The sequence below is a fragment of the Corylus avellana genome, chromosome 2, assembly GCF_965113065.1.
Source record: "Corylus avellana chromosome 2, dhCorAvel1.hap1.2, whole genome shotgun sequence".
Lineage (NCBI taxonomy): Eukaryota > Viridiplantae > Streptophyta > Magnoliopsida > Fagales > Betulaceae > Corylus > Corylus avellana.
The window spans coordinates 21,158,239-21,445,166 of record NC_142491.1 but is presented as its reverse complement, the minus strand read 5'-3'; the positions used below and the strand labels follow the sequence as shown (position 1 = coordinate 21,445,166).

Here is a 286,928-nt window from a genome sequence, read left to right as displayed (position 1 = left end):
AATTTTAGCTCAATCGGACCATAAAGCCCATCGATCGGAGCTGTTGATCAAGACTAGACAGCATTTCCAAAATGCTGTTTCACCATTGCATGCCCTGTCCGGACAGGCCTTCCCCAGGTCCGGACCGCATTTCCAGAAACTCTGTTTCTGCTCCGTAAAGCCCTGTCCGGACAGCCCATTAACCTGTCCGGACACCCCGTAAGTTTTAGGCCAAAAAACGTGATTTTAAGTGGGTTAGGTCTAGGGTTTTGTCCAGGGTATATATACATCTTTACAAAGAGAGAGAGATATGAATTTTCACCCCCAGAGAGTTCGTGTGAGGCTGTGCTTGAGTGATTATTTTGTTGTGAGCCAAATTGATTCCTCTTAGAGGATTTTTGTTAGTTTTGATTCTGTGCTTAATTGAAGTCTATCAGAAGGGTCCGATAAAGGAGAATCACGTTGAAGAAGATTGTGAGCGAGGAAACAAGTTGGAGGCTTGTCGATCTTACAGAGTCAAGGTCTTGCAAAGGATTGTAAGTGATCCTAGTGTCTGTAATCTCTGGATAATCTTTTAATAGTGATTTCTTGGGTTGACTGCCCCGGAGAGGTTTTACTTTTAGAACGTTTTCTAAAAGGTTTCCTCTTCGTCACCAAAATCTTTGTGTTTGATTTTACTTGTTTTTGGTGATTTTTTGCTTAGATTTAAATATCCGTTACTTCCACATAAAATTGTGATATTTATCTGTTTAGAGTTTTTCAATTGGTATCAGAGCGGGTTCACTCTGTGAAGGATTAAATTCCTGAGTGTGATCTTTGTTTCTTGTTTAAGATGTCTCAAACCCTTAACACTATGCCTAATTTTGATGGATCAAATTATGGCTATTGGAAGTCCCGTATGAGATTTTTCTTAAAATCTATAGACATTTGGCATGTCATTGAATCTGGATTTAAAACTCCAGATAAGCCGACAGCTGAATGGTCTAATGTTGAAAAACAAACTCGTATGGTGAATGACAAAGCTATGAATGCTCTATGCTTGGCAATTTCACAAACTGAGTTCTCTAGAATTTCAAATTGTGATAGTGCCAAAGATGCATGGGAGATCCTAGAAACTACTTATGAAGGAACAAATCTTGTTAAAGCTTCAAAATTTCAAATGTTAGTTTCTAAGTTTGAGGAAATTAAAATGTTAGAGGATGAGACATTTAATGATTTCTTTGGTAAACTTAGTGAAATTAGAAATTTCATGATAAATCTAGGAAAGAAAGTTTCTGACACTAAGATTATTAGAAAGGTCATGAGATCACTTGCTGAAAGATTCAGAATGAAGGTAACAGCCATTGAGTCATGCACTAATCTGGAAACCATGAGGATAGAAGAGTTAGTTGGTGCCCTTCAGACTTATGAGTTTTCTTTGCCTCAACCTAGGAAAAATAAGGATCTTGCCCTTAGAACTCTTAGGAAGAACTCTGATGAGTTATCTGATGAGGAATCACCAGATGATGAGGAACTTGCCTTGATAGCTAGAAAGTTTTATAAAAATGAACATAGAATTTCCAAGAGATTTGGAAAACAAAAAGGAAGTACTCAAGAAAGAAATGAAAGAGACCCACGTGGTCCAAAATGTTATGAGTATTCTGGCTATGGTCATGTTCGCAATGATTGTGCTAATCTCAAGAGTAATAAGCTAAAAGACCAAAAAGCCTTCAATATTACATTGAGTGACACCGATGAGGAAGAAACTCCTAATTATATGGCTTTTGTTGCATCCTATGATTCTGATGATTCTAATCAATCAGATGTTCAGTCTGCCTCTAATAATGAATCAAATAGGGTTAATGATCTTCAAAACTCCTTTAACAATTTAATGGAAAAGTTTTCTATGCTTAGAAATACTAACTTGAAAATTGTTAAGGATTTTAAGAATCTTGAGCTTGAAAGGGATAATTTGTTGAAATCTTTGAGTAATTCACATGCTGTTTGCAATACTCTCAAAACTGAAAATCATGCGTTAATTGCTAAAAATAAATCCCTTCAAAATGATCTGATTGCATCTAGAAATCACTTGAGTAAATTCTCTAGTGAAAAGCTTGATAAAATGTTGCATATTCAAAAGCATTCTAGCGACAGATCTGGCTTAGGATTTGATAAAACTGCTTCTTTGTCTTCTAACCGTGCTTCTACTTCAAAGATTGTTTTTGTTAAACCAGTGAAAGTAGAAGAATCTTCAAGTGAAGAAAAGCAAGAAGTTGCTCCGACTCCTCAAGGTAAGAAAGGTAAGAAAATCTACATTGAGCCTCATGCATCTTACCCTACACCTAAAGTCGTGCATCCTCCTAGGAAATTACCTTCTCAAAGGTTTGTCCCTACATGTCACCATTGTGGCAAAGTGGGTCACATTCGACCCACTGTTTTAATTTGAAACCTCATGTGCATATAAATGAAAATTCCTATTCTAGGAAAGAAAGTGAGAGTTTGGTCATAATGATGAGAGAAGTGCTATCTAGACTAGATAAGTTTGAGCAAAGTCATAAGTCTGGACCTAAGATTTCTCAAGTTTGGGTTAGGAAGGATGATACCATTCACCCCTTGAGGGGGAGTGGTGATGATCTCACCTTATGTTAGGTGAGTCACCTACATGCCTAAGATTGATTTTCTTCCATATCTTTGCATATCCTAGAGCATGTTATTTTTCTTGTTTCATTGTACTTTTGTTTTATTTTGTTTTGAAATTGTATTTTGTTTGTGTGCATTTCTTTTGTGAAAAATAACAAAAAGACAAAAATATTTTACTTTGGTCTTTTTTTTTTTTTTTTTTTTTTGTCTTATGCACCTAGATAGTTCATTAATTTCTCATGTTGCTGTTTATGAATTTAATTCCTTGCGTCTTGGAATGTTCTTAATATGCTTGAGATGAAAATTTGTGTCAATGGACTTGTTTTTGTGGTTACCGAAAGCCTGAGCTTATGTGGTACATTTTGCCTATGCTTTATCTCTTGTGCACATTTAAGCTTAAATTGAGGTTTTGTTTCACTTTATTTGTCAGGTCTATTAGGTAACCATATGAGGTTTTTGACTAGTCATATTTTTCAAATTGACCATCTATTAGTTGAACCTAGGGCTTAAAAATTCATACTTTCTCTTTTGTGATAAGTACCAAAAGTTTAAGGACATTTTCTCAAATAGAAAAATGAACAAAATAGTGAAACAAATAAAATCAAAAGATTATATTCCAAAATGAATTTATTTCACTGTGTCAAACTTGTACAAAATGTTTTACAAAGAGAAATATATAGGATGAAAGTGGCTAGGCCCTAGTATGATAAGGTTTGACTTTTGATTTAATATACTTGTCAAAACCTCTTGGTGGTGAAACTTTCTCCTCATTTTGTAAGTTGAAAATTTTTCTCTTTGGATGGCTTACACACACACACACCACACAAGCATGGGTTGAATAGAACATTTTTCTTTGCTTGGGTTAAGCAATATGAGTTGCTTGCCATTTCTAGTCTCATGTATATTTTGCATATTTGGAGCATGTTTGGGATATTCATTGTACAATACTTGAGTCATTAATGTGTTATCATTTGTGTTCATTTGACTTTTGAGGGGGAGAAACATGCTTTACATTTTTTAGCTTCTTGTTGATTATTGAGTCATATGTTGAGGGGGAGTTTTTGGTGATGTGTGTTCATGATCTTGCATTCTACGTCATTTTTTTGTGATCATGAGTTTTATTTCTGTATTCTTGTTCCACATATGCCTTGATGTATTTTGTGAAGTGTTTCAGGAAATATGAAGACCTTTTGTCATTCTGTGACAAAAAGGAGGAATAAATATGGGGAGATGATGGGATTGGCTCGGCATTTTGGTTTTGTCACTGAATTGCCAAAATGGGAGTTTGTTAGTTCTTGTGTTGGCTTAATTCAGTTCTAAAACGTAGAGGCTACTGTTTACGGGCTCAAACATTGGTATAGAATGCTCAGAATCCAATCTCCACTGTTCATAATGTAGATTCATGTGTTATGAACGTCTCTGCAAAAGTTCAGCTCAATCGGACCACAAACGCCCATCGATCGGAGCTGTTGATCAAGACTGGACAACATTTCCAAAATGCTGTTTCACCCATTTCATGCCCTGTCCAGACAGGCCTTCCCCGGGTCCAGACCGCATTTCCAGAAACTCTGTTTCTGCTCCGTAAAGCCCTGTCCGGATAGCCCATTAACCTGTTTGGACACCCCGTAAGTTTTAGGCCCAAAAACGTGATTTTAAGTGGGTTAGGTCTAGGGTTTTGTCGGGGGTATGTATACATCTTTATAAAGAGAGAGAGATACAAATTTTCACCCCCAGAGAGTTCGTGTGAGGCTGTGCTTGAGTGATTATTTTGTTGTAAGCCAAATTGATTCCTCTTAGAGGATTTTTGTTAGTTTTGATTGTGTGCTTAATTGAAGTCTATCGGAAGGGTCCGATAAAGGAGAATCACGTTATAGAAGATTGGGAGCGAGGAGACAAGTTGGAGGCTTGTCGATCTTACAGAGTCAAGGTCTTGCAAAGAGTTGTAAGTGTTCCTAGTGTCTGTAATCTCTGGATAATCTTTTGATAGTGATTTCCTGGGTTTGGCTGCCCCGGAGAGGTTTTACTTTTAGAACGTTTTCTAAAAGGTTTCATCTTCGTTACCAAAATCTTTGTGTTTGATTTTACTTGTTTTTTGTGATTGTTTGCTTAAATTTAAATATCTGTTAATTCTGCATAAAATTGTGATATTTATCTGTTTAGAGTTTTTCAGTTTCGTGAGCAAAATACATCCATGATACTCATGAATTATATTATACTACTCATTTAGGGCAGAAGGTTAGTAATTTTTCTCATGATTCATAACAAATGGATAAAGACTAACCAAGTCAGCCACTAGCAATCAAAATTTCCAACAACTCAACCCCAAAAAGCAATAAAAAAAAAAGAAGATAGATTAAAAAAGAACATTATATTTAGGAGCAAAAGAATTGTCCAACATATACAACAAAGATATATGGTTTCTTAATGAACCATTCTTCTCCATTCATCTTCTTTGATGAGTTCTTTCTCACTTCTTCAGTCACATCGTTCTAGATTTTTTGTTCTTTGTCCACTTTATGCACCTTAAACAGATCAAATAATTCTTTCATAGTGATCCAATTATAGGTCTTTGTCACACATGACCGAACCATCTCGGACAACTTTGCCTCATCTAATCTTCGTTTCTATCTTTCTGCATCTCATCATAACCATATTTTTTTTATGGGCAATTTCCTTTCTTCATAACATCATGGGTACCTTTGGCAAGACGAATCAAGTTCTGTGACTAGCAAACTAAAGCTACCATTTGCTTCAATATTCTTAACATGTCTAGCTTATAAATAATGTTCGTGAATTACCACCATCAAGAACTCATGCTGCAAATAAATAGCTTTCCAAACTCATCCATGAGTGAGAAGTCATTAAGTCAATTTTATTCATTTCCAATTAGTACCAAACAGCTGGCCAGCTAGAGGTTAGCCAACCTTGTTGATGAACTCACTTGTCTATCTTAAGAAAGATCTAACCTTCACTGAGGTATTTGAAAGAAATAGAAACTGCAACGTTAATCTGTATCCCTATGCTTCTCCATCATAATTCGGCCTCGAGTAACCACATAGGGATTTAACTCCAAGAGAAAGAACCTAAATACCAGTTGACACTGCTAAACTTGACTACTGTTATTTTAAATTTAAAACGCTGATAACTTAGCATTCGGATATGTTCTGGCTACAAAAACAAAAATGAAAAAAAAAAAAGAACAAATCATATAGTATAAAATGATGAAAACAGAAAAAGAGAAAAGAACAGGAAAAATTAAAAAGAAGAAAAAAGAGTGGAGATGAATAAATATTTACTTGTCAACACACACACACACAAGCACAGATGCGCACAAAAGAGAGGGAATAGACCTTCAGCAGCTACAGAACATGCTCTCTCCAAGCAGACAGCACAGACATCAGTGTCATCAGAGGAGGTTGTTGACGACTGCAGTCCGCAATCTCTGCAGAGCATTTCACAAGCGTCATGTCATTTTCATTATCATAAGTGAGCTGCACCATTACAAAATTGGGGTCCACACAGGTGAAGAGCAGCCTGCTTTCTCAGGTATTTACAAGAAAGAAAAGATATAGTCTAGAATTCAATTAAAACCCCCTCCCAATCCCAAAAAAGTGATATAAAAGGATTTTCAATTTTCTAAAACATAAGTTAGAAACACACATTTGAATTACAAACTTAAGTAGAACAAATTAATGCATTTGAATTTAGTTGGGTTTCCATGATATAGTCGCCGCTATTGACCACTCATCAGCGGCGACTCTCATTATAGTCGCTGCTATTGACCACTCATCAGCGGCGACTCCTGAGAGTCGCCGCTGTTGACCCTCATTAGCGGCAACTTTATGGTCGCCGCTAATGAGCTTTTTAATTTTTTTTATTATTTTTTCTCATGTCAATACCGGCGACCTTAAAGTTGCCGCTATTGACTACTCACCAGCGGCGACTCTCAAGAGTCGCCGCTGTTGACCCTCATTATGGTCGCCGCTAATGAGCTTTTTAATTTTTTTTAATAATTTTTTCTCATGTCAATAGCGGCGACCTTAACCACTCATCAGCGGCGACTCTCAGAAGTCTCCGCTGTTGACCCTCATTAGTGGCGACTTTATGGTCGCCACTGATTGAATCTTATTAGCGGCGACAATAGTCACCGCTATTTATGTTCAATAGCGGCGACTCCTTTGTGTCGCCGCTAATAATGGTCAATAGTGGCGACTCTTAGTCGCCGCTATTGTTGTTGCTGCTAAATAATTTTTTTTTTGGTTTTTAGTGGCAACTATTAGCGGCAACTGGAAAGTCGCTGCTAATGGGGGGTCATTAGCGGGGACTGCTTGTATAGTCTTTAGCGACCAAACAAATAGCAGCAACCCGAAAGTCGCCGCTTTTTGTTTGGTCGCTAAAGACTATATTGCTTGTAGCAAATAATGGTCATTAGCGGTGACTACAGATATTAGACGTTAAAGAAAAAAATATTTTATCCACAAGGTAATAATACTAGTAATAATATTAGCATAATATTAGTAATGTATAGTACCCCTGGCATAATATGGCTGCAGATTTTATTTAAAATATATATATTATTTTTTTTAATTATCTCGGACCATTAGTGGCGACTCTAGATGTCGCCGCTAATGGTAACCAATAGCAATGGCGCGTGGTTTAGTTTGATCCCTTTTGCATCGACCAATTATATCATTAGTGGTGACATTTTGGCGCCGCTATTGAGTGATCATTAGCAACGACAATTTTGTCACCACTATTGAGTGATCATTTGCAGTGATCCACTCAAGTCGCCGCTATTGATCATTAGTATTGGACCATTTGCATCGACCACATTAGTGGCGACAAAAAATTTTGTCGCCGCTAATGTGTCAGATGCTTGTAGTAATATATGCCTCATGCGGTATGTTTTGATAGTTATGTATAAACAATAAAGTTTAATTTATGTAATAACATTATGTTATGAACTAGAAACTCTAATATATTTTATAAGCGAGTTCGTAGTGTCTAAAAGAAAACAAAATTTTATTATATGATTTTTTCGGTCATAAATATGTGACATGTTTTTCTTATAAAGGTGGTCAGAAATAAAGGAATATAGTATTTTTTTTTCTACATCAAAATATGAAATTAGAGAACAAGCAGGAAACAAAAGATACAAGGAAAAATATCTGACATCAGCTTTTGGTAATAGGGGCAAAATATAAAATATCGAGAATGAAACCAGGATCTCTCTTTCCTGTATTCTAATTTGATCGGAAGCTGTTAAGGAATTTTTTTGGTTTGATGTAGGCTTCCTAATTGATATACATACTCGTTTGGTCTTTTTACATTACTGTTACACATCCATCTCTTACTCATAAATATACGTTTGAATATGTGAGACTTACATGTCGTCCCAGATCTTCAATTAATGGTAGATTTGTCAATCTCTTTTATGTAGATTATGAAATCACTACTTATCCTAAAAAATTATTAAATCACCACTTATCCCAAAAATTTAAGCTGATAGGAATAGCTAAATTTAATCGCTTAATCATTACTTTAACACTCTCCCTTAGGTGTGGGCTCAAACTCTCTTTTAATAGGTGAGACCCAACATGTTAAATATTTAGTTGAAATGGAAGATAAATGATGCATGTCAATGTTCGAACTCAGGATTTTTAGCTCTCATACCATGTTAAATTATTACTTATCCCATAAATTTAAAAAAAAAACATTTTTGTATATATAAGATTCTTACTACCCTAATTTTACAGGTTGGAGTTAGAAACTATTTCCAACTAATCCAGTAAAGCTAGGCCCGCACCAAAAAGATGGAATATTGAGTAATTCATGTTTAGGCCGCAGAAGTTAAAGTATTAATGAGAAATATATTATAATCATAATTTGGTGATGATGTATCACAAACATTAACTTCTGAACTTTGTGCCATTTTTTCTTATGAAAAAATTATGGGTAATTACCTTTTCCCCCCACCAACTATAATGCATTGTCACTTTACCCCCATGAACTAACAAACTTACTGCCCGATCCTATTAAAGTACCATTTTGTGCCGAAAACCTTCCTTCCGTTAGTCAAAGCATTAACTCAGACTCTCAACCCGTCACATGTGCCTCACATACTATCTTGAAATAACAATGCGTTGTAGTTAATGGGGGCGAAGTGACAATGTGTTGTAATTTAAGGGGGGAACATGTGAGATAGAAAATTTCAATATGGCATGTGGGGCGCATGTGACGGGTTGACCGTCTGAGTTAATGCCTTTGACTGACGAAATGGAGGTTTTGGGCACAAAATTGTAGTTTGATAGCTAGGGTAGGGTAGTAGGGTTGTGAGTTCATGCGGGCAAAGTAACAATGCAATGTAGTTGATGAGGAGAAAATGTAATTACCCATAAAAATTAACTATTGTAGTTGGCTGTTCTTTAATCTACAAATAAATTTGTATGGTCACATTAGGTCTTAAGGTAAAAAAGAGAGAGATAAACGCAGATTAGCCGTAGATATACTCACACGAGGAATAATAAAATATAATACAATTTTAGGATGATTTGCAGGAAGATGCTGAACACATCAATTCTTAATTAAGTTTGTTCCTTAATGGGTCAATTGTATTTTTAAATATAAATCATTAAACTATATATGAACTTCTAAATTTTATAAACAAAATATTTCTTAATCGAAACATCAAGAATTAATTGACTGAGTGTTTGCGCGTAAACAGATTAATTAATACCAGCAGGCAGTAACAGTAACATATATATATATATAAGATAACACAATCACAATACAAACAACAAAAAAGGCTGAAATATCTTAAATTTTTTAATGACATATAACAGGGTGTATGACTCATCAATATTCATCAAATAAAAATTCAACCAAAAGTCTAAAAAACATTCCGCATATGAAATATCATGACAGAAGATTTTAATTTATATTTCTGTCCCAAAACTGGTCGTTTGGAGGAATTTATCTTGGTGTTATTGGAAGACTTTCCTGTAATTTATCAAAACGACAAGGATTTGTGGTTCTTAATTATATTCTAGTTTAAACCATATTTTTTCTTATAAAAGGTGTTTGTGGATTGAAGAAAGCAACATTAATAGAACTGCACTCTTCCATTAATTGAAGTGGTCGGATTTGGCTGCATTTCAAATATCTGCAAATTAAGTAGCGGCCGGTTCACCCGCTAATTAATAAAAAATGGATGACTTACCAAGTCTTAGAGGCTCCATATAGTGAAAAACGTAGACCGGTTCATTCACTCCCGGCTATAAATACACATGTTCCCGTGCTTCATCTCTCACTCCTCACAAAACCAAGAATTCACAGAATACAGAAGAAATAGATTATAAACCAGAATAAGGATGAAAGGTGTTAGAATATAATCAGAATATATTCTGATTATATTCTGCCAATCACCATAATTGCTGATTGATATACTTTCCCTGTATATACATTGATATTATTCTGTAATATTGTACATTAATTCCGTGATTGTATTTCCTATTCTGTCTGGCCGTATTCAACTATAAATAGGCCTCATTGTATACAGTTCTAAACACACAGAAATACAATATTCAGTTTATCCCTATATTCTCTAGTCTTCTTTAGTTATTTTAACATGGTATCAGAGCCAAGTTTTGGCCTTCTCTAGAGAAGTAGGAAGTCAGTTCGTTCAAAAGCCTTTTTCGATCTTGTTTTGGTATAATTATTATACCAACAGGCTCAAAAAGGTCCGATAAATCCTGTGGAGTTATCAGATCACCGTTCTGAGGTTCAACGCGCTCTCACGCGCCGCCTGAAGTTTCTGTGTCACTATTCACGCGCCTCACGCGCCGCCTCCGGCCACCACGCGCCGCCCAAGTCAGCCGTTCTCAGAAAATTCTGCCAGAATCCAGATCGGAGGCTGCCGATCTACTGACCTACCGAAAGAACGCGCCACCAGGAGTCGCCACGCGCCGCCACAACTTTCTGTGGAATTTTGAACACGGCCCGCGCTGTTTCCGGCCACCACGCGCCGCCATTCTCAGCCGTTTTCAGAAATGAATCACAGATTCGTGATCGGAGGCTGCCGATCTGTCGAACCAGCCGTCGCACGCGCCACCCAGAGCTGCCACGCGCCGTCACGCGCCGCCCCCTTTCCACACCAGATTTCAGCCTTTTAACCAAGCCTATATTCCTTATTATATACTCAACCACACCAAATCCTAACCTTTTAAAACAAGCTCATATTACCTATCATACACTCAACCACACCGGATTCAACTCTCTCACCAGGCTCACAGAACCTATCCTACACCCAACCACACCAGATTATATCCAAAAAAAAAAAAAAAAAAAAAAAAAAATGGCCGTACCTCCTACCACTCTCCCAAACACCAAAGATATTACCCAACCTATTCCTACTATTCTCGATGGCTCCAATTACCCGGCTTGGTCTCAAAATATGAGTAGGTGGCTCAAAGGACATTGTCTCTGGGAATATGTTTCTGGTGAAGAATCTAAGCCTCTTGCTGGAAAAGAGGAACCTGCTGCGGCTTTCTCTACCCGCCTCCGCACATGGAAAAGTATCCATTACAGGATTATTTCTTGGTTCTCCAACACTTGTGTTGTCTCCATCAGCATGACATTTGGCAATCTTGACAATGCCAAAGATGTTTGGGACATGTTAGCTCAGCGCTACAGCACGACTGATCTTGCTCAGCAGTTTCAGATTGTGACCAAGCTCCATCACATGCGCCAGGAACCAGGTCAGAGTATTACTGATTTTTATTCACAAATGACTTGTCTTTGGAATCAATTAGCACTATGTGAGCCAAAGTGGAGGGATACGGTTGATGCCTCTGAGTACATCGCTTTTCGCGATAGCATGCGCCTAGCCGAGTTTCTTGCAGCAATTCGAGATGAGTTTGAGCATACTCGAGCTTCTCTTCTTCACCGCTCACCACTGCCATCTTTGGAAAGTGCTCTTAGTGAACTTGTTTCAGAAGAGACTCGATTCTCTACTATGAAGTTACACACTTCTGAGATGGTCATGGCCACTGCATCCCGCAATGCGCGCGCTCCTAATTCTATTCCTGCCGGATCTTCCTCATCCAATCGGAACATCCAGTGCCACTATTGCCAAAAGTTTGGCCACAGATATAGTGAATGCAGGAAAAGACTTTCTCGTGGGAATGGGAATCATCGAGCTCCTAGTCATAAGGCTGCTGCGGTCGCTCATACTGATACATCAGATATGCCTTACACCGATACTGCACCCCAACCCAGTACTCTTTCTCCTGCAGAAATCGAAGCTCTCATTCATCAGGTTTTATCTAAGTCCAATCTTAATACCGCCATGTCCACCACACTAGGTAATTCCTCTTGGTATATTGATTCTGCTTGTTGTAATCATATGACACCGAACTCTTCCATATTTTCTGCAAAATCTGTGTTACCTAAGCCTACCACCATTTACACAGCTAATGGTTCCCATCTTGCGGTTAGTCATGTCGGGTCTGTTTCTACTAATCAACTATCTGTGTCTGATACATACTTAGTGCCTAATCTCTCATTAAATCTTTTATCTGTTGGTCAACTTTGTGAACTTGGCTTAGAATTGCACTTTTCTAACCGAGGTTGTGATGTGCAGGATCCACAGACGGGACAGCTAATTGGGACCGCCCGTAAGATTGGACGTCTGTTTGAGCTTTCATCACTCCATCTTCCTCCTGCTGTGTCAGCTGCCACTCCATCTCGGTCTTCCTCTACCACCCTCAGTTTATGGCACTCTCGTTTAGGACATGCATCTATTTCTCGTATTCGTTCTATAGCTACAAGTGGTCAATTAGGGTCTGTTGAATCTGAGTCATTTGATTGTGTTGCTTGTCAACTTGGAAAACAAAGTGCTTTACCTTTTAATAATAGTGCATCTGTTTCTTCTGCTCCTTTTGATTTGGTGCATTCTGATGTATGGGGCCCTGCGCCTATTCCCACCATGGGTGGATCCCGCTATTTTGTCATTTTTGTGGATGATTTTTCTCGATACACATGGCTTTATCTTTTACAAAATCGGTCTGAACTTCTGAAAATTTACTCTGAATTTCAACGGATGATTCAAACCCAATTTTCTCGAAACATAAAAATTTTTCGTTCTGATAATGCCATGGAATATCGTGAATCTACCTTCCTTACTACTCTCAAACAAAATGGTACTCTTCCCCATCGCTCATGCCCAAATACTTCTCAACAAAATGGTCGAGCTGAACGTAAACACAGGCACATCTTAGACACTGTTAGGGCTTTACTCCTATCTGCTTCTATCCCTGAACACTTTTGGGGAGAAGCCGCTCTTACCGCTGTTTATACCATTAATAGGGTCCCGTCTCCCACTACCTTAAATAAGTCCCCCTATGAACTCCTGTATGGATCTCCTCCTGATTACCAATCTCTCCGCATCTTTGGTTGTGTCTGTTTTGTGCTCCTTCCACCCCATGAACGAACAAAATTAGAACCTCGTTCTCGTCTATGTTGTTTTCTTGGGTATGGCATTGAACACAAAGGATATCGTTGTTATGATCCTATTTCCAAACGGCTCCGCATCTCGCGGCACGTCACTTTTTGGGAACATAGGCTATTTAGTGATATGGAGTCTTTTCCTACTCGTCCCTCTAGTTCTTCTCCTATCTTCACTGATATCTCGGTGGATTTGCTCCCCGACACTACTGATCTTGATGCAGGGATGACAAGCTCTCCAGACGACATTCCGACGGTCGACCCCAATGACACTGCCCTGCCTGTTGATCCATCTACTCTTGAGGCTGCTCCCTCTATCCCTCGTCGTTCTACTCGGGTAACATCTCTTCCTTCCCATCTTCATGATTATCACTGTTATTCTGCCCTTGCTACTCTCCATGAACCTCACTCATTCCGTGAGGCTCATGCTAACCCTCTTTGGCAGAATGCTATGTCAGAAGAACTTAATGCCCTTTCCAAAACCCATACTTGGGACTTAGTTGATTTACCTCCAGGCAAAACTGCGGTACGGTGCAAGTGGGTATACAAGATTAAGACAAAATCTGATGGGTCTATTGAGCGATACAAGGCACGTCTTGTGGCAAAGGGGTTCAATCAGGAGTATGGTATTGACTATGAGGAGACCTTTGCACCAGTGGCTCGTCTTACTTCTGTTCGATCACTCCTTGCTGTGGCTTCTGTGCGTCGTTGGGATCTTTTTCAGATGGATGTGAAAAACGCATTTCTTAATGGTGATCTTAGTGAAGAAGTTTATATGCAGCCTCCTCCTGGGTACGATCATCCGCCACACAAGGTTTGCCGACTTCGCCGGGCATTGTACGGTCTGAAACAGGCTCCACGGGCTTGGTTTGCCAAATTCAGTTCCACTATTGCGCAGATTGGGTTTGTTTCTAGCCCCTATGACTCTGCTCTTTTTATCCGGCGATCTGATGCTGGTCTCATTCTCCTCTTACTATATGTTGATGATATGATTATTACTGGAGATGATACTGTTGGTATTCGTAGCCTTCAACAGTTTTTGAGCCAACAATTTGAGATGAAGGATTTGGGTTTTCTCAGCTACTTTCTTGGATTGGAAGTGTCTTCTGATCCAAATGGTTACTATCTCTCTCAAGCCAAGTATGCTTCAGATCTCCTCTCACGAGCTGGCCTTACTGACTGCAAAATTGTTGATAGTCCTCTAGAGACAAATGTCAAACTTCGTGCCACTGATGGTGAGCTACTTTCTGATGCCACTCTCTATCGACAGATAGTTGGCAGTCTCATCTATCTTACTGTGACACGACCGGATCTTGCCTATGCAGTCCACCTTGTTAGTCAGTTTATGACAGCGCCACGCTCAGTTCATTATGCGGCTGTTCTTCGCATCCTTCGCTACGTGAAGGGCACCTTGTTTCATGGTTTGCATTTCTCTTCTCACTCATCATTAGACTTACATGTATATTCAGATGCTGATTGGGCAGGTGATCCCACTGATCGTCGTTCCACCACGGGTTATTGTTTCTTACTTGGTGATTCTCTCATCTCTTGGCGTAGTAAGAAACAATCTGTTGTTGCCCGCTCCAGCACCGAAGCTGAGTATCGTGCCCTTGCTGACACCACTTCTGAGCTCCTCTGGCTTCGCTGGCTCTTACATGATATGGGTGTTTCTCAGACCTCCAGTTCTCCTATCTTTTGTGACAATCGAAGTGCGATTCAAATTGCGCATAATGATGTATTTCATGAACGTACTAAACACATTGAGATCGACTGTCATTTTGTGCGCCATCATCTTTTACAGGGAACTCTTCGTCTCTGTCCCATTGCTTCCGCTGATCAGTTGGCCGATGTGTTCACCAAAGCACATCCACTTGGACGGTTCCGTGATCTTGTTTCCAAACTCAAGTTGGCATCTACATTACCACCTTGAGTTTAAGGGGGGATGTTAGAATATAATCAGAATATATTCTGATTATATTCTGCCAATCACCATAATTGCTGATTGATATACTACCATAATTGCTGATTGATATACTTTCCCTGTATATACATTGATATTATTCTGTAATATTGTACATTAATTCCGTGATTGTATTTCCTATTCTGTCTGGCCGTATTCAACTATAAATAGGCCTCATTGTATACAGTTCTAAACACACAGAAATACAATATTCAGTTTATCCTTATATTCTCTAGTCTTCTTTAGTTATTTTAACGGGTTTCCTAATTACCTTGTAGCTTTGGCACTCATGGCTTTGGCATGTTCCATTGCCTCTGCCTATGACCCGGCTCCTCTGCAAGACTTTTGTGTTGCAGCTAACTCTTCCACTGATGCTGGTATATAAACATTCTTCTTCTTCTTCTTGAGTGTTTCTTCGCAATATCCTCGGGATCTACAAATCAATGTAATTATATATAAACCATTATTATGTAAGGTCTTGTGATATTAACAAACTTTTCTTTGTGCAGTATTTGTGAATGGAAAGTTCTGCAAGGACCCAAAGCTTGTCACGGCCAATGATTTCTTCTTTCAAGGTCTAAACATTCCTAGAAGCACTACAAATCAACAAGGGTTGAATGTCACTGTTTTGACTGTAGACAAAATACAAGGCCTTAATACATTAGGCGTATCCTTGGCTCGCATTGACTTTGTACCAAATGGCTTGAATCCTCCCCATATTCACCCTCATGCCACTGAGATATTTGTAGTCGTAAAGGGTACCCTGTATGTTGGCTTTGTTACATCCAACCCAAATAACCGCCTTTTCACGAAGGTTTTAAATGCGGGAGACATCTTCGTGTTCCCAATTGGTCTCATTCACTTCCAGTTCAATGTAGGAAGTACTGACGCTCTTGCCTTTTTCGGTCTTGGTAGCCAGAATCCAGGTCGTATTACCATAGCAGACACAATATTTGGATCTAATCTTCTCATCAATGCTGATGTTCTCACCAAAGCCTTCCAATTGGACAAGAATGTGGTTAACTATCTTCAAAAACAGTTTTCTTCCAACAACATTTAGAGAAACATTTGTAATAGTAACGATGAATGGTTCATATAAAAAGTTTGCCTTGTTTTGCTAGTTGTAACATAGTGTTAGTAATTATAATTAAATGGAATGATTTCTTACGTACATGCACTTTCTTTTCTTTTTGGTAGCATGTTTTGTTCTGTTTTTCTGCATGTATCATGTTGTTGCATGCAGAGACTGATGTTTTTCGTTGTGTGGAGCTTTAGTTCGTTCTGCAGATGTTTGCAGTTTGGTTCAGCTTTATTCTTGTTTGATATATACAAATTAGGTTACTCATTCACCCAATTGAATCGAATTAGATTATTAATCCCTATTAATGTCGAGATGTGTGATCGCACTGGTGGGCCCAAGTATCGCTTTCTAATTTGGTTTAATTTAAAGGAAGTTGGGTGTGTGTAACACCGCAAATTTTTATTGAATCTGACGTGGTTTTCTTAATGCATGGCACAATTCCCATTAAAAAAATAATAAAAAATAAAAGAAATGTTAAGAGTACTAAAATGATTTGAAGCTTATTCATTGGTGTCTGTAACATTTTTTTTAATTAATTGTTTTCATCTTCTCCAATGAATAATTTAGTTCCACATCATTTTGATACCTATTTTTTAATAAACGATTTGATACCCTTAATATTTCTCATAAAAAGAAAAGAAAAAAACAAAACAAAACAAAATGTAATTAATGAAAATAGTACGAAAGGTTATAGCATTACTCTTTCAAAATACATGGCATGCAGCCTTGCACGTATATACAACTTTCAAAAGTACTGCTAAAGAGAAACAAAGTTCAACTTCAATTTAAATCTTACGCAATATCTATTTACAATGAAAATAATAATTATCATATTTTCAATCGTACCATCAAAATATTCATGAAAAAGTACCAACCTAATCGTGACTTATCAACTTTCTACTTCTTAGATTTTCTCTCAAATTCGAACAGAACTTATAAAATACACAATCTAACAAACTCTTTACTCAATGTTAAATCTAACTCTTATAAATAAATTATAGTGAAAGTTATTTATTTTTTAAAGTTAAATGTAAAAAGTCAAATTAAAAAGTTTTATGCTTTGTACTTGGTAATTGATCATGGGAGAACTTTACTTGTACAAGATAACAAAACCCTTGAAAGTTGTTTCTCATCCATGCTGAGAGGACTTCACAAACGTGCCAACAACTATGTCTAGTTACCATTCTCTACCGCTTATGGCAGAAACAAGATGTTGGTAGGCATTCTAAAATGTCAACATATATCCATACGAATTAGTGAAAGAACTACCAACTGTTAAACCTACTTAGTGGTTAGGTTGGTTATGTAAGGTTGTTATTAATTAGTCTGTCGAAGAAGAAAAACATGTTTCATTCACTCCCAGCTATAAATAGACATGTTCCCATGCAACATCTCTCACTCCTCACAAGACCAAGAACTCAGAGAATACAGAAGCTGAGAATCGTAGCCACAAGAAGGATGAAAGGGGTTCCTAATTGCCTTGTAGCTTTGGCACTCATGGCTTTGGCTTGCTCGGTTGCCTCTGCCTTTGACCCTTCTCCCCTGCAAGACTTTTGTGTTGCACTTAAAACTTCCACTGATCGATGCTGGTATGCACACCTTCTTCATCTACTTTTTCTTCGTATTGTTATTATAATTATCTGCTTTTATCTGGATCTACATGCCAATGTAATTATGCTAGCTAGGAGGTATTACTTAAATGGGCCTTTTTAATTTCTGCATCACATGCTATAAACCATTAATATCAAGTGTCTTGTCCTATATATTGTCTGTTTTAGGTTGGGAATGGAAATCATTCCGGTCTCATTAATAGAAGAAGGATCATGAGCATAAAGCTTTTACATCGCAAAGCATAAAGCAACAAAGTAATTGTTATATATGGGTTACATAAATTTTTGAGTGGAGGGAGCGCATGGGGGGTGGGGGGTGGCATTTTACCCCTCTCGCCCCTTTCTAGGTCCACAATTGTTGATGCAAGGGAAGATACTGAGTTGTCAGATACTGTATTAATGGCATTGGAATATCTTGACAAAAAAGATCCAGACAAAAGTAGAAAGAATCAGGCATAATATGTGAAAAATATTGTATAAATAAAGATATGCATAAGAATGAAAAAAATCATGCATAATAGTTGAAGATTATTTCTTTGTCTACAAGTATTTTAGCGGGAGAATACTCAAACCTTAGCCTATATAAATGCATGTCATTATTATTGTAATTCAAGTTTTGAAATATCGACTAAATTTCAGTCTTTTAGAGTTATTTTTATGTTTGCTTATTTGAAACAATTATGGTCTTTTATTTTATTTTTATTTTATTTTTATTAGTTTCTACTGCTATCATACTCTGTCACAATAATCTTAGTTCTGCCCGTCATCAATTGTCCACTTTGGTTACGTGAAATATTAACCATGTGTATATTAGCTCTTGGACACCATTTTCTTCCAAGCCGATTTTGAATGATAAGCTCTACCTAAAGTTTGTTACAATTGGTATCATAAAAGAAACTATGTTACGAGTTCGAGTCACGAAGGAACGACCTATAAGTTGGATTAAGAAGTCTTAATATTATGTGTGGCATGGGCATAACACCAGGTTAGCGTGAATAGAGTGAGCTGTCATAGATGTCGAATTTGAAAGAGTGATAATGTTACAATTCCAAGTGTTCTATGTTGATTAAGTGCAATCTAAACCGTATGTATATAAACTCTATCAACTCTTAAAAAAAATAAAAAAAAAATAAAAAAAGAAAAAAGAGGAAATTTGGTGCACAGGGGAGATCGAGAAAAGCAAAGTGAAGTTGGCTAAGGTTATGGTCATTGTTGAAAAATTATGGATTTCTATATAATTATGTTTGGGAAATAAACGGTTAATATACATACTTGAACACCACTTTAACCCAAAAGCCTGAGCTTATGGGCTTGGGTCCACTTAACTATATTAACTACTCTTTTATTTTTTATTATTTTTTTATTATTTTTTTGTTTATTTATTTTTATTTTTATTATTTATACTTTTTCAATGCGAGACTTAACACTTACAAGTGTGCTCACAACAATCTTCCCATCACTTGTGAATCTCTTCACACTGACCACTCGCTTGTGAGTTTTTTTACATTTCTAACAATGTCCTGTGTCAACAGTTGTGAAAGCAGACACCAGCTCCAAACCATGCGCATTTAGACACCCGTCCCACTGAGCTAATTATGGCTTTGATACCACTTGTTGGGAGATAAAGCAGTTTGAGAGTTTAACTAAAAGTACATTAATATACATATTTTGATGTCACACTAACCTTATGTGCTTGGGCCCACTTATGTATATATATTAACTACTATTTTTCTTTTTACTTTCTTAATGTAAAACTCAACATTTACAAATGCACTAACAACAAATTAAATTAATGGATTTCACTCCATCAGCACTTGTTCAATGGCATCTATAATTTATTAATTTTTGAATCGCAGAACCAAAATTCAAAACCTATGATTAGATACTTACCAATTTCGATGGGTTTTCAGTTCGGTTCAAAACCTTAATTAGCTCATGCTACATAATGTCTGTTGATAGATAATATATTTTTCATGGTTGCTTGGATTTAAAGGTTTCCTAGAACTAACTACCATTCCAAAGTTTTTGGTATTTTCTTGTCTTTTCCATAATTTCTTTTCTTTGTCCGAGTTAGAGAGAAGTTAGAAGTGATATTTCAAACACGTACTTGGTGGATTCAATCGTTTAGTCGCTCTACCTTACATACCAAGCATGCTACGTTGAAAAAAACACAAGGAGTTCATAAGCAACCGTGTAATTTCATTATCATTATATATTGTTACAACAAGCCAAAAATGGCAAACTTTATTCAAACCATCTAACGGTTCGTTGTGGCTATAACATATAGTGTTCTAATTATTATCCCTCAAACTTTTTCTGTAGATAGTCAACCACATTCTTGTCCAATTGAAAAGCCTTGATGAGAACATCTGGATTGATAGGAGGATTGGCTCCAAAAACATTATTTGCTATGGTGATGAGCCCACACTACAAGAAATTAGGTCTTTAGGGGCGACTCAAAGTTGCCCCTAAAGGTCCTAAAGTGGACGCTATTGCCAACAGCGTCGACTTTTCAACCCTAAAAGTGTCGACGCTAATAGTCCGACCCTAATGATCAAATGTTTGATTATCAGGGTCCACTTAAAAGTCGACCCTAATGATCACTTTTAGCGTCCACGTTATCGACCCTAAAAGTCACAATGTTTTGACCCTAAAGATGATGTACACGGAAGCGAAAGTCGACCCTAATAGGCAAGCATTAGCGTCCACTTTTAGTTAACCATTAGGGTCCACGTTGTCGACCCTAATGGTCCTTAAAAAAAAAATAATAATAACTATCAGCGTCTAAACCAAAGTGGACGCTGATAGTTAACCATTAGCGTCCACAAAGTGGACCCTAATGGTCCTCAAAAATTAAAAAAAAAAAAAAAAAAAAAAAAAAAAAAATTAACTATCAGCGTCCAAACCAAAGTGGACGCTGATAGTTAACCATTAGCGTCCACAAAGTGGACCCTAATGGTCCTCAAAAATTAAAAAAATAAATAAAATAAAAAATAAAAAATTAACTATTAGCGTCCAAACCAAAGTGGACGCTAATAGTTAACCATTAGCGTCCACAAAGTGGACCCTAATGGTTCTAAAAAAATTTTAAAAAAATAATCTGCGATCGATTGCACAATCGTGTGCGATCGATCGCAGTACCAGTAGGTTTTCGACATTTTGCGATCGATCGCAGTTGGAGTGCAATCGATCGCAAAATATAAAAAACCTACTTGAAAACCCTCTGGTACTGCGATCGATCGCACTCCAAGTGCGATCGATCGCAGAACCAGGGAACACTGGTATGAGTAACATATATCGGCTAACTCCTAACCACAATACTTCTAACATATATCAATAACAGTCCCACTAATACATGTTAATTATGAGCAAAAGGAGAGGAGCAACATAGCTAGTTGTGTATGTCAAAAGCAAGCTGCCTCCTATAACTGGATCCTGTTATTTATTGAATGTGTCCTGAACAATTTATCTATTAATCATGACAAGAGTAAAAATATTGTACTCTGTTTTGAGTGAAACTAAAGATAAATGTGGCTAAAAAAATTCAAAACATCAATGTACATATAGTCCGTTTAAAGCTTTCTTCCTTTCTTTTTTTTCTTCTGACATGCTTGTTCACATGAAAGCCTCCTCTTTTATTGAACTCTTTGAATTGATTGACAAATTGTTAAGGTTGGTTGTCTGAAATAGTAAGATTTATCTTCCACAGATTAAGCAACCAAGGAATAACTAACTAGAACAATCGGTTGATGAAATATCTGCAAGGGCATCATGAAAACAAAACTCCAACCAACAATATTATCAAATGTTTGAATGAGCATATTAAATGGATTGCAGGATGGCTTAGATATGTGATCTTGAAGGGTCATGGCACATAGCTCTTGTGTTAGATAGAAGTACTATATATCCTCATAAGGTAAAGAAAGGTAATGTTCTCAGCTTCTCGCCTCCACCTAGTTTTATTACTTTCACTTCTCCCTTTTGAGCCATGGTCAACTCCACAAATCTCTTAGTGATGCTATCTATAGCTTATTGACCTTGCAGATTTTGAAAAAAGCAACAAAGATTAAATATATCACTAATTCTCACCCTGCAGTGTTAATGCAAATTGACATGTTTTCAAATACATTAATTGACACATTTTGCACAGAAAAGCCGAGAAGCCAACTTAATAACTGAGAATATGTCAGAGGATAGAAGGATTCAACTTCTTCAATCACAAATTTCTTTGCTAAGGAACTAAGGATTTCTCTTTTTGGTTGAAACAAGAAATCAACTTGGCACCCTTTTTCCTTTTGATGAATAACTTGGCACCCATTTCTAATACAATTATTTGGTTGGTCAATAAACATCTCCTCGTTCGGAACAAGGAACATCAACCACTTTCTCAGAAACCAAACAGAGAGTAACCCACACTGCATTGCAAACTCTTGACAAAATAAAGTCACTAATCTAACCCTAAACCACATCAGAAACAAACACATCAAATAAAAACCAAAATAATAATAATAATAATAATAATAATAATAATAATAATAAATAAAACAACCAGGTTGTCTGTTAATGAACCATTAATCCTTTAATCAATAACAAATTTTCCATCTTTCAGAACCAGAAACATCAAACACCAAAATACCCAAATAGCATTTATCTTTCCCTCCACTTTCTCGGCAATCAAACCGGGGGTAAACTAAAACCGCACTACCAAAAAATCGAAAGAATACAGTCACTAATCCAACCTCAAATTCGCAATGGATACAAACACATCAAAGAAAACCCAAAAATTAACACAAAAATTGCAAAAATTTACACAAAAATTGCAAAAATTTACACAAAAATTGCAAAAATTTAAAGTTTAATGAGGTTACCTCGAGGATTTTTCTCCCCTTCTTTTTCTTTTTCTTCTCTGGCTTCCCCGAACGATCCACCCTCTCTCTTTCTTTCTCTCTCCCTCTCTCTCTCTCTCCCTCTTTCAGCTTCTCATCAAAGCCTTGTATGAAAGCTTTCGTCGGTCAAAGTTTGGGAGAGCAGCGGTAGAGAGATTGAGAGTGACAGTGATGAGGGAGGTGAGTGAGAGGGGTGTTAGGGAGGATTCTGGTGTTTTGAAGGTTTGGGGAAAAAAAGACGTGGTTTATGAAATTTTTGATCCGAAAATTTCAGATACCCCGCCACTGGATGGTGCTTATTTTTCGCACTCAATAGGGGCGAGTCGCCCCTAATGAGCCTCAAATTTATTTTTTTTAAAAAAAAAAATTATACTTATAATTTTTTAATTTTTATTTATTTTATTTATTTTTGTTTTTCTTTATTTTCTCCTGTAAAATGTTTTTATTATTATAATATTAACTAATAATTTCCGTTTAATAAATTTTTATAATAAAGATCATTAAGTTGATATTTATCTTATAATTAATTATAAGATCAATACAAAATCCAAAGATAATATAACTAATGCACTAAGATAATATAAAAAGCTTATAGTTCAATTGAATGTTCGATTGAACCTTCAATTGTATTCAGTTTAATCGATCAATTGATCTTATCATGATCAATCTAACTAATTCATTGGGATCAATCGGATGTTTGATCGATCAATTGATTCTATTACGATCAATCGAACTAATTCACTAGGATCAATTGGATTTTCGATCAGATGTTTGATCTTATCACGATCAATCAAACTAATTCACTAGGATCGATTGGATGTTTGATCGATCGGATTTTCGATCGAACATTTGATTGATCATTTGATTCTATCACGATCAATCGAACTAATTCACTTGGATCGATCGGATTTTTGATCAAATGTTTGATCTTATCACAATCAATCGAATTAATTCACTATGATCGATCAGATGTTTGATCGATCATTTGATCTTATCACGATCAATCGAACTAATTCACTAGGATCGATCGGATGTTCGATCAAACATTTGATCTTATCACGATCAATCGAACTAATTCATTAGGATCGATCGGATGTTTGATCGATCATTTGATCCTATCACGATCAATCGAATTAATTCAATTTCAATTTCAATTGTTTCAATCATTTGATCTTATCACGATCAATCGAACTAATTCATTATGATTGATCGGATATTCGATCAATCCTTCAATTTCAATTGTTTCAAGTTTGATCGATCATTGATTCTATCATGATCGATCGAACAAATACACTAGGACCAAACGGATGTTTGAACGAACCTTTAATTTGTTTGGAGTTTGATCAATCATTTGATCCTATCACGATCGATCGAATATCTGATAATTTATATAAAATAAATAATGACATATTATCAGAGGTAAATTTTTGGGAAATAACATTTTATAAAAGTTTATTTTTATTTTTTAGAAAATTTGTAATTTATAATTTTATAATTTTATAAATGTTATAAAATTTATAATTTCATTTTTTTTAGACCATTAATTTTATTTTATTTTTATTTTTCTACATACTCTTAAGCGTCCACAAAGTCGACCCTAATACTTAACTATTAGGGGCGACTTTCAAAGTCGACCCTAATACTTAACTATTAGGGGCGACTTTCAAAGTCGACCCTAATACTTAAGTATTAGCGTCCACTTTTAGTGGACACTATTGCCCATCAATTTTATTTTTTTATTTTTATTTTTATTTTTCTACCTACTCTTTAGGGTCGACAAATACTTAACTATTAGGAAAGTCGACCCTAATGATGAGTCTTTAGAAAGTCGAGCCTAATGATGAGTCTTTAGCGTCCACTTTTAGTGGATGCTATTGCCCATCAATTTTAATTTTTAATTTTTTTTACCTACTCTTTAGGGGCGACTTTGTCGCCCCTAATAGTTAAGCATTAGGGTCGACTTTGAAAGTCGACCCTAATGATGCATCTTCAGCGTCCACTTTTAGTGGACGCTATTGCTCATCAATTTTAATTTTTAATTTTTAATTTTTAATTTTTTTTACCTACTCTTTAGGGGCGCTAAAGTCGCCCCTAATAGTTAAGCATTTGGGTCGACTTTGAAAGTCGACCCTAATGATGCGTCTTCAGCGTCCACTTTTTGTGGACGTTATTGCCCATCAATTTTAATTTTTAATTTTTTTTAAATTTTTTTTACCTACTCTTTAGGGGCGATAAAGTCGCCCCTAATAGTTAAGCATTAGGGTCGACTTTGAAAGTCGACTCTAATGATGCGTCTTCAGCGTCCACTTTTAGTGGACGCTATTGCTCATCAATTTTAATTTTTTTTTTTTTTTTTTAATTTTTTTTTACCTACTCTTTAGGGGCGACTTTATCGCCCCTAATAGTTGATGTAGATTGGAATTTAAGGCTTATCTTATCTTATCTTTTAGTCTTTTATTAGGTTTCTTTGTTAGTCGTTTATTCTATCTTATCTTTCAGTCTTTATTTGAATTAGGTTTCTTTGTTAGTCTTTTATTTGGTTTAGTTGTCTTTCGTAGACTTCTAAATAAACTTTATTTCATTGTTATTTTAGGGTTAGGAGTCTTGGACTATAAATATATGCTTATAGCCTTTAACAATTCAGTTTATGATTATTATTGAGTTTGTTTAATAAGAATTACTCAGAGTTGAGTTTCTTTGCGTTTTTCCTTAAACCATAGATTCTTTGCGTTTTTCCTTAAACCATAGATAGAATCTATAGTTTTTAAGAAGATTTCTTTGATTATTGTGATAGTCTCACAATCTTAGAAATATTTATCCCTTCTACTTGCTGTTTTTCTTGTTCACCACAATCCTACGCTGCATCAGTTGGTATCAGAGCTCAGTTACTGTCCATGAATGGGGAGGAGCAACCGCTTTGCAGACATGAACGAGGTGTACGTGCGCACGGAGACAGCATGTAAGGAGCAATCGGCGATTCGTTTGAGGCACATGAGTGGTGGGCCGAACAATTGTCGTCGCCAACCAAGACCGCGATTCGCAGAGGCGGAAGGTAAATCTATCGCTGAACCTTGGCAACCCACGGAGGATCAATTCAGGGCTATGAGGGATCAAATTGAAGACCTCACTACCCAATTATCCAACTTGTGTGGTCAACATGGGAACGGATCTAGAAGCCCGTTTACGAAGCGCCGAACGCACGGACGTCAATACCTTGCGCAAGCTCATGCCAATCGGCGGGTCAGTAGATTCGAACTCAAAATTCCAAAATTCGACGAGGATCTAGAACCCGACGAATTTCTGGATTGGGTGTTGGCTGTTGAAGAGGTTTTTGAATTCAACGGGGTGCCCGATGAACAACAAGTCTCTTTGGTGGTACATACATTCCGGGGAAGAGTTGATGCATGGTGGCAACAACTGAAGAAATCTAGGAAGCGGGAAGGCAAATTGAAGATCAATAGTTGGGAGAAACTATTGAAATATATGCGGATCGCTTTCTTGCCCCATAGTTATACCATGGGTCAAAAGTCACAAAATTGGAGACACGGGTCTATGGCTGTGACAAAGAAAATAGAAAATTCCTACAAAAAAGAGGTATTTAGGGAAACATGGAGTGAGGTGAAGAGTCAACGACATGCCAATTGGACCCCTACTTGCCAACCACAAATCCATAAACCGAATCTATATTCTGTGGAGGAGGAAAGGGAATCTGTGGATGAAGAGTTTCAGGAATCCGAGTTCATTGATGAAGAATTCAGACATGAAGATGTTGAAGATCCTTCTCAAGGATTTGGGGATTGGGACTCACCACCAACCTAGGATGAGGAGCCCAAAGAAGATGACTCATGGGAAGAAGAAAGACCCACGGAGGAGCACGAAAAAGATGGGGTTTTTCCTATGTTTGGCGGTCTCTATCCAAAAGAAGATGGCCAATTGGAAGAGGAAGGGCCCACGGATGTCATCACCAATTATGTAGAGGATGGCATCGCCGATTATAAAGATGTTGAAGAACACCTTCCAGGTGAATTACCTAATTTTAGTGATGAAGAATTAGGTTATGTTGATTTTCTTGGTGTAGACGATATCTTATCCGATTCTCATAACAATGATTGTGATGAGTTTTATACGGATGAGGACAATTATATGTTCATAAGGGAAACAATGGCTAACCCATTCTTGAGTACTTTTGTTGCACGTGGAAGGGAGAAGGAACGAAAGAAGTACGGCAAATCCGGAGAATTGCCAAGTGGTGTGTGGGGCCTTCACAACAACCATCAAGATATTTTGGTAATGAAGAGCACCGCGCTTATTGTGGGGTGTTGCCTTGTTTTGATCTTGAGAAAAGGCAAGTGGAATGAGTTGACTGGACTTCCGAAGGACCGTGGAAAAGACAATATGAATTCGAGGGCGAATTCTCTCCAACCTCGGGAGGATGATGTAGATTGGAATTCAAAACTTATCTTATCTTATCTTTTAGTCTTCTATTAGGTTTCTTTGTTAGTCTTTTATTTGGTTTAGTTGTCCTTCGTAGACTTCTAAATTAACTTTATTTCATTGTTATTTTAGGACTAGGAGTCTTGGGCTATAAATATATACTTATAGCCTTTAACAATTCAGTTTATGATTATTATTGAGTTTGTTTAATAAGAATTACTCAGAGTTGAGTTTCTTTGCGTTTCTCCTTAAACCATAGATAGAATCTATAGTTTTTAAGAAGATTTCTTTGATTATTGTGATAGTCTCACAATCTTAGAAATATTTATCCCTTCTACTTGCTGTTTTTCTTGTTCACCACAATCCTACGCTGCATCAGTTGATATCAGAGCTCAGTTACTTTCCATGAATGAGGAGGAGCAACCGCTTTGCAGACATGAATGAGGTGTACGTGCGCACGGAGACAGCACGTAAGGAGCAGCCGGCGATTCATTTGAGGCACATGAGTGGTGGGCCGAACAATCGTCGTCGTCAACAAAGACCGCGATTCGCGGAGGCGGAAGACAAATCTATCGCTGAACCTTGGCAACACACGGAGGATCGATTTAGGGCTATGAGGGATCAAATTGAAGACCTCACTACCCAATTATCCAATTTGTGTGGTCAACATGGGAACGGATATAGAAACCCGTTTGCGCAAGCTCATGCCAATCGACGGGTAAGTAGATTCGAACTCAAAATTTCGAAATTCGACGAGGATATAGAACCCGACGAATTTCTGGATTGGGTGTTGGCTGTTGAAGAGGTTTTTGAATTCAACGGGGTGCCCGATGAACAACAAGTCTCTTTGGTGGTACATACATTTCAGGGAAGAGTTGATGCGTGGTGGCAACAACTGAAAAAAACTAGGAAGCGGGAAGGCAAATTGAAGATTAATAGTTGGGAAAAACTATTGAAATATATGTGGGTCGCTTTCTTGCCCTATAATTATACCATGGGCCAGAAGTCACAAAATTGGAGACAAGGATCTATGGCTATGACAAAGAAAATAGAAAATTCCTACAAAAAAAATGCGTTTAAGGAAACATGGAGTGAGGCGAAGAGCCCACGACAGGCCAATTGGACCCTTACTTGCCAACCGCAAATCCATCAACCAAATCCATATTCTGTGGAGGAGGAAAGCGAATCTGTGGATGAAGAGTTTCAGGAATCCGAGGTCATTGATGAATTCAGACATGAAGATGTTGAAGATCCTTCGCAAGGGTTTGGGGATTGGGATTCACCACCAACCTATGATGAAGAGCCCGAAGAAGATGACTCATGGGAAGAGGAAAGGCCCATGGAGGAGCACGAAAAAGATGGGTTTTCTCTCATGTTTGGCGGTCTCTATCCAGAAGAGGATGGCCAATTGGAAGAGGAAGGGCCCACGGATGTCATCACCAATTATGAAGAGGATGGCATTGCCGATTATGAAGAAGTTGAAGAAGACCTTCCAGGTGCATTACCTAATTTTAGTGATGAAGAATTAGGTTATGTTGATTTCCTTGGTATTGAAGATATTTTAAATTCTCCTAACGAAAATTATAGTGAGTTTTATGCGGATGAGAAAAATTATATGTTCACAAGGGAAATAATGGTTGACCCATTCTTGAGTATCTTCATGTCACATGGGAGGGAGAAGGAACGAACGAAGAGCAAATCTGCAATATTGCCAAATGGTGTATGGGGCTTTCATGACAACCATGAAAGTATTTCGATGATGAGAAGCGTCACATTTATTTTGGGGTATTGCCTTATTGTGATCTTGAGGAACGGAGAATGGAACGAGTTAACAGGGCACCCGAAGGACCGTGGAAAAGACAGTCCGAATTCGAGGGCGAATTCTCTCCAACCTCGGGAGGATGATGTAGATTGGAATTCAAGGCTTATCTTATCTTATCTTTTAGTCTTTTATTAGGTTTCTTTGTTAGTCGTTTATTCTATCTTATCTTTCAGTCTTTATTTGAATTAGGTTTCTTTGTTAGTCTTTTATTTGGTTTAGTTGTCTTTCGTAGACTTCTAAATAAACTTTATTTCATTGTTATTTTAGGGTTAGGAGTCTTGGGCTATAAATATATGCTTATAGCCTTTAACAATTCAGTTTATGATTATTATTGAGTTTGTTTAATAAGAATTACTCAGAGTTGAGTTTCTTTGCATTTTTCCTTAAACCATAGATACAATCTATAGTTTTTAAGAAGATTTCTTTGATTATTGTGATAGTCTCACAATCTTAGAAATATTTATCCCTTCTACTTGCTGTTTTTCTTGTTCACCACAATCCTACGCTGCATCAATAGTTAAGCATTAGGGTCGACTTTCAATGATGCGTCTTCAGCGTCCACTTTTAGTGGACGGTATTGCCCATCAATTTTAATTTTTAATTTTTTTTACCTACTCTTTAGGGGCGATAAAGTCGCCCCTAATAGTTAAGCATTAGGGTCGACTTTCAAAGTCAACCCTAATGAGGCGTCTTCAGCGTCCACTTTTAGTGGACGCTATTGCTCATCAATTTTAATTTTTAAATTTTTTAAATTTTTTTTTACCTACTCTTTAGGGGCGACTTTATCGCCTCTAATAGTTAAGCATTAGGGTCGACTTTGAAAGTCGACTCTAATGATGCATCTTCAGCGTCCACTTTTAGTGGACGCTATTGCCCATCAATTTTAATTTTTAATTTTTTTTAATTTTTTTTACCTACTCTTTAGGGGCGATAAAGTCGCCCCTAATAGTTAAGCATTAGGAAAGTCGACCCTAATGATTCATCTTCAGCGTCCACTTTTAGTGGACGCTATTGCTCATCAATTTTAATTTTTAATTTTTTTTTTAATTTTTTCTACGTACCCTTTAGGGTCGACTTTGAGAGTCGACCCTATTGATCCTTTTTTTTTTTTTTTTTTTTTTAGCGTCCACTTAAGTGGACGCTATTGGTGTACTATCAGGGTCGACTAATGTGGACGCTAAAAGTTTTTTTTTGGTCCCTTAATTTTTTCGCGCCCCTTTAATAATTCCCTCGTGTATATTAGGGTCGACTTTCTAGCGTCCACTATAAAGTGGACGCTAATAGTCAACCTTTCGACCCATTATTAGCGTCCACTTTTATGTGGACGCTAATAATTAACTATTAGAGGCGACTTTTAAAAGTCGCCTCTAATAGTTGAGTATTAGGGGCGACTATAAAGTCGCCCCTAATAAGTCGCCCCTGATGAGTCAGTTTCTTGTAGTGCAAGATTTTGGCCGTTGAGACCGACAAAAGCAACAACATTAGTCTTTCCAACATTAAACTCAAAGTGAATGAGACCAATTGGGAAGACAAAGACGTCTCCCACGTTTAGGATTTTACTAAAGAAGCGGTTATCAGGGTTGGATGTAATAAAGCCAACGTAGAGAGTACCCTCTAAGACTACTAGAATCTCGGAGGCTCGAGGGTGAGTGTGGGGTGGAATCAGGCCGTATGGTGCCAAGTCTAAGCGAGCTAAGGATATGCCTAGTGTGTTGAGGCCAGGGATTTCGTCGACATTCAAAATAGTGACATTTGACCCGAGTGGATTTGCAGTGCTTCTAGGAATGTTTAACCCCTGAAAGAAGAAATGGTTGGCAGTGACAAACTTTGGATCCTTGCAGAACTTTCCATTCACAAATACTGCATGCAAAAAAAGTTCGTTAATATCACAAGACACGTACGTATTCAAGTAATACCTCCTAGCATAATTACATTAATATGTAGATCCCAATATGGATGAGAAAAAACAATCCAGACTCTTCAAATGGCTCCAAAAGAACATCAATAATAACAACAACAACAATAATGTGCATATACCAGCATCAGTGGAAGAGTTAATTGCAACACAAAAGTCTTGCAGAGGAGCAGGGTCATAGGCAGAGGCAATGGAGCATGCCAAGGCCATGAGTGCCAAAGCTACAAGGTAATTAGGAGACCCTTTCATCCTTCTTCTGGTTTATGATCCCTTTCTTCTGTATTCTCTGAATTCTTAGTTTTTTGAGGAGTGAGATATGTTGCATGGGAACATGTCTATTTATAGCCGAGAGGAATGAACTGGTCTACGTTTTTCACTAGATCGAGCCTGTAAGGCTGTAACACTTTGTAAGTCAACGATTTTTTATTAGCGTGTGAACCGGCTGTTATTTAACGACTTAATTTGCAGATATTAGAAATATTGCAGCCAAATGCGACCACTTCAATAAATGGAAGAGTGCAGATCCGATGTTGCTTTCTCCAATCCAAGCTTATCTTGTTTTGCCATGCTAGAAAAAGCTTTCCCAGATAGTACCATGATAGGGCATTTGGTATATTCTTGTCTACTTGTCTTTGTTTTTTTCTCTTCTACTTATGGTTTCTCCGGATTTGAAATGTTTGTAGGTATTTGGTTGGGGGGTTTGTCGAGACTGGATTCAGTCGGGGAATTTCAATGCTCAAGTTGGTGTATATGGAGAGGGAATTTTTTTTTTTTTTTTTTGAAAAATACGGAGAGGGAATTTTAGTAGTCTTGTTAAGGCAAAATGAGCGTATCTGAGTAAGTATCATTTCTTTCTTTATATATATATAGGCCACTATCTCTACCCTACCTCTTAAGGATTTTAGGGAGCCAACAAGTTCTTATTAATGTAGAGATTCCTCCCTAAATCTGTTTGAAAGGGGCATATGGCGGGAATAGGATCCTCTAGGGTATCCATTTCATGGTTGGGATTTCTTTTCAGAAATCCTAGAGCCACAAATAGTACACATGTCTCATTAACAAAAAATAATAATAAAATATTATTTAAGATAAAAAAAATAATAATAAATCAAATAATAAAAAAATAAGGCCACCCATCTTGGCCATAGCGGGTGGTTGGACCATCCCATTTTAGTTGGGGTGGCTTGGGTGCCACCCCAATGGCCGACCAGGGGTGGCCGGAGCACCCCCAATGGCCAAACGATTTTTTTTTTTTTTTTGGCCCTTGGGGGTAGCCGAACCACCTCCAAGGGCCATGAGGCCCAACGAGGGTGGTCTGGCCACCCTCAAGGGCCAAATGATTTTTTTTTTTAGTTTGGCCGTTGAGGGTGGCTGGACCACCTGGGGGAGCTGGTCTGGGGTGGCCGAAGCCACCCCAAGTCAACGGAGGTGGTAGGGGGTGGCCGACCACCCCTTATTTTTTAAAAAATATTTTTTAATTTTTTATTATTTTAAAAGTATATATAATATTTATATTATTAATTTTACTAGATATTCTGTAACCCAAAATAGACTGGAGAGAATCCTATTCCCGTATGGCGTGGGTAAGCAGTTAGCTGAGTTGGCAAAGTTAGGAATCAGCTGTTGAACGCTGCATCTTGGCATGGGTGAACTTGAATCCTTCATTGTTATTTGGACTATGGGCAGGTGGATCTTCTAGGCTCTTTGGTAGGTGGCTATTGGGAGGTTGATGGTAACTAGGCCCACTAGTAGTCCCTTAATTGTCTTTAGCGATTATGCTGATAGTTGTTTATTATAATTTTGTCTATTAAGACCATCGATACCTAGACCCTCCAATCGTTCCTCAATTCCCTTGAGAGATTAGGCCAATAGTCGTTAAGTTATGAGATGGGGTATACATTCGTTTTGTTTATGCAATTAAACACGTCTTTGTAGTGCCAAAGACTTTTAAGACATCAGGTATGAGAGAAGAGGTATGATAGGGATCCAACTATTTTGCCTAACTTTGGGCCAACTTTTGCCTTATTTTTTTTTTGGAGGAACTAGGGTTATCACTAAAAACGAGGAAAGCTCTGCATAAAGAGTTAGTATTCTTAAATGCTTGAGTGCTCTATATGTTGAGTATATGTGTGAGTGTAAAAAAATAAAATCCCACATTGAAAATATATATGAAGTGTGAGTAGTTAATATAGAATTGTTGGGCCCAAAGTTGAGTGGTTAATATTTATAGAATTGTTGGACTCAAACTTATTAATCTCCCAACAACGGATATCTAAGCTAAGTTTAGTTTCTTGGGAAAGGTGTGCCCATTAATCACTCATATTTTTTTTATACATTTCCAATAAGGACTCACACATACTTTTATATACTAATATAGATGGACTCACACATAATAGAGAGATTGTTGAGTAAATGTGTTTATTCTTTTTACACTCACGTGAGTGTAAAAAGAATAGAATCACACATTGAAAATATATAAAAAGTATGAGTGATTAATATAGCATTTTTGGGCTCAAATCCATGGGCTTAAGCTTTTATGTTGAGAAAGTACAGAGTTTGTCAAAAATTTATTTCAAGAGAATAAGCTGAAGTTTTAAGTATAAACCTATTGACCCTCCATTATTTTACAAAATCATGCCATTCATTACATGTATGAATGTAATTTGAGATATTTTACATATGTATTAAAAAGAAAATATGTTTTGAAAGAAAATAATTTTTGAGAAGCAGGTAATTAAGCTTTGGAAGGAAAACTTAATTCTCAAAAGAGAACAATGTTAGGGGAAAAGAATGATATTAGGTTAAAAGTTTGATATGCAAAAACACGAATTAAGGGGTGACGTTGGCCAATACCGATTAATGCTGATTTAGTCAGATTATAAATATATAGGATATGTTGTCTCTAGAACTCCACTGACGTGTTCAGCCCATGCATTAATTTTGTTTAAATTTAAACGCCACATACATATATATTAACCAATTAAAGCCGTCAAATTTGGCTGCATCTTTTCTTCGGGCAGGTTTGAGAGTGCGTTTGAGGATCTAAAAGTGCGTTTAACACTAAAAAAGTTTGCTTGAAGAAAAAAAGTATATGTTTAGTAAAAAAAATTAAAAGCGTTTTTAAGGATCAAAAAGCCTAAAAATGACGAAAACACACTTTTGTCAAAAATATAAAAATAAAGCTTTTGCCAAAAAAACGTTTTTTCACTTAAAAGCTCTTTTGCCAAAAAAAAATGAAAAAAGTGTATATATATCATGTATATGTGCGTGCAGTAGTGGTTAAAGAATGGTTCACCCAGTAATTAATTAAATAACCATTGATGAAGACTTAATTACCAAGTCTTAATTAGAAATCTTCTCCGTTCGTGGAAATCAAAACATAAGACCCCTCCTTCTATAAATAGGCGTCCTCGATCCAATGCAACATTAATTCTCACAGGAAGATCGAATACACAGCATATATACTCAAATTAAGGTTGTACTTGGAGATAACCTCAAAGATGATGAAAGGAGTTCCTAAGACGTTGCTACTATGTATGGCCTTGTTGGCTTGGGCATGCTCCCTTGCCTCTTCCTCTGACCCCAGTCCTCTTCAAGACTTCTGTGTTGCCATTAACGATACTTCTTCTGATCATGCTGGTATATCATCACTCACTTGATCCTCTTCTTTTCCCCTCATGCATCTTAGGACTCTACATACTAATATATATATTGCAACCACTCATCATTTGGAAGCCCTTTGTGATCTGTGATATATAACAATTGCTTTTTTTCCTACTGCAGTATTTGTTAACGGAAAGTTTTGCAAGGACCCCAAGCTTGCCACTGCCAATGATTTCTTCTTCTCAGGGCTCGACACTGCCAGAGACACCTCAAATCCACTTGGATCCAATGTCACTCTCCTCAATGTCGACAAAATACTAGGCTTCAACACCTTAGGCATATCATTGGCTCGCATTGACTTTGCTCCGTACGGCCTAAATCCTCCCCACATTCACCCTCGTGGAACTGAGATTCTTGTAGTCCAAGAGGGTACTCTATTAGTTGGTTTTGTCACATCCAACCCAGACAACCGCCTATTCTCCAAAGTTCTAAATGCAGGAGACGTCTTTGTCTTCCCAATTGGTCTCATTCACTTCCAATTTAATGTAGGGAAAACCAATGCCATTGCTTTTGCTGGTCTCAGCAGCCAGAACCCTGGGCTCATCACCATAGCAAATACTGTCTTTGGATCTAATCCTCCCATCAATCCTGATGTTCTCACCAAGGCCTTCCAACTTGATAGGAATGTGGTCAATTATCTTCAAAAAAAATTCTAGTGGGACAATAATTAGAGAAATATTTGTAATAACCAATAATGAATCATTAGATGGTTCGGATTGAGTTTGTCATTATTTAATTCCCTTATTGTAACGTCATAGCAATAAATTAATTGAAATAAAATGATAATTTCTTATATTTACTCTCTCACTCTCTCTCTCTCTCTTTGTCATTGAGTAATGATGGGGGAAGAACAATTGCATGATTGGGTCACAACCAGACCCATGGCAGGGTTTGGTGCTGACCTCGTTGTGGTTTTGCTTCACGGCCAAACCTATAGCGAGGCCTGGTGGTCACCTCATTGTGGGTGTACAGAGCCATGAGTCACAAGGTAGGTATGGTTACAAACCAGACCATTCTTTATTGTTTTTAAAAAAGAAAAATTAAGCGTATTTGTAAATTTTACACCCCTATATCAGGATTTTTAAGAAGTCCTTAACTGAGAAGAGACATTACAAAAAATTAGAAGTGCGATACACTAAATTGAGAGTTTTTAAACTTTTGGGGGGAACATGCAAAAGTGATGGAAGTTAAGGGCGGTTAAGCAGTTATTTTAATAGCTATGACATCTTGGTAGCAAACTCTATTCTGAAAACTATGTATAATGACATTTGTTATTATAAACATTGATTAAAGGTATTTTTAAGTGAGGGCTCATTTATAAAAATTGTTAGCATACTTATATTTACCAAGTCATGGACTCATACATATATTTGTAAAATTGGGGTAATTTAACAAATGTCTCTTAAGAAAATGAAAAAGGCAACTATCTTTGAAAGGGCTGACTTGGGCAAAGTCAATTTTTACTATAGATGTGAGAATATATATTAAACAGTATGGTTTAATATATGTTATGTATTTGAAACTTTGGTATATTTTATAAGTGAGTTTGTAGTGCCAAAAAGAAAAGAAATTTTTTTTACATGATTTTTTTCTGTTGCGAGTATTTAGTAAGTAATAGAGTCACGTGGAAAAATCAGATATTTCCTACTTACGACTTGTATTTGAAGCTTTTGGTACGTAATAGGAGCAAAATATAAAATATCCACGATCAATCCAGGATCTCCCTTTCCTATATTCTAAAGTGTATCTAGATTCCTCCGATAGGTCTAAAAGGTGGTCTGCTTTTGGCTTGGAAGCATGGAATTGAGCTTGACCCTATTGATGAGGACTCTCATCAGACTTCTTGTTTAATTTATTCGAATCCTTTGCATTGCCCTTAGTTACTCTCGTTTATTTATGCTCCTCAACTGAGCCATAAGAGAGTGGAGTTTTGGGAGAAGATTACTGGGGTTGGCTTTTCCTTCTGGGGTCCACAGCTCCTACTGGGGGATTTTAATTGCATCCTATCCCCATCGGAGCCCTTTTTGATGTAGGACAATCGTTACCATATTTTCAGTGAAAACAAAAATAAGAAAAATATCTAATTGGCTCATATATGGCGAATCACTTTACAAATCTGTTTTGAACTACTAATCATCCACGCTCCGGTGTGTTTGAACAACAGCTGTCGCATGCTAACCGGAAGGAAAACAAATGTTGTCTACATGCATGACTCGTTGGTGCCGGAGAAGAATGTGTAATGACATGTATAGGATTTGGACCGGTGGCAAAAATGTAGATCTGCTTCGGAAAAAGCCGATCTAAGAACCCTTGCAAAAACTAACAAAGCCAAAAGATCGGGGAGGATGACGAACAACGAGGTGGAGTAGGCGGCCAAAGCAGTGGAGGAGGCTGGGCGCTGCTGCTGCTGGAGTCTAAACAAAATTTAAAAATAAAACAAGGAAAAAAGGGGAGCAAGGAAGGGAAGAAGTTGCTAAATTAGTAGGGGGCGCACCGGAAGGGGGCTAGGGTCTGCAAGCAACATCAATCTCCAATGATCCAATCTTGCTATGATACCATGTTAAATTATCAATTTTTTCAAAAGCTTAGCTTTTGAAAAAATTTAAATTTAATCACTTAATCAATACTTTATCATTGATGAAGAAAATTTTGTGTTATATATGTGCTATCCCTAATGAGGTTGAGATTTTCCAAGCCATTTCTTGAGGGAGGTAATTAAAGTATTAATGAGAAATATATTATAATCAAAGTTTGGTGATCATTTATCACAAGCATTAGCTTCCGAATTTTGTTCAATATTTTATTTTGAAAATGTCAACTATTAATGTAGTATGCTGTTATATAATCTACAAATAAAATTGAACGGTCACATTAAGTCTTGAGGTAAGAAAGAAAGAGATATGCGCAAAGAGAGGTGCTGCAATACGGTCAAGGCAGAAAACATGAGTTTTCTGCCTTCCATTAAAATGCTGCCACCTCACCTATTGCATTTCCGTAAAATAAGATTAAAACACCATATAAAACATCAGATTGTTCAACTCACCGAATAAAAAAAAATTCATCGGATCGCAGTAGATAAATCAGCCGGAGAGAGATTACCGGTGGAGCGGCGGGGTGTGGGTAGCAGCGTAACCGGAGTTGGCGGCTGGGTCGCGGCCACGCTGGCTCATGGGGCCGTGACCCACGCTGGCCTGAGACCGGCGTGGGTCGTCAGATCCACATTGGGTCAGGAAGACCCACACCGGCCTCAGGCTGGACTCCAGTCAAATCTGGTATATATTTCTAATTTTCATGTGTATTTTTTACAGAATGGAAGAATCTTCTATGGACCATGTTGGCAGAGTTTCTAATCAAAATCAAATTTAGAGGGCTTCTCACAACTTCTTCGACTTCTTTGTTGGTGTTTGGCTTACATTTCAACACCTGATGCAATGTTTTCATTTGGACGTGGTTGGTTTCAGCTTCATCTCAATTGGGATCTCTTATATTTGTTGAGCTTGTTGATGCATGGTTATGGACAAATGACAATTGTTACAAAGCATGGCCTTTTTGCCTTAGAAGCAAGGTGTTCAGGGCCTTCTGCAAAATTAAGGCCTCAGCTTGTTTTTGGGAGCCAGCCATGGGTTTGGTGACCCCTGAGGAGCAGACCCACGCTGACCCAGCGTGTCTGTCGGGTCACCGTGACCCATGACTAGTCCGGCCTGAGACCCGCGTGGGTCTGCTGACCCAGGTCTCAGCCTCTCAGGCCGGGACCAGTGCGTCCAGTGAAGCTCTCATTTTTCTCTTTTTAACTCTCACCCTTTCTCTCTCCCTCTCAAAATCTAGTGTTTTTGTTCTAGAAAATTTGTGTGCAATTTTTTTACTTTAGATGAGGTGTCTTATTTCTATTGGGTGGCAGAAAACTCATGTTTTCTGCCACGACCGAATAGAAGATATCCCCATGCGGAAATAAGTAGTAGATATACTCACACGAGGACAATAAAATATAGTACGACCTTAGGATGATTCTGAGGACGATGCTAAATTATTAAGTTGTTCCTGAATGGGTCTATTGTATTTTTAAATATCAAATCATTAAACTATGAACTTCTGAATTTTAAAAACAAGACATTTCTTAATCGAAACATCCTGAATTGACCGAGTGTTTGCGTGTAGAAGAGATTTAACACCAGCAGACAAAAACAGTAACATTTGTATAACTTATCATATTCATCAGATAAAAATTCAACCTAAAGTAGCAAAAACATTCCGTGTATGCAACATCATGACAGAATATTGTAAATTATATTTCTGTCTCAAACCTGGTCGTTGGAGGAATTTATCATGGTGTTATTGGAAGACTTCCCTCGAATTTATCAAAACGACAAGGATTCGTGGCTCTTATATATATATATATTCTAGTTTAAGTAATATTTTTTATTATATATAAAAGGTTGGAGAAAGCAACATTAGAAAAATAGAACTACACTGTTCCATTAATTGAAATGGTCGGATTTGGCAGAATTTCGAAACGTGCAAATTAAATGGATAAATAAAAAATCGATAACTTACCAAGTCTTGCAGCCTTACAGGTTCCATCTGGTGAAAAACACAGACCGGTTCATTCACTAACGGCTATAAATAGACAAGTTCCCATGCTTCATCTCTTACTCCTCACAAAATCAAGAATTCACAGAATACAGAGGAAAGAGATCATAAACCAGAATAAGGATGAAAGGGTTTCCTAATTACCTTGTAGCTTTTGCACTCATGGCTATGGCATGCTCCATTGCCTCTGCCTATGACCCTGCTCCTCTGCAAGACTTTTGTGTTGCAGCTAGCACTTCTACTGATGCTGGTATATACACATTCTTGTTATTATTTTCTCTACAAGTCATTTGAAGCATCTGAGTTGTTTTTTTCTCAACCCATATCAATGTAATATTATAAACCATTATAATGTAATGTCTTGTGATATTAACAAACTTTTCTTTGTGCAGTATTTGTGAATGGAAAGTTCTGCAAGGACCCAAAGCTTGTCAATGCCAATGATTTCTTCTTCCAAGGGCTAAACATTCCAAGAAGCACTGCAAATCAACCAGGGTCGAATGTCACTCTTTTGACCGTAGACCAAATACAAGGCCTTAATACATTAGGTGTATCCTTGGCTCGCATTGACTTTGCACCAAATGGCCTAAATCCTCCCCACATTCATCCTCATGCCACTGAGATTTTTGTAGTCGTAAAGGGTACCTTGTATGTTGGCTTTGTCACATCTAACCCTGATAACCGCTTCTTCACAAAGGTTTTAAATGCTGGAGATGTCTTCGTATTTCCAATTGGCCTCATTCACTTTCAATACAATGTAGGAAGTACTGATGCTCTTGCCTTTTCCGGTCTCGGTAGCCAGAATCCGGGGCGCATTAGCATAGCAGACACAATATTTGGATCTAATCCTCTCATCAATGCTGACGTTCTCACCAAAGCCTTCCAATTGGACAAGAATGTGGTTAACTATCTTCAAAAACAGTTTTCTTCCAACAACGTTTAGAGAAACATTTGTAATAGTAATTACGATGAACCATTAGATGGTTCATATAAAAAGTTTGCCTTGTTTTGCTAGTTTTAACATATATAGTTTTAGTAATTATAATTAAATGAAATGATTTCTTATGTACAAGCACTTTCTTTCCTTTTTCGTAGCATGCGTGTTTTGTTGTGTTTTTCTGCACCTGTCACGATATTGCAGACACAGTTTTTTAGGTTGTGTGGAGGTTTAGTTGGTTCTGCAAATTTTTGCTGTTTAGGGGTTTATGTATTTAGCCTTGGCTGAAGTGTAATTCTGCTTAGAATTTTGCTCACTTGATATATACAATATTGTTATTCATTCATCCAAGTAATTTTATAAGTTCTTTTTGTGTCACTCTTGTGTTCTTCAAAAAAGGAGCTGGCTTTTAAAATCACAATTTAATCAAAATTCAATAATAATCAATCATAAGGCCAATGGTAATCTAAAACCCACATCATCCTTGAAAGAACACAAGAGTAATTTTTAGAATTACTCTATTCATCCAAACAAAAGCAAACATTTGATGTTGAGATATTTGATCGCAATGGTGGGCATAACTATCACTTACTAATTTGGATTAAAAGAAGCTGAGTAATTTTAATTTAATAGTAATTGGAAAATTCATATCAATTTTTAAAAGGATAACAAAATAGTCCATAGCGCTTTACTCCTCTTTAATTATTCATGATAATAAAAAATTGTTCATGTGCACAGTGCAATTACACTTATTTAAAAGAGTAGCTGTTTGCTCTAGGAAACCATTAAATCTTATCAACTATCAAAAAATTACTAATACGTAAGTACAGTGACACGCTTTTTCTAGCATAATAAAAAGGGATTAGCTAATTAGTTAGATAAGATGAAATTAAAAAATAAAAAATAAATAATACCAATACGCACAGTTAAATCACCATTTATCCCAAAAGCTTAAGCTGATAAAAAAAAGTGAATTTGATCATTTAATCATTGTAGCTAATGGAACAAACATAATTAACTCCACAAATCCTCACATGGAAACCAAAGCAACGTCCATATTCTCCCCAAGGCAAATGCATGACTTGCAAGACCACAATCCTCACAAGGAATCTCAAGCAACGACTACATCCAAAATAAGGCAAATGAAATCTTACAATTATAACAAACCAAATCAGCCCAACAGCTAGTGCTCAACAAGAAAGGAAAACCAAGCAATTTGTCATTTATTTTGTAAAATACTTTCCTTTGTAAATCTCTCAAAGAATGTGTATAAATTCCACATGCATCAATGGAAAATACAAGACAGCAATCACACTGAAATGTCAAACTCTTCATGGTATCAGAGCTTTGAACAAGCGACTCACATTGTCATTTTTTTTTCTCCCTTGTCTCTGAAGCATTTTTTCAAACACCTACTGCTCTTCTCCAATGGCCTCTGCCTCCATTGAAACTACCTCCACCGAAACCACCCCAAACACTACTCCCATCAATACCCAGCAAGCCCTTCCCGTAGCTCCTCTCTCCAGTTTTTCCCAATCCATCACCAAGCTCAGCAAAACCAATTACATGACCTAGCGTGGCCTTGTGGAACCATTCCTCCGAGGTCATGATCTCTATGGGTTCATCGACGGCACAAATACCCTGAGCCCACCCATCTCCACCTCCCCTGGCGGCACTTCCATCATCTGCAGAGACCCAAACACCCTTCGATGGATCCGCCAGGATCAATTGGTCCTCAGCATGCTAATGTCCTCCATCTCCAATGAATTGCTACCTCAGGTCCTTGGTTGCAAAATTGCCTATAAGCTATGGAAGACACTTGATAAATCTTTCACTTCAGAATCTCAAGCCCGCGTATTAACCCTCCATCTTCAACTTACCACTGCCAAGAAAGGAAATCTGAGTATCTTAGATTATTATCATCAAATCAAGCACACCACAACCACTCTTGCTGCTGCCGGACACCCAATCAGTGACGAAGAATTCACCTCTTGTCTCCTCAGCAGTTTGGGTTCTGAATACGACCCATTTGTAACCTCTATAACCACTCGTGTGAAGCCCCTCTCCATTGACACGCTGTCTGGGCATCTCCTTGCCCAGACAGCGTGTCAATGGAGAGGGGCTTCACACGAGTGGTTATAGAGGTTACAAATGGGTCGTATTCACACGAATCTCGGCTTGCAAAACATCATCAAGAAGACTCCTTTTTTCCAACAGCCAACATCACAGCTCGGAGCCCCAACTTCCACCGTGGCTGTGACAGTCATCGATCCTTCCAGCACTCCTCCGGCCAAGGGCAACACTCACGGGGGTGCCCTCATCAATTCCACGACTCTGTGTTTGGAGGTTAGAGAGGACCTTCGGGTCCCTCTCCCTTTCAATATAGCTCACATCAGCAAATGGGGTCCTTAAGGTCCAGCTCGCATATGGGCTCCTCAAGGTCTAGACCCACATGTCAAGTCTATGGCAAATTGGGCCATTCGGCCCTCACTTGTTACAACAGATTTAATTAAGCTTATCAAGCCCTTGGCCCAAGTTTGACAACTTATAATGCAATGGCCACGTCATCTCAGGATCTCAACTAGTATCCCGACACTAGTGCTTCTCACCATGTCACCTTTGATTCAAATCAATTGAATATTCAATCGGAAGAGTATGATGGCCCCGATTAAATTCAAGTGGGCAATGGTACCCGCTTAGCCATCAAAAACATTGGCACTTCTCTACTCTCTCAACCTAATTTTATTTTACGTAATGTTTTGCATGTTCCAAAAATTACAAAAAATTTATTATCTGTGTAAAATTTACTTTAGATAATAATGCTTTCATGGAATTTCACCCTTCTTGTTTTTTTTGTTAAGGATCGCATCTCCAGGAAGATTCTACACCAAGGCCCGAGTAAGAATGGACTTTATCAACGGTCCCCCTTTACATCAGCTGCACCACCTAGTGTTTTTTCCAGTGAACGTGCTTCTTATCACAATTGGCATGCTCGTCTCGGTCATCCTGCTGATCGAATACTTTGTCAAGTTGTGTCTCAATTTCATCTACCTGTTATGTCCAATAAGAGGCTACCACTTTGCCTCGCCTATCGCCGTGGCAAAAGTTACCACCTTCCTTTTTCCTTGTTTGATCACCTATCACATGTTCCTCTAGAATTAATTTTTTCTGATGTTTGGGGACCTTCCCCTGTTTTATTAAATAATGGTGCTCGTTATATGTTATTTTTGTTGATCATTTTAGCAAATTTTCTTGGTTATATCCCATCCAATGCAAATCTAATGTTTTCACCATATTCCTTAAGTTTCAGGCCTATGTCGAAAGGCTTTTTGACAGTAAAATTAAATCCATTCAAACCAATGGCAGTGGTGAATTTCAAAAACTCTGACATCTTTTTGCCTCACATGGCATCCATCATCATTTAGCATGCCCTCACACTCATGAACAAAATGGGTCTGTAGAACGCAAACACAGGCACATAGTCGAAATGGGCCTCACTCTACTAGCCCATTCTTCCACTTCTTTAACCTATTGGGCTGAAGCTTTCCAAACAGCGTCCTATCTCATCAATAGATTGCCCACTTCAGTCCTCAATCACCTTTCCCCCTTTCAAGCACTTTTTAACCTTCGCCCCAACTACACATTTTTACGCGTTTTTGGATGTGCGTGTTGGCCACACCTGAGCCCCTACAACCGACACAAATTGGACTATCGATCTGCCGAATGCATCTTTCTCGGCTATAGTCCCTCCCATCGTGGCTACAAATGTCTTCATCTTCCTTTCGATCACCTTTATATTTCCCGACATGTCATTTTCCATGAATCTTCTTTCCCCTTTTCTTGCCCTTCCCCTTCCACTTTGAACCCACCCTTTCAACACACTCTCCTCTATTCTCTCCTTCCTTCCCCTAACCCACCCTCCCACACTCCTCAATGCCTCCATAACCCACGGAGTCACCCCCCAACTCCACCACCACCTCCCACTTCAACTGAGGTCACCTCCCCCTCTTCATTAGCACCAACTACTACTAACATTGTCTCTCCTTCTTGTACACAGGTTGCATCTGCTGAAACTGCTCCACCAGCTCCCCCTCCTCGACAACATGGCATTCACGCTCGCTCTAGGAACAACATTTTCAAGTCAAAGAACCTTCCAAAGGGACTCATCAGGTATCCTCTCCCAAAAGAACTCACTGCCACCACTTGCTCAGATGATATTGAACCGCCCAGCTACTCCTCTGCTGCTCCACATCCTTCTTGCCGAGCAGCCATGAACACTGAATTTGATGTGTTACTCACCAATGGCACTTGGACCCTGGTCTCTCCACCCCCCAATACCAACATCTTTGGATGCAAATGGGTTTTTCGACTCAAACGCAAAGTCGACAGCACCATTGATCACTACAAAGCCTGACTCATCGCCAAGGGATTTCACCAACAACCTGTAATTGACTACGGCGAGATCTTCAGTCTAGTGGTCAAGCCCACCACCATTCGCTTAGTTCTCTCTCTGGCAATCTCATCCGGATGGTCTATTCGTCAAATTGATGTACAAAATACCTTCCTTCACGGATGGCATTCCGAAGACGACTATATGGATCAACCTCTTGATTTTATTCATCCCCACTACCCCAATCATGTTTTGCAAGCTACAGAAGGCACTGTATGATTTAAAGCAAGCTCCCCGCACTTCGTTTTCTCATCTCAGTGATCGACTTCTTGAGCTTGGTTTTGTCAGATCTTGCTCCAACTCCTCCCTATTCACTCGGTGTACACCTTAACATACCACATACATCCTCATCTACGTCGACAACATACTTATCACCAGTTCCATTCCTCATGAGACCACCTCCCTTCTGTAATCCCTCCAAGTTGACTTTGCAATCAAAGACCTTGGCTCCCTTCACTTCTTCCTTGGCATGGAAGTCATTACTACACCTGATGGTCTCATTCTCTCTCAACAACGTTATATCTTGGATCTCCTTCGCAAAAGCAACATGACTGATGCTAAACCCGTCAAGTCACCCATGTCCACTGCACATACCCTATCTCTACTCTCCGAGGACCCACTCAATGACCCATCCTCTTACCGCAGCCTTGTTGGCAGCCTCCAATATCTCTCCCTTGCCCACTCTAACATTTCCTTTGCAATCAACAAAGTTTCTCAATTCCTGCACCGCCCCACCTCTCTCCACCTCCAAGCCGTAAAGCGCATCATTCGCTACCTCAAATTCTCCATCACCTACGAACTACTCCTCCGTCGGTCCCCCTCCCGCACCCTCCAAGCTTTCTCTAACGTTGACTGGGCCGGCTGCCCGGATGACCAAAAATCCACCGGTGCCTTTTGCGTATTCCTTGGCCTCAACCTCATCTCATGGTCCTCTTGCAAACATCGCACCGTTGCCCGCTCAAGCACTGAATTTGAATATCGTACCCTCGCCATTACCGCTGCCGAACTCATTTGGCTCCAATCCTTGCTCCGAGACCTTGGTATTTTTCTTCCCCATCCGCTTTCACTTTGGTGAGATAATATTGGCACCACCTACTTATCTGCCAACCCTGCCTTCCATGCCAGCACGAAACACATTGAAATCGATTTCCACTTTGTCCACGATAAAGTTGCCTCCAACACCCTAGTCGTGCGTTTCATCTCTAGCAAAGACAACCTCGCTGACATCTTCACTAAACCCACTGCTTTCTCTCCTTTCACTCTCATGCGGACCAAGCTCAACATTGTGTGCCACGTGGCTCGCTTGCGAGGGCGTAATGGGACAAACATAATTAACTCCACAAATCCTCACATGGAAACCAAAGCATTGTCCATATTCTCCACAAGACAAGTGCGTGACCTGCACGACCACAATCCTCAAAAGGAATCTCAAGCAACGGCTACATCCAAAATAATGCAAATGAAATCCTACAATTATAGCAAACCAAATCAGCCCAACGGCTAGAGCTCAACAAGAAAGGAAATCCAAGCAATTTGTCATTTATTTTGTAAAATACTTTTCTTTGTAAATCTCTCAAAGAATGTGTATAAATTCAGAATGCATCAATGGAAAATACAAGACAGCAATCACACCGAAATATCAAACTCTTCAGTAGCATGCATAATCATAACAAAAGATAACTAAGCTTAATTAGTTAGATAAGATCAAATCATTTGACTTAGGCATTGGTGCGAACAATGGTTATATTCCTCCCACTATTTTAACATCTACAATTGCCTTGGCCTAAATCATCAAATGAACTCAGATCTGGAAAGACGGCATATTTGAGGTAGTGCACATAATAGGCAAGAAATACAAGCCCCTGATCAAGGTCTTCATTCTTGCGTTCTAAAATGGGCACCAAAGATGTGGGTGTTGTTAAATCAGCACTTCTCTTACAAGCTCATACTTATAAGAATTGATGAATTTGATTATTTAATTTATATTTTAACACTCCCGGTCATGGCATGGCATGGCAATTATACAAAAGGATATATTTGTGACAGCATTACTATTTCACAATACATGGCATGGCATGCACGTACAATGTTGACAGGTACTACCTTCCTTCTTTTTTCAGCATACTCTGTTGGTTCTGGCACTACAGGGTAGGCAACAAAGTCAAATCTGATCAGTACCGGCTCTATGCGTTTAAATCTCAGGAAAGCTAACAACCCTAATCGTGACTTATCATCAACGTAAAAATGGAAGGCTTAGTTTTCTATCTAGTTACCATTCTTTACCGCTTAAGGCCTAAACAAGATGTTGGTAGGCATTCTTAAATGTCAACATATATCCATACGAATTAGTGAAAGAACTACCAATTGCTACACATACTTAGTGGTTGGGTTGGTTATGTAAGGTTGTTATTAGTCTGTCCAAGAAGAAAAACATGTTTCATTCACTCCTGACTATAAATAGACATGTTCCATGCAACATCTCTCACTCCTCACAAGACCAAGAATTCAGAGAATACCGAAGATGAGAATCATAGCCACAAGAAGGATGAAAGGGGTTCCTAATTGCCTTGTAGCTTTGGCACTCATGGCTTTGGCATGCTCTGTTGCCTCTGCCTATGACCCTTCTCCTCTGCAAGACTTTTGTGTTGCACTTAAAACTTCCACTGATGCTGGTATGTACACCTTCTTCATCTTCTTTTTCTTCTTATTTGTATTTTCTTTTATTTGGGTTATTACCATGTCAATGTTTAGAGGTATTACTTAAATGGGCCCTTTTAATTTCTGAATCACATGCTATATATATATCGTTATAATCTAAGTGTCCTGTGATATTAACAAAATTTCCTTTGTTCAGTGTTTGTGAATGGAAAGTTCTGTAAGGATCCAAAGCTTTCCAATGCCAATGATTTCTCCTTTCGAGGGGCTAAACATTCCTAGAAATACTGAAAATGCACTCGGGTCAAATGTCCCTCTTTTGAATGCAGACCAAATACCTGGCTTCAACACACTCGGCACATCCTTAGCTTGCATTGACTATGCACCGTACGGCCTAAATCCACCCCACACTCACCCTTGTTCCATAGGGATTCTACTAGTTGAAGAGGGGACCCAGTACATTGGCTTTTTCACATCTAACCTAGATAACCGCCTCTTTACCAAAATTCTGAACGCGGGAGACATCTTTTGTTGTGCAAATATCTATCTAAATTAATAAGCAAATAATTGTACATTTTACCCGCAAGTGCACAAGGTCAACATAATAGTATATGATGCAAGTACGGGATCATTCCATGAGGATTACTAAACCTTGCTTAAAATAAATTCCTTAAGTAAAACAAAACATAGATTGATTTTGATTTAATAATAATAAAAGGTAGGGCTTTGATATCCACCACTAATTATATTTAGATAATATAACAATATGCCAAAGCTTTGATCTTGTCATGCATACTTAATGTTTGTCAACTTAAGGGTATGGGTGTCTACTCGTTATGCTATTAATTTCCCTAAGCAACGAATTAGGCATGGGTGTATACTCTAATTCTTTTCTTCCTTAAAGGATTTACCATGGGTGTCTACTAAGTTGTTCTTTAAGAAAGCTTGAATCTATGGAAATCGACAAACACATGAAGCTTAGGGCATGAGTGTCTACTCTCGGTTCCTCATGTTGATTAACCCAAGAATCTTTTGTTACTTTTATTAAACACAGGACTCAGTCATCCAAATTGATTTAACTAGCTAGTCGATACCACATGCATATGTTGATCAGGTAAACACATATGGGGAATTCATGAACATAGGAATTAATCAAGTTAAATATCACAACATGATCATCACAAGGGAGCCAATATTGAATATTAACTAAACATAAATAGGGCTTCAATCTAGCCCTACTAAGTAAATTAGTTACACATGAGTTTGATGTTAAACATCTTCATAAAATAAAATAAAAATAGAAAGGAAAAGAATAAACCCGAAACTTGAACTTGAAGAGCTCTAATTCTTCTCCTTGGAAATTGTGTGTCTATTCTAGAAGTTTAAGGATCTATTTATAAGCCTTAGAAGTATTCTAGAAACCCTAAAAGTCGTAGGGTTTGAGCCCTAGTTCTCACAAAGCTACAAAACCCTAAAAATCACACTTTCCATATCAAGGCTGGTAGCTGGCTTGCTCCTCACGCACGGGTGTGCTCGATTGTAGCCCTATGCGATCGATCCTTCGTGCTGGCGCTCGATCGCAAGTGCGATCGAGGCTTTCGATGGTGTGCATGATCGCACGCCTTGCACTCATGGCCTTCGCCTGTAGTGCGCTCGATCACAACTCCACTACGATCGATCACACTACCAAAGCCTTGATTTTTTTCTCAAAATGACTCTTTAAGCCCGAAACTTTCGAGATTGCTTCCTTTTCTTCAAAGGGCATACAAAAACAAAGAAAACACATAAAAGAACTAAAATGACATAAATTGATCTAAATTAAGGAATTAACAAATGTAAGTTAAGAGCTAAAACATGAATATTTTGGCACTTAACACACCCCTAAACTTACATATTGCTAGTCCTTTAGCAATATGAAACTGAAAACTAAATGGAAAAACAAAAAACAAAAAGATAAATCCATCTTTCGTGGGATGTACGATTGGATTTAGCGTATGCAACAAGCCTTTTAAACCCCTAGGAATTCCCTAGAGGACGAGTGGAGTCTCATGAGGGTTTTCTAGGAATGTTACCCACAAACATCATGCACAGTTCATGTTATCCAAAAAAATTAAAGTAATCTCAAGACCATGAATTTCATTCATTGGCAAGCTTAAAAAGATAAACTCCATCTTCACAATGAATTGAAATCTCAAAGTTTAATTTCTTACTAAGGAATTACATCACAAGTTTGAAAACAGTGTAAAATGAATCTAGCACATAAAGATGAAGCTTCCAATTATTTTCAATGTGCAATGTCTCAATATCTCAAAGTTAACTAAAATCCCTATTAGAATGAATAGCTATAGCATATATTTATGTTGTTCACAATTACCTACCTAAATTAATAGGCAAATAACTAGATGTTTTACCTGCAAGTGCACGAGATCAACATAGTAGTATAGTGTGCAAATACGGGGTTATTCCCACGAGGACTTCTGAATCTTGTCTAAAATCAATTCCCAAAGTAAAATAAAACAAGTGATTGGATTTAAATTGATAATGATAAAAAGGTAGGGCTTTGATATCCACCACTAATTATATTAAGCTAATATATCAATATGCCAATGTTTTGATCAAGTTATGTCTATCTAATGTTTGTCAACCTAAGGGCATGGGTGTATACTCCTTAAGCTATAGATTTTCCTAAGCAACGAGTTACGCATGGGTGTATACTCTAACTCTTTTCTTTCCTAAAGGATTTAGCCTGGTGCATACTAAGTTGTTCTCTAGGAAAGCATATATTCTATGGAAATCGACAAATACATGAAACCTAGTGCATGGGTGTATACTCCCGGTTCCCCATGTCGATTAACCCAAGAACCTGGTGTGGATTACTTTTGTTACTTATGTTAAACTCTAGACTCAGTCATCCAAATTGATTTAACTAACTAGTCCATACCACATGCACACGTTGATCAGGCACACACATATAATGAATTCATGAAACTAGGTATTAATCAAGTTAGATATCATAACAAGATCATCACAAAGGTGCCAATATTGAATATTAACAAAATCTAACTAGGGCATCAATCTAGCCCTACTAAATAAATTAATTACACATGAAGTTGATGTTAAACATCGTCATAAAATAAAATAAAAGAAAGAAAAAGAATAAACTCGAAACTTGAACTTGAAGAGCTCCAATTCTTCTCCTTACAAAGCATACCTATTCTAGAGGCTTAAGGGTATATTTATAGGCTTTAGAGGTCCTTGACAAACTAGTAAACCTAGCAATTTTCGTAGGGTTTTAAACCTATTACAATTGGGAGTTGGAAAACCCTAATATGGAAAGAATGACAATCTGGTTGCAGCTTTGATGTGTCTCCTGCGCACGGGTGCGATCGATCGTAACCCGTGTATGCTTGATCGCAGGTCTGCAATCGAGCCTCTTCTGTTGTGTGCTTGTGGCCTACTTCATGCTGTGCCTTTTCCCACTTTTCCCACTTTTCCCATCTTTTCTCTTTGAGCCCAAATCTTTCCGATTTACTTCATTTTCTTCCAAAAGCCTACAAAAGTATGAAAAACACAAAAAGGAATTAAAATGACCTAATTAACTAAAACCAAAGGATTCAAACATGTAAGTTAAGGGCTAAAAATATGAATATTTTAGCACTTAACAATTTCTTTTTTTCTTCTCTCTTTTTTATTTTTATTTTCTTTTTCTTTTTCTTTTTTGTTTAGGTTGTACAATATTTAGTTCCCTTAAGCTTTCTAATTGACCCATGTAATGAGTGTTAAGTCAATGACTCCAAAACCAGGTAGTTTTAGGGCATTAGGTGTAAAACACCTCTAAAGACTTACTAACTTGAGTCAAAAAGGCAACGAAACCAAACTAACCATGGCATTAATCAAATCAAAATTCTTCACCTTTTATGTGAACACTCAATGCTTTAAGGCAAAAGGTCCAGTTGTCATGTCAAAGTATCTATCTAATATGTCATCCAGTTTCACCCAAGACATAAAAACACACACATCAGACTTTCATGCCATAACCCACAAATTATGTGTTAATGTGCTTGTGTGATCAAATCAAATATGTGAATTCTCAACTGTCCTAAGCAAGTAACCAAACTTAACAAATTCTATCATTAGATCATGTGTTCAAAATTTTAAGCTCACCAATGAAATCAAATCACATTTTTTTTTTTTTTTTTTTTCAGATTAACCAAAATTTTAGGGCAAACATGAAGATGCATAATTTTTTTTTTTTTTTTAACAACACAAGAGACAAAGAAAACAACATGAAACTAGGATAAAGTGTGTGTAAAGTGTTTCCATACCCCTAAACTTAAATGACACATTATCCCCAATGTATTGAAAACAAGGAAAGAATTTACCCAGGATATGGACAAAATGGTATGGAAAGCATGGCTCATAGCATACCCCCAAACTTGAATCAAAGCACACTTCTCCCTACAAAATAAGAAAACACGAAAACAAGTAAAAGTAAACAAAACGAAACTAAAGATAAATAAAAAGATTAAGTGAAACACACTAAAACAAAATAACAAGATAAACTATGGGGTGCCTCCCATGAGCGCTAAGTTTAATGTCTTCAGCCAGATGGTGAGCCCCTCTCAGTGTTGTCCTGAAGAAGATGCTCCTGATGGTGGTGGTAAATGGCTAAGAATGGACCACATCAGTTCTTCTAAGGCAGCTAGTCTTTGGTCGATCAAGACTTTATCCTCCCGAGCCTCTCGTCTTTGATCAACTAACCCTCGCCGAAGCCCTGCCACTTCTTCACTGATGGAACAATATTGTGCGACACGTAGAGTGACAGTGGCCTCCTCTTCTGTTGCTTCCCGCTTAGCTGGAGGTTCATCTTCTGCCATCGGCTCGGCTTTGAACTCTTCCGCTTTAGCTGCTAGTGCTTGAGATACCCTAGGCATGTGTGAGTAGCTTTGATTCCATTGGTGAATGCCAAACTTCGTGGTTGTGGTGACTGGCTCATCTGCTGAGGTGCCCTTGATGCCCTTTTTTTAAAGAATGTAAGTGATTAAGTAAGGAAAAGGTAACCCCCATGAGTGGGTGGACTCAGCTCCCCCGACATGCACTCTATTCCAAAACTTGTGAATTTGGTTTCAAATGATTTCAGGAATGGAACACCAGGCACCTTTATGAAAGGCGCAGAGTGTTTGTAAGAATTGGTCTTGCCTTTGAGTCTTGTGCCCCAAGAGAAAGTCATTGCGGTGCAACATAGAGTCCACAAGCCAGAGCTGTGGAGGTAGCTTGGACCGGCTGCTGGCATTATGGTGTGTGTCAGCATATTACCCTTGGCACATGTCTTCAATGATTTTCACCACATAGTATCTGGGAGGTTATGCTGTCAACTGCGCTACTTCTGGAGGGTGCTCATCATTGCACTGGAGAGCAGCGGCAATGTCAGCCTAAGTTACTTTAATATCTTGATCATGAACTGTAGAAGATAGAGCAGCCGGCCTGTTGCAATCATGAGACTAGCTTGAATAGCTTCTTTAGCCCCGGTGCTTGAATTCTACAACCACCCATCGAGTAGCTTCAAGTTTTTGAAAATCCTCTCGAATGGCAAAAGTAGTTTGAAACAGCAGCTCCCGCTCCTCAAATGTGGGTGGGTGGGGGGAGGGAAATGGCTAGGGTATTAGAGCCCTGAGAGGATGAAGCTTGAGCTTTCGGCATGGTGAGCTTGGTTCAGGAATTTTGTCAAACACTTGGTGTGCAATGGGACGACCAAGGTTTCAAAATCACAGCACAAATTGTCCAAACCCCCTGCAAAACGATGAAAATCCAATCACAGAGGCAATTGTGGGTGGAGAAACGCCCACAAATTGCAAAAATTTTGAAAAGAAAAAAAATGAGATTGGGAAGAAGTTGAGTTGGGGTGGAGATAGGTGAAGGGTGGAATGGTAAGGGTGTTATGAGGTGGAGGTTGGTAGCCGAAAAGGAGAACTTTGTTTTGGAGGTGCAGTGGTGGTAGTTGAAAACCAATGGAGGTGCGGTGAGAGGGGTGGTGCTCCGGTTTAGTGAACTGAGAGTGCGGTGGTCTTGTACGGCGCAGGGAAGAAGTGATGTTGGAATGGGGGAAAGTGACCTAAAATAGGTCACGTGGCCTTTTGGCCGAGTGCGCTCGATTGCATGGAAGGTGCACTCGACCGCACTCGTGCAGTGGTGTGCGTGTGTGGGTGAGGTGCGCTCAAACGCACACGAGGTGCGCTCGATCGCACTAACAGAATAGAACATAACAAAAATTGGGCACTGCGCTCGATTGCACTCAAGTTTTGCTTGATCGCAGTAACGGAATGTAAAACAAATTTTTTTTTTCAATGCAAAATGAATAGCAACTTACTGAAAAAATAAAAAAATAAAAAAAAATGGCGCAAAATATAAGTAAGAATAGTAAAAGTACTACAGAAAGTTATGTAAAGTAAAAAAATTGAACAATGGAAAGGAAACTAAAGATAGAAAAGTGTACCGCCTTTAGTGGCCTCATTACCACTGTTCTGAGAAGATGAGCTCGAGCTCCTAGATTGCTCAAATCCTTCTTCTAGTAGCTTCAGTACTACTATTCTAGGGAGATGCACTTGGACTCCACTGATTGTGGCTCAAGTGCTCTTGGTGGTGCTGCATATTGGACAGATTGAAGTGCCAAATCTTGAGAAGCCAAATCTTGATCTCGTGGTTCATTTCATTGTATGGCTTCACTCTGTGTCCATTCACCTTGAATGGCTGATTTGTTTGTGGGCTGTGAACCTCCAAAGCGCAATGAAGGAATACTTGGGTAACAATACAAGGTCGAGACCATCTTGACTTAAGCTTACCAGGGAAGAGTTTCAATCTCGAATTATAGATCAATACCTTCTATCCTATATGAAACTCTTTCCTGATCAATTGCTTGTCATGGTATGCTTTGGTTCTTTCCTTGTAGAGCTTGGCATTGTCATATGCATCATGCCTCAATTCCTCCAGTTCATTTAGTTGGAGCTTCCTCTTGTCACCAGCTATTTTCATATCAAAGTTAAACTTCTTGATGGCCCATACGCTCTGTGCTCCAACTCTACTAGTAGATGACATGCTTTCCCAAAGACCAACCAATATGGAGACATACCAATAGGCGTCTTGTAGGCAGTCCTATAGGCCCAAAGTGCATCATTCAAGCACAGAGACCAATCCTTCCTATTGGGATTCACTGTCCGTTCTAAGATGCCTTTGATCTCTTTGTTGCTTATCTCCATTTGACCACTAGTTTGGGGATGGCATGGAGTGCTAACCTTATGTGTGATGCCATACTTATTTATCAAAGAAGCAAAGGCATAGTTATTGAAGTGGCTACCTCCATCACTAATTATTGCTCTTGGCGTTCCAAACCTAGCAAAGATGTTATCCTGCAAAAACCTCACAACCACTTTGTGATCATTAGTCTTTGAGAGGACAGCCTCGACCCATTTCGACACATAATCCACACCCACAAGAATGTATAAATAACCATATGAGTTAGGAAATGGACCCATGAAGTCAATGCCCCATACATCAAAGAGCTCTACCACTAGAATATTCTTCAATGGCATCTGATTTCTAGATGAGATGTTACTTGTCCTCTGGCATCTTTCACAAGAGCTGCAAAACAAAAAGGCATCTTTAAACACATTAGGCCAATAGAAACCAAATTGTAATACCTTAAGAGCTGTTCCCTTGGGCCCAAAGTGTCCTCCATAAGCAAACTGGTGACAATGTTGCCAAATGCTCAAATGTTCTTCTTCTGAGACACCTTTTGGTGATTTGATCAGGGCAGAATTTGAACAGATAGGGGTCATCTCAATGGTATTGTCTAGATATGGACATCAACCTCATCCTTTCTTGACTAGACATACTTGGAGGAAAAACCTTGGCAATTATATAATTCACTATATCTGCATACCATGGAAGTTAGACCTCAATTGTAAACAACTACTCATTTGAAAAATTTTCATTCAATAGACGCTCATCTCCTTCTTCCTCATGGAGTAGTCTGGATAGGTGATTTGCCACCACATTCTCACTACCCTTCTTGTCTTTAATTTCAAGGTCAAACTCTTGCAGTAATAATACCCATCTGATCCATCTAAGCTTTTCATCTTTCTTAGCAAACAAATATCTCAAAGCAGCATGATCAGTGAATACAATAATCTTAGAACCAATTAGGTATGATCTAAACTTCTCCTAGGCAAATATGACAGCTAAGAATTCTTTCTCAGTGGTAGAATAATTTAGCTGAGCATCATTCAATGTTCTAGAAGCATAATAAATGGCATGAGGTACCTTTTTGATTCTTTGACCCAAGACAGCTTCCAAGGCAAAGTCACTGGCATCACACATGAGCTCAAATGGTAGATTCCAATTAGGTGCCATCATTATTGGTGTAGATGTGAGCAGCTTTTTCAGTGTATTAAACACAGTCATGCATTCTTCAGTCCATTCAAACTTGGCCTCCTTGCCTAGCAATGCACAGAGGGGTCTAGAGATCTTGGAGAAATCCTTGATGAACCTTCTATAGAACTTGGCATGTCTAAGAAAAATTCTCACCCCTTTCACTGTCATAGGTGGGGGAAGCTTGGAGATGATGTCAATCTTGGCCTTATCTACCTTATTGCCCTTGCTAGAAATAGAATGATCTAACACAATGCCTTGTTGAACCATGAAGTGGCATTTTTCCCAATTGAGCACTAGGTTGCATTCTTCACATCTCTTGAGGACACTTTTCCGATGATTGAGGCATTCATTGAAACTATATCCAAATACACAAAAATCATCCATAAATACCTCAATAAATTTTTTCACCATGTCTGAGCAAATGCTCATCATGCATCTTTGGAAGGTGGTTGGTGTATTGCATAATCCAAATAGCATCCTTCTGTAGGCAAATGTGCCAAAAGGACATGTGAAGGTGGTCTTCTCTTCGTCCTCAGGTGCTATAGCAATCTGGTTGTAGCCACTGTACCCATCCAAGAAGCAATGGTAGCTATGGCCAATTAACCTCTCTAACATTTGATCAATGAAGGGTAGGGAAAAATTGTTTTACCTTGTTACCTTGTTCAGTTTTCTGTAATCAATGCATATCCTTCAACCAGTGGTTATTCTTATAGGTATCAACTCATCATCTTCATTCTTCATCACAGTGATCCCACTCTTTTTTGGAACTACTTAGACTGGACTAACTTATTTACTATCTGAGATGGGGTAGATAATGCCCACATCCAACAGTTTTAATATCTTTGCCTTGACTACCTCCTTCATGTGTGGGTTGAGACTTCTTTGTGCATCCTTGGTTGGCTTTGCTTCGTCTTCAAGGAATATCTGATGCATGCACTTAGCTAGACTTATCCCCTTGATGTCATCAATGGTCCATCCCAAAGTAGTTTTATGCTCTCTAAGAACTCTTAACAACTTTTCTTCTTCCCCACAACTCAGATTTGTAGCAATTATGACCGGTAGTGTCTTGTTTTCCCTTAAGTAGGCATATATCAGATGTTCTGACAATTGCTTCAATTCCAATCTTAGAGCTTGGACAAAAGAAGGGACAAAAGTAGTATTAGTAGGCTCAAGGATCTCAAAGCGAGGAGGGTACTTACTTGAATGCTTTGGAGAGGCCTCAAGAAGGTGCACGGTTTCAATGATGTCTTCAGTAACATCTTTAGATTTTGGCTCAATGTCCTTCGTTGTGAAACTATTGGTGAGGGTGGCCTCCAACGGTTCAATGTGATGGACCTCAAACACTTTCCCAACAACACTATGAATCATACAGACATTAAAACCTTTCAGATCATCTTGAGGTAATTTTAATGCATCAAATACTCTAAATTCTACCTTCTCACCATTTACCTTCATACTTACAGTACCCTTTTTCACACAAATTTTTTGTATTAGCAATTCTCATAAAGGGTCTTCCTAAAATGATGGGTAATGGCAATAGCATAAGAGATTCTTCCATATCCAATACAATAAAATCAGTAGGTAAAATGAATTCTCCTACCTTTACCAAGACATCCTCAAGTATGCCTCTTAGTCTTTTCATACTTCTATCTGCCAATTGCAAGGTGATAGAGGTTGGTTGAAGCTCCCCCAAACCTAGTGTCTCGGATATAGTGTATGGCAACAAATTGACCCTTGCTCTAAGATCCAATAATGCATGCTCAAAAAGATGGTCTCCAATCCTGCAAGGAATGGTAAAACTACTTGGATCTTTTAGCTTTGGTGGTAGTTTTCGTAACAACACTACACTTACCTCCTCTATTAAGGCCACTGTCTCATGCTCCTGAAACTTCCTTTATTAGTGCAACAATCCTTTAAAAATTTAGCATATGAGGAAATTTGTTTAATTGCATCTAATAAAAGAATGTTAATCTCTACTTTCCTCAAGGTCTCAAAAATATCAAGAAGTTGTTTTTCTTTCTTTGGCTTTACTAACCTTTGAGGGAAGGGTGGTGCATTCACCTTCTCCATTTTACTCACCTTGGACGTTGAGGCTTCATTTGGAGCTGCTTGAGCTGTCTCTTTAGTTCCTATGACCTTGCCATTTTTTAGAATTGTGACTGCTTTCAGTTGCTGGTGACCCCCTGGATTGGATATTGTTTGGGATAGAAATTCACCCTACTTCCTTTCACTCAGTTCCTTGGCCATTTGCCCCATTTGTACTTCCAATCTTTGGATAGCTTGCTCGGTCCTTTGAATGGACTAATCATGCTTGGCATTGGTTTATTGTTGTACAATCACAAACTGTTGTACAATACTCTCTAGGTCATTCTTCTTTTGCTCCTAAACTGGTTGGACTGCTTGTTGAGGACCCCTCTGTGGCCCTTGAGGGTTTAGAGCATTCCGATTGTTACTCCATGAGAAATTGGGGTGGTTGTGCCACCCTAGATTGTAGGTATTGGAGTATGGATTGTTCTTGCAAGGGTAATTGTTTTGTCTCACATAATTCACCTCTTCTCGATCTGCAAATGGAGACAAAGGACAAGTCTCAGTGGTATGATCAAATTGAGAACATATGGCACATACCTGGATTTGTGTGTCTTGTTGAACTGGTGAGATGTTCTGACCAGTCATGGCTTTGACAATCTTATCCAATTTTCTTTCCACAGTAGCCATCTGATTTGGAGATCCACTATTTAGGTTTACTTCATATGCCTTTACTTTTTACTCTTCGCCTTCCTTTGGAGCAGAATTGTTGGGAGTGCTCACTTAGTGTTTCGAAGAGATCCATGGCTTCCTCACTGCTCCTTTCCATAAGTGCACCTCCACAAGCTGAATCAACCATACCTTTGTTAGTGTTATCTAACCCTTCATAAAAAATTTGTACCTGATCATCATGAGGGATGTTGTGATGTTGGCACTTTAGAAGCAATGCATTGAAGTGGTCCCATGCCTCAAAGAAAAGATCTCCATCTTTCTGTTGGAACATTTGAAGTTCCCTTTTAAGTTGCCTTGTCTTTTGAGCTAGGAAAAACTTCTTTAGGAACTTAGTTGCTAATTCTTTGTAAGTGTGGATGGAATCTGCAGGCAAAGAATTATACTACAGTTTAGCATTATCTTTCAAAGAAAAAGGAAAGAGGACTAACTTGAGTCTCTCCGGAGTTAGGCCTTGTATGTGCTGAAGCTTGCATAGGTCAAAGAATTCCTTTAGATGCAAGTTAGGATCCTCAATAGCTATGCCCTTGAAGCGAGTCAATGCATTGAGTATCTGAAGGGATATATAATAATTGCCATCCACCTCCAGTTGATATGCTATGCACGATGGCTGGTTAAGGTTTGTTGGGATGAAAGCCTGTTTCATCGATCTTCGCACCGGTGGTGGATTCGCCTTTAGTGGTCTTGGCACTATTGGTGGGTTCTTTTGCAAATCTTCCATTGTTTCCTCAACTTTTTCCACTTCTTCTTTGTCCCTAGGCCTCTGTCGAATTGTCCGCTCAATTTTGGGATCGAGTAGAAGGATGGTTGAATCTTAAGATCGACGACCTTACATAAGTTGAATTTCCTCTGTAGTTAAAGCAGCTTCAATGCTGCTTGTTCGGATGCTCCCTGGAACTGCGCTCAATCAAACTCAGCCTCCGCTCGATCGTAGTAACAAAATGCTGGTGCTGTAAAACTGAAACAAAACAGAGAATAGAAAAATTAAGAAAAAGGGAAAATATTTTTGATTTTTGATAAAAACAAAATTAAAAATTAAAATAACAAAACTAAAGGAAAATAATTCTAAACAAAATTTGTCGCAATCCCCGGCAACAGCGCCAAAAACTTGTTGTGCAAATATCCACCTAAATTAATAGGCAAATAATTGTACGTTTTACCCACAAGTGCACAAGGTCAACATAGTAGTATATGATGCAAGTACGGGATCATTCCCATAAGGATTGCTAAACTTTGCTTAAAATAAATTCCTTAAGTAAAACAAAACAAAGATTGATTTTGATTTGATAATAATAAAAGGTAGGGCTTTGATATCCACCACTAATTATATTTAGATAATATAACAATATGCCAATGTTTTGATCATGTCATGCATACTTAATGTTTGTCAACTTAAAGGTATGGGTGTCTACTTTAATCTTTTCTTTCTTAAAGGATTTAGCATGGATGTCTACTAAGTTGTTCTTTAAGAAATCATGAATCTATGAAAATCGACAAACACATGAGGCCTAGGGCATAGGTGTCTACTCCCGGTTCCCCATGTTGATTAACCCAAGATTCCGATGTGGATTTCTTTTGTTACTTTTATTAAACTCAGGACTCGGTCATCTAAATTGATTTAACTAACCAGTACATACCACATGCATATGTTGATCCGGCAAACACATATGAAGAATTCATTAAAGTAAGAATTAATCAAGTTAAATATCACAACATGATCATCACAAAGGCGCCAATGTTGAATATTAACTAAACATAACTAGGGCTTCAATCTAGCCCTACTAAGTAAATTAGTTACACATGAGTTTGATGTTAAACATCTTCATAAAATAAAATAAAAATAGAAAGGAAAAGAATAAACCCAAAACTTGAACTTGAAGAGCTCCAATTCTTCTCCTTGGAAATTGTGTGTCTATTCTAGAGGTTTAAGGGTCTATTTATAAGCTTTAGGAGTATTCTAGAAACCCTAAAAATCGTAGGGTTTGAGCCCTAGTTCGCACAAAGCTACAAAACCCTAAAAGTCACACTTTTCATATCAAGGCTGGCGGCTGGCTTGCTCCTTACGCACAGGTGTGCCCGATCATAGCCCATATGCCATCGATCGCAGGTCTGCAATCGATCCTTCATGTTGGCGCTCAATCGCAGGTGCGATCGAGGCTGCCTTTGGTGCACATGAGTGCATGCCTTGCGCTCGTGGTCTTCACCTGTAGTGCGCTCGATCGCAGTACCAGAGCCTTCATTTTTTCTCAAAATGACTCTTTAAGCCCGAAACTTCCGAAATTGCTTTTCTTTTTCTTCCAAGGGCCTACAAAAACAAAGTAAACACATAAAAGAACTAAAATGACATAAATTGATCAAAATTAAGGAATTAACAAATGTAAGTTAATGGGTAAAATATGAATATTTTGGCACTTAACATCTTTGTATTTCCAATTGGTCTCATTCACTTCCAGTTTAATGTAGGAAAGACCAATGCTATTGCTTTTTTGGGTTTTGGTAGAATCATGGGCTCGTCGTCATAGCAAATGCTGTCTTTGGATCCAATCCTCCCATCAATCTTGACATTCTCACCATGGCCTTTCAAGTGGAGAAGAATGTGATTGAAGAGCTTGAGAAACAGTTCAATTAAAGAACTACCTAATAGCCACATGTTTTCCTTGTTGTAATGTCCTAGCAATATATAGTTTTATATGAAATAAAGTGTGGCATGTTTTCCTAGTTGTAATGTCCTAACAATATATAGTTATAATGAAATAAAATTGTTGCTTATGCACTCTCCTTTTTTTTCGATGTAGCATGCATGGTAACCAAGGTATAGTGAGTGCACGATTAAACTTAATAAAATTTTGAATTCACAAAGCATTTGGGATGGCACTTCTGATTTCTCTTAACAGATGCCCAAGGGCATCATCTTTTCTAAAAAAGGAGAGAGAGCATATTGAAAAGGTTGTCGTCTAATATTTGTACATATTATTTATTGAGTAATGTTATAAACTACATTTTTATCCAAAATTATCCAATAATGTTGACTTCATGATAGTCTCAACCAATACTTCAATCTATTATTGTTTTTGAAAAAAAATAATAAATTGTGGTCTTAATGGACTGGCAGGGATGGATAATGAAGGTAACTGAAGAAAAAGGAGAAAAAGAGAAAACATGTTTGTACATGTGGGAGAGAGAGGTAAAGTAAAGATTGTTAATTCATTTGGCCAATTTCTGAATTAGAACTTTGACTCTATAGTTTTTTCATCTTTCTTCTCGATCTCCCTTTGCCTTATATATTGCACTTGTTGGGTTTTCGAGAGAGTTAGAATATTAATTTAAATAATTAAAGTTATATATTTTTTTTTATAAACTTAAGCTTTTGGAGCAAATAATAATTTTATGGTTGATTAGACATGGGACCTATTATTTACATCATATCACTATAAAAAATCAATTTTTTGCTGACATAAATTTTCTGACATGTCGGGTGGTCTGACACATCAGAAAATCCTCCTGACGGGGCATTTTTGACGTGTTTCAGGCATTAAAATTATAGGTGTTAGAAACGGAAAATTTCTAACGTGTTAGATTTAACACGTCAGAATTTTCTGACATGTCAAATGTAATATGTCAGAATTTTCTAATGTGTCAAAATTGATACGTCAGAAAAATTTTCTGACGTGTCAATTATTTTTTTTCAATTAAAAAATTTTCTGACGTGTCAAATTTTGACACGTTAGTAAATTTTTTAATTGAAAAAAATAATTGACACGTCAGTAATTTAAAAATTATTAAAAAATAATAATTTTTCTTTTTTAAAATTTTTTCTGGATTTTTTTTTTCAACTAAAAAATTTATTAATTTAAATTATTTTTCAATTAAAATAATATATATATATATATATTTTAATTCTGGAATACAACCATTTCACTCTCTCTCTCTCTCCCTAATCTCTTCTTTCCTCCATTTTCACTCTCTTTCACTCTCTCTCTCTCTCTCTCTCTTTGTTCCTCCATTTTAAAAAACTTAAACCCAAAAAATCAAAAAAAATCAAAAAATAAACCTTATGCTTCTTCAATCTTCTTCTCTTCAAATCAAAAATAAAAAATTCCTCAAATCAAATCAAAATAAACCAAATCAGAGCTTCTTCAAATCAAAAATCTCTCTTCTTCGATCTTCTTCTCCTCTCTTTTTTTTTTTTTTTTTTTTTTTCTTCTACTTCTCTTCTTCGATCTTCTCTTCCCCTTTTGTTTTTCTTCTTCTTGATATGCTATTCTTCTAGCTCTGCTACCGTGCAAAGAAATTGAGAGAGAAGAGGGAGATTCAGAGAGATTCAGAGAGAAGCGTGCAGAGAGAAGAGGGAGATTGAGAGAGGGAAAGAAGATCTAGAATTAAATAAGAAAAGTAGATCTGGGGAAAGAATAATGGCCCGTTTGGGAGTGCGATTTCAATAAGTGCGATTTTAAAAATTGTGTTTTTAAAAATTGCGTTTTTAAAATCGCTACTTTTTAAAATAACACAGGCGTTTGGTAAAACATACTTAAAAGAACTTTTTTTTATCAATTGAGTGTTTGGATAAAATTAGCATATAATTGCAGTTTTATAACCAAATTACCAATAAGGATGAACAAGATAGAGAGGATGAAGAAAAAAAAAAAGAGAAAAGAAGAGTTTTAATATATTTTAGGTGGGTATTCTTAGTATTTGTTTCATTCCCGTTCTAAAAAAGGTAACTATTGCGCCAAATATCTTTTTAATAAAAATTGTGATTTTGTTTTAAATTTGCATTTTTTCAAATAAGCATCCTCTAATCAGCTTATGGAAATCGCAGATTTTTTTGCGATTTTAAAATTTGCGTTTTTAAAATCGCAATCCCAAACACCCTAAAATTGCGATTTGGTTTAAAATCGCATATTATTTTTAAAAAAACGCACTTTAAATAATAAAAGAGGAAAAGAAAAGAGAAAATTAAGTTGAATGTCCTGCTATTTTTTTTTTTTTTTTCTGACGTGCTAGTTTTAGTACGTCAGAAATTTCTAACATTTTAGTTTTAGCACGTCAGAAATATATATATATATATATATATATATATATATATATATATATATATATATGGCACGTCAGAATTTCTATTAACTAATAAGGTGATAGTGAAAATTATTAACAAGAGTAAATAAGATAAATGAAGATATTAATTCACTCAATAAGAAAGATGTGGTTAACCCCCACTAATCTAATACTAAATAAAAATTTATTAAAGTGCATAGTTCAAACCTAAAGGATATATAACATTTTCCTCGTTCGTTTGGAATCTGATTAAAATAATTAAATTAACATTATTCATATTGAAGTTTTGACATATATATAGGAAAATATCAAATTGTCATTGTGCCCGTATTATATATAACTATTTATTGTACACTAAAACAGCTTTGTAAAATGGTCCGATTGATTGACAAGAAAAGAAGAAGAAGAAGACGAGGAAGAAAGAATTCATGAAGAAGAAAACCTAGTAGATGCAACGACAATTTCATTTCATCTTTCTTTGTTTTATCTGCAAATAAATAGTGTTTTTTCATGCAAAAAAAAAAAAAAAATAGACATAGAGCAGAAAACAAATTTTAATTTTTTTAATTTCTATACTAAGCGAATAGAGAATAATAAATCAAAGAAATCCGGATCGAAAGGCCAAGAGCAGCAATAGAGTTATTTAATAAAGATCTGGAAAGATTTTGAGTCTCATTTTCATTTAAAATCATTCCTAATAAAAAACAAAAGTTAGATGAAATATATATAATATAAAATAAACAAAAGGTTTGAACCATGCACTTTAAAATGTTATATATCCTTTTGGTTTTGCTATATATATAAGCTATCCCAATTAAAGCATGCACGCTTTCTTGTTATGCATGGCTAACGGTCAGAAATTGTCTTGTATTTTTGAATGTTGAAATGGGGTTATAAAGGGGAAGTAAAGTGTTTGTTTTGTAGAAAATTATCATTGAATGTTGAGATCATATTATATATTATTTATAAATATAATATAAATAAACCATATATATATATATATATATATATATATAAACATTATATTTACTGACGTGTCTAACTTTGACACGTCAGTAAATATTAAATTATTAAGTTATTTAAATAAAAAGTTTTAAAATTAAATTGAATTAAAATTTACTGATGTGTCAAATATTAACATGTCAGTGTTATACTCAACACGTCAATAAATGTTGACTTGCCACTTTTGGCACGTTAAAAAAAAATTTGTTGACATGCCAATTTTGGCATGTCAACATTTACTAATGTGGCAAAAAATGGATACTGTTTGCCACGTCAAAAGATTGCTCTTTTTTTTAGTGTATATAGCAATATTCATTCCAAAAATTAGATTAAAAAAATGGTAAATAGAAACATAAATACCAAATTAAAATTACACTAGCATGCTTTTCAAAAGTTTTGGTCATATACAATCCACCTATTATGATATTGCGCAGGAAAAGCGAAGAAAAATGAACAACACAACTTCATGGAGCTTCTGGAAGGAAATAAAGATTATGTAGAGATATTGGACCTTATAATACTAGCAACCTTTTGAATCCTTTTTTATTATTTATTTATTTCAATGTTTGTTAATTATTTTTTTAGAAAAGACGAAGGTGAAGGGCATGTATCAAGAAAAGATAAAAGTGAAATCTCAAACACTTTGCGAATTCAATATATATATATATTTTTTTTAATCAAGGTGATCATGGCTTCACCTATGGCAGTACCGTGGCTCTGTCCCACTTTACGTGTCGGTTGCGAACAAAGTGTAGAGGTCCAGCCAGGATCCATCAGACTAATCCCTTCTCTAATATATACTCCGCACCACTCAGAGCATTGAACATTGAATCGCTGGTTTTGTCCAGGTGACTGGACCCAAGGGGCAGGTAGCACCTAGGGAGTTTCGAACTCGAGACCTCAATGAGTAATATTCCTAGAAGCCGCAAGCCTCCAACACTAGGCCCTTGCCTTGGGGTTAAGATTAAAATTTTATTAAGTTTAATCATGCACTCGCTCTACCACTAACAAAAACTGGCCATTAATGTCGTTTTTTAAAGAACGCTATTCATTAATGGAAAAAATGACACCAATCAATTAGCCTTAGTTTCCATGTATGCTATATGTCGAAAAAATAAAATAATAGGAGAGTACATGAGCAACCATTTTATTCCATTATTATTATATATTGCTTTCTCCTTACAAGAAGCGAAACTTGGAAAAGTACTTTATTCAAACAGTTAGGGCTAACGGTTCATGGCGGCCATTACATATAGTTCTCTAATTATTATGCTGCAAACTTTTTCTGAAGATCGTCAACCACATTCTTCTCTAATTGGAAGGCCTTGATGAGAACATCCGGATTGATAGGAGGATTGGCTCCAAAAACATTCTTTGCTATGACGATGAGCCCAGGATTCTGGCTACTGAGACCGGAGAAAGATACAGCATTCGTTTTTCCAACATTAAACTGAAAGTGAATGAGACCAATTGGGAAGACAAAGACGTCTCCCGGGTATAGAGTTTTGGTGATGAGGCGGTTATCCGGGTTAGATGTCACAAAGCCAACATAAAGAGTACCCTCTACGACTACTAGAATCTCGGTGGCACGAGGGTGAGTGTGAGGTGGATTTAGGCCGTATGGTGCAAAGTCTATGCGGGCTAGGGATACACCTAGTGTGTTGAGGCCAGGTATTTTGGACACGTCCAAAAGAGTGACATTCGACCCGAGTTGACTTGTGGTGCTTCTAGGAGTGTTTAACCCTGGAAAGAAGAAATCGTTGGCAGTGACAAGCTTTGGGTCCTTGCAGAACTTTCCATTCACAAATACTGCAGAAAAAAGTTAAAAAAATAAAAATAAAAAGTTAGGTAATATCACAAGACACTTACATATTTAAGTAATCCCTACTAGCATAATCACAATTGATATACGTAGATCCAAACAATCAAGAAGAAGAAGGTGTAGATACCAGCATCAGCTGTAGTGTTAAGTGCAACACAAAAGTCTTGCAGAGGAGCAGGGTCATAGGCAGAGACAATGGAGCATGCCAAAGCCATGAGTGCCAATGCTACAAGGTAATTAGGAAACCCTTTCATCCTTCTTGTGGCTACGATTCTCAGATTCTGTATTGTTTGAATTCTTGGTTTTGTGAGGAGTGAGAGATATTGCTGCATGGGAACATATCTATTTATAGCCGGGAGTGAATGAACCGGTCCATGTTTTTCCCTAGATGGAGCCTCTAAGACATGTTTTTCACTAGATAGAGCCTGTAAGACATGTTTTTTTTTCTTTTTTTTTTCAACAATCACGCGCGTAAGAGTTGGTAAATCTTCAACGGAAGGTTACGATTTTTTATTCAGCGGTTGAACCGGCCAGTACTTAACCACTTAAATTTGCAGAGATTAGAAATATTGCAGCTAAATTGGACCACTTCAATTAATTATGGAACAGCGGAAAAGATGTTCTAATGTTGCTTTTATATATATAGAGATTGTATATTAGAAATTAATTGAAATGCCTATGTATAGTTGACCGTTTAAAATATATATTAAGCTGCGAAATAAGGTAGGAGGAGAGCAGCCAGCAGGGCCATGACTATTACGAGCACTTAATTATGTTTTGAGTTGTGAAATTATTATAATGATTTGATGCATTCTACGCAAATTTAGATGTTCAAACTGCGTGAACAGCCCCAAGTCAAATGATGTTATCTTATCTCATTATGATTACCTTGTTTTGCTACGCTAGAAAAAGCTTTCCCAGATACTACCATTCTCTAAGGCATTCGGTATATTCTTGTCTTGTCTATCTACTCTTCTACTATTTTTTTTTTTTTTTTTTTTTTTTTTTTTTTTTTTTTTAAGGTTTGAAAGGTTTTTTTAAGTTGTTCGAGAAATACATTCATGCATCCATGCGCAATTTAATGATTCTGGTGTATTTCGTTTACAACAGAATATCTAACTCCAATTAAAGATTTCAGACATGAAGTCTGCTCTCTTTAGTTAGATGCAGCTTAATTTCCTTTCAAGGAATTAGAAAACAAAAGCATATTGGAATAGAACATTTAAATATCGAGCTATCATCTATATGTACTGTTAAAATAGCTAAAGATTACAAGAGAATATAGGGATAAACTAAATATTGTATTTCTGTGTGTTTCGAACCGTATACAATGAGGCCTATTTATAGTTGAATAAGGCCAGACAAAATAGGAAATACAATCATGGAATTAATGTACAATATTACAGAATAATATCAATACATATATAGGGAAAATATATCAAATCAGCAATTATGGTGATTATCAGCAATTATGATGATTATCAGAATATATTCTAACATCCCCCTTCAAACTCAAGGTGGTAATGTAGATGCCAACTTGTGTTTGGAAACAAGATCACGGAATCATCCAGGTGGATGTGCTTTGGTGAACACATCGGCCAATTGATCAACGGAAGCAATAAGACAAAGATGGAGAGTCCCCTGCAAAAGATGATGGCGCACAAAATGACAGTCGATCTCAATGTGTTTAGTACGTTCATGAAATACATCATTATGCGCAATTTGAATCGCACTTCGATTGTCACAAAAGATAAGAGAACTGGAGGTCTGAGAAACACCCATATTATGTAGGAGCCAACGGAGCCAGAGGAGCTCAGAAGTGATGTTAGCAAGAGCACGATACTCAGCTTCAGTGCTAGAGCGAGCAACGACAAATTGGTTTTTCCTACGCCAAGAGATGAGAGAATCACCAACTAAGAAACAATAACCCATGGTGGAACGACGATCAGTGGGATCACCTGCCCAATCAACATCTGAATATACATGTAAGTCTAATGATGAGTTAGAAGAGAAATGTAAACCATGAAACAAGGTGCCCTTCACATAGCGAAGGATGCGAAGAACAGCCGCATAATGAACTGAGTGTGGTGCTGTCATAAACTGACAAACAAGATGGACTGCATAGTCAAGATCCGGTCCTGTCACAGTAAGATAGATGAGACTTCCAACTAACTGTCGATAAAGAGTGGCATTAGAAAGTAGCTCACCATCAGTGGCACGAAGTTTGACATTTGTCTCTAGAGGGCTATCAACAATTTTGCAATTAGTAAGGCCAGCTCGTGAGAGGAGATCTGAAGCATACTTGGCTTGAGAGAGATAGTAACCATTTGGATTAGAAGACACTTCCAATCCAAGAGAGTAGCTGAGAAAACCCAAATCCTTCATCTGAAATTGTTGACTCAAAAACTGTTAAAGGTTATGAATACCAACAATATCATCTCCAGTAATAATCACATCAACATATAGCAAGAGGAGAATGAGACCAGCATCAAATCGCCAGATAAAAAGAGCAGAGTCATAGAGGCTAGAAACAAACCCAATTTGCGCAATAGTGGAACTGAATTTGGCAAACCAAGCCCGTGGAGCCTGTTTCAAACCATATAATGCTTGGCGAAGTCGACAAACCTTGTGTGGTGGATGATCTTACCTAGGAGGAGGCTGCATATAAACTTCTTCACTAAGATCACCATTGAGAAATGCATTTTTCACATCAATTTGAAAAGATCCCAACGACGCACAAAAGCCACAGCAAGGAGTGACCGAACAGAAGTAAGGCGAGCCACCGGCGTAAAAGTCTCCTCATAATCAATACCATACTCCTAATTGAACCCCTTTGCCACAAGATGTGCCTTGTATCGCTCAATAGAACCATCAGATTTTGTCTTAATCTTGTATACCTACTTGCACCTGGGGGTGTAAACGAGCCGAGCTTGGGCAAGCTTCCCTTGTTCAAGCTTGGCTCGTTTAAATTTTACTCGAGCTCGAGCTCGAGTCGAGCTCAAGGGCGAGCCAAAAAAATCAAGCTCGAGCTAATAATAAGTCGAGCCGAGCCAGCTCACGAGCTGGCTCTTATATTTAATATTTTTGTTTTAAAATTTTTTTTTAACTTCAAGTACTCTTAAACGACTTAAGAAGTTAGTTTGCATATGAGTATTTGCTTAGCCTAGCTAGTCGAGTATGGAGCCTGAGTCAATGCAGCAAGGCATTTGGTTTCAAAGAGAGAGGATATGCATCATTTGATAGATAAGCAAACTTAGAAATTGATGTTTTCTTAACAATGTGGGACAAGTTAACAGGTTGCATTCAGACTACATTGGGACAATGCCCCCTATAAAAAAATATTTTTTTAACGTCTCTCTCTCAATCCCCCTCACCAGTCACAATGGATCTTCCACCTGAACTCTCATTTCCCACTCTCTCACTCTCACTCACCAGACATGTAGTGATAGTGTTTGGGTCTGTTTGATTCATCAATAGTTTATGCCTTTCGCAATCTCCTTCAATAGTTTCTGCTTGATTCTTCTTCCTTTCATTTGGATATGCTCTAATTGAATCGAGGTCTTTTTAATGATTGCTCTCTCTCTCTCTTTCATCACAAAGGGTCTAGAATTTTTCATTCTCTAACGCTTAAATATAAATGCAATTTTATGGTTTTAATAATTATGAGATTTATAATTAATTATCTGTTACTTAGTTATATATATATATATATATATATATATATATATATATATATATATATATACACACACACACACTCGAGCTTATACGAGCTGTTCACGAGCTTAGCCGAGTCGAGCCGAGCTTGCTTCGTTTAATATTCGAGCCAGGATTTGTGTTCATGAAGTGCTTCATTTAATATTCGAGCCGAGCTTATGCGAGCCGAGCCCGAGCTTGCTCGCGAGACGCTTCGCTCACTTAACAGCCCTACTTGCACCCTACAGCAGTTTTCCCGGGAGATAAATTAACTAAGTCCCAAGTATGGGTTTTGGAAAGGGCATTAAGTTCTTCAAACATAGCATTATGCCAAAGAGGGTTAGTATGAGCCTCATGGAAGGAGTGAGGTTCATGGAGAGTAGCAAAGGCAGAATAACAGTGATAATCATGAAGATGGGAAGGAAGAGATGTTACCCCAGTAGAACGTCGAAGGATAGAGGGAGCTGACTCAAGAGTAGATGGATCAACAGGCAGGGCAGAGTCATTGGGGTCGACCGTCAGAATGTCATCTGGAGAGCTTGTCATCTCTGCATCAAGATCAATAGTGTAGGGGAGCAAATCAAACGAGACATTAGTGAAGATAGGAGAAGAACTAGAGGGACTAGTAGGAAAAGACTCCATATCACTAAATAGCCTATGTTCCCAAAAAGTGACGTGCCGCGAGATGCGGAGCCGTTTGGAAATAGGATCATAACAACGATATCCTATGTGTTCAATGTCATACCCAAGAAAACAACATAGACGAGAACGAGGTTCTAATTTTGTTCGTTCATGGGGTAGAAGTAGCACGAAACAGACACAACGAAAGATGCGAAGGGATTGGTAATCAGGAGGAGATCCATACAGAAGTTCATAAGGGGACTTATTTAAGGTAGTGGGAGACGAGACCCTATTAATGGTATAAACAGCAGTAAGATCGGCTTCTCCCCAAAAGTGTTCAGGGATAGAAGCAGATAGGAGCAAAGCCTTAAAAGTGTCTAAGATGTGCCTGTGTTTATGTTCAGCACAACCATTTTGTTGAGAAGTATTTGGGCATGAGCGATGGGGAAGAGTGCCATTTTGTTTTAGGGTAGTAAGGAAGGTAGATTCACGATATTCCATGGCATTATCAGAACGAAGAATTTTTATGTTTCGAGAAAATTGGGTTTGAACCATCCGTTGAAATTCAGAGTAAATTTTTGGAAGTTCAGAACGATTTTGTAAAAGATAAAGCCATGTGTATCGAGAATAATCATCCACCAAAATGACAAAATAGCGGGATCCACCCATGTTGGGAATAGGTGTAGGGCCCTATACATCAGAATGCACCAAATCAAAAGGAGCATAAGAAACAGATGCACTATTATTAAAAGGTAAAGCACTTTGTTTTCCAAGTTGACACGTAACACAATCAAATGACTCAGACTCAACAAACCCTAATTGACCACTTGTAGCTAAAGAACGAATACGAGAAATAGATGCATGTCCTAAACGAGAGTGCCATAACTGAGGGTGGAAGAGGGAGACCGAGATGGAGTGGCAGCTGACACAGCAGGAGGAAGATGGAATAATGAAAGCTCAAACAGACGTCCAATCTTACGGGCGGTCCCAATTAGCTGTCCCGTCTGTGGATCCTACACATCACAACCTTGGTTAGAAAAGTACAGTTCTAAGCCAAGTTCACAAAGTTGACCAACAGATAAAAGATTTAACGAGAGATTAGGCACCATATATCAGACATAGATAATTGATGAGTAGAAATAGACCCGACGTGACTAACATCAAGATGGGAACCATTAGTAGTGTAAATGGTGGTAGGCCTAGGTAACACAGATTTTGCAGAAAATATGGAAGAATTCGGTGTCATGTGATTACAACAAGCAGAATCAATATACCAAGAGGAATTACCTAATGTGGTGGACATGGCGGTATTAAGATTGGACTTAGATAAAACCTGATGAATGACAGCTTCGATTTCTGCAGGAAAAAGAGTACTGGGTTGGGGTGCAACATCGGTGTAAGACATATCTGATGTATCAGTATGAGTGACCTCAGCAGCCTTATGACTAGGAGCTCAATGATTCCCACGAGAAAGTCTTTTCCTGCATTCACTATACCTGTGGCCAAACTTATGACAATAATGGCACTAGATGTTCTGATTGGATGAGGAAGACACGGCAAGAATAGAATTAGGAGCACGCGTATTGCGAGATACAGTGGCCATGACCATCTTAGAGGTGTGTAACTTCATAGTGGAGAATCGAGTCTCTCCTGAAACAAGTTCACTAGGAGCACTTTCCAAGGATGGCAACGGTGAGCGGTGAAGAAGAGAAGCTCGAGTATGCTCAAACTCATCTCGAATTGCCGCAAGAAACTCGGCTAGGCACATGCTATCGCGAAAAGCAATATACTCAGAGGCATCAACCTTATCCCTCCACTTTGGCTTACATAGTGCTAATTGATTCCAAAGACAATTCATTTGTGAATAAAAGTCAGTACTACTCTAACCTGGTTCCTGGCACATGTGATGAAGCTTGGTCACAATCTGAAACTGCTGAGCAAGATCAATAGTCTTGTAGCGCTGAGCTAACATGTCCTAGACATCTTTGGCATTGTCAAGATTGCCAAATGTCATGCAGATGGAGACAACACAAGTGTTGGAGAACCAAGAAATAATCCTGTAATGGATACTTTTCCATATACGGAGGCGGGTAGAGAAAGCCGCAGCAGGTTCCTCTTCTGCAGTAAGACGTTTAGGTTCTTCACCAGAAACATACTCCCAAAGACAATGTTCTTTGAGCCACCTACTCATATTTTGAGACCAAGCCAGGTAATTAGAGCCATCAAGAATAGTAAGAATAGGTTGGGTAATATCTTTGGTGTTTAGGAGAGTGGTAGGAGGTACGGCCATTTTTTTTTTTTTTTTGGGATATAATCCGGTGTGGTTGGGGTAGGATAGGTTCTATGAGCCTGGTGAGAGAGTTGAATCTGGTGTGGCCGAGTGTATGATAGGGGATATGAGATTGTTTTTAAGGTTAGGATTTGGTGTGGCTGAGTGCATAATAAGGAATATCGGCTTGGTTATGAAGGCTGAGATCTGGTGTGGCTGAGTGTATAATAAGTGTGTGAGCTCAAAAAATTAGAAAAAAATCTAGTGTGACCGATTGTAGAGTAAATAGGTGAGCTCAAAAACAACTCACAAAGGTGGCCGCGCGTGGTGGCTCCCTGGTGCGCGTGCTCCAATTGGTTCGATAGATCAGCAGTCTCCGATCACGAATCTGGGATTTGTTTCTAAAATCGACTGATAGAGGTGTCGCGTGGTGGCCGAAAACGGCATGTGCGGTGGTGAAAAAGTCCACAGAAAGTTGTAGCGGCACGTGGCTATGCATGGAGTCTCCTGGTGGCGTGTTCTTTCTACAAACCAGTAGATCGGCAGCCTTCGATCTGGATTCTGGTGGTATTTTCTGAAAACGGTTGACTGGGCGGCACATGGTGGCCAGAGGCAGCGCGTGAGGCACATGAATAGTGACACAGAAACTTTTGGCGGCGCGTGAAAGCGTGTTAAACTTCAGAACGTTGATCTAATAACTCCACAAGATAGATCGGACCTTTTTTAGCCTGTTGGTATAATAATTATGCCAAAACAAGATCGAAAAAGCCTTTGAACGGACTGACTTCCTACTTCTCTAGACAAGGCCAAAACTTGGCTCTGATACCATGTTAAAATAGCTAAAGAATACTAGAGAATATAGGGATAAACTGAATATTGTATTTCTGTGTGTTTCGAACTGTATACAATGAGGCCTATTTATAGTTGAATAAGGCCAGACAAAATAGGAAATACAATCACGGAATTAATGTATAATATTACAGAATAATATCAATATAAATGTAGGGAAAATATATCAAATCAACAATTATGGTGATTATCAGAATATATTCTAACATGTACTATACCAATAATTTTAAGATTATGAAAATGTGTCCTATATGTTTCTTAAGGAAAATGCATCCTATATGTACTATACCCATAAGTTAACATTAGGACACATTTCATTTTGTCCCCTCAATCTACCAAATTTCAAGTTCTAGCTGTCATATGCCCTCTCTGATCAACTCATACACAATACGGGATTAATGTCCCGGATCCTCTTCAATTTATTTGGAATGGAGAGGAGCTGGTTCTTTAAAAAAGAAGGGCAAAATTGTTCAAATGAACTGGAAATGATCTAAATTCCACAACACGCTGCATCCAATGTGCATTTATTCCTTTCAATTATTATTGAAAATGACTAAATTACCTTAAATTTGCTTTTGATTGCTTTGACACCTTCTGACATATCACTTTAAAAGTTTTAAAATTGGCATACCTAAAAGTTGTCTCATGTGAAAAGGGGAAAAAATGTATTATAATTACTATATAGCTAGAGGCCTCGATTGTCTTTTTTGGATAAGAATTTTTTCAATTTCACTTGAAATGAAGATAAAGCACTTTATAGTCTTCATTTAATATTGTTGTATGCAATGATGTAACTGATGGCATATCATTTAAATTTTTTAAATGGCATTCCAATGTATTTATCACATAGCCATCATCTACGTCATTAGATACAAAAACAGGAAATCATAACTATAAAATAAGATATATATATTTCACTTGAATTAATTGAGATGATTCTATATATTATGTCTCTTTTAGGGTGCAGGGCAATAGGACACAAAGTAACTATTATATATGGGTTCAATAAACTTTTAAGGGAATGACGGGGGGCATTTGCCTCCTCTCGCCCATAGCTAGCTCCACCACTGCCCACATGTACATTAGTTAAGTAAAATATTAACCATGTCTATATAAACTCTTTAGCACTTTTTCCTTACAAGTCGTTTTTCAAGAGCGAATTCTATTTAAAGTTTGTTACAATTGGTATCATCAAAAAAAAAAAAAAAAAAAAACTAAATATTTTACGAGTTCAAGCCACAAAGAGGGCACCCTATAGGTAGGATTAATAAGTCTAAGTATTATGTATGAGCATAGTGTTAAATTATTGAATAGTGATAGATGAGTGAAGCTGCCAAAAGGGAAAAAAGGCTACCACCAGGTTAGTGTCATAGAGCTAGTTGTCTTAGACGTCGGATTCGAAAGCATGATAAAATGTTACGATTCCAAGTGCCCCACATTGATTAAGTGCAATTTTAACCATATATATATAAGTTCTACCAATTCTGAGGAAAGAGAAGAAAATGAGGAAATGTGGTGTCGGAGAGAGAAGCAACGTAAAGTTGGGTAAGGCTAAGTTCATTGTCGAGAAAGTATGCAATTCATATTGGTTTTGATTGAATTCTTGATACCCTGGCCTCCATCAATGCTGGTTCGATGGCATCTATTTTCTGAATCGCAGAACCAAAAAATTACAAAAACCTATGTATCATGATCAGATACCGACCAATTTCGAGGGATTTTTAGTTCGGTTATATAGTTACGTTTTCAGAACATTAGCTCACCCCTAGTTTTGATCAAACGTTCAATCTGAACACAGTTCTTAGTCGTATTTGTATTATACAATATAATATGTCCGTTGGTAAATAATATATTTTTCATGGTTGCTTAGATTTAATGCTTTCCTAGAACTAACTACCATGCCAAAGTTTTTTGTATTTTCTTGCCTTTTCCATAATTTCTTTTCTTTGTTCTAGTTAGAGAGAAGTTAGAAGTGATATTTCAAACACTTGGTGGAAATATATATATATTAGTATGTAGAGTCCTAAGATGAATGAGGGGAAAAGAAGAAGATCAAATGAGTGATGATATATACCAGCATGATCAAAAGAAGTATCGTTAATGGCAACACAGAAGTCTTGAAGAGGACTGGGGTCGAAGGCAGAGGCAAGGGAGAATGCCCAAGCCAACAAGGCCACAGTTAGTAGCAACGTCTTAGGAACACCTTTCATCATTTTTAAGGTTATCTCGACCACCACCTTAATTTGAGTGTATATGCTAAGTATTATCTTGCTGTAAGAAATGTTGCATTGGAAGACGCCTATTTATAGATGGAGGGGAGTCACTGATATGAAGGAAGGGGTCTTATGTTTTAACTTCAACGGAGATAGAAGATTTCTAATTAAGACTTGGTTCGTAAGTCCTCATCAATGGATATTTAATTAATTAATCGGTGAACCATTCTTTCAACCACTATTGACATTTTCTATTAAAATGCCATTTCAAGCTTAAGAGAATGATAGCCCACGATTCGACATCTAAGAACTCAAGAGGATCATGCATGATCCAATTATTCAAATACTAGCATACTATTTTTGACATTTTCTTTTCATCACACAAAATTTAATCGGCAAAGTCAAACAAAAAGTACACTCCAAAATTTTGATATCGAATTAATGTGCGGTTGTAGGACAAAACTGTCATTTCCTGATGATGGGATCCTATTCCTAATGTTCTTTTACTTTTATTTTGTACGTGTGGCACCAATCCTAAAATGGCCTATGGTTATTTGGTTTTTTTTGAGAAGTTATTTGGTTCTTTAAGTTGTCAGCTTATGGACTTATTGTTGTAAGTGTACTTATGAGTATTGAGTCATACACTGAAAAACTATAAAGAAAAATAATACTTAATATGCGTAAGTGAAACTAAGTCTATTAGCTTCGACTTTTGGGTTCGAGTGGATTTTTAGATTATGCATATATTATGTTTACTTACATTGTTTTAGATCTTTTTTTCTTCACAATTCACTCATTCTCTTGGTTAAAAAGGCAAAAATTATGTGAAATCAATATATTTAAAAAATATTTGGGCTTCAAAAAAAAAAATTAAAACAAGTCAAAAACACTAGAAACTTGCCTAAATTATTTTCAAAATTATTTAAAATATGTCGTAATAGAGACCAAAAAAAGACCCAAGAAACTAAGTAGGCCAATTACATAAAATGCTGATAATGGATAATAACTGTATTTAATAATCGCAATAACGGCGTGGATATTGATGTAGATATCTAAAAAGTGATATCTTCGATATTTCCCACTTACAACTTGTATTTGAAGCTTTTGGTACGTAATAGGAGCAAAATATAAAATATCCACGATCAATTTGGGATCTCCCTTTCCTATATTCTAAAGTGTTTCCAGATTCCTCCGATGGGTCTAAAAGGTGGTTTGTTTTTGGCTTGGAAGCATGGAATTGAGCTTGAGCCTATTGATGAGGACTCATCAAATTTCTTGTTTGCTTTATTCGAATCCTCTGCATTGCCCTTGGTTACTCTTGTTTATTTATGCTCCTCACCTGAGCCATAAGAGAGTGGAGTTTTGGAAGAAGATTACTAGGGTTGGCTTTTCCTTCTGGGGTCCACGGCTGCTGCTGGGGGATTTTAATTGCATCCTACCCACCCCCCATCGGAGCCCTTTTTGATGTAGGACAATAGTTACCATATTTTCAGTGAAAACGAAAATAAGAAAAATATCTAATTGGCTCATATACTGTGAATCACTTTACAAATCTGTTTTGAAGTACTAATCATGTGCTAGATGATTCTTAAATGATTTGTTTGATGTCGTTATTGTTAAACCACTTTTCCCACAAGCTTAAGTCGATAAGAAGATGTAAATTTAATTACTTAATCATTACTTTAACATCTCCCGCACGTGTGGTTTCAAATTCTCTTTTAATAGGTGAGAGGCCCAATACGTGAAATAATTAATTGAAATTGGAAGTAAATATGGTTTCAATTTCAGGACCTTTGGCTATGACGCCATGTTTTTTTTTTAATAGGTAAATCTCTTCTTATTATATAAAAGATTCAGAGCATAAAGCTCTTACATCACAGAGCATAAAGCTTTTAAGAACAAAGGCAAAAATATGTGGTTACAAAGTCGTAGATACATCGAAAAATCTAACAATCAAATCGTATCCATGACCTCCGATCTCACCCATGTACAAACTTCATTTATGGCATAGATCTACTCATGATAGACTAATTCTAAGACATGGGTTGATCATATCTATACAATAAAAGTTTTTATTTAACCGGCCGTGAGAGACAAGCCCTCACACCAAAAATTATTTGTCCTCAACTCGAAAGCGAGAACAACATAAACAAAAAACCACAAACAGCAGTTGCAAGCTCACACAAAAGTACTTGAGATTAATGCAATCCATGCTCCGGTGCGTTTGAACCACAATTGTCACATGCCGACTGGAGGGAAAACGTCTATTGTCTACATGCATGACTCGTTGGCGCCGGGGAAGAATGTATAATGACAGGTATAGGATTTGGACCGGTGGCAAAAACATAGATCTACTTCGAAAAAAGCCGATCTAAGAACCCTTGCAAAAACTGACAAAGCCAAAAGATCGGGGAGGATGATGAACGGCGAGGTGGCACTACAAAAAATAATGGGCTTTGTGACGTGGCAACTGTTCATTAGTTATTGCCACGTCACAAAATTATAACGTGTTAAACCTAGACACGTTATAATTATTTTTGGTAACGTGTTAATTTTACCACGACACCATATGGTGACGTGGTAAAAAAGACACGTTACCATAAGATGACGTGCTAACTAGACACGTCATGTTATGGTAACGTGGTGTTTTAACACGTTACTATTTTGGCAATGTGTTAACATGCCACGTTACCATATGGTAACATGGCATGTTAACACGTTACCAAAATGGTAACGTGTTAAAACACCACGTTACCATATGGTGACGTGGCATGCTAACACGTTGCCAATTGCTTAAAATTTGTAAAATTTTTTCAGGCACTGTTTGCATTATTTGCTAGATGATAAGTGTATTTTTTATACAAGTGTACTCTTGTATAAAAATAATTTTGTTGACATTAATTAATATTTGAGCATTAATTAGTTCATTCTATTATGTCAACAAAATAATTTTGTTGACATTAATTCATTTTATTATTAATAACTTTGAGAAAAATATATTGGGGCTTAGTGCCTTTAGAAAAGAACATGCATTAGTGCTTGTGTTTTATAACACTGAAGGCATAACTACTTCTTATGTGTGAAGCATATATATGCTAGACGCTATAAGCCCTATAACATTAACACCATGCTTTATTTCATAGTCAGGTATGCATTAAGTATTAAGATTAATCCTATCAACTAATTAACCAAATTAAGGGAACTAGCCGATGCAAGCCCTGAACATGCATGGTCGAAATATATACGCACGTACGACACATGCGTAATATTACGCATATTTAATTAATTAATTATCAATTAATAAGCTTAATATAAAGCTTATTAATTGGAAGTATTAATTATATGCTTTATAATATATCAATTAAGTACTTATATTAAGCTTAATCATTTGCAAGTATATATTAATATAAAGCTTTATATATATATATATATATATATATATATATATATATATATATATATATATATATTAATTAAGTTTATAATTAAGCTTAATATATATATATATATATTATAAATATTATATATATTATAATACAAAGCTTAATATATTATAATATAATGTATTATTTATTAATTAATAATATATATATATATATATATATATATATATATATATAGTAACGTGCCACGTTAGACACGTTACTAAAGTCCCCCGGGACCATGCGCTTCCTCAAAGGTGCATGGTCCTTCTTCTTCTCTGAAATTTCTCCTTTTTCTCCTCCATTTTTCTCTTCTCCGAAGTACTGCAGCGCGCGCTCTTCCTCCCCCATATTCATCAAAATTTTTTCTCTTCTCCTCACATTTTCCAACTAGCATCTCTTCAATATTTTCTCCAATTTTCCACCTTCAGAGACAGATTTCGTAGCAGGCCGCCACCTCACCCCAGTACTGCACGTGTCTTCTCTCTCCGCCGGCAAAGCCATCTCTGGCCGCCAACTAACGTCTCACGTATTTTTCGCCAAACAATCAGCTGGTATATACATATTTATAATATATTTTTTTTATGTATATATTGACAGTTTTTGTTGTTCTCTGCAGTAATATTGTAATTATATGTTCAAATTTTGTATTTGTATATAAATTGATTCTTGTAATGTATGGGTTTATAGAATATTGTATATGTATATGTTCAATTTTTTATGTTAGCTCGTTAACTTATTAATTAATTTGGTTGAACTATAAATTAATTTTAGTGTCCTATGTTTGTACATAGAAATGTAGGATTGTTCAATATGAGCATGCATGCAAAATATTTATAGACAAGTCTTTAGGTAAGTAGTTTGAAATTAGCTATATTTTTTTATTTTGTGTATGTCTTACAAACCTAGCTATTATATAAATTAAATGATCATTTACATGAGGTGGTAAATAATGGAAAATAGATTTATATAAATGATTACAAAAAATAATTATAAATAATACGTAATGCTACCAAAAAAAAAAAACACAACAAAAAACAAAAACCTACTTAGTTAGATGGATTTTATTTAGGGTCCCCATATGAAGTTCAAATTATGTACCTTTATTTTGTTTAAAAAAATTTGCGACAAAAACATAACTTAAATTTATTTTATTTAGGGCCCCCTAACAAATTACAACCTTTTCAATTTGTTTAATATAATTTGGTTTAGGTTTTCAACTTTATATTAGAGTACATGTTATTAAATAAACAACGAACGTAGATTTTTTTTTCCAGTACGGTACCCATGACAATGGTTTTGATGTTCGTATTATAATGTGGTTTAAGTTTTGGAAATTAAGTACTTCATGTAAACTTTAAGCAGAAAAAACAAGAAAGAAAAATGAAATAAAAGAATAACAATAAAGTAATTAACAACAATTTACTTATTCACTGTTAGGGTTCCCATAGGCCATAGTTATGCATTTATGTTTACGTTTAGCGTAATTCTTATATATTTATGTTTCTAATGTATGTAGCAACAATATGGACAAGAGTTGGATGAAGAAGTCAAGGGGTACGACAGAATACAGAGAAGGATGTAGAGCATTTGTGGAATTCGCAGTTAGGAACTGTGACACTCCCGACAAACTTATTTTGTGCCCCTGTAAGACGTGTCGCTGTAATAGGAGACACCCCCCATGTTTGGTATACGACCACTTGACACGGGGGAAAGGAATGTGGCCCTAATACACATTCTGGATTTATCATGGCGAGAGGCCTGTTAGAGCTCCCATGGATGGCTCGAATTCATCACATCCGGCAACAGCTGCGAGTGCAAGCACTGAACAGGGTGAAAATATGCACGCCATGTTGCGTGATGCATTCGGCATGCACGAAGTTAGAGTTGACAATAGTGAGCCTCGGGTTGAGGTGCATGGAGAGGAAGAAGACATTGTACATGACGAAGCCGATGGAGGTGACGTACGAAAGTACGAGGAATTACTTAAAAAGGCAGACAAATCGCTTCATGATAAAACCAAACATAGCAAGTTGAGTGCTACTGCACATCTGTACAATTTGAAGTGTGTGGGTGGAGTTAGTAATACGATATTCTCATGTTTCCTCGATCAGTTGGTGCCTGCAGATGATGGAGCCCTGCCAGTTAATACATATGAGGCGAAACGGTTTTTAAGGGACATGGGACTCGGGTATGAGAAGATTCCGGCTTGTCGCAATAATTGTATGTTGTTCTGGAAGGGCAATAATGATTTAGATTCATGTGTTAAATGTGGAGAATCTAAGTGGAAGGACGAAATTAATTTGGACGAGGATGGCCACCCCATAATGTCGAGTAAGAGAGGTCCGGTCAAGGTTTTGCGGTGGTTTCCCATCATACCACGACTATAGAGGTTTTTTATATCAGAGCATACTGCACCTTATATAAGGTGCATGCAGAAGGCCGCACTAAGGACGGCGTATTGAGGCATCCTGCCAATGGCGAAGCATGGAAGTCATTCGACAATTTATACCCGGACTTCTCAACAGACAGCAGGAACTTAAGACTTGGCCTAACCTCAGATGGATTTAATCCTTTTGGGAACATGAGCACATCCCACAGTACTTGGCCTATAATGCTTGTACCGTACAACCTGCCTCCTTGGATGTGCATGAAACAAACGTCTTTCATATTATCCTTGATTATTCCAGGTCCAAGTTCACCTGGAGTGGATATAGATGTGTACATGCAACCGTTAATTGAGGAATTGCAGCAACTATGGAGTGTGGGGGTATGAACATTTGATGTCTCCTTGAAAAAGAATTCATGCTCCGAGTGCAGCTGATGTGGACAATTAATGACTTTCTAACATACGCGGACTTGTCTGTGTGGCCTACAGGGGGTGGAAAGGCATGCCCTTGCTGTATGCATGTAACAAGGTCTAGACGATTAAAACACGGACATAAGTTTTGCTTTATGGGGCATAGGCGATACCTGCCCATAGATCATCCGTGGAGGCAGAAAAAAATACATTTGACGGTAACCGAGAACTAGAATGTGCCCCCGATGTTCCAGATGGAGATGAAATCCTAAAACAGTTAGAAGGGATAGCATTTGGGGATGAGAGCGCCGGTAAGTCAGTTAATATTGATAATTCACATGCAAAGAGGAAGAGAACTGATAATATATTGTGGAAGAAAAAAAGTATTTTCTTTCGTTTCCCGCACTGGAAGGATAATTTATTGCGGCATAACCTTGATGTCATGCACATAGAGAAAAATGTGATGGACAATATACTTGGCACAATACTCGACATTAAGGGGAAAACGAAGGACAACCTTCAAGCACGAAAAGACTTGCAAGAAATGGGTTTGAGACAAGCACTTCATCCTTTCACAAATGATGATGGAAGAATCTATATGCCTCATGCTTGCCACACAATGTCGAAAGAGGATAAAACTAGTTTCCTAAAAGTGCTTCGAAATATAAGGGTGCCAAATGGATATGCCTCAAACATTTCCCAATGTGTAAAACTTAAGGACCGGACGATATCGGGTTTGAAGAGTTATGACAATAGCGTATTGATGCAACAGCTTCTCCCGATTGCATTACGTGGATCACTGCCCGGTAACGTGGTTAGACCGCTGGTTAAAATTTTTGCATTCTTCAGGGGCATATGTTCAATTGCGTTTACCCAAGAGGATATGACCCGACTTGAGGATGGGATCTATACGACTATGTGCAAGATGGAACAGATATTCCCCCCCAATTTTTTCACAAGTATGGTTCATGTTGTGATCTATCTTGCCCGTGAATGCTGACTCAGTGGACCGGTACAGTATAGGTGGATATATCCGGCAGAGAGGTAACATTTCCTGTAAAAAATTAAAACTAAAATTTTGTTGCCATTTATTTATTTTAAAACAATGATTAGATGTAATAATTGACTAGTTTTGATATGTAGGAGCCTTGGGGTGTTCAAATCAAGTGTGCGCAATAAAGCGGCTCCTGAGGGTTGCATTGCGGAGGGCTACATAGCAACCGAGTTGGTGGCGTTTTGTTCGATGTATTTAGAGAACGCACTGACATTCCACAATAGGCTGCAACGAAACCCGGATGGGCCTAAAGGGGCTGGAACCTGAGTCGTTCTCAACCATCTCACATTGACACAGATTCACCGTTACATTCTGTTTAACTCAGATGACTTCCTCCAATTGCGGACGTTAGTATTGTGTAATGAATATATGCATGCTCATATCATGCAACAACGTTAGTTGTGAATTAAATTTAATTGATTTTATTTCAAAATGTAGGCTACACAAGGATTCGATAAGACAAACTGCAAACAGGGGGCGAACGATCACGGACGATCATTTGAGAACCCTACATTTTGAGCAATTCTACAATTGGTACTGTGACTACGTAAGACTAATGTCACCCCTTGTAAATTTCATAATATTTCCTCAATGCACTAACAAAACTTCGTCATTGTGTATGACTCGTAGGTCGATTGTTCGGACGATCAACTTCGGAAGGATATGGGTGTCAAACTAGTAATGCATTGTAGAGGACCGATGGTCTCAGCAGTCCAATATAACAGATATGTGGTAAACGGCAAGTTCTTTCGAACTGTCGTACATGATGTGGGAAAGAGGTCTCAGAATAGTGGCGTGTGCGTGCCGGTTGTTGATGGCGAAACATAATACAGGAAAGTAACTCAAATACTTGAGGTGGAGTATTACGACAGGACAAAATATGTTCTGTTCAAGTGTGACTGGGCGGACACCACAAGGGACAGGGGGTACAAGGTGGACGAGTATGGCATAATGCTTGTCAACTTCAAAAACCTTGTCCATAAGGGGGAGCTGATTAGTGATGAGCCGTATGTACTAGTTTCCCAAGTGGAACAAGTTTTTTACGTCGAAGATGAAAGGAACCCAGAGTAGGCTTGCGCGGTGAGGAAGAAAACCTAAAAACGTATACGACGTTGGTCAGGGTCAAACGCCTAATGATCCTCATGCCAACTATCACGAGATCGAGAGTGAGCCGCTCACTTTAAACAATAATCAGATGTACGATCTGCACGATGACATCCAATATGTTTGACCCGGCTTTGCACCAATCGAGGGGTATGTCATTTCATATGAAATAAATATTTTACATTTATTGGTTTGTTGTTATTTGTTAATTTGTTCATTGATTGGGTGAGTATTTTTGCGTGCGTCCAATATCTTATTAATTTGTTCACTTATTAATTTTTGCGTCATATACGTAATGAATATTTCTCACACTATACACATAACTAATTGGGTGCGTGCTGTATTTCACAGGTTAATATGAGTACTCGGGGGAAGTCAAGAGGACGGCGTGGAGCCGCTTCTGGGTCGAGATCACACCATAGCCTGACAGATAGTGAGGCACAGGAAGTTGCTATGCTTCTGCAGCAGCAATCAGGGTATCGACCGATACTTTCGGATAATGTAGACAGGTAGTTACATGCCAGAGACGATCATGCCTGTGACATAATCGCCACTTCAGCTGATATATCCCAAATACTTGCGGAGCAAAGAGGTCCGACAGGCCTTACACAGTTTGGGTATCGATATGAGTCTAATCCTTGCGACCCTGATGCCTTCATGCGTTTGCTATCCCTACCACCCACATTGCTGCATGGCTTTTTCAATCAGCAGCCAAACAGCGGCGCACCTGTGGATGATAGTGACACACAGAATAATGAAGACATGGATGATGGGATAGGTGAGCAGCACGATGACCTTGCTTGGCTAGTATTGACTATTGACCAGGTTCGTACGATAGGTATGTATGTATGATATTCTGAAGCATAAATATGTACATATTTATGCATGATGGTACATATAGTTAATTAGTACATAAATTCAAATAATATATGTTTAACCATTTGTGTGCTAATATATACTTCATCATTGCAGATAGAGCGGGTAACTTTGAAGTGTTGATCGTAAAAGACTCGCACAAGTTGTGGGACATTCCTGATGGAAAAATGGTGGTCATGGAGTATAATGGCGCATGGCAGCCCGTAGGACAAAGCGGCAAAAAATTTAGATGGATGATGGGGAGAACGTGCAAGACCGAGACTTTTATCAAGCTATCCGACAACTGGAAGGATGTACCAGAACAAAGCAAGGAAGATTTATTTGAGTCATTGATGGTAAGTGTAGTTTAGATGTTCGTAATTTATGATTTGTAGCAGTTTAAAATTAAATTTTGTGAAACAACAAACGCTTTAATATGATAGTTGTTAATTGATGTAGAATTACTTCTTCATCATGCCTGGGTCGGATATTGCGGCAATTAAAAAAGATGCTTTTAGAGACATGGGCGAGAAGCAAAAGCTTTTGAGGCACCGATTAAGGAAGAAGCTCATGATTCAGAGCGACGACACTCCTGGGATAGTGGCGGCAAGGATGGCTCACACCATTTCAAAGTACAACCCCATAGATGTGAAAATATTGTTGGGGAAATGGTGTAATCCAGATTATCAAGTAGGTTATGACTTCGAACTATTTGAATTTCGTTAATTGTAATTATTGTTTGATGGCGTAGCGATTAATTATGTCTACATGTTGGGTTCGTAGGCTTATTGTGCGCACATGAAAGACATATGTGCACAGAATGAAACACCGCATTACACATGCTTGAAGAGCTATGCAAGGGTCGCACATGAGGAGGTACTACTCTTACTTACCATAACTATACATATTTGTGATATATTGCATAGTATATATCATAAATATTTAATTGATGGTTTGAATTTATTGCAGTTTATTAGTTCAAGCAAGGCTCCTACGTGAGCGAAGACGTATATTAAGACCCATACAAAGTTAGATGGTAACCGCTCAAATCCGGTGGCCGCAGAGGGAATTGTAAGTCGCAGACACCTTGTCGTGAATTTTTTTTTATGTATTAACTTATTGAGTCTTAACAATTGTATATAAATGTGAATGCTCATGTATAGGCCCGAATGGAGGAGTTATTGCAAAATGACCCTGCAGAGCTGGTAGAAGGGCCCCGAAGCACAATTAGGTGGACACCTGATGATGCTTATGCTCAGGCGCACGACAATAAGCCTGAGTATGCGGGTCGTGTCCGAGGGGTCAGCAAGAATATCTTGCCCGCACACAGCACTAGCTACTCATACTATACACCGTCCCAAACACGGTCGCAAAACCGGGGCGGCCCGATAATATCGCGCGAAGAATTTAAAAGAGCCATTCAATCTAAGAGGGAGAAGCATAGAGAGCAAATGGATGAGAGGCTGACGCAGCAGAGTGAGGCGATTACTGCGGTGGTGACTACGCGGGTGGCTGAGCAAGTGGCTGCTCAGATGGCAGCGTATGAGGCTCGGATTCGCAACCTTGAGGGGTCGAGACGTATGGGCTCCGATTCGGAGGTGACGACTATCCGAAATCCGCAAGATTCGGAGTTTCCAACCCGAGTGATTGTGAGATCCTCAGTTGATAGCCGATTAGGTAACAATATATTTTTATTGTTTTTATTTGATTAACACGGTTATCTTATGAGTCAAATAAAATTTGTTCGTATCTAACACAATTGTATGTATATAACACAATTGCAACGTAATATGTGTAGATGACGTAAGAGTAGAAGCTGAGGACGATCACAATGAAACCCAACATCAGACACCGGTTGGTTAGAAGTCTCGTTTGTCAATACATTATACCCATCGTTTAGGCACCTCGTAAGTATATATATATGTGTGCTTGGAGCTTGAATCTTTGTATAGTTAATCTTACCATATTTGTTGAAGCTGTCTCATTGAATAAACATGTATTGTTTGTACAGTTAATATGTGTTTGTGCATACATAGTTAATATGTATGTCGAGGTTGTATATGTGACAATTATTCAATTGTTTTCTCACTTACTTTGACATTGCTCATGTACTAGGAGTTTAAAATATTATATCACAAATGTCAATTAATTAGCTGATTGATTGTTCGTTTTATCTTTTGCAGTTAGTGCGGGGAAAATATGGGGTCACGATGATTTGTGTATCCGGTGTTTGTTTAAGGCTTATGTTTTTTGTATTTGTGTATAACGTTAGTTGTATTGTATTTTACTTTTTATTACATATTTGCACGTTAGTTGTTTGTATAAAGTTAGTTACACTCTATTTTAGTTATATAACGTTAGTTGTATAACGTTAGATTGTGGTTATACAATATGCTGGATTTTGATTATTGGGTTGAATTTTGATTATTGATGTTGAGGTTGGATTATTGATTATTGATGTTGGATTATTGATTATTGATGTTGGGTTTCGATTATTGGGTTGTTGTTATACTTTAGTGACGTGACATAGACTGCCACATTACCACGGGTGGTAATGTGGCAGTTTGTGCCACGTTACCATAGGTAGTAACGTGGCAGATAATGCCACATTACCATACATGGTAACGTGGCAGCACGTTACCACCCGTGGTAACGTGGCATTGCCTGCCACGTTACAACTTGTTGTAACGTGGCTTGTTGTGCCACGTTACCACCCATGGTAATGTGGCATTATCTACCACGTTACCATTTGGTAACGTGGTAGAAACCAACACGTTACAAAACTTCAAATAGTTACGTCCAATATCGCAACCCGCCATACACGTTACAAAAAACACGTTACAACTCTTTAGTAACGTGTTAACCCCATATACACGTTACTACTGGTCCGTGACCAAAAAAATTGATTCTTGTAGTGTGGAGTAGGCGGCCAAAGCAATGGAGGAGGTTGGGCGCTAAACAAAATCTAAAACAAAAACAAGGAAAAAAGGGGAAGCGAGGAAGGGTGGAAGAAAGAAAGAAAGGGGCCTAAGGTTTGCAGGCAACATCAATCTCCAATAATCCAATCTTGCTATAATACCATGTTAAATCATCACTTTTCTCAAAAGTTTAAGCTTTTAAGAAAAGTTAAATTTAATCACTTAATCATTACTTTATCATTGATCAGGAAAATTATATGTTATGTGCTATCCCTAATGAGGTTGCTATCCCTCTTCAGCTTGAACACCCACTTGTTCTTCAATGCTTTTCTTCCTTTAGGAAGTTCTACCAACTCATAGGTATCATTTTTCTGCAGGGAATTCATCTCTTTTTGCATGGCTTTTACCCAGCAGATTTTATCCTTATGAGATTGTACTTCTTGGAAACTCTCTGGCTCCCCCTCTTCAGTAAGCAAAATATAATCTGAAGTAGGATATTTGGATGACGGTCTATGCTCTCTCGTAGATCTTCTAACCTAAGATCTTGAATCTTCCTCATCATGAGGATGCTCCCCCTGCTCAGTATCTTCATCATTATCAAGCAACTCTGGCTCATCACTGGGAGTCAATTCTGGTGTAGCATCATGCAGAACTTCTTCGTCTGGAGTATGCTGAGAAGGACTGTAAGATAAATCAACTATATCTTCAATCGCAGCTTTAGACTTCTCAGGTTTATCTGCATCACCATAGAATTGGTCTTCATAGAAGACCACATCTCGACTTCTGACAATCTTCCTCTTGATCGAATCCCATAGCCTGAATCCAAATTCTTCATTTCCATAACCCAGAAAAATACAGGGAAGTGCCTTGTCATCAAGCTTCAACCTGTTCTCCTTTGGAACATGTGCAAAAGCCTTGCACCCAAATACCTTCAAATGAGAATATGAGACATCTCTTCCACTCCATACTCTCTCCGGTATGTCGAAACCCAAAGGAACTGAAGGTGAACGGTTGATTAAATAACAGGCCGTCAGAGTGGCCTCTCCCCAAAATGACTTGTCTAATCCAGCCATTTTGAGCATGCATCTAACTCTTTCTACAATGGTGCGGTTCATCCTCTCCGCAATACCATTGTGTTGTGGGGTGCCTGGCACAGTCCTTTCATGCCTTATTCCATGCTCTGAGCAAAAGCTTTTGAATTTCTTCATAGTATATTCTCCTCCGTTGTCAGTACGGAGACACTTCAATTGCTTTCCAGTCTCTCTTTCAACCATGGCATGGAATTGTTGAAAGATATCAAAGACTTGATCTTTTGTCTTTAATAGATAGACCCACACTTTCCTTGATGCATCATCAATGAATGTGACAAAATATCTATTGCCACCCAAGGTTGGAACTTCGATAGGTCCACAAACATCTGAGTAGACCCTCTCCAGAATAGTAGATTTCTTTTGTAAAGACGTTGCAAAAGAAACTCTATGCTGCTTCCCGAATAAACAGTGTTCACATGGATTAAGAGCTTTTCCTTTGTCAATAGGAATGAGCGACTTCTTTGCCAAAATCTGCAGCCCTTTCTCACTCATGTGACCTAGCCTTTTGTGCCATAAATTTGGAGATGAAGTATCTTCCATAGCGAACAGCTCATCACGACACACCTTCATATGTGTCTTGTATAATGAACAACAAGACTTGCCTTTAGCCACCACCAAAGATCCCTTGGTGAGCTTCCAAACTCTTTTGCCAAAGTAACTTTCATACCCTTCTTTATCAAGGATATTCCCAGATATGAGATTAAGACGCAGGTCGGGAATATGTCGAACATCCTTCAAAATCAATGTACACCCGACATTGGTTTGAACACAGATGTTACCAACCCCAACTATCTTCGAGTTGCTAGTGTTACCCATTCTTACCATACCAAAGTCTCCTGCTTTGTATGATGTGAAGATCTCCTTGTTAGGAGTAGCACGGTAAGAGACAGCGGTGTCTACAACCCACTCCTCATCATTACCCGCAACATGCAAACAATCCCCAGCGCCATAAGATAGAACTACCACATCTTGCCCTGAGCAAGTGGCTGTTGTATTCTTTTCATCATCTTTCCTTTGGCTGAAGTCAGCTTGGTTTGGTTCTCGCTTCCAAGCATAGCAATTTCTCTTCATATGACCCTCCTTGCCGCAATGATAACATTTTCTTCTTTCAATGGACCTCCCTCTTGACTTTGACCTTCCTTTGGATTTATCACGACTCTTGAAACCTCTGTTTTTGCTTCTACCCCTGTTCTCTGTGACAAGAGCTTGTGCACTGTCTGTCCCAACAGCCTGTCTTCTGGTTTCTTCATTGAACATGCTGCTTGTGACTTGCTCCATGGTCATCTTGCCATCAGGAGTTAAGTTACTCAAGGACACCACCAAGGTTTCCCAGCTATCTGGTAGAGAGCTCAAGAGCATCAAAGCTTGTAGCTCCTCATCAAGAGTCATCTTCATAGTGTTCAGTTGATTTATGATACTCTGAAAATCATTCAGATGGTCGGAAACTGAAGCACCCTCCTTAAACTTCAAGTTAACAAGTTGTTGAATCAAGAAGGCTTTGTTTACGACTGTCTTTCGCTTGTATCTTGCTGTCAGCTTCTTCCATAATTCACAAGCATTGGTTTCATCGGAAATATGATGGTAGACTTTGTCATCCACCCATTGCCGAATGAGACCAACTACTTGTAAATTTAATTTCTTCCACTCTGCATCTGAAGTCTCCTTTGGCTTGGCTGTGTCACTTTCAATTGGAGCATACATATCTTTATAGTAAAGTATGTCCAACATCTTGCCTTTCCAAAGAGCCAATTGCTACCATTTAGGCTTATCATTCTGCTGCTTGTACCCTCATTTTAAAATTGCACAACTGTAACATCCTCATATAGCGGAAAAACTGTAATTATCAATACAAAAAAATACTGTTAAAATACTTTTCTTTATACAAAAATACCCAAAGCTATGTCGTACAAGGCATTTATACAAATCTATCCGACAGTCTAAACTCTAGACAAAACTTAACCAACTTGGAATCTCTGTACATCTCAATATGAATCTCTAATCACAACTGCATAATTACCTTGATTTTCCATTCCTGCAAGCACTACAAAAAAACTGTGAAGTAGTGAGTCAATTGATTTCCGACAATATAAATCATTGTTGAATCATATATATAGCAAAATGCTAGACAAGTTATAAAACCACAAAAATCCGTATTATTGGATATCAATATCATACTCAGTAAGTAAGAATACTTACAGTGGATTACATGAATGGATCATCAAAGGTAATTACTTGAAACCCGTTCTGCTGCAGTTGGTCCATACCCATAACAATCCTTTCACTGACTTTCTCTCTCTCTCTCTCTCTCTCTCTCTCTCTCTCGCCTAAACTCTCTTTCTTCCTCTTCAGCTCTCTGTCTTAAATTTCCCATCTCACTCTCGGTTTCTCTTGTGTTCTTTCTTTCTTGTAGCGCTTGGTCTCGCCCTTTCTCTCTCTGTTCTGAGTAAACACTCTTAGAAAGAAGAAAGACCGAGTAAAAAGCGGAAGAAGGAAGAATATATATGCAAGAGATGGGAGAGGAGATGAGTGGTGAAAATTGTGAAGGAGAAGAGCTCTATTTATAGGAGAAAATCAAATACTATTCTACCTTCAATTTACAATTATACCCTCATTTTACTATTTCACCAACCCTATACTATTTCACCAACCCTATACTATTCTACCTTCTTATTCTACCATCCTTATACCTACCATTTACTATCCTATTATATCACCAATTATTACAATCATACTCCAAATTATACCAATCAATCATCAATTATCATATCTCTTAAATCCCCCAATAAAATAATCAATATAAAATCATCATCATGATATAATAACCTCAAATAAATATTCATTCCAATAATATTCATAAGATCTAATAAATTCCTCAAGAATAAATATTATTACCTAATATCATCAATAAATATCTCAACCTCAAAGTAAGTGCCATTACCTAATATGAATATTAATATAATCATAGCATCAATTTAATATCTCTAAAATAAGACTTTAAAAATCTGGGGTGCTACAACAACAATCTTCAAATGAAAGACGTCGGTGAATAGTACCGTATTACTGTCAACCTAGCTCTGATACCACTTGTTAGGGATGGCCACACCCTTGACTCAATGGTTGTGCAAACTCCACAGAATAATAATGGAATGATAAATGCAAGAGATTAACACACAGTATTTATGTGGTTCGGCAGTAGGCTTACATCCACGGAGGTAACTCCAATCAATCCACTATAAACAACTTGTTACAGTGGTGTTTACTCAAGTTATGCAAAACTTGAGTTAATACAGGAGTAAAACAATACAGAGAGAAACAACCTCTATTGAAACTAAAATACATTCTCAGTGGTGTATTAAAACACTCTTTTCTTAACTCTCTCTCTGGAGTATAACTGAGGCTCTCTTGACTTCTCTTCTTGTGTGTGTTGTTCTTGATCTTCCTCAAGCATGTTTGAGGCATAAGACCCCTTGGCTATTTATAGCCAAAGTTAGAACCATCTAGATGATGATCTTAGCCCCCAAGTTAGAATCTTCTAGATGTATGAACTTAGCCTCCAAGGTAGAACCATCTAGATGATGAAGACAAATTGAGAACCTTCTAGATGAATAGAGAATCATCTAGATACATCTTGAAGAGAACCTTCTAGATGGATGGAGAACCATCTAGATAAATCTTTGAAGAGAACCTTCTAGATGGATGGAGAACCATCTAGAATAATCTTTGTAAAGAACCTTCTAGATGGATAGAGAACCATCTAGATAAATCTTTGTATGACTTGCTTCATTTTGTTTAATCAAAATCTTATCTTAAGTAGGGAAAAACCTTGTCGGCAACCAACACCTATGACCCTGCTCCTCTGCAAGACTTTTGTGTTGCAGCTAGCACTTCCACTGATGCTGGTATATACACATTCTTGTTATTATTACTATTTTCTCTACAAGTCATTTGAAGCATCTGAGTTGTTTTTTTCTCAACCCATATCAATGTAATATTATAAACCATTATAATGTAATGTCTTGTGATATTAACAAACTTTTCTTTGTGCAGTATTTGTGAATGGAAAGTTCTGCAAGGACCCAAAGCTTGTCAATGCCAATGATTTCTTCTTCCAAGGGCTAAACATTCCAAGAAGCACTGCAAATCAACAAGGGTCGAATGTCACTCTTTTGACCGTGGACCAAATACAAGGCCTTAATACATTAGGCGTATCCTTGGCTCGCATTGACTTTGCACCAAATGGCCTAAATCCTCCCCACATTCACCCTCATGCCACTGAGATTTTTGTAGTCGTAAAGGGTACCTTGTATGTTGGGTTTGTCACATCTAACCCTAATAACCATTTCTTCACGAAGGTTTTAAATTCCGGAGACGTCTTCGTATTTCCAATTGGCCTCATTCACTTTCAGTACAATGTAGGAAGTACCGATGCTCTTGCATTTTCCGGTCTCGGTAGCCAGAATCCAGGGCGCATTAGCATCGCAGACACAATATTTGGATCTAATCCTCTCGTCAATGCTGACGTTCTCACCAAAGCCTTCCAATTGGACAAGAATGTGGTTAACTATCTTCAAAAACAGTTTTCTTCCAACAACATTTAGAGAAACATTTGTAATAGAAACGATGAACCATTAGATGGTTCATATAAAAAGTTTGCCTTGTTTTGCTAGTTGTAACATAGTTTTAGTAGTTATAATTAAATGGAATGATTTCTTATGTACAAGCACTTTCTTTCCTTTTTCGTAGCATGCGTGTTTTGTTGTGTTTTTCTGCATCTGTCACGATGTTGCAGACAGAGTTTTTTAGGTTGTGTGGAGGTTTAGTTGGTTCTGCAAATTTTTGCTGTTTAGGGGTTTATGTATATAGCCTTGGCTGAAGTGTAATTCTGTTTAGAATTTTGCTCACTTGATATATACAATATTGTTATTCATTCATCCGAGTAATTTTATAAGTCATTTTTGTGCCACTCTTGTGTCCCTAAAAAAAGGAGCTAACTTTTAAAATTACAATTCGATCAAAATACAATAATAATTAATCATAAGGCTAGTGGTAATTTTAAGAGCCACATCATCTTTGGAAGGACACAAAAGTGACTTTTAGCATTACTCTATTCATCCAAACAAAAGCAAACAATTGATGTTGAGATATTTGATCGCATCGGTGGGCCTAAGTATCGCTTACTAATTTGGTTTAAAGGAAGCTGAGTAATTTTAATTTAGTAGTAATTCGAAAATTCATATCAATTTTTAAAATGATAACAAAATAGTCCATAGCGCTTTACTCCTCTTTAATTATTCATGATAATAAAAAATTGTTCATGTGCAATTACACTTATTTAAAAAAGTAGCTGTTTGCTCTAGGAAACCATTAAATCTGACCAACTATCAAAAAATTATTAATACGTACGTACAGTGACACGCTTTTTCTAGCATAATAAAAAGGGATTAGCTAATTAGTTAGATAAGATCAAATTAAAATAAATAAATAAATAAATAAAATAATACCAATACGCACAATTAAATCACTATTTATCCCAAAAATTTAAGTTGATAGAAAGAAGTATATTTAATCATTTAATCATTGTAGCTAATGGAACAAACATAATTAACTCCACAAATCCTCACATGAAAACCAAAGCAACGTTCATATTCTCCACAAGGCAAGTGCGTGACCTGCAAGACCACAATCCTCACAAGGAATATCAAGCAACGGCTACATCCAATATAAGGCAAATGAAATCCTACAATTATAACAAACCAAATCAGCCCAATGGCTAGTGCTCAACAAGAAAGGAAAACCAAGCAATTTGTCATTTAATTTGTAAAATACTTTCCTTTGTAAATCTCTCAAAGAATAAATGGAAAATACAAGACAGCAACCACACTGAAATATCAAACTCTTCAGTAGCATGCATAATCATAACAAAAGATAATTAAGCCTAATTAGTTAGATAAGATCAAATTAATCATTTGACTTAGGCATTGGTGCGAGTAATAGTTATATTCCTCCCAAATGAATTCAGATCCAGAAAGAGGCAGTGCACATAATAGGCAAGAAATTCAATACAAGCGCCTGATCAAGGTCCTCATTCTTGCCCACTACAATGGGCACCAAAGATGTGGGTGTTGTTAAATCATCACTTCTCTCACAAGCTCATACTTATAAGAATTGATGAATTTGATTATTTAATTTATATTTTAATACTCTCGGCAAGGCAATTATAACAAAGGATATATTTGTGACAGCATTACAACTTTGACAGGTACTACCTTCCTTCTATTTTCAGCTTACTATGTTGGTTCTGGCACTTCTGGGTAGCCTGGGTAGGCAACAAAGTCAAATTCTGATCAGTACCGGCTCTATGCGTTTAAATCTCAGGAAAGCTAACAACCCTAATCGTGACTTATCATCAACGTAAAAATGGAAGGCTTAGTTTTCTGTCTACTTACCATTCTCTACCGCTTAAGGCCTAAACAAGATGTTGGTAGGCATTCTTAAATGCCAACATATATCCATACGAATTAGTGAAAGAACTACCAACTGTTACACCTACTTAGTGGTTAGGTTGGTTATGTAAGGTTGTGATTAGTCTGTCCAAGAAGAAAAACATGTTTCATTCACTCCCGGCTATAAATAGACATGTTCCCATGCAACATCTCTCACTCCTCACAAGACCAAGAATTCAGAGAATATAGAAGCTGAGAATCGTAGCCACAAGAAGGATGAAAGGGGTTCCTAATTGCCTTGTAGCTTTAGCACTCATGGCTTTGGCATGCTCTGTTGCCTCTGCCTATGACCCTTCTTCTCTGCAAGACTTTTGTGTTGCACTTAAAACTTCCACTGATGCTGGTATGTACACCTTCTTCATCTTCTTTTTCTTCTTTTTCTTATTCGTATTTTCTTTTATCTGGGTTATTACCAAGTTAATGTAATCATGCTTGGAGGTATTACTTAAATGGGCCTTTTTAATTTCTGAATCACATGCTATATATAAATCATTATAATCTAAGTGTCCTGTGATATTAACAAAATTTCCTTTGTGCAGTGTTTGTGAATGGAAAGTTCTGTAAGGATCCAAAGCTTGCCAATGCCAATGATTTCTCCTTTCAGGGGCTAAACATTCCTAAAAATACTGAAAATGCACTCTGGTTGAATGTCACTCTTTGAATGCAGACCAAATACCTGGCCTCAACACACTTTGCACATCCTTAGCTCACATCGACTATGCACCGTACAGCCTAAATCCACCCCACACTCACCCTCATTTCACAGAGATTCTACTAGTTGCAGAGGGGATCATGTACGTTGGCTTCGTCACATCCAACCCAGATAACCGCCTCTTTACCAAAATTCTGAACGCGTGAGATGTCTTTGTATTTCTAATTAGTCTCATTCACTTCCAGTTTAATGTAGGAAAGACCAATGTTGTAGCTTTTTTGGGTTTTGGTAGCTAGAATCCTGAGCTCGTCATCATAGCAAATGCTGTCTTTGGATCCAATCCTCCCATCCATCTTGACGTTCTCACCAAGGCCTTCCAAGTGGACAAGAATGTGATTGAAGAGCTTGAGAAACAGTTCAATTAAAGAACTACATGTTTTCCTTGTTGTAATGTCCTAGCAATATATAGTTTTATATGAAATAAAGTGTGGCATGTTTTCCTTGTTGTAATGTCCTAACAATATATAGTTATAATGAAATAAAATGTTGCTTATGTACTCTCCCTTTTTTTTCGATGCAGCATGCATGGTAACCAAGGTATAGTGAGTGCACGATTAAACTTAATAAAATTTTGAATTCACAAAGCATTTGGGATAGCACTTCTAACTTCTCTTGACAGATGCCCAAGGGCATCCTCTTTTCTAAAAAAAGTAGATTGATAAACATTGGAAAAAATAAATAATAAAAAAGGAGAGAGAGCATATATATTGAAAAGGTTGCAAGTAGTAGAATGTCGTCTAATATTTGTACATATTATTTATTGGGTAATATTATAAACTACATTTTTATCCAAAATTATCCAATAATGTTGACTTCATGATAGTCTCAACCAATACTTCAATCTATTGTTGTTTAAAAAGTAAATAAATAAATTGTGGTCATAATGGACTGGGAAGGATGGATAATGAAGGTAACTGAAGAAAGAGGAGAAAAAGAGAAAACATGTTTGTACTTGTGGGAGAGAGAGGTAAAGTAAAGATTGTTAATTAATTTGGCCATTTCTTGAATTTGAACTTTGACTTTATAGTTTTTTCATCTTTCTTCTCGATCTCCCTTTGCCTTATATATTGCACGTGTTGGCTTTTCGAGAGAGTTAGAATATTAATTTAAATAATTAAAGTTATATTTTTTTTTTTTTATAAACTTAAGCTTTTGGAGCAAATAATAATTTTACGGTTGATTAGACATGAAACCTATTATTTACATCATATATAGCAATATTCATTCCAAAAATTAGATAAAAAAAAAAATGGTAAATAGAAACATAAATACCAAATTAAAACCACACTTGCATGCTTTTCAAAAGTTTTGGTCATATACAACCCACCTATTATGATATTGCGCAGGAAAAGCGAAGAAAAATGAACAACACAACTTCATGGAGCTTCTGGAAGGAAATAAAGATTATGTAGAGATATTGGACCTTATAATACTAGCAACCTTTTGAATCCTTTTTTATTATTTATTTATTTCAATGTTTGTTAATTTATTTTTCTAGAAAAGACGAAGGTGAAGGGCATGTATCAAGAAAAGATAAAAGTGAAATCTCAAACACTTTGCGAATTCAACTTTTTATTTTTTTATTATTATTCTTATTATTTTTTTTTTTTATCAAGGTGATCATGGCTTCACCTATGGCAGTACCCTGGCTCCGTCCCACTTTACGTGTCGGTTGCGAACCAAGTGTAGAGGTCCAACTAGGATCCATCAGACTAATCCCTGCTCTAATATATATATACTCCGCACCACTCAGAGCATTGAATATTGAATCGCTGGTTTTGTCCAGGTGACTGGACCCAAGGGACAGGTAGCACCTAGGGAGTTTTGAACTCGAGACCTCAATGAGTAATATTCCTAGAAGCCGCAAGCCTCCAACACTAGGTCCTGGCCTTGGGGTTAAGATTAGAATTTTATTAAGTTTAATTGTGCACTCACTATACCACTACAAAAAAAATCCTGCAATTAATGTTATTTTTTAGAGAACACTATTAATGAAAAAAACAACACCAATGAATTAACCTTAGTTTCCATGCATGCTATATGTCGAAAAAATAAAATAAAAGGAGAGTACATAAGCAACCATTTTATTCTATTATTATTATATATTGCCATCTCCTTACAAGAAGCGAAACATGGAAAAGTACTTTATTCAAACAGTTAGGGCTAACGGTTCATGGCGGCCGTTACATATAGTTCTCTAATTATTATGCTGCAAACTTTTTCTGAAGTTCGTCAACCACATTCTTCTCTAATTGGAAGGCCTTGATGAGAACATCTGGATTGATAGGAGGATTGGCTCCAAAAACATTCTTTGCTATGACGATGAGCCCGGGATTCTGGCTGCCGAGACCAGAGAAAGATACAGCATTCGTGTTTCCAACATTAAACTGAAAGTGAATGAGACCAATTGGGAAGACAAAGACGTCTCCCGGGTATAGAGTTTTGGTGATGAGGCGATTATCCGGGTTGGATGTCACAAAGCCAACGTACAGAGTACCCTCTACGACTACTAGAATCTCGGTGGCACGAGGGTGAGTGTGAGGTGGATTTAGGCCGTATGGTGCAAAGTCTATGCGGGCTAGGGATACGCCTAGTGTGTTGAGGCCAGGTATTTTGGACACGTCCAAAAGAGTGACATTCGACCCGAGTTGACTTGCGGTGCTTCTAGGAGTGTTTAACCCCGGAAAGAAGAAATCGTTGGCAGTGACAAGCTTTGGGTCCTTGCAGAACTTTCCATTCACAAATACTGCAGAAAAAAGTAAAAAATAAAATAAAAAGTTAGTTAATATCACAAGGCACTTACATATTTAAGTAATCCCTCCTAGCATAGTTAGAATTGATATACGTAGATCCAAACAATCAAGAAGAAGAAGGTGTAGATACCAGCATCAGCTGTAGTGTTAAGTGCAACACAAAAGTCTTGCAGAGGAGCAGGGTCATAGGCAGAGGCAATGGAGCATGCCAAAGCCATGAGTGCCAATGCTACAAGGTAATTAGGAAACCCTTTCATCCTTCTTGTGGCTACGATTCTCAGCTTCTGTATTGTTTGAATTCTTGGTTTTGTGAGGAGTGAGAGATATTGCTGCATGGGAACTTATCTATTTATAGCCGGGAGTGAATGAACCGGTCCATGTTTTTCCCTAGATGGAGCCTCTAAGACATGTTTTTCACTAGATAGAGCCTGTAAGACGTTTTTTTTTTTTTTCAACAATCACGCGCGTAAGAGTTGGTAAATCTTCAACGTAAGGTTACGATTTTTTATTCAGCGGTTGAACTGGCCATTACTTAACCACTTAAATTTGCAGAGATTAGAAATATTGCAGTCAAATTCGACCACTTCAATTAATTAAGGAACAGCGGAAAAGATGTTCTAATGTTGCTTTTATAAATATAAAGATTGTATATTAGAAATTAATTGAAATGCCTATGTATAGTTGACCGTTTAAAATATATATTAAGCTGCGAAATAAGGTAGGAGAAGAGCAGCCAGCAGGGCCATGACTATTACGAGCACTTAATTATGTTTTGAGTTGTGAAATTATTATAATGATTTGATGCATTCTACGCAAATTTAGATGTTCAAACTGCGTGAACAGCTCCAAGTCACATGATGTTATCTTATCTCATTAAGATTACCTTGTTTTGCTACGCTAGAAAAAGCTTTCCCAGATACTACCATTCTCTAAGGCGCATTTGGTATATTCTTGTCTTGTCTATCTACTCTCTCTTTTTTTTTTCTTTTTTTTCTTTTTCTTTTTAAGGTTTGAAAGGTTTTTTTAAGTTGTTGGAGAAATAAATTCATACATCCATGCGCAAGTTAATGATTTTGGTGTATTTTGTTTACAACAGAATATCTAACTCCAATTAAAGATTTCAGACATGAAGTCTGCTCTCTTTAGATGTTAGATGCAGCTTAATTTCCTTTCAAGGAATTAGAAAACAAAAGCATATTGGAATAGAACATTTAAATATCGAGCTATCTCCTATATGTACTATACCAATAATTTTAACATTAGGAAAATGTGTCCTATATGTTTCTTAAGGACAATGTATCCTATATGTACTATACCCATAAGTTAACATTAGGACACATTTCATTTTGTCCTCTCAATCTGCCAAATTTCAAGTTCTAGCTGTCATATGCCCTCTCTGATCAACTCATACACAATACGGGATTAATGTACTGGATCCTCTTCAATTCATTTGGAATGGAGAGGAGCTGGTTCTTTAAAAAAGAAGGGCAAAATTGTTCAAATGAACTGGAAATAATCTAAATTCCACAACACGCTGCATCCAATGTGCATTTATTCCTTTCAATTATTATTGAAAATGACTAATTACCTTAAGTTTGCTTTTGATTGCTTTGACACCTTCTGACATATCACTTTAAAAGTTTTTAAATTGGCTTACCTGAAAGTTGTCTCATGTGAAAAGGGGAAAAAATGTATTATAATTACCATATAGCTAAAGGCCTCGCTTGTTTTTTTGGATAAGAATTTTTTCAATTTCACTTGAAATGAAGATAAAGCACTTTATAGTCTTCATTTAATATTGTTGTACGTATGCAATGATGTAAATGATGGCATATCATTTAAATTTTTTAAATGGCATTCCAATGTATTTGTCACATAGCCATCATCTACGTCGTTAGATACAAAAACAGGAAATCCTAACTATAAAATAAGATATATCTATTTCACTTGAATTAATAGAGATGATTCTATTATGTCTCTTTTAGGGTGGGCAATAGGACACAAAGTAACTATTATATATGGGTTCAATAAACTTTTAAGGGAATGACGGGGGGCATTTGCTTCCTCTCGCCCTTAGCTAGCTCCACCACTGCCCACATGTACATTAGTTAAGTAAAATATTAACCATGTTTATATAAACTCTTTAGCACTCTTTCCTTACAAGTCGGTTTTCAAGAGTGAATTCTATTTAACGTTTGTTACAATTGGTATCAGAAAAAAAAAACTAAATATGTTACGAGTTCAAGTCACAAAGAGGGCAACCTATAGGTAGGATTAATAAGTCTAAGTATTATGTACGAGCTTAGTGTTAAATTATTGAATTGTGATAGATGAGTTAAGCTGACAAAAGGGAAAAAAGGCTATCACCAGGTTAGTGTCATAGAGCCAGTTGTCTTAGATGTCGGATTCAAAAGAGTGATAAAATGTTACGATTCCAAGTGCTCCACATTGATTAAGTGCAATTTTAACCATATATATATAAGCTCCACCAACTCTGAGGAAAGAGAAGAAAATGAGGAAATGTGGTGTGGGAGAGAGAAGCAACATAAAGTTGGGTAAGGCTAAGTTCATTGTCAAGAAAGTATGCACTTAGGTCGGTTTTGATTGAATTCATGATACCCTGGCCTCCATCAACGCTGGTTCGATGGCATCTATTTTTTGAATCACAGAACCAAAAAATTACAAAAACCTATATATCATGATCAGATACCGACCAATGTCAAGGGATTTTCAGTTCGATTATATAGTTACGTTTTCAGAACATTAGCTCACCCCTAGTTTAGATCAAATGATTCAATCTGAACACATTACTTAGTCGTATTTGTATTATACAATATAATATGTCCATTGGTAAATAATATATTTTTCATGTTTGCTTAGATTTAATGCTTTCCTAGAACTAACTACCATGCCAAAGTTTTTTGTATTTTCTTGCCTTTTCCATAATTTCTTTTCTTTGTTCTAGTTAGAGAGAAGTTAGAAGTGATATTTCAAACACTTGGTGGATTCAAAAGTTTATTAGGTCGCTCTGCCTTAGTTACCAAGCATGTTACATCGAAAAAAAAAACACAAGGAGTTCATGATAAGCAACCATTTAATTTCATTATCATTATATATTGGTATGACGTAATTACAACAAGGGACACATAGCGAACTTTATTCAAATTAACCATCTAAGGGTTCATTGTATGACGGTACAACAAGCCAAACATGGTAAACTTTATTCAAACCATCTAACTGTAACAGAATACTTCTCTAGAACAAAAAATGGAAATGGAAAAGAAAAGAATCAACTTCTTTATTGAATGGAATTGGCCAATTCGAGATGGCTAATCTCCTACAATTTCTGCCAAATGCAAAAAGACTCCCCTCCCTTGCAGTCCACCAGCCTTTATAAGGCTTAATCAGTTGAGGCAATTCTCTGTTTACAATTCGGTTTACAGTTTTAGTTCCAACTAACTACCATATCCACACGTGCACAATCTCCTAATAGAATTAACTACATTAACTACATAACAGACTTCAACTGCTCTTCCTTTCCAGCTCATCTTCTAAGCTCCACTTCACTGCCTGCCTTCTGTTAGGAACTCCCTGTGACATAGCCTCTCCCTTTAAAGCACATTGCCCACAAGGTGCGGATAAGACTGTTGCATGTGAAACAATTCCTCCTAAGAAGCACCATCTTCAGTTTGACCCACCCATTGAACCAAAACCTCAATGACTGCTCTATTGTCCTTCCTTTTACTTCTTCGAGCCAGAATTTTCAAAGGATCAGATAAGATAACCCCCTGCATATCAATAGGAGGTAATTGAGGAAGAATAGAATTCCTGTTGCCAAGCTTTAGTTTCAACTGAGAGACATGAAAAACTGGATGAATGTGAGCTATCAAAGGTAAATCCAACTCATAAGCCACCTTCCCCACTTTGCGGATAATTTTGAAGGGTCCATAAAACCGACGAGATAACTTCAAAGACCTTCTAATGCCCATTGACTGTTGTCTATAAGGCTGCAGCCTTAGATAAACCATCTACCCCACCTCAAAAACTCTTTTAGATCTTCTTAAATCCACATACCTTGTCATCCTCTGCTAAGCTTGCCACAAATTGTCCTTTAACAAAGACAAAATTTGCTCCCTGGAACGAAGGACTTCATCAACAACTTCTAATCTTGTTGTCCCTGGAATACAAGTAAGTAATCGTGGAGGAGGTAAACCATAAACAGCTTCAAAGGGTGTCATTTTGATAGAAGCATGCCATGTAGTATTATACCAATACTCTACCCATGGCAGCCAAGACAGCCACTATTTAGGTCGATTCTGCACAAAACTCCTCAAATATGTCTCAATACACTTATTCACAATCTCAGTTTGCCCATTAGTTTGAGGGTGATAACTAGTGCTAAATTTCAAAGTAGTGCCTTGAAGTTTAAACAATTCCCTCCGGAAAGCACTAGTGAAAACAGAGTCTCTATTTGATATTATGGAAGTAGGCATTCCATGTAATCTTATGATATTCTAAAAAAACACATGAGCTATTTTAATTGTTGTATAGGGACGTGAAAGAGCAATAAGGTGGCTATAGTTAGACAATCGGTCCACCACCACCATTATCACTGATTGCCCTTGAGAAATAGGTAACCCTTCAACAAAATCCATAGATACATCAGCCGAAATTCTGCTAGGAATAGGAAGAGGTTGTAACAGTCCAGCAGGAGACATATTCTCATACTCAGATTGTTGGCAAACCTCACATTCCCTGATAAACTTCTTGAGGTCTTTAGTCATCCATTTCCAATAAAAATCCCTTTTGGCCCTCCGTAAAGTTTTATCAAACCCTAAATGTCCTGCCATCAGATCACCATGAACAAAGTGCAACACTTGTCCTCTTATGGTTGGAGAACTCCCAATATAGATTCTCTTTTATAGAACAGCAAATTATCCCTAAGGGAAATCTTTCTAAATCCAGCTCACCTTTATCCCATTGCTCCAATAATGCTTTCAACTGCAAATCAGTTTGATACTCAGCTCTTAAATCCTTAACCCAACTGACAATAGGTATGGACAGAAGAGACAAAGTCAACTCAGGTTCCCAATCCTCCATTCTTGATAGAGCATCCGCCACTCTATTATCCATTCCCATTTTGTACTCCACTGTAAAGTCATAGCCAATCAACTTAGTGATCCATTTCTGCTGAAACAGGGTACCCACCTTCTGCTCCGAAAGGAATTTCTAACTTTGATGGTCTGTTTTGACAATGAATGGCCTCCCAACCAAATAAGGTCTCCATTTTTAAATAGCTGTTACTAGGGAAAACAACTCCTTCTCATAAGTGGACATATTACCAGCTTTCCCTTTGAGGGCTTTACTCAAGAATGCTATTGGCCTACTAGCTTGCATTAACACTGCTCCAATTCCAATACCACTAGCATCATACTCAATCACAAATGGCTAGAAAAAGTTAAGAAGAGCTAGGGCTGGAGCTGCTGTCATGGCAACCTTGAGACTGTTAAATGCACCAACGGCTAATTCATCCCAAGAAAAAGCATTTTTCTTTAACATAGCTGTCAATGGGGCTGCAATAGATCCATACCCTTGAATAAATTTTCTGTAGTAACCCATGAGTCTCAAAAACCCTCTCAAAGACTTAAGAGTTTTAGGAAAAGGCCACTCAACCATAGCTTGAATCTTTTCATGATCAACCTTAACTTCTGAAGCAGAAATCACATGTCCAAGATACTCCACCTCGTCCCAACCAAACTTACACTTAGACATTTTAGCATATAACTGATTCTTCCTCAGTAAATCCAAAGTCATCCTTAAATGCTGCCTATGAGTATCCAAATCTTTACTGAAAACTAGAATATCATCACAAAAACTAAGATGAACTTTCTATGAAAGGTTTAAAAACCAGATTCATAAGGCTTTGAAAAGTAGATAAAGCATTAGTAAGGCCGAATGGCATCACTAAAAAATCATAATGGCCCTCATGAGTGCGGAAGGCAATCTTATGAATATCCTTCTCTACCACCCTAATCTGATAACCAGATTTTAAATCCAGTTTAAAAAACCATTGAGCTCCCCACAACTCATCTAACAACTCGTCCACAACTGGTATAGGAAACTTGTCCTTGATAGTTATATGATTCAAGGCTCTATAATCCATACACATCCTTCAGCTGCCATCTGCCTTCCTCACAAGTAAAACTGGAGAAGAGAAAGGGCTCTGACTGCATCTAATTACTCCAGACTACAGCAACTCTTTCGCAATCTTCTCTATCTCCTCCTTTTGGTAAAAAGGGTACCGGTATGGCCTCACTAAAATAGGCTGTGCACCCTCATTCAAATGTATTGCATGATCATGAGATCTTTTAAGAGGCAACTCCTTAGGATCTGCAAAAACATCTGCAAATTCTTCCAGTAACTGAGCTATAGGACCAACTTCTTTGTTTTGCTTCCTTCCATCTTCATCCACTTGCATTTGGTTACTATCATCACCAAGAAGCTGCAATAAGACACCCTTGTTCTCACCTCTACTTAGTTTAAAAGATTCATCATCTTCTACACACAGATTCAGATTAGCAGCCAACCCTTCCAGCAAACAAGTTCTTTCCTCATACACAAGCTGCATAGTGAGATTTAGAAAATCCCACAATATAGGCCCTAAAGTCCTCAACCACTGAATGCCAAGTACCATATCACAACCAGCCAAAGGTAAAATATAAAAGTCAAAAACAAAAGTATAATCTTCCAACCTCACCTTTGTGTTTTTACATTTACCAGGGCTTACAAGCTCATCTCCATTTGCTACTTTAACTTTAATAGATTCACAATTCACAAGCTGAATTCCCACTTCCTTAATCCTTTCGGAATCAATCAAAATTATTATCTTGTGATTGGTTGTCATACCTACAATCCTCAGCGTCTTAGGAGTAGGATTTCCAATAATGGCATGCAAAGAGATTTCAGGCAATTCTTCTAAAAAAAATCACCTGGATCTGGTTCGTCTTCAACCTCTTTCAACTTGTTCACCTTCTCTTCAATCTCCTCAATCAAGAACAATCTTGGTGAAGCACAAAGATGGCCATGGCTCCACTTACCATCACAGTTGTAACATAACCCTTTTTTTCCTTCCATCCATCATCTTAGCATTAGAAATTTTTTGAACTGGTAACACTGGTTTACCAGAAATAGGAAGAGTAGCCTTATTCTGGTTATTACCATTAGCAGCATTCTCAAGACTCTTCTGTTGACCAAAAAGATTAGTTTTTCCTCCCAAAAACCCATTACCCTTACTTTCTCCCCCAAAACTTCTAGCAGCATTATTATAAGGGAGTGTACTCCACTATGGTTTAGCGCTTTTTCTGAAATTGAACGCATAATCCTCCTAGATTTTTGCTAAAGAATAAGCATCAACTAGAGCCTTAGGTTTAAACATCTTTACTACCAATCTAATTTCATCTTTTAATCCCCCCCCCCCCCCCCCACCCAATAAAGCAACTCAATTTATGTGCTTTAGGTAAATCAACTACTCTATTAGCTAATACTTCAAATTGTTTCTTATATTCCTCCAAAGATCCTTCTTGTCTCAACTTTGACAATGTTTCCATAGGGTCATCATAAGACCCCATACCAAATCTAGTCTGTAATGCTCTAGCAAAATCATCCCAAGTAGCAAAAGAATTTGATTTATGCAATTCTTGAAACCAAAGTAAGGTTGTACCTACCATATGAAACGCATAAATCTTCAACGTCTGAGAATCTAATGTAGAGTAGTGATCAAAGAATTGCTTAGCCTTGTAACACCAATTCAATGGATCCTCCCCATTAAATTTTGGAATCTCCAATCGAATAGACTTAGTATGGAATCCATCTCCTGCATGAATCCCTTTGGCTCAAGTCCCTCCTTTTGAACTTGAACCAAAATTGGCCTCCATAGTATCAAAAGATACGCTCTTCTCCTTCTATTCTGGTGCATGTCTAATTTCCTGTAACCATCTCATTACTTGATCAAATCTAACATCTAGCTTATCAAATTGCTCATCTTGCTTCCTTACTTGTTCATCATGCTTCCACTCACTACAATCAAGTCTTGAATTCATCTCCTCATGAATGACTTTGCAATGTTGCTCACGAGCTGACAATTCAGTCTGCAATTGTTTAAACTCCTTCCTAAATTGCCCAAAATCAGAATCTTGCCCCATAGATCTAGTTTTCATGAAAAGAAAACAAATGGCTCTTGATACCAATTGTTACAGAATACTTCTCTAGAACAAAGAATGGAAATGGAAAAGAAAAGAATCAACTTCTTTATTGAATGGAATTGGCCAATTCGAAATGGCTAATCTCCTACAATTTTTGCCAAATGCAAAAAGACTCCCCTCCTTTGCACTCCACCAGCCTTTATAAGGCTTAATCAGTTGAGGCAATTCTCTGTTTACAATTCGGCTTACAGTTTTAGTTCCAACTAACTACCATATCCATACGTGCACAATTTCCTAATAGAATTAACTACATTAACTACATAACAGACTTCAACTGCTCTTCCTTTCCAACTCATCTTCTAAGGTCCACTTCACTGCCTGCCTTCTGTTAGGAACTGCCTAAGACACTAACGGTTCACTGTGGCTATGACATATAGTTCTCTAATTCTTATCCCACAAACTTTTTTTGAAGAGAGTCAACAACATTCTTGTCCAATTGGAAAGCCTTGATGAGAATATCTAGATTGATAGGAGGATTGGCTCCAAAAACATTCTTTGCTATGGTCATGAGCCCAAGATTTTGGCTACCGAGTCCGGCAAAAGCAACAGCATTGGTCTTTCCAACATTAAACTGGAAGTAAATGAGGCCAATTGGAAAGACAAAGACATCTCCTGCATTTAGGGTTTTGGTGAAGAGGCAGTTATCCGGGTTGGATGTGACAAACCCAACATACAAAGTACCCTCCACAACTACTAGAATCTCGATGGCACGAGGGTGAGTGTGGGGTGTATTTAGGCCGTACGGTGCATAGTTTAAGCGAGCTAAAGATATGAACAGTGTATTGAGGCCAGGGATTCTGTCTAATGAACCATTGCAGAGTCAACCATGCAACTCCACTCCACACGGCAATAATCTGTTGTAATATATGTGTGTTACAAACAATTGTTTTCTTTTCTTTCTTTTAAGCTCTTTTATTATTTGCTTAATACTAATGGTTTTTTAGAAATAATTTTGTGACAAAGGCCATTTACTTTTTCATACGTTTTTTTTAACTATGTCATCAAATCTATTGATTTTCAGTTTTATTGTTTATGACCGTTGGTCATTAACAATTCCATGGGTTTTTATTTCTTCAACAGTTTTGACCATTTACAAGATTTTATGGCATTGTTCATTAACAAGGTTTTACGGTTTTCTTCAATCATTTTGACTGTTTGGTCATAATGTCTTTCAAGACTTTGGTTAGGAACAAAAAATGTGAGCTTCCTTTATATATATATATATATATATATATATATATATTACTTCTATGTTTTCAATTATGGATTTGTTGTTCTACAAGAAAAGATCTGGGTTGTTCTATTAGTCTCGTTCTTGGAAGTGCGTCCTTAACGAAGGTAGATGCTATAGTCTAATCCTATGAGGTTGCATGTCAAAGGATCCGATCGCACCGAGTTATTCACTCCGGGAGGCACGAATCAACTTTTAAGGACAACGCTCTTGCGTGATTCTATAGCATTGTGAGATCTTTCCATACTTTACTTTTCATCTCTTGTATTTTATTTATTTTATTGTTAATTTTCATATTGTAATTATTTTATATCAATGAGAATTTATGCACCATCCAAAATTATTTCCAACAATCTTAAAGGTTGATTATGATGGTTGCACAAATATTTGATTGTAAGAGTTTTCAATTATTTGAACTCAATTTATTGATAGTCAAATAATCTTTTATTGTTTGGTTACTATTCTTATAATAAAAAGAGTTAAGCCTTTTTGTGGATTTTTTAGAACTTAGCATTTTTTTTGTTATGTTGTGCTAAGTTTGGCTGGAAAACATCCATGTAAATTAATAAAAATAATTGTGAGTGATTACTCATTTTGTGATGGAGAAAATACATAGATATTGCTAATTGTGTGCAGAGAATATCACTTTGCTAAAGATTTTTGCAGGTAAGCACATAGTAAGAGGAAGAGATGTGGTGTGTGTATTGAGTCGATTGGTTCTCACGACACCTAGTTGGTATGTGGTGACGACAATCTATTTTGGAAGATCTTGGAGTAAAGCTGTTGGCTCCGCTGTGAGTTTTAAACTCTGATTCATAGGTCTTATTTTTTAAGACATAATATACATTTCATTTATTAAAATGAAAAAAAATTGAAGTTATGATGGTGCTCCTTGATTGAATTAAAGCTGGTGCAAAATTTTATAATTACATGAATTTTGTATATGATAAGTGGTGGGTTCTATTGATTCATCTATTTCAAAAAAGAAATAGTATCTAGCATTTATGTTAACTATGACATGCTATATTAGTATAACCACTTTAAGTTATTTTGTTATTCCTCATATATATCATTCAGCTTTCAAATTTCTCTGACATGATGGTTCAGAATAAAATATATGTGATTATTGAGGTTCATTTGATACATGATAAATTTATCATATCATAAGAATGATATCATTGGCGTATTTATTAAAATGAGCCAATAATAGTTGATTATTATTTTGTTGGGCTTGATACTTTGCATATTTATTGGGGCTTCAGTTAAAAATATTTTATTTTTAAAATCTTGATAGAACTTGAAATATGCAACCCCTATATGTATAATATATAAGGATCATGCTGAAAAATCACAAGTGGTGATTAGTATTTTTAAAACATCTTTAGAACTATCAATTGACAGAAAAGAAAGAAGAGTAAATGATAGATCATACTTATAAAAAAATGGGCTCATAGAAGTTATTTCTTAAAGTTCTTGTGAGCTATTAATGGAATTTTATTTTCTTGTGATTACTTGATTTATTTCATTCAGTATGATAGATTTATACATGTAAATCTTGGCGTCACCAAGAAAATGAAAAGAACTGATGAATGCTATTATTGTCAATTTTTGGGCTATCCACCAAAGCGTGGGGGGGAAGCCTTTATTTTGTTTGTCATATTCATAAGCATTATTTGAAATATCTCGAAGTGTGGGGGTATTTGACAAATGTTATGTTACCCAAAACCTAAAATGAGGAAACTTGGTTTTAAAACCTACGATTGTGATTTTATTGGTTTTACATGTAATAGTTCATGCTATAGATTCCCTACTATCAAGAGTGATATTTTAGATTACAATAATATTATTGAATCTAAAAAAAGGTTATTATCTTTGAGCATGTGTTCCTTCGAAAAATAAGGAAAGAAATTATTTCATAATTTTTTGGTGCTTCTAATAAAATTGTTGATGATGTGTAAGAATTGAGAAGAAGCAAGCGAGCTAGAACGAAAGGAATCTCGGTATGGATTTTATTGCTTATATTGTTGATGTTGATCCAATATGTTATGGTGAAGCAATTAAATCTATTTTTGATGCATTTTATTTATTTTTAATTTAATTGGTTAGAAGCTATAAATAATTGAAATCAATTATGTCTAACCGTGCTTGGGAACTCATTGAGTTACCTCCTAAGACCAAATCAATTAGTTATAAATAGGTGGTTAAGAATAAGCTTAAACCGGATGATACAATAGATAAGCACATGGTAAACTTGGTAGCTAAAAGCTACAAGTAAATGTATATGTTGATTATTTGATACTTATTTTCCGGTTGCTAAAATTGTATCTATTGTTATGTAATTTGCCATTGCTTATATATAAATTTGTTGTACATCAAATGGATGTCAAAGTTTTTTTTTAAGTGATGAAGAGATTTATATGGAGCAGCCCGAGGGACTAGTAATCCCCAGTCAAGAATATAAGGTGTACGAAATGGTGAAATTCTTGTATGGATTAAAGCAAGCTCCTAAATAATGGCAAGACAAGCTTGACAAGGTGATGTTGTCTAATGCATATTTGATTAATGGTACAAGTACATGCATAGCAAGTTTTACAATAATGAATGTGTCATTATTTGTTTTTGATATATTGATGACTTGCTTAATTTTTTGAACTAACATTGATGTTGTGCATGAAGCTAGATTATTTCTTGCATCTAATTTTGATATTAAAGACATAATAAAGCTAATGTCGTGTTGGACATTAAAGTTATTAGAGATAATGATTGCATTATTTTATCTCATACATATTATGTTGAAGGATGCTTAAAAGATTTGAGCACTTTTATTATCCACCTATGTCTATACCATATGATTCCAAAATACACTTGGTTAAGAATCATGGTGATGGTGTTTTTGCAAGAAAAATATGCACAAATTATTGGAAGCTTGATATATATTACATATATTGTTAGTAGATTGAGTAGATATACTCATAATCATGGTATTGAGCATTGAGATGCTATCTCTAAATTGTTGAGATACTTTAAAGGCACAATTAATTTTGGTTTGTCATGTTGTGATTATCCTGTTATATTGAAAGGATATTGAGATGCTAACTGGATTTTTTATTCAAAAAAAAAAAAAAAAAGCAAAGCCTACTAGTGCCTATGTGTTTACTCTAGCTAGAGGAGCTATCTCTTGGAAGTCCTTAAAAAAGAATTGCATAGCAAGGTTTACTATGGAGTCAGAGTTAATTGCCTTGGAGAAGGCAGGAACTGAAGATGAATGGCTAAGAACCTATTGGTTAATTTATTTGTCTTTATAAGCTAACACAGTTCCACCTATGTGTTTATTGGGATTTTCAGGCTGCCAAAGCTCGAGCAAATAATTTATAATGAGAAAGTGCACAATATTCTGAGGTAGCTTATTGAGACCGGTGTAATGTCCATGGACTTTGTGAAGTCATAAAAGAATTCTGCAGATTCTTTGACCAAGCTACTAGCAAAAAGGCTAGTGAGAGAAACATCGAGAGGGATAGGACTGATACCCAAATTATAACGCTGTGATTGATACCCAACCTCTGATTGGAGATCCCAGGAATGAGGTTTAATGGGAAACGAAGTCACAAGTGAAATGAGGTGTGGTATTGTCAATTTATGTTTATTAACTATCTTGTGGAGAAGATTAGTAATGGGTCCATCCCTATGGTGTAAGACAGTACAAGATGCAGAGTGATTAAGGATGAGCTTAAAGCTCTTAATGGATCCATAGTCCCTGATAAATGCCGAATGTTGCACATTCAAGCCCCGTAATTTACATATGTTAATTCCTTAGCATTGTTATTTGTTTGATTTTGTTTTGTTTTTGTGTTTCAGGTTTTATTTGACAAACCATTGGAAATTGGGCTTAAAAAGGGCAAAAGCTGGGCATTCTGGATCTAGGATCGAGCGCAGCTATTCCTGAGCTCGAGCACACCTGCAATCGAGCGTCTGCAGCCAGGGATCGAGCACATGCTTGCGCTCATGCCTATAACAGCTAGGCTCGAGCGCAATATACTCGAGCACACAAAACTTCAGATCGAGCGCACTCGGGCGTGTATTGCCTGGCGGCAATCCTTTTCTAGCGTGGATTTGGTTTTCAGTCTCCCAATTGGACTGGGGGACTGACCTCCGATTTTCTGAGGGTTTCTAGGGTCTTTAGGGTTTTCCTAATCCCTATAAATAGGGCTCTAAACATTGTAAACAGACACACCGCTTTCTAGAGTTAAAATTTCAGTAAATTGTCTGTGGAGCTTAGAAGATCATGAGCGGCTAAACCAATTGTGGGGTATTGATGTAACCCTTTCCAAGCACAATGGTTTGATTGTGTTTAATTTTTACTTTTCAATTTATGCATGTTGATTGTATAACTATGAGGATTGCTACAATTGATTTTTGTTCTTCATATTAAATGCAATTGTTCTTTAATTCCAATTCAATATTAGTAAAATTATTTATTTACTATTCTTGAACTCAAATCATTCTTATTTTCTGTGATTATAAGAATGATGGTTATACAATGGTTCTTAATTGGCATGCAATCAATAGGGTTAGATAGACCATACCTAGGAAAGATGGATCGTACTACGCCCTAGTTTAGTGTAATTTAGGTAGACGATCCGTGCCAACCGAAGATGGGTTATGCTATTCCATTGATTGTATGAAATTATTTTCATGTGTTTTCTTGTTTAAATTATAACATGCATAGAATGAATTGCTAGAATTAAATATGGTTAACCATTGATGTGCAGATCGTGGTGAAGTCAATACCCTACTCTCTCTCTCTCTCTCTTATATATTTACTCTCTTTATTTTCATGCACTTTAAAATCACACAAACAAATCAGTCTCTTTCGAATTAAGTTAATTTTAATCTTTCAAATTTTGATAATAAAACCCTAGCAATCCTTGAGGTTCGACACCCTCAATATAACTCTATCCTACAGGATTCGTTCTATTGCGAGTGGTAATTTTATAATTGATATTTTTGGTTACAAAAATACCACATCAGTCCCTACCTGTTGGGATGGGGTGTTCCCTACACAGACTCTTGATGGATACTACTGATGTGTGCCAAATATTGCATATTTGAACCCCATAATTTACTTGTGTTAATCTTTTAGCTGTGTTATTATCTGATGTTTTGTGTTAATTTTGTATTTTTAGTATTTTGTAGGTCATTGAAGAAAAACTACTTTTCGGAAGAAAACATACTTTGAGAAGACCTAGATAATGTGGTTAAGTTTAACCAAATCCAAGAAATGGTTAAATCGGATTAAAGATAAGATTGGATAGAATTTCGGATGGATTCAAATTCAGATTCTGAATACGTCTCAGTATTTTGACCCTAACTTTTCGCTCACATATCCGATTGAGGTTATTCAAGCGGTATTGGAAAGCTAGCCCAAAATACTACAATTCATTGTGAAATAGGATTTTCCTAATTCGAACGTTTACTATTCCAAAATCGTCCTGCAATTAAATGGTACAAACCTGGACGAATTGTATCCGATTTCAACTTGTAAAACCCTAAGTTTTAGGTCTATAAATAGGGAATTATCATATTAGTTGGAGAGGCTACGAATTTGAAGATTGCAGAGGAGAAAGAAGAGAGTTTAAGGTTTTCCTAACTTTTGAATCTCTACTTTGTGATTCTTATTTGAAGTACTCGATTTTACATTATGAATTCAATCAATTTTGTTTTGTCTTTCAATAACATAAGAGGCTAAACCTTCAACTAAGGTTGAAGATGAAGCCTCACTTATGATTAACAACTTTGTTTCGTGTATGTAATATTTCCCAATTGAATGGTTTAATTGCTCTATTGTTTTACTTCTAATCAATTGGATTGAATAACTCTTGGATATCTATTGTGATTCAAGGATATACTTGATGATTTAAGATTATTCAATACAATTGATTGCTTGGTTTTCTTTGTTAAAAATTGGATTTCCCCTATGATTTATTTTCTGGATACAATTGATGTTTTGATAAAGATTGGATATTTTCTTGTGATTTACGGATACAGTTAATGATTTGATTGAATATCGGATTTCTTTTGTGATTTGGGTTATGAATGGATATATGGGATCTTTTGATTAATTCTTTAAAGCAATAGTAAAACAAACTTAAGATTTATATGTGAGAACTTTGGGGAATATTATAGATCATGAAATTATGTTGTTATGAATTTGTGAGTGCGGATTCCGAAACCTTAGTGCTTCGTCATAAGATTTCAATCACTTTAAATTGCTCATGCTTTTGCATTTTCATTCAAACAAAAAAATCTCTCAAAAATTTGGAACTAGACTAGGGTTTAATTAATTTAGATTTAAAATTGCTTTCAAGAATACAATTCCCTATGGGTTCGATCTCGCACTTGCAATCCATTAACTACAATTGATTCGTGCACTTGCGAGTTAAATAAATTTGCACAACAACTACCTATATGAGTGTGGAGTTGCTATCTCCCATGAGACTTGGGTATGTCTCTAGAGCACTCATGAAAGCCATTTTATGGTGTAGTAACAAAAGATGCAGAGTGAGTAAGGATGAGTTTAAAACTCTTAATGTGTCCATAGTCCCTACTTATTGGGATGGGATGTTCTCTACACACATTCTTGATGGACGCCTCCTATGTGAGTGTGGAAGTGGTGCCGCATCCTATGAGACTTTGGCAAGTCTCTAGAACACTCATGAAACCCAGATGCGCATGGCCTGTATAAGGCGCCAACCCGCTATAGAACAACCCAATTTTCTTTATTTGATTTGATTTGATTTTGTTTTTTGGAGAAAGTTATGTGGGTGATAAGTTTGATTAACTTGTGAATTTGGTTAAAAGAGTTAAACTCTACCACAATTCATTAAGTTCTTATTTATTTATCCTAGGTGCGGTTAAAACCTTCAGGTACCACATCGATGCATACTTTCAATCTCCTTTATTCTATTGTTTGTAACATGTGGGGGATTGTTGTAATATATATGTGTTACAAACAATTGTTTTCTTTTCTTTCTTTTAAGCTCTTTTATTATTTGCTTAATACTAATGGTTTTTTAGAAATAATTTTGTGACAAAGGCCATTTATTTTTTCATACGTTTTTTTTTACTATGTCATCAAATCTATTGATTTTCAGTTTTATTGTTTATGACCGTTGGTCATTAACAATTCCATGGGTTTTTATTTCTTCAACAGTTTTGACCATTTACAAGATTTTATGGCTTTGTTCATTAACAAGGTTTTACGATTTTCTTCAATCATTTTGACCGTTTGGTCATAAAGTCTTTCAAGACTTTGGTTAGGAACAAAAAACGTGAGCTTCCTTTATATATATTAAGCCAATTTTTCTTGGCAATGTGAGAAAAAAAAAATACAAAAAGGAGCACTTGAGATATATATATATATGTATATATATTAAGCCAATTTTTCTTGGCAATGTGAGAAAAAAAAAATACAAAAAAGGAGCACTTGATATATATATTACTTCTATGTTTTCAATTGTGAATTTGTTGTTCTAGAAGAAAAGATTTGGGTTGTTCTATTAGTCTTCGTTCTTGGAAGTGCGTCCTTAACGAAGGTAGATGCTATAGTCTAATCTTAAGAGGTTGCGTGTCAAAGGATCTGATCGCACCGAGTTATTCACTCCGGGAGGCACGAATCAACTTTTAAGTACAACGCTCATGTGTGATTCTATAGCATTGTGAAATCTTTTCATACTTTACTTTTCATCTCTTGTATTTTATTTATTTTATTGTTAATTTTTATATTGTAATTATTTTATATCAATGAGAATTTATGCACCATCCAAAATTATTTCCAACATAATCCACACAAGGAAACTCCAGTAACGGCTACCCACTCAACAAGGCAACAAACTCCACAAGGAAACTCAATCACACGAAATGGCTAGCACATCTACCCAACGGCTATTACTCTCAATAAGGGAACAAATCAACTACATTTAAATATGTATTATTATTTTCCATTTTGTATATTCAAACCACTTGTATAAATACCCTATGAATGAATAAGATACACAAGTAGCAAGTTTAACCTTATTCTCAATTCTTTATGGTATCAAAGCAGTAAGAAAACGACTCACGTCGTCCTTAGCTTTGTTGCCTCTTTGAATCCTTTTATCAAACACCCTAACCGCACCCTCAAATAGCTTCTTCAACCTCAAACACAAACACCACCAAAAATGCCACTACCAACATCCCTGTCACCCCTGTAACCCCCCTATCAACAACCCACCTGCCCCACCTCAAAATATCCCTGAGGCATCACTTTCTCACTTTACCCAATCTGTCCCAAAGCTCACTATGACCAACTTCTTGGTCTGGCATGGTCTCCTTGAGCCATTCCTCCAAGGCCACGACCTCTATAGGTTTATTGATGGCACCAAAACACCCCCTCACCCATACACTTCCACCTCCCCTATTGGTTCCATCACCATCTCCACCGATCCAGAAACCATTCAATGGTTTCACCAAGACCAATTAATCCTGAGTATGCTCATGTCCACCATCTCCAATGAGTTGCTGCCGCAAGCCCTTGGTTGCCGCACAGCCCAAGAGCTTTGGAATGCTGTTGAACAGACATTCACATCCGCCTCCAGAGCTAGCACCATGACTCTTCACTATCAACTGGCCACTGCAAAAATGGGCAGTTCTTCCATTGTTGATTACTTCCATCGTCTCAAGCATACCGCTGCCACACTAGCTGCCACCGGCAAACCCCTCAACAACTACGAATTCACCACCTATCTTCTTGCGAGTGTGGGCCCCAGAATACGACCCTCTGGCGACCTCTGTAACCACTCGAGTTGAACCCCTCACCATGGACGATCTGCTTGGTCATTTGCTTGCTCATGAAGCACAGCTTGAACATCATAATCAATCTGACTCTCTTTCCTACTGCCAATGTAGCTACCTGCAGCACCCATCTCCACTGTGGCCGTGGTGGTCATCGTGGCTTCTCCCACTCCAACAAGAATTTTCGATCACGAGGGTGTGGTCAAAATTTCCTATTCTCTACATCTGGCTCCAGCAATTCCAGTGGGCTTTTAGGCTCACCCAAAAATAACCCCACAATGGATTCACGGCCCACATGTCAAGTTTGTGGTAAAATGGGCCATATGGCTCTAGCATGCTATCATTGGTTAGACCAAGCCTACCAATCTGCTGGTCCAAGCCTTACGGCTTATGCTGCCTCCTGATCCTACTCTCCGGATATCAATTGGTATCTTGACACCAATGCCACTCACCACATAACCTCCGATCTCAATAACTTGAACAGTTGAACCTTCATTCGGAGTCGTATGATGGCCCTGATCAAATTCAAGTGGGCAATGGTACCCGCCTCGCCATAAAAAATATTGGCGCTTCTAAACTCTTTCCCTCTAATTTTATTTTACTCAATGTTTTGCATGTTCCTCAAATTACGAAAAATTTATTATCTGTTCAAAAGTTTACTTATGATAAGAATGTTTTTCTGGAATTTCACCCTTCTTATATTTTTGTCAAGGATCGCAAGTCCAAAAGAATCCTCCACCGCGGTCTAAGTAAAAATGGATTGTACCACTGGTTTCCTTCTTCATCAGCTGCACCTCCAAGAGCCTTCTCAAGTGAACGTGTCTCTTTTATGGATTGGCACGCGCGTCTCAGTCATCCTGCGGATCGTATACTTTGTCATGTCATGTCTCATTTTAATCTTCCTATTTAGTCCAATAAAAAGCTATCGGTTTGCTCTGCCTGTCGGCGTGATAAGAGTCATCAACTTCCATTTTCTTTATCCTACCATCAATCCAGTGATCCCCTTGAATTAATTTTCTCTGATGTTTGGGGTTCCTCCCCTATTTTATCTAATAATGGTGCACGCTAATGTTATTTTCGTTGATCATTTTAGTAAATTTACATGGTTTTATCCAATTCATTGCAAATCTGATGTTTTCACCATTTTTCCCAAGTTTTAGGCATACGTTGAACGCCTTTTTGACCATAAAATAAAATCCATTCAAATCAATGGTGGTGGTGAATATCAAAAGTTACGCCACTTCTTTACCACCCACGGTAGCCATCATTGCATCACGTGCCCCCACACTCATGAACAAAATGGATCTGTGGCAAATACCGCCACATCGTTGAAATGGGCCTCACTCTCCTAGCCCATTCTTCCGCTCCTCTTCATTATTGGGCCGAGGCTTTCCAAACGGCCTGTTACCTCATTAACCAACTCCCCACCCCCGTCCTCAACCACGAATCACCATTCCAAAAACTTTTCAACTTACGACCTAACTATACCTTCTTACACGTTTTTGGATGTGCTTGTTGGCCTCACTTACAACCTTACAATAGGCACAAACTAGATTTTTGATCCACCGAATGTGTTTTTCTCAGCTACAGTCCATCTCATCGTGGCTATCAATGTCTCCATCTTCCATTTAAACGCATCTATATCTCTTGGCATGTTCTCTTTGATGAATCCTCATTTCCCTTCTCCCATCTCTCTCCTGCCTCCTCACCGCCCCCACCCCAACAAACACTTCTTTATCCCCTAGTACTAAACCCCTCCCCACACCCCCTACTCCCAACGCGGTGCTTTCTCCCACGGAAATCCCCAATGCTCAACCGATTGAGCCATCTTCCTCCACTCAATATTTAGCATCTTCGCCAACTAACACTATTTCTTTTTCTTCTCCACAGGCTCACGGTCCCTACCAATGAGGATCCACCTCCTCCTCGACATGCCATGCAAACTCGCTCCAGAAATAACATCTTCAAGCCCAAGGCACTCTCCGAAGGGCTCATCCGTTATCCACTTCCCAAGGCTCTTCTCACTGCTGCATGCTCCGAAGAAGTTGAACCCACATCGTACTGAACAGCTGCCCAACATCCTGCCTGACGTGCTGCTATGAACACTGAATTTGATGCACTCCTCAACAATGGCACTTGGACCCTTGTCCCAGCTACCTCCGACATGAACATAGTCGGCTGTAAATGGGTTTTTCATCTCAAACAAAAAGCTGATGGCACCATCAACCGCTACAAAGCTTGTCTTGTTGCTAAAGGATTTCATCAACAGCCTGGAGTTGACTTCGGTGACACTTACAGTCCAATCGTCAAACCTACTACAATTCGCCCTGTCTTGTCCCTTGCCATCTCTTCTGGATGGCCGGTTCGCCAGATTGATGTTCAGAATGCCTTTTTACATGGTTGGCTCTCCGAAGATGTCTACATGGCTCAGCCTTCCAGTTTTCTCCATCCCCAGTTTCCCAACCAGATCTGCAAGTTACACAAGGCCTTGCATGGCATAAAACAAGCCCCTCATGTTTGGTACTCTCGCCTCAGTGACCGTCTTCTTGAGCTTGGTTTTGTCAGTTCTCACTCCGACTCTTCTTTGTTCATTCACCACACACCTCAACACATCACTTATGTCCTTATCTACATGGATGATATCCTCATTACCAGCTCACTCCCTCACGGGACAACAACTCTTCTCCAGTCTCTCCAAGTAGAATTTGCAATCAAGGACTTAGGTCCTCTTCATTTCTTTCTCGGCATGGAAGCTATCCCTACATCCGAAAGACTCATTCTCTTCCAACAACGTTACATCCTTGATCTCCTCCACAAAAGCAACATGTCTGATGCTAAGCCGGTCAAGACTCCAATGTCCACCGCTCACTCGCTTTCCCTCTTCTCTGGTGATCCACTTAGTGACCCATCCTCTTATCGCAGTCTTGTCGGAGGCCCTCAGTATCTCTCTCTCACTCGCCCTGACATCTCCTTCACCGTCAACAAGGTCTCCCAATTTATGCACTGGCCCACCTCCCTCCATCTTCAAGCTATCAAACGTATCTTGCGCTACCTCAAGTCTACCATCTCCTATGGTTTACTCCTTCGCCGCTCTCCATCTCTCCACCTCCAAGCCTTCTCTGACGCTGATTGGGCCGGTTGTCCAAATGATAGAAAATCAACCAGGGGATTTTGCATTTTTCTTAGCCCCAACCTCATCTCTTGGTACTCTTGTAAACAGCGAACTGTCGCCCGCTCTAGCACAATCTGAATACCGTACCCTTGCCATCACTACAGCTGAACTTATCTGGCTTCAATCTCTCCTTCGTGATCTCCGCATTTCTCTTCCCGCTCCACCTACTCTATGGTGTGATAACATTGGCGCCACCTATTTGACTGCCAATCCTGCCTTCCATGCCTGCACCAAGCATAACTTCGAAGCTTTCATTTAATTAATGCATGGTGAACCGTTCTTTAGCCATGCAGGCTATAGCTCAATTGGGTATACTAAGGCTGCACCCAGATTTGACCACTTCCACTAATTAATTGAGTATAAAATTCTAATGTTGCTTTGGCCAAAGCCCACATGTGGTTGTGACGCAGGATGAAAAATAAATAATTTGAGAAGATTAGAGTTGATGAGTTAGGACAATTTGTTCTTTAAGAGTTGTGATTTTGTTGTTTAAGTTTAAAATTAGTAGGAGCCTAAGCTATAGGTGGGCCATGTGCGGTGCATACAACGGGCATTTTAGGTTTTTCACCGTCTAAGCTTCTCTTATCATTCGTTGTAAAATTACATGCTGACTTCTGTTTTTCTTGAGTCCTTTTAATTTTAGAATATTCTATTTTCCTTTTCTCATTTTGTTTTTCTTTTCTTGTGGGTTTTGAAGGAGAAACGTGAAGGCCAGGGGTGGTGTTGGTTTGTTCATCTAGATTAGGCCATAAGAATTAATGTACATAAGTAACATAACATGCGTTAACAAACACGCTAACAATTGCTAACAATATGGTTAGTAATTTTGTCTTTTTTCCTAAGCATTCTTAGTAATGTGTTATTCATGGCAATCTATGAACGACATATTAGATACCTAACCATACCAAGGCTTAAACCATCACGACTTCCAGTAAACTGATCAAAGTCACGCCAACCCTTTACTAGATAATTATTTTCATGATTAATTATCAACCCAATAGTTTAAGGGAATCTGAGAACTACTTAAGGCTGTGTTACCAACAAACCTAGCTATAGACAAAATTCTCACGAACCAGTATTAACCTAATCACTCAAGAGAATTAAGGGACTATTGGAGGGCTCGGTTACCTACGGTCCTATCGTCAAAATTCCCAAGAACGACTATCGACTGAGTCGCTAAAAGAAATTGAGATATTACTGGAGAGCCCGGTTACCAACAGGCTCCCAGTCCCAGTGGCCACCTATCGAAGAACCTAGCTAAAAGGCCTGCCTAACCACATCTCAAATAACAATCAAGCATCCGAGAGTGCACCCTTGCTAACATGCAACACCAACAATTGATTCTTCTCTACTAGCTCAGCTAACTGCCTACCCATGCCTTGTGCCCCCTTACAAACATATTTAGGGAGTGAATCTCAATGTCAATAACAATTTATTGGCAAGAATTCCTAAAATCTTAAAAAGGAAGGGCAAAGATGATGGCCTATATAAAGAAAGACAGGATATTCACGCAGGTACGCCTATTTTGCATTAACAAGATCGACTCTGCTAAAGTTCCCTCTCCATACACAGCAATTGACTTAAGCAATGGAGTGATTTCTCCGAATTTAACCCCGGCGAACCCCTCTAACCTTTTTTCTTCCTACAGTTTTCATTTTTTTAGTGAACAGCATGTGGTCAGTATATTAAAATTTGGTGAGGACATTAGTCACATAACGTTTGAAGTGGTAGAGGACAAAGGGCAATTTGTTTTACTCTTAAAAAAAAAGAACAATTTAGTGACATGTGAATAATGACTCTTTATGCCCAAAAAAAAGCCGCTATTCAATTAGTGACTGTTGAATAGCAACAGTTGGTAAAAGACCATAAACATATGGTCTGAAATCAAGAATAGTGGCGTTTACTATACAAACGACACTAAATTGTGCGCCCCCCCCCCCCCCCAAAAAAAAAAAACTCTTTAGAAGGTGACGTTTAAACAATAAATAAAGGTGACTTGCACTGTTCAAACGACCTCTTTTGAAAGGTGACGTTTGAACAGTCGCACATCACCTTTTAATGTCGTTTGAACAGGGCAAGCGACATTAAAAATTATTATTATTATTATTTTTTTTGAAAAAAACTAAATCAAAAAAATAGAGTGGTGGCTAGGTGACTGAGGGTGGCTCGCCTCCACCCCCAGCCCATGGGGATGGGGGTGGCGCGCGGCCACCTCTTAGGTGGCTCGCTGGCCACCCCTCACCCTAGAGGGTGGTTGCCAACACTCTTTTTTTCTTTTTTCTTTTTTTATATTAATTTTTCTCGATCAATGTTTTTTATTTTAATCTCCAATATTAGGATATGTCTAGCTTATAAGGGCAATTTCAAGCGCCAAATTTTCAAAAATTTGTTAATGTTGTTTTAACACTATTTAGATAACACCTTCTAACGTGTGAATAATGTCATTTTAACAGTAAAAAAGACACATTTTAGTGACTTTTTGCCAAATGTAACAATCCCAAACGTCATTAAACCCCTCTTTTTTGGTAGTGCGTGTTTATTAACACATGTTATGTACATTAATTCTTATGGCCTAATCTAGATGAACAAATCACCACCACCCCTACACGTTTCTCTTTCAAAATTGATGTAGACTACAATGCCTAGGAATATATGAGGAAGATCCGAATGGATAAATGTGTGAAGACACCCCAGAAGATGGTGATACGATCCCAGACTCGCACAGCAAAAAAAGTAGCCTCTGAAAATGCGATCAATCGCACCTTGACTGTGATCGAGCGCAGTTTCCCTGCTTTGGAGGATGAAGTTCTTGGAACTGCGACCAATACTCCATGTTTCGGCGATCGAGCGCATGATTGAGCGCAGAAGTCCTTGGAACTGCGACCGAACCTACGATCGATCGCAAGATCGAGCGCACAAGTCCCTGGTAGTGCAATCGATCGCACTCTACCTGCGATCGAGCGCACTCAGGGCCTTCTATGTTATTTTTCTGTTGTTATTTGTTTTAAACCGACTTAGTTTACTTGTTTTACTAGGATTAGGGTTGTAGGAGCCCTAATTCCGTTCTTTATTAGTACTAGAGGTTCCGGGGCTATAAATATATAATTATAGCCTCTTGAAAATACAGTTTATGTTATTTGATCAGTTTTCTTTCAATAAGAATTACTCAAATGAATTTTCTTCATATTTTCCTTAAAACTCTAGATAGACTCTATTATTTTAAGAAGAATTTCAGATCCTTGATAAACTCACGATCTAAGAATTATTTATCCTTCTTCTTGTATTGTTTTACTCACTTCCACATAGTCAGGCTGCATCAAAAACCCACAAGAGAAGAAAAACAAAATGAGAAAAAGGAAAATAGAATATTATAAAATAAAAATACTCGAGAAAAACAAAAGTCAGCATGCAGTTTTAGAACCAATAATAAGATCGACAAGCTTAGACTGAAAACCCTAAATGCCCGTAGTATACACCGCACATGGCCCACTTTTAGACTTAAACAACAAAATCAGACGTACTCTTAAAGAACAAAATATCCTAACTCATAAAGAACAAAATATCCTAATATCTAAGCATTAATGCAAAGTTTAATTGCGAAATGGACAAAGTAACATTAGAATTTTATACTCAATTAATTAATTGAAGTGGTCAAATCTGGGTGCAGCCTTAGTATACCCGTTCCCGTTCGAGCTATAGCCCGCGTGGCTAAAGAACGGTTCACCCATGCATTAATTAAATGAAAACTTCAAAACCGTGAAGACATACCAAGTCTTATCTAGATAAGATCTTCTCCGTGTAAGTAAAAGCATGGACTGGTTCGGTGAATTCGCTCCATAAATACTCGTGTTCCCATGCAACAATATTCTTTTCCTCTCACCCAAGAAAGAATACACAGAATACTAAAAACGCAAGAGAAAACTGAAACATCATGATGAAAGGTGTTACTAATTTCCTCGTAACGGTTGCCTTGTTGTATTTGGGATGCTCCCTAATTGCCTCTGCCTATGACCCTGCTCCTCTGCAAGACTTTTGTGTTGCAACTGAAAATTCCCCTTCTGCTGGTACTTACCTCTTATTCTTATTCTTATTTCAATTGTTATTACTACTACGTTTTGATGGCCCCTTTTCATTTCTGCATCACATGTTATCAACCCATGTTAATTGTCATGAAAAATGTCCATTTCTGATGGTTAAAATTCTTTCTTTATGCAGTATTTACGAATGGAAAGTTTTGCAAGGACCCAAAGCTTGTTACAGCCAACGATTTCTTTCTCTCGGGGCTAAACATTCCTAGAAACACGTCAGATGCACTTGGATCGAATGTCACTCTAGTCAACGCGGACAAAATACCAGGCCTCAACACATTAGGTGTATCCTTGGCTCGCATCGACTTTGCACCATATGGCCTAAATCCTCCCCACATTCACCCTCATGCAACTGAGCTTTTTGTTGTCTTAAAGGGTACCCTATATGTTGGCTTTGTCACATCCAATCCGGATAACCGCCTCTTCACCAAGGTTTTAAATGCGGGAGACGTCTTCGTGTTCCCAATTGGTCTCATTCACTTTCAGTTCAATGCAGGAAGTACCAATGCTCTTGCCTTTTCCAGTCTCGGCAGCCAAAATCCAGGGCGCATTACCATAGCGAACACAATATTTGGATCTAATCCTCTTATCAATCCTGATGTTCTTGCTAAAGCCTTCCAATTGGACAAGAATGTGGTTAACTATCTTCAGAAACAGTTTTCGTCAGAAAACATTTAGAGTAACATATGTAAGAGGCTAATTAAGAGCCTCGATGAATCAATAAAAACTTGTTTTACGTGTTTTAACTTAGTGGTGGTAATTATAATGAGATGGTTTCCTAAGTAAACTTTCTTTATGTCACTACAAAAAAACCATTTTTTACTGACAGGAGTTTTCTGACGTGTTCTAGTGTCCGACACGTCAGAAAATTTTTCTGACGGGTCGTTTCTGACGCGTGTCGAGTGTCAGAATCGTAGGTGTCAGGAAAAAAAATTTCCTGACGTGTGACTAGGCAACACGTTAGAAAATTCTGACGTGTTACCCACTCACACGTCAGAAAATTTTCTGACGTGTCATTTCTGCCACGTCAGAAAATTTTCTGACGTGGTAGTTCTGACACACGTCAGAAAATTAAAAAATTAAATAAAAATTAATTAATTTTTTTTTTAATTTTTTTTTCTGGAATTTTTAATTATTAATTAATTAAATTTTTTTTTTTTTTTCTTTTGAATTCCTCTGCACGCACGGCAGCTCCCTCACGCTGCCGTACGTGCAGATCTGTGTTTCTCGAGAAACACAGATCGATCTGATCTGCACCAGCTCTCATTTACTCCTCTTTTCTCCTCTTTTCTCCACGCACCAGCTACACAAGATCTGCACCAGCTCCCTCACGCACCAGCACATTTTCTTCAGCTCTCATTTTTCTCTCTCTCTCTTCAAAAAATCAATCTGAAAAACCCAGAAAATCTTCAAAATCGATCTTCTCCTCTTCTTCTTCTTCTTCTTCTCTTCTCCTTTTTTTTTTTTCTTTTTTTTTCTTCTTCTTCTCTTCTCCTTTTCTTTTTCTTCGATCTGCTGCATGCTTCTCAATTTTTCCCCTTCACCTTTTGTTTCTCTTCATCCTCTAGAGGTGCCGTGCAGACTGCAGAGAAGCAGCTGGGAAAAAAAAATGTGCTGCAGGGAGATTGAGACAGGAGAGAGAATGTGCTGGGAAAAAAAAATGAAGAGGTAAAAAATAATAAGTGGGAAAAAGTTGAGGGGGAAAATAAAAAGAGGGAAAGAAAGAAAAATAGGGGAATACAAGGCTGCAGAACAGAGAGAGGCGATCGAACAGAGAGAGAGAACACGTACTGCGCGCTTCCGGAAGTGCCAGCTGGGGGGAAAGAAAGAAAGAAAGAAAGAAAGAAAGAAAGAAAAAAAAAAAAAAAAAAAAAAAAATTCGAACTCAAAAATCGCGCGCCAGCCTCTTAATTAAGAGGCATGGCGCGCTGGCCTTCAGGATGGGACGCGCGGCGCGCGGTTCGGAGCGCACGCGTCCCTTCCTGACGCCAGGAATGCCTTATATATATATATATTTATAATTATACCTACTATACCTATAATATCATATATAGGTATAATTATAGCTATATATATATATCTGATAAATATATATATTAAAATATCTGATAATTTTAATATAATTTATAAGTAAATAATTTTAATATCTGATAATTTTATATAATTTTAATATAAATATCTGATATATATAATGATTTTAGATATTATGATTTTAGATATTCTGATTTTAGAATAAAACCAATTATAATTATCTGATTTTAGAAATATGAGTATGCGCCACGTCAGAAAATTGCTGACGTGGTGCTATGCCACGTCAGAATTTTCTGACGTGGTATATCGCCACGTCAGAATTTTTTGACGTGGTAATATGCCACGTCAGCAATTTTCTGACGTGGCATATTACCACATCAGAAAATTCTGACGTGGCGATATACCACGTCAGAAAATTGCTGACGTGGCATAGCACCACGTCAGAATTTTCTGACGTGGCATATCACCACGTCAGAATTTTTCTGACGTGGTAAGTTCTCACACGTCAGCAATTTTCTCAATTTTTATTTTTAAGAAAATTAATGAACCTCCCGACGTTGTGGTGTTTGCCACGTGAAAATTTTTCCTGACGTGTGAATAGTAACACGTCAGAATTTTCTGACGTGTTACTATTCACATGTCAGGAAAAATTTTCCTGACGTTTTATATATAACACGACAGAAAATTGCTGAAGTGGCAAAAAATTTACACTGTAGCACACGTTAGAAAACCCCCTTTTTTTTGTAGTGTGTTCTTTGTTTTTTTTTTTTTCTAAGCATGGAAATCAAACTAGATTAGTCATCTTTGTTGATGGCGAGATATTTGATCTCATTGGTGGGCACAAAGATTGGGTGTATTGAATTTTTGGGTTCAAGTGATTTTTCTTGACCACAATTAGAAATTTATCGTTAGTGAAAAACTTAATAGACTCTAATTTACGTCCACAAAGGAGTTTGAATAAGTGTTCACCAACAATATATGAAAGTTAAAAATATTAATCACGCAACAATTCACTAAATATATATATAAAAGTTGTAAGTCAATGAGACACAGATATTTGATTACGAAGAAAAAACCTTTTAAAAAACTCTCTAAAAATAAAACCTCTCAACGACAACCTTAAAAGTGATAGTTTATTGAAAATTGAAATGGCTGAAGCACCTCACCTATGTATAGTTGACCAGTAAATTCTCTGCCATGTAAAATATTAAGCTGCAAGATAAGGTAGTAAGGGCCCAGCCCACCAGGATTGCTCCTATGCATTAATTCCAAGAGAATATTGTACATGTGCTCCAAGTCAAATGATGTTATCTTATCTCATTAAGATTATCTTGTTTTGCGATGCTAGAAAAAGCTTTCCCAGATACTACCATTCTCAAAGGCATTTGGTATATTCTTATCTACTTGTTTTTGTTTTTTTTCTCTACTACTTATGGTTTCTCCGGATTTGAAATGTATGTCGGTATTTGGTGGAAATAAATTCGTGCAATTTAATGTTGCTGGTGTATTTTGTTTACAACAAAAGATGTATATGCGAAAGAAAAATAAAATAAAATAAAAAGAAGAGGTTAGAAGAGTTTGTCGGGACTGGATTCAGTCGGATCACTCCAACGCTCAAGTCAGTTGGTGTATGTGAAGATGGAATTTTAGTATTGTTAAGGTAAAATGAGCGTACATGAGTCTTCTTCTTCTTTTTCTTTTTCTTTTTTTTTTTCTTTTTAGCATGAGGGCATGACAACCAGGCCCAACACCAATGTGATGGATGGTTACACCAATCAAGTGACGATCGACCAGGCCCACCTACACTCGTGAGAACACATAAATCAAGAAGCTCCCAAAAATTCTAAAGCAATAAATAAAGATGACATAAATCGTTTTAGATAGCTTAATCTGCTGGGGACCACGTCTCATGAAGCGGTGATTACTAGTTCGAATTATCTTCCTCCCTTTTGTGCGGACATGTCAAAAAAAAAAAAAAATTAAAAAAAAATAAAGAAAAGGACATAAATCATTTTATACAAGTCAGGCAATCAAATATCAGTTTCAACAATTTGAGAAGTCACATATGAAGCTCCACCCTTTTCTTTGTCCTAAACATTAATGCTTTTAGACTCTTGAGGAGGAGAGGGTGTCTGATGGTGTAAGGTTAACAATTTGTCAATAAATAAACATATTCCCACACTTCTGGTGATTCTTGCAATGAATCAGCTTCATCTCTTTTCTTCTTGGTAGTTTGTCGCTATTGTATAATTTCTTCCTTTCAAAGCTGGAATGCTTTGAAAGTGTCTAAATGAGCCAATTTCTGTGCACACACTAGTGTAGCTAAATGGGCCGCTACCCACCTAATGTTTGGTAGCATTTCCTTAGGTTCTCCTACTCTCACTTATTTACGGATTAAGAGTGAGAAAGATCCTCCCTTTTACATCTTTTTCCCCTTTCATTTTTTTTTTAAAAAAAAAGTTCATTACTTTTTTCCTCCATCAACTACAATGTATTTTCACTTTGCCCCCATGAATTGACAACCCTACTGCCCGACCTCAACAAACTACCATTTTGTGCCCAAAACCCCTCTTCTGTCAGTCAAATGCACTAACTCAAACGATCAACCCATCACTTTACCCCCATGAACTACAACGCATTGTCACTTAATTTGTCCCCCTTAAACTATAATGCATTGTCACTTTGCCCCCATGAACTACAACGCATTGTCACTTTGACCGACTAAGTTAACGCTTTTGACTGACGGAATGGGGATTTTGGGCACAAAATGGTAGTTTGATGGGGTCGGGCAGTAGAGTTGTCAGTTTATGGGAGTAATGTGACAATGCGTTGTAGTTGATAGAGAAAATACATAATTACCAAAAAAACAAAATTAAACATATCCCCAAATATAAAATTCAAAAAGGGGCGTTGGGGGTGGGGAACTTGCCTTCAATTAATTGCTAAAGAAGACGAAGATCTGCAGCGAATGATTTAATTGGTGTACCGTCAACATGTTTATAAGAAACCCCCAACTGAATTTCAGGGAGATATTCCGACCACACATCAAGCTTGGTGAGAGATTCAACGATGAAAATCCATTGATCTGGCAACACTATTCCAACGCTACTGTTCTTGATGCATGATTTTAACACATGACATGTACAGTATCAGCAATAATGAAGGGCTCCAACCTCTCAGCATATCTCTTGTGTGTTTCGACTTGTTCCCTAAGCATTTCAGTGCCATAATTAAAACCTAGGAACTTGAATCTGTATCTGACAATAAAAGATGAAGCTTTTGAGGAAAAGTATCCATGTGCCTTATGGTCCAATTAATTCCTCTCTTAGGCAGTGACATGCCATGAAAGATTTGGAAAGCTCAGCCTCTCTAAGCCCATCCACTACTTGATGGGAGTCAAACAACAAGTGAGCACGATCAGACACCAGTATCCTTCCCTTGCAGGGAACCCCATTCGATTCCAGGCTATTAATTTCTTCAAATAGCCCTTGAAGATGCACCACAACTCCATTGGCTGAGGGAACCAGGTGAATGTTAAACTTCTTTCCCTCTGCATTGTAGATAGTATGTCCAGCATTAGCCCCACCCTGCTTTCAGGAAAAAAGATATTGCAATTAAAAGACATATTGGCTGATCAGGAACCACCAACACGAGACCTGACTCAGCGAGGCGATCCGACTTTGCCGTCCCTGGGTGCTGGTTGTCATCTCGGCCACGCTCACCGCCACGGAGGAGCAAACTACCAAGTTCAGCCGACGAGGGGAAATGAGCCAGTGCTCGCCCCTCAAGAAGGTCCTCCGTGGGCCCGTGACAGGCCTCAAGAGTATAGCTGATCATTGCGACAAGTAAAAATCTAATTAAAGTGTTGAACCATCAAGGGTGATGGTTCAATGGCCCAAGTAAATTTTTAAGTGGTTAGGTAAATAATAGAGTGTGGGTTTGAATCTTCGCAATGGAGATCGAGAATCCTCATGCTTGATTAATATAAACTACCTTGGTTTCTATTGATGCCATGGTAGAGCAGGTAGTTAAGCTATGGTTCGGCTGGTCGTTAGGATGTACCTGCAGTTTTTGCTGTCTAGGTCCCTCCTAAGCAGTCCTCCGCAGGTTGGTACTACTATGGCCACACCCAGCGAGAATAGTTATTATTGGTCTCTCCCTCCAACCTTTTTTTATTAGAAAAATAATAATAATAATAATAATAAATTAAAGTGTTCACAAGTGTCCTTTTAATGTCAAAATCAAGTAAGGAAAACAAATAAATCATATTGAGAAATTTACAACTAATAACAAATTTAGTCCATCATATCTAAGAATCGTATTTCTCAAGATGGAAGACTTTTTCCCAAAAAGGTCTTAACCACAAGGTTCGAGATAGATCATCTTATCCATGCATGGCGATGCTCTACATTTCACACGACGCACATTCAACATAGTGTTCGGACTCGTGTGCCTTCCATAACCTAGGATCTTTGAGCCTATTGTGTACGATTAGCTAGAATTGCAACGGCAAAAGGATTAGACGTTGCACATTAGAACAAATTAATTAGAACAAATTGCATACCATCGTTGAAAAAAACTTATAATATTTCATCATAATCAAATTTCAAAAATATTTTCGACAAAACATCCTGGGAAAGAATTGTAATCATATATAATAGCTAGAAAAAAAGAGAGAGAGAGAGAAGAAAAAAAAAAAGGAGAGGACATAAGCAACCATTTTATTTCATTATAATTATGAATTGCAATTACATTACGACAAGGGAAACATGGCAAACAAACTCAATCCAAACCATCTAACGGTTCATTGTGCTATTACATATAGTTGTCTAACCGAACTGTTTCTCAAGATATTTAATAACATCCTTGTCCACTTGGAAGGCCTTACTGAGAACATCTAGATTGATAAGTGGGTTGGATCCAAAGACAGCTTTTGCTATAGTGATGAGACCTGGATTCTGGCTGCCGAGGCCAGCAAAAGCAACAGCATTAGTCTTTCTTACATTAAATTGGAAGTGAATGAGACCAATTGGAAAGACAAAGACATCTCCTGCGTTTAGAACTTTGGTAAAGAGGCGGTTCTTTGGGTTGGATGTGACAAAACCAACGTACAGAGTACCCTCTACAACTACTAGAATCTCGGTGGCACGAGGGTGAGTGTGGGGCGGATTTACGCCGTATGATGCAAAGTCTAAGCGAGCTAAGGATATCCCTAGTGTGTTGAGTCCAAGTATTCTGTCCACATTCAAAAGAGTGACATTCAAACTAGTTTATTTGTAGTGCTTCTCGGAACGTTTAGCCCCCGAAACAAAAAATCATTGGCAGTGACAAGCTTCGGGTCCTTGCAGAACTTTCCATTCACAAATACTGCACACAAAAAAAGTTTGTTAGTATCACAAGACGCCCTTACATATTTAAGGAATCCCTCCTAGCATAATTACATTGATATGTAGATCCCAAGAATGAGAAGAAGAAAAAAAAAATCAAGAAGAAGAAGAAGGAGGTGTAGATACCAGCTTGAGTGGAAGAGTTAACTGCAACACAAAAGTCTTGCAGAGGAGCAGGGTCATAGGCTGAGGCAATGGAGCAAGCCAAAGCCATGAGTGCCAAAGCTACAAGGTAATTAGGAAACCCTTTCATCCTTCTCAGCTTCTGTATTCTGTGAATTCTTGGTTTTGTGAGGAGTACTGAGAGATGTTGTATGGGAACATGTCTATTTATAGCCGGGAGTGAATGACTTGGTAAGCATTCAAAGTGTACGGTTAATGGAATATTTAATTGAGTGGGTGAACCGGCCGTTATTTTAAGCACTTACAATTTGCAGATAATAGAAATGCAGCCAAATTCGACTACTTCAATTAATGGAGTATTGCAGTTCGAATGTTGGCATGTTGCTTTCTCCCATCCACAACAACCTTAATTAAAGTGATAGAATATTTGGAACGGACATGGCTGAAGTAGATATCAAATGATTTCTTAGGTAACAAGTATGTACCATTCTAAGGCATTTTGGCATATTGTTGTCTACTCCTATTTTGGCATGAAGAAGAAGCCATAGACCACACCCCACTCTCTAACTTCCACCGTAATGCCAGCTGACGGATCATCTACTTCCCTATTTTGTGTTTTGTTTGCACTCTCTTGACTCAAGAATAAGGAATCCCAACAAATCATGAAACATGTTTTGCTTGATGACGTGGATGAGATTGGCAATATTTATGTACTATACTTTATGGGCGTAGGTAAAGTCAAGCTAGTGCTACGTAATGTATTCTTATCCCATTATTCTTATCTCACAATTATCTCACTATGTTGATATGACATTGTCAATTCATTATTAAATTTTTTTTTTTTTTTTCTTTTAACAATTGATAATCTAAAAGTGAATTGATAGTGTCATGTCAATATAATGAGATAATGGTGTAGTATGTACGATTACTCTTTTAAAAAATTTACCTTTTATTTTAAGTTGATATATATAGTTGACCACACACAGTTAGTCCAACCGAAAATAGTAGCAAAGACAAAAACCAACATGGGTAATTCACTCAAGGTACTAGCAGAAAGCACTATGCATGAAGGTACCATTAAATGCATAGGACTGTTATTGTTTTATTTATTTATTTATTGACATATCCGCACAAGAGAGGTAAGGGGAATTCAAACTAGTGTTCTCTATTTTATTAAGCATGATCTCAACCAATTGAGCCACTTCTTGGGGACGGACTATTATTGTTAACGCAAATTGATTTGGTATGGCAAGCATTAGAGGTTAAGATCCCAATATGGAAGTTAGCTAGTATATTCTCATGATGAATCACTTCCCTTGGGGGGGGGGGGGGGGGGGGAGCTCCCGCAGGTCCTCCCTTAACAAGCTAAGTTTATATAGGTAAGACCATAACTGAGGAATTTACGGGTTTTATGGTCTTTTCCCTTATGTGTCCATCGGTAAGTGGGCCTTTAAGGGAATCGAAAAATCTTCAATTCAAATGAACTGGAGATAAACTGATTGCTTAATTTTTAAAGGCAATATCGTGTTTTTACTTTCTTTTCTTTTTTTTTTTCTTTTTTTGACAATTTGACTCTTAAAAATTAAGGAACCGACTCCTCTCCCGTTCAAATCCAATTTCGCCTTTAAGAGGTCCAAACATACTTTCAATAAACGGTATTACACCATTTGCCAAAACATAGGCTTTTCAATTGAGCCTACCAAATGTAAATTTCTTATGAAACAATATAAATATTTTTCACCCAAAAACATATTGTACTATGAGCAGTATATTCACTTTACTTAATCTACTATGAGCGGCAACTTGACTCTTGTGCCAGAAACATCTTCCAGCATACAACGTAGAAGACATTTAAGGTGTTGGTAGAAGAGAATATGAGTAGCCTTTCATGTTTATTAATGTTGTAAATTAAACACAGTAGACCCATTCAACAGTATGATTACCATTTTTCAAATTCAAGTCTTTCAATTCTTGTGGGGATAAGCCGGCCACCAAATCGATCTGTCCTAATTATATTCTGAATCACATGGATGCAGACAAAAATTACGTAAGAAATAACCCACAAACAATGGGGGGCCTTAAGAATTTTTTTTTTTTTTTTTTTTCTAACAAATTTTGGGGCTTCTTAAAAAATTTGGGAGTGATTATGGAACCAAATGTCTCAAACATGTGGGTTCAACATCTTCAACAATTCGAAACAAGTAAGCCCATAATTTGCTCTCAGCAAAATTTAAAATAGCTTTAAGGGTTTGTTTTGGTTTACGATTTAAAACAATGGATTTGAAAATGTGCAACTTGATAACTTAATTTTAAAAAACCTAGTTAAGTATTTGGCAAAATTGCAGTTTAGGCTTTAAAATATGAGTTTTCCTATCACAGTTTTTTTTAAATGCAATCCCAAATGATCAATTTTTTACGATTTTGTTTAAAATCACATTTTTTGTCTACAAAATCCCAATCCCAAACGCACCCTAATTGTAGTGAATCCTCATTCTCTCCATGTCTAAGGCACTCGAGTGACAATTTTATCGACTCTAATGTGTCACACTGTTGGAATTTATTAAGTCAATTAACAAATTTTGATTTTAACAATTAAATTTTTTAATGGTATACCTCAAAGTAGGGGTGGGTATCAGTTCGGTTCAGAAAGTCATTGTTGGTCGGTTAACCGAATTGTTGGTTAATTCACTGAAAGCATTTTGATCAGAAAGTATTTCAAAAATTTCAGTTAATTTTAGTAATTAGTTAATTTTGATCGGTTAATCGGTTAACCATGGGCCTTTTTAATTAGGCCAATGATATTTTAAATGGGTCAAAAATTGGTTGTTTTGGAGGCCCAAAATTATTTTTTTGGCTAACAAGCCTAAAGTAACTTATTGAACTTGTTTTTTTGGGTTAAAATCAATCTTGGGGGCCCAAATAACATGTACAGGCCTGGAGCTTTAACGATAATAAAGATCTTTAATGAGTGTAACACTTTCCTAACATACATTTTCTGTGAACAGTTCTTTCTGCTCTCATGGTTTTAAATATTCACAAATTGGTTACAAGGTTTAACAAAGGCCCACTATGGATTTTTTATACCGATGTCGGTTCGATGCGGTTCGGCTAATCGATAAAAATAATTTTATACCAATTAACCGAACTGAACCGACGCCGATATAAAAAATTCATACTGATTTTCAAACCACAAAAGTCGATTGACATTAATTTCAGTTTGGTCGTCGTTGGTAGGCGGCTAATTTGCCCATCCCTACTTCAAAGACCTCTAAACTCATTTTGATACCACATGAAATTAATTGTAAATGAAGTAAACTACACAGACTAATTTTTTAATTTTTTATTATTATTCAATGCGAGAGAGGGAGAGTTTCTTCTTCTTCAATGCATTGAGAAACATGCTTAGGAATTAAGACGATGCGACTCGGGCCGGATGCAAGACCTTTTCATAACAGGCTCAGTGAGAAAGACCACATATTGGATCTTAAATCATAGCCGAAGCAACCACTTTCGGCCCGGCTCAACCCATATATAATACAAAATTCAAGAATCGATCGCTCAAGGCGACCTGACCCAACCCAACCCTCACTTTCACTTCTTGTTACATGCACCTAGCACGCAAAAACAATGTGACACAAATTTTGGGCGTGACTTGTTTTTTAAAATCCGTATGTAACCTAAGAATACTCGAGAGTTTATATACACAACGAAATTTGTACTTAAACCATGTGGAACACTTAGAATCGTAATTCAACTCGTTAAAAAAACATAAAAAGAACACCAAAATAAAACCAATAATTAATACAAAGTAATTTTAGGAACTATATTTTTGTCTCATAAGCATCTTACAATGTTACTTGGCAGTCCCAACTAGAGGTGTAGTGCCCCAGAATTTTCAAAGTTATTTAAATAAATTATTTCGATAATGATATTATTTTAATATCCATTGTAGCGAAAGATTTTAATTCTTGAAAAATTTATGGTGCTACAGAGAGTGGTAATTAAAGAATGGTAATTGGTGAAATAATATGATAGTAAATGGTAGGAAGAATTGTATAGGTAGATAGAATAGTAAAGGTAGAATAGTCAATGGAAGGTATAAGGAGGGTAGAATTTTGAATAAGAAGATAGAATAGTCAATGGTAGGTATAAGGAAGGTGGAATTTTGAATAAGAAGGTAGAATAGTCAATGGTAGGTATAAGGAGGGTAGAATTTTAAATAAGAATGTAGAATAGTCAAATGTATGTATACTAAGTGGGTAGGTAGAATAGTAAAATGAGGGTGTAATTGTAAATTGAAGGTAGAATAGTATTTGATTTTCTCCTATAAATGGAGCTCTTCTCATTAACAATTTCACTACTCCTATCCCATCTCTTGCACATATTCTTCCTTCTTCCGCTTTTTACTCGGTCTTTCTTCTTTCTAAGAGTGTTTACTCAGAATAGAGAGAGAAAGGGCGAGACAAAGCTCTACAAGAAAGAAAGAACATAAGAGATAGCGGACTTTAGAAATTAGTTTCAAAAGATATACTAGTGGTGTTAGTCAGATTGAAGCAAACTAGATTCCTTCAGACCACTTTTAGCTTCAGTCTAGATAAGTAAATTCACTACCTCTTTTAAAATTTCTTCATGTCATGCTATTTATTTATTCTCGTATCAAACTGTAAATGATTATTTTATTTACCTGTCATAAAGATATGTTGCATGCATGAAGCATTTCTAAAAGAATTATCTAGAAAGTTTCTATTTCTTTAAACGCTTTCTAAGTACAAGAAGTTTATATTTGAAAAGGTTTCCATTTTGAGAAAAGAAAGTTGAGAAATGATGATGATTATAAGAAAGAAAAATGACGATAAACCCTCCTACATGTTACCCTAAGATGCATCAAAAGAAGTACAAAGAAAAGTACAAGAGATGAGATAAATGTTTATGAAATGAGGGCACATGTATGGAGGAGAGTATTTTTGGCCCCAAGATAAGTAAGAATGAGAAGAGTTCGGTACCGATACTCGGATGGAGGCGAAACCACTGAAGGAGGCTATGCCAGAAGGTGGTATTCCATCAATCAGACCGTTGAGTGCACCAAGAAAGAGTTAATTGACGGTTGGGCATGGCTGTGGCCACAGTTCAGTGCCATGGTCACAGGACCCGCAACCCTCGTGCACAGGGGTAACAGTGTACATGGGCCCTATTATAAGAAAATGATACTATAATTTCAACGATGATATGCTATGATGATTTACAATGATGATTTATAATGATGCATTATGATGATAATTTATAAAGATGATTTACAACGATGATCTATTACTAGATGTAATAGTATGTATATGTTACGGGAGATGCAACCGTACATACATATATTATTATGGCTAGAAGTATATTTATTTGCGAAAATAATTTTTTTTTAAACTGAAAACAATGAGTAAAACTATTTATGGTTGTGGATTTTACTTGCTGGGCCCCCTTTGGGCTTATTCAGTTTTATTTCTTGTTTTCAGGTAGAAAGGACGCTAGAATGGGAGGCCGGAATGGGGGCGGGAATAATTATTAATTTTCAAAGTCTTTTCATATAAGTTATTGTAATAATATGATATTCCGCAACTAAAGTTTAATGTTTTCTAATTTCGCTTGTAATAAAATCTCTTAAAAAATGTTTTATACATTTATCGTATCCTTTAAAATCAAGTACTCTGATAGACCTTATAGATCTTTGCAAAATTTTTGTTGTAAAAGAAGAAAAGTGGCAACCTCAATCTTAACGGGCTGGGGATGTTACAAGAGGTATCAATCCGGTCCAGTTTTTCGGTTTTTGGCCAAAACCATGACCGGAACCAGGGTACCCCGGTTCTTAGATTTGGGAAATCGGAACTGAGAACCGGGTCCCGATTACCAGCTGGTTCCAATTTTTACCTGGTTCGATAACATGTTTTTTTTTTAAATTGTTTTTTTTTTTTTTTTTTTTTGAAACCTCATGAAAAAATCATAAGGTTTCATTTCAGAACCATTTAATCACCTTAATATCAAATTGACAAATACCCAAAGCTTAAAGAAAAGAGAAATTTACCTTTGAAAAACTGTTAATCCATTCGGCCAAACTCACTGATACAAAACTCACCAAGAAAATCATCAAGCAAAAAAAGCAAATCTTCAAAAAATAAAGCACACAAAAGCAATCTAACGAAAAAAAAATCCATACCATATACAAAAAGTGGAAAGGAAGAAGAGAAACGGAGGAAAGATGAGAAGAGGAGGGAGAAGAGAAGAAAATGGAAAAGGAAAGAATGAGGAGAGAGTACCAGAGAGAGAGAGGCGGCCCTCGGAGGATGAAGAGGAAGAAAAAAAAAATTAGAAGGAAAATAGAAATGATGAGAGAAGACACAAATAACCCTCTTAATTTAACTATGACAAAAAAAGAATAAGATCTAACTGTAAATCTAACACCATCATACAAAAAGTAAGTGACGTGAAATACCCAAAAACCCGGTCAAACTAATTCAAATTCATTATTTCCTTACTAATTATACTGAGTGAACTTAATACCAAAGGGCAAAATAATAATTTGGCACCATCAAAGAAAAATCACTATTATAGAGGCATTGGCTCTTTTATATATATATATATATATATATATATATATATATATATATATATATATATAATATTAAAAAAATTATTATTATATATAAATGCACTCGGTTCCGGTTTCCTGGTTTTTACCAGGTGCCCAAAACTGGGACCGGAACTGGGGTCCCCAGTTTTTGATTTTTTTGCAACCGGAACCAGAATCAGCTCCCCGGTTTCCTAGTTTTCGGTTTCCCGGTTCCGGTTCTAGTTCCCCGATAAGTTTTGACACCCCTAGTCCCAACCAACCAGATCATTCCTAGTCCTAAAAAAAATTAAAGATTAGTAAAAATTATCACGTCAACATTGAGGTAATTAGAGGATAAAAATGTGATGTATACAATTTCTCAAACAAAATAGTTGCCCCGGGAAATATTTCCTTATCAATTTTCATTTCTTGCTCCATTTCCTGCAATAAAAATAAATAAATTTAATTAATTAATTAAAAATAAAAAATAAAAATAAAAATATTTTTTTTCCTCGACTGTTTTTCTTTCCTACGTACCTTTCCTTACCCAACCCCCGGCTGTCTTTTTCAAACAAAATGGTGACATAAAGAAGCTAAGGCCGGATTCAGGACTCCATTTCATTCTTTGTTTATTATGTTTCATATTATATTTTTATATACAACGTTTTCAAAGAGGTCCTTTTAATTTTCAGGTATATATATATATATTCAGGTCAATGCTTAAAAGGTCTAACTTAGCTCCTTTTGCAAAGCAGAAGACGAATTAACGTTACGAGGACGGAAGGGCCAAGCACTTTTTGTAACTCTTGTATATGAAAATGAAATATTAGACATTCATGATAGAATATATATATATATATATATATAGGATTTTTATTTTAGATTTTTTCTATTACGTTATTTACCATTTATGTCTGATTGTAATTAAATCTTAAGATTTGATTATCTTATTTACATTCACACCACTTAAATTAATCACATTTTTCTTTACATCTGCCAATTCTCAATGGAAAATATATTAATCTTGGCCAACTTTGTGGTGCATATATTAATCTTGGCTGCTTCCCTAAGTTAAAAAAATAAAATAAAATAAAATAAAAAAGGGCACGCTTGTGTGTGTTTTTACACCAGTGCAAATTCCCGTCCGGTGCAAAGTATCACTTTCATACAGATCAGATAAGACTCCAGTAGTTTCGTTGGCCAAATTTGTTCCAAAAAAAAATTCAAACCTTATATTTGATTGAAATACCACTAAAATCAAGACCCTTTGTTAGTTAAGCCACGATCATGTTTGTTTGAACTATATATGAAGGGACAGAGGTGTTGTTTGTTAAACAACACAGCACAACGCCCGACCTTTCCAAATACTATTTATTTTATTTCTAAAAAAAATTAATATCAAAACATTATATTATACTATTCACTTTTTATTTCACATCATTTACTTTTTACTATTACTTAAATAAAAAAAATCATTACGAAACAAAATTTTTTTACTTTTTAATGTTACTTTTTATTTTTTTATACTAATTATTACATTCATTTTTTTTCCTCACCAAATGGTTGTTGTTTAACTAACGGTACCAAAGTAATGATTGCTAGATTTGCAAAGCAGTGGGGATAGATGCGAAAGCAAAAGAAAATTCCTGATGTGCACCACCCCGTTGACTTGATGCAAAGCATAATTTCTAATTCATCATTAACAAACACATTTATATTTCAACCCAAAAAATCTATTCTTCTTTTTAAGAAAAAAACAATATACAACAAACAATTAACATCTGGGTTCCCCTCTCAAACTACCTAATTCCATAGAGGGATTATTTTAATTAGCACTGATCATCATCTTCCATTGATGAAAATATTCAAACCTACCTCCCCATCTAAAACAAAACCATTCATCTTTTTTCTTTTTGTTTTTTTGTTTTTATTTTTTATTTTTTGGTTTGCAGCTTGCTAAAAGAACAACTATGTTTTTTTTTCCCAAGAAAAGGGTGATGAATATCATACATACAACTTAAGCAAACTAAGAAGTTTCGAAATATTAAACCATTGCATTGCATGATTTACAGCAAATTAATGCAAAAAAGAATCCACGTACGAGGGGATACAGTTTGTATGAGAAGTACTATTTACATTAGAAAACAACGAAGACCTACAGAGAGGGCAGGTGAAGTGATTTCGCTCTAGCCACCGTTCGATGCACTGCAGATGGAAAACATGGCAACATCTGGACAGTTGGCTCACAACATCCTCCCTCTCAAACTCCACTAAGCAAATAGAGCACATCTCTTCCACATTGCACCTCTGCATGTCTTCAAACCTTGCCGCGGGAAGATATGCAGGCTCACAGAAGCTCTCCACAGGCCGCGAAGTGGAGAATAGAAACCCCATCATCACCATCAAAGCTCTCTTGAGTTGCAGGAATGGGATCCAAATGCATGTGTAGAACACAATGGAGGCCATGCACAAACGAGACTGAGAAACCAGAAGGCAAATCATTTTTTTTTTCTTTTTCCTTTTGTTTGTTTTGTGCTCTCTACTCTGATGAAAACGTTCCTTTATATAGCAACAAAAGCTCTGTATTTCTTATTGTTTATGAATAAATTATTTGTACCACAAATTCTCCATAGCCAAGCTCTGACTTTTGGACTTTTTCTAATCCATTTGTTAGTGTTTGAATTTGTGTGTGTGTGTCTTACATAATATTTAAGTCGGTGTTGAAGTTTGATATCCGCGAGGCAGCAGGGCCGGCGCCGACCCCACATCCTCAGAGTCTTCTTGTGTTTATTAAAAAATAACAGAACAGTACCTGCACAGAGATGAGGTAACGTAATAAAGCATGTTGGTTTAGCCAGGAAAATTGACAATTAATTATTTAAAAATCATAACATGTGCGTAGCGTTTGGATCCATGCTGTTTAAGGAACTTTCTTACCTCCTATGTATATATGTGGCTTTTAAGTTAAGAGTAGTGATTTAGTGAACACTGGCGTGCATAAACAGTGTGCACGTCAGTGTTATAATATTATTTTATTATTAAAATAATATTTAAACAGTAAAAAAAAATTTAAAAAAAAAATAATATTATAACACCAGCGTTTATGCACGCCGGTGTCCACTAAATCATTACTCTTAAGTTAAAGTATTCTTTAAATAATTAAATTTATTATTTTTTTTTTTTTATTATAAGTTTAAACTTTTAGAGTAATTGGTAATTTAATAGCTTTGGATTCATACGGTTAAGAACTGTCGATGGAGTACTTTTGGCTGGCCCATCGAGGCCCCTGGCGCATCACTATATGGATGGGTTGTAACCGAGTCACCTTGAGAGACCTCCAAAGAGGCTTCGTTGCAACCCCAAACTAGGCGAGGTTGCAGTTGAGCGCTCTTGGGAGACTTTGATGTAGGACATGCATATATGTCCGTGGCCCACCAAAGACTAAAGGAGTTTTTAATTTTTATTTTTTTATTTGATTTTCTAATTCCTTCCCCTATTTGGATTATGTTTATTTTCTCTATTAAAATTATGTTTACTTTCTTTATTAGGATTAGATTTACTTTCTCTTTTAGAAGTAGGTTTACTTTATTACAATGATTTCTCATCTATAAATATGTTAACTTATTATGTAAAACTCACTCATTGAATTATTATCAAGTCAAAAAAGTTTGTCTCAAATACTGTGCAGAATTTTATCTTTTTTTTAGCTTGCGGGCTTGTTTTATCTTTTGGGTAGAAAACAAAGACGTTTCTCCTTACAGAATCAAAGGCATTACTCTTTGATTAGTTACCTTAATCTTCCGCTACGTCAGACTTCCAAGCTCCTCTAGATGTCTTTATGCAATTTGTGATAAATTTTTAATCAAGTAGTTAATAGTGTTCATTCTTTACACCGATCATCGAGCACTGAAGTACATTAATAGCCGGTGAAATATGAAGCAGTTTACTTTTTCTTTGAAGCACTCATAAGCATATCCACCCATTCAATGTGAGTTAATCCACGTACCCATCCAATAGAGGACTAACTTCTTTTTAGTGAATGAATTTCAATTTTTAGCAATAGATCATTAACTTTTGTTATGCTTCAAAAACTTCTCGTCGTTTAAGTTTCTCTATGAAGTTGGATGCTATTTCCATTTATGTTTTATATTAATTTGGTAATGTTTCTATAAGATTATCTCACCTTTGATGACCAAGCCAAGCTCAAAATATCCAATAATTAGCTCATTTGACTTCTAATTAAATTATTAGCATCATTATAAATAAAATGATAGTATAGTCAACGAGAACAGAGTCTGGGTTTTATATTTTAAAAAATGATAATATCGCCATCAATTAATGCGGGAATAAATAATAATAAAAATTGACATTTTTATTTAATTGATACCGAATCAAACTATGAATATTGGGTTTTTTCACAAGTAAAAAAATCAAACCAATATGATCAGTAGCAGGTTACTCAAACTTATTCATTATTATATTCTAAGTCAATTAAGCTGAAGGTTGTGTTATATAATTTTTATTAAATCTTCGGTGCTGTCATTACGAATTCAAATTATATATTGAACAAATTCCAAACCATGGTAAAAAATAAAAATATTAATAAAGTGAAAAAAAAAAAAAAAATCATTCAAATATATATTTGTCCTCATCACGTGCATTGACTGCTATGATAATCCTAAATTGACGCCGGAAATGGTTGATTTTTTCGTAGTGCCTACTGTCACCCTTCTTAAGAATAATTAAGGAGAAACTTCATTTTAAACCTCGAAACTATAACATGTTTTGAGAAGACTTCTATAAATTTTAAAAATTCTCAATTTCATTCCATCAACTGTCAATTTGATGCAATTTTTACCCTCCTTTGACAATTTTTAAATCTTAATTAACATTTAAAAATTGGCCATAATACCCTTGAATTTTTTATAAAATTTTAAATTTACCCTTAATTTCAAATTAAAAATTAAAATATATATATATATATATATATATATATATATATATATATTATCAAAAAAAAATCACAAGGTGACCCACAGTTGGGACACCTTGTGACCCTTTTTTTCAATTTTTTTTTTTTTTAGAAAAAAAAAAAAAAAAAAAAAAAAGAAGAAAATCAAATGGTAATTTTGTCCTTTTAGGGGTTTCCGTTAGAGGCAAAAATTGACGAAGGGGGTAAATTGCATCAAATTGAAAGTTCGAGGGGGTGAAATTGAGAGTTTTTGAAATTTATGAGGGTCTTTTCAAAACGCGCAATAGTTTAGGAATTCTTTGTGAAGTTTTCCCTAAAAATAATGTTATGTACCACATTTTTATTATGATGAATAGTTTTTTCTTAAAATTACTCTACTTTTTCAGCTGGTCAATGTGCACAAGCTATAGGAATTATATATTTCAACAAACAAAGTCATGCTGGAGGTAATTAAGCGAAGGAGAAACGCGGCGTCACATGCATTGGTGGTGGGTAGTTTACTTTTTTGCAAACTGTCATGCGTTGATTAATGGGAAATATTATAAGCAAAACAGGAATTGGAGATCGAGTTGCTGTGTTGCCTAGGTTTGACTAGCTAGCTTCATCCAAATTAAGATAAAAATAATGCCGACCAAATCGAGTTGTGCTTCGTAGGGGGAGATGTATCGTCTTCCTCACTCTGCTCCCTTCAATTAAACAATAACCGACCACAACCACCCAAGAACCGACGGATCAAAGCGTGCAGCAACGCCCAAACCAAATTAATCACACAACCTACGGTAACTTTCCTTTTTCTTTTTTCTTTTTTTTAAAAAAATTTAATCTTTAAAAGGGTCATGTCATGGTCTTTGAACATGTAAAAAATATATATTTTTAGAAAGTCTATATGTTCTTCTCATGTTCTTCTCCCATACAATTTTAAAAAACAATTAGTTGTTGAATATGTAAGACCCACACCTTTCACCATGTGAATCTTACGGATTTAATAACTGATTTTTAAAATAGTTATATGAGAGAATGACATGAGAAAGACAAATAGTTGTTCTCAATTTTTAACTAATGCTACATACTTACCTCTCCAGTCTCACTTCTGTACCACTAGTTTGATGTGACAATACCTATCAAACCTTGAATCAACCTTTATTAGAAAAATAAAAAAATAAAATCTAAGAGTTAATAGGACTGCCACATCGTCCCAATAATATTTGATTTTGATTTTTGGATCGGAGAGTATCCAGTTCATGGGTAGGATTTCTAAGAAGTTATCTTAGGGCTACAAATAGGACACGTGTCCTACTAATTAAAAATAATAATAAAATATTATTTAGAATTGTTTTTTTAAAGCAAAAAAAAAACAAAATAAAAAAAAATAATAATAGGGGTGGCTTACCACCTCATCTTGGCAATAGGGGTGGCCGACCACCGCTTTTTTGCCCTAGGAGTGGCTTCAGCCGGCTGAAGCCACCCCCTATGGCCAAGATGCCAGCCACCCCATTATTTTTTGGGCAAAAATTTTTTCCAAATCAGTTTGGAGGAAATATCTTTCATCCCATTTAAAATAGTGTCAATTGTCTATAAACATTTAAAATGTACATTAAATTTAGTCTAAGTTAATAAACTGCTATTAATGACGTTAAGAATTTAATGTGCATTTTAATTGTTTATAGACACTTGGCACTATTATAAATGGGTTAGAGGATATTTCCTCGAGATTGGTTTGAATGAAATTTTTATCATTTTATTTTGTTATATATATATTTTAATTATAAATAATATTTTATTATTATTTTTTAATTAGTAGGACACGTGTCCCATTTGTGGCCCTCAGATTTTTGAGCCCTAAGATTTCTGAGAAGAAATTCTAGCCATGAACTAGATAATCTCCAGTCCAATTTTGGACTGGAGATGATCCGGATCCAATAATATGAGAGTGAAATAAAAAATGAGTATTTAAAATTATTTCTTTTCATTAATGCTACTAAAAAAAATATGTGCTTCTCATATGGTATATGATAATAAACATATGACACTTTTAAAAAGTGGGTTTGAGAAGTGTTCTTACTACCCAACTTGTAAGAAATTTGTATCCAATTTTTATAAAAAAAAAAATAGTGTAGAGTTGACCATCTATATGTACTCCATTCGTGACCAACTCTGTTGGAACCGAAGCATCCAAAATGAAGAAAATTAAAAGAACAAGAAAAAAATGAGCAAGATATATATACTATAGGACTAATTACCTAATATACTACTTGAAGAAAGTTTTATCCGACTCATGATTTCGAAACTTAAGTACACACAGCATTTACATCCAGCTATGTAAATTTTTTTCATCCAATTAAAATATATATTTTTTACTACTTTAATTATTCACATTCTTTATTTTATCTTCGTCATGTGCATATCTTATCAAGAGTCATTTCTTTTTATTTCTTTTAACAATTGGTGAGTTATTGTAATTATTCAAAACATTGTAACAACTCACCAATTTTTGGCTAAAGTAGTTAACCGAATGCAGCTATATTTTCATCCAAATTTACATTCCGACTAACCAAAATAACATTTGACCACCCCAATGTGAATACTATGAATCATAACTTGAAAGAGAATAGAGACATAACTTTTCGCAAACAATATTGCCACTCAATCAGTGAGAGATTACGCCTCATGAAGCAGAAGTTACTAGATCGAATCTCCATCCCCTTTTCCTTCCCCTTATGCGGACATGTCAACAAAAGAAGAAAGAAAAAAACTAAACCAACTAAAGGTTTTTTTTTTTATAACAAGAAACCCTTCTAAGGCAGAGCCACTTCGTGTACCCAAGTCTGTTAGGTAAACCTTGAACCCGTGTAAAGCGCCCCCTCCATACGAATCAGATAATATTCCAACTTTACAGGCGGGCTAACCCCATGGAATTGTTTGCACCCAAGTAGATTCAACCGCAAGACCTCATGAACTACCACAAAGACTAAAGCTCTTACCACTTGAGCCAACCCCTTGGGGTTAAACCAACTAAAGTTACCGTCGACTCTTGTAATCAAGTGGTACATCTCTATGTGAACCCGTAAACACACAAGTAGACTCATGTATAAAAGGTTCAAAATGTTACAAGATAAAGAAGAATAGGAATACTACAAAAAGCAATTGTTCACTCATTCATATCTCGAAAAGAATAATTAAGCTCTACTATTGACATCTCAATGACATTGAAAGTGCGATTGTTTCCCTCTCTCCAGATAATCCATCCACATAAGGCAAAGAAGAAGTACATTCCAAATGAAATTATTTTTATATTGGCAAAACATTCCTCGACGACAAAAGGTAGACCTCAACAACTCTTTCTGGCATCACCCATTGAACCCTAGATGTGTAGAAGAAAAAAGACCACTACTCTCTTGAAACAGGGCAATGGATCAATAGATCATCAGCCATCTCTCCCTATCCTTACACACACACCAACAATCCAAGATAAATAATACTCATTTTGATAGATTATCCACTGTTAAATTTTCCCCAATGCAGTGGACAAACAAAAAAAAATGCAACTTTCCTACAGAATTTGCTTTCCCAAATTCTCTTTATTTAACTTGGTTAAATTACTAGCTGAGCACACTCATCAGGTCAACTTTTTTATTTATTGTCTTATGTCACAATTCGATCAAAGTGTATTACAGGATCATTTCTATAGAATCATGATATATGAAAACCAATTTCCTTACTACCTCAAGAACTATCCAGCAACTTCATAACAGGGTCTGCAACTGAAAATACTAGCAATAATTTTCCATGGCTTGCATTGACACGCAGCTACAACTCAAAAGTTCAATATGTCAATAATAAAAAACCAGTTGGGTTCCGTTCAAGGCTTAAACCTTAGCCCTAACTAGCTCCAAAAAAGACCTTATCTCATAAAACTTCACAAGGAAAATTTGTTGCAAAAAATTATGAACCTTAAAGAGCCACCACATAGAACAAGTTATTCTGGACTTAATGCAGGTCCTCCAATGTACCCTGATTTCATGCATTCAGGATAAAGACGTACAAGGGTGTATAAATTGAAGGATCCGGCTTCTATGCGGTAGTGAAAAGTACCGCATAGATGCTGTAATTCCAAACAGCGTCGTTTTGTGTATAGCAAAAGTAGATCTCTTTGCAAACGGCATAGTTTTAACTTAAAAAATTGGACTCTTCTGCAATAAGATTCACGCCGTCAACAGCAAACGGCAAACCTTGTTTAGGAGCCTTTCAGAGCCAACTGTGGTTGGCTTCCAAGCAATCACTAGTCCAGCTTCGCCACCTCTGGTGCTCTATCTCATACTCACCTCGCTCGGCTGAGGGCACTCTGATGTTTGGTGTCGAGATTAATATGAATCCTCCTTTGGGATCTTCACATCATACCAAAAGGGTTATATCGAAGTTTCTTTCTATGAAGATTAGGAACGGATCGCTTTCTCCTGCATAAGGTTCATATACAAGACAAAAATCGTTTCCAAGGAGAAGAGCTCCTTCAAACGTAGGCTCAGAATCCATTAATTGAGTAAGGTTTTTGAGGAAGTTCTACGGTTTGGACTCTTATTCAATTTCATTCTCTCTCTCTCTCTCTCTCTCTCTCTCTATATATATATATATATATATATATCCTCCTCAAAAACCATCACTCTTCTCTTTCGATCAGTTATGTCCTTCGTCCTTCATTCTTTATCAAAACAACCAATTTACCTCATTCGTGCCCTGTTCCTTTGTCCCATTCTTTATGCTCATGTGGGTTTGTTTTTCATGTAGATTCAATCTTCTGGGTATTTCTCTTCAAAAAAAAAAAAAAATCTTCTGAGTATTGAAACGGCGTCAAGTCACTTAGTAACTTTTTTCTTACTAACTTGTGCTGTTAGTCTAAAACGGTGTAGTTTTAGACTAACAGCATCTATGCGGTAGTTTTCACTACCGCATAGAAGCCGGATCCTAAATTGAAGACAGGATAATCCCCACGGCATGGGAACCTAGGCATTCATGGAGAGGTAATGTCTTAGTCAGTGTACATCTATATCCATTCTACCAGATGTCTCAACCACTCTAAAGGTAATTTAATTAATTTAAAACTTCAAACATTCACCTATTTCATATTATAAAAAGGAAAATGGCATCCATAAACATAGATTGGCATGGAATATGTTGACTGTTATTCACCTGCTGTTAAATGCTTCACAGATCAACGATTATCAGTTCCATTGTATTGTCTAGATAATTGCCTGTAATTTCGTGTGCACATGTGAGAAGTAAGGAGAACCCACAGGCTATAAGGAACGCTAAAAGAGAGATTACATCAGTACCAAGTGCACCTGTACAGAGATATTGGAAAAATTATATCATGCTTCAGTACCACCACCATTATATTCCTTCTCCTCCTCCGTCCTCCGAAGCGTATCACTACTACTGGGACCAACGCCAGCTCTCTCCGCTGATGCCATTCTCATGTCGCCAATGCCATTCTCCGAAGCGTATCACTACTACTACCACCGCCAATGCCATTCACCCACAAATACCTCCACTGCTGCCCCCCTGCCCTTGCCACGCACCTATGAAAATATCCACTCGCAATGAATGCTAGCTTTGTCGTCACATAAACAAATTTAGCTTTATGTTTGTTCTATATGTTGAATAGCTACAACTTAGAAAGCAACATTCATGGATGACCATAGAAAGCTTCAAACTTAAACAAAATAGAGATAAGGGGATTGTGAAAATTAATGGCCAATAACTATCAGAGTCATCTTTTTAGGTATCTTCAGTCGATCATTCATAAGAATGGGAATATGGAAGAGCATGTTATGCATAGAATTAGCGCAGGCTAGATTAAGTGGAGAGGCAAAAGTATTAGGTAGGCTTCTGCTTTTACACTGTTCAGATTTTGCAGAGAAGGAAAGTTAAGTATGCAGAAATTGGGAGGCTTGTTTTAGTTGTTCTCTCTGCTGTTAATGAGGTTTTGGAAGAAAACCAAATAAAGTGTCCGTCTTGCAATAAAAAAACGATTCCTTGTGAAATTAAACCATAAAGAAATGAAAACACAATCCATTACCAAGAAAAATCCATCAAACACATAAAGCAAAAGAAATTATAGCCATAAGTAACACAGAGAACTTCCATTGATGGCACTTCACATAATGGTCCTAAAAAAAAGGCAAGGAAACACATTCAGGACAGGAGAGGAGAGAAAGAAAAACTTACAGAATCTAGAAGAAAACTCAAAAACGAAATGGCTTCTCTTGGGTTTCGTTCCCGAAGATTGCTTCCCAAACATGTGGGTGCGCTGGTTTTTTCTCCATATACTCTTTAATAGCTTTGTTGTTGACGAAAAATCCTTTCTGGGTTAACGTTGCAATTACAGAACGAGCTTCTTCAACACCCTTATTCGAACACAATCTAGTAACCAAGCCCAGAAAAGTTTGGACATTCGGAGAGTGACCAGCCTCCAACATCTCGACACAAAAGGCAACGGCGTCGTCCAAATGGTCGCACTGATAAAAGCCCTGTATCAACACGGAGTAAGAGACGGCATTGGGAGAAATCCCATTGCTTTGCATTTTCCTGAAAATCCTTTTGGCATCGTCGAACTTCTGGGCCTTGCAGAAGCCTTCCACGACGGCGGTGTAGATAACCACTTCAGGAATCGTACCCTTTTCGCGCATCAACCCGAAGAGCTTCATGGCCTCTTGAACAAGCCCGTCTTTGCAAAGCCCATCGAGCATGGCCACGGCATTGGGGATCAGACCCGTTTCCTTGAGCTTCCTGAAGATCTCCTCGGCTTCTTGCGGTGGCGGCGGAGATGGCGATGTCTCCGCCTTTACTTCTCCTTCTTTTTCTTCTTCTGGCTCTTGTTTCGCACCAACTCCAAGCTTCAATTTATCCAGAAACTCAAAGTCGGCTTTATTGTTAGCGGCAGAGAGTCGTCTGTTATTGTCGAATTTGGGATTTGCAGGGCCTCTCAAAGGCCGGTTAGGAATGGGCTCAGGAGGACGCTGTTGGTGGCTATTGCGGCGGCTATTCTTGTCACCATCATCGTCGAATCGTCCTCTGACGCCGACGGCATCTTCCAGGGAGCTGGAGCTCAAACGGCATATTCTCCACCAACATGGAAGTGGCCTAGAAACAAGCTTGGAAATCCGGCTCTGGACTTGCAGTGCTGCCATGCGCGAGTGAATTAAGGAATGGATTGGATGAGGCTAGGGTTTAGGGCTTTTGTTTCCCCCTTTTCTTCCGGCTTGCAATTTTTTTTTTTAACAAGTGCTTCCATAAAATTTTATGATTTAATGTCCCGCTTAATTAAATAAGTCGAACTAATATTTATTTATATAGTTTTATATTCATACGTCGATATTATTAGAACTCGACGTGACATAACTTTTCATACTAATTATGTATTTAATATAAATTTAACATAAAATTAATAAACTAAAGTTAAAAGATTTAACATGATCACATTAGAATTTATTTATCTAATCTTATATTAATATCTCGATATAAATAGAATTTGACACGCAAACACGAATTTGCATGTTGTGGTGTAAATTAGGTGGTTTGCATCCTCCAATAGAAAACAAACACCTCAATTTAAAATATCAAAAAATAATATAATTATTCACATCAAATAATTTATCTCTTAACAAAATATCTCATAGAAAAAATATTCATTAATAAAACCATTGAAGTCACCATCTAGTGTTGTTTTGGGGACTCTAGAGTTAAGGGCTCGAAAATAGATGATGAGCGTTAAGTTAAAATGAATGGAAAAGTTCATAAAATTAATTTGCATTAAAAATATGGTATTTTCATCTCTTTATTTTTGATGTTTTTATTTAATGTGTTAAATTTAGATCAAACGCTGTAAAATAGAGTTTTAAACCAGGTGCAGATAGAAATGACTCTATTGAAACCCAGGTAAAGGGGAGGGTAGATCGGTCATTTACCAGTTGAGAAGGAGGGCAATAACGGCCAAACAAAAACAGGAGGAGCAAATAAAGAACCAGATAAGGCTCTGTTTTTGTGCACTCTCCCCAGCTGCCTCTTCTGCCTCTTTCTCTGCCTCCGGTGGCGACCGAGTTATGATTAAGCGCAAGTGGAAAGCTTCTTTGCATTTTCGCTGTTGATTTTGCTGTGGCTGCTGCTTAGCGTTGTTGATCGAAAGGTAAGCGGCTCTCTCGCATCTTGGTAGGGGATATGGAAATCTGTAGCAATCAACGTGGTGGTAGTAGCATCACGTGGTTCTTCAGAGATAGAGGGTTTGATGATAAAAGTATCCATGAAATGTTCAAAAAGTGCAAGCGCCTTGAGGGTGTGGAAAGGGAGAGAGCATCCGAGAATTGGGATTACCTCAAAAGCATTGGCATTCAGGAGAGAAAGCTCCCTTCAATTGTTTCAAAGTGCCCCAAGATCCTTGCACTGGGTCTCCATGAGAAGCTTGTTCCCATGGTTGAGTGCCTCTCCACGCTTGGTACAAAACCCCAAGAAGTTGCTTCCGCCATTGCCAAATTTCCTCCCATACTCTCCCATAGTGTGGAAGAGAAGCTCTGTCCACTTCTGGCATTCTTTCAGGCACTTGGTGTCTCTGAAAAGCAACTTGGCAGAATGATATTGCTCAACCCGAGGCTCATCAGCTACAGCATTGAATTGAAGCTGACACAGATAGTGGACTTTCTTGCCGCTATTGGCCTGGCCAGAGATGGGATGATTGCCAAAGTTCTGGCAAAAAACCCATTTATTATGGGTTATAGCGTCGATAAAAGGCTACGCCCCACTTCAGATTTTTTGAAATCAGTAGGTCTTACAGAGCAGGATCTTCAAACAGTGGCAATGAACTTCCCTGAAGTTCTCTGCAGAGATGTGAACAAGGTGCTGAGACCCAATTTCGCTTATCTAAAAAGATGTGGGTTTGGAGATGGACAGATAGCATCTTTGATAACTGGTTTTCCCCCTGTTCTGATAAAGAGCATCCAAAATTCTTTAGAACCTCGGATCAGGTTTCTGGTGGAGGTAATGGGGAGACGGATTGATGAAGTCACTGATTATCCTGACTTCTTTCGGCATGGCTTGAAGAAAAGATTGGAGTTGCGGCACAAACTTTTGAAAAAGAAGAATATTGCTTGTAGCTTGAGTGAAATGCTGGACTGTAATCAAAAGAAGTTCTTAATGAAGTTTGGTTTCTTTGAAGGGCATGCCTAAGGTACTCTGGCCACATCCTTCTGTAATTTAAATATGCCTTCTTGAAAATTGAATGCAATTAACTAGTATGTGGGTCTAGGCGCATCCATGAAAAATGTTGACTTCAGCATTTGATCAAGCATTTAGTTACTTTCAAATATAGCTTAATCGAAAGTCCTAACAATTATGTGGTTTATCTGCTGATAACTTCAATGACACATTGCCCATTGTCTAGATTTTATGTTGTTTTCTGCTTTTAGTGAAACCAATCTTTTGCTCGTTCAAGAAACATGTTAAGATATGTGTACTTAGGGCGCCTTACGCATTTAATGATATGTGTCAATTACTTATAAAAATAAAAAAGAAAAAGAAAAAGAAAGAAAGGAAGAAACATGTTAACATATAGGTGCACTGGATCTGTGGGCAAAAAGCACATGATACCATGGTTACAACATCCCTTTTTGAGGTTGTATGAGTATGCAAGAACTGGTGTTGTTATTAGCTTATAACTGGTGGCCCAGAGTGGTTCCAGCTTTAAGCATAAATATGAATGAAATCTTGCAACTTTATAAGTGATGGTTGTTTTTGAAGAGAACCAACCAACTAATCGTGTAGTGTATGCTCCCAGACAGAACAAGATGAACATTTTTAGGACATCAACTGCGTAGAGATCTGCTGAAAAATGTCTTCATATTCTACATGTGCAAAAAATCATCTGCTTTTTTTCTATTTATAAATAATCGAGATATCATATAAAGCGTAAAGTGTACCCAGGTTCACAGAATGTATACATAAGAAAAACACCCAAGTAAAAGGAGAAAAAAGAACAAAGAAATCTTGGTAACTAATCATTAAAGGAGAAACAAAGACAGCTGTTCAAAGATATAAAGTATAGAAGAAAAAAGACTTAATGTCCCCCAAAGTCTTCTTACAGTCCTAAAAACTTGTCATTCCCTTCCCTTCAAAGGCACCACAAACATTCTTATAGTGTTTAAGTAAATGGAGGATCAGATTAGGTGTGGAGATCAAACTCCCCTGTAAAGATGAAGCTTGGATTGTTTCCCTGCTATTAGAGAAATTTGGTTCTCTAAGTTTCCTTGCTAGTGCATATAGATATTCATATATCCGCCAAATAAATTTGTTCCTTCCAACTTCATATTAAAAGTCAACTACAATCAAAACTGCATAAACCAAAAAAAAGAAGAAAAAAAAAGAACGGATTTCTTGCAGAGGACATCTTGACTTAAAAAAAATATGTATTACATCGGATATGAATACCCATTATCCTATATTGCAAGCATGAATCTCACAAGAAAATGCAGGGGTAATAAGGCTAAGGTTGAATTTGTAGAGAATTGAAGAGACATTAGTGCCATATTCAAAACTTACAAAGCGGAACAAATGCGTATCTTTCACAAACAACCTCCCATTATACTGCAAAAGAAAAATGCCTACTAATTCCTGGAGCTTAATTAAAGACGTGGACTCTGAGATGAGCTGAAGCCTTCTGCAATGGTTACAGAACAACCTTTGGAAGACAATGTTGTACTAGAAACTATACTCTCAGTGGTGCTGATGGAAGCATCCATCAAAGGCCATGTGAAGAAAGGTTTGAATGGGGGAACATGAGGGGCCGACATAGTTCCACCTATAATCTGGCATATAGCCTGCGCTTGAGGCTTCTCACTGGCAATGGGATGTGAACATGCCAGTCCCAAAAACAAAAGCCTCTCTGCTTCATCAACCACATACTCATTGTGGAGCCTCCCATCTACAGCTTCTTGAATGTTTCCTTCACGATGCAACATCCAAACCCAATCAACCAAGGAATACAAACGTTGATGGTGATCAATCCCGGTCCCAGGACTTCTGCCACACACTACCTCTAGTACGGCTGCACCAAAACCAAACACATTAGATTCCGGTGTAGCTTTCCCTGTGTGGAAGCACTCTGGAGCAACATAGCCCATGGTGCCGGCGACTCCAGGTAATCCTAATTCAGCATAAGAGTTCCTTCCATTGTCTAAGGCTCGAGCAAGGCCAAAGTCACTCAGGCGAGCTTGGTAGTCGGAGTCAAGCATGATGTTGCTGGCTTTGAGGTCACGGTGCAAGACCTTCTGGTCATACTCATTGTGCAAATAATTCAGTGCTGATGCTACATCTGCTAGTATCTTGTATCGACGTTCCCAATTCAAAGTGTTGGGGTTGGAAGCCTCATAAAGGTGTTTATCAAGACTACCATTTGGCATAAAGTCGTACAACAATAGTAGCTTCCCCTTGTCATAGCACCACCCTTCACAAAGACTACCTATTAGAGAGGTGATCAAGGATATTGAGAAGTATAACTTTATTGAAGCCAATGCATAGCAGAGAATATCAATTGATTAGCTGCATATATCTTTGAAAAAGGGAAGAAAAAAGTAACAAGAAGAAGACAGAAAGAAAATTGTAGAGAAGGTTACCAATTAAGCGAACAAGATTTTTATGGCGAAGGCAGTAAATGATGGTGAGCTCAGCCAAGAAATCATCTTTGCCTTTGATTTTGTCTCTGGAGAATTGCTTTACAGCTATTTCAGTAGCAGTATCATCATCCTTGATATTCAGAATTCCTTTGTAAACAATTCCAAACCCACCTTCACCTAGCCTCATACTCTCATGGAAGTTGTTGGTAGCCTTTTTTACATCCTTATATTTGAATTCCTTGGGCATCTCAGGCAACCAAGTCAAGCTCTTATCAAAAACGTTAGACTCCTCATCACTTCTTCTTCTTCTTCTTTGATTCTTCAGATATAGAACACCGCATAGGGCCAACAATATCACACCTGCAGGGACTCCTACCCCCAGACCTATCTTCAACCAAATCAAATCACTTTCGTTATTTAGAACATCTACCTCTAAGCTCCACTTCAAGACACAATGCAACTCAATCTGGGGATAATTACCTGTAGAAGCAGCAAACCCAAAAGTACGATTGTTGATTCACATAGTTTTTCAGGTTTATAGTCTCGCTGAGAAGAGGTTTTCAGGCTTTTGTTCCCCTTGTTTCGCCATGTAAGCCTCCATTAGCTTGGACCTGCCATTATACTGGACCCAGACAGAGTGATTCGTGCTTACTTCGGGGGACAATTCAATACCATGAACATCAAGAGAGAGTCTTGTTTGATCTAACGGAGTTGATGCTAAGCCCAATATGATTGCATCAGGATCGTAGTCTTGCTTTTCTGTATCAAATTCTATAGCCACGATCCGGTTAGTATGGTTACCATCGGTGGCAGCATTAGTGAGGCTGAGCCATTGCCCGAAACTTGCTGCAGGCATCGTCATAGCCGGGGCTGTGAGAAAGGCAAGACCTTCACCAGTCATCCAGTTCGGCTCTTTGTAAATGTTTATGTCGAAACTTGAGATGAAGGAGGCCTGGTCGTCATTAGACGACCACAGCTTGAAAGGCTTTGAATACATAACGCGGCTGGCCTTTTCAGTGAGTTTGTCGAGTTTGCTGATTGAGTCTGGGGTTATCTGAAGGGCTCCGTAAACAATGGATGACTCCCCTTCAAGCTGTAAGTAATTGTTATCCTTAGTCTGATCAAATACATCAAACGTGAAATTATTCGGCCCTGAAAAGGATGGTGCAGCTTGTATGTCAACCAGATGCAAAAGGCTGAAAAGGATAATTGCAACATTGATACTCATTTCGTTTGAGTTCAAAGCTGCAGATGGGGATCAATGAGCATGAGCAGAGCACTTAACTACCTTCGTCGCACTTAACTATATTAAATTATTTAAATATAATTTTGTAAAAATTTAATTTAATTTAAATTTAGCAACGTGTCAATATTGACACGTTGCTATTTCTTGACGTGTGAAATGTGCCACGTCACTAAATATTGACGTGGCACATTCAACACGTCAATAAAATAATTATTGACATGCCACTTTTGTCACGTAAAAAACTATCCATTTTTTTGTAGTGTTCTCTCATATATTACTACTCCTTGACGTGTCAAATGTGCCACGTCACTAAATATTGACGTGTCAAATGTGCCACGTCACTAAATATTGACGTGGCACATTCAACACGTCAATAAAATAATTATTGACGTGCCACTTTTGTCATGTCAAAAACTATCCATTTTTTTGTAGTGTTCTCTCATATATTACTACTCCGAGACTATAGATTCTTGTCTTTTCTGGTATATATTTATCTGCATATCCATCATTTCTTTGATCAATATTCACCAAAGAATGGTGTAGTTCGACAGTTTTGGCATCAGGAGTCGATAGTTCCACAAAGGCGGCGGTCATTTTGAAAAGTAGGGCCATGGAATGGTATCACCACTCAACGCGAAAGGCCGCTATACACGAGGAAAATGATCATGAGATGTTGAAAAACAAGTCGAGCAAAGAAAAGTTAGGAGAAAGGAAAAGTTGTTTCTTGGTTACTAATACAGTAATAAAAGTTATGGGAAACTTCAGTAAGCCCCCAAACTTCTAGCCGATTTGACGAGCACTTCTTGAATTACCAAAACTCTTACTTAGGTCCTCTGAACTTTGGTTTGCTCTCACTTTGGACCCTTCTGTTAGTTTTCAACGTTAAAGTCAAACAATTTGACTTTTTATGCACATTTTACCCTCAACCAAAACTACGTCGTTTTGGGCTCCAAAACTACACCGTTTTGGGCTCCAAAACTACATCACCACCCAACCCAAAACGACGTCATTTTAAACATAATATTAAAAAATAAATAAAAAAGAAGAAGACCAAATCGGGGGCCAAAATAGGGTGATTGGACCACCCCAGTCTGGGGGTGGTCAAACCACCCTCATGGCCAAGGGGGTGGTCCGGCCACCCCCAAAAGGCCAAAAAAAAAAAGGGGGGCAGGGGGGATCGGGTGCTTTTGGGGGTGGTCGGACCACTCCCTTGGCCAACCACCCCCAGATCGGTCAGGGGGTGGCTCTTGGCCAAAAATGTGGTGGTCCAGCCACCCCATTTTGGCCAAGGTCTTTTTCTTTTTCTTTTTTTATTATTTTTTATATATATATATTTTGCTTTTCTTTTAAAATAAATAAATAATTAATTAATGCCTAAAACAATGTTGTTTTGGGCTGGGTAGGTGTTCTAGTTTTAGAGCCCAAAACGACGCAATTTTGGGATGAGTGTAAAATGGGCATAAGAAATCAAACTGTTTGACTTTAACATTGAAAACGAACAAAAGGGTTCAAAGTGAGAGCAAACCAAAATTCAGAGGGTCTAAGTGAGAGTTTTTGTAATTCAGGAGGTACTTGTCAAATCGACTGCCGATTGGGAGTTTGGGGGGCCTTATTGAAGTTTTTCCTAAAAGTTACAAAAGTTGAATTCTCACGCTCCTGCTCCCCCTTACGTGTGGATTTAAATGCTCCTTAATATTTGAGGTCTAACATATGAAATATTTAATTGAAATGAGAAATAAATAACGAAAACATGATTCAAACTTAGAACATTTGTTATGATGTCATGTTAAATTATCACTTATCCAAAAAATTTAAGCTAATAGAAAAAAAAAAAGATTAAAAAAAAAAAAGAATTTACTCATTTAATTTATGTTCTAATTCCAAGCTCCTAGCCGGTGCGTACAAGTAAGCGGGATTTGGCTGTTATGATGAGACCATTCAATAAGACAAAAGATGATAATAATGGCCATGTGATTGCAGAATTGAAGGCATTCAAACTAACGTGTTTGAGTTTGGAGACATTGACTAGTCTTTCCCCAAAATTAAACGCTAGTCAATTCAAGGCCTTTTCCCTTCCTCAATTCTTAATCCATCCAAAGTCCTTTGCAAAGAAGATTCCCAGAATTCAAAGCATAAAATGGTATGTTCTACAGAAAATGCAGTTGGGAAGACATCAATTTTTTCTTTGAAAAGTGGTAGCCAGCCATCAAATTATGACCCTTATCTACGACACTTGGGGCCGGCAACTTTGTCTACTGATAATAAAATGGGTCATTTTTTTCTTTTCTTTTGTTTTTATTTTTTATTTTTTTATTATTATAAACAAACAGGAAGGGACGATGAAAGTGACTACTTTACCTAAACATGATAATAAGCATGTATCTACATATATTTTTACCGTATTTTTATACCCTAATTTCTTTACACACAGAATAGATGATAACTTGATATTTTTGTAAAAACACTCGAACGTGTTAAACAGATCGGTTAGTAGACGTCGTAAAATTAGGGTTTTTACAAAAAGTTCAAACGTTTTGTGAAACAATCAAATGGAGCAATGTTGCACAGAATGTTCGAACATTGCTTTAAATGATCGAACAGTGGCAATCTGCATGTAATGAAATGTGACTATGGAAAGAAAGTTAGGACCTTTGAAGTTTTAGTGACACCTGATTTTCTCGAGTTTTCGTGGCGGTCCTTTGTGTATTACAAGTCATTGCTGATGGAGAAAATCACGGTGGTGGAAAAATTAATTTCATGATTGCATGCTGAGTAATCTCTAATTGTATGAGTTCCATTTGATAGACCAAATTGCAAATGCTGGTGCATATGGATATGGCATACTGTATAGCTGCCAAAAAAAATTTGTTCCTTCGAGGTTCATATTAAGAGATTACATGGGATATGAGTACTCCCATTAACCTATATTGCAAGCATGAATCTCACTAGAAAATGCAGGGGTAATAAGACTAAGGTTGAATTTGTAGACAATTGAGAATGTTATTGCCATATTCAAAACTTACTAAGCAGAACAAATGGGTATCTTACAAAAACATTCCATTTTAATGCAACAGAAAAATGACTACCAACTCCAGGAGCTTAATTAAAGACAAGAACTCGGGGATGAGCTGAAGCCTTCTGCAGTAACGTTAACAGAACAACCATTGGAAGACAATATTGTGGTAGAAACTGTACCCTCAGCGGTGCGGAAGGAAGCATCCATCGAAGGCCATGTGAAGAATGGTTTGAATGGAGGCACATGAGGGGCCGACATAGTTCCACCTATAATCTGGCATATAGCCTGTGCCTGAGGCCTCTCACTGGCAATGGGATGTGAACATGCGAGTCCCAAAACTAAAAGCCTCTCTGCTTCATCAACCACATACTCATTGCGGAGCCTCTCATCTACAGCTTCTTGAATGTTTCCTTCACGATGCAACAGCCAAACCCAATCAACCAAGGAATAGAAGCGTTGATGGTGATCGATCCCGGTCCCGGGACTTCTGCCACACACTACCTCTAGTACAACTGCACCAAAACCAAACACATCAGATTCTGGTGTGGCTTTTCCTGTGTGGAAGCACTCCGGAGCAACATAGCCCATGGTGCCGGCAACTCCAGGTAATCCTAGTTCGGCATAAGAGTTCCGCCCATTGTCTAAGGCTCGAGCAAGGCCAAAGTCGCTCAGGCGAGCATTGTAGTCGGAGTCGAGCAAGATGTTGCTGGCTTTGAGGTCCCGGTGCACAACCTTCTGGTCATACTCATTGTGCAAATAACGCAATGCTGATGCTACATCTGCTAGTATCTTGTATCGACGTTCCCAATTCAAAGTGTTCTGGTTGGAAGCCTCATATAGGTGTGTGTCAAGACTACCATTTGGCATAAAGTCGTACAACAATAGTAGCTTTCCCTTTTCATAGCACCACCCTTCACAAAGACTATATATTAGAGAGTTGATCAAGGATACTGAGAAGTAGAATTTTAATCAAGTAGAATATCAATTGATCAGCTGCATTTATCTTTGAAAAGGAAATAACAAAAGGACTGCACAATCTAGAGAAATTTGTGCTGATATATATGTTTAAGTGTCGTCAGTTAGAACCTATTAATAATACTTGTGCTTTCCGGATTGCTAACAATTTGAGAAACGAATATGAAAGTGCTCCTTTAGGCCCTGTCCGAGCAAGTCCTGGGCAACCAACACCCCTGTTCGGACAAGTGGGTCTTATAGGACCTCTCTTCTAGATTGCTAGCTAGCAATGTGGACAGCAAATTGCTAGGAATCCAAATCCCCCATGACCAACATGGCATCAAAATTCAAAAATCAGATAACACATGCTGCTTTGCTATAAAGCTTGTGGTGATCTTTGAATACTTTGATGAAATAGGAATTTCAAGTTGTGATAGAATGTCCTTCCAAAAAAAAAAAAACTAATAACAAGATTATAGAAAGAAATAAAGAACATTGAAGAGAAAGTTACCAATTAAGCGAACAAGATGTTTATGGCGAAGGCGGTGTATGATGGTGATTTCAGCCAAGAAATCATCTTTGCTTTTGATTTTGTCTCTGGAGAATTGCTTTACAGCTATTTCAGTTGCAGTAGTATCATTTTCTATATTCAGAATTCCTTTGTAAACAATACCAAACCCACCTTCACCCAGCCTCATACTCTCATGGAAGTTGTTGGTAGCCTTCTTTACATCCTTATACTTGAATTCCTTGGGCATCCCAGGCAACCATCTCAAGCTTTTATCAAAAACGTCTGACTTCTCATCACTTCTTCTTCTTCTTCTTCTTCTTCTTCGCTTGTTCACATATAGAACACCGCATAGAACCAACAATATCACACCTGCGGGGACTCCTACCCCCAGACCTATCTTCAACCAAATCAAATCACTTTCCTTGTTTAGAGCATCTATCTCTAAGCTCCATTCTATGACACAATTCTTCTGAGTATGTGGATAATTACCTGTAGAAGCAGCAAACCCAAAGTAAGATTGTTGACTCACATAGTCTTTCAGGTTTATGGTCTCTCTGAGAAGAGGTTCTTCAGGCTTTCTTACTCCTTGTCTCTCCATGTAAACCTCCATTAGCTTGGTCGTGCCATTATAGTGGACCCATACTTGGTAATTGGTGCTTGTTTCTGGAGACAAAGTGATATTATGAACATCAAGAGAGACAGTCTTGTTTGATATAACAGAGTTGATGTTAAGGCCAATATGGTTGTCATCAGGATCGTAGTCTTGCTTTTCTGTATCAAATTCTATAGCCACGATCCGGTTACTCTGGTTTCCATTGGTGGCAGCATTGGTGAGGCCAAGATATCCCCCGAAACTTTCTGTAGGCATCGAGGCATCCGGGGCTATGACAAAGGCAAGACCTTCCGCAGGATTCCACCTCGGCACTTTCTCAAGGTTTATGACAAAACTTGATTTGAAGGAGGTAGGGTTGCTGTCTTCGGATGACCACAGCTTGAAGGGCTCTGAATACATAACTCGGCCGGACATGTTAATGAGCTTTTCGGGTTCCTTGATTTTGTTTGCAGTTACATGAAGGACTCCTTGCAAACTGGTTGAATCCCCATTAAAGGTTAAGAAATCGGCATCCGTCGAATCATCAAATGGATCAAACGCAAAATAATTTTTTCTAATGGATGGTGCAGCTTGAATGTCAACCAGATGCAGAAGGCTGAAAAGGATAATAATAGCAACGGTGATATTCATCTTGTTTTACTTCTTTTGAGGAGGAGAAGCAGAGGGTATATATATTTCAAAGCTGCAGATGGGGATCTATGAGCAGAGTAGTTTAGTATCTTGTCTTATATGTTTATCTGCATCCACCATTTCTTTGATCTTTCCTCATTAGAATAATGAAGAGGGCGTCTGGTTGTTTGACAATTTGGCATTAAGAGTCAATAAAAGCAACTTGCACGCCCAAAATAAAAAAGTACAAGGCAGAAATAGAAGGTCGTGGCACTAGGTCGCCATACACTAGCAGTCTAGCAAGATGATGACTAGAATGTTAAAACAATTTGTGGTTTGGGAAAGATTGAAAAGGAAGGTTCTAAAGAACGTTGAACGAAAAGAGTCCAGAATGTAAAAAAAAAAAAAATTTGAGAGTCAAGTTACCCAACACGCATCAATCAATGTATTATGTGGTTTGTAAACATCAAAACACTTGTGTAAATTCACCATTGATGAATGAAAATGATCATCTTATTACCTGTTTCTATACTCGTGTATTATAGTGGCTGGAATATCCACATCTTTAGTCACTTTGGGATGGCCTGGGTGATGCCTAGACGGGTATTTGATTTGCTAGCCTGTTAGTGGTCTTCTGGGCGGAGCCGCGGAGGAGTGCTGCGGTTTGGAAGATGGTGCCTACGTGCCTCTTTTGGTGTTTATGGCAGGAAATGAATAATAGGTGCTTTGAGGACTTGGAGAGGTCTTTTGAGGACATTTTATCCTCTTGTTTTCATACTTTGTATCTTTGAACTGTAGCACATATGTCCCCGTCGTCGATTAGTTATGATGATTTCTTTGCTCGCTTTTCTTTTTCTAGTTAGGCAATCATTTTGTATACTCTCTGTGTACTTTGGGGTGCCTTACGCTTTTAATAAGATTGATTATTACTTATCAAAAAATATATATATATATATATATATATATATATATATATATATATATATATATATCCAGCCAAAACTAGGAAAATATTACAAGTCAAATGATTTACTACGAATTAGCCGATGAACTAGTTGCTAATCACGTACAAGACATTAAACCATGATATCACATGTTAGCCATCAAGGAGAGAATCAGGATGGTGGACAAATGCTTTCATCATTGCATCCTGCATAATCTATAATTTTATGAGTTCCAATATTTGATAGACCAAATTGCATATGGATATGACATACTGTATAGCTGCCAAATAAATTTTGTTCCTTCCAACTTCATATTAAAGTCAACAACAATCAAAACTGCATTCAAAAAAAAAAAAAAAAGATTACATGGGATATGAGTACCCATTAGCCTATATTGCAAGCATGAATCTTACAAGAACATGCAGGTAATAAGGCTAAGGTTGAATTTGTAGAGAATTGAGGAGATATTATGAACAAATGGGTATCTTTCAAAAAACAAAAAGAAAAACCTCACATTATACTGCAAAAGAAAAGTGCCTACTAATTCCAGGAGCTTAATTGAAGACATGAACTCTGGGATGAGCTGAAGGCTTCTGCAATAAGGTTACTCGCTGCTCATGTTGGTTACAGAACAACCTTTGGAAGACAATGTTGAAGTAGAAAATGTACTCTCAGTGGTACTGCTGCTGGGAGCATCCATCAAAGGCCATGTGAAGAGGGGTTTGAAAGGGGGTACACGGGGGACCGACATAGTTCCACCTATGATCTGGCATATAGCCTGTGCTTGAGGCCTCTCGCTTGGAATGGGATGTGAACATGCGAGTCCCAAAAGTAAAAGCCTCTCTGCTCCATCAACCACATACTCATTGCCAAGCCTCTCATCTACGGCTTCTTGAATCTTGCCATCACGATGTAACATCCAGACCCAATCAACCAAGGAAAAGAAACGTTGATCGTGATCGATCCCGGTCGCTGGACTTCTCCCACACACTACCTCGAGTACCACTGCACCAAAACCGAACACGTCGGATTCCGGTGTAGCTTTCCCTGTGTGGAAGCACTCCGGAGCAACATAGCCCATGGTGCCGGCGACTCCAGGTAATCCTAGTTCGGCATAAGAGTTCCTTCCATTGTCTAAGGCTCGAGCAAGGCCAAAGTCGCTCAGGCGAGCATTGTAGTCAGAGTCGAGCAAGATGTTGCTGGCTTTGAGGTCACGGTGCACAACCTTCTGGTCATACTCATTGTGCAAATAATGCAGTGCTGATGCTACATCAGCTAATATCTTGTATCGACGTTCCCAATTCAAAGTGTTGTGGTTGGAAGCCTCATATAGGTGTTTGTCAAGACTACCATTTGGCATAAAGTCGTACAGCAATAGTAGCTTCCCCTTGTCATAGCACCACCCTTAACAAAGACTATATATTAGAGAGGTGATCAAGGATATTGAAAAGTAGAATTTTAATCAAGCCAATGCGTAGCAGAGTAACAATTGATCAGCTGCATATATCTTTGAAAAAGAAATAACAAAAGGAATGGACAATCTAATGACTATTTGATCCATTCATGTGAAAGTATAGAAATTCCAGAAATTTGGTTGCCCTAATTACTTGCACTTCAGGAAACAAATGTGAGAGAGCTCCTATAAGCTCTCATGTCCGAGCAGGTCTTGGGCAGCCCACAACCTGTTTGGGTAGGTAGTCTCCATGAGAGTTCTTTTACTTTTGGGATCCAAATCTCACTTGAACAGCATGGTATCATAATTCATAAATCAGATCACACATGCTGATTTGCTTTAAAGCTTGTGATGATCTTTGAATAATTTGATGGAATATGAATTGCAAGTTGTGATAGAATGTCCAAAGGAACAAAAAAATTAAAAAAAAAAAAAAAAGGTAACAAGAAGTGAAGGTTACCAATTAAGCGAACAAGATTTCTATGGCGAAGGCGATAAATAATGGTGAGCTCAGCCAAGAAATCATCTTTGCCTTTGATTTTGTCTCTGGAGAATTGCTTTACAGCTATTTCAGTAGCAGTATTATCATCCTTGATATTCAGAATTCCTTTGTAAACAATCCCAAACCCACCTTCTCCCAGCCTCATACTCTCATGGAAGTTGTTGGTAGCCTTCTTTATATCATTATACTTGAATTCCTTGGGCATCTCAGGCAACCAACTCAAGCTCTTATCAAAAAAGTTAGACTCCACATCCTCATCCTCACTTCTTCTTATTCGTTTCTTCACATATAGAACACCACATAGAACCAACAATATCACACCTGCAGGGACTCCCACCCCCAGACCTATCTTCAACGAAATCGAATCACTTTCCTCCTTTAGAACATCTACCTCTAAGCTCCATTTCAAGACACAATTCAACTCAATAGCTGGAAAATTACCAGTAGAAGCAGCAAACCCAAAGTAGGATTGTTGATTCACATGGTCTTTCAGGTTTATGGTCTCGCTGAGAAGAGGTTTTTGGGGCTTCGGTTCCCCGTCTCTCACCATGTAAACTTCCATTAGCTTGGAGCTGCCATTATAGTGGAGCCAGACTTTGTGATTGGTGCTTCCTTCAGGGGACAATGTGATATTATGGGGGCCAAGAGAGACAGTCTTGTTTGATATAACAGAGTTGATGTTAAGGCCAATATGGTTGTCATCAGGATCATAGTCTTGCTTCTCTGTATCAAACTCTATAGCCACAATCTGGTTACTCTGGTTTCCATTGGTGGAAGCATTGGTGAGGCCAAGCCATTGCCCGAAACTTGCTGCAGGAATCGAGATATCCGGGGCTATGACAAAGGCAAGACCTTCACCAGCAGTCCAGTTGGGCTGTCTGTTAATGTTTATGAGGAAACTTGAGTTGAAGGAGGCCTGATTGTCATCGGACGACGACCACAGCTTGAAGGGCTTTAAATACATAACTCGGCCAGACCGGTTACTGATGGCGTCGTGGTCGCTGGTTGTGTCTGTGGTTAGCTGAAGGGCGCCCGAATTAATGGATGAATCCCCTTGACGCTTTAAGAAACTGTCATCCGCCACCTCGAATGCATCAAACGAGAAATTATTTCGTCCTGAAAACAACGGTGCAGCTTGTATTTCAACCACATGCAAAAGGGTGATCAAAAGGGTAATAATAGCAACGTTGATACTCATTTCGTTTTGAGTTCAAAGCTGCAGAGCAGATGAGATGGGGAATATCAATGAGCAAAGCAGAGCAGAGTACATCAATTCTGTATCCATCATTTATCTGATCTTTCCTCAGAGAACAATGAAGTGGGTGGGCGGTTGTTTGACAATTTGGCATCAAGAGTCAATAGTTGCAACTTGACAAAGAGATGTTGAACATGAAACCCAATTAAAGAAAGAAAAGTAAGAAGAAAGGAAAAGTTCTAAGCATATCTTCCAACCTGGATGGCTGCTGTACGGATCAATATATTGTTATCTGATATTTTGAATGACTTTGTACAATAAAAATATGTACACCAAAGTCGTACGATAATCACCGATAGATTAAAATTTAATAATGATTGTCCTATATTCAATGATAATTTTAAAAACGATATTACATTTGGGAGGACTGGATTCGAACTTTATTTATATGTCACATTCTATAGCAGCTAATATAAAATAGAGAAATAATAAAAATCATTCTCTCAACCATCTCAGTTTATCATTAAATTTTTGTGGGACATGCTAGATATTTGGATTCCAGATTTGTATATGAGTTGCTACATTTACCAGACCCAGTCCAACGTTGTCTTTGTCAACAAGGTTAAAAAAAAAAGGGGGGGGGGGGGGTGGGGGTGGGCCTGAAGGAAAATAACAAATCCAAAGAAATTATTGATTCAAGATAGAACCGAAAACTTACAGAATTAAACAGAGAAAATACTAATTTACAGTCAATATTAACTGCCATGGTATTTACTTCAAAATTGAAATTTTCTTTTCGTTTTTTTTTGAATACCCATATGTTTCTAAAGCCATAAAACAATAGATTCCATCGCTTTCATTCTCACCAAAATACTCTGTTTCTTTCATACTCTGTTTTTCGTCTTCTTCATCAATCTTCTTATTCTTTAGCTTTCATCGTCTTCTAGTTGAAACCTTGACAACTCCAACTATTCCATTTTGTAAACATCAAACCACTTGTATAAAGTCACCATCGATAAATGATACAAAGGGTGCAAAACAAAATCATCGTAGCACCTGTTAATTTCTATACTTGTGTATTATATTAGACCAAATTGCAGATGCTAATCATGCTATAGTTGATAGCATATGAATATGAGATACTCTATAGTTTCCAAATAAATTTCGTTCTTTCCAACTTCATATTAAAAGTCAACAACAATCAAAACTGGATGCTTAAAAATCTCACAAGAACATCCAGGTAATAAGGCTGCTGAGTTTGAATTTGTAGAGAATTGAGGAGACATTAGTGCTATATTCACAAACTTACTAAGCAGAACAAAAGGCTATCTTTTAAAAAGCCTCACACTTTAATGCAAAAGACAAGTGACTTCAGCAATAACGTTACTCGTCGCCCATGTTGGTTGCAGAAAAGCCTTTGGAAGACAATGTTGCAGCAGAATTAACTGTACTCTGAGTGGTACTGCTGCTGGGAGCATCCATCAAAGGCCATGTGAAGGTAGGTTTGAATGGGGGCACATGAGGAGCCGACATAGTTCCACCTATAATCTGGCATATAGCCTGTGCTTGAGGCCTCTCGCTGGCAATGGGATGTGAACATGCGAGTCCCAAAAGTAAGAGCCTCTCTGCTTCATCAACCACATACTCATTGCCGAGCCTCTCATCTACAGCTTCTTGAATCTTGCCTTCACGATACAACATCCAAACCCAATCAACCAAGGAATACAAATGTTGATGGTGATCGATCCCAGTCACCGGACTTCTCCCACACACTACCTCAAGCATTACTGCACCGAAACCGAAAACGTCGGATTCCGGTGTAGCCCTCCCTGTGTGGAAGCACTCTGGAGCAACATAGCCCCTCGTGCCGGGGACTCCAGCTAATCCTAGTTCGGCATAGGAGCTCCTTCCATCATCTATGGCTCGAGCAAGGCCGAAGTCGCTCAGGCGAGCATTGTAGTCGGAGTCGAGCAAGATGTTGCTGGCTTTGAGATCACGGTGCACAACCTTCTGGTCATACTCATTGTGCAAATAACGCAATGCTGATGCTACATCGGCTAGTATCTTGTATCGACGTTCCCAATTCAAAGTGTTGTGGTTGGAAGCCTCATATAGGTGTTTGTCAAGACTACCATTTGGCATGAAGTCGTACAATAATAGTAGCTTCCCCTTGTCATAGCACCACCCTTCACAAAGACTCTATATTAGAGAGGTGATCAAGGATATTGAAAAGTAGAATTGTAATCAAGCCAATGCATAGCAGAGAATATCATTTGATCAACTGCATATATATGTTAGTCTTCGGTAAGAGTATACTAATAGTTGTGCTCTTTAGATTACTAGTAATTCGAGCAACAAATGAGAAGAACGGGTCTTAAGCAACCCGCACCATTGTTCGAACAGGTGATCTCATAGGAGTTCTCTCAAATTTGCTGTTTGTATTGCTAATAATTGCTAGCTAACAACCCGAGCAACAAACTATTAAGGATCCAAATCCCATGTGAATGCATCATAATTCATAAATCGGATCACACACGCTGCTTTGCTATAAAGCTTGCAATGACCATTGAATAATTTGATGAAAAAGGAGTTGCAAGTTGTGATAGAATGTCGAAAAGAAAAAAGTAACAAGAAGAAGATGGAAAGAGATAAAGAACATTGAAGAGAAGGTTACCGATTAAGCGAACAAGATGTTTATGTCGAAGGCGATAAATAATGGTGAGCTCAGCCAAGAAATCATCTTTGCCTTTGATTCTGTCTCTGGAGAATTGCTTTACAGCTATTTCAGTAGCAGTATTATCATCCTTGATATTCAGAATTCCTTTGTAAACAATCCCAAACCCACCTTCACCCAACCTCATACTCTCATGGAAGTTGTTGGTAGCCTTCTTTATTTCCTTATACTTGAATTCCTTGGGCATCTCAGGCAACCAACTCAAGCTCTTATCAAAAACGTTAGACTCCTCATCACTTCTTCCTTTTCTTCTTCGTTTCTTCACATATAGAACACCAAATAGGACCAACAATATCACACCTGCAGGGACTCCTACACCAAGACCTATCTTCAACGAAATCGAATCACTTTCCTCCTTTAGATCATCAACCTCTAAGCTCCATTTCAAGACACAATGCAACTCAATCTCAGTATTATTCCCTGTCGAAGCAGCAAACCCAAAGTAAGATTGTTGATTCACATAGTCTTTCAGGTTTATGGTCTCACTGAGAAGAGGCTTTTCAGGCTTTGGTTCACCTTGTTTCCCCATGTAAACCTCCATTAGCTTGGAGCTGCCATTGTACTGGACCCAAACAGAGTGATTGGTGCTTCCTTGGGGAGACAATGTGATATTATGAACACCCAGAGAGACAGTCTTGTTTGATATAACAGAGTTGATGTTCAGGCCAATATGGTTGTCATCAGGATCGTAGTCGTCTTGCTTTTCTGTATCAAATTCTATAGCCACAATCCGGTTACTCTGGTTTCCATTGGTTGAAGCATTGGTGAGGCCAAGCCATTGCCCGAAACTTGCTGCAGGAATCGAGATATCCGGGGCTATGAGAAAGGCAAGACCTTCACCGGCATTCCAGTTGGGTTGTCTGTGCAAGTTTATGAGGAAACTTGAGTTGAAGGAGGCATGGACGTTGTCATCAGATGATGACCAAAGCTTGAAGGGCTCTGAATAGAAAACTCGGCCAAACTTGTTAATGAGCAGGTCGGGATTGGAGATGGTGTCTGGGGTTATCTGAAGGGCTCCGGAAACAATTGTTGAATCCCCTTGAAACTTTAAGGAACTTGTATCCGTTTTCTGATCAAAAACATCAAACGAGATATTTTTTGGTCTTGAAGAGGATGGTGCAGCTTGTATGTCAACCAGATGGAAAAGGGTGAACAGGATAATGACAGCAACGTTGATACTCATTTCTCGTTTGAGTTCAAAGCTGCAGATGAGATGGGGAATGTCAATGAGCCGAGAAGTACTTTAGTACCTTCTCTCATATATCAATCTGCGTCCATCATTTCTCTGATGTTTCCTCAAAGAATATGGTGAAGAGGGCGGCTGCTTGTTTGCCAATTTGGCATCAAGAGTCAATAGTCGTAACTTGCACGCCAGTAATGGAAGCGTTGACCGACAGAAATAGAAGCACTATAACTATAAGGACATATCGCATAAGCCCACGTGCAGTTTCTTTCTTGACCAAGTATTTGGTCGCAAAATGATCATGAGATGTTGAAACTTGAAACACAATTCAAGCAAAGGAAAGGGAAAGTTGAAAACTTGAAAGCATATTTTCCAACCTGGATGGCTATTGTGTGGAGCAAGTTAATCGTTAAGGATAATCTCATATTTTTTAAATAAATAAATGACTTATTACAACAACAAATACGAATACCAAAATCAAGGGGTACCCCTTCAAACAAAAAAAAAAAAAAATTGGATTTTCATAGTCCTATGGAAAATCCCAAATCTAGTTAGAGTTTCTTTTTTGGTGTCTACTAAGCTTTCTTTGTCGGGTATTTCCTTCACCGAACGCCATGGTGGTACTTCTCTACAATGAATCCGATCCAGCCATCAACCGTGCCTCTTTCCCTAATCCCTACTGTGGTATTTACTATTTAATTATCTACGATTGCTGCGGTTAATGTTGTGTGTAAGTACTTTTGTTACTGTTTTTTAACTTCAAATCGTCATTTATGACCTCTAATCCTATGGGTCCAATCCTTTATTTGTCTCATTTCAATAATTTTTAGTGGGTTTTTTCTTTTTTTTTTTTTGGCACTATTAGAGTACTCTTTGCAGTCTCACCAAATCCATTTTTTTGGTTATTTTTGTGAGGTAATTTAATCAAAATAGCTTAAATGTACATTTTTTAGTCTCACCACTTTAACAAAAAAAAAGTAGTAAGATAAACAGTACTCACCAAACTTAAAATTTACTATTTACTCACATATTTATTAAACAAATATATTTTCTCTCTCTTCCTTTTTGCCTTTCATTTCTCTCTCATTTTTTTTCTTTTTCTTTCCTTTTTCTCTGGAGCCTCTCTCCCTTCTGTAGTTCTCTTCTCTTCTCTCCCCCTCTTCAATGAAATCAAAGTATACATTATGCCATATAATTGCATTAAATATTATTACCACTGAATGATAGTAAAGATGAAAAAATATTCTTAAAATAGACCATTAACATTCAAAAATATAAAAGTTAGGGAAAGAATAAACAAATCTTTGAAAAATAATATTTAAATGAAATAGTGAAAGTCGATTATTTAAGTAGTGAGACTGCTGTAAGTGCTCTAAAAATGTGAGTTGATAAAATAATTAAAAGTGTACTTTTTGCTATTTTGGTGAGTAAAATTTAGTAAACCGGCTAGAAATGCTCTTATGGTCGTATTGGAGGTTTTGTTGGGTTGCCATCCCTTTTATTTGTATTTTATTTTACACAATATTTCATTCCCCCCCCCCTTTTTTTTAATCTTTTTGATTTTTTTTTTTAAAAAAAAAAATCACAAAAGTTGGATGGCACCATATGCGTTGTACAAAGCATATATTGATTAAATTTTCAATCTGACCTAACTTCTTTTATATATATATAAAAGCTGAATCACCTTTCAGAAAAGTATTAAAATTGCGACACATGGTATAAACTTTTTTTTTTTTTTTAATGTCAAAACCGGATTTTTAATACACTATTTTAAAAACTGAACCAGTTCAGTTTGACGCCGTCTCTTCCTTCTCCCTAACGACGAAAACAACGTTCTCTCTTCCTCAGTTTTCTTTCTTCTCTATTTTCCTGTTCTTCCTCTAAGGCATGCTCTCTCTCTCTCTCTCTCTCTCTCTCTCTCTCTGTTTTTGATCTCTCTTTTTCCTCTTCTTCCAACGTTTTCCTCTTTTTCTATCTCTCTGTTTTTTGGGGTTTTTTAAGCAAAATGAAATTGGGTACGCTGTCTCTTCCTTCTCTCAGCATGGCATGGTGAGTTTTCTTGATTTTTGATTGGGCGATTTTTAACACTGATTTGGACCTTTCTCCACCAACTTCAATTTATAATCAATCCCAGCCTCTCTAGGATTCTCTCCACCGACTTCAATCTCTATATAACTCAACCTGCAAATAGGGTTTTCCCCACTCTCCACCGTCTCTTGATCTCTGTATCAGGTTAGTTTCTTTGTATCTTTACGTTATGTCAACCTTTTCTATCTTTACGTTTTCTTTGATTACTGAGAAATATATATATATATATGAAATTTTATTGTGTTCAGAGATGGGTTTTATATATTAAATTTGTATTCACTTTGAATTGTATTCACTTATCTGATTGTCTAAATTCACAGCACATATTCTTTAATTATGTGTTATTACTCTGTTTTTCTAACGATTATGATTAGTTGCTAACATGTTCGATCTTGGAATTTTTATTTAGTATAATTTATTTTGCATCGGATTATTTGGCTTATTTGGCTAAGGTTTCAATATGTGAAAAGTATGGAATGTAACTCATTAAATGCAAAGCTTTATGCTCTTTCTTTTTACCATGTGTTGTTCTCTACAGCAAAAAGAAACTTGTGTTTGAGTTTCAATTTATGTTGTGTTTTATAGTTGTATTTATGCCTTAGTCAGTATAAGCCCACCTTTGAAATTTTAACATTAGTGTAAGCCCACCTCCCTACTGAATAATGTGTCTGGAGATTTTGGATTGAAACTTATTATTTGCAAAAAGTGTCAATCAATTTGCCTTTGGAATCATGAGGTTAAGCACCCCATCAAGAGAGTTCAGCCAATCAGCCCCAACTGCGAGCATGCACACCATACTTAGAGATTTTCATTCATCTGTGAATTTTTGCAACCTATATAGCCCATAAAGTAGCACATAGAATTAAATGGATGGGGCTGGTGAAAATAAGTGAGAAATAGGCAAAATTTTCAATAGTATTTGTTGTTTACCTTGGTACAGAAAATTTAGGTTCTGCTTTACAACACTCACACCAAAAAGATCATTCTATAAGCTCAACCTTCGTCTTGCATGTTAGACATCCAATATAATACCATCCAAACTTCTTGTTGATTCTAAGGACTTTGCATAAACATGTAATTAATATTTCCTGCAATATTAAGTATTTAAAAAAAATAAAATAGATGATACAATAGTAAGGATCTTATATATTAAGACTAAGTTATTAGATATACACTTGATGAGGGGCTCATACCTTTGTCTCTGGTCTCCATTCCATTTGTTTTATTTCAACAACCGTTTTTCTATTCTGTAAGGCAAGTTCTTTGTCTGGTATTGTTGGTGGCCGTTCCATCTTCAATTCCTTAATTTCCATTACCAGACATTGTTCAACCTATTCATTAAAAAAAAAAAAACATGTGTTAGTTTCCATTAATTTTAGTAAAAAAAATATAATGTGTTAGTATTTGTACTTATCAAAAACTCTGGCAACTTCAGGAATTTCAAGGTTGATGTATACTCTTGTTGCACTTGTTGATGATAAATTGTACTGACCTACAAAAAGTTAAAAAGACAAACACATTAACATATTTTAAGTAAAATATGCATTATATGGTTTTTAAATATCATAAGTAAAATAGTTACCTTTAAAAGTTTTCACAATAGTTGAAGTTACTATTACAATGAATGATCTTGTATTATTATGATATAAATCATCATCTATTTGCAGTGTTGTAGATCCTCATAAAATTGTTTGCAAAGATTTGTTTTTGAAATAGTAGATAACTAAGTTAGAGTGCAATTTCTCAATTTTCACCTTCTTTTCTCTTTATTTGATATAAAGTTACAGCTTTTGGGGTTCAATAGCTCATTGTATGTCATATGCAAAAAAAAAGTATATCTTACTCTTCCAGTAATAGCTGAATTTTTCGCATTTTTGCTAGGCGACCTTTTACGTTAATCTCTTGAATAACTTCAACTAATTCTAATCTGCCAATGACATCTGCAAGTCCATGAAATTGACTTAAATAAAGTTAGTATTGAATTTTCATTTTAAATGATTTTGTATTTGCAAATATATAAAAATAAAAGAATCAATATACCAGTTAAATAAGAAATGTCATCGCAACGACTCTTTATAGTTTCATAATTAGCAAGTTCAAATTTATATTGAGGTATGAAATGATCTATCTCATCAATCTTAAAGACCAATGTTGTTGACATGAAAAGAATTTTTACTCGGCTATGCACTAGACGATACTTTGATTTATATTCCTCTACTATAAAATTTTTGATTCCATAAACACATCGTTCATTGAAGAGAGGTCTGAAACGCTGGGCAAAATTCTTTCTAATACTTGAATGTATTAGTGTTCCTTGAAAAAATTAAGTTTAAAAAATTTATTATTCTGTGTTTGAAGATAATTTAATTGAGAAAAAATGAATACGAACTTACTTTTTCATCCACCATTATCATATCAAGACTGATCAACTCATTGCCATTTGTTATGTTAATTGCGTCCCACATCCGTATAATTCTAACTTTCACATTCCATGTGTCTTTTTTAACTGATATTTGATTCAGAGATGTGTAAGTCATGCTGATATGATTCAGTAACACCTACATGAATTTTATATCAGCAACGCTTGAATAAAAAGAAAAAAAAAATCATATATAAATTAGAAAGTTCATATTTTTTAATTTTTATTTAAAAAAAAAAAAAAAGCAATCTGAATAAAAAATAATAAATAAAACAAAACCACAGGAAATAAAGACAAAAAATGGAAAATAAAAAATACTAATATAAAAATCAAGTAACAATGCAAGATTCAAATCTATACTGAATTTTATCTCTAGGTAAATTGTTGAAGATTGAAATGATTACCGTGAGGTTCATTTGGAATGAATACTTTAAGGTCATTTCTGCTTGTAACTCTAGAGATAGCAACATACAAATTTATAAGGTTAATTTTTGGGTAGCTTTCGACGAAGCAAACCCCATGCACTATCAAAGTTTCCATCAGAAACAAAATTGATGTGCGATAGCAGCAACAAAACATTTCTAGGGCTAATTGGTGGCATATTTGGGTCTTGATGGGGGGAACTTTGATAGTGCATGGGGCTTGCTTCTTCGAAAGCTACCCAAACATTAACCTTATAAAATTTTATGTTGCTATCTCTAGAGTTACAAGCAGAAATGACCTTAAAGTATTCATTCCAAATGAACCTCATGGTAATCATTTCCATACAAAAAATATAGTATGCAAGAAAATCTTCAACAATTTACCTAGAGGTAAAATTTAGTATAGATTTGAATCTTGCAGTGTTACTTGATTTTTATATTAGTATTTTTTATTTTCCATTTTTTGTCTTTCTTTCTTGTTGTTTTGTTTTATTTTTTATTCAGATTGCTTTTTTTAAAAAAATATGAACTTTCTAACTTATATATGATTTTTTTTTCTTTTTATTCAAACGTTACTGATATAAAATTCATGTAGGTGTTACTGAATCATATCAGCATGACTTACGCATCTCTGAATCAAATATCAGTTCAAAAATACACATGGAATGTGAAAGTTAGAATTATACAGATGTGGGGCAATTAACATAATAAATGGCAATGAGTTGATCAGTAAGTTCGTATTCATTTTTTCTCAATTAAATTCTCTTCAAATACAGAGTAATAAATTTTTTGAACTTATTTTTTTTCAGGGAACACTAATACATTCAAGTATTAGAAAGAATTTTGCCTAGCGTTTCAGACCTCTCTTCAATGAAGGATGTGTTTATGGAATCAAAAATTTTATAGTAGAGGAATATAAATCAAAGTACCGTTCAGTGCATAGCCAAGTTAAAATTTTTTCATGTCAACAACATCGGTCTTTAAGATTGATGAGATAGATCATTTCATACCTCAATATGGATTTGAACTTGCTAATTATGAAACTATAAAGAGTCGTTGCGATGACACTACTTATTTGACTAGTGTATTGATTCTTTTATTTTCATATATTTGTAAATACAAAATCATTTAAAATGAAAATTCAATACTAACTTTATTTAAGTCAATTTCACGGACTTGCAAATGTCAATGGGAGATTAGAATTAGTTGAAGTTATTCAAGAGATTAACGTAAAAGGTCGCCTAGCAAAAATGTGAAAAATTCAGCTATTACTGGAAGAGTAAGATATACTTTTTTTTCCATATGAAATACAATGAGCTATTGAACCCCAAAAGCTGTAACTTTATATCAAATAAAGAGAAAAGAAGTTGAAAATTGAGAAACTGCACTCTAACTTAGTTATCTACTATTTCAGAAACAAATCTTTACAAACAACTTTAAGGGAATCTACAGCACTGCAAATAGATGATGATTTATATCATAATAATACAAGATCATTCATTGTAATAGTAACTTCAACTATTGTGAAAACTTTTAAAGGTAATTATTTTCTTTATGATATTTAAAAACCATATAATGCATATTTTACTTAATATATGTTAATGTGTTTGTCTTTTAACTTTTTGTAGGTTAGTACAATTTATCATCAAGAAGTGCGACAAAGTATACATCAACTTTGAAATTCCTGAAGTTGCCAGAGTTTTTGATAAGTACAAATACTAACACATTCTATTTTTTTTTTACTAAAATTAATGGAAACTAACACGTTTTTTCTTTTTTTAATGAATAGGTTGAACAACGTCATGGTAATACCAGACAAAGAACTTGCCTTACAGAACAGAAAAATGGTTGTTGAAATAAAACAAATGGAATGGAGACCAGAGACAAAGGTATGAGCCCCTCGTCAAGTGTGTATCTACGAACTTAGTCTTAACATATAAGATCATTAATATTGTATCATCTATTTTAATTTTTTTAAATACTTAATATTGCAGGAAATATTAATTACATGTTTATGCAAAGTCCTTAGAATCAACAAGAAATTTGGATGGTATTATATTGGATGTCTAACATGCAAGACAAAGGTTAAGCTTATAGAATGATCTTTTTGGTGTGAGCGTTGTAAAGCATAACCTAAATTTTCTGTACCAAGGTAAACAACAAATGCTATTGAAAATAAATGTATATAGATATAGTTAACTTTACTAACAAATTTTGAAATGAAACAGATATAGGATACAATTAGAAGTATTTGATTCAACAACAATCGTTGTGTTTGACAAAGAGGCTGAACAGCTTACAGGCAAAACTGCAAAGGAACTTGCAAACATGCAAGATGAGGTAATGAAACATAAAAAATTTACACTATTATTACAAAATAAAGTAAAATATATATATATATATATATATATATAACCTCTTATAACTTCTTTTTTTTCTCTTTCTATTTTATACAGTATTACGACTATATCTTGCCAATAGAAATTGAAACTATAGTTTTCAATGAATATGTATTCCAATTGCGGCTTAATGATTATAATTTGAAAAAAGGATTGAAAAATTATAATGTTACAAGAATCTTTGGACCACATGTTTCACAAGAAGTTAAGATCCGAAAGGTAACATTTCATTATATGTTTTTTTTTTTTTGCCCCTTTATATCTACACAATATTTTCCTACATAATTTGATGCATCTTCTAATTAAATTCAATAATTACAGGAAATAGAAGATGAACAAATCCCCACTCAACATTCTTCTTCAATGTCTTTTTCTATACATGTTGAAGATGTAAAATCAGATGATGATGACATGCCAAGCAAAATGATTTGTAAACGAAAGCAAGATACTCAACAAAGTAATTTGAAGAATAAGAAGTTTCAAAACATGAGCCAAGTTAAGATCCGAAAGGTAACATTTCATTATATATATATTTTTCCCCCTTTTTATCTACACTATATGTTCCTACATAATTTGATGCATCTTCTAATTAAATTCAATAATTACAGGAAATAGAAGACGAACAAATCTTCACTCAACATTCTTCAATGTCTTTTTCTGTACCTGTTAAAGATGTAAAATCAGATGATTATGACATGCCGATCAAAATGATTTGCAAACGAAAGCAAGATACTCAACATAGAAATTTGAAGCATAAAAAGTTTCATTGATTGAGAATGAAACTTATTTTTTTTAATGCACTCCTTTTTTTACATTGATTGAGAATGTTAAAGATTTTTTTTAATGCACCCTTTTTTTCTCGGGGAAAATACATTTTACCCCCCTGAACTATCCACTCATTTGTACTTTTACCTCAAATGTTTAAAACGTGACATTTGACCCCTCCGAACTTTTAAATTGTTGCAATTCGACCATTCAGATTTTTTTTTTTTTTCCAAAATGCTCACATCCCAAGTTAAAAAATAATAAAAAATAATAAATTAAAAAAAAAAATTAAAAACATATTTTATTTTTTTAAAAAAAGAAATATGCTAGGGTGGGAGGTGGTTCGGCCACCCCCAAGGCGGCCGTTTGGGGGTGGCAGAGCCCTAGGAGGTTGTTCGGCCGCCCCTTAGGCCAAACCCTCAAAAAATAAAAAAATTGAGGGTTTGGTCCTGGGAGTGGACCACCCCCATGGCCCAAGGGGGGGTGGCCCTTGGCCTAAGCCAAACCCTCAAATTATTTTTTGACGGTTTGGCCCAAGGGGGGGCCGAACCACTACCAGGCCAAATGGGGTGGCCGGCCACCCCATCATATTTCTTTTTTTCTTTTCTTTTTTTTTTTTTTGGTGTTTTTGTCTTCTTTTTTAAAAATAAAAATAAAATATGTGATGGGGGCATTTTTGGGAAAAAAAAAAAGTCAAAATGATCGAATTGTAACAATTTGAAAATTTTGGAGAGTCAAGTGTCACGTTTTAAAAATTTGAGGTAAAAGTACAAATGGGTGGATAGTTCAGAGGGGTAAAATGTATTTTCCTTTTTTTTTTTTTCTCTCTTTTCCATTAATTGGAATTTAGACAATTACTATATATATATATATATATATATATATATATTACAAATGTGCTTCTATGTGGATATAAAATCATAAATGTGCGGGTAATACGCTAGTAATAATAATAAGACGAAAATGCAGTTTCCCCCTTGAAGTTTCAAAGGTTTTTCAATTCTAACCCCAAAGTTCAAAAATTGGCAATCTACCCCACTGAAGTTTCAAAAATTGACAATTTAAACCTTCCGTTTAATTTTTTCATTAAATTGGACGAAAATTTTTTTAAAAAAGCCTGAGGGTAGTGATGTAATTTCATAGATTTCCGTCTATTTTGACGGAAAGATTAAACGGAGGGTTTAAATTGCCAATGTTTGAAACTTCATGAGGGAAGATTACCAATTTTTAAACTTTGGGGTTAAAATTGAAAAACTCCTAAAATTTCAAGGGAGTAAACTGCATTTTTCCCTAATAATAATAAGACATGGTCTGTAGTTTGAATGCTTGCTAAACCATTAGGCAAGTTATAGTAAACAAATAATTAAAGATGAAAAAAATTAATGCTTAAGATATTAATATTATATAGAATAGACAAAATTGGAAAATTTTTTATTAAAAATACAAGTGTTTCTCATATGTAAAGGAACACACGTCATTTTTATAGACTAGGATTTGGAAGAAAATTATGTCCTAAACGCGCATACACACGTAAAAAGACTATATATATCTATGAGTAATGTTATGTACCATCTTTTTATCATTCTTCTAAAGTTGATGTGACTTTTAAAATCACTATTACATTTTAGATAAATAACACTTGAATTTTGATCAAATAGTGATTTTAAAAGCCACATCAACTTTAAGATGATAAAAATATGGTATCTAGCATTACTTTATATCTATATATTCATTTATTTTTTTTCTTAAGTGAGTCCTTTTGTACCATTAATGCTAACCAAAAATCGAGGGTTTGAAGTTTTAACTAGTGGGGCATTGGGCAACGGATCTTTTAAGAATCTTTGAAGTCTTGACACAAACAACTTTAAGGAGGCTTTGATTATTCCAATACATTATGGATTCTTTCTCACTTAATATTTAATTCCAAAAATGATGGCGAGTAATTTCCAAAAAGAACATTTTGGCCTTGGAAATTTTCTGCATACAAGATAAATTTATCATCCCTTTTCCCTCACTATTGAGTGAATGAACAAATAATTTAAATACATGAAGTACTGTATCAAGCCCTTGTGAATGAAATACATACATAACAATACCCAAATTCTGTTCAAACAATATGTAAAAGATCTCTAGATATCAACATGGCTACTTGAATTTTCTCACCAACTGAAGAATCTAAAGAGAAAAACTCCATAAACTAAAAATAATTCGATTAAAATCATAAATAAACTCCACTTCAAGCAACATTAATTCGGAACAAAGCTGGAAGTTGAAGGTTAGAATCTTTACCGTAGTCCTAGGCTAGCTAAAACTAGAATCATTACTTTATCGCTTCCTCTTACGGCTCAACACGTGAAATATTTAATAGAAATGGAAGGTGAATGACGAAAATACAATTCGAACTCAGAACCTATCCTCTAATACTATGTTAAATAGACACTTATCCTAAAAACTTAAGTCGATAAAAATTGATAAATTTAACTAATACTTTAACACCCGTGAATCTTCAAATGCATGTAATCAACCAGAACACACTAATCGTAGTTAGAAGAACAAAGTAATTAAGAATTCCACATTATAGATGGACCCTGCAGGGCCCCCAAGCTTTCACATATATAGCACCTAGACTTTACATGTAACAGAGTACTTTTGGAAACGGAACAACATGGATGGAGATAACATTACATAATGTGTACTTCCATGGTTTTTTGCTCGGTTTTTTATCGGATTTGGTTTAGGTGCCATAAAAAACTAAAGTTTTTTCAACGATCTAAGATCAGTGAAAAAACTGCAACACATATATTTTAGTACTTTTACAGCACCTAAGCCAAGTCCCTATTGATCTACTTGGATATGAGATGGCCGACGACAGCACCTATTATCGGCGTAGGATCCCCCAGGATGGCGGAGACAATAGCGCCGACAGCTCCACCGGCGATCTGACAATACTTCATCACCTTCCCTCCTCTTTCCCCATCATTGTTTTTAAGCGTCCCCTTAAGGCTGGGGATCCTCGTCTGCATCTCCCTGACCTTGTTTTTGTCCACATTCAGATAAATGGCCTGCCAGCTCTCCACAAGCAACTCCTTCACACACGACACATGAAGATTATACGTCTTGCAGTGAGACCTGTAAGACCAACCAGGACCCTTTCCCCCACAGTGATGGCAAGAATTGGATAGCTTGAGACACAAGTAAAGATTGCGCTCCCCATCATCTAAAACCTGCGGGAGATTCGCACAGCAGGGATGAAGATCGAAATCACATCGTTTGCAGTGGTAGACAAATCCCAGAACATCATTCCTGCATGCGTCGCAGATTCTCCTGGTTGCTCCAGGGGGATCATAGCAAAATTGGAACTCGCATCTCGTGTAAAAGGGATGGTAAATGGTGCGAGCTGCAACTGCGCACGCCTTGTGCAAGTGAAAATCGCATTTCTGGCATTTGTATTGGAACCCAATGCCGGCTTCTTTGCACCCATCACAGTTGAATGGGATCTCTGTGTGTTCGAGCTTTAGCTTATGCTGCGGGTGGATCGGGTGAGAGATCTCTCTGTCGAACTTCATGGGGTTCTTTCTTTGGTTTTTACCAAAATTCTTGGCTTAGCCCATATGGGAACAGGGAAATCCGAAATGGGATTATTTATACGGAGATGTGGAGGAAGATTACATGTTCAATTTTGCTTGCTTTTGAATAGGTTGAAGGGATTTTGCAACGGTTGGACGATACTTTGCTTAAGATTTACAGGCAGGGAATAACTTTGGTTATCCATAATTAACGTAAGAAGGGTTGAGTAAGAGATCGAGAAAGCATTTGCAAGAATCTAATGCCTTGGAGGAATGTTGCTTTACCTAATATCATTGACATTCCTCGTAGGATTCCCGTTGATCTCTTTAAATTTGGCTTTTTTAAAAAAATTTGAAAAAACTCACAAAAATAGTCATTTTAACAAGTTTTCTACTCTGTCTCAAATTTAACTTTAATCAACAAAGCTCTCCAAATACTAAGCGCCAAAAAGTAAAAGTTATTTAGTTTTTTAATCTTATATATTTATTTTCCTTCTCTCCCATCTACCCAAAAAAAAAAAAAAAATTAAAAAAATAAGAAAATAATAATATTTAACTAAAGTAGATGAAAATATATATGGTTTGATATTTTGTTTATTTTAAAAGTGACTCTTCAAATTTTAAAAAATGAGTTTTTCTCTTCAAATTTAACTTCTATTTGAAGAGCTCAATTTAGACGTTCTCAAGGCAAACTCCACTTACCCGAAAAACTGTCAAGGGTTTTACAATTATAAACTCGAAATATCAAAATTTTTGCAATATGGGGTTTCCAAGTTTCGACCCCTTTTAATTTCACTCTTAAGTGTTGTTTGGATTTTGCATTAAATCAAACAATTAACACATAAAATGTTTATAAAATTACAAATTTTTGCCTCTGAGAGTTTGTTTAACCGGCCATTACTTGTGTTAATTTTGGCCTACTCGTAACTAGCCACTTCAGTCTACAAAAGAGAAGAAAAAAGCAAACAAAGTCTTGTAGATTCGACACAGGGAAAAGTTGCAGTCTGGATTATCTCCAAGGTTTGGATAATGAGAGATGTGGATAATGAGATGAAAAAATAGCAGGTCTCGATATGACGTGGATAATGAAATAATAAGAGATGAAAAAATAGCAGGTCTCGATATGGGCGTGCCACGCACGCCGCGTGCCCGTTTTCATTTACCTCTAATACTAAAATCACGGTGGTAGTGACACGTATACGTAGAAAAGTAGTAGTAGTAGTAGTATATATATATAAGAATCACATGTGTATCTTGATTTATACCTTTACTTTGTTAAAAGTGAGTTGAAAAAATTAATTGGGAATCAGATTCCATGGCTGATTTTGGTGGAATCTCCTTGATGCCTGATGGTAACCCTAACACATTAGAAATTAGGATACGAATTCATGGAGAGAAAGAAAAGAGTTTGAAAACGTTTTTGTAAGGTCGAGAGCTTTTATAAAAGTGGCTATGCTTTTAATTAATCAATGCATTATACCTTAACACAATTTTCTTGTAATTTATTTAAAGAAATTAAGCTTAATAAAATCGCTAAGAGAAGTTATATTTTTAAATTTTATTGGGAGGGTTACGATTCCTGGAATTACCATAATAAAGATGCCCAAAATCCTTGAATTATCCTACTATTATCACATTTATTTATTACTTTAAAAAAAAAAAAAAAAAAAGTCAAATTCCATTTATTTAATCACTTCACAAATCATCAAAGAAATTTTAGGGCTTACAATGTCACCGGTAAATTTAGGATATTCTTTTATTCAAATTGCCTTTATTATTGTTTTGAGTGCCTTCTTTGCTAACACGTAGAGGTAATAATTTTGACACGACTTGCAAACTCGACACGAACACAATACGAAATTACTAGGTTTGCGACGCCGGGCAAAACTAAGATTGTTCTGACAACAGAACATAATAAAGATGCCCAAAATCCTTGAATTATCCTACTATTATCACATTTATTTATTACTAAAAAAAAAAAAAAAGGTGAAATTCCATTCAATCATTCCACAAATCATCAAAGAAATTCCAGTGCTTACAACGTCATGAATAAATTTAAGATATTCTTTCATCCAAATTATCTTCGTTGTTGTTTTGAGCGCCTTCTTTGCTAACAAATAGGAGTAGCAATTTTGACACAATCCGCAAACTCGACCCGAATATAACACGAAACTGCTAGATTTGAATTTACCCCTTAACGAGTTTATGACTCGTTAATTTTTTATTTTGGTGGGTCAACCGGTGACCCGCTTCACCCGTTCTCACTGTGTCTTTCTCCATCTCTTCTTCACACACCGCGCCACCACGGTCCACACCTATGAAGTGTCTCTCTGCCTTTTCCCTAATATGTTAAGGGTTTTTTTTCCTATTATATTCCATGCTGAGATGTCAACGCCTCATTGGTTAGTTTTATGCCCCGACCGTATAGAAGTTATGCTCCCAGCACCGGATAATCCCGGTTCATGAAAAAAAATGTGTTGTTGGGTACGTCAGGTTCGGGAGACGGAGGTTTCTGAAATCAGAGATCGGAACCCTAAAGGAAGAAACTCCGGACGATTCACTGTCCTAATTTAAATCGAATCTCTCAAAGGTACGTTATGTTCGCCCACTCTTTCAATTTCATCTTCTCTGTTTTCTCTATTACTCTACTTCTCATGTGTTGTTTGTTTTCTTCTTGCTGTCGGAATATTAGGCTAAATACCCACACACTCAGAGAGAGAGAGAGAGAGAGAGAATTCTCGTATTTATAAACACGTGTGGATTAGATTGGATGAGGGTTGGTGTACTTTTGATGAGAGTAGACTTTGTCGAAGAATTCGACTTTCTTATCAAACTTTTGGGGATTCACAGCCTTTTAGAGAATTTGCTAATGGAAAAGTTCACAGGACGTGTCTTTCACGTCTGTACCACCTTTGTGAGATTAAAGTTGCTGTCTTTTTTCTATGTTGAGTTGCCGTCGGAACAGTCGCTTGCATTGTGAGCTTACACTCTGTGTGGTTTTTGTTGTAAATATTGATAAGAATCATTTTCTGGAAAAACAAATCTCAAATTAATCCTCACTCTGATACCCAAACTGATGCCTGATACTTGCAACAGCTATGGAAATTATAACAACTGCAAAATATTAAGCTTAGATTTTTGTCATTTTAAGGATAGGAAAAGCATGTTGGGTGCTGGAGTTTTTGAACCACATTATCAATGGAGAACAAACCCGCCGCAGGTTAACAGACCCGACAACTTCAACTTTTAAGTAACATTGTAAATTGGTCACATTTTTATTTGAAGCTTCATTTTGAAGCAATGAGACCTCTTCATGGCCACTAGAAAAACCCCAATGGACTCATGGAGTTCTTCCAACTTAATATTGCTTCGGAACTGTTCTCACATTTGATTCCTCAAGAGTACAAACATACATCAATTGGTGATAGAAATAAGTGGTCGTATTGTAAACTGCTATTTCCAGAATGATGGGTCAAGTTTGATCATTTAAGCGCTGCATCTTTTCTATGTACCTGATTTTATGTTTCATGGCATGCATTCAAGGCCACTTATTGCCTGCTAGCACTGGGCAATGAAAGCTGATTGCTGCACATGACACTAAATGCACTGTTGTGCAGTTTGCTTGGTTTTATGTAACTAGTTTTAGTGAAAAAATAAAATAAAATAAAGTAAAAAACAAACTATATATAATGGGAATTGGCTAATTTGATCCAGTATCATGCTGTACTTCTCAATTAATTATGTTACCAATCATAATGCAGGAATGCTTCACCTCTATAGCTTGAATTCCTTCAAGTTTTGATGGTGTTAGAGAAATCATTTCATCTGATTGACATATCCTTTTCTTCCCTTTCATTCTTTTCTCTTTTTTTTGCTTAACTTTTTACATGCAACAGTTGATATCTGGAGTCACATGAGTGGCAGCAGACAGAGGACCCTTGGGGGTGGGGGTCAGCAAATATTGGACTACCTGAAGCGAATGCACGCAGAGAATCCTGCTTTCTTCTATGCAGTTCAAGGTGATAATGATCACAGTGGCGGAAATATATTCTGGGTGGATGCAACATCCAGAATGAACTATTCTTACTTTGGAGATGCTGTCATATTTGACACGACATCGAGGACGAATCGGTATAGGGTACCATTTGCCTCATTCACAGGGTTTAATCATCATGGGCAGCCAGTGTTGTTTGGTTGTGCATTAATTCTCAATGACTCTGAGTCCTCCTTCATATGGCTTTTTGAAACATGGCTTAATGCAATGTCTGGACGCCGCCCTGTCTCTATAACAAGCGACCCAGACCAGCTCATACAAGTTGCTGTTGCACAAGTTCTTCCTGAAACACGTCATCGATTCTGTAAGTTGGCCATGTTCAGAGAAACACAAGAGAAACTGTCTCATCTATATCAGTCACATCCTATTTTTGAAACAGAATTCAGGAAGTGCATAGATGAGTCTGAAACAATTGATGAGTTTGAGTCATGCTGGCAATCACTTCTGGAGAGATACTATGTCATGGGTAATGAATGGCTTCAAACAATGCACAATGCTCGGCAACAGTGGGTTCCAGTTTTCATGCGAGACACTTTCTTTGGAGAGGTATCTAGAACTGAAGGTGTAAATTCATTCTTCGATGGGTTTGTGAATGCATTTACGACCATGCAAATGTTGATTAAGCAGTATGAGAAAGCTATAGCAAGTTGGCACGATTTGGAATTAAAGGCAGATTACGAAACTACCAACACTACCTCAGTTCTGAAGACGCCATCTCCAATGGAAAAACAAGCTGCGAATCTTTACACGAGGAGGATATTCATGAAATTCCAAGAGGAACTAGTGGAGACCCTTGCTAATCCTGCAACAAAAATTGATGACTCTGGAACCATCACCACATATCGAGTGGCCAAATTTGGGGAAGACCACAAAGCACACACTGTGACTTTCAATACTTTTGAGATGAAAGTTAGTTGCAGCTGCCAAATGTTTGAGTATTCAGGAATTGTTTGTAGGCATATATTAGCAGTTTTTAGAGCGAAAAATCTTCTTACTCTTCCATCTCAGTATATATTGAAACGATGGACAAGGAATGCCAAGAGTGGAGCTGTGTTGGATGAACATGCTTCCGAGATGACAAACAGTTCTCGAGAATCTTTAACAGTGCGTTATAACAATTTACGTCAGGAAGCAATCAAATATGTAGAAGAAGGGGCAAAATCTATTCACATTTATAATGTGGCAATGGATGCTTTAAAAGATGCTGCTAAGAAGATTGCTGTGGTGAAGAATCAAGGTCCAGTACCTGCAAAGAGTGGTACTTTGGTGAATGGAGGTGGGCAAGAGTTGCATCCAAATGAAGAAAATCAAGCAGCAACATATCAATCGTCGGTAGTTTCTCCCACCCTGCAAGATTATCTATTTCAAGGGCCATTATTGTTTTTTTTCTTTTTTCTAATAATTTATACTGCTGAATCATTTCATACTTTTCAAAATTTCTCACTCTCTCTAACAATTGCACGCTGAAGACGAAATTTTTTGCCTGTTTATATTGAGTTGCCAAATTAGGTTAAATTATCTAAAGTGAAAACTACTTGTTTACTTATAGAAAATCCTGAAACTTGTGGTAATATAACTATAAATTGTAGGTCTGATCATTAAATTGTTTGTGATGGTGATTTTATATTATGATTGTAATAAAAAAATCATTAATTTATTGCTCAGGATGAGAAGGAAAGGAAAATCCGTGAATTGACTGCTGAGTTGGAGAGCACAAATCAACGATGTGAAGTGTATAGAGCAAACCTGCTGGCTGTTCTGAAAGATATGGAAGAACAGAAGTTAAAGCTGTCAGTGAAGGTTCAAAATGCTAGGCTTAGTTTGAAGGAGTGAACAGTAGATGCAGGCCAAATATCATGTTTCTTGTATATCTTTCACAGGGTAGTAGCTTTTTTCATTGAGCATGCTAAGGGCATCATACAGGTGAGCATTGTTTGATATGTAACCTATGCAGTTTAGAACGGATGAGAAAGATGCCAGATCCACTTGTGCAACTATCTTGCTGGGTGAACCATCTGTTTGATGAGAATACCTGGAGGTCGATACCCGGATCAATTTAAAATGCATTCTTAGTTATGTTTTAGGAGTAATATCATTTTGTAAACTGTTATATAACTACCATACAACTGAGATGACGAAGCAATGAAAATCAAACTTTGTTTTTTAACTTATGTTAATCTAATGGTTAATTTTTATTGTCACATTATCAAGTTATACAGCAGTCGTGTAATACTTTACTAAATTGTTGTCAATTGGAAGTTGCATTCTTGTTTCAACATGACTCTGGCATTAAAATCTCTTGTCTAGCATCTCTGGCAGTCATATAGGAATTGTGTAAGCTTGGACCACACCTATCATTTATATGTCACTGGAAATTTGAACTAATCTATGTAGAAAACATCAATTAGTCTCTTCCAATATGATAATTAATTTACATAGATTATCTACTAAAAATAGAAATTTAATGGATACTAGCAATAACGAGTGGCTACCCAACTTTTCAGAATGGAAGATGATCCACGGTTTGACTTTGACAGCCATGTCATCAGCTGGTCAATAATTGCTATTCGACTACCGAGAAAAACACATCATATTCGTTGACCTTTGTAGGAGATAATCCAAATAAGTTAAAACAATTATTCATATTTATAATAATAATAAAAAAAAAAAGTTAATTATTATTATTATTTTTTTTCACTTAAGTTTCAATTAATGTTACATATGGAACTTAACTTATGAGTAAATATTAATTTAGTACTTTCGTCAGTCAAATTAACAGACTGTCATGTAAGTGGTTTCAACCACCCTTCTAGCCCGTCTAAAGATGGCCAAACCCTAAGGCCTTGAGGCCACCCCCACATATCATGGGTTGGTCGAACCATCCCCAGACCAGTCGTGACTAAAACCACCCCAATGATAGCAATCGTTAATTTGACTGACAGAATACTAACAGAGGTACTAAACTGATATTTACCCATAAGTCAGGTATTATCCGTGATACAAATTGAAACATAAGTGGAGAAAAAGAAAAACGTAAAAACCTAAATACTAAAAAAATAATTAACCCTTAAAAAAATGGGGAAAGCTGTTAAATCCGGTAAGAAGGCATATTTACATGGTGAAATGTGAAGCCACTGAGAGGCCAAATCAGCGGCCAAAATGTATAACATGAAACTGTGCATGTTTTCCTGATGATTCCAGAATAATTCTTGTACAAACATGGGGAAACAGGGCAACACTTTGAATCAAGTAACTACCACTTTGTATTTATTACAATACACTGTGCAAGGCTACAAACATCCCCAGGGCTTAGCCGATTCTATACCATCCAAAAGTGAAGAAACAGCCCAGTCCAAAGAACATTGTTGAACTACATAAAAGACTTTGAAAATAGAATAGAATAAATAAAAACAAAAAACTACATGTATAACTAACTGTATTGCACCTCTAGAGGCCGTCTTTCATACTAATCTTTATGTTTTGCACTTTAATCGACAACTGCATCTTATGATCCTCAATATCTTTTAAAACTGAAAGCAGGTTAGCCCTATAAACCTCACATTTCCGATTTGAAGACTCCAATTCACTGCCAATTTCTCTAATTCTCTTGTCCATGTCATCCTGCACATGCAAAAAACAATGTGTCAAATTGGAAATGCATCACTTCAAGTATGAAGACAGTACAGGCAAACCAAAATTTATGTTGGAATCAAATATGTGAAAGCTCGGGTTCGACGCGTAATGGCAGAAAAAACTGAAATACGACAGAGAATTGCATACTTCCCCAAACAATATGCATGCAAATTCTAAGGATCTCAAGGAATGTGTTAGATCCTTATCATCAAAGTAGGCTCGAGTGCTAAAATAGAACCTTTCTACTTGAGAAGCAAAAGAAATTATAGAAGCCACAAAATCTGACACTTCAATAAAAGAAGATTGCCCTTTTGCTACACCTAAGGGAATGTAATCCTATGTAGTCTCAGAAAGAACAACTATAGCATAAATATAATCCACTGCAAAACTGTAACCATCCACAATCATTAACAGTAGTATCAAATTATTAATTGTCCACTCAACAAGAACACACCAGCAAAAGAATCAGTGTCCCAAAATGTTACTAAACATGTGAAATGACATTAAAGCATAACTAACTGCCGCACTAGTGTCAAGCTGATTAAGCTTTCAACATTTATACGTTGACCAAAAGAATATACATACATACATAAGATCATCCTCATTGAATAGATTCCTTAAGGTTAGAATCCAGCTGGAAACCATCAACTATGAGAATGCTTGATAATATTATGAGGAATAGCTTTAAAAAAAGTCCACAGCATACTACTAAGATAAAACCTACCCCTATAACTCCCCGCCAAAAAGAAAAGAAAAGAAAAAAAGACCAGGGTAAGAACCTTTTTTTTAATTAATAAAAAATAATAATAAAAATAAAAATACATGGTTGCAGTAGGAACAGAGACCTAAACGACAGAAAAATCTTTCAAGTCACAGAAACATATCAAACTCTTTGCAGTTCCTAGTAAAATATATATTTTTTTTCGTAAGTTTTGCAGTTCCTAGTAAAATATGAGAGGAATGGATATGGAACAAGAAATGTACTGAATCAAAAACAACTATAGTAGGACATAATTCCATCAAAGGAAGAGAAAGATAAGTCTAGTTCTTTAAAGGTTACCCAGATGCAATCTGTTACTCTGTAGCAAGGATTTTCGAGGATAACAAAAGTGCATGTGACAAACAGGTTACAAATTAACATTTAAGGTAAACCACGAGGAATGTAAGAAGAATAATAGGAAATTATGGGATTCATCTATGCACAAGTTAAAATTCTGGCGGTCAGATTATTAGCTCCTAGACACACTCTTTAACCTAACATGTATGCCTGAATTGATACACTCATGTATACTTCTCAAAACTAATTTCCAAATAGTAATAATACTTAGGGGTAGGCTGGTGTTCTTATGTTGAACATATATTCAGATACAGAGGTTATAGTCGTGGGGTTTTCATACCGGATTCATAGACAGTTGCAAGATCAAACACCATAGATTTATAACAAACATAATGAAAACCAACAACAATTCAAAATCAACTACAGCAAAATTTACTTGCTTTAGGAGAACTAATGGAAGTATAATAAATCATAACCAGATTACAGATTAACGTGCAAAGTGAAAGGAGACAAATAAAGCAAAGGACAACAATGAAATGAATCTTACCTCAGACATATGCTGTCCCGAGCTCCCTTCAAGATCGTCATTGGTACACTTTGCATGATTTCCATCACTCACCAAGTTTCTCCTAACAAGCCCGTTGGCCATGCCTCTTTTTCCCTCGTTTTTTGTTTCACGAGCAACTTTTTTTGCAGCTACTTTCAAAGCATCCATTGCAACATCATAAGTTTCCACAGACTTTACTCCGTCATCTACAAATTTAAAAGCCTCATGGCGCAGGGTATTATATCGAACAGTATGGGATTCTAGATAATTGGTGTATACAACACTGGTACGTTCTTCTAATATAACACTGCTTTTGGCATTTCTTGTCCATCGTTTCAGTATATAATGAGATGGGAGAGTAAGCACATTGGTCACTCTAAAAACTGCCAATGCATGTCTGCAAAGAAGACCTGAAAACTCATACATCTGGCAACTACAAGTTGCTTTCATCTCCAAAACATTGAATTTGACATAATAAGCTTTATGATCCTCCCCAAATTTTGCCACTTGATATGTGATTACCTCTCCATCATCCTCAGCCTTGGATGCCATCAAAGTTAACGTTCCAACTAGCTCCTCTTGAAACCTTATGAATAGTTTTCTCGTGTAAAGCTCAGATGCTTGTTTCTCCATTGGAGAAGGGGTCCTCAAAACTGGGGCAGTATTCATAGTATCATAATCTGCTTTCACCTCTTTCTCATTCCGACTCTCTAGAGCTTTCTCATATAGCTTAAAGAACTGGTTCAGATTCGTTGAGGCATTCACATAGCCATCAAAGTATGAATTCATACTATCACTTCGCTGGGTTATGGACATTTCTGCAAAGAAAGTATCCCGCAGATAGACAGGTACCCATTGCCTGCGAGCAGAGTAAATTGTTTGAAGCCACTCATGATCCCTGAGATCATATCCATCAACAAGCGACAACCAGCAAGACTCAAACTCCTCAATCGACTCATTCAAGTTAACACATTTATGAAAGTCTGCTTCAAAATTTGGGTGTTGGAGAAACACCTGGGACAACTTCTCCTGGCATTTTTTAAAGATGTGCCATTTGCAGAAACGATGGCGGGTCTCTGGGAAAACCTGTGTGATAGCTGAACGTATCACCGCATCATGATCAGTTGTGATTGACACAGGAGGCCGACCAGACATTGCCATAAGCCACGTCTTAAACAGCCACACAAATGACACTTCTGATTCATTTATTAGGAAAGCACAACCAAACAAAACGGGCTGTCCATGATGGTTTACCCCGGTGAAAGGTGCAAAGGGCAATCGGTACCTATTGGATCTGTAGGTAGTGTCAAATGTAATGGTATCACCAAAGTAAGTATAGTTCAGCCTCGCTTTTGGATCAGCCCAGAAGACATTGTTCATAGACCCATCCTCATCACCCTGCACAGCATAGAAGAAATTGGGGTTCTCTGCATGCATTTGCCTCAAATAATCCAGAACAAGTTGAATGTCCCCTTCTAAGCTCCTCTGGCGGTTATTCCTCATGTAGTTCCTACAGTCCACCTCTGTAAATCCAACTTTGCTTGCTCCACCATACTCTTTTATGAGGGCAGACATAATCCTCCGAGGACCCATTCCGGCAGCCTGCAAGGTATCAATCAAAGTCTTGGCAGGACCAGAGATTTGCCTATGAGAGCGAAGGCAGTGCACCTGATCGGGTGGAACCAGCTCATGGTTATGTTCCCTAACAAATCCAGATACAACCCATTTCCCCGAGTCCTGCATCTTGACAGACAAGGATGCTTTGCAGCCCACCCTAGTAATGATCCGTGGGCGCTTAATCTCTCTGTCCTTAGTCCGCTTCTCATTCATGTTGCGGAACCCCTCCTTAGCACAGACAAATTGCCTCTGTATAATTGCTCCATCCCGCCTGGATCGACGGGAGGAGCTGACACGGGTACTGAAGCCAACACGGCGGGCATAAGAATTATAGAAGGCCTTGGCAGCCTCCTCAGACTCAAATTCCATACCTTCATAAGGTTCAAGGTCTAATAAGTCCCCCTCAGGAAGGTAAATTTCGCCACCGCTGGCGGAACCTCCTCCAGCCCCACCACTGGTGGCAGATGGGCTATCAACCATTTCATCATCATCAATGTCCAACCCATCATCATCACCTTCCCTCCCACCACCTCCCAACCCAATGTCAAATTCAAGCATCTCGTTATCCATGTGGGAATTATGAAAGAACCCAATTCAACCCCACCGTCTATTATGATGCTTTGTATTTATACTACTATTTTACTATCTATGCATTCAGTCTCTCTACAGTTGTAGATGAAAGGCGAATGGAGCAGTAGAAATTTTCATTCTAAACAAAAAGGGAATAAATTGATAAACGAGTACTACTGACCCTCATAGGCGTAATAGGCTCTTTGAGAGAGGGTGAGCTCCTGCTCCATCTTCAGCCAAAGCAATCTCTCACCCCAAACCATTATTTCAGCAACATGAACAAGAAGAACAAAAACAAGTAGAACCCAAGTGGGGAAACAACAAAAAAAAAAAAAAAAAAAACGAGACTTTTTCTTTTGCACTGGTTGTGGTTTAACAGAGACAGAAGTGTGAGAGGGACAGGGTTTAGGAAGCAAAGTTTGTTACTTTCCTAGGGTTTCTACAGAGAAACAAGAAGAAACCCTAGAATTGATCTGGGAGTGGTTTTGATTATGGTTTTGGAGGGCTTTTTCCTTCCAAAAAAGTCATGATCTTTTGAAGAAAAATTGGAATGAGATGGGGCAGAGAGAGAGAGAGAGAGACAGTACAACCTTTTTAACAAAGGAGCAAAATGAGAGTCGAGAGTTTGAGAATGGTGGGTGGGTGGGTTCTTGGTATTCTATTCTAGCCCCAGCTTCTGGAGGTTTGATCTGCTACTTCACGCTATTTATTTGTAAACGCTAACACCGTAGATTGACAACAACTTTGATTGATCAGACCCAAGGAAAAGCGAAAAAGTCTAAACTAGATTGATCTAATCTAGGACAAAAAAAAAAAAAAAAAAAAAAGTTAATAACCTTTTTGGTATTTGAGTTTTAATGTTTTTATTTTTTTCTCCCTTATATTTTGAAAATAATAAATCTAGTACTTCAGATTTAAAAAAAAGTTCGAATCACCACTTCCATTAATTTTTGTCCATCCCTTTGGCTTTGAGGGTGGTTCTGCCATCCCCAAAGGGGCCGCAGGGGGTGGTCGAAGCCACCTCATGGCCTACGGGGTGGTTTCAACCACCCTTTTTTGGCCCTTGGGATGGCCGAACCACCCTCTTTGGCCTTGGGGGTAATTCGGTCACCCCCAAACTGGTAGCCACCTCTAAGGTCAAACTAGGGGTGGTCGGTCACCCACTGCCGTTAATTGGGATGGACGGTAATTAACGAAAATGGTGATTCGGTCTTTTCCAAAATCTAATATATATATATATATATATATATATATATATATATATTACTTAAATCATATTAATACAAAAATATCCCGACCAAGTCTTAGAGGTGCCCTAACCGAGTCTTGCAAGGACCTCACTATGACTCGTCTGGAACCCCTTCAAGATCAACCCGGGACTCGACAGAGACATTTTTGTAATTTAGAGTTTAATATGATTTTCCGTACACATCAAATACCGAAAAATGTTTTCAATAGACATTAGGGACCTGACCCGAACTCCGCCTAATTTTCCGTACATGCCAAATACCATAAAAAGTTTTCTAAGAAATCATTTTTCAGGAAAATGTTTTCCGTTAGAAAATATTTTCCAACTTTGGATCCCAATCAAGTTTTGACAAGGTCCCGAGCGGCTCCCAGGCGAGCCCCGGGGGGTCCAAGGCAAGTCCGGTCGAACCCTGGGTAAGTCATAGTCAAGTCCCGGTGGGGTCATAGGCAGGTAGTGGGATTATGATTTAATTTTAATTATGCTGAAAAAAAAAAAAAAAAACAATAGATGAACATCTATGTCGTAGTTTTCTTACGGATTATGATTTAATTTATGATTTAATTTTTAGTGTTATGTGAAAAAGATAAAGAAAGCAAAATTAAATATGTACTGTGCAAAAAATCATGTCATTGTTCCATGCAAATTACAAAAAAAAAAAAAAAAAAAAAAAAAAGGGCTTGTTTGCTAATTCTTTTTATCTTTTTATCTTTTTTCCTCTTTTCCTTTATGTTCAAAAAATCAAAATATTAATAAACAACTTCTCTCACAAAACATTCCAAAAAAAAAAAAAAAACACAAAATTTATTTTATTTTTATGTTACATCAAAACTTTTTTTTTTTTTAATCAAAACACAAAAAAGACCATTTAAAATGAGTTATCAAACACCACAATGTTTTATGTTTTATGTTTTTTTTTTTTTTTTTTTTTTTTTTTTTTTATGAATAAGAACTTTATTAACAACCAAACACAAAACACACTCTAGAAAAATAACTAACAACACAACAAGCTCTAAACCAACAACAAATAACCCCAACAACAAAAAGACATCTACAACAGAGACTTAAGCCAACAAGCCAGAATCAATACAAGATGTCTTCCATAATACTCCAATTCCAGCAACCGATAATATTTAATAGGCTTTTCTTAAATCCACCCCAATAGATTTTTTGAAAAACATGTTTCCTCTGTTTTTGGATGCATCCATAAATTGTAAATTGTTGCACAAGAAACCATTTATAAAGACAAGAATTACAAGCTCAAGAGACAATAGTTATCAGAGCTCAAAAGATAATGGTTATAAAAATTCAAGTGATAAGAGTTACAATTATGGTTGTTAATGTAGAAGTAAAAGAGACAGGTAACATTCATACTATTTTTTTTATAAATAGAGTCATGTATACAATCAAATAGTCAAATGAAAAAAAAAAAAAAAAAAAAAATGTAGCCAAGAAAAGATTTTGATGTATTGATGTAGGTCATAGGCCAAATCACCTAAAATCTCTGTGTTTCATCTATTTTCTTTCTCTATTTAGATTAATTATTAGTTTTAATATCACTGTGCACATATTGTCTATCAATGGTTTATTTTTCCATTCCTTTACATCAAAAAGACACAAACCTACTACCTATCCCACTCAAAAGGAAGATTATGTATATTACACATAACCATACCAGCCTTCCATAATCTTGCACTAAAACCATACTTAAAGAAGAGATGATCTCTGCTTTCTAGCTCTCTCTATGACAGAACTAGCATAATACAGCCCTTTGATAACCCCATTTCTGCAACCTATGACCTATTATCAGTTGTTAATCAATTTTTCAACGCTAGCCACAAAAACTTGCCATCCATAGATAACACTCACACTGGTTTATTAATACCACCTACTGTCACATCTACAAGCCTCCCTCTAATTTCCACTAGATCATCAGAACTAGCATGGTTCCAAAACCAATTCCCATCAGGTAAGACACTTGACAGCCGAGCCTCCAAGCTACTACAGGTATCATACACCACACAGAACAAAGCCCAAATTTTTGAATAAGAATACAAGCAGGGTGCCACCAATCCAACCACAAGTGAATATTGTTCTCATCCCCAACTTCAAATTTAATGTGTCTCATTTCCATAAATTCTTCATTTCAAAATATTCTCTTTAATCCAAGCAACCCAAATAGAACAAACCCTAACAAAAAGGCTTCAAATATTGGGGCTTTATTCCATAAATGTATTTTTCACATGTTAAGAGATACATGACGGTTTTATCAATTGCATTTGAGAAAATTTGTCCAACCAAGTTTGTAATAAATTTATGTTTCTAGTTTATTAAATTGACATCTATTTTTAAAGGATGTGATTCTCCAGTGTACATGTGATAATCATATACTCTAATCTAAAAATGAAAGAATTTCTTTCAAGCCCAATTTGAACAAAAGATTAAAAAACTTAACTTATTAGCTCCTCATCCTCTATTTTTTTTTTTCCTTTTACTTCGTGTACTGAACAATTAAACCAATTACAAGTTCTTTGTAAATTAAAGCACCACTTGTTCAGCTATTCTATTCTTTTTTATTTTCTTTTTTCCTCTCTAATTTGGAATAATTTTTATGTAACTCACTTGACAACAATAAGATTATATTATCTAATATCTAGATGTACTTGACCTTTTGCAGGCTTATTCACAGCATGAAAGAGTGTCTTATTGTCATTAAAATTAAAATTTATGGTTAAAATTTGAAAGTATTATTCTTTTAAAATTTTCAATAATAATATATTATTTAATTAAATGAATGAATGAATGAATTTCTTTTATTCTCTCTTGCTACAAAAGCTAGTAATAAAATAAGAATAAATGATAAATTTCTTCTCATAAACTCTCACTCGAGTGTCAGTTGTTTCATAGACTTGTTAACTCAGTGTAATCATATCATATTTTCAAATTCCAAAGCCAAATTCCAGAGGGAGGTGGGAATGGCCTGCAAGCCACCCTGGCCACTTTTAGGATGGCGCGCGGCCACCCCCATGGCCTAGGGGTGGCTCGTGGGCCACCCCAGCCAGATTTGGGGGTGGCTGCCCACTCCCCATGGCCCATGGGCTGGGGACGGCAGCAAGCTGCCTTGCGGCCACCTTAGAGGTGGCCGGTGGTAGCGCTGCCACCCCCACCTCCCTCTGGGATGACCTTGGGTTGCTGTCATCCTCTAAATTTATTTTTAAAAAATAATAACAATTAAACCGGATATAATTCGGTAGTTGTGTGTGTGTTTTTTTTTAATGTGTTTTATGCTTAGGTGTCACATTCGTTGTTACCACCGGCCACCTCAGAGGTGGTTGAGGTTAGTGTCACCCTCTAAATTTATGGTAGATTCCATTTTGACAAGTGATTAGATTGTGAATTGAAAGAAATATATTAATAAACAATTATTTTGTGAATATTTTCTTAGTGAATGGATACCAATTTTATTTTTATATATTAATTAATTTGTACTTTCAATACTTTATCACCGTCAATACAAATTTGTGATTCCGCCCTAAAAGAGTTGGAAGTTGAGTATGAGAGATTTGCCAAAAGATGAAAACTTGGATTGGCTGCTGGTGTGTGCTTGTCACCCAACAAAAGCCCATCGGGTGGTTTTGACACGTTGAGCATCAAATTTGTGGTTAAGCGCAGAAAATATGTAGTAAAGAAAAAACTAAAAAGGTACATGTTTTGAGACTGAGAAGTGAGAAGAAGATAGAGAGAAAGGGGGAAATATGTACGCAAAGGCTTGCAAAAGGCTGTGGCAGTCGCCAGGGTGAAATTTATTTACACGCGTGACTCTCTCTTTGCTGTGATTGCTCCCCTTTCTGTCTACAGACTTCTCGCTGGCAGAGAGCTGAGAAAGCAAAGAGCAGAGGCTGAAGCCCACTTCCTGGTACCCTCTTTGGGTGCAACAGCATTACAACACCACCTCTCAGACTTGCAGGCATTCTTTCTTCTTCTTCTTAGAGTTTCTTTTTGTGGGCTTATGCTGATATGTTATGTTTCATCTTTCCAGCTTTGATATGCTTCTGTTGATATGCTTCTGTGCTTTTGCTTTGCTTTGCTTTGCTTTCCTAGTCTTTATGTCTTAGCTCCATTGACACTCTTAACGCCCTTGTGATATTTTGAATGCGGAAATCCATGAGTAAAGACTTCATTTTTACATGTCTTTAAGACTTTTTTATCATCTGGGTGTGGTTTGAGTTTGTGGGTTCTCTTGCAGAGCCTTATCAAAGGTAGTGAAAGTTAAGGAGAAAGAGAAAGAGAAAGAGAGATATGGATGATAACAAAGAAAAGGGAAAAAATATGGGGGAGGATAAGGATAACAATCTGACCACGCATACCCGTATACAAGTTGACGAAGAGAAGGAGGAAGAACCAAACCCCACCCTGGTTCAAAATGTGGATTTGAAGAAGGAGAAATGCATTGATGAATTCCCTGTTGAAAACCAAGGTCCGGTTGATTCTGCAACCTCCACTCTTGAAACTACTAATGATGGTAATATCACTGCCAATGAACTAACACATGGCAACGCTGGAACTGATATTAAGGAAATAATACCATCAAATCCGCTGGAAGCCGATTCACCCTCTAAGAGGTCTTTGGAAATAGCACCTGAAGTTGGTAAGAAAGATGATGACATTGAAGAAACTGATGGTAGTGATCTAAATCCTGCCAATCAGCTACCTCCTGAAGTGCCCCGTGAGAGGTCTATGGAGACCGAGGCCAAATATGATGAGAAAAGGCATGAATTGAATGTTGGTATGAGCAACATGGAGTTGTCTCCAAATAGAGAGATTAAGGAGCAAGTATCAAAACTGAAGTTGGATTTAGGACATGAGGTTGGTATGAAGAGCTCAGAGCAGTCATTTCTTTTAGTGCCGGATGGGGACCATGGGGTTGAGGGTTACGAATCGGGAACAGAGGATGAGCAAGCAGCATTCATGATGGAGGTAGAAAATTTCTGCAAAGAGAAGAGCTTGGAATTTAAGCCCCCAAAGTTCTACCAAAAAGAATTGAATTTGCTCAAGTAAGTGTTTGGCAATTTGCATATGGATTTCGTTAGAGAACCTTTTCTAACTTTATGCTCAAAATCCTGGCTCTTTATTCTATGTAGGTTATGGAGAGCTGTAATCAAACTTGGTGGTTACGAACAGGTTTGGCTGGCTTATAGCTCCTTATTTTCCAACTATGCTTTCTACTTACCACAAAAAAAGGTTCTGATTATTTTTTCTTGTTTCTGGAGGGTCTTTTTTTTTGTTTTTTTTTTTTTTCAGACCTAAGCCTTATAGATTTTTGTTGATTTTTTTTTTTTTTTTTTCGATAGAATCCCACAAATCGAAATATTTATGAATGATTTCACATCTTTCTTTGTCTGAAGGGAATATACTCAGTACTTCACTAATGTCAAAAACCAGCTCTCCCCCCCCCTCCCCCCCCCCCCACTCCCCTGCTGCGCGCACACAACACACACACACATGCATGATTCACTCAAATGAAACAATTATGTTACCAGCTTTTCTACGTATACTTGTCAATGCTATGACAGGATCATGGGCCTGATGTGTTTATGGGAATTCACAGGTGACATCGTGCAAGTTGTGGCGGCAAGTGGGACAGTCATTCAATCCGCCAAAGTAAGGGAAAGAAACATTTGTTTAGTTGGTGCCTGCCTTCTGCTAAGTTAGGAGTTTTCAATGACCAACCAAAATAACAACTGCAGTTCTCCTTAGGGGAAAAGGAAAGGAAAAGAAAGAGAACTTGCAAGCAAGAGAGTATAATTTTTTATTTAGTTGTAGGCCACTTCCCCAGCCACTCGAAAATAAGTTCATTTTTTGGTTTAACAGAGAGGCTATTTTGGATAGTTTCATTTTTTATTTGAATCTCGTGGCTGATATTTTTGGTTTTTACTTGTCCAGGACCTGCACTACTGTCTCTTGGACTTTCCGAATTTTTTATGAGAAGGTTATGCTCTACTTGCAGAGTTCGGCCTCTTGAACATTTATTAGTTCCTGGGCTTTTTGTTTGCTTACTTCCATGTGTTTTTTTGTTCCGGATTATCATTTTATGCAGGCACTACTTGAATATGAAAAGCATAAAATGGGTGCTGGTGAGCTCACGGAGCCTACTAGAGTAAATAATCAGGTAATCTAAGTTGGCTGATCATGCGGTCAGCTCTTTGGTATTTCTAGAAGAAATAATGTCCATTTCATTGCAGTATGAACACTCTGCTTCAGGCAATTTTGAGCGGTGGAGTAACTTTAGTTAGGATGAGGTTTGTATCCCTGTAGAAGGGGCTAGGGGCTTAAAGGTTTTGGGTTTATTGCCACTGTAATTGGATTGACTTGGAAAATGTTGGAGTTGGTTTCCTAAGTAGGTGAGCAAAGTTACTGGATGATTTCTTGAAAAGCAATTATGAAGGAGAGTAAATTTTGTTCTTTGAAAGCATATGGCTATCAGGGGACAAAATTTTAAGTTTGGGCCAAGAGTTACAAGACTCTGTCCAGACTTGAGATGATTCTTTTAGAGTGGCAAATTGATTTGACAACGGGATTTTGCTGTTTCATTGAGATTGCGGGGTTTGGTTGTTTAGGAGATTGATGTGTGTTTCAAATTACCTTCAACTCTTTTTTTTCTTTATCCTCTTTCCTTTTGTAGCAATCTGCAAAGAATGTGCCTTGGAGCTTTCCTTCCTCAAGTTTTCAGTGAACTGATGCACTTGTTTTATATTCGCTTTTTTATTTTTTATTTTTATTTTTTATAAATGTTTCAAGCATTTTCTTCTATGTTTACCCATCCACTTTTCATTCCTCAAGTTTTTAGTGAGTTGATGAACTCGTTTTTTATTTGCTTTTTATTTTTATTTTTTATTTTTTGCATTTTGTTTCTCCATTTGCTTCTATGTTTACCCATCCACACATCTACATGTAAGTTGTTTTTCTTTATGTGGATGCATACTGAGCACATATTTGGTTTCTCTTTTAATTTAAAGAAAATATTAAAATGAAAAATATAATTGCCAATTATCTTAATGGGTCATATTAACAGATTATGTATGCATATCTATGCTAACGGTCTTGAAAGCTGGACTGCCTGGTGCATCTATGATTAAGGTTGGAATCAAGATCTGGTTCTGCACAAAGGGATGAAAATGATTCATGTGGTGTTGTATGAGTAATAATCTATAATTATTATGACTTCATTTGGTGTTGTGTGAGTGATAGATAATATATGATTATATACTTATAAAAAAAAGAAAGATAATATATGATTATTAAGAATTTGTATGCAGGTAAGTGGTAGTCAAGCTATAGGATCGGGTAGGACACTGAGGGATGCTGCAGCTCGTGCAATGCAGGGTTGGCACTCTCGGCGTCTTTTTGGTCATGGTGAGATTGGTGACCTAATTGTCAAGGTCTGTGGAGAACTTTTAAGCTCTATAAATTGAAATTTTGTTTGTTTTGCATTTTTTCAATTACATTGTTTTGCCCCCTTTTTCCTTCCAAATTGATATTTCCTATTAAAGGAATGCATTTCTTTTTTGGTTAGGGGAAGAACTCGAGTTCTATGCCAAAGGTTGACAAACAGCTTAAAAATATTGGTATGAACACTCTACTGGGTCAAATTCAGTAGTTTTAACTGCCATCATGGTCCTCCTATTTGGAACTTGGTTTATTGTCTTAGGTTTACTAAAGCGGAAGCAACGGTCCACTGTTGAGCGTAATGTCCAAGTTGCTCACATTAAAGTGACAAAGCCACAGTTAGGTTTACTATTCCCTTGTTTGTCCATGAGGCCTAGATTTATCTAACTCATTTGAGTTTTTTTTGGTAGATCTCAAATTGTTCTTTTTTTGACAGATTGGAAACAATGGTCGTTGATGTTGGGCCCCCAGCTGATTGGGTGAAGATCAATGTTCAAAGATTTGTGAGTTTCTGTCTTGAATCACTCTGTGTACTAATATACCACTGAACTTTTTCTTTGGTTCTGTGAACACCTAATTAGGTTTGAAATTTTGAATTTTCACAGGATGACTGCTTTGAGGTGTATGCCTTAGTTCCTGGGCTTCTGCGTGAGGAGGTTAGTATAAGATATCCGGAAGCGCTTTCATTTATCTCATTTTCTTATCTTATTTACTATGACAGAGTGCTTGTTTGTGCATTCGAAGGCCTGCTTGATCTTAAGCTAAACTTTCAATAACATAGAGGTTGAATGGAAGCAAAATGGACAAATCAGGTGCATGGTTCAGATGGAGGGTTATTCCCTCTTCAAGAACCGATGCTATGTGTCTCTTTGCCTCTGTTTGGTAATGAGAGAGAGAGAGAGAGAGAGAGAGAGAGAGAGAGATGCCATGGGGGTTAAAGCACCAAAGTTAGAAACCTGTTGAGACAAAATATATGTAAATAATACACCTGGTGCTAAGAAGTCTACGAACAACTGAATAAATTTGTGTAGGAATGGACTGAATTTGAGCATGGAGTTTGAGCTTGATCAAGCAAACCCACTCAGAAAAAAATGAAGTTCTACCGTAGTACATATGTTTCTGAAACAATTCGAAGCTGCAAAATAGTGTTTGAGATCAACCCAACCCACTGCTTCTATTGTTTGACTCATCAGAAACTTGTCCACTGTCCTATGGTATTTAATTTTCTTGGTGAAATCTGATTTTTTGTTCGAGTAATGCTATATACTACCGAGGAATGCTTCATTGCATTCTACCCACCATCTCCACACCATCTCTTCACTTTAGCATCTTGATTTTTTCAAAAAAAAAAAAAAAAAGAAAAAGTAAAGAGAGAAGAGATGGTATGGAGATGGTTGATAGAATGCAAAAAAGCATTCCTCATATACTACCCCAGTATCTATGCTGACATGGCATTGTCAATCTACCATTGGATTTTTCTTTTTCCTTTTTTAACTACTAAACAGAAACTACACCATCAATACTATGACATAGTTAACCCACCATGAATATTTACCAAATCCTGCTTTTGATGCTTGTAATATTGTGTTTTTGTTTCATCGTTGATTACAACCTTCTTAGTGGTACAGGTTCATGTTCAGTCTGATCCAGCAGGATGCTTGGTTATATCTGGTCAACCAGCGGAACTGGATAATCCTTGGGGTGTCACACCTTTTAAAAAGGTTTGTCAATGAGTGCTCATATTTCAATTACTTTTGATTGTAGCTGTGGTCCAGCGCTGTTTGCAGCAGGTCCTGGTCACTTGGCAAGTAAAGTGAACAAGTTCTCTTGGTCCTGAAAGATTCTTGAATAATTCATGACATTGACAGCTGCCTGATCTCCTGTTTTCTACCTCTCAAAATTATACCATCCTTTTTTTTCTTTTTTTTCTTTTTTTTCTTTTTTTGGGGAAAACTATCACGCAATTTGAAAAGACCCTCCAAATTTCAAAACCTCTCAATTTCACCCTCCGAACTTTCAATTTGATGCAATTTATCTCCCTCCATCATTTTTTGGACGTTAAAAGTGATGAAATGACCTTTATACCCCTAAAACTTTTATAAAATTTCAAATTTACCCTTAATTTCAAATTTCAAATTAAAAAAAGGAAAAATTGAAGGGTAATTTGGTCTTTTTAGTGATTTTCGTTAAGGTTTAACAGAAAAAATTGACGGAGGGGGGTCAATTGCAACAAATTGAAAGTTTAGGGGGTGAAATTGAGAGTTTTTGAAATTTGACAGATTTTCTCAAAACGTGTGGTAGTTCAGAGGTCCAAAGTGAAGTTATCAATTTTTTTTTTTGTTTTTTCCAATTCAAACTGGATATAATTTTTACACTGGAGGATTTTAAGGAACTTTGGATTGCTTAATAATTGTGGTTAGTTAAGAAAAAAAAAAAATCTCGCAAGATTAAAGTACCAGGCCTTGGCAATATCATTACCCTGGATTCTTATCTGTGACAATTTGGTGTCTTTATCTTCATGTACTCATTGATCTTCATTCTAAAACCTTTGTTCTGTGGGCTTGAGGCTCTTTATTGAACCACACCTAACAGTAGTAGTTTTCTCTTTAGCTTGTCAGCTTGCCTTCCAGAATTGATCCGCATCAAACTTCTGCTGTTGTGACGTTGCATGGCCAGTTGTTTGTGCGTGTGCCAATCGAGCAGTCAGATTCATAGAATGTGGGGATGATGGTCCCCTTGCCCGAACGAGGAGATTATGCTTCAGTTAGTATGTAGAAGATGAATTAACTTTATGCAGATGATGAGAAGTTGAACTTTGCCGTGTAAGTTTTATTTGTTTATTTTATGCTTACAGGTGAATCTCAAGCCTACTTGATTGAATGCATCTGCATTTACAAAGTACTGTACTTATGATAGGACCATATATAGGGACAGGCTGGCATATTTATGGCATTGTGCATTACTGACTCCTTTTAGGAAGTTATGATCTTTACCTCTTGGCTTCAATTTTCTTACGTATTTAACTGCTAACACCTGCAAATTTAACTCAGTTTGATTAAGGGAAGACTTGCCATGGAATTATAATCATGCTTGTTTTCTCCTGTAGGTAAGTTTATTTTCATGTTATGGTACATTTGAAATATATCCCTTGTCATCATCCATGAAGATCTCATAAAAAGGGCACCAGACTGTTCTACAGGCATGGTTCCAGTGATCTGGTGCTAGAGAAAACTGACGTGTTTCAAATTACCTCAATGCTAAGCTGATTGTGTTATTATTGGGATTTTGGGAGACACTAGGAGCACCCTGATATTACATTTATAGTCATACTTATGAAATTAAATAGCAAAATTAGTCCATAAGGTCTTTCAAATTCCTTTAGGCTGTCTTTCAACAGACTCCACTCTGTATAAACCCCTTCTGCATATATCTATTTTTGACTTTCTTAAAGTCCGAGGATAGCCAAGGGAAAGAATAATGCAAATTCATCTTCACTATTAAGAAATTTGTAGGGTTTATCAGATAGTTTCTTGTCACTAAGCCTTTTTGCTTCACTCTAACTATGATCATTTAAGTTCATCATGGGAATTGAAAACCTCCTCCAATGCCTTGCGTTGAGCCTCCGTTAGGCGGGTTAATAGCAATCCAGAGCAAGGAAAGTGTAATTGCGATGAGACCTGACCAAACAAACACAATAGTTGGTGTCTTCCCTCTCCTCCCCATCAAACCTTTGGCAAAAGGATACAGATGAGCCAACACCCAGAAGCTAAAGAATGCTCCACCAATGAACTTACTCCATTGAGGGGACGTGCTGTAAATGGTCCTTGAAAATGCAACAGCAATCCCGACTATATTCAGCATCGCAATGACAATTGGTGGAATCATCAATGAGGTCCACTTCACAAGATACAAGTCTGCATAGATATCGTCAATATCCTCTCTTGCTGACTTGGAAGTCAATGTGAAAGATATTTCGACCCCTGCAATCACCTTGAGAAGTCCTTGGACCACAGCAGCCAAGTGAGAGCTTGTTCCAGAAATGAGCCAGAACTGTTCATTCCTCCACCACTCTTCCAATCCCACACCGGACCATTTCACCTCTAGGATGGCCAGGGCGATGAGGCATACTACTATGATGAGTAGGTAGATTAAGAATGCGGTGTTTAGATCTCGGACTATGAACTGTCCAGAAAAAAGTGAGAGTGCTGGGAGGAAGCAATAGACGATGAGGAACACAGAGGTGAAAGGGTAAATGCCAACATTTAGGTAAGCCATACGCTGGAGAAACTTGAGGCGCCTGGAGCCAAGTAAGGCATTGTTTCTAGAGAAGAAAATCTCAACGGAGCCAGTGGCCCAACGAAGCACCTGGTGAAGTCGATCAGTCAGGTTAATTGGTGCTGACCCACGAAATGCATCACGATTAGTGATGCAGTAGACTGAGCGCCATCCACGGTTGTGCATGCGGTAGCCTGTCACCACGTCTTCAGTTACTGAGCCATAAATCCATCCCACCCTGTCACCCCATTCTGTCTTGTCCTCGTACCTGTCGAATATGAAACATCATTCATTATTGCATCACTTTTACACGTTAATACATTCACATAGGCAATTTGGCATGAATCCAAATGTGAGGCATACCAGCAAGAAATAACGGAGACGGCTTCAGCAACAGCAGCAGCATCAAATGGCTCACGTGGGACTCTTAGAGCACCAGGAGGCCGCCCATACTTGACGGCAGGATGATCCGCAAGGGGGCGACCTTGGTACTCAGCTATGGGTATTGATTCAGCCAGCATTGTAGAGTTTCCAAAACGCTTGGGCAGCAGATTTACGTCTAGCTCATGATCGTAGTTGGCGGGCCTCAAAGCCTCGTTCTCAAAGTCTGTCTTTTCAGCATACTTTTCGGGTTGTGGTGGGTCGAAACCGTACAGTGCTAACCTCCTGAACATGCAGCCAGTTCCCACATAAACTGGGCCCTGTTGTGTCATACATGGTCTTATTATTAAATTTTCTATCTCATCATCTTTTAATCCAATTGAAAATAAGAGAGAAAGATGCGAGGAGAACCTGCACACCATCAAGCGCACGCATGTTGCCGTCGAAGAAGACGGTGTTGTGATTGGCATAGCGGTCGGAAGGATCGATGCCTTCGAATCTCTGTGGGAACTGAATGTAGCAGATGTTCTCGCCACCTCGATCCATCATGAAGCACATTCCTTCGCAAATAGCTTTGCAGTTGTATATGTAGTGGTCACAATCAAGGTTGAGAATAAATGGGCCATTGGATAGGATAGCCGATGTTCGTACCAGGGCGTTCATTGCACCAGCTTTCTTGTTATGATCATAGCCTGGTCGCTTCTCACGTGATACATATACAAACATGGGGAGGCGCATGTCCACATCTGTGAAGTCTATGATCTTGTCGTCTACACCTCCCATTAGTGGGTCATTGCTTGGGGGCTTCAGCATCACCTGTCAAAAGTTTGGTAATATTGTGAAGAGTGTTGATGGGCAATAAGGATTTGGTATTCTTTTGACGAAGATTGAAATGAAGTTACCTGAAGAATTCCTGCGTGGTCACCTTTGGAATGTTCACTAGCAGGGACAGACCAAGTGCCAGGCCAATGGGTGCCATCCGCCATCCATGTGGCTTTCTGGGCTTTTATAATTGGCTTCAAAGGGTCAGGCCCTCTCTCCCTCATGAGCTTCAACATCTTTATTTCCTCCCTCGCATTGAATGCGTCTGATCTCCTCCTAATCGAGTCTGGAAGCCCATTAATTCTGACCTTGAATTCGTCGTACTCCCTCTTGATCTTCCTCCTATCCTTCACGAAATCTGACCTGATCTTGTTCTTGGTTGGGTCAACTTTCAAGCTGAAGTAGCTTTCAGGATTTCTTGGCTCAATACCATGTTTTCGACAGAAAGGAACCCATGAATTGGCAAAACTTGCAGCCTCAGCCATAGCCTCAAAGGTGAGGAGGGAACCTCCATCATCAGAAACGTAACATGCAAGCTTTTCCACTGGGTAATCAACAGCTAGAATTGAAAGGATAGTGTTGGCGGTGACTAGAGGTGGCTCTTTTTCAGGATCAGCCGTGGAGACAAACAGGTCGACACCGGGAAGATCGGAGCGACCAGTGGGATTAGATGGCGATGGTATATCAAACTTGTCATGAAGGACTTGAAGGTCTGTTGAACGGTTGATGGGGCAGAGCTTGGGAATCTGGTCAAGGAGCCAAGAGAAGGCAAACCATATCTCACACACCACTGACATGAGCCACAACAACACTGCATCCTCGTTTGGGTGTTTTATTCTCCATTGCAAGAAGAAACACATCACAATGAGCCGAACCAAGATCAGTAACCTGGCCAAATAAGTAGTTGTCTTAAGTTATGGTACATCTGATGATTACGACTCTCATACAATTAGGATGATGTGGCAATGAGTAGTTATATAATAGTCTAATAAATAGCACTACTCTTTTTCAAGATAAATAAAGCAACTGGAAAAATAAGTTAGATACTTGACCTGTAAGGGCTAATGATGCTTGCTGGGATTGGCAATTTCCGACTTAGGGGCTTCCACGGCTTGTCCATTGATTCCATCGCGCCTCCTTTGAATCCATCATTCTCATCACCCACGTATGTGTCATCTTCAGGCCAAAAGGCACTGCCAACTCCGTTAGTACCCTTCGTCTCAAACAACCACTGGTTGTGATCAAGTTCTCCGCTGCGGTTTGCCTTCATCATAGACATATTATTAGCATCCCTTTTCAAGCCATCTGGGTCTGGCAATGGGAATACTCCACTTGAAAAATTGGATGCATCATCCTCATAATCCCCGACTTTATACAGTTCCTTGCAACCTGGACATAGGCCAGTTTCTTTTTGGGCATCAATGTAGCAATCTCTGCAAATTTTGAATCTGGACAGCAAATTTCTGTTATTGTTTAGTTTGTTGTAGTACTCCTAATTGAAAGTATATGGCTTTCAATGTATTTAACAAAAAATTCAAACAAACTATAGCTACCAGATGTAGCACATACCTGCAATCACAAGGGATTACATCAGCTCCCCTCTCATCCTTCATAATTTTGCCATCACAGGCCTGCATAGAACATGCAGCATACAAAGAATTTGAAACGTATTGCTCTTCAGCCTTCACTGCCAAAGAAAAGTCCATTGGCTGGTTGTCTGGTGTAGGAGGAATCTGCACAGTGTAGTTCATCAAGTCCCCTGATATCTCTCCCGACATATCAATGTCGTCTCTTGACAGATTGACATACCTCCCGCTCGAAGTCCGTCTTGCAAATTTAACAGTTTGCCTGCTTGGATTCCGGTTGCCATGAGAAGCGTTAGAATCCCTGGGGCTGCGTATGGCAGTCTTTGACGGTTTGCTGGATTGGGATGCCATTATCTTGTGCTGACTGCTTCAGAAAAACATAAGTTCAATTCTTGAAGAAATGCTGATCAAAGCTTCAGAAAAACTCTTCAGGTGAGATGCCCACATGGAAAAAGCAGCATACTATACCAGCAGCTGACAAAAAAAAAAAGACCCGATGGATCATATAGGCAGACTTGTTGGGTTTCTAAGATACAAAGGTAGCATAAAATTTTTGCAATAGAATAAAGAAACATTGAAGGAGGGTTGTAATCATTCATGAAATATATTTTTTCCACCAACTTAGAGGCAGAAATGGGGGGCACGTAGGAGCTTTGATCAATCACATAGGTGTTCGAAGACTCTCCTACACGTTCATATACTTTATTGCTTGCATGCCCATCACTAACAAACCCTTCAGCTTATTCCTATTTTATATGGCACTCTGATCAGGTAGCTGACGCTGTGCAAAATGTTAGAACTTTTTGGGGAAGGATAGAACTCTTGGAAAATGTTATTTGCAAATTACTTTATACCCTTTCAATCTCATGGATTTTGAAATTATATCATTTCAATAATACATTAAAAATTGAATCTGTTCGAGAGTGAAGTAAATAAACAATAATAAAAAAAAATCAACCATGTAATTCTTAAACATAAGAATAGGATATAAACCAAAGACAGAATAATTGTATTACCAATGACATTAAAAAATGTTCAAAAAGAAAAAACTAAGGATATCTTAGCAACCACTCATATATGTATAATAACTTTACTTAACCCAAGCTTGTATTTTAATTACGGAGTAACATTACAAATCTATATCTCAAAGTTTTGGACTAATATTCGTTCGTGAAAAGGAATATTTAGCGAAAATCAAGTAATTAAGGTGCCGTGACAAGAACCTATTTTAGGAGTGTTTTTGGGTTTTTAGTTCGAGAAAGTGTTTTGATTTGACATAAATGTGAAAATTAAGTTTAGGAAAAAATACACTTTACCCCTCTGAACTATTCATTCATTTGCGCTTTTAATCCCTATGTTTAAAAAGTGATACTTTACCCCTCCCCCTCCCCCCCACTTTCAAATTGTTGCAATTCGACCATTCTGACTTTGTTTTTCCCAAAATGCCTCCATCCCAAGTTAAAATAAATAAATAAATTTAAAAATTAAGGGGTGGCTCAGTCGAATTGCAACAATTTGAAAGTGTTACTTTTTAAACATTGAAATTAAAAGTGCAAATGGGTGGATAGTTCAGGGGGGTAAAATGTATTTTTCCCTTCATTTTATGTCCTTAAGAGCGTTTTGTGTTTTGGGTTTGTTAATCCAAGCTCATATTTTTATTATGGAGTAAGATTACAAATCTAAAAACTTGATAGAAAAACTATTAAATTAAGAGATTATTAATTCAAAAAAAAAAAAAAAAAACAATGAAGAGATTCAACGCTAAGATGGTTTCAATATTGATTTTTGTAATGGGAATGGAAAATGAAATATGTTCATTCTTTTGGTTAATCTGCCCACTCTCATTTGCCGTCTGATCTAACGAGGCAATTTTTGGGTGGAAAATCGATGAAGAAATAAGGGATTCTTACTTAAAAAAAAAAAAAAAAAAAAAAAAAGGCTTCAAGGTACGAATCTCCCTAATAGCCAATAGTGGTATGTGATATGGTGGAGTGGTAAAGAGCAAAAGGTCATGATACAACACAAACACGAGTCCATGGAGGAGGGATAACAAACCCACATAGCCCACAAGTGATCGTGAAGATGGCTCACAAGATTGATAAAACGGCTTCCGTTTGAAGAGGAATATAGCAATGTGGTGATGAATTCACATATGAGAGGAAGATTATTGAGTATAAATGTGTGAGTGTAAACTGATAGAGTCCTAAGTTAAAAAGATGCAAGAAGTGTCCGCGGTTAATATAACACGGTTGGGCCCAAACCCATAGGCTTAAGTTTTTGGGTTGTGTGATGTTTTAGCATGTTATACTATGAACTTACTCCAAAGTATTAATCTCCATAATATAAATTGTTATGTGTCCAAAATGTATGTGAGATAGACTCGAAATCCCTTTAAAAGTGGAAGAACCTGAAGCAAATATAATACATGTCATGTTAACATACAAAATTTTAACTAATCTGGTTTTATCCCTTGGTTGAAGGCCGAAGTAACCAACATTACTTTACATGATCAAGTGAATAATATTAAAATCAGAAGTGCAACATTTTGAAGGATCTCCATGGATTTTTTAGAGTGCGTTTTTAAAAAATAACGTTTTGAAAATGTAAAAAAGCTGCGTTTTCAAATTGTAGGCAAGTGTGTGAGTTTTAAAAAATACATGGTTTTAAAGGTTAAACTGCTATTTTACCAAATGTTTAACTATATTTTTAAAAATCGCAATTTTAAAAATGCTATTTTTAAATTGCACTTTTGAAATCATAAACCCAAATGCTACATGCGACGACCATTAAAAAATAACATGTAATCTACATAAGCCATTTAAAAATAACATGTCTCATATTTATATCTTACACTTTTTGCGACAACTTCTGATATTATCAGCGACTACACTGAGGTCGTCGTTTATAATCTTTCTCGACGGAACAACTATGACCTAGTAGCGACAATACGTTGGTTTAGATTCTTACGCTATTTGCGATAACTTATAATATTATTACCGATAACACTGAGATCGTTACTGATAACCTTTTCACGACAGAATAACTGAGACGACCTATTAGTGACAACACATTGGTTTAGAATCTTACCCTAATAATATGATTAGTGAAAACACTAAGGTCGTCATTGATAACCTTTCTTGACGAAGAAACTGCGATCACCTATTAGCGATGACTTATCATTATTGTTAAAGACCAAAGTTTAAGAACACAAAAGAAACCATCAATTTTGGGAGTAATGCTTTCTTTCTTTATCTTATATAGGTTACCTGATTCTCAGTGGCATATAAGATATTGTCCTGAAGTAATGTTTGGCAACATGAATGAAGTTTAAAACAACCAAAGTTTAGGTATAAATAAATCTAACAAATGAGCAACCTAAAGAAGAAACGTATGTCAAACAACAAGCATAGAACACGAACTTCTAAAGAAGACCCACTCCCATGCATGCATCTTCTTCAAGTTTCAACGTTTCAAAGTTCCAATATCTGTGCCTGTTTTCCATCTTTTTGGAACTAGGGCTTGCTTTTCTGCTCAACATGGTTCTGAATTTTTTTTTTGGGTTTCCTTCTATCTTTCTAGGCAACAAGTGGAACAAATTAATGTTTGTTCAAATATATGTTTCATCCCTGAAAAATAACCTAATTTTAATTTCTTCCCTGAAAAACAAGTTATGTTTTTCACAAAAATTCATTTTTTTTTTCTTGGGTTGTCTACTAGAGTGATAAATTGGTTGATGATATAATTCTAAAAAAATTAATGTGGCTCACTAATTAATCCTCACCCCCCCTCTAAGGCATGGTTATTCGGACTCACCTTTACTGAGTAAAACCCTGGATATTTACAATCGCATGCAAAGCACAGTATTGCTTAAGTCCGGACTCAAACACAAGACCTCAAGGTACAACACCATTCGAGCTGCCCGTGCGGGACCAAAAATGTTCAAACCTGCAGACATCTGTTAAAGTCTTAAAGATCTCCCAAACTCTTTGAGTGCTTGTTTTCTAACTGACACTAGTACTCTCTTTTATAGTATATATACTTCTGCAGCTAGCTTTGTAAGCAGAAGTAATATAGCTGCTTACAAGGTCATAAGGCCAGTTATAGTACCCTTTAAAGAGCTGAAGAGAATAAAACAACCTGCAGATTGATGTACTAAGATGTTTGGCTTTCAATTGAAGATATGAGAAATGTTTCATGCACATTTTATTGGAGTCTACAAGATTAATAAGTAGTTTTATTAATTTTCTGTTTTTCTCTTTCCTACATCTTTTTCATTGAGCATTAGCTTTGTTTATATTTTGAGTTTTCTTCAGACTCCTTAATGAGTGTGTCAAGGAAATGGAACAGAAATAAAACCCTAGAAAGAGTAGTACATTGGCAAAATTTGGACAAACCCAAAATTTGATGAAACAAGAGAAAAAGGAAAATCTCAAACAATTAATTGAGGAGGCTAGAAGAAAAGAAAACAATGTTATGGCCTTTTGTACATAAATTGGACTTACTGATATGGGGGATATATTCCAAGTCCTTTGGTCCAACAGTAGCTCACCTCCCATCCTGACAAACTCACGAGTAATGCTATTTAGTAGACTGTTATACAATTCGAATGATGTATCAGTTATATAACAATCGTATAGCAGTTTACTAAAGAGCATTACTAGGTTAGTTTTGTCTCCAGAAACATGTTTGTTCTTCTTCTTCCCCTCATGATGACATATCAGAGGCTTTTCATTCTACTGCCTTCTTGACTAAAAATTGTGTCACTGCACCATTATAATCTTCATATCCATCTCATTCTCCTCCATTTCAGCAAGAAAAAATGAGATACTCCAACAAACAAACATTTGAAGCACCCCCTTCCAACTCATCTGATAAAGAAAATAAAACTAGAATGGAGGCCGGGCTGCATTGCCACTCCAACCAAACGCATCACCAGGGAAAGGAAAATTTCCCAAGTTATAGAAAGGAACACCGCCGCCGCCGCCGCCGCCGCCGCCACTGCTGCTGCCGCCGCTTCCCCCCTGATCACCCAATTGGCCACCCCCACCACCACCAGTCACTGGCGAAGATTGTGAGTTTGTGGGCTGTAACTGCACCGGTGATGACTCTTCCCCCTCCAATGGTAACCTATCATATACTGCATTTGCAAATGATGCCACCATCAAAAGCACAGGACCTGAAGCCGTCAGTGGAGATGTCACACTCCCTCCTATAACCTGTCCCTGCCCACCTGACAAAAATATTGTCAAGCCACCCGCTCCTGGCGGAGCCGGTGGTGGCAGAGCCGTCCCAGTTAGAGATAGAATCTCGAACCGCCCATGTAATGTTACGATGCCCCCGGATGGGCCGGCAGCCGATGGCTGGCGCAAGGTTACATTGGTGACAGCCCCGCTGCCGCTAAGGACGCAAACTCCGCGGCCACGGCGGCAGGCATAGCTTGATACTGACTCAACCACGTCTGAACCGGAAGAGATTTCTAGTACATGGGACCTCAGTGCATTTGGGCTGTCCCTGGTTATGATTATTGGTGGCTTCGGCTTGTTCTTCGAACCGGAAGGACGCCCACGAGGCCGGCGACCGGACGTTGCTCCTGAACTTGTTGTGGGTGCATCCGGGTCCATTCTTTGCTCTTTCTCTTCAGAGTTTTTGGAATCTGATGATCTTTGCAACTGGAGCTGGTGGAAGCTGGACATTTGCTGATCAACGTGTTTCTCTCACAGACTCTCAGCACCTAGCTGTATACTTCTAAGCTGAAATGAGGAGGATATGTTAGTTCAGGATCTTCTATATTAGGATGAAAGAAGCTAAGCTATAGCTCCCAAACTCTTTAGAAATTAAGGAGCTAGCAATTCTTTGAATTTCACCTATACAAAAATTGAAGATTTGTAAACCCAAACCCTAAAACTAGAACTAGAAGAGTTGCCTATACGAATGAATGGATTGGATCGAATTGCAAAATGAAAAGATTAGCATAAATTCCTTGTGGGGTAAGTTTTGATTTGCACAAAAAGCATAATGATTTAGACACGGTCTCAGAGAGAGACTCGGTGAAGTAGACATGTCTGTGAAGATGCGGACCTAAACTATGTGATCAAGTTTGATAGATTCGCCCTCCGAAGAAAAAGGATTGAACAGAGAGAACTCCCAAACATTTGGCGATGCGTCTCACTTACTATCAACTAGCTTGGTTTCCCAACTGTTTTAGTCAAATCCAAGTGATATAAAGCAAGGGAGGAAAACAATAAGAAACAATATACAGACATCAGAAGCTAATTAGACTTGCACCAAGAAATGCTGTTCAAATCTTAAAATCTCTCGTAGTAGGTACATTGATGAAGTAATGCTCCCTACCCGACTTCAGATCTTTGCAGGAATAAAATAACTAAAAGTGGGAGAAACACACAAAACTAAAAGATGGCGAAACCCCATTAGATTAAGTACTAGGTGATATAATATTTTATTCATGAATAATGTATATAATATATGTAAAAGTAATAAAATAACAAGGTGATTCTGTTCTCTGGCCTTTTTTCTTTTTTCTATTCAATTGTTCTCTGGCCTTGGTAGAAGGGTTCTGCAGAAAGCAGTCCTCTGTTTTTGCTGCAGTGGTCTTCAAGGGATGTCTGGCCTGTTTGACTTGCGCTTTCCAGTTAGCTGGTTGGAAGTTGATGCTCTGTTGAGTGTGTCTGGGGGCTGTTGTTACTGAGGCAGCAAGTGTATAGCAAGGTGTTTTTGCAGCCAGGTTTTACAATAAGCTGCAGTTTTGAGATGCTGGTGGTGGCATGATCTGCTAGATGGTTTGGCCAATGGAGTTTGTTACTATGCTGGTCTATTTCTGATTCTTGTTGTGTAAGGTTTTGGTGGCTTTTAGGAGGATGTATAATATTGTCTCACTTTGAGACAGTATAAAGAAAAATAGTATTTAATATACTTAAGTGGACCTAAGCTCATTAGCTTAGGCTTTTACGCTAGAAAGGTGTTATAGTATGTATATTAATTTACTCTTATTTGACTCTCTTGGTGTCTATCTCTCCAACTATTGGTATCAGAGCCCATGGTTAACTTTCTTTGTTGTTGATACGAGAATCTTGGTTTGACTCTAGTAAAAAGAATGTCGTTTATGTTGGAGTACACGTGACACTCTTGTGCAATGAGGAGTTGGGTCAATGTGGAAAAACCTCACAAGTGATGGAGAAATTTATTGTGTATGCACTTGTGAGGTTTATAATGTAAAATATTTTTGAATGCAGCATATCTCTTGGGCAACTAGGGTTTTTCTCAACTCTTGCCATTTTTCTCTGTCCTAACATATCTATGGTGATGCGATGAGTTTATTAGGTCGTGTAAATTTATTAGTTCTATTAGTTAGTAGTATTTAATTTTATGTTTTATTTAATTTTTAAGAGTTTATTTTTTTGTAATTCAATAATGAGCTTCATCCAAAATCAATCAAATTAGGATTAGGTATAGTCATCAAGTCTATTTAAGTGAACTAAAACATATTGAAATTGATGAATAATTAATTGAACAGATTTCACTTGATGTGTAACTCCTCTTCTCTCTTCTTCCCGATGGTGAAACCCCACCAAATTCTCATTATTACCTTTGGATTGTGTGACTCAATCCTTTTCTTTTCCATTCCTCTTTGGATTGTGTGACTCAATACATATTTTTTTCCCCTTCCTCTGTTGTTCTTCTTCTTCTTCTTTTAAATTTCACTACTCCAAATTTGTTTAACCACGCCCAAGTTGCTTTTAGGGTTGTTGAACCACTCATGTGATCACAAGGCTAGGGGTGCCCAAATTATCTTATGGCCAAAATGGGTGGTCAGGCCACCCATAAATGTCTGTTGTGGGTGACCGAATCACCCGTATGTCCAAAAGGGGTGGTTCGGATTTCTCCAAAAATCAATTGGGGGTGGTCGAGCCATCCCCTTGACCAAAAAAAGTGATTCACTACTCCAAAGCAACCAAAGAAGTGGCTAGCCGCCCCTAATGATGGTGGTGATGGGAAATTAAAGTAGCAATGCAATGGTACATGAGGCCGTTTAGGGTGGCTGCGGTTGACAAGAGAAAAAGTTTAGGTTTTTAACTTGTAATTTATATATGAATGCCCCTATTAGAGCTATTGCACAACATAATATACCCTAGCTCTCCCAAAATAGAAGTATAAGAAATCCTATTCAACATGTCATTGTGATTGTCTGTGTTTGAGACTCAAAGGGTAGGCTAATCAGGACCTTCCATAAGTGCAAAATCAAAATAATTGAATGAAATATGCTAGAAATCTAGATTGTGCGTTTGATGATTCTGAACTTTATTTTTTTCCACAAATCATCTTTGTAAAAGATGGTGAAAGTCCATGGTACCTCCATGAGACCATAATAACAAAAAGTAATTTAGCAGCATCTTTGTCCATGCATCTAATCATCCACCCAAATTCTCCCTCTAATTAATTAGTTCTACCTTTTCTTCCCCTTTTCAAGGGGGAATGAACCATGAAAAGCAGACTATGATGTTTTTATTACTTGCTAACTAGGATTCTAGCCCTACCATGCTCGAATACTATGCTCCTAAGACCTTCTAGTTCTTTGTTTCATTTACTTTTTATTGTTACCATATTGCTAGCCAATCCAATGACCTAATTGGCAAAGTTTCCCATTATGTTATCATGTATTTTTTTGAAACCCCATATTCGATATCCATTACAATATTCATCAAAGATCAAACCCTCGTTTTCAATGTATATATAAAATTGAGCACATCTAACTTTAGAAAAGTGATTATTTATATTATATTATATTATATTATATATATATATACCACCACGGCACCTCCTTTCTTGAGCCACCAAAAAAGTGTAGCACCCACCACTTTGGTATTTTATATTCATATATAAATTAACATGTTAAATCTAGCCGTGGTCTTGAAGCTAACTCCATCTTCTTCTTCTTTTCTCTCTCTCTCTCTCTATTATCTTCTTTTTCTTCAAGACATATATCTTTCATACTTTATGGACAAACACTTATTACAAAGGGGTTTAATCTTGCCGTGGTCTTGAAGGTAGTCTTTTATTATTTTTTATTGTCTTTTTAGGAAAAATTTCACTTAGCATCTTTGATATTTTATTATTTTCGCAATCATAACCTTAAACTTTAAAAAAATATCAATTTTTTGTTACTATCTTGTAGAAGTTTGCAATGTCAACCCTCCCATCAAAATTCAATGCTAAGAGTGAAATACCCAAAATACTCCTAAGATTGTTTATAAAATTACAAAAAGAGCTTGAATTTGGATGAGGTATTTTAGGGATTTCACTTCCTTCGTTAGCATTTAACGCTAAATTCAGACGGGAGGGTTTAGTGCAAATTTTTGAAATACAATAACTCTAAATAGACATTTTTTAAAGTTTAAGAGTATAAGCAATAGTTATAAAAGATCAAGGGTTGTAAGTGAAGTTTTCTCGTCTTTTTATTATTTCAATCTCTTCCTCTCTTTTTAGAATGGGAAATGTTAGGTGTTCTTCTAGTGTTCTCATGGTGTTCTCATAATTGTGATGTGGCTTTTAAAATCACCGTTGAATTTAAGATTATGATTATTGACTTTTAATCTATTGGTGATTTTAAAAGCCACATCACAGTTAAGAGGACATTAGGAGAACACTAAAAGAACACCTAACATTTCCCTTTTAGAATAGTCCATGAAATCCCCAAATCTTCCACGGCTGCTTGACTATATAAACATGCGACTCTTTGTTCTAATAATAAGAAGACAGCTTCATTGATTTTTTATTGTCTTCAAATCTAAGTAGTCTTATTATTAATTAGATCTGAATATATATGTATATATATATATATATATATATATCGTGGTGGGTAGAATATTGTCACGTTATAGAAGATAGGAACCTTAAACATAGAAGATGTTTTAACAGGGTGGAAACTTTAATGTTGGGTCATTTGACATTTTAAAGTACTCAAAAGGATCAAGCTCGTGATGATGACAAGGTTTTGTGCTGGCTCACTGATTATTCAAATAAAGAGTTTAGCAAATTTGCATATCACTTCATGCTAATTATGGTGTGATCAAAGTTGATAGATAAATTAAGAAATAAGATGAGTATGGGCTTAATTGTTAGAAATCATGTGAGGAATATGTCTTGGCAACTATGTGCTCTTCCAAATCTTATATAATTGATTTTAATTGTAGCGGAGGCCTATCCGGTATGGAATGGCGTGAAATTTAGCAAAGATTTAAATATATAGATAATATCATATTAGATTGATGAAGGAAGACGATGGTCAATAGTCTCCAATCATGATATGTTAGACACGTCAAAAGGGTAGTAAATATGGCAGCCCATTATCTACCGAAGACAACAATCTAGCAATCTTTCAAGCAAATATGAATGAAATAATATCCTGATTTTATTCATGATGTTATAATTTCTAAGAGAGATGCAATATTATGAGTTAAATGAAATATTGAAAATTTACATATAAAAAAATAAAATAAAAAGTTTATAGTATTAACTGGAAAAAAAATATATAAAAAAAAAAAACTCCGACTGTCAAGGGTGGTGATTTAGTGGTACTTTCAGCCTTCAGGTTAATCTCCAAGTTGTTCGATAAACACTAGGGCATAGGTTCGATTTTCGCAATGGAGATCCTCACGTATGATTAGTGTAAACCAGCTTAAATCCTAAAGAATTTCATGGACTTAATTCATCTCATAAAACTGGTTCTATAGGAGAGGGTTGCACATTCCTTATAAACATGCCCAAGGTCTTGTCCACAAGCAATGTGAGATTATTCATCAACACCCTTCTTCATGTACGTGCAGGCCGGTATTTTTCTTGGTCCTTGTCGCGGGGTAAGTAATGTTGGCCCTATTCGTCCTGTGGAAGGACCTGATACCATGAAAAATTTCATGGGCCTAACTCTCATAAAATCGGTTCTATCAAAGATAATTGTCAATTCCTTATAAACATACCAAAGATCTTATCCACAGGCAATGTAAGATTATTTCTCAACAAATCCCAATGGGTTAGACAATAGCTCACATTGTTTTGAGGGAGAATCTACGATCCTCTCCTTTGCAGATCGTCTAGGCCCCCTTTTATTGAGGTCCCAACAAGTAATGCTGCTACTTTGATCTCTTTCAAATAAAGAAGCCAAATCTGATGACCCCCGTCTACCCTTTTGAATGGGGGAAAAAAAATCTGAAAAAACCGAACATATAGTAGATGTCTATTAATAGTTAATACAATGAAACAAGGCCCAACAGGCCGACATATTTAGAGTAGAAGCCCATTGGATTAGGTTGCACGCTAATTGTTTATTTTTTTTGTAGTTTTCTTGTTGATCATAGTCTACACATTAATGCTTGTTTACTATATATAACTAGCACATAAACTGTGCTATCTTCGGAATTCTTCATTATAATTTAATTTTAAAACTTAAAAAGTATCTCCATTGTACTTCTTATATAGGTTTAAAAAAAGTCGTGGCTCTTTCAAAACACTTAAAAAATGTTTCAAATGAATTAAAACATAAGACCTTTAATTTTAGTTTAATTCATACAAATTTGAATATGTTAAAATCTTTGTGAGCATAGGTGCAGTTTAAAATGAAAATTAAAAAAACAAAAACAAAAAAAGAGAAAAAAAGAAAAGTAATTTCTGATATAAAAATAGAGAGAAAATAGAATCAAATACATGTGACACTTTGCTTTTACATATTTATATATTTTTTCTATGTAGTTGTGCAAAAATAATGGGATGCGGGGTTTTGATGGAATTATCGGCAAAGTCGACTTTATATGCATTGAGGAATGAAACTAATAGGAAGATGCATGCAACACAAAGTAAATATATTAAACCCTATAACCTCAAGTTAAAAACGCATAGTTTTATCAAATTGCAACAAAGGCAGACAGTATGAGTATTGCTAATTTATATTAACAATACAAAACATAAAAGTTAAATAAAAACACACTATATTTTTTCCAATGAAAAAACGTACACAGAGTATATTTAGAAAAACAATTCGTATGTTTTTTAGATAATATATATATTAGAAAAAGCAAATTGTTAATTAGAGAAAGAGGATCCTGAAGAAGATTCTACAAGCTTATAACTTCATTATAATTTAATTTTAAAATTTAAACGCATTTTCATGGTGTGTGTAGGCACGTCTACAAAATAATTGGGAGATCTTTATTTTGTAGGCCTTATTATTTTGTAGATAATCTATTATTAATCAAATTGTTTTTTAGTGCCTTATTATTTAGGAAAAAAAAAACAATTCTTATTTTATAAATTGTCTATTATTACATGCACATTATATTTAGAAAAAACAACTCGTCTTCTCTAACCTCTTCTAAATTTGAATTAAAAATATTAAAGTGACTAAACGCATTAATACATAATAATTTGATTTGTATTATTTGTTTCCTTATTTAGTATTAAAATCCTATATATATATATATATATACTACGATTTTTTTTTTTTTTAAAAAAAAAAAATAGCAAGAAGAATACATGGATTATAAAATAGAAAATTAGCATGAATATTTAATATTTTTTGTGTGGCATCTATAATATTTCAATACAAATCAAACGCAAATAATTTTGAACATTCGGAAAAAAAAAAAAGTACAGAAGAAAATAAACAATTTTTTTTTTTTAATAAAAATTTGTTCCTATAGATATACATGGTTTAAAATGTAAAGTATAAAGAAAAACAAAATAGCATTTTTTTAAAAAAATGGGCTATATGGCCTTTTTTTTTATTTACTTTATTTTTTTTTTATGACTTGCTGATTATGACTAGTTAATTAATGTAGTATGTTTTTAAATTTTAAATATTGTCTTTATATAGTTTTGAAAAGTAATAAATTCTGAGAAAATAATATGGTACATTAAATGTTTGAACTTAATGAAATTACATATAAGGAAAATTACTAAAATATAATTAAATGCTCTTAATTAAGTTAATTTAATGACCGATTCACTCTTAAAAAACCAATTAAAAAATTATGCCTTAAAAAAAATCGGTTTAGTTTTTAAAAAAATGATTCACGCTATATGTTGCAATTCTAGATTACCTCTAAAGAGTGATTCAACTTTTATATATATATATATATATATATATATATTTCCCGAGATTGGATTCAATTCTTCTTTCCATTTTATAATCTTGAATCAATGATTGTGCGCAGCCACATTCATATATATATATATATATGATTCCACTGAGATTAGATTCAATTCTTCTTTCCATTTTATAATCTTGAATCAATGATTGTGCGCAGCACATTCATTAATTGGCAGCCGACAACAAGTCACAAGTACTTGCAGAATCCTTTTTTAGTAATATTACCTTGATTTTTATCAAGATTTTGGTTAGCTGTGGATGGATTATCACAACCTTGTATCCTTAATAATTGTCTTATTTTCTCTTCCTTGACAGATCAGAATGTGAAGGCAACTAACTTGCTATAGGACAGCTAGAAACAAAATTAGCCTTTATTTGGAGTCCCCACTAGGGTTTCTCTCTGAAACGGCTAGGTCAGGAGTGCTTGTCTTCTACCGCTCATTGCGGGAGAGAAGGGAAGGGTCAGTTCTGTCAACTAGCAAGTGGGTATCAAGGGAGCATAAGCAGGATGTCGGAGGAACTAGAAAGGCTCTGTGGGAAGATAGCTTTGACGGAGGGGGAGAAGGTTGGTTTGGTGATCAGTGAAGGGGAAATCGCGGAGGGACGCATGAAAGGGGAACGGTGTTTGGTCGGCAGGATTGGTGGGGAGCGAAGGGTCAACAAGGAAGCTTTTAGGACGGTGTTGTCACGGATTTGGCGCTTGGCTGGTTCCGTGGTTTTTAAGGAAGTACAAGAAAATATTTGGCTCTTTGAGTTTGAGGAGGTAGATGATAAGAGACGAGTTTTGGAGGGAAGGCCTTGGTCCTTTGATCGGCAGATTTTGGTGATTAAAGAATTTGATGGAAGTATTCCGGTGTCTCAAATGGAATTCTCTTTTTTCGCCGTTCTGGGTCCAGGTTCATGAGATGCCCTTAGTGTGTATGAACAAAACGGTTGGTATCAAAATTGGTGAGTCAATGGGCGTTGTAGAAGATGTAGATGTTGCTGGCGATGGTGCAGGTTGGGGAAGGTGTTTACGTATTCGTGTAATCATCAACCTTCACAAACCACTGGAGAGGGGAAGGGCACTGCAGCTAGGGGGGAAATCGTACTGGGTGGACTTCAAGTATGAGAAACTGCCCATGCTTTGCTTTGACTGCGGCAGAATTTTGCATGACAAGCAAGGATGTCCAGTAAAGCCTGTCCATAGAAGAACCAACGATCGCAATGTCAAGGAGTGGGGTGTCTGGTTGCGGGCTGATGATTCAAGGAGGACTGGCGGCGGAGATAGAGGTGGCGGCTTCCAGCACTCGACGACAAGGGGCAGTGAAGGCGGCTCCACGTTCAAGGGAGGGGAAAATAAGGCAAGTCACTATAATCACGGAAACCCTTACCGTTGCTCTAACGCTCACGAGGATGTGAGCAGTCAAGGCTCGGATTCTTTCCATATGGAGAGTGCGAGATCAGGGGGTGGTAATTCGGTGGTCCGCACACAAGTGAATGAGGCGCAATTAACGGTTCCATTTATGGGAGATGCTGGAGGTAATAACTGCATGGTTCCAGAAACAGCGTTGGGTGTCGACGTGCATTGCGCCCCCAACATAAATGAAAAGAAGGAACTAAGGGGAAAAAAGCCCAGTGGGGGAGAATCTTGTATTGGGCCAACATTGCTGGAGAATGTGGAGAAAAGGCCCACTTCTGCTGAGGTGGGAAATAAAAATAAGTCGGATGGGGCTGAGGGTGCTAATGCAGATGTGGGGGTGCAAAGGGACAGTATAGACATGGAGATAGTGCCAAAACAAGGGGAGGAGGAGTTAAAGAAAAATCTGAAACAGTGGAAAAGAATGGCAAGGGTTTCGAAGGAGGATTTGGGGAGTTTTTCCCATTCCTTCTCGGGAGGCCATAAACGCAAGTTCTCCAGCCAAGAGAAAGAGCCAACAGAACAGTGGTTGATGAATAAAAAATGCAAAGGTGCTTTGATGGAGGGAGAGAAAGAGATAGAGACGGCGGCGGCTGCTATGCGGCCCCGCCGGTTCAAATGAGTCTCATAAGTTGGAACTGCCGAGGGCTTGGGAACCCTCGGACAGTTCGAGACCTTAGCCAAATGGTTAAGGAAAAGAAACCCAGCTTTTTGTTCCTAATGGAAACAATTAGTAACAAAAAGCGTATGGAGTGGATGAGAGTGAAGCTAGGCTTTGAAGGATTATTTGTGGTAGAGCCGGTTGGAAGGAGTGGGGGCTTGGCTTTATTTTGGCGGGTGGCGGAGGAATTAGAAATACAAAATTACTCAAGGCGCCATATTAGTGCCATAGTTAAGTTGTCAGATAATGTGGTCCCATGGAAGTTCACCGGGTTCTATGGTCATCCCGATCCTACCAAAAGGGCAGAATCATGGTCCCTACTATCACACTTGAAAGTCTATGCCCCGGTCCCGTGGCTTTGTGTAGGAGATTTTAATGAAATTACTAACCAATCCGAGAAGACGGGAGCTAGTCGGCGAAGAGAGGGGCAAATGGAAGCTTTTCGGACCGTGTTGGAGGAATGTCATTTGGGGGACTTGGGGTTTTCGGGCCCGAAATATACGTGGTCGAACAAACGACAAGATGAGACATATACCCAAGAAAGATTGGATCGGGCCGTAGGGAATAGTGGCTGGTGTGCATTATACAAATCAGCTGGGGTACATGTAATGGCAGCTAGAGCCTCCGACCATAACCCGATCTTAGTCTCTCTAAATACAAAACAGCCACGGAGCTCAAAAGGAAGGAGGAGTTTCAAATTTGAGGCAAGTTGGCTTCCAGATAGTGAATGTGAGGCTATTATACAAAATTCTTGGACAGGGAATGATGGCGAAGGGGGAGCTTTGTCGAAAATACGAAGTAAGTTGGAACGGTGTCAATCACGATTAAAATGGTGGAGCCGGGCAAAATTTGGGAAAAATGAAATTTTGGTTAAGGAGAAGACCGAGCTGTTGGAGAATTTACAAAGGGTGGAGGGCACTGAGCACAATGCAGCCATCAAACGTCTCCAAGAGGAGCTAGACACCTTGCTGGAATTTGAAGATACAAGATGGAAACAACGGGCCAAACAAAGTTGGTATCGGGATGGGGACAGGAATACGCCTTTCTTTCATGCCTGGGCTAGCCATAGAAGACGAATCAACACCATCAAAAAAGTTGTTGATGTTGAAGAGAAAGAGTGGTCCAAGATAGAGGAGATTAGCAATGCATTTGTTACTTATTTCCAGAATTTATTCAATTCAGAGGGGACCGATGGAAAAGAGGTGTTCTTAGAGGGGATGCAAGCCACTGTCACCGACGAGATGAATTTCAGGTTGCTGACAAAATTCGAGGCGGTAGAGGTGGACCAAGCATTGGCGCAAATGCACCCTTTAAAATCCCCAGGTCCGAATGGCTTTTCTGCCTGTTTCTATCAGAATTCTTGGAGCACGGTACGTAACGATGTTTGTCAAGCTGTTCTTGATTTTTTAAATAATGGGAATTTTGATGCAGAAATAAATGCAACTCATATAGCACTTGTCCCTAAAATTAAAAAGCCCTCAAAGGTCACGGATTTTCGCCCTATTAGCTTATGTAATGTTATATATAAGCTAATAGCAAAGGTGTTGGCGAATCGATTGAAGAGAGTTTTAGGGATTATCATTTCCCCGAACCAAAGTGCTTTTATCCCTGGGAGACTCATTACAGACAATGTCCTTATTGCTTTTGAGGCCCTCCATACCATGGACACTCGTTTAGTTGGAAGAGAAGGATATATGGCGTTGAAGCTTGACATGAGCAAGGCATACGACCGTGTCGAGTGGGATTTTTTAGAACTTGTCATGAAAAGGATGGGGTTTGCTGAAAGGTGGATTTTTCTGGTTATGACTTGTGTACGTACAGTCAAATATTCGGTTCTCATCAACGGGCAGGCCTATGGGAATGTTACACCCTCTAGAGGTCTTCGGCAAGGTGACCCCCTATCACCTTATTTTTTCATAATATGTGCCGAGGGGCTAAGCTTCGCTTTACAGAGAATGGAAGGTGACGGAGGCTTCATGGGAGTGCCCTTTTCTCGTGGGGGTACAAGGCTCTATCACCTTTTCTTCGCGGATGATAGCCTATTATTTTGTAAAGCAAAAGTAGCCGAATTGAGGTGTTTACAAAGAGTGCTTGAGGATTACGAGAAAGCTTCAGGCCAAAAGCTAAATAAAGAGAAGACCGCCATATACTTTAGTCGTAATACCCCTTTGGAGGTTCGGGGGCTCTTATCAGAACTGGTTGGGGTACCGATGACACAGCGGTATGAATCTTACTTGGGCTTGCCAGCGCTAGTTGGGAGAGCCCGCATTAGATCTTTTGATGGGCTTAAAGGGCGTGTCTGGGACAAAATGCATGGGTGGAAGGAGAAGTTCCTCTCACAAACTGGGAAGGAGGTGCTTCTAAAAGCTGTGATTCAGGCAATCCCGACTTACACTATGAGTGTATTTCAACTACCGAAGACCTTGTGCCGAGAGATTAATTCAATGATGTCTAGATTCTGGTGGGGGCACAAAGAAAAGGACAATAAAATAGTCTGGATGAGCTGGGAAAAATTGGGGAGGCCGAAGGAATTGGGAGGAATGGGTTACCGCGATCTGGAATGCTTCAACATGGCTTTGCTTGCCAAGCAAGGGTGGAGGTTGATCCAAAACCCAGAGTCTCTTGTGGCAAAAATCTTAAAGGAAAAGTACTTCCCTAATAGTACTTTCCTAGATGCTCCGTTGGGGAGGAAACCTTCCTACGCATGGCAAAGCATTTGGAATGCTAAGGCGTTACTTCGGGAAGGTATGGTGTGGCGGGTTGGCGATGGGAATTCTATATCTATATGGGGAGACAGGTGGTTGCCTACCCAAACCACTCATGCGGTTCAAACACCCATTCGGTATCTTGAGGGGAATGCTAAGGTAAAGGAGCTTATAGATAATAACACACGGTGGTGGAATATCCCATTGGTGAAAGCCATTTTTCTACCGGAGGAGGCCAGTACCATTTGTGGTATCCCTATATGCCCAAGCACACAAGCTGACCGAATGATCTGGGGTCCTACTAAGAATGGACAATTTACTGTTCGGAGTGCATACTATGTGGCTTTGGAGGCCAGGGATTGGGAGTTGGGTGGGTGCTCAAATGGTAGGGCTGTCAGCTCTCTTTGGAAACGAATATGGCGTATTGGAGGCCCTCGGGTGGTGAAGATGTTTATATGGCAAGCCTGTAACAATATACTACCAACGAGGGAGAACCTGCATAAGCATAAGATACTGGAGGATCCCTCATGCCCAATTTGTGGCCGAGAAACTGAAACGGTAGGGCACGCGCTATGGACCTGCCCCTGCGGCGCAAGACGTTTGGCATGGAAGTATGAGCAAGATTAATAAGAGCCCCATTGCAGACCTGGAGTTCACGGAAATCTTTGAAGGAATGTTGGTTCGTTTAGATGAAGCGGAAGTTGATTTGTTTGCATGCACAGCACGCCAAATTTGGTTACGTAGAAACAAATGGGTGTTTGAAGGGGTGTTCTCTTCACCTGTGCAGTTGCTGCAAAGGGCTTCGGACCAGCTGGAATCCGCTAAGTCTGCTCTAACCAGTAAGCGGCAGAATGGTCAGCAGGTTCGACCAACTCCATCAGAGAAATGGAAACCACCTCCTTCAGACTTTCTGAAATGTAACTGGGATGCAGCCATTGATACAGGAGGGAAAAGAATGGGTGTGGGCCTGGTGGTTCGCAACCATGAAGGTGAGGTGATTGCGGCAAAATGTTTTACCAAGCCGTTTGTCACAGACCCCATGACAGCAGAGGTAGTCGGGGCATGGTCAGCAGCCCAGTTTGTTCGGCAACTCGGAATGGATCAGATTATTCTTGAAGGGGATTCCCTTGGGGTGGTTCAGAGTCTGCAAGGGGAGGGGAACAGTTGGGCTATGGCAGGACAAATGCTTGATGATGTGAAGCTCACCCTTGGCAGCTGTCGGGCTTGGCAAGTTCGCCATGTTCGAAGGGAAGCAAACTCGGCAGCAGATAGATTAGCCAAGCATGCGTTGAGCCTGAACGGTGAGCACCAATGGCGGCTGTCTATTCCGATATGTATACATGAGATTGTATTGGCTGAGAAGCTTTTACCAGTTTAATGAAAATTCGAGTTCCACTTCAAAAAAAAAGGACAGCTAGAAACATTAAACCAGTTGTTTAAAACGTGCAGAATTAATATATACTGCCCAACTGTAATACCACCATCTTAGTTGTTTCAAGTGCTCCCATTTTCATCAAAGTCATGATTTCGGGGAACACATCATGTCTAAGATGTGTTTCTTTCAGTGGCAAAGTGGTCGCATTTTGATATGATTATAATTATTTGATATTGACTAGTGTCGTGTTAGAATGCAATAAGAAGTGTATCTCGGTAGATTTTACAATCCAATAAGTAGTTAGATTTTTTTTTTATTATAGTCGTTCAAGTCAAGACCTAATTGGTCTATCATGTAATCAATAATATATTGTTTCTCTATTTAAAGGAGAACTATCAATAACAAAGTATGAGTTGATATTGTTTTAAAATACAGTTTAATGTATTTTGGAAGTCAAGGGCCAAGGCTCACTCGAAGTAGCCATTGAAGATCATAGCTCTCTCGAAGTAACAGATTTATCATTTCTTATGTTTTATTATTAGTTGGTTCGCATCACATTTTCATCTAAGTCATGATATGGTAAACAACGTTGCTTTTTTAATTTTTATTACAAAGGTGTAAGTAAGCTTATCCCAAGGAATGGACTCAAGTCGTAAGTTATTTGGCTCTTTGATGCCTTATGAAGCATTAAGTCTAAGGTTCGACTCTGCTTGAGTGCAAATAATTTATTGGAATCATGCTCGTAGACAAAAGTCTAAGTCTTACCTGACCGAATAGAAATTTACTATAAATTAGTTTGTAGGTAATTCATACAAACGAATCCAATAAAGTGACATGTGTCACATACTTTACCAATGTAAAAGGGACGTTTTGCATAGTGTCCTTGAGATCTAGTCAGGGAGAAGAGACGAATACCCCCCCCTATTATCAAAAAAAAAAAAAAAAAAAGTGCAAGTAAGCTCCTCTATGCTCCCACATCAATCTTCATCCAAGCACCCCCTAGGAAGTTTTAGACATCAACCATATTTTCCGGTGAGATATGTTGGAATATAATTTAATACTCTTTTCTATAAGTTTATGCTTTTAGGATAAGTTCTAATTTAATATGGTATTAGAGTTAGAAGACATGATTTTGAACGTTGTCTTCATCAATTCACCATCTATTTTAGTTAAATATTTTATATGTTGGACCTCACTTATTAAGAGAAGAGTTTGAACCAAGATATAAAAAGAAGTGTTATAATATAAATTAGATAATTAAATTCGAGTAGTAATTTAATTAACGAGATATATACAGACTAACCTTAAATAACAACAAACAAAATCTCAGTAAGAATTTTACAAGTCAACTATTAAGCCATACAAGACGAGGAGATAAAGCAAGAAAATGAAAGACAATGAGGCAAGCAAGAAAAGGAAACAAAGCAACGACTACAATATAACGGTTAGTATATCACTAGTATAAATAAACCATCAATAAAAAGAAATGTATTGAGGAAAAAATATAGTCCATAATATTTCTTAGCGTTTCTTCCTCTCTCCCTCCGTACCTAGCCTTCTCAATAATTATTAATTTCAATATCACGAACCAGCAAGTTAGGCATTACAGATTACAGAAAAAATCAACTTATTTCCAGAAAATAATGATTCAAAACCCTCGCACTTGCACAAAAGTAAGTTAGGCATTACAGTACAGAAAAAATCGACTTATTTCCAGAAAATAATGATTTTGCACAGAAGTCTGTGGGCGCAAATTCCACGTGAAGCATGAAAATGTTTGGAAGTACTCCACTTTAGAGGCTCACAGCCAAAAAATATTGACCACAAGCCTGCCGCAAATTCCAGGTCAAGTATTGTAGGATTTGAGTTGGATCCCTTTGTGACCTAGGCCTACAAATTTGACTTGGTATTTTACGCCGGGTTCGCTCGTGGCATTTTAATCAAGTCTAAGATTCGAATACTTTTGGGTGCAAACAATTTTTTAAGACCAACTCTACTAGCAAAGTTGAAATCTTATCCAACCCGTATGGAGGAATGCTTTACATAGGCTCGGAGTTTACTTAACCGTGGGTGATTTGGAGTGGTCAGAGATTCAAACAACTTTGGCACTTTGCTAACAAATGTGAAGGCGTTTTTATAGTATTTACGTGTCTGAACAAATTTTAAACAATTTTATGTGTTTTTTTTGTGTTCGAATCGCTATCAATCTGAACAGAAATTGAGATTAGTAAACTAATCCGGAACCTGAAACACGAGATTGAATCTGATGTTTCAGTAATTGCCATGCTGTCAAAATCATGCTTTTGTTTGATCGAAAAACAAACCTAACGATAATATGAAAAAGGAAACACGAAGGAAGTGATGGTCAATGTTGATTGTAACTGTTTCAAACGTAGGAATACTGTCTTTACAAAGGTCGGTGTGAAATGGGTGAAACCCACTTTCTTTAATTTGATTCAGTCAACAAGCCGAAGCCATGACTCACATGTTTTTTTGGGGGCCACGATACACGCACCCATCTATTTTATGTTCTTTTTTATTTGCCACGATTTCACCTAATTTCCTGAATAAAATCTAAATCTGGTAGACCAACGTCGTGTTCAGCATGCAACCATATGCACTTCCTAATTATACGGGATAATTATCTTCTGGTGATTTTCTCTCATTAATTACAATACATTATCATTTTGTCTTCATAAACTGACAACTCTACTGTCCGACCCTATCAAACTACCATTTTGTACCCCAACCTCTCATTCTGTCAATCAAAAGTGTTAAATCAAACGGTCAACCCGTCACGTGCACCCCACATGCCATCTTGAAATTTTTTATCCCACATTTTTTCACATCAACTACAATGCATTGTCACTTTGCCCCCATCAACTACAACACATTGTCATTTTAAGATAGCATGTGAAGCGCACGTGACGGGCTGACCATCTGAGTTAACGCCTTTGACTTACGGAATGAGAGTTTTTGGCACAAAATTGTAGTTTAATAAGGTCGGGCAGTAATGTTGTCAATTCATAAGGGTAAAGTGACAATATGTTGTAGTTGATGGGAAAAAAGATAATTACCCCTAATTATATAGAAAAATTTCACTTAATTTTTTTTTAATTGTTACCGCTTTTATAATTATTCCATAAATTTAAAAAACTTTCAATTTAGTGCATTAATCTTTAAATTTTTTTCAATTTCACCACTTGATTAGTATTTTTTTCCAAAATACTTATGTTTTTCTTTTAAGGTATATTTTTTGCAAACTTCGTTAAATCCGGACTAAATCTTTGAAATTTTTTTCTTTTTGTTTCCTAAAAATTAGTGTGGGTATTTTTAAGACACCCCTATATTAAGATATAATGAACAATCATAACGGATAGGTGAAATTAAAAAACTTTAAAAAATAAAAACACTAAATTGAGAGTGTATTTTTTTTTTTTTTTTTTTTTTGATGTCTAAAGAAGTAATTGCAATGTAAAATTTTCTCTAATTTTATATTTCGAATTATCAAATTAAATTTACATTCAAATATTAGCATAAGTAGTGCATAACCATGACCAAAGGCTAGGAACTTGTGAGAATCTTCGGGAAGGAGTTACAAAAGTAGATAGTTGTGTACTTCTTTAATTGGCTAATCTAGAACAAATATCTATCACTGTTAACGTTTCTGAAAATTTGGATCATTCGAGCCCTTTTCCTGCACTTGTAAATAACTTTTTTGCTGATGTCATTTGGTTTTAGCTCCCCATTATTAGTGTTTGCTTTTAGGTATCATGATTCTTCCATTATGTAATATCTCTTCTTTTTTTTCTTTTTTTCATTTCGTGACAAAAAGGAAGAACAGTTTGCTCTTTGCTTTATGATTGTTGACTTTGCTCTTTGATGCTCAAAATCTTATTATCGTATTGAGTTTTCTTTTTATATATAATTTTGTTTCACATACGCTTGATGAGTTTGAGTGTTTTGGGAAACAAAATCTTCTTTAATGAAATCAAAAGAATTCTTGTTTAGTGGTTTGATAGGATTTTTTTTCCTTTTTTCTTTTTTTCTTCTTATCGTTATAATGTTTTATTAAGTTGTAATGTTGGAAGTTTTGTTACGTGTGGAGCTTGTTAAGCTTTTAGCGTTTAATTTGCAAGTTCAGTTTTCAAATATGTTTGGTTGTAACTTATAGGTCTAGGTTTAAGTTGATGTAAAATTTGATCTAGGACAAGAATTTAGGCTTGTCTATGTTGTCTAGCATGCATAGACCTAGTCAGAGTAAACCAACTATATTGTTTGCTTCCGATAGCAGATGAAGCTAAGTTTGGTAGCATTAGAAAAATGACCCAAAATTCTATAATTTTGTAATTCACGAAACTTTTCCAATTTTAATGTTTATTGGGTCAAAATGAGCTATTAATATTAGTTTGAAAATCTTGATCACAGATTAGCTCATTCGATGCAAGTCTGAACAAAAGCATATTGATTAAAAGATCGCAAAAGGTCTAAGAGGCTCTCATTTGCTGTAGGGCCGAATGAGTTGAAGATTGCAGTTTGGCATGATCACTCGTTCGCTAGCTCGTTTACATCAGGTATGAACGTTGCCAGCGAAAAAGTGTAAAACCCTAACCAGTTAAGTCTAAAAGTCTTATTTCTCCCTATCTATTTAATCCTCAAAACCCACAACCGGCTATTTTTCATCATTATTGGAGAGGTTGTATATCCTTCTTGAGCCTAAATGGTTCAAAACTTTCTTCTTATTTCATCCTTAATTACTCTTAACTACAAAAACGCCTACAACTACTGGAGTTTCAATTTTTGAAGCAAACAAGGCTATTTCGTGAAAGTGATCCATTTAGAATATTGCCAAAGGTTATGGAGTCAATGTTGTACGTGGGAGGTGATCGTGTTATTTACTAAGATTACAAGATTAGGTCTTCAAATTGCAAAGGTTTTGTAAATAAAATAATCTGTAACACAAGTTTTCTATAGTGTATACATTTTGAATTGGCCGGCCATAGACTGGTTTTACTATTTGAAGAGTTCTTCAAATAGATTTTCACTTCGTTACCAAAATCTTTGTGTCCTGTGTTGATTAATTTACTACTTTATTTGATTTTGGTATTGATATATGAGGTGTTTAGTTTTTAAAATTGATAAATTTATTAATCTTGATTTTTTGATTTTTTTTTTTTATTTTTTATTTTGATTTTGATTTTTTGATTTTTTGATTTTTTTTTTTTTTTTTTTTTGAGCAGCAACAACTTTTCTTTCAATGACTAGAAAGTTTCAATGCGTCAAAGTCTGAAATTCCCATTAATTTTTTTTTTTTTTTCGAATATATTATATTATACTACAAACATTTCAGTCACAGTACACAATTTGCAGGTACCTCTTACATGACTAGAAATTCGATAACACAAAAGAATACAACAAACAAACGGATTTCTTTGCAGGGATCTGCTATGTATTTTTATGTTGTTCATGCCTACTAGACAGTTGATTTGTATTATCATGAGTTGGATTTTTTTAAGCCTTCTCACTTGTATAAAAGTTTCCTTAAGAGGAAACCTTGGAAACATCTTTGCTCGACCTATTGTACTTCATGTGGCTCCTCACAAGCTGTCCGGCCGCCAGAGCAGACATCAGAGACAGCTCCCCAGCAAGGACAGAGCCGGCTACAATGGTTGCCAGCAGCCTTGCGTTTGATCCTGGCTCCTCTCTGTTTGCACCCTTCACCCCAAGCAAGTTCAAGCATGCCGACTGTGAAGCAAGCTGCGTACCTCCTCCAACTGTACCAACCTGAAATTAAAAGAAACAAAAAAACACTTCAAAATATTGTAACTAAAAAATATTAAATTATCGATTATCTCAAAAGTTAAATTAATAAAAAATAAAAAAAATAAATAAATAAATTTAATTATTTAATCAACATTTAACACTCTCTTTTACATGTAAGCTTAAACTCATTTTAAATAAGAAAGGTCCGTAACATATTTAATTTAAATCGAATTAATTGATAGAGTCAAGTCCGTCCTGGTCTTATAATCATTAGCTCTATACCATGATACATAACTACTTGTATTAAAAATTTAAGCCGAAAAGCCTTTTATACTGCCGTTACCATTAATTGAATTTTCAAATCGCACGTTTTAAAATTGTTAAAAATTGTTAAGGCGAAAGATTTAGGAAAGCAATGGGGGATGAGAGAAAAAGGTGGAAATTTTATATACCTCAATAGAAGGCATGGTGACAGAGACGTGGAGATCCTTTCCATCGTTGACAGCTTCCATCATGGTGATACAGTGAGAACTCTCGACATTCTGAGCGGGGTCTTGGCCGGTGGCTAAGTAGATGGCAGTGACGATGTTGCTGGCGTGGGCGTTGAAGCCGCCGAGAGCTCCAGCCAAGGCGGAGCCGGCGAGGTTTTTGAGCATGTTGAGCTCCACCAAGGCTGCCACGTTGGTTTTGAGGACCTTCCTCACCACATCGCCGCTTATGAGAGCCTCGCAAACAACGGATTTTCCCCGCCCCTCAATCCAGTTGACGGCGGCTGGCTTTTTGTCGGAACAGAAGTTACCGGAGAGGCCGATTACGTCCATGTCCGAGAAATCTTTCTGGAGGAAATCGAGGATGTTCTGGACGCCTTTGGAGATCATGTTCATCCCCATGGCATCCCCCGTACTGCAGCAGAATCTAATGTACAGATTCTTACCGGCAATCGCGCACTTGATGGTCTGGAGCCTCGCGAATCTGCTGGAGCGGTTGAAAACCATGGACAGAGTGTCGAAGTTTTTTGGGTCCTCCAAGAAGAATTTCAATTCCGCAGCCCTTTGGGCTGTGGCGAACCTGACGACCGGAGCTCTTGTCATCCCATCTTTCAAAAGCACGGCGGTTGCGCCGCCGGACAGGTGGATGGCCTTGCAGCCCCTGTTGGTGCTCGCCACCAAACAACCCTCCGTGGTGGCCATCGGTACCGAGTACTCCCTGCCGTCCAGCAAGAGCGGCCCGGCAATTCCCACCGGAATCTGAACGTAGCCGACGGGCATCTCGCAGCACTGACCCAGTATGGACTGGTAGTCGAATCCCTCCAGCGGCAGCCCAGCCAGGGACTTCCCGGTCACCCTCTGCACCGCCTCCCGCCGGATCACCGCCGCCCTCTTGCAATCGCCCAGCTTCGTTTCCAACGAGTACGACGGCGTCGTCCCCGCCACCACCGCCTTTATGATCTCCTCGTCCTCTTCGCTCGCCAGAGTCTCCACCACCTGGGGTGGAGGCGGTGCGCAATCGACGCCGCAAGGAACCTTCCGGGCGTCCTCATCGAGAATCAATTCCTCGGCGTGGTTTTTGTCGTAGTCGGCAGCCCAGACATCGGCGGAAGGGCGGAAAATGGACTGGACAAAATCGATGCCGAAAAATCCGAGGAGGTAGATGAGGGAGGCGACCAACGCGACCAACGCGACGATCTCGGATAAATCGACGACGTGGAGGGGAGTGGAGTTGCGGATCTTCTCCCGCCACCGCGTCAGCAGGAAGTAGACCACCGAGAAGAAGAGCGTGAAGAACACCGCATTGGTCAAATACAGAGGCAGAGGCAGAGCATCCGACGCTCTGGGCTCCTTCTCATCATCGACAACCACTCCCATTTTCATAGGCGTAGTGGGTTTGTTGGTCGATCGCCGGCTCACGTCCATCGTGAAATGAACAGAAACTGCCGGCGCACTGGACTGCTGTGATTGAAGGTGGAAATGAAGGCGTTAGCGCAATCCAACGGAGAGGGAGGAGAGTTGACTGTGTGTGTGGATTTGGGTTTTTGTTTGAAGAGAGCAAGCGAGAGTTAAGGGCTATTTATAGCAAACGCCGAGGGTGGTTGGATTTTGCTTCGTTCCATTTAGTATTCCAGTGGTAGAAAGACCAGGTATCATGGCTTCACACGTACGAGGAGGGAGCTAGGAAGTAGGGGGTGTCGGTTGGGTTAACGAGTAAAAATGGTTTTGGCACGTGTGAATCGGAGAAAGGAGTGGGGTTTAGTCAAAGGTTTTACACCTACTGAACCTTTCATTCCCTTTATTGTCTCTTTCCTTCCCATTTCTTGCCCGGCTCCCCCTTTCCACTTTGTCTGTCCTTTCATTTTCTTCACTCTCCCACGTAGACTGCTTATTGTTTTCTTATGATTTACTCTTTTTATTTTATTATATAGATTCTTATGGTTTACTCTTACTATCATATCATTTCTAATGTATTTTCCGCGATTCTATGCATGAATTTTGGTGCACAAATAGGCTTTGTTGACACCAAAAAAACACCCAATGTTATTACACTTACAGCTCACCTCCCTAAACATGGCTCTCTTTGTTACCTATATACTAAGTGAAAATTACATAAGTAGGTTTGTTGGGAATGTTTTCAAGAATTACGTGAGAAACGATTCATTTAGCAAGCAGACTTTTATTTTTACAATTAGTAATGTGGGAGGTTTTCGAAGCGGGCTAACTTTGAAAATATTGGAGCTACTGTTGAATGTCCACCAATAAGAGAAAGTTCTGGCTTTATTGATAGGTAGAGTAATAATGGGTGAATCTCCTTCTAAAAGGACAAAAGGAGAGAGTTTTGCAGCCATAAGAACAAGCCAAAATCAGCAGACAGCAGCAGCAATAATATTGTTGCTGTCTGATATGATGAAGGGAGAGGATCCACAGGGGAATAGGCAAGCAAATGGCCTAATCTGTCACACCCAAAGAAGTAACGGGATAACCTTTCATAAACTAGACCCAAGCAGAAGGTGTAGAGGTTGATGCATGATTAATCTAAAAGAAACATAACAAAGGAATAGCATACCAAAGCTAAGGAACAGAGCTAGGAGAAGAGCAATGAAAAGGAAGGAGGAAAAACTTAGAGAGCTCTACTAAGAGACTATTTAGGTGTGCATTTGAGGGTCTTAAAAGTGCGTTTAACACTTAAAAAATTCATTTGAAGAAAAAAAATACCCGTTTGGTTGCTCTCTTTGTTAATCGCTATCCGCATATCCTGATGCGCCTTTTTAGCCCATTTAATGATTTTGAAAATGTTTTGAGCTTGTTTTTAGTGTTTTGGGTCTGTTAAATGAAATTCATATCCTTATTCCACAATATTTCAGCTTAAAAATAACAAAGAAAATACAAACACTTCATAATAGTTCATCCAAAAAATACATATATATATATATATATATATATATATATATATATATATATATATATATATTGTAAAAAGCGGTTGTTCAAATATAAATTTAACAAACATAAGAATTATGTGGATGCGTTTGCTTGTACAACCCTAGTAGGTAGATCATTTGCAAAAAAAAAAAAAAAAAAGTTGTTGGAAGTAGGTAGAGATGAAAAGGAAGTGAGACTTCATGCTTTGCTGGCTATGTGCTATGGATTTGTATTAAGTATTTGTATCAAAATCTATATTAGATAATTTATTGTGACATCTACTTGATGGTAAAGGAATTTTGGTATGTTTGTTAATGTGTTTTTGAAGTGTTTTTTTTTTATTAAAAAAAAAAAAAAAATCTAATGTGAGATAAAGATGAAAAATTGTTTTTATATTTTTATAAATATTTTATGTTATAAGTTATTTATTAATGTATTTATCTTAAGAACCGAAGAAGAAAAAAAAAATGGGGCACCCTTATTCAACTCATATTATTAACTAGTCTAGTAGTCTGGATTTTGTCCTCTTCGTTGGTGTAGCCAATAAAATTATAATTTTAAAACACAAACTCGAATGAATAAATAATAGGAAAAGAGAAGTAGGTGAGCAATATTAAAATGACACAAATTTCTTTCAAATCAATTTGAACATATTCTAATAAATGTCAGTGTCATTTAACGTGTTTGAATTTTTAAAAAATCAATGTTTGAATTTTTAGGTTAATAGCTATAATGACAATAAAGGACTGTTAATAATATTAAAAAAAAATTCTCCTAACTGATTTGAAGGAAATTTTTGTCCGTATATGAAACAATCAACTATCCTCTTCATTCACCTATTAAAAAAATGTATATTTATTTGTTGTTACTTGGAAATCCAAGGGAAAATCATAAATTATGCTATAAAAAAATTAAAAAAGAATGGACCATCCAAGGAAAAATGATAATTTATTGAAAACTTGCAACCTCTAGTTTGAAACAGCAGCTTTCACTTAATTCCAATTACCACGTCTAATAAATAATTAAATAAATCACATTCAAATACTACCTGCTCTTCTGCTTTCTATCTTTATCCAAAGATGGAAACTTGATATAAAAATAAATGACAGAAATTTCCTCTAAATCGGTCTGAAAGATATATCTTTCGGTTTATGTAAAATAATGTTAAGTGTCTGTAAATATTTAAAAAATATATTAAATTTAGTTTAAATTAATAAATTGTTATTAATAAAGTTAAGAATTTAATGTGCCTTTTAAATATTTACAGATACTATTTTACATGTATTGAAAGATATTTTTTCTGGACTAATTTAAAAAAAATTTATATCTAAAAATAATATAAAATAAATATAGCAAATAATTGGTTGCACGAGGGTCGAGGACCACGAAACGCGCATGCAAAACTTAAAGTAAATGATAATATTAATATGATTTTGACTTCTTTTTTTTTTTTTTTTTTTTTGACTTGGAAATTAGAGACATAAAGTAGTAAGTCAAGACAACAAGAAGAGGGAACTTGTACGTCTATTTAATCCATTTTTCTATGTATGGCCGTGACTAAAGAGGGTTAATTATAGGTTACCGCTTACTTACTGTTATTGACCGACAACTCACTAGAATAAAAATACAGTTTCAACGTCAGCTTGGTTCGGTAGGCAGTAGAAATGTTTTTTTATCGATTAATTGACTTAACAAATTTTTCAAGTGAAATTTAAAGTTGATCTGGTAGGTTTTCTTATTGTTTTGTTCTGTTGATTTGTAGTTGTCATTTTAGTCCATGTTCTATGAATTTATTTTTTCTTTTCATTTATAAAACATATGATTTACTGATTCTGTAGTTACAAGGAAGTTGATAAATATTAACCTAAAAACTTGTAACTGACAGTTAACCGACTAAACAAACTACCTATTAACTGATTAGAAACCAATTATAGATGCATTTTTTACGATAACATTTTGAGGCCGGCTTCGGGAGTCCCCCAAGGACTCGGATCCTCTCCAGTCCATAATCCAGGTATCCAGTTCATGGCTGAGATTTCTTTAAAGAAATCCTAGAGCCACAAATGTGTCACGTGTCTTCCTAATAAAAAAATATTAATTAATACTTAAAAAATAAATAAAAAATAAATAAAAAATTTCGTTTGGCCCTTGGGGGTGGCCGCACCACCCCCATTGGGCCTGAGGGTGACTTTGGCCACCCCCAATGGCCAAACTAAAAAATAATAATAATAATAATAATGGGTTGGCTCTTGGGGGTGGCTGGACCACCCCTGTCGGGCCTAGGGGTGGCTTCGGCCAAATAAAATAAAATAAAAATTGTTTGGCCCTTGGGGGTGGTCCGGCCACCCTTGACCGGCCATTAGGGGTGGTAATGGGGTGGTTCGGCCACCCCATGGCCAAGGGATGGCCAACCACCCGTTATTTTCTTATTAATTTATTTTTTATTTTTTTATTTTAAATAATATTTTATTATTATTTTTTGTTAGTAGGACATGTGTCCCATTTGTGGCTATAAGATTTATAATAAGAAATCCTAACCATGAACTGAATATTCTTCAACCCATTTTGGACTGGAGAAGATCCTAGCCCCTTATTAGTTCTGCCCCTTACTATGAGGTAAGTACAACCTATGTAATTATGTCAATTAATGAAATTATGGTTATCGAAAAAGAGAGACGATGCTAGTAGACAACTAAACTATGCATAAACTAATTAGCATCACCTAGGAGCGTACAATCAGCTGCGGTAGCGGTTATTTTCTTATAAATTACAATTAGTTTAGGCGGTTATTTTCTTATAAACCGCAACTTGTTTAGACGGTTATTCCATTTTAAATAACCGCAACCGCAACCAGTGGTTATATGGTTATTGAAGACCAGTTATTAACCGTTTTTTATAAATACTTTCATCATTTCTTTTCTTTAATATAAAACTTCAAATTTGTTAATTTAAATGAGAAATAATGTTCATATTTCATAATACATTGTTAATTTAAACTATTAAAGTATTAATTTCATTATTTATTTGTGATTTATCCAGTGGCGGAGCCACATGGTACCTTGGGGGTGCCACGGCTCCCCCAAGGATTTAAAATTTTTTTTATTTTTTTATTTTTTTAAACCTATGGCACCCTCAAACTTAACACACATCACATGTTTGATGTAATATCTCAATGATGTGTAGTTGGTCAAATTTCTCTTGTTTTTCTTGGAGTGATTATGGTCAGAGACCGTAAAGTGCAGTTATAAACACTTTTTTTTTTTTTTTTTTGTATTTCTATCTTTTTGATATAGTGTCGAGTCTGTCGACATGTTACATTTCTAATATATTAATTTCAGCACATATTTATGAACTTTTATAAATATTTTTTGTGATGCATATATTGTGTGAATTACCAAATTTTTATAGTGAAAAAAATTTTTAGCGGCACTCCCAATATAAAATAGCTGCCTCCGCCACTAGATTTATCTCATATCTCAATCTGAAACTAGTTTCCTCTGCAAGGCTTCTATTAAAATATATATATATTACAAATCCGTGTGAAATCAAAGAGAGCTTTGGAGTACGCTCACTTACGCATTTTTGTTTAGGTTATCGAGATTATCGATTCGAGATTTTTAGAGGTGGAGTCATTTTTAATAATTTACACCTATCGCACTAGGTTTCAATTCAGATGTTATCATGACTGGTCAAGTAGCCTTCCTTTTAATGTCCAAGTGCCCCAACCGCCTAGGATATGGCCTCCTAGAGGTACATAGTTTAGGTGTTATAGTTAACCACTAATTAATTAGTTGATAGGTGTATTGAAGATTGAAAAAGATGTACCAGACGCAAGTTGAGGATGTCACATTAACTAATTAATGAGAATAATTTGATTTGCATATTCTTTGTAGACAGCTAAAAAGGCACAAACAAAAGCGTTGAAAGCTCACAATTGTCATAACATTGGTTGAATGTTGTTATCACAATGCCTGAATAAAGTTGCAACCTAGCCCAACAAACTTATCCTAAATTAAATATCCCAACGAAGTCAATAAACCCAATAAATTCTTTACTTAACATCCCAACAGTATCGATAGAGATTCTCAAACAAATCTAGGTAATAAAACAAGAGGTTTGATACGAACACAACACAAACTCAACTCATGACCAACTTCTCTTCTACGTGTAAAAAAAAATTGAATTTTAAACCAAATAAATTGTCTCTGTTCCAAATTTTCAGAATCACAAAATCCTCTCTATCAAATTTTTTATTTTTTAAATGCGAGAGAAGTTGGCCATAAGTTGGATTTATGTTGTGACCTTAACATTTTCCATAAAACAATAGGAGGCAGACATGATAGATCTACCTCTTCTGACTGGTTTTTTCTTTCCTTCTTTTCAAATACAGCCTGTTTGTTTTTCATCCAGGTTCTTCAATACCCAACTCACAAAGGTCTGAATTGGCTGGCCAAGGCCATTTTCTCCCATCAAATTATCCACAACTTGTTATAAATGAGTATGATGGACAAATATGTGAATCTGATTGTCACATCCATCCTTGTTTTATACTCATAGTCAGCATAAACTCATTACTCAAATAAAATATAAATAGATTTGAGATAGTGGAAGCGATATGAGGAGACGAGAATTTTGGGACAGTTAGGTGTGCAACTAAGAATTGCTCTAAGGATTATATTGTGCTCCGGATCAAGCGAAACCAAGATTTTTTTTACGTGGGAGTCTGAACTTATGTAAATAAATAAATAACTAGATATAGTTCTTTTATGTGTATGCACGCGTTCATGTAGAATAACAGCAGACGAGCCTTAAACTTAATTCCATACTAAATCATAAGTCATTACTTTATACGAAAGTTAAGCATCAAAAATTTGATTTTTAACATTTTTGGGTTTAGCCCTTGGGGTGGCCGAAATCTACCCCCAAGTGCCGGTTGGGGGTAGCCGAAGCCACCCCAATGGCCCTAGGGGGCAGTCGCCAAAACTAAAAATTTCAAAAATCAAATTTTTATGAATTTGGCTCTTGAAGGTGGTTGGGCCATGGGGGCCACCCCCAACCGGCCCTTGGGGGTGGCTTTCCATGTCTCAAGTGGGGTGGCCAGCGACTCCATATATCTTTATTATTTTGTTTTATATTTTATTTTTAAAATTTAAATAATATTTTATTATTTTTTAACTAGTGGGACATGGCAACTTTTAGCCCCCGGATAAGATTCGATGGCTAAGATTTAAAAAAAAAAAAAAAAAAAAAAAAAAAAAAAATTGATGTGCAACCCTATCCGAAAAAAAGTCCTAGTAGATTATCAATCGAATCCAAGGAACTAATAAATTATCAATCAAATCCAGTAATAAAAACAACCTGTTTGTTTTTCTTATAGTCAACTTGATAAGGCCCGAACCTGTAGCAATGCCTTTTTTCTTTTTCTTTTTTTTTTTTTTTTTAAGAGAAATGTTAAGGGTTAATATATATTTGACTCATTTCATCTTATAAATCAATCATTAAATTTGTGGACTTATGTAAACTCTACATAAATCAATGATAGACCCCACAAATCTAATGGTTGATCTATTAAATTTGTAAGAGTATGTATATAAGCAAAATATAGATAATTTATTGACCCTTAACATTTCTCTATTTTATATGAGAAATGTTACGCAATCTAAATTTTATTCTCAAAAATTGGTTTCCAAATGATGTGTCACCATCCATCAGTTGGTGACACACTTTCCAAAATAATAAATTTCATAAGATGACGACACATCATTTGGAAACTAACTTTTGAGAGGAAAAGTTGAGATGTGTGGCACTCTTCATTTTATATAACCTGGAACTTCTTTAAAGCATGACCTTTTGGGTTCACCTTTATAGAGTAAGCATGTTTAGGATTGTGTTTGAGAAATAGAGTTTCTAAGTCAAAAAGCGTTTTTTGGCAAAAGTTTTATTTTTAAGCTTTTGCCAAAAGTGGATTTTGGCCTTTTTTTTTTTAGACTTTTTGGACCCTTAAAAGGGCTTTTAATTTTTTTTACCAAACATATATTTTTTTCTTCAAAAAGATTTTTTTAAGTATTATACGCACTTTTAAACCCCTCAAACACACACCCAAACATGCCTTAAATCCCCGAACACCGGCAACCGCTCCTAAAGCACTAGAACGCAGAAATGATATGCATGCACCATGGTTATAAATGAGTATGATGAGTACATCCTGGATTGTCAACATAAAATTAAATTACTGAAATATGGTACCTTGTTTGGGGTGTAGCAGGTTGTCCTTAAGAAATAGTGAGCAATTATTCAAGTTTGACAAAAGTGAATTATTGGAGCACCGAGAGTCCGAGACCGACATTGGATTAATACGTTAAAATCATGCTTCGTGGAGCAGACTATCTCTGCAAGTTGATTTTTGTTTCATATACATGTTTTTCAGCATTACAAACTCGAATATTACAACATTTTCATTGCTTTCACATTCACATTCACATAAACACTAGTCTACATTTTTGCTTCATATTCATCTTGATTTCTAAGTCAATGTCACTTTTAAAAGCTATAAAAAAAACAAATAATAATAATAATAAAATAAAAGAGTGGTAAAAGTCTGTCAACTAGTAGTAGTAGTAGTAGTATATATATATATATAATCTTAAAAAAAAAATTGACAAGTTGTGAGAAAAAAAAAAAAAATTAAGGCCCCAATTATGAGACACGGTCATTTAAAAAGAAAACACACGCATATAAACATAATTATAGTGCATAATCTCTCCCAAAAAATTATTCAATGCCCAATAGGCATCTCTCCCGATATGACTATTGGTTTTATGTGTGCGAGAGAGTTTTAGACTCGCCCGCACGCACAAGCATAAATCTAAAAATCTAATAAACTCTCTCAATGGCTCTCTCTATCTCTCTCTCAAATTACTAAAATCAAATATTAAAATCAAAATCATAATACCATCATCAAGACTTCAATGACGGTCATGGCAGTTAAGAAGTAGGAGGCCTATGACCGCCACTACGAGCTCACCCGCTTAACCACCGACCAACCCTCGCCTCTCCCTCAATCTCTTGCAATCTAGACTCACTTACACAAGGTAAAACTTTACACAACACTTCTTTTTATTAACTAATGACCACATGGCTAAAGTGTAATATTAATCATATGTATATAAGCTCTCGAGTATCAAAATACTAATGATAGATTATTTAGTGAAATGAATTATATTTTTAATCCACTTCACTCTCATAACAATGATATTATGATAGGATATATATATATATAGAGAGAGAGAGAGTGAGAGAGAGAGAAGCTCTTTTCTCCTAGTCTTTTATCACTTTTGTAATTATACCCTTAAATTTTTAAAAATGTCAATTTAAGGTTACCATTTTCAGAAGTTTGCAATATCAACCCACTCGTCCAAATTCAGCGTTAAATCCAAACAGAAAACTTTTAATTTTCAAAACATCTCTAGCCAAATTTAAGATATTTTTGTAATTTTAGAAACATCTTAAGATTTTGAGAATTTTACTCATGTTGATTGATCTAACACTAAATTTTTGACCAGAGAATTCACATTACAAATTTTTGAAAAATGATTACCTTAAATTGATATTTTTTAAGTTTAAAAGTATAATCGTAAAAGTGATAATAATAATAATAATAATAATAATAATGTCACAAGTGAAAATTTTCCTAAAATAAAATAAATTTGTAACCTAAAATCACTCTCACGTGACTCTTAATTGCTCTAAGAAGACAAAGTTTAGAAAAGACCAAAAAAAAAAAAAAAAAAAAAAAGCCACCTTCTCAACTGTCAAAATAAATTTACATTTAAAGCATCTCTTACTAAGTTTTAGGAGTCAAAGGTTGGTATTTGTCCTTCTCCTTGATATTTTCTCGTATTTTTTAAAATATGAAATTTTCATGGGTTAAAATATGAGTCATTTATTACAACGGTCTAAATAAATATATGTGTTCAATATGTCAAACTCTCTTATTTTTTTTCTTTTTTTTTTTTGAAAATAATATGTCAAACTCATTTGTCTCTATAATACACAAATATCTATATTTATTTAGACCGTTAGATATAATAGATAGCTCATATTTTAAAATTTGATAATTTCATTGTTAAAAAAAAAAAATTAAAAAAAAATTGAGGGGATTTGAATCCCTCTCGCCGTACCTTGGCTCCATTACCGACCATCGTTCATGTCTGCACCACTTTATTATATTGTATATTCTCATTGACTTTGATACCACTTGTTAAGAAAATTGATTGACACTAGTTTATCAGTGAGACCATCATATAGCGTGTTAAAATACCACCCAACCCAAAAGATTAAGTCAATAGGTGTAGTCCTAACTCTATTGTATTGATCACTTACAACTATGACATCTTTCTAATGTGCGACTCAAATCTTTTTTACATTAACACATGTATATTCAATAAAAAAAAAACCTGTTATAAACAGTTTTCCACAATTATTGAGATTGGAGTTTCACGTTGAAGAAATTTTTTGGCGTGTAGAATCTTTTATGTGTTTTAGTGTTTCAGCCATTGAAAATGTGAAAAATGCTTGGCGCAAGTTATGTAAAACCAAAGCCCTTAACTTGCTTTCCTTAATTAAAGCGATGTGATAGATTGTATTGCACTACTAAGCAAAACCCAAATTCAACAATTACTGGATACTTATTTTGACCAACTTATGATTTGGATTCTTTTGATTAAAATTAGGACACTGACAATTTTTAACACGATTCGCAAACTCAATTTTAACCTAATAAAAAGTTAAAGAGTTAGGGTTGATGAGTCTGACCCGTTTAATTAAATGAATCGGATTAGAGTTGAACTATAGAGTTCTGTATGCATGCCTCTATACGACCCGAACCCGACAATAAACCTAACACAAACTCAATATAAAATTAGAAGACTCAAGTTGAAGAATTTGATCTACAGTCTTATACGCATGCCTTGACACGATCTAAACCCGACACACGAACACAAATTGACACCCTTAGTTAAAACTATAGCCCATCGACTTCCACGAGACACCAAAAAACATTGTGCTAATAAAACAACAAATTATCCAATAATTTGAATTGATTACAAAGGAAAAGTTCTTCAACCTGAAAGCTGCATTATTTGTTTAACTTCGGTCAACAATTACTTATATTTTCCCTCCCTAATTAGTGTGTAAATATGATGAATATCCCTTTTAACTCTTTTTTTTTTTTTTTCTTTGTAGGTGGAACATTATGACGTAGACAAATGCCGAAAATGATGTGGTTTTGAAGAGTGCCAATATCTAGTATTTTCGTCCTAAATGTGAAACAAAATACTGGTTAAGGGGTTTGGATCGTTGACCAACTCTACTGATTATCTAATATTAGTTTTTTTTTTTTTTCGTAAGTAATTCGAAAATGTTTAATTGTTCATTCAAACCTCTAAATTAACGATGAAGTCAATGGAAGAAAGCTCCCAAAATAAATAAAATAAAATAAAAAAGACAAAATAAATTGAAGAACTCCCCCTGTCCCCTCATTTTCTGTGGATTGGGAAGAATGCCATTGATTGTCTTCTTCACTCTTGACTATTGCTCTGTTGCTTTCAAGTTTCAACGCACTAGTAGTCCATAAATGGGCTGTAACGTAGGTCTTGTAATTTTTTTTATTTTGGGGAAAATACACTTTACTCTTTGAACTATCCACTCATTTGCATTTGCATTTTTAATTCAAATGTTTTAAAAGTAACATTTTATCCCCCTCAAACTTCCAAATTGTTGTAATTTGACCATTCTAACTTCTTTTTTTTTTACAAAATGCCCCTATCCCAATTCGACTTTGGCCACCTCCAGGCCCAACTAGGGTGACCGGCCACTCTTTAATTTTTTTTTTTAAGTAATTTATTTTATTTTTTATTTTTTAACTTGGGATTGGGGCATTTAAAAAAAAAAAAAGTCAGAATAGTCGAATTGCAACAATTTAAAAGTTTGGGAGATAAAGTATCACATTTTAAATATTGAGGTTAAAAGTGTAAATGAGTGAATAATTCAGGCAAGTAAAATGTAATTTCTCCTTTGATTTATTGGAATTGATATTTTATTTTATTTTATTTTTTTATTTATAGGAATTGATACTATCATTCTCAAACTTTAATCAAGTCCAGCCGTACAGTACGGCCCACCAAACCCAAAGTTTGCTATTATCATTAAAATGACCAATTTCTGAGTGGGATGAGCGAAGAGGGTATGAAACATCAAACAGCCACATGTAACAGTGGTTCCATTTAGAATTTATATCCTTACAAGTTTCAAATTTCAAATGTCTGTCACTATTTTACGAAAATGAGTGTCACATAAATTATTATATAACTGTTTGAATTTTAGTAGTTGATATGATAAATAATATGTGAGTTGTTACATCAATTTAAAAATATATTAAAGTATTATGTAGACTATCACGTCATAATCCACAATTCAAATTTTAGCTACTGACATAGTAAATGCCACGTGAAGTATTAAGTCGGTTTATAAAGAGTTTTTGTTAAGAGAGCCCCTTCTATCGGGATAGGCTATAAATCCCTTATTTTACAGCATCAAATTAGAAGTTGCCACGTCGAATAAGTATATAAATTACAATAGACTCAGAAACACCAAATCCTTAAATAAATTTTACCGTGGTTTGTCTTTGTCTTACCCGTTCAATGCCCTAAACCCCCCACTCAACATAAACCACCGGAGCATCCGAACGCCGCCGTCGAAATCAGCCAAAGGGCACCGCAGAAATCATCTGCAGCTTTTAGAGATTAGTGTTTCTCACAACATTTTTGAAGATAAACACATCTTACCTACCATATTTTTCCTTTTCTTTCCCACATTACTTCACCACCATTCGCTAGGAGCCCCACTAGCAAACGTCAATATCAAACAAACAGACACCGACATCTAAAAATTTATTAAGCAGAAATAGCGCTTTCAATTAAACCAGCTCTTGAGAATTTGAGAAAAAAATTGCAAAAAACATAGTTCTGAATTTATCTCACCTGGACAAACCAAAACGACAACAAATCTCAACCCTTCAGTGGCTTTGAGCAATGGCCGGCGGCGAGAAAATAGTGGCGCCGTTCGGTGAAGTACACAGCGTTTAGGTCAAAGATCCGGTGATTTTATCATCATTCTATTTTATGTTTTTAGTTGATATGTCAATATTTTATTGGAGACCATAAAAGATGGGTTTTACCCCCACATCCTGATGGAAGGTTTTCTCTTTTATTAATAAAAACTGTATTGACTTCTAATAGCACCCTTTCTTCTCTTTCTTGCATTACGCTTCTCTATTGATAATTAGTAAGATATAAACTATGGAATTTATGGTCAGTCAACAGTAAGAGTGCACTAACAGATTGTTCGTAACAATAATAATGTCCAACTTGTAGTGGAACAACAGCTATCAGGGCAGATTTGTTTGTTTTTTTTTTTTTTTTTGACATGTCCTCACAAGAAAGAGAGAGGGGAATTCGAACTAGTGAACTCCACTTCATCAAGTGTAATTCCAGCCGATTAAACTACCTCTTAGAGACAGCTGTCAAGGCAGATGTAGTGACAAAAATGAAAAATTCAGTTACAATACCATCATTTTTCCTGAATTTGTCTTATTTATTTATTTATTTTCTGAATTTTGTCTTTTTTTTTAATTTTATTTTATTTTTTTATCACGAGTCTTTTTGCCATTTTTGCACAGAAAAAAACTGGAGGAATTTGGAATGAGAGAACTTTTTCAATTTATGTCAATAGCAATTAGCTCATACATTCTATTCAAGGGGTAAGAAAATTAACCCTTGGCATATACTACAAATAATAATAATAAATAAGCTGACATCATGGCTTGTGCTCCAGCCAATTTTGACAAAATTGATGGTTCAATGATGGCGTATGTATGACATAACCAAAAAAAAATCATTGCATTATTATTATAGGGCCTATACATGATTGGAACATATTGCTTAGAACACGCTGAACTTCTCCAGAGCTATGCTCACTCTGCACAAGATCCACCAACAAAGGAAAGAATTGTGAAACGTACCTCCTAAAAGAATCCCTTTCCAAGCCACTCAATCCCCATAATGCTGAGACTAGTAAAGAAGTCCTGGCAACCAATTCTTCCTTTTTGGCCGAACCCAATGAAATAATGCAGTGTAGCATTGGACGACCTGATGAGTTCACCTGGGCAGATTGAGAACCAGTACAGTCTAGATATATCTGCAATATCTGTTTACATATTGCCACAAGTTCTGCTTCAATGTTCATTTCCTCGGACACAGATGGATTATCCGCAAGTAATCTTTTTAGGAAGTCGAGGTAATTCTGGAAAGACTCATTTTCAAAATGAACCAGGGGTGGTTCAGAAAGCTCCAGGATAGAGCACAATATTGGCAGCTTCCTCTGCAGGATTCTCTCAGAGTTCAGTTCGTGGGCATGCGATGAAATAAAAGAAAATATTTCGCGAAGGATCACAATGTTGTCTGCTGATAAGGATTCTAGGTGTGTTTTACAAAGATCAGTCACAACCTGAAATGAGGAAAGATAAAAGATGTTAAACTTTGTCACAAATTCAACTTCATAGAACCCCCCACCCCCCGCGAATATTATCAATGAAAAAGTTTCAGGAAATTGGAGGAAATTTCTGTATATATATATATATATATATATATATATATATATATATATATCTGTCCTCTCATACTATGACAGGGTGTCAACCCATATAGATCAATAGGTCTCATTCATTTTTTCATTTTTTACGACAAAATTACCTATTCAATAGATCAAGAATGCATACGAAAGGAAATAGCATGAAGGTTCAAAATTCCCAAAACTCAACCCGAAAAATATTGTTGAAACTATTATGTTACACAATCTGAACTCGGTATCCTAATTTCCCCTGTATTTTTAGATCATGACAACCACACTTAGACGTGTATGCATCCAAATATGTGTGTGTGAGCACTTCTATGCAGACATATATGCAAGTATCTATGTATAGAAATGGGGGGAGAAACCTGTACAACGAGTAGCTGCATAGCTATATGACTCCTCAATCTTGAAACTGCATATTGCGCAGTTTGCAGATTATCATCCTCAAGATCATCATTTGTCAAGATATGATCAGAAGATGTTTCCAAGTCAGTATAAGATTGAGCATCGCCAGGCACCTCGATTTTGTCCATCGATCTCAAGACCTTCATAAAGGCAGGCACCGATGATGTGGCCGCTTCCTTCAAAGCAAGAAAAATATCTCTCCATTCATCTTGGGAAAGCCTGCTGCCCAAATCACTGGCCAAACGCATCAAAGAAGCAACCCCAGTGCTAGCAGTACCTTGAACAGGACTTCTTATAAATCCTGTTAGTATTGATACCACAGCTGGTAGGTGAGACCTGACTATATCGAAAAAACTGACAAAAAGATCCACTAAACACTGTGCTGCCACTACAGAAGTTTCAGAGTCCCATGTACTTCCTTCATAATGTGGAGGTCTTGAAGCCGGTGAACACTCGTCATCTTCTATTTGCATATCTCCCTTGTCAGATGCACAAGTAAATATGGGGAAAACAACAGAATCAAAGACACCAGTCCAAAATGGGAGTGAAAAGAGATGACCATGATCTTTCAGAATGTTAAACAGCACTTCCAAAGAACTCTTTCTAATAGCTGATCTGGGATCGGATGTTAGTTTGGACAACCCTGAAACGACAAAAGATATGAATTACAAAAACCCAGTCACTCCTCACCACCAAAAATAAAAGTGCATCAGTCTTTATCCAATATAAGACAGAATGTGTAGGAAAGTGATGCTAGTAAAGAAGTTTCCTCATTGCCATTCAATCTGGCAATGAAGTTACTACACAGCCTCTTTTGCTCACTAACGAGAGTAAGGTAGGACTATTGAGGTAATTAAGGAGGTGAGAACAAAAGAGGCCTTACTCAAATAATAGCAAACATCAATTTAAGCTAATTTTACCAAGTAAATAGAGCTCACATATTGGTTATCAGCACAAAATATAAAAGGCAAATGGAGCCCAAAGATATTGCAGGAGATGTGAAAGTCAGCACCCAAATCGGACTTGGTTTGATAATTGTAACTATAGAACTTAAGTCATTTTCACTTGAGGCTTAAAATGAGATAACTGGATAATCTACATACATAGATATGGAAATGCAAACATTGACACGTGCATGCGTAAAAATAAATTATACATCAGGTTCATTTCAATAACAGCTGGTTCTGCTATCCACCATGACTGATGTGCAGCGGTTGTAGCATTTGTGGATAATCTAGCTCTGAAAGCAAGTTACCTGTTAGCAAAGGGACCCAAAAGGATGCATGATCATCTTTATCAGTAGAAGTTTGCATATCTGAAGCATCCTCGGCTACAACAGAATTGGGCAAACATTCTACTTTACTCTTCTCATTGCAAACAAGTCCTCCATCAGCAAGCTTCACAGCACAGAAGCGAAGAAATGCAATGGCATTGAGGCTAACGTCACTATTAAATCTGCTATTTGTGAATGTTATGAGGCACCTGACACAATCTGTAAAAGTCATCGTCTCCGTCTCAGTTATGTAAGGGAAGTATTCTCGCACTATTTTTTCCATGGTCTCAAAGGCCAACAAGACTACATTCTTCCGTTCATCAGCTGCAGCAGCTGTAAAAACCTGAGAAACGAACAGCACGGCATCAGAAGAAAGGCATTTGAAGGCAGAATTGTCCAATTCTCAAGCATTTTTACTAGTTGATACAAATGTCCCTTTTCCCCTTTACAACGAAAGGGTATATATGGACGTAACAACCTATTTCAATGTGATAGTGATATTCAATGAGTCAACATGTCGCATGGCAAAGTCCAGTCATCCTCTCCACAACATGCAACATACAAGATGATTTCACAAGGATTAATAGATGAAAATTCTGGTGTCTAACCAGAATTTCAATGAATCTCAATGTAAAGCGGGGTCAACACATCTACTATATCAGAAATCAATAATCAAATTCTAGCATACCATAAAAACACTTTTCCACCCAGATTTCACATTACTGACACGGCTGAGGACCATTTGTGAGATGCACCGGACTATTAATTCCCTAATTTCTGTAGAGCCGCTTTTCTGCATAACAATTACAAATGGTCGAAGAAATTCATTCTGGAAGTTGTAATTTGCCAGTTCCTCACGTTCTAAAAATTTCATAGCAAGCTGCCTCAAAGAATCCATGACAAATATTGCAACTGAGAGATTTTCTGACAGTCCAACTGAAACGAAGAAATCAGAGAGAACATTCCATATGCGAGACCACACTAATCTAATGCGGTTCATGTTGTAATGCCTGCAAAAGAAACAATTATTTGATCATCCATTCCACTTTCATTTCTGTTCAAAGCATGACTCATCATTAGGACATTCTCAACATCAATGGATGAAAAAGGGGGAAGACCCGCGGGGGGGGGAGCAACTGGGACTTTGGGACAAGTGAGGAATTTCAAAAATACACTAACCAGAAACCAAAAGACAAGAAGCCTCCCCTGGAACTCGTACACAGTCTATCTACATTTATTGATTTAAATTACTACGTTTAATGCATAAAAATTACATTTCATTGATTTAAATTATTAAGCTTGATATATAAAAAATTACATTTGAAATAACGATTGTTATTATTAAATATTTATGCCGCATCAGAACTTCTATGAAAAGTGATAAATTTGCAATACAATTCTTAAAGAAAAGGGAAGAATCTTACGCTATCTCGACTAGTTTTGTGAGACTGAATACACGAGGGTCTGTTGGAGACTGCAACTCTGACATGGAAACTTTGCATAAGGCCTTAACAAAAGCTACTATTGCTTCACTGTTCAGCCTTTGGCTATGAGCAAATACATGGTTCAACTCAAAATTCCCAATCTGGTCCAGCAAATTCAAGTTTGAAATGAAGTGATTAATCTGCTCTGGAGTTACCAGTCCTGAAGTATTTGGTCCAACAGTGGTGCTGTCATATGAGCCCCCACGAACCACAGCCACCACAGCTGGATTCTGTAAAGTTCCTTTCCGCTTCAAATTTGGAAAACCCATAGGTTTTGGCGACTTTTCCTCTGTTTCAGCATTAGATGCAGTCAAATAGGATGCATCAGGCGGGGCACCCTCCCCCAACAGTTGCAGATGCTCAATTCGGGAAAGGCATGTTAATATGTGTTCCCACGCTTCCTGAAGATAATTACCATCTTCAATGGCAATTGATATTATTGCCTGTCCAAAACAAATATGTTGGTAAAAGAGACAAAAAAGCATTGTGTGATCCTAATCCAATAGTTACTTCTAAATTTTTATGAATGTAAGAATAATAACTCAGTAATCTCACTTCCACATTTTTTTACTTATCCAAAAAAATCTCACTTCTACATTTTTTTTAATCCAATTGGAATGATCCTAATCCAATAGTTCACTCTGTTGACCTTATATATGGCTAAGAGATCAAATCAGATCCACATTTACATGCAAACATTCTAACGCCTTCTTAATCTACTCCTGCAGTGGAGTTTCTTTAAAATAGAGAAAGATTTTCCACAATAATTGCAGAGTTACCTTCACAGCATCAACATTTTTTTGCTTCATATCTGAAGCACAATGGAGATTAGTAAACTTGGCCATAGATGTCACAAAAGCATCTCTCTGGGTCTGCAGGCCCATTACTGCAGTAACATGCACAGCATGTCGAAAGCCCTGTAAGCATTGACAAGTAGCAAGCCTGTCATCACTTTGGTCAAGCGTCACACTGAATGCAGCCAGCATAGGACCCCAGCAAACCTCCGCCATAAACCTCAATATTGCTACATCAGTGACAGCATGATAAACAGACCTGCAACACCAAAGCATAATGAGTTCCTAATCACAACAGGGATCAAAAGAAAGGACAATACAAGGCTCAAAAGATCAGGAGACACATAAATGACCCACATTCATTAGATAAAAAGACCTCAGCTTTTAACATGATATATCGCAATCTTCGGTAGGTACAGAAAAAGAAGAAATAGCCCAACTGTCCAGTTCAAACATGTCATAAAATACCTAAGCAGAATGATTATATGCCCTAAACCACTGCAGCTCATCCCATTTTTCTGAGCCCCATCAATCCTTTGGTCATAGACTCATAGCATGACCTTCCTTTTAAGCGAATAAAAATTTCCACAAATACAATCCAAAAGCAGTCAAATTATTAACTGTATTGCATCTTAGCTTACTCTGATTTTCCAGATTTTGCCTTAAACTGCTCCTGGATGTGCCTTATAAGAAGCCCATTTGCGCCCAATGCTTTTTCTTCAGCCTGCTTCCCGGTGACTAGATTGAGTATACCATCCAAGCCCAATAATCTATTAAAGCTGGTAGCCTGTTTGCTCTGTGGTGCAGAGGACTCATCACTCATCTTAATTTCATTTTTAACAATTTGATCGTAAAGGGAACCGAGATACTCTTCAGCCAAATCCTTGCCATCGTCGATTCCTCGGTTGTTTCGAATAAAATCAGCCTTCGTCATCTGCTCAGCCAATCAATGTCAAATGGGAATCAGATGAGAATCAAAATTAGTTCTGCATTCATAATTAATCAATAAACATAATTTGAATCATTTGCTTAAATTAAAAAATTAGGCACAAGAAAAACTTAAAAATTTATTTTGTATACATATGTCCATTTTCTTTTAAGTACTTTGACCCACTATACTTATCAAAAAAAAAAACCTTTGACCCATTATTTCCAGAAAGATAACAAATGATATCTTGAGAGATCTTTTACAGTGCGTTAACATAAGCCACCTTTTTGAATTCAATATAAAGTTAGAAGCAAACAAATATTCATCCCAAAATTGACCTACATAGATCAATAGCAAAGGCTAAAATTTGGAAGGTTTGGAATAAGGCAAATTTAGTAAAAAGGTCCTGCAAGCATACCTTATCTTTAACCATGTTATTATGGGCATCTGTGTTTAGCATTATCACCGAGTAAGCAAGAACATACGCAGTATCTGCACTAGTAAACGAGCTTGGATTGCATTTACAATAGCGCTCAGCAAATTTCTCCATGATGCGGTCAATCTTCTGTGCTTCTCCAGGTAACCTGAAGCCCCGTAGGAAAAACCTTATTGCTTCGCCGAAATGCATTCCCTTGAAATTAAATGAATCTACATAAGCATGCATGACCTTGAGAGAAAATTCTTCCCTTTCGCCCAAATAGTCACCAATCACGGTTTCATTTAGGCCAGAAGTATTCTTCAGGAAAGAAGCCACGGTTTCTGGAGAACCAGCAATTTTTTTGGTGCTTATCAGAAACTCAATTCCCTTGGAAGGTTTCCGATTGAAAAGAGTGATACCTTTCTGCATTTAACCCAGTAAAGTTGTCACTAAAGGATGAACCAGGATAATTCCTGGTAAAAGAAAATATAGCATAAATAGAAGTAATAGGGGGAAAATTGATAGCACAGAAACCAATAAAGTGAAAGGACAAATTACAAATGGAACTAGTAGGACAGCTGTTAGTAAACAGGAGCATACTCTAGGGGTAAATTAAAATGAAGAGACCATTATAACATAATCATAGAATTAATATGTTGCCTCTCCAAGTAAAACAATACTCAACCTGGAGTTCAATTTTATAGGCTCGACGTTGCTCGAGGTTAGCAGCATCTGAAAATTCAGAATTTACTTCCGGATGTAGTTCATAGTCAGAAACAGTTCCATCTTCCCCATTTAGAGTCAAATGATTCTCTGAAGTATCAGTTTCAGAGCTCTTTGGCAGATATGAATCTCCTAGTCTGAGCTGCTGGTCCATCCAGGCTCCCATTGACTTAATGATGCTAACCAAGCACTTTACTGATTCATGCCGGAAAGTCATATCCTGTGCTTGAGACAAAGTTGTGGTTGAACCAGAAGGTGGTCCTAGAGCAGTTTTCAGAAGGCCATTGACAACCCTGAAAACATCTGATGGAATTATAAGGGTTTTAATACATTTTACTATAACACAACGCAAAAAAGTTAACAATGAGAAAGGTCAAAATTATAGATTTCTGCACAACTAATGAGTTATATCCTATAGATATAAGGAGAATAAATAGTCCCAAAATAGAGAAAACGGTATTTCTTCTCCATATGAACATTGAAAAACCATTAGATGGTCCAACGTATAAATGTAACCATATGTTTGAACTTCACATCAGAATGAAAAATCAGGCCCAATTTAGATTCAAATAGAGCTCCTGTGGCTTTGGAAGGGTTTCCGGAGGAATGATCCATATTTGCCCCACCAGTGAGTTCGGTTGGGGAATCCCTCACATCTTAAGAAGGTACTATTGTTGGAAATCTGATAGGTTGCTTATAAGCTTGATTAAGAATTCACTACAGAAACTCCAATTAGTAATTTCAAATGCAACATCCTCCAGTAACATGAAGTGTGAGAGGAGGATTTCTTAGGTTTTAGATCAAAATAGGATCTGTCTGCAATAGCCTGGCAGCCAAGAACCACAGATTGCAAGGCAATATTCCTCCCTTTCATACAATGAACTAAGCTTTAAACATACCATAATTAACACTTGACAGATCTTTTATTTCTTTGACCACGAAACTACTTTGCTTTTAACTCTCATAACCACGAGCGCCCCCACCCCACTAATGCTATGAGAAACTCATGATCCGAATTGCAATCTCACATTCAAACTACTAAACAAAGCAAAATAACTAAAGAATCTAAAAGTTTTTTGCTCACACCCAATATGCTTCTTGAGCTTCCAAGTTTTTTGTTAGTTAAGAGGCTCCAATAGCAGCCTTTAAGCAAAACTCCCAACAGGTTCCCTTCATTCTACATCAATTTTTCACTTTCAAGCAAGATTTTAAAATTATATGTGACTGAATGGAGGATTCAATGCAGCACCCAAAACACACTTCCCTAACCACCACACCTCTGTCGAGTCGTGCTTTGTGGAGGCAAAAAATATGTTTTGAGTTTCTCACTTTGAATTAAGGGGGAAGTCAAAAATCTAAATAGTTATCTGCCCATAAACAAAGAAAGTCACAAGGCAGTACCAGTAAAACTGACCCCTCTAAAAGGTAGAAGTTTGAAGTAATGTCTTTTTATCATGTGATGTCTAATCCACCTGGGTCCCCATTTCCTTGGAAGAGTATTTGTGGAGTAAAGGCTACTTCACGAGTGGCGTTCTTTGTGCGGACAGCGACACCAGAGAAGAATTTGACATTGGATAGCCTTAGGAAGAGAAACGTCATAGTGGTAGATTGGTGTTGTATGTGCAAGAGATGTGGGAAGTTAGTATATCTTCTTCTTCATTGTGAAGTGGGAAGAGATTTATGGGCTTCGATTTTCCAACTTTTGGTGTAGAATAGGTCATGCGTAGAAGGGTTATAGAGTTGTTGACATGTTGGATAAGGCAGTTGGGTAGCCGTAATAGCTTACAAGTTTATGGTGTATATGGAAAGAGCAAAATGCAATGTGCTTTGAAGATCGCAAGGCTTCAGTGGTAGAGCTAAGAATATTATGTTCAAGTCCCTTTACACATGGATAGCAGCATATAATAGTCCACATTTTTCTAGTTTTCTAAATTTTCGGACTTTTGTTCTTCTTTTTCACTAATAGGGGGTTTCTCTTATATACTTTATCTGTACTAGGGCTGCGCCCTGCACGTCTAATCAAATTGATTTACTTATAAAAATAAGAATAAAAAGTATTAAAGACTTCCTTCAAGAGAGTCAAAATAGCAGCCATGATAATGAAGGCAGGATGTTTACATAACACTCCCTACACAAACTAAAAATATTTGTATTTCAAAATTATAAAAAATAGACTACTGAGAATCTCCCAAAGTGCCTGATCTAAGGGCAGTAGTGACACCAAATGTAGAGATGTAATAGAGATGTGTAATACCTTTCAAAAATGTTTGGAGCATCCACATCACAGTCATAGTTGACAAATATGTCTATCATAATCTGTGGATCTTTAGAGATCTCCTCCAACAAGTTAAGGACAGTCATTTTCTGCAAGAAACTCGGCTGGAGCACATTCTCAAGCACACGAAGGACAAGCATGGGAAAAAAGATACCAATTTCTGCTTTCAATCCTGATCTAAATTTTGATAACAAGCTCATAAAAATAGAGCACTGAAGCTGGAAAATAGCCATAGCTGATAAGGCACTGTTCTTTAACAATGATAAACAAAGATACTGCTTGATTGCGTTAAGGAACCTGCACCAAGTAAAAGAAAATATTGGATTCTTCACAAATTGTTTATCATAACAGGACAGAAGAACATTCTAAATACCACATCATTAAGAAAACCTTAAGTTTCAAAACAAAATCTCAGAAAGATTGTAACATAAACTGCAACAGAAGTAGAGATAAAATTATATTGCCAGAAAAAGGAAAGGTACATACTATAAATCATAAATGAATCACATAATTGAACGCAGTGAAGGTCTGATTATTTTACTGAAAACATATGGTATCTGATGCGAAGATTCATATCTTATGCGTCATATTATATAGCGAAACATAAAAATAAAGCTGATAGCTTCCTCATGGCTAATCATTATACTTAATAGCTATTCCGCTGTTTATTCAAAGCCTTCCTTGATAAAAATATCTAAAACGTCTTATCATTAATTAATTTCAGATGATCCTGATTCTAAGAAAAGATGGCCCTATATAGTATATTCTGAGGAAGAGTTTTTTTTTTTTTTTTTTTTTTTATGAATATAGAGGAAGAGTGAAATGACAATGAGGGTGGTAGATTTATCATCATCATGTTAGAATGGACAGTATCACAACAAAATCTTCTTCCGGGGAGCCAGTTGGAATCATATTCATAAAATTGAATCAAAACAGAAAATGAAATGAATAAACATGAAATGGGTCAAGCCCAGAACTTCGATAGAGAGCACACAAAGACAAGGGCTTGCCTCTCATTGGTGCGCCAGAGTGGACCCCCATTCTCCATGACAACGTTGAGCAGCTCCAAAGACAACACTTTGCCCCTCAAGAGGATTTGATCATCAGATTGGTCCTGTGACGAAAACTTCATGGACAATTTACATAGATTCTTGAAAAGCAAAAACCCATCCTCCCTAATCTTACTGGTAGCACCTAATTCACCCTTCTCGTCCCCATTCTTTGAAGCCTGCACCTGAACCTGAGCATTCCCATTTGGCTCAGACAATGGGTTGTTGGGCAATTGCTTGTTTTGCCCAGCAACCCCATCTGCTTCCCCACTAGCATCCATGACCTCGTTGATGAAATTCTGACAAAATTGAATGGAACTACCTTCGTTCAAATTCTTATCCGTGAATTCCAACAAGTCCGCGACGGAGACCCTCAGAATGTGAACACCCAGATTCACGGAGTCCTGCTCGACCCGTGAGAACACAATCACCATCATCTGAGCAAGAACCGACTTGGCACAGATCTGATTGGTACCATTCAACCCACCCAGATACACATTGTAGCAGGTCCTCACGATATGCACCAAGCAATCCCCGCGGATCAACACGCCCGGAGATCGAACTGCGGAGAGCAGAGCACGGAGCACCCCCAGCTCGATCGCGTCGTCTCCGAGACCCGCCGACTTGCACACAGCTTCGATCATCCTGTAAACAATTGATGCGCTCTTATCGTCGGCGTGGCTGGGATCGGGGCGGTCGATCTCGGCGCGGACGAGGTTGAAGGAGAAGAGTTTGAAGGCGCAATCGAGGGCGGGCTCGACGACCTTGACGTAGGCAGAGTCGAGGGCGAGAATGAGGGGCTGGAGGACGGACTGGGCATCGTCATCGGATAGGCCGGAGAGAGGGGATGCGGGGTCTGGATTGGGGGAGTCGGAGAGGGATTCGAGCTTGTCTAGCGTGGATTTGCAGGCGGAGACGAGGCCGGAATGCTTCCTCCACGCTGCGTTTTTGATGATCTTGTCGAGGGACGGCCCAAGCACTCGCCCGCAGCGTGATGGGCCGCCTAGGGTTTGCGAAGCTGACATTTCTTCTTCTTCGTCGTCGTCGTCGTCTTCTTCTTCTTCTTCTTCTTCGTCTTCGTCTTGTAGATTTCAATTACATTTTGTGTCTCTGTTCATTTCCTTCATCCATCCATTTTGATTGCCATTTTTCTCCCTATGTAATCGCTCATGGTCTGATCTCAGGTGTATTTGGCACGTGACCAAAAACGGTCCCCTGGAATTGGATGCCAACCGACTTGCCAACAACTTCAAATAGCCATAGTAAACTGCTGGCGGTGGTATCTTAATGTTGTGATGACCCCTCTTCAACTAATAAAAATGACATAGATCCCCTAAAAAAAAAAACTAACAAAAATGACAACACCACCACCTATAATATAAAAATATCCTTTAAAGTATTAGCGGTTCTACGATCATAAATTTTGAAAGAGTAAACTTCATTTTAGATCTCTGAACTATTGCGTATTTTGAAAAGACTCTCAAAATTCAGAAACTCTCAATTTACACCCCTAAACTTTTTCAATTTCAATTAATTTACCCCCTTCGTTAGTCTTAGCCGTTAACTTATAACGAAATACATAAAAAGACTAAATTATCCTTTTTCTATTTTAATAACTTTATTTTTTAAAATTTTTAATTTGAAATTAATGGTAAATTTAGAATTTTATAAAAAAAATATATATATATATATATATATATATATATATATAAAAAAAAAAATTAGGGGTATAAACGTTATTTTATCACTTTTAACGTTTAAAATCTGACAGAGTGAGGTCAATTGATTGAAATTCAAATTTTATGGGTATAAATTTAGAGTATTTGAATTTTGAGAGGATCTTCTCAAAACATACAGTAGCTCAAGGGTCTACAATAAAGTTTAAAAATTAGGTTAAATACCTAATACCCCTGGGGTTTATGAACTTTATTTTTACCCCCTGGGTTTCATTTTTATCACAGGACCCCCCTGGAGTTTTGATAAAGGACCAACTTAGTCCATCCGTTAGTTGACCGTTAAGATTGACACGTGGACCAATCAGATGTTGACACGTGGCACCTATTTAATTTTAAAAAAAAAATTTAAAAAAAAATGTATTTAAAAAAAAAATGAGGAAAAAAATTGGGGGTGGCTGGAGCCCAAGGGGGTGGTTGAAGCCACCCGCAGTACCCACTGGGGGTGGCTCCTCGACCACCCCCAAATGGCCAAGGAGCCACCCCCAATTTTTTTCTTTTTCTTTTTTCTTTTTTTTTTTAAAAAAAATATTTTTTTTTTAATTTTTTTAAAAAATAAATAAATAGATGCCACATGTTAACATCTGATTGGTCCACGTGTCAGTCTTAACGGTCAACTAACGGATGGACTAAGTTGGTCCTTTATCAAAACTCCAATGGGGTCCTGTGACAAAAATAAAACCCCAAAGGGGTAAAAATAAAGTTCCTAAACCTCAGGGGGTATTAGGCATTTAACCCTTAAAAATTTTGTAATGTCCATATCTCATGTTTGAACCCCTTTTAATTTCACCAATTTTTTTTTTTTTTTTTTTGTTAAAATGCCCCTTTTTTGAAAGAAAAAAAAAATACAATTTGTAAATTTAAAAATAAATAATGCATTGGACTAACCCACTGCTTTGCCATCAGTCTGGATGGTCACTAAAATTTTCAGATTTTTTTTTTCCCCCTTTAAAGTATTTTGAGCATTTTAACTTAAAAAAAAAAAAAAAGGGGGACTTAAACATGAGATACCAACATTACAATTTTTTAAACTTTGAAGTTATAATTGCGAAACTACTTATAATTTGAGGTGGAAGTAAAATTTCCCATTTTTTTTCTAACTTTTGTTTTGAATTAATTACTTTTAGCCCCTTCAACTATCATGCATTTATTCTAGTCCCTCTCCGGTGAGACCCTGGAGGAGGGAGGCTAGTCCCTCTCCCCTTCCCCCTTTTTTTTGTTCTTTCTTTCATTTTCTTTGTTATAGTTTGATTTTGGAACCACAGCGTCCAAATTCAGCAATAGCAACAGCCGTCCCTTCCACCTTGTCTTTTGGCTTCTCCTCGCTAGGGGGTGGGCTCACACAACCTGCAAACCCGCCCCGATCCGCCTGGTTTTAGTGTTTTTTTTTTTTTTTTTTTTTGCGGAAACAAGTTGGATTGCTTCCAACCCATATGGAGACGGGTGGGTTGCGGGTATAAAAATTTTGGTTCAGCGGATACCCACTCTGCCCCGCCTTGCTTGAGTAAAAAAAAAAAAAACCTAACCCTAAAAATTTCTTCCACCTCTCTCTCTCTAGATTTGCCACTGCTTCTCTCTCTCTCGTCTCCATCCCGAATTGAAGCTCTCCTCTAAAAGTGAAGAAACCCTTGGGCGTTTTCGTCTCTCTCTCTCTGATTTGCTCTCTCTGTCTCTCTCTTTGTCTCTCGTTTGCGGATCTCTCTCTCTGTCTCTCGTTTCGAAACTGCAAGAGAGCAAACGGTTTCCCATGAACTCGCTTCCACAGCCACGGCTCTAGGTTTTTCTCTCTCACTCTCAACTTCTTTCATTCTCTCTCACAAAACCATCCAAACCCGCATAACCCATCCCGCTCTGCCCTGCCCTGCAACACCCGAGATCCTGAGATATAGTTCATTGTAGCTGGGTTTCTGGTAGTTTTTTTCAAACTTGCATTATGCGGGTTGGGTTGTAGAAATGGTTGATATCCGACCCACCAAGGTCTGTGCCCACCCCTACTCCTCACACTTGGGTTTTGTCAATATATTGTTGAAAAACTTAGATAAGCTCATTGTGTTGCCGATCTACTCTTTTGCTGTTGGCCCAAGCTCATACACGCCGCTACACGCTTCTCCCTGGTGCCACTGTGCCCTATAGACACCAGACTTTTTCTCTCTTCTTTTTGGCACGTGCCGAATGTGGTTCGTGCAAACCAGAGTGTGGATCATGTGGATCTCATGCGCTTTGCGTGTGAGCCTCACGCACTGGGTTTCCTCCCATTTTCTTGCTGGATCTTGCCCTTGATGCTGGTTTTCTTTGTTTTGTTCTTGTTTTGTTGTGTTATCCTAGTCTTTGAGCTGAGGAGAGATAGTTTCAGTGTAAGGACTTTGTCTCATGACCGAATCAATAAAGCTTACTTCTTTATGGATAAGACCTACCCATATATTTAGATCTAATCTGCTCAGAGCAAATCTGCCACTTAAATGAAGTGTACATATGAGTTAGATCAGAGAAAGTAGATACATTTTTTATTGTTAGATTTTTAGTATATCTACAATGTTGTACTTTTCATAGCTTTTAGCTATGTTTATCTGTAAAAGCTTTACGCTCTATTATGGAATGAAGATGAAAGAATTTCCTTAAAAAAAAACTATCATGCATTTACACTTTGCCTCCACAAACTACCACTTGTCATCAAAAACCCTTATGTTAACCAAAATCGTTAAAATGAACTGAATATTGATCATGTGCCATATACATGATGTTATATATGTGAAATGGCGAAAGTAGCCCGAATTTAAAAACTGAATTTACTTAAATGCTATCAAAGTTTATTTTTTATTTTAACACCAAAACATACTTAGGGCGGCTGAGCCACCCTCCCTAAATACATTTGGGGAAACATGCTTAGAGTGGCATTTTTAAATTTTTTTTTTTTTTTTTATTTGAGGGATTTTTGTAAATTCACAGAAAAAAAGAACACATGCAGGTCACATGTGTTTTTTTTTTTTTTTTTATCAGATTTAACCGTCCTAGCTAAGAGTACTATTTGCAGCCTTACCAAAACTAATTTTTTGTTATTTTGGTGAGGTAATTTGGTAAAAATGCCTAAAAAGTCTCGTTTTCAGCCTCACTACTTTGATGAAAAAAAAAAATAGTGAGTGAACAATACTCACTATTAATAGTTTTTTTCACTATTATTTTTTATTCACTCACCAATTGAATAAAAAAATGATTTCTCTCTCCCATTTTTCTTTTCTATTTTGCTCTCATCCTTTAATGGATAAAGAAAGAATAAACAAATCTTCGAAAAAAAAATGTTTAAATAGAAATATAGAATAGTGAAAGTAGATTGTTAAAATAATAAGACGGTTGGAAAGCTCTAAAAAAGTGAGTAGTTAAAATAGATAAAAGTGTACTTTTGGTTATTTTGGTGAGTAAAATTTGGTAAGACTGCTAATAATGCTCTTAAAGGAGGGTTTTTGCCCGAAATTGGTAGTTGACGGAGATTGAGTGTGGCGGGTGTTAGTTTATGGGGCAATATGTAAATGGGTGATAGTTGAAGGGGGCGAAAAGAAATTAACTCTTATTTGTTTATTTCTTACCAAAATTTGTAATCCTTTTTACCTTTTCTTAATATAAATTAACCCTTATGTTCATCAAATCCCAAAATCTAGGATAATCCAAATATGAGAGAAATGATAAAAATCATTCTTTCAACCATCTTCATATAGTAAATTAATGAATTCGCCATTAAATTTATGCGGGTCTCACATAAATCCACAAATTCAATGGTTGATTAATTAATTTTTTTTTTTTTAAAAAAAAAAAATGATTGAGAGAATGATGTATAACATGCCTCGAAATGATAATCTAACATTTAAATCAATATATAAAGTTAGAAGGAAACAAATAATCATCCCAAAATTGACCTAAAATTTGGAAGATATGGCATAATATGACAAATTAGTAAAAGGTGGTGCAAGCATACCCTGTCTATGATATAATGGGCATGAGCATCTGGGTTGCATTTATAATAGTGCTTTGCAAACTTCTCCATGATGCACCTAATCTTATGTGCATCTCTGGGTAACTTGAAGCCCCCTAGGAGAACACTTACTGCTTCACCAAAATTCATTTCTTTGAAATTAAGTAGTGGTTCTATTAAATTTGTGGATTCATGTAGACCCTACATAAATTTAATAATAGATTAATCTATTTAGTATGGAGATGGTTAAAATATAGTTGAAAAAAAATGAATTCTAACATTTTTCTTTTCAAATTCGTCAATGAAACTGTATGACTCACATGGTAGATTTGAAAAAAAAAATATGAATGATGTTGGATGAGAGTTGGATTGGAGAAAAAAAGAAGAAGCATTTTCAAAGTTTAATAGGATTAGGATTATATAACCTTATAACATTAAGAGTCTAATAATTTTCATACATGACATGTCATGCGGGCCATTAAATTCTTACGAGTCTCAATGCATTTTAAATATATGCGAGTTTAATATATTAAACTGGAAGAAAATTAGTCCTTACATGGAATCCTTTAAAAAAATCTTAAAAGAATCACTTATGTAGATTTTACAAGTAATGATATAAGGAAGATTATAATCTTTTCGAATGTGATGTGGCTTTTAAAATCACAATTGAATTTAAGATTATCATTATTGAATTTCGATTTATTGATAATTTTAAAAGTCACATCACATTTAAAAGAACTCTAGTCCTTTTTATATCACTATTCGAATTCTACATATTCGTCGTTGATTTTTAAAAAAAGTTGGATGGTAGAAGGCTGTAATGACATTCATTATATGAACATTCTAACTTTTTTAATAAGGAAAAAAAAAATAAGTTTTTTTATATGTTCTTAAAAAAAAATAAATAAGTTTTTTTATATGTTCTTCCGTCGTAATCACGAAGATCCGAACCGAAATTGAGAGAAGACAGTTGGGGGGGGGGGGGGGGGGGGGGGGGTGGTGTGTGTGGTGGGGTGGGGGAATCCATATTAGCACTTGGCACTTGGTAGGTAGGTCGATGGTAACACTTAATCCCCAAGAATAGATCACTCTCCAACAAATCTTCTCATGTACCAAACAAAACATATGTGACAAAACTATATGTTTAATTCATATTCTTATATTACTATTAACTGTCCATTTGGTTTAATGGTTCCAAAATATATTGTTTTAAAAAATAGTAATTTCAAAATATAATTAATGAAAACGCAGATTAATGACCTTTAAAATTATATGTTTTTAAAAGAGTAATGCTATAAACTACATTTTTATCACATAATCGTTCTACAATGTTGACTTGACAGCCTCAACCAACCTTGTGTGTTTTTAAAATAATAATATTATATTATATATTACATTTGTATCCTACAACTATCCTATAATATTGATGTGACAGTCACAACCAACTATTATATCAAATCTTGTTAAAAAAAGAAAAATCGAAAGATAGGTTATGGGTCCGTTTGGAATTGCGGTTTCAATAAATGCGATTTTAAAAATAGCGTTTTTGAAATCATTACTTTTTAAAATCGTAAAGGCGTTTAGTAAAATATATTAAAAAATACTTTTTTATTAAATATTTGTTATGTGAATTCATGATTTTAGTTTAAATTCGCACTTTTTTCAAATAAGGACCCCCCAACCTGCTTATTGAAATCGCAGATTTTTTTTTCTATTTTAAATTAAGTGTTTTTTAAATCGCAATGTCAAACACCTAACATTTTACGATATCTTTTAAAAACGCAAATTATTCTTGCGAAATCGCAATCTCAAACGCACCCCATGACTGCCATCTCGATTATGTGGAATAGTTATAGAATGAAAATGTAGTATAAAGCATTACTCTTGTAAAAAACGTAACCCCTTACCTACAGTACAAAAACGTGAATTTTTTCACATATTTAAACCACTATTCTTTTTCAAACAAATTTACAGACGAAACACTTTATGTGATTTTGTTTAAAAATAGGTGTTTCACAAGCAAAATCGAGGAGCCAAATTCACTCTATCAGTCAAAAAAATTCCAACACCTGAAATACCAATAAAAAAGATATGGAAATTCACTTCTCGCATTCATACAGATGTGGATGGCATTCAAAAAATGGTAAATAAAGATCGAACTTTCATTATCTAATCAACTGCTCTTGACAAAGGTGCCAAAAATTCTAAAGCACTTATATGATATATAGAGTTAGTTTGCTTGATAGCCCGTCAAAAACTCTGAATTTTCAGTTGGATATAGTAGCAGCGGACTCCATAAGAGGCTGATCATTGATTAATGTGTCCCAGTCAAGCTGCCTAAGCATGTTGAACCTCTCATTCAATGTCACAAACCCAGCTTCCGGAGCAACAATACCATGGGCTTCAGCCCTATGCAGTAAAAGCACACTAGCCCCCATGTCCGGACCGTGGAGTTTGCCGGTTAGCAACACTCGGAGAGGCATGAAGAGTGATTTTCCCTGCAATAAGGATGAAAATAGTTTTAGGTGTCTTGTGAGTATTTTGTATTTAAATTTGTTTGTTAATGTCTTTTATTTTTATTTTTTCTAAAAAGCAAACAAACTATCTTAAAAAGTGTTGCCAAACGAGCCCATATCACCCTATCTCATAAAAGACCACCTTGCGCTTCAGCGATTTGCCAAAGTTCTTCACCCACTTCTGCCAGCCAGCATGGCCTTCTTCAAGAGCACCGAGGAGTTCACCACTATCATAGGCAGCTACAAGATGGGCTGAAAATTCAGAAAGCTTATCTTCTAAGACAGGTTTAGCTTCAGTACTGCAGAGAGCAAAAGAAGTTACAGTTATTTATAATTGAAATCTGGGGGACTAAACCTAATATTTGGAAACTTTTTTTATCAATTGAAGTTAACAACCTCTCAATCATAAAACAACGGATTTAACTGCATGGTAATATAACCTCTTTAAAGTAGCAAGTAAAGGATAAGATAGCAAGTTTGAGAGTGCTTTGTCTGAATCTGTTATCAGATCGATTCCGTCCTTGAGCTGCTGAACCGCCTCCTGTTGTACAGAATCACATTGCGAGAGTATTATAACATGCTTGCTTTACTTGATTATAGGATATTAGAACAACATAAAACCAAAACAAAATTAATGTTGGACAGTAATCCCATCATTTAAAGAACAGTATAATCCAGAACAATGCCAAGGAAGATTATAAGATCACCTTGCTTCTAATAAAGACAAAAGAAATGCTATAACTGGAAACTTACAATTATAATAATTCAAGCAATTGAAATATTTCAATCTAAAGAGTCGTACTTCAATAAAAGTCCCCTCTGACTCTGTGAGGACACCGGTGCTTTTCCAGCGCTCACCAATAACCTTGGTCAACTCCTCTGATGGAAGAGCTCTTAAATGCTGACCATTCATCCACCTTTAGTTTGAAGATGTATGTTAAAGGCAAAACAATTAGAAAGCTACTATACATAATAATACCTTGCATACTATTAAATAGCTAACTTTCAGAACCTCCACAATAAAGTAATAGTCTCAGCATTCAAGAATATAACAAACCATCTTTCTTTTAATGACAAGCAGCCTAAATTCTCATGAACTGATCAAAAGCAAATCATGGAAATCAAAAATCAAACTTTGGAGTATTACACAATATATGCAACCACCAGAACATGTAAACAATCGTGCCTTTGCAGAACATTTTTTCAATCTACATCCCAAAGTTTTTAGGGAATGCTCGTCAAAAGTAACAAAAGAATGGGGTTTCTCAGCATATGGTAGCTGAAAGCCATTACCTTAACTTAGTAGAATCAAAAATAGCACCGCCTTTGTTAACACGACCAATCGAGAATTTTTCAACTGTGAATTGCATGAAAATATTCAAGTAAGAAATGCTCAAATGAAAAGAAAATATATCTAGAGTTTAGACAATTATCCCCAGTAGCCAACCAGCATGATTGCATAGGAAGAGAAAGAAAGAGAGTATTCGAGGCAAATCACTAACCAAGTTGCTCAAGGGTGAAAAATTCATTTTCAGTGCCATCTCCCCAACCTAGAAGTGCCAAATAGTTCACCATTGCCTGGGGTAGATACCCCATCTCCTTGAACTGATAGATGGTAGCAAAGTCGGAAATAGTTCTCCTTATTAAAGAAAGGCTAATAAGCACAAAAAAGGCACAGGAAGACCTCATACCCAACTTCTCTATATATATTTTGCTTTTGTGTGTGTGAAGATTAGTAATAATGATTAACAATTACCTGACCCACGGAAGTAGCACCATGGCGTTTTGACAGTTTACTTCGATCAGGTGCAAGAATTAAGGAAACATGTGCAAAGTTAGGCATGGAGAATCCCAGAGCCTGCGGTAGAATCATGCATGGATACAAAATCAGCTTCTTCTATTGCTGAAAGATAACAAAGTCCCGAAAGCAAGCAAAACCAAGAAAAAAAAAAGAAATAAAGAGGATTCAGGTTTCAACATTACCTTATATATGAGTGCTTGCCTTAAAGTGTTTGGTAAGTGTTCCTCTGCCCTGAAAATGCAAGTATTGAAAGAATAAGATGAATTAACACAACATGCACCACAATCGGGGAAAAAAGTTAACTTTCTACGTTTATGGACAAGGAACATGGCAGATTACTATAATTGTAAGGAGGTTGGACTTATTACCTTATAACGTGTGATATAGCCATGGTAGCGTCATCAACTGTGACACAAAAATTGTAAACAGGTTGTCCATTGCTCCTCATAACTACAAAATCTCCAAGCGTGTCCAAATTCCAACTAACCTTCATTACACTATCAAACAAAGTTAACATCCTATACAGCTCGATTGCTGTCAGATGTTCTTAGTTGCATTTGCAGATTATTTACTTAGAGCTATTGCAACTATATTAATGGAAGAACCACCTTAGGGCAAAAGCGCATCTGATAATTTGAAATTCCCAAGGAAACAAAAATGTGTATATAAGAAGGGTACAATGACAAAAAAATAAAATAAAATAAAAATAATAATGAGAGGAACTAACTTCGCCTCGAATAAGGTCATTGATTTTCAAACTCCCTTCCTTTGGCACACGAAATCGATATGTATAAGGGGTTCCCTTCGTCAGCTCTTCTTGTACTTCTTCATCGGTTGCAGTTGCCCACTTTCCCGTGTATACTGGAGGCAACTGTTGTAATTTTGCAATCACCTTCATCTTTTCCAGTTCCTGAAGACAGTAAAGATAAGAATCTATAAGCAGAGCATACATTTTCACAAACCCACTACTATACAGATAACAAAAAACCTCACAACGTACTAGGATCTGCAAGTACTAAAAACCAAAAAAGCATACATTCTAGAATGTAAAAACGATGGGGCTAAAAGCAACAAGGCTTGTGACCAAAATAATTGACAATCAGACAATTTTTGATCAGTAATCAAGATGTATGTATAAAAAGTGTAAGGCGCCCCCCGACTGCACGGAAATTATACAAGAGAAAGCATCTAACAAGGAGGAGAAAAAAGAACAAGAAAATCATGAAAATTGAGCACAAAAGGGGAAACAAAAGCAGCTATCCAAATATAAAGAGTATAGAAGAAAAAAGATATAAGCCTCTTGTGGTCCTCAAAACTCCTATCATTTCTTTTCTTCCAAATACACCACAAGAGGCAAGAAGGCAACATTTTCCACAGAATGGCACTCCAATTGCTACCAGCAGTCCCACCATCAAGCAAGCAAATCAACAACTTGTCTACGCATAACCCAAGATAATCCAAAGTGGCTGGTAGTAGCATTCCATAATTCGCAAGGAACCTCACAATGGAGAAAAAAATAGTCCACAGACTCCCCATTCTTCTTTCACGTTTAGAACCCAAAGATACTATTTATGCTGACAAAAGCACGGCAAAGGCCAAAAAGATTTCTACTTTCAATCAAATAGAGAGAGATTTTAGAACGAAAATCAAAACTCAACCACATTCTAGGCATTACAATAGCAAATTAGAGAAGTCTTTAAACAAACAAGAATTTTTGCTAAATGATATAATGACAAGTTTCATTTGTTTCATCTGGGATAATTTTTTGTTATTCCAAGGTCATAATTAAAATACCAAAACTAAGCTTTAAAAAGTTTAATGAGGATCACCTCGTTAGTACAAAAGCAGCGATAAACATGACCAGATTCCAATAGTTTCTCAGCAAATTGCTTGTACAATGAGTTTCTTTCGGATTGCCGATACGGACCATAGTCTCCACCAACACCAGGACCTAATAAGGTTCATAAAACATAACATTATTTCCTTCTCAATCAAGCCCTAATTATCACCTAGTTTACAACCAATGTAGGACTTGGTACAAATCCAAAGAAGAAATTGGATGATAATAAAAAGGGAATAAGTATATTTACCTTCATCCCAATCAAGGCCAAGCCAAGAGAGATCTCGCAACACGGCTTCCTCGGACTCTCTAGTGGACCTCTCCAAGTCAGTGTCTTCAATTCTCAAAACAAATTTCCCACCTTTGGACCTGGCGAACAGGTAGTTGAAGAGGGCGGTTCTGGCTCCGCCAACGTGAAGGTTTCCGGTGGGCGAAGGAGCGAAGCGCACGCGGACTTGCCCTTCATTGTTCGCAGTGGCGGAGATTGAGAAACTCCTCCGCCAAGAGGATCGACGGAAAATCATCGTCATCGGAGAGGCAGCCTCTGAAATTGTCCTCATCCTCATCGCCATCCACGGTAACGGCGTTCCCAGGGCTGCCAATGTCGCCGCCATTTCTCAGTCTCGTACTTTTTTGCCGTTTGCTTCACTCAACGGCTGGCTGCCCCCTTTATCTTATGTTTCACGCTCACGTGCCCCGGAAGGAACAGAAGATTTCCGAATTTTATTTCTGAAAATCTTTTAATAATTTGTTTTAAATAATCAAATTAATATTCCTTGCAATTTCTTCTTATTTTTCTTTATCTTTCTTCTCCCATTCTTTTGAATTTTTTTTTTTTTTTTTTCAAGAGGTAACTCAATCGGCTAGAAACCACGCTCCATTAAGCGGAGGTCACTAGTTCGAATTTCTCCCCCCTCTCAATCTTTAAAGGCAAAGACTTTTTTATAAATTGGGTCGTTCAAGTATTAAAAAAAAGCATATCACTTTTAAATCAAATAATAAATTTATATCAAATTAATTCTTAAATACTAACAAAATAAGTGGCATGTTTTAAAGCTCTTACAGATCTATAAATAGAATTTTTTTTTCTTTTTTTTTTTGGCATGTCCACACAAGGAAAGGGGGAAGGGAATTCGAACTAGTGACCTCCACTTCATTAGGCGTGGTTCACAGCCGATTGAGTTACTCCTTGGAGACATCTATAAATAGAATTCGTATAAACACAGATCCGATCATCATAAATCGAAGAAAATTAACAGAAAATTAAAAAATATGGAATTGATTATTTAGGATAATAGTAGAAAAAATAGGAGATAAGTCATTATTGCTTTGACAAATTACTAAAAAATCAATCCACTAATAATAGTTAGAATTATAAATATAATATAATTTTGGGCAAATTACTAAAAAAGACAAGACGACTGCCGTTTTCACTGTGTACTCTTTAATTTGTTTGATCCTCGTAGACTGGAAATCGGAAAACAGAGAGAGAGAGAGAGATGAGCTCGTGTGCAATTCGAGCTCCATGCTTTACTCTTTGGAGCTCTCCATCCAATACCGTGGAGTTAGCGAACGGTAAAACGCGGTGCGTGGTGGTGGGAATGAGCAACAGAAGCAAGAATCGGAAGCCGTTGCAGAAGGGGAGAAACCTCAGCATCGAAGCAATTCAAACGGTGCAGGCGTTGAAGCGAGCCCAGAAAGACCAACCTTCATTGGACCAAGAGTTCCACTCCAAGTTCAAGCGCCTCCTCAAGCTCGATATGATTGCCGTTCTTCGCGAACTCCTCCGCCAGAACCAATGCTTCTTGGCCCTCAAGGTTCCCACTTTTTGTTCCCTTTTTATCATCTGTACTGCTGTTTTAACCTAAATTTTTAATTTCTAATCCTCATTGTTATACTTTTAGCTCCACCCATTTGTCTTATTCGAATTATGAATTGTTGAGTTCAGACAAGTGAGTGAAAAAGAGTTAAGTTTGTGAAGATATATATATATAGGCATATCATAATTGGGCTCAACCTCATTAGGTTAAACCTTTGAATTGAATGATGTTCTAATACGCGTTATATTATGGTCTCATGAAATTAATATGTTAATACCCCACTCACTTGTGTGTGGGCTAAAACTTTACTCAACAAGTGAGGAATGAATTTAGTCATTTAAATTAATATTTTATTGAAACAAGAGGTGAATGACAAGGATAAAAATCGAATTCAGGACTTTTGTTCTGATGAGTGGTGATTGAACATGGTATCAAAGCATAGATTCTGTATCCGAACCTTATTTCCGTTATTCACCTCTTGTTTCAAATAAATATTTTATGTATTAGGCCCTATTTATTAAGGCAGAGTTTAAGCTCACAGGTAAATGGGAGTATTAGAATGTAAATTAAATGATTAATTCATCATTTCCTATCAGCTTAAGCTTTTAGAATAAGTAGTAATTTAACAAATGGCTTAGGTTGATCTCTATATGGTGTGCTTTAATGACGTTCTTAATCTGTTGTTACACATTTGACTATAGAAAGTCCAACTGAATAGCGGATAGGAGGTAAAAGAAATTTATTTATAAGCAAATAGCAACTAAATGTTGTGAAAGTAATCTCTGCAATAATCTGTATTTGTTGTCTTAATGTCATTGCTCTTACCTAGGTTTTCGAAGATATTCGGAAGGAATACTGGTATAGGCCTCAAGTCTCACTCTATGCTGATATGATCAAAGTATTGGGTAGCAATGGAATGTTTGAACATGTTGAACTACTTCACTCCTATTTGAAAACAGAAGCTGGTGGTTTAGGGCTTGAAATCGAGGGCTTTAATGCTGTCTTGAGAGCTTTGGTGAGTTCTAACCATACTAAACTTGCAATGGAATGTTACTACCTGATGAAACAAGTTGGATGTGATCCAGACAAGTCATCCTTTACGATACTTATAACTGCCTTGGAATCAAATGGAGAAACAGGAGCGTCGGCTATCTTAAGGCAGGATGCTCAAATGTATTATGGTGAAGATCTAGAGTTTCTTGAGGAGGAAGAGATGGTGGTGAGCAAATGATTGAACTAATTACTTATTTTACATAATTAACAATTATATGATAGAATGAGTGGCTGTTAAGCCTGTTATGTTACTTCCATTGAAACAAAACAGATTGCATTAATACCCATTTTGATGATGGTTCTTGTAATTTTACATGTTTGATTTATGGGTACCCCTGTATAGCATGTAGTCTGTTAGTTTCATGACAAATGAGAGAGATAAGAATTTCCTTAGATCGTTTGCCATGTTATAATGGTTTGCATACCAGAAGTGATGGTGCCATTATGGTTCCAAAAATTTCTAGCTGGTAGCTTAAGTTGCCTATCTAGGGTGTGTATCCATGTCAATTGCATTAATGTAGAGGCTAGGAGCGAAACCCTGTTGATACTTGATACTTCAGTTCGAGTACTGATACAGAGTACGCGGCGTGCAAGGCACGCCCGTACAAAAAAATTTTTTTTTTTTTTTTTTTTTTTTTTAAAAAAATTTTTTGCACGCGGCGTGTCATGCACGCCGCGTGCTGTTTGCATTTACCCCTTCAGTGAATACCTATAGGAGGGCATGGTCCTCTCCCCAATCCTTCTTTTATACTTATTAATTAAGGTCCATTTGAGTATGTGATTTCAAAATAATGATTTTAAAATGTGTGATTTGAAAACACGATTTTTAAAAACACATTTAATCATTTGTTAAGTTCTCAATTTTACCTTTAAAATTGCAGTATAGCTTTTAAAATCATGCATATTTTTAAAAATGCAAACCCTTACCTGCGATTAGAAAACGTAAATCTACGTTTTTAAATCGCAATTTTTTAAATCCTCACTCCCAAATGATACATTTTTTTTGAAATTGGTTTAAAATCACTATTTTGGTATGTGAAATGACAATATCAAACGCACTCTAAGAATGCTAGCTTTTTATTCCATTCTCCAACATTTTTGGGTCCTGCTGCTTATGTTTTTCACAGCATAATGTTTTGGGTTAGGACATCTAGATGTAACCCTTTATAGCTTTACAACATTTCAAGATAACAGGCGCATGCAAAGATCACGAGATATTTCAGATGATGTTCTCAAGCGTGGACATCATTAGTTACCTTTACTTTTTCATTTTTTTTTTTCGGTTATCTGAGTTGGTGTTGGAACCTGAAAATTCCCATATCAATTTGGAAATGCTCTAGGTTTTAGTATGTTCTCAGGTATCCTTGGTTTCTTTACAATCTTTTCTTCTATATTTAATATCTTAAACTTCTATTTTGAATAAAATACTTATTTGAGTCTTCTTTGTGCGAAATGAAAATATTACCCATTAGGGTACAACCTAGTGGTCAGAGAGTGTGCTTGGAATGAGTCCTCGACTCAAACATTTTCGATTCGATTCTGCACTAGGAGTTCCCTAGATTACCTGATACATGGTTCTAGCAGGTGATTGTATCTGGATTTTACTCCTTAGAGATGGGTCCGAAGAGCCCTACCTTGAAGAAGTTCTATGTCACAAAAAAGAAGAACAAAAAAAAAAAAGTGAAATGAAAATATTTATTTGGTCACATAAGTAAGTTAGTATTCCTTGTTCCAACAATGAATAAGAATTTGAAACTTATAAATAAATGTTGCTTCTAAATTTTTCTAAATTATACTTGACTTGTGTCAAAATTAGATTTAGCCCATCATTCATACTTTGGTTCCTCTCAATAAGAAATTTTAGTTCCGTCCCTAACTTACATTTTTTGTTATACTTGAATTACATCCATAAACATTTCACAACTGTATAATTTGGAAATTAAATAGTATTTGTAGCTTTCATATTTGTTGGTGATGCGAAACGCAGCAACCTTTAATTTTATGTAGGTTTTTAGTTTGGTGTATTAAGTTATGTTTTATTTTATTTTTGTAATTCAATAAATGGGCATTACTGTTGCTTTACGTTATGTTAGGCAAGTCAATAAAACTATGTTAGATGAGTTATTTATTTTTAGTCGGGTCTGTTTAAGCATGTTTTGTATTCTGACGGAGGCAGACTTTTATATGGAATAATAAAATTGTTGGGAAAGTGATTTTCTCCTCTCCCCTCCCCTTCTTTCTTCTGTCTACCCCCCTCTTTCTAGGCTTTTTGGGCTTCTTTCTTCTCTCTTTCTAGCTTCTTCTTCCCCCCTCTTCGGCTTATTTTCTTCTCTCCCTCTCTTCTAGGTCCCTTTCTTAAAGGGTTCTTCTCAAATTGCTTTTGTCCTGCATTAGTTGGTCTACAATATTATTTAGTTACACAATACCATGTTTGTGCACTCTCTTGGCTGAGAACTTTTGCTTGTCATCGAGTTTTATAATTGTGTTTGATTGTCTTTTTCTTTTTCTGAATGGTCATCTTTCTTATAGAAGCAAATACTGAGGGATCACCTTCCAAGGCAGCCTAATTCGTCAAGTGCCGGGACAAAGGGAGAGAATTCAGGGAATATACACTGCTACTTTTTTAACTATTACACGTTCCATCAACAACAAAGCTTTCCAATCAAGATATCATTAAGAGACAAAACTGGGACCTCGTATACCTATTTTTTCAACTTTCTTCTGCAACTTTTCCCCTAATTTTTGACCAAAACCTCAACTTTGTGAGATAGTAGAGGAAACTTTGAGTGACTAGAGGTGTTTTTGACTATTTGTAAACAACTAAACATGTGGTTAGATCATCAATACTGATGAACTCATGATTAAGATTTAAGACTACAAAAGTTTTCATATTCCAGAAATGAAGCAAACTTCCACATTTTAGCCCAAAAGCTTCTATAACTAGAACTGTTTCCCTTCAAATGTCTGAGGAAATTGCCAGTTTGCTGGAGCAACATTATAAGATGCTAGTGTTCTTCCGCTGCTGACAGTCACCTCAAAAGATATAGGTTGTCCTTTAAGATTAATGTTGCATTGCCAGTTCTGTCCCCAATTTCTTCCCATAGCTATCCACCCCGTTCTTGATCCCTTCACTTTCACAGCAACCACTTCACCATCCAAGCCTACATTGGTAATTAAAACTTGAAAGAAGCGAAGGTTTCCACTCACAGTGAATCTCAACCCACCACTTCTTGCACACTTCACCCTACACAAAATTAGGCACAAACACAAACAAATGTCTCCCTTAATTGTAAGATGAGTAGAAACCAGAAAAAAAAACACATTCCCCCAAATGAGAATTCCTTTCACGTGTTTGATTTGTTACCTCCTGTATTGCACTGGCACGATATCAGCTCTTCTCTCTGCAATTTCAGCAAATGCGGCCTCAGACATCTCAAAGTGTTCTTGTGGGAAGTTGCACCAGCCACCATAATCGGATGAGAGTCCATAATTTGGAGGACAGAAATCTGTGGCAGTGAGAATAACAGAGGGGCTCCCCTGCAGGCACCACAATATGTGATCAACACATCTCACCTCGTAGCAAGCCCCACAAGAACTCCCCCTGTTGAACAAAATGGTGCTTAGGCCAGCACTGTGCTTCCCATAGCTAGTCTTGTGGAGATCTCCATAACCACAAGCCCCTTCTGCAACATATTTAATACCAAACCCTTTATCACTTTCTAGTAAAATTTTGAGTATGTTGTAAACGTGCAGCAGCATTATGTAGAAAAGACAGAAACTTGACAAAACTCTGAAAGAAGCAAGAAAACTACCTGTAATGATTGACCCATCAGTTTCTTTGGTGTATGTTGCAGTAGCAGTCTTCCATTCTTCATCCTCAGCATCAGTAATCTCGCATGCTTTCAGTAGAATCAGGAAGAGAAATGTGGCTTGAAGAGCACCCATTTAAGCAGTAAGGATGATTTGTTTTCCCTTTTTCTTTTGGGGCTTGTAGAGGGACTGAAGAGTGAAGAAAGCAGACCTTTTCTTTTTTTTTCGTAGGGATTGTTGATGGCCGGATTAAAAACCTTGAAAAAAAATAAGAAACTTTGACAAAGAGGCAACTATGGAGTCCTTTCACATTGTGCAGCAACAAACAATGAAGGGCTTGGGGTTGGTCCATACAAAACAAAAGAGGGGATATGCTTTCTTTTTCTTTCTTTCTTTGTTTCTTTTGCTCTTTTCAGCAGCGAATGGAGACTCAAAAAAGGGGTGTTGGAGCCAGCATTTGGCTATATTCGAGGGAAGGAGAGAGAGAGAGAGAGAGAGAAATGGCTGGTGGCAGACACCAGGCATTGATAGCAGAAGCAGAAAGCCTTAAAAATAAGTAATTGAAAATTCAATTTACTTTTCTTTTTGTTTTTTTTTTCCTCCTCGGGTTTGGATCCATTTCTTTTCAATCAATGTGGTTTGGGTTCGGGCTCTTCTTTTTAGAAGGGACCCCAGAGGAACAGAAAATTCGGATATGGTTGTGACTTTAGGGTCTCCAAAAAGTCCTTTGGACCTGTTAAGTTTCTTGGATGGACATTTCCTCCCATTTGACTCTCGGATAATTTAGTAATTTGGATAGTAAATGAGTTATTACAATGTCTATTTGCTACAATAGTATTAATAGGTCTTGGATAATTAATCCTATTATTCGGATGGATGTTTTATAAAAGCTTTTTCATTAGAAATTTGTGAAAATTGTCTCAAAATGAACATATTTGGTAAAAAAAAACTTTAAAAATACTTTTTTTTTAACCTTTTTGCTTTAGGAAAACTCAAATTGTGTTTTGAAGGAAGCTTAAATTACTTTTTTTTCTTTTTTTCTTTTTTTCTTTTTATGGATAAAAACTTTATTTTTCATATGCAATTCCAAAAAGATTTTTAGAGCATTTACCATGAGCTAACCAAAATAGCTAAAGGATTTGTTAAGTGGAGCATTGTAGCTCAATAATGCATAATTATATTATTAAAAAAAAAAAAAAAACTTGTTAGCTCTTTCCTTTCTTTTTCTTTGGAAATAATGAAAAGAGATAAATAAAAAATATTTTAAATTAAATAGTAAGAGTGAATGACTAAAATGTAAATATTTAAAAAAAAGTAAAGAGTTAAAATTAAAAAAAGAAAAAATGTTCTTTAATGAAAATATTTACTTATAGCCCAAAAAAGATACATCAGGAAAGTCCAATGAGCCAGAGCTCTAAAACCCTAAATCCTACTTTAAAAAAATAAAAAATAAAAACCCTAAATCCTAAGGGTGTATTTAATGGGGTTTTAATGATTCGGTCCAGTAGCGTCGGTTCAGTCAGCTCCATGACTGCTTGTGGGGGCCACCTCCATGTCTACAAACAAATTGAAACAATGAAACCATTGACATCAAAAATGAATCTTTCTTGCCGTTTCTCTTGCACCCACCCACAAATCTCATCAAATTGTCACAAAACTTCCTGAATTTTTTTTTTTTTTTTAAATAGTAATAATTTTACATAAATTGCCAATGTGGCATGATGACAGGAATATAGACAAATACCGACATGTTTTTGTTAGACAGACAATATGACAGTTGACAAATCTTCCGTTAAAAGCAAGATGAGAAATGTGACGGAAGAAGTTACTTGTCTCGAAGCCAAAACTTAAATTGTCAAAATTAAAATCTCATCAAGGACAAAATTTTAAAAATTTGAGACAATTTCCCCAAATCTGTTAAAAAAAAAATAATAATAATAAATAAATAAATTGTTGTTTTGCTTGTATTTTTTCAACCCCAATAACAATAATAATTCATACTATATCTTTTAAAGAGACAATGGAGGTGGGTGGGGTATTGTTGCCCTTATTTCGAATGACGATGGAGGTGCTGCTATCACCGCCGTTCTCATCAGAGTGATATAGATTGTATGCCGCTCGATCTAGTGTTCCTTCTCTGTAAACAAATATGTAGACAACGTCTGCTATTTCGCGCCACTTCCTCCTTCGATCATGTATTTGATGTAATGGCATTCCCCTGTTCCAAATTTTGAAATATATACATATGAAAATTGTTAAGGCAAATGCACAACTCTTCTACAAAACAATTTATATATATATCAAATCCCAAATCACATTAACAAACATGCCCATACACTAACTTTAAAAATAAAATAACAAATTTCATGTTATACCAAAAAAAAAAAAACGGTTATAAGCTATAACCGCTAACCGCAACCGCCTTAGGCGATATTGATTTTTAGTAACCGTAACCGCAACCGTTAGGCGGTTAGTGGTTATTCAAACCAATATTTTTATATGTGCTTTTGGGCTATTTAAGTGTTTTGGGCTATTACTGAACCTATTTTTTGGGCTAATTTTAAACGTATTTAGCCGAAGTGTTTCCAAAAAGATGAAAAGAACATGCTTTTTTTTTTTACTAGGCAATGTTCTTAAATAAGGCTTGGCATATATATATATATATATATATATAGGCGGTTAGCGGTTATTAACCATTTTTTCTCGCCCTTAAAATTGCTAACCGCAACCACCTAAGCAGTTAAGAGTTTTTTATAACCGCCTACCAAAACAATTAGCAGTTATAAGTAGTTAGTGGTTGACGGGATGGTTATAACTGCCCCGTTTGAACACCCCTACGAAAAGGAGAAACAAATGTTACAACATCCCAACCCGGCTACTTCAAAGTTATTTTAACTAATCAGAATGTAAAATCCAATAGCTATTATAGTAAAATAAATAAATTCTTGAAAAATAATATTTGAATAGAATGATAAAAATGAATATGTAAAATAAGGGGTGGGATGTCTCATGAATGTGCCTTTTTTTCGTTGCTCCTAAAATTCCTTTAGGACCCCTTCGGCCTTTCTCGTCACATATGGGTGGTTACAAATAGACTATTACTCAAAGCCGCCCTCCACAGAAAGCGGATGCGGAGGCGGAAAAGAGGATGATATACAACCCTATCATTAATTTTGTTACTATTAAAATATTTTGTGTTTTCTAATATTATGTTTCCATCTAGGGTTTATTCCCTTTTTTTAGTTATTCTAAGTTTACTTGTTTTCTACTCATTAATATTATCTCTATTTAAATATAGTCCTATATAATATAACATTGTCTCATATAATTCAATATGCTTAAACAACACACACTTTAGAAAAGAAATACCGATTAATTTAAAATTTAAAAATTCACTATCACAGAATTTATAAAATCGAAAAGATATTTTAGCTTTTTTTAATTTTTAAATTTGTTTAGGACAAAATGGATGGGAGTCGTACAGTGAAGAAACACAATAATAAAAGAAAACATAATAGCTGTACGACTGCCGTATTAGATATTTGAAAGAGGAGTACCAGTACCGGTACCTGATGTGGAAGAGATCGGAGATGTCAGGCAAGTGGAGGTAGAAGTTGAGGGAGTCGAGGAAGGCCTGGTAGGTGTAGACGTGGAGGCCGTCGATCCTCGGGTAAGGCAGCCTGGGACGTGGCGGCGGCGCGTCGGGGTTGCTCCGCCAACCTCCGGCGGGGTAGGCGTACTCCTTCCAGGGAAGGGCGACGTTGCTGGAGGGAGGAAGGCCCACGAAGCCCAGTGCGGCCATGATAGGCTCCAGCTCGTCGTGAGTCATGATGGGCTTGAAGGTCCGCGTGAACCACAGCGCAAGCTTCTTCGACAGGTTTCTCAATAACTTCTCCATTTTGAATCGGCCTCCCTCCGTTGCACACCCAACTTCCTCCATTGAAGAAGAAGACGAAGAAACAGACGAAGAAGAAGAAGAAGGAGAAGGAGGAGATTTTGTAATTTCTGGTGCGAGGGGAGTAGGACTCAGAAAGGAAACAAAAAGAGCAGCGCAATCTGGCGAGGCAAATTTGGGCCTACCTGTTATTTTGTTTCAAGCGGTGCCTTTCGGCCTACGTGTCAGGTAGTGGTTGGATCAGGGAAACCCAAGGTCTCTCCCCTTCCCTTAATTGAGATTTGATTTTTTTTTTTTTTTCTTTTTTGATATTTTTGTTCCATAATAGGCCCATTTTTATGGTTAAATCACTTTAAACGATATATTCTACTCTATTTTTTTTTATTCAAATTTTAATTATTATTTAAAAGTAATATCTTTAAAAATATTAAAGAATCTTGATCCATTAATCAAGAGCATTAAGATCGAGTATTAAATTAATTGATACCACGTCATTCTACAATGGTCACAAAATTTCTTACCTAGAGTTGTGGTTGGAGGAAATTTCCGTCCCTTCCAAATTAGGGAGAAAAAGAAGAATAATAGTTCAAAAATTCAATCAAATTAGAAAAGTGAGAATGGTTGTACGCTACTTTTCAAGTATGAAGAGATATTTCATATGTATTTTTTATTTCGGTCAATTTTTCCATTCTTCAATTTGAAAGAATGCGAAAACAACGAAATGTCTTGTGCCAAGTGAACCAAATAATATTTAGGGTTAAATACGTTATTAGTACCTAGTTTTGTAGATTTTTATGTTTTTTCTCACTTGAGGTTCAAATCCTTTCATAAATGTTACTTGACTCACGGGAAAAGGCTAATTTAGTACTTCCGTTAGGTTCCGTTTGCCCAAATTAATAGAATGCCACGTGTCATCACATAGAAATGCCACGTGGCTTGAAAAAAAAAAAACTAAACCTAAAATAAAAATTGAAAAATTCGTGGAGTGACTAGCCACCTCATTTTAGCCAGTGAGGGTCGCCGCCACCACCCCCATTTTGGCCATTGGGGGTGGCCAAATGTCGGCTTCAGCCACTCCCAATGACCAAAATGGGAGTGGCGGGCCACCCCCATTGGCCAAAATAGGGTGGCAAGCCACCGCATTAATTTTTCAATTTTTGTTTTTGAAAGTTTATTTATTTATTTTTTTCAATTATTTTTAATTTTATAACACATGTCATTTCTATGTGATGACACGTGTGACGGAAGTACTGAATTGTTTTTTTCCATAAGTCATGTACCATTCATTTATGGTAGGATTTAAACCCTAGATGAGAAAAAATAAAAATTTGTAAACTCAAGTACTAATAAAATATTTAACCATAATATTTAAAAACAAATGACTTTCACTTTTGAGCTCTTTGAATTGGGAGAGCATCGCTGATATGAGTTAAATTTAACTTTTTTGTCATAATTTTAAAAATAAAGAGCTGAGCTGCCATATGTTAAGATAATGTTTAAATAATTCTTTTTTTTTAATGTTTTAATAATATTTAAATGTTTATCATAGTAAATATTAGTGACATATATGAGGGGGTAGGTAATATGTGTGACATGTGGCTAGATGGATAAGAATAGCCACCATTTGACTAATACTCACTTGAAGAGCCAAATGTTTGAGTATATAATTGGTTTTTATTTGTCAGCTAAACCTAATTCCTTCAATTTAGATAGTTTATTGAAAATGATCGGTTTTAATCAGTAAATTGCCTTCCTTAGATTAAGCCATACAATGTGTTGATGCAATTTTTGGTCCGGTAAATTGTTAGCCGACGATTTTTCTTTATGATTTGGCTGAGAATGAGATTCCATAAAGAAGTCCATCATTATATTTAAATAATTAAACGCTTCTCTTTCTCTTCCCTTACATTGAATGATGAAAAAAAAAAAAAGGTAAAGTTCACTTAATCCCCTAAAACTACTACCCCAATGATAATTTACCGTCAAACTATCAATTCCAACAATTTACCCCCAAATTACCAAAATAATGACAATGTAGCCTCGATTTTAACAAAATGACAAAATTACCTTTACTAAAATAAAAACAAAAATATTAAAATTTATTTATTTTTTTCAAAATTTAAGGGTATTTTTGTCTTATTAAAAATTTTAGAGTGAAAATTTCATTATTTTGCTAGTATTGGAGGGTACATTATCATTGTTTTGATAGTTTATGAGATAAGTTGTCGTAATTGATAATTTGAGGAGTAGATTGTCCTTGGGTGATAGTTTGAGATGGTTAAATGAACTTAAAAATAATAATAATAATAATAATAATAATAATTAATTATAAGATTTTACATTTCGAGTAATCGAATTAATTCTTCGAATATTCTCTAAAAAATGTTGTTTAGCTTTTCTTTTTTTTTTTCTTTTTAAATATGTTCAGTTTTTTTAGTTTTATTCTTGGATAGTGTTCTTAAGCGTCACCTAGAAAGTCAAACGTCTCATCCTCCTTCGCTGAAACAGAGAAAACAGAGCAAAAGAGCCAATGGAGCTCAGTTGCAGAACTATCCTCTACTTCATTTCTCTACTATTATTGTTCCTCTCATCATCATCATTAACAGCAATAGCTGAAGCAGACCCATCATCATTATCATCGTCGTCGTCAATTATATCAAGATTCCAACAGTACCTCCAAATCAACACAGCCCAGCCGAGCCTCCAGTACGCTGAATCGGCCGATTTCATCCTCTCCCAAGCCAAGTCCATCGCGCTCGAGGCGCAGACCCTGGAGTTCGTGGAGGGCAAACCTCTGATCCTCCTCAAATGGCCCGGCTCCGATCCCAGCCTCCCCACAATCCTTCTCAACTCCCACACCGACGTTGTTGCCGCCGAGCTCGACAAGTGGTCGCATCATCCCTTCAGTGCCCACCTCGACCAGCACGGCAACATCTACGCCAGAGGGTCCCAGGACATGAAGTGCGTTGGCATACAGTACCTCGAGGCCATTCGCAAGTTGAAGGCTTCTGGGTTCCAGCCCCTTCGCTCTGTCTACCTGTCCTTTGTGCCGGACGAGGAGATTGGCGGCCACGATGGTGCCGAGAAGTTCGTGGATTCCGATGTTTTCAAGAGTTTGAATGTGAGCATTTTACTTGACGAAGGTAACTGATTTTTAGCACTATTTAGTATTGTTTAAGGTAATTTGTTGTACTCTGTTTTAAGGTATTTGTGTAATTTCGGGAACTAGGTTGGCTTCGATTAGTGAGAAGTACAAGGCGTTTTATGCGGAAAGGGGTCCGTGGTGGCTGGTGATAAGGCTACTGGGCAGCCAGGCCATGGGTCGAGGTTGTATGACAATTCTGCTATGGAGAATCTGTTGAAAAGCATTGAGAGTGTGAGGAGGTTTCGAGCTTCGCAGTTGGATTTGGTGAAGGCAGGTTTAAAAGCTGAGGGCGAGGTTGTTTCGGTTAATATGGTGTTCTTGAAGGCGGGCACGCGGACTCCAACTATAAGTTAGACTCAATTTTGGAGCTTATTTGTTGATGAATTGGGTGTCATTTTAGGTTAAGTATAGAGATCCTGCAATTTGTTGTCCGGCAAATTTTGGAAGCAAATAGGAGATTGCCTGCTATCTGTTTGGGGATTCGGTGACTTGGAAGTTACACCAATCATTAGAGCTCTAAACTCTAAACTACAACAGACCAGTGCAATTGGTGAGTTGGGAGACATATATTACGGAGGTGTTACCAAAACCAGTACAACAGACCGAGCACCAGTTGCAATCTCACCAAAACCATGTTTTAGTTATTTAAAATTGAGAAAAGTATACTTTTAGTTATTTTGATGAGTAAAATTTGGTGACATTGCTAAGAGCATTCCCAGCAACTCTTTATAAGAGAGTCTGTTCCCTAAGTTTAGAAAATATGTAAAAAAAAAATCGCAAAAAAGGTCGCACAACAGACTTCCTAAATGAACTTTAAACATTAAGATTGCTACAATAGAACCCAATGTTTTGGGTTCCACTATTGCAATCCTTATGATTATTAAAAAAAAAAAAATCTCTCCTCTCTCCTCTCTCATCTCATGTTTCACATTTCTCTCCCATCTCTCCTCTCATATATATATATATATATATATATATAATTAAAAAAAAAAAAATTTTAATGATATAGAAAATGATTAAGGGAAGTTATTGTAGTGTATTTTGACATAAGGAAGCAAAAAGTAGTTTGGATCCTTAAATATAAAAAAAAAAATAACAAATAAGCTACTGAGAATGATCTAATAATCCTCTTACAAGAAAACCCTAAAACATAAGTGCGAGGCTTTGGAAAAGACATGCCCATGATGAGATATAGGTCTCGAGAGATAATGCTTAGGTTACGTTTGGTATGCAGAATAGCTATTCCATTATAAAAAAAAAATATATATAGTTTTTATTGAAAATAAAAGAAGGTGGAATGAATTAGTCTTAGAATAATTGAGAGAAATAGCTATTCCTCATTTTAAGGTATAGTCATTCCATTATGGGCCATGTGAATGACTATTTCAAGTGTAAAGAGTATATGTGTACTTTAACACCAATGCTATTTTATTCCGTCGTCTTTCATTCTTAATAAAGGCTATTACTTTTTTTCTAATGAAAAAGTCATTCCGCTTACCAAATGTACCCTTAATCCTCATTTGACAAGCACCTAAATCTCACAAATTTACAAAATTTATTGTTAGAATTATCTTTTGAGAAATGCTACTTTGTAGACTCCTATACACTAGGATAACATGATAGTAA

General features: G+C 36.9%; 25 protein-coding genes, 1 non-coding gene and 9 pseudogenes across 35 annotated transcripts; 14 read left to right on the top strand and 21 right to left on the bottom strand.

Annotated features, from left to right (window-relative positions):
- Positions 1-11,269: 11,269 nt before the first annotated feature.
- Positions 11,270-16,121, top strand: LOC132169183 (uncharacterized). Its single transcript, XM_088512633.1, has 9 exons — positions 11,270-11,914; positions 12,239-12,438; positions 13,261-13,627; positions 13,721-13,968; positions 14,299-14,522; positions 14,659-14,810; positions 14,903-15,006; positions 15,308-15,438; positions 15,571-16,121. The coding sequence occupies exons 1-9, from the start codon at positions 11,270-11,272 to the stop codon at positions 16,119-16,121; spliced, it is 2,622 nt and encodes an 873-aa protein (XP_088368759.1).
- Positions 16,122-17,600: 1,479 nt separating this feature from the next.
- Positions 17,601-35,128, top strand: LOC132175546 (germin-like protein subfamily 1 member 11). Of its 4 annotated transcripts, XM_088512497.1 has the most exons (3): positions 24,420-24,437; positions 34,298-34,448; positions 34,593-35,128. In XM_088512497.1, the coding sequence occupies exons 2-3, from the start codon at positions 34,310-34,312 to the stop codon at positions 35,126-35,128; spliced, it is 675 nt and encodes a 224-aa protein (XP_088368623.1). In that variant the 5' UTR covers positions 24,420-24,437; positions 34,298-34,309. The 4 variants fall into 4 exon arrangements, with proteins under 4 accessions (XP_088368621.1, XP_088368622.1, XP_088368623.1 ...); XM_088512495.1 differs by lacking the exons at positions 24,420-24,437; positions 34,298-34,448 and adding an exon at positions 17,601-17,725 and having other exon boundaries at positions 34,588-35,128; XM_088512496.1 differs by lacking the exons at positions 24,420-24,437; positions 34,298-34,448 and adding an exon at positions 17,601-17,727.
- Positions 20,051-31,142, bottom strand: LOC132169191 (germin-like protein subfamily 1 member 13). Its single transcript, XM_059580264.2, has 3 exons — positions 30,932-31,142; positions 30,339-30,754; positions 20,051-20,179 (listed from the first exon to the last, which is right to left on the bottom strand). Exons 1-3 carry the CDS (start codon positions 31,056-31,058, stop codon positions 20,051-20,053), a joined length of 672 nt encoding a protein of 223 aa, XP_059436247.1. The 5' UTR covers positions 31,059-31,142.
- A 4,001-nt stretch (positions 35,129-39,129) lies between the features above and the next one.
- On the top strand, positions 39,130-40,002 carry LOC132169200 (germin-like protein subfamily 1 member 7 pseudogene; annotated as a pseudogene).
- A 6,989-nt stretch (positions 40,003-46,991) lies between these two features.
- Positions 46,992-60,911, top strand: LOC132169205 (germin-like protein subfamily 1 member 13; annotated as a pseudogene).
- LOC132168309 (small nucleolar RNA R71) lies at positions 58,471-58,576 on the top strand. The gene has a single exon (XR_009438826.1). It is a non-coding gene; the product is annotated as a small nucleolar RNA R71 (small nucleolar RNA).
- Positions 60,912-65,606: 4,695 nt separating the features above from the next.
- LOC132161813 (germin-like protein subfamily 1 member 13) lies at positions 65,607-69,933 on the bottom strand. 2 transcript variants are annotated; one of them, XM_088512659.1, is made up of 3 exons: positions 69,920-69,933; positions 66,289-66,434; positions 65,607-66,148 (listed from the first exon to the last, which is right to left on the bottom strand). In XM_088512659.1, the coding sequence occupies exons 2-3, from the start codon at positions 66,413-66,415 to the stop codon at positions 65,607-65,609; spliced, it is 669 nt and encodes a 222-aa protein (XP_088368785.1). In that variant the 5' UTR covers positions 66,416-66,434; positions 69,920-69,933. The 2 variants fall into 2 exon arrangements, with proteins under 2 accessions (XP_088368785.1, XP_059427995.1); XM_059572012.2 differs by lacking the exon at positions 69,920-69,933 and having other exon boundaries at positions 66,289-66,479.
- A 22,299-nt stretch (positions 69,934-92,232) lies between these two features.
- LOC132169230 (germin-like protein subfamily 1 member 7 pseudogene) lies at positions 92,233-93,651 on the top strand (annotated as a pseudogene).
- Positions 93,652-95,772: 2,121 nt separating this feature from the next.
- LOC132169241 (germin-like protein subfamily 1 member 13 pseudogene) lies at positions 95,773-96,633 on the top strand (annotated as a pseudogene).
- A 1,839-nt stretch (positions 96,634-98,472) lies between these two features.
- Positions 98,473-99,342, bottom strand: LOC132167418 (germin-like protein subfamily 1 member 13). The gene is made up of 2 exons (XM_059578386.2): positions 99,152-99,342; positions 98,473-99,014 (listed from the first exon to the last, which is right to left on the bottom strand). Exons 1-2 carry the CDS (start codon positions 99,276-99,278, stop codon positions 98,473-98,475), a joined length of 669 nt encoding a protein of 222 aa, XP_059434369.2. The 5' UTR covers positions 99,279-99,342.
- A 25,103-nt stretch (positions 99,343-124,445) lies between these two features.
- Positions 124,446-125,280, top strand: LOC132169250 (germin-like protein subfamily 1 member 7 pseudogene; annotated as a pseudogene). The gene is made up of 2 exons (XR_015911315.1): positions 124,446-124,578; positions 124,730-125,280. The product of XR_015911315.1 is annotated as a germin-like protein subfamily 1 member 7 pseudogene (transcript).
- A 4,480-nt stretch (positions 125,281-129,760) lies between these two features.
- LOC132169257 (adenylosuccinate synthetase 2, chloroplastic pseudogene) lies at positions 129,761-131,441 on the bottom strand (annotated as a pseudogene).
- Positions 131,442-131,462: 21 nt separating this feature from the next.
- Positions 131,463-132,276, bottom strand: LOC132169266 (germin-like protein subfamily 1 member 7; annotated as a pseudogene).
- Positions 132,277-148,892: 16,616 nt separating this feature from the next.
- LOC132186686 (Pentatricopeptide repeat (PPR) superfamily protein) lies at positions 148,893-150,980 on the bottom strand. The gene is made up of 2 exons (XM_059600699.2): positions 149,930-150,980; positions 148,893-149,280 (listed from the first exon to the last, which is right to left on the bottom strand). Exon 1 carries the CDS (start codon positions 150,889-150,891, stop codon positions 149,947-149,949), a length of 945 nt encoding a protein of 314 aa, XP_059456682.2. The 5' UTR covers positions 150,892-150,980; the 3' UTR covers positions 148,893-149,280; positions 149,930-149,946.
- Positions 150,981-151,765: 785 nt separating this feature from the next.
- On the top strand, positions 151,766-159,759 carry PDE191 (Mitochondrial transcription termination factor family protein). The gene is made up of 2 exons (XM_059575048.2): positions 151,766-152,921; positions 159,682-159,759. The coding sequence occupies exon 1, from the start codon at positions 151,919-151,921 to the stop codon at positions 152,918-152,920; it is 1,002 nt and encodes a 333-aa protein (XP_059431031.2). The 5' UTR covers positions 151,766-151,918; the 3' UTR covers position 152,921; positions 159,682-159,759.
- LOC132169273 (putative L-type lectin-domain containing receptor kinase S.5 pseudogene) lies at positions 154,366-155,280 on the bottom strand (annotated as a pseudogene).
- Positions 155,276-156,589, bottom strand: LOC148587473 (putative L-type lectin-domain containing receptor kinase S.5). The gene is made up of 2 exons (XM_088512632.1): positions 156,034-156,589; positions 155,276-155,841 (listed from the first exon to the last, which is right to left on the bottom strand). The coding sequence occupies exons 1-2, from the start codon at positions 156,587-156,589 to the stop codon at positions 155,276-155,278; spliced, it is 1,122 nt and encodes a 373-aa protein (XP_088368758.1).
- On the bottom strand, positions 159,703-162,331 carry LOC132169281 (putative L-type lectin-domain containing receptor kinase S.5). The gene is made up of 2 exons (XM_059580342.2): positions 161,089-162,331; positions 159,703-160,534 (listed from the first exon to the last, which is right to left on the bottom strand). The coding sequence occupies exons 1-2, from the start codon at positions 162,329-162,331 to the stop codon at positions 159,711-159,713; spliced, it is 2,067 nt and encodes a 688-aa protein (XP_059436325.2). The 3' UTR covers positions 159,703-159,710.
- Positions 162,332-163,540: 1,209 nt separating this feature from the next.
- On the bottom strand, positions 163,541-166,481 carry LOC132166901 (putative L-type lectin-domain containing receptor kinase S.5). Its single transcript, XM_059577757.2, has 2 exons — positions 165,168-166,481; positions 163,541-164,658 (listed from the first exon to the last, which is right to left on the bottom strand). The coding sequence occupies exons 1-2, from the start codon at positions 166,405-166,407 to the stop codon at positions 163,859-163,861; spliced, it is 2,040 nt and encodes a 679-aa protein (XP_059433740.2). The 5' UTR covers positions 166,408-166,481; the 3' UTR covers positions 163,541-163,858.
- A 1,092-nt stretch (positions 166,482-167,573) lies between these two features.
- LOC132167186 (putative L-type lectin-domain containing receptor kinase S.5) lies at positions 167,574-170,345 on the bottom strand. Its single transcript, XM_088513678.1, has 2 exons — positions 169,079-170,345; positions 167,574-168,590 (listed from the first exon to the last, which is right to left on the bottom strand). The coding sequence occupies exons 1-2, from the start codon at positions 170,319-170,321 to the stop codon at positions 167,788-167,790; spliced, it is 2,046 nt and encodes a 681-aa protein (XP_088369804.1). The 5' UTR covers positions 170,322-170,345; the 3' UTR covers positions 167,574-167,787.
- A 3,461-nt stretch (positions 170,346-173,806) lies between these two features.
- LOC148587472 (uncharacterized) lies at positions 173,807-174,946 on the bottom strand. The gene is made up of 3 exons (XM_088512631.1): positions 174,799-174,946; positions 173,992-174,087; positions 173,807-173,901 (listed from the first exon to the last, which is right to left on the bottom strand). Exons 1-3 carry the CDS (start codon positions 174,944-174,946, stop codon positions 173,807-173,809), a joined length of 339 nt encoding a protein of 112 aa, XP_088368757.1.
- Positions 174,947-180,990: 6,044 nt separating this feature from the next.
- LOC132167777 (protein VACUOLELESS GAMETOPHYTES-like) lies at positions 180,991-182,102 on the bottom strand. Its single transcript, XM_059578802.2, has one exon. It carries the CDS (start codon positions 181,978-181,980, stop codon positions 181,258-181,260), a length of 723 nt encoding a protein of 240 aa, XP_059434785.1. The 5' UTR covers positions 181,981-182,102; the 3' UTR covers positions 180,991-181,257.
- A 2,287-nt stretch (positions 182,103-184,389) lies between these two features.
- FRS9 (FAR1-related sequence 9) lies at positions 184,390-188,203 on the top strand. Of its 2 annotated transcripts, none has more exons than XM_088512508.1 (3): positions 184,390-184,570; positions 185,877-187,362; positions 187,700-187,822. In XM_088512508.1, the coding sequence occupies exons 2-3, from the start codon at positions 185,894-185,896 to the stop codon at positions 187,728-187,730; spliced, it is 1,500 nt and encodes a 499-aa protein (XP_088368634.1). In that variant the 5' UTR covers positions 184,390-184,570; positions 185,877-185,893; the 3' UTR covers positions 187,731-187,822. The 2 variants fall into 2 exon arrangements, with proteins under 2 accessions (XP_088368634.1, XP_059451532.2); XM_059595549.2 differs by having other exon boundaries at positions 184,396-184,570; positions 185,877-187,366; positions 187,700-188,203.
- Positions 188,204-189,198: 995 nt separating this feature from the next.
- FRS5 (FAR1-related sequence 5) lies at positions 189,199-194,105 on the bottom strand. The gene is made up of 2 exons (XM_059572611.2): positions 191,272-194,105; positions 189,199-189,655 (listed from the first exon to the last, which is right to left on the bottom strand). The coding sequence occupies exons 1-2, from the start codon at positions 193,456-193,458 to the stop codon at positions 189,482-189,484; spliced, it is 2,361 nt and encodes a 786-aa protein (XP_059428594.2). The 5' UTR covers positions 193,459-194,105; the 3' UTR covers positions 189,199-189,481.
- Positions 194,106-198,236: 4,131 nt separating this feature from the next.
- Positions 198,237-205,164, top strand: LOC132175973 (AT-rich interactive domain-containing protein 6). The gene is made up of 13 exons (XM_059588075.2): positions 198,237-198,671; positions 198,951-199,758; positions 199,846-199,885; positions 200,313-200,365; positions 200,648-200,693; positions 200,802-200,873; positions 202,021-202,143; positions 202,278-202,329; positions 202,413-202,488; positions 202,587-202,653; positions 202,756-202,806; positions 203,779-203,871; positions 204,761-205,164. Exons 2-13 carry the CDS (start codon positions 199,004-199,006, stop codon positions 204,863-204,865), a joined length of 1,533 nt encoding a protein of 510 aa, XP_059444058.1. The 5' UTR covers positions 198,237-198,671; positions 198,951-199,003; the 3' UTR covers positions 204,866-205,164.
- Positions 205,165-205,256: 92 nt separating this feature from the next.
- On the bottom strand, positions 205,257-209,983 carry CSLD4 (cellulose synthase like D4). The gene is made up of 6 exons (XM_088513252.1): positions 209,198-209,983; positions 208,681-209,076; positions 207,709-208,516; positions 207,218-207,622; positions 206,789-207,126; positions 205,257-206,693 (listed from the first exon to the last, which is right to left on the bottom strand). The coding sequence occupies exons 1-6, from the start codon at positions 209,563-209,565 to the stop codon at positions 205,730-205,732; spliced, it is 3,279 nt and encodes a 1,092-aa protein (XP_088369378.1). The 5' UTR covers positions 209,566-209,983; the 3' UTR covers positions 205,257-205,729.
- Positions 209,984-214,100: 4,117 nt separating this feature from the next.
- Positions 214,101-214,969, bottom strand: AGF1 (AT-hook protein of GA feedback 1). The gene has a single exon (XM_059578107.2). It carries the CDS (start codon positions 214,905-214,907, stop codon positions 214,101-214,103), a length of 807 nt encoding a protein of 268 aa, XP_059434090.2. The 5' UTR covers positions 214,908-214,969.
- A 12,839-nt stretch (positions 214,970-227,808) lies between these two features.
- Positions 227,809-228,513, top strand: LOC148587471 (uncharacterized). The gene has a single exon (XM_088512630.1). The coding sequence runs from the start codon at positions 227,809-227,811 to the stop codon at positions 228,511-228,513; it is 705 nt and encodes a 234-aa protein (XP_088368756.1).
- Positions 228,514-233,793: 5,280 nt separating this feature from the next.
- On the bottom strand, positions 233,794-236,639 carry LOC132166922 (3-hydroxy-3-methylglutaryl coenzyme A reductase). Its single transcript, XM_059577780.2, has 2 exons — positions 234,726-236,639; positions 233,794-234,294 (listed from the first exon to the last, which is right to left on the bottom strand). The coding sequence occupies exons 1-2, from the start codon at positions 236,184-236,186 to the stop codon at positions 234,052-234,054; spliced, it is 1,704 nt and encodes a 567-aa protein (XP_059433763.2). The 5' UTR covers positions 236,187-236,639; the 3' UTR covers positions 233,794-234,051.
- Positions 236,640-249,437: 12,798 nt separating this feature from the next.
- LOC132176637 (SEC7-like guanine nucleotide exchange family protein) lies at positions 249,438-260,985 on the bottom strand. The gene is made up of 11 exons (XM_059588904.2): positions 259,687-260,985; positions 258,656-258,973; positions 256,364-256,694; positions 255,679-256,101; positions 254,974-255,266; positions 254,318-254,591; positions 253,479-253,981; positions 252,743-253,064; positions 252,037-252,397; positions 250,742-251,424; positions 249,438-250,250 (listed from the first exon to the last, which is right to left on the bottom strand). The coding sequence occupies exons 1-11, from the start codon at positions 260,748-260,750 to the stop codon at positions 249,639-249,641; spliced, it is 5,184 nt and encodes a 1,727-aa protein (XP_059444887.2). The 5' UTR covers positions 260,751-260,985; the 3' UTR covers positions 249,438-249,638.
- Positions 260,986-267,563: 6,578 nt separating this feature from the next.
- ERS (glutamate tRNA synthetase) lies at positions 267,564-272,242 on the bottom strand. Its single transcript, XM_059586208.2, has 12 exons — positions 271,830-272,242; positions 271,569-271,690; positions 270,467-270,649; positions 270,108-270,226; positions 269,922-269,970; positions 269,695-269,796; positions 269,441-269,543; positions 269,232-269,295; positions 268,741-268,855; positions 268,379-268,479; positions 268,081-268,237; positions 267,564-267,920 (listed from the first exon to the last, which is right to left on the bottom strand). Exons 1-12 carry the CDS (start codon positions 272,191-272,193, stop codon positions 267,690-267,692), a joined length of 1,710 nt encoding a protein of 569 aa, XP_059442191.2. The 5' UTR covers positions 272,194-272,242; the 3' UTR covers positions 267,564-267,689.
- Positions 272,243-273,042: 800 nt separating this feature from the next.
- Positions 273,043-277,242, top strand: LOC132174595 (protein THYLAKOID ASSEMBLY 8, chloroplastic). 3 transcript variants are annotated; one of them, XM_059586238.2, is made up of 3 exons: positions 273,043-273,396; positions 274,229-274,618; positions 276,985-277,242. In XM_059586238.2, exons 1-3 carry the CDS (start codon positions 273,079-273,081, stop codon positions 277,189-277,191), a joined length of 915 nt encoding a protein of 304 aa, XP_059442221.2. In that variant the 5' UTR covers positions 273,043-273,078; the 3' UTR covers positions 277,192-277,242. The 3 variants fall into 3 exon arrangements, with proteins under 3 accessions (XP_059442221.2, XP_059442216.2, XP_088369910.1); XM_059586233.2 differs by having other exon boundaries at positions 276,982-277,242; XM_088513784.1 differs by lacking the exon at positions 276,985-277,242 and having other exon boundaries at positions 274,229-274,845.
- Positions 277,243-277,334: 92 nt separating this feature from the next.
- EXPA20 (expansin A20) lies at positions 277,335-278,738 on the bottom strand. 2 transcript variants are annotated; one of them, XM_059586222.2, is made up of 3 exons: positions 278,265-278,738; positions 277,817-278,135; positions 277,335-277,696 (listed from the first exon to the last, which is right to left on the bottom strand). In XM_059586222.2, the coding sequence occupies exons 1-3, from the start codon at positions 278,395-278,397 to the stop codon at positions 277,393-277,395; spliced, it is 756 nt and encodes a 251-aa protein (XP_059442205.2). In that variant the 5' UTR covers positions 278,398-278,738; the 3' UTR covers positions 277,335-277,392. The 2 variants fall into 2 exon arrangements, with proteins under 2 accessions (XP_059442205.2, XP_059442199.2); XM_059586216.2 differs by having other exon boundaries at positions 277,817-278,738.
- Positions 278,739-280,244: 1,506 nt separating this feature from the next.
- Positions 280,245-282,287, bottom strand: LOC148587470 (uncharacterized). Its single transcript, XM_088513785.1, has 2 exons — positions 281,832-282,287; positions 280,245-280,480 (listed from the first exon to the last, which is right to left on the bottom strand). Exons 1-2 carry the CDS (start codon positions 282,200-282,202, stop codon positions 280,258-280,260), a joined length of 594 nt encoding a protein of 197 aa, XP_088369911.1. The 5' UTR covers positions 282,203-282,287; the 3' UTR covers positions 280,245-280,257.
- Positions 282,288-284,646: 2,359 nt separating this feature from the next.
- On the top strand, positions 284,647-285,656 carry LOC132169287 (uncharacterized; annotated as a pseudogene).
- Positions 285,657-286,928: the final 1,272 nt, after the last annotated feature.

Excerpts from the sequence above, each read along its gene's own strand:
- AGF1 (XM_059578107.2), bottom strand. The coding sequence starts at position 214,907 with ATGTCCAGCTTCCACCAGCTCCAGTTGCAAAGATCATCAGATTCCAAA.
- LOC148587472 (XM_088512631.1), bottom strand. The coding sequence starts at position 174,946 with ATGACTTACACATCTCTGAATCAAATATCAGTTAAAAAAGACACATGG. Across the intron at positions 174,088-174,798 it reads AATGGTGGATGAAAAAGTAA|GATCTACAACACTGCAAATA; the intron begins GTTCGTATTCAT and ends CAATTTTATGAG. Across the intron at positions 173,902-173,991 it reads TATTGTGAAAACTTTTAAAG|GTCAGTACAATTTATCATCA; the intron begins GTAACTATTTTA and ends AACTTTTTGTAG.
- LOC132169183 (XM_088512633.1), top strand. The coding sequence starts at position 11,270 with ATGTTAGCTCAGCGCTACAGCACGACTGATCTTGCTCAGCAGTTTCAG. Across the intron at positions 14,811-14,902 it reads TATCTTTTGTGACAATCGAA|GGAACTCTTCGTCTCTGTCC; the intron begins GTGCGATTCAAA and ends CATCTTTTACAG. Across the intron at positions 15,439-15,570 it reads TAACTCTTCCACTGATGCTG|TATTTGTGAATGGAAAGTTC; the intron begins GTATATAAACAT and ends TTCTTTGTGCAG.
- EXPA20 (XM_059586216.2), bottom strand. The coding sequence starts at position 278,397 with ATGGGTGCTCTTCAAGCCACATTTCTCTTCCTGATTCTACTGAAAGCA. Across the intron at positions 277,697-277,816 it reads GTGCCAGTGCAATACAGGAG|GGTGAAGTGTGCAAGAAGTG; the intron begins GTAACAAATCAA and ends AATTTTGTGTAG.
- ERS (XM_059586208.2), bottom strand. The coding sequence starts at position 272,193 with ATGGCGGCGACATTGGCAGCCCTGGGAACGCCGTTACCGTGGATGGCG. Across the intron at positions 271,691-271,829 it reads TGGCCTTGATTGGGATGAAG|GTCCTGGTGTTGGTGGAGAC; the intron begins GTAAATATACTT and ends GAACCTTATTAG. Across the intron at positions 267,921-268,080 it reads GCAAATCGCTGAAGCGCAAG|GGAAAATCACTCTTCATGCC; the intron begins GTGGTCTTTTAT and ends TCCTTATTGCAG.
- LOC148587473 (XM_088512632.1), bottom strand. The coding sequence starts at position 156,589 with ATGAGTATCAATGTTGCAATTATCCTTTTCAGCCTTTTGCATCTGGTT. Across the intron at positions 155,842-156,033 it reads ACTCTCTCTTGATGTTCATG|GTAATTATCCCCAGATTGAG; the intron begins GTATTGAATTGT and ends CTGCTTCTACAG.
- LOC132175973 (XM_059588075.2), top strand. The coding sequence starts at position 199,004 with ATGGATGATAACAAAGAAAAGGGAAAAAATATGGGGGAGGATAAGGAT. Across the intron at positions 199,759-199,845 it reads AAAGAATTGAATTTGCTCAA|GTTATGGAGAGCTGTAATCA; the intron begins GTAAGTGTTTGG and ends TATTCTATGTAG. Across the intron at positions 200,694-200,801 it reads TCCGAATTTTTTATGAGAAG|GCACTACTTGAATATGAAAA; the intron begins GTTATGCTCTAC and ends CATTTTATGCAG.
- LOC132175546 (XM_088512497.1), top strand. The coding sequence starts at position 34,310 with ATGATGAAAGGAGTTCCTAAGACGTTGCTACTATGTATGGCCTTGTTG. Across the intron at positions 34,449-34,592 it reads TACTTCTTCTGATCATGCTG|TATTTGTTAACGGAAAGTTT; the intron begins GTATATCATCAC and ends TTCCTACTGCAG.
- LOC132166901 (XM_059577757.2), bottom strand. The coding sequence starts at position 166,407 with ATGAGTATCAACGTTGCTATTATTACCCTTTTGATCACCCTTTTGCAT. Across the intron at positions 164,659-165,167 it reads AAATCTTGTTCGCTTAATTG|GGTGGTGCTATGACAAGGGG; the intron begins GTAACCTTCACT and ends GTCTTTGTTAAG.
- LOC132167186 (XM_088513678.1), bottom strand. The coding sequence starts at position 170,321 with ATGAGTATCAACGTTGCTGTCATTATCCTGTTCACCCTTTTCCATCTG. Across the intron at positions 168,591-169,078 it reads ACATCTTGTTCGCTTAATCG|GGTGGTGCTATGACAAGGGG; the intron begins GTAACCTTCTCT and ends GTCTTTGTGAAG.
- LOC148587470 (XM_088513785.1), bottom strand. The coding sequence starts at position 282,202 with ATGGAGGAAGTTGGGTGTGCAACGGAGGGAGGCCGATTCAAAATGGAG. Across the intron at positions 280,481-281,831 it reads TCCGATCTCTTCCACATCAG|GGGAATGCCATTACATCAAA; the intron begins GTACCGGTACTG and ends AATTTGGAACAG.
- LOC132167777 (XM_059578802.2), bottom strand. The coding sequence starts at position 181,980 with ATGAAGTTCGACAGAGAGATCTCTCACCCGATCCACCCGCAGCATAAG.
- LOC132167418 (XM_059578386.2), bottom strand. The coding sequence starts at position 99,278 with ATGAAAGGGTTTCCTAATTACCTTGTAGCATTGGCACTCATGGCTTTG. Across the intron at positions 99,015-99,151 it reads TAACACTACAGCTGATGCTG|TATTTGTGAATGGAAAGTTC; the intron begins GTATCTACACCT and ends TTTTTTCTGCAG.
- LOC132161813 (XM_088512659.1), bottom strand. The coding sequence starts at position 66,415 with ATGAAAGGGTTTCCTAATTACCTTGTAGCATTGGCACTCATGGCTTTG. Across the intron at positions 66,149-66,288 it reads TAACACTACAGCTGATGCTG|TATTTGTGAATGGAAAGTTC; the intron begins GTATCTACACCT and ends TTTTTTCTGCAG.
- LOC132174595 (XM_059586233.2), top strand. The coding sequence starts at position 273,079 with ATGAGCTCGTGTGCAATTCGAGCTCCATGCTTTACTCTTTGGAGCTCT. Across the intron at positions 273,397-274,228 it reads AATGCTTCTTGGCCCTCAAG|GTTTTCGAAGATATTCGGAA; the intron begins GTTCCCACTTTT and ends GCTCTTACCTAG. Across the intron at positions 274,619-276,981 it reads TTGAGGAGGAAGAGATGGTG|AAGCAAATACTGAGGGATCA; the intron begins GTGAGCAAATGA and ends TCTTTCTTATAG.
- LOC132186686 (XM_059600699.2), bottom strand. The coding sequence starts at position 150,891 with ATGGCAGCACTGCAAGTCCAGAGCCGGATTTCCAAGCTTGTTTCTAGG.
- PDE191 (XM_059575048.2), top strand. The coding sequence starts at position 151,919 with ATGGAAATCTGTAGCAATCAACGTGGTGGTAGTAGCATCACGTGGTTC.
- LOC132166922 (XM_059577780.2), bottom strand. The coding sequence starts at position 236,186 with ATGGACGTGAGCCGGCGATCGACCAACAAACCCACTACGCCTATGAAA. Across the intron at positions 234,295-234,725 it reads TCACCATGCCTTCTATTGAG|GTTGGTACAGTTGGAGGAGG; the intron begins GTATATAAAATT and ends TTTTAATTTCAG.
- LOC132169281 (XM_059580342.2), bottom strand. The coding sequence starts at position 162,331 with ATGAATATCACCGTTGCTATTATTATCCTTTTCAGCCTTCTGCATCTG. Across the intron at positions 160,535-161,088 it reads ACATCTTGTTCGCTTAATTG|GGTGGTGCTATGAAAAGGGA; the intron begins GTAACTTTCTCT and ends GTCTTTGTGAAG.
- LOC132169191 (XM_059580264.2), bottom strand. The coding sequence starts at position 31,058 with ATGAAAGGGTCTCCTAATTACCTTGTAGCTTTGGCACTCATGGCCTTG. Across the intron at positions 30,755-30,931 it reads TAACTCTTCCACTGATGCTG|TATTTGTGAATGGAAAGTTC; the intron begins GTATATGCACAT and ends TTTTGCATGCAG. Across the intron at positions 20,180-30,338 it reads GTCTCAACGGCCAAAATCTT|TGTGGGCTCATCACCATAGC; the intron begins GCACTACAAGAA and ends AATTTCTTGTAG.
- FRS9 (XM_059595549.2), top strand. The coding sequence starts at position 185,894 with ATGAGTGGCAGCAGACAGAGGACCCTTGGGGGTGGGGGTCAGCAAATA. Across the intron at positions 187,367-187,699 it reads CAGCAACATATCAATCGTCG|GATGAGAAGGAAAGGAAAAT; the intron begins GTAGTTTCTCCC and ends TTTATTGCTCAG.
- LOC148587471 (XM_088512630.1), top strand. The coding sequence starts at position 227,809 with ATGTTGGTTCGTTTAGATGAAGCGGAAGTTGATTTGTTTGCATGCACA.
- FRS5 (XM_059572611.2), bottom strand. The coding sequence starts at position 193,458 with ATGGATAACGAGATGCTTGAATTTGACATTGGGTTGGGAGGTGGTGGG. Across the intron at positions 189,656-191,271 it reads CGGGACAGCATATGTCTGAG|GATGACATGGACAAGAGAAT; the intron begins GTAAGATTCATT and ends TTGCATGTGCAG.
- CSLD4 (XM_088513252.1), bottom strand. The coding sequence starts at position 209,565 with ATGGCATCCCAATCCAGCAAACCGTCAAAGACTGCCATACGCAGCCCC. Across the intron at positions 207,623-207,708 it reads ACCACGCAGGAATTCTTCAG|GTGATGCTGAAGCCCCCAAG; the intron begins GTAACTTCATTT and ends AACTTTTGACAG. Across the intron at positions 207,127-207,217 it reads GTGCGCTTGATGGTGTGCAG|GGCCCAGTTTATGTGGGAAC; the intron begins GTTCTCCTCGCA and ends ATGACACAACAG.
- LOC132176637 (XM_059588904.2), bottom strand. The coding sequence starts at position 260,750 with ATGTCAGCTTCGCAAACCCTAGGCGGCCCATCACGCTGCGGGCGAGTG. Across the intron at positions 253,065-253,478 it reads ACAAAACTAGTCGAGATAGC|GCATTACAACATGAACCGCA; the intron begins GTAAGATTCTTC and ends TTTCTTTTGCAG. Across the intron at positions 252,398-252,742 it reads GGTGGAAAAGTGTTTTTATG|GTTTTTACAGCTGCTGCAGC; the intron begins GTATGCTAGAAT and ends TTCGTTTCTCAG.